The sequence below is a fragment of the Canis lupus genome, chromosome 21, assembly GCF_048164855.1.
Source record: "Canis lupus baileyi chromosome 21, mCanLup2.hap1, whole genome shotgun sequence".
Lineage (NCBI taxonomy): Eukaryota > Metazoa > Chordata > Mammalia > Carnivora > Canidae > Canis > Canis lupus.
Genome location: NC_132858.1, coordinates 23,883,530 through 24,125,108, shown reverse-complemented (window position 1 = coordinate 24,125,108; position 241,579 = coordinate 23,883,530). Strand labels below are relative to the sequence as shown.

The 241,579-nt window shown below is 45.2% G+C and overlaps 2 protein-coding genes and 6 long non-coding RNA genes across 9 annotated transcripts; 3 read left to right on the top strand and 5 right to left on the bottom strand.

Moving 5' to 3' along the window:
• Nucleotides 1-10,049: 10,049 nt before the first annotated feature.
• On the bottom strand, nucleotides 10,050-118,676 carry TRIM44 (tripartite motif containing 44). Of its 2 annotated transcripts, none has more exons than XM_072791129.1 (5): nucleotides 117,980-118,665; nucleotides 97,360-97,437; nucleotides 73,796-74,035; nucleotides 61,848-61,867; nucleotides 10,050-14,590 (listed from the first exon to the last, which is right to left on the bottom strand). In XM_072791129.1, the coding sequence occupies exons 1-5, from the start codon at nucleotides 118,637-118,639 to the stop codon at nucleotides 14,563-14,565; spliced, it is 1,026 nt and encodes a 341-aa protein (XP_072647230.1). In that variant the 5' UTR covers nucleotides 118,640-118,665; the 3' UTR covers nucleotides 10,050-14,562. The 2 variants fall into 2 exon arrangements, with proteins under 2 accessions (XP_072647230.1, XP_072647231.1); XM_072791130.1 differs by lacking the exon at nucleotides 10,050-14,590 and adding an exon at nucleotides 55,330-55,627 and having other exon boundaries at nucleotides 117,980-118,676.
• LOC140612906 (uncharacterized) lies at nucleotides 21,575-31,144 on the bottom strand. Its single transcript, XR_012014017.1, has 2 exons — nucleotides 30,723-31,144; nucleotides 21,575-22,913 (listed from the first exon to the last, which is right to left on the bottom strand). It is a non-coding gene; the product is annotated as an uncharacterized lncRNA (long non-coding RNA).
• A 2,414-nt stretch (nucleotides 118,677-121,090) lies between the features above and the next one.
• LOC140612904 (uncharacterized) lies at nucleotides 121,091-148,592 on the bottom strand. The gene is made up of 5 exons (XR_012014016.1): nucleotides 148,409-148,592; nucleotides 123,067-123,234; nucleotides 122,860-122,985; nucleotides 122,443-122,615; nucleotides 121,091-121,901 (listed from the first exon to the last, which is right to left on the bottom strand). It is a non-coding gene; the product is annotated as an uncharacterized lncRNA (long non-coding RNA).
• Nucleotides 136,716-137,614, top strand: LOC140612903 (uncharacterized). Its single transcript, XR_012014015.1, has 2 exons — nucleotides 136,716-136,845; nucleotides 137,405-137,614. It is a non-coding gene; the product is annotated as an uncharacterized lncRNA (long non-coding RNA).
• A 1,754-nt stretch (nucleotides 148,593-150,346) lies between the features above and the next one.
• LOC140612902 (uncharacterized) lies at nucleotides 150,347-161,807 on the bottom strand. The gene is made up of 2 exons (XR_012014014.1): nucleotides 161,261-161,807; nucleotides 150,347-152,896 (listed from the first exon to the last, which is right to left on the bottom strand). It is a non-coding gene; the product is annotated as an uncharacterized lncRNA (long non-coding RNA).
• Nucleotides 158,316-160,602, bottom strand: FJX1 (four-jointed box kinase 1). Its single transcript, XM_072792015.1, has one exon. It carries the CDS (start codon nucleotides 160,600-160,602, stop codon nucleotides 159,346-159,348), a length of 1,257 nt encoding a protein of 418 aa, XP_072648116.1. The 3' UTR covers nucleotides 158,316-159,345.
• LOC140612899 (uncharacterized) lies at nucleotides 161,411-165,454 on the top strand. Its single transcript, XR_012014010.1, has 3 exons — nucleotides 161,411-162,085; nucleotides 162,452-162,559; nucleotides 163,648-165,454. It is a non-coding gene; the product is annotated as an uncharacterized lncRNA (long non-coding RNA).
• Nucleotides 165,455-168,535: 3,081 nt separating this feature from the next.
• On the top strand, nucleotides 168,536-172,650 carry LOC140612900 (uncharacterized). The gene is made up of 2 exons (XR_012014011.1): nucleotides 168,536-170,450; nucleotides 170,797-172,650. It is a non-coding gene; the product is annotated as an uncharacterized lncRNA (long non-coding RNA).
• Nucleotides 172,651-241,579: the final 68,929 nt, after the last annotated feature.

The window sequence follows — 241,579 nt, the reverse complement described above, 5'->3', positions numbered from 1 at the left end:
TGTCAGACCCCTGCTGGCCCCGTCGGGCACTGCATGGGCAAGCACAGTCTGGTTCCTGTTAATGGGGGGGACATTAGCTACCCGGCAAGAGAGCGGGGAGGCCAGGGATTCGGCGTTGCCTTAATTTATTTCTAGGTGTCACTCTTCACCAAGATGCGTGCTGAAATGGGAGCAAGAAGAAAGGCCGAACTTGACTTACGATGGAGAACAGTGGCTCTTGTGCAACCGGGGATCACAGCCGCCCGTCGGGGCAGTCCAGAGCTTGAGCCTGTCCCACCAGGTCTCGGCCCTTCATTGCTAACAGCCTGTGGAAGGAAGCATTGTTCACCTTCAAACCCATTGTTGGTTGTGTGTTCTAACCTCCTTCAAGGAAGGACTGTGAAGGGTCAAGGTCAAAATGGAGTGCTCAAGGACATATGTAACAGGAGCACCATGATAGGAGGTGGAATCCGCAGCTACGTGGAGTGTCTAGAGCTACTTTTCTTTTTTTTTTTTTTAATTCCATATTTTTTTTAAATTTTTATTTATTTATTTATTTATGATAGTCACACAGAGAGAGAGAGAGAGAGGCAGAGACACAGGCAGAGGGAGAAGCAGGCTCCATGCACCGGGAGCCCGACGTGGGATTCGATCCCGGATCTCCAGGATCGCGCCCTGGGCCAAAGGCAGGCGCCAAACCGCTGCGCCACTCAGGGATCCCTAGAGCTACTTTTCCTTCTCGTGGTCTGAGCTCTCGCCTGTCTTTTCATGAAACTGAACTAGAATGGGGTCTGCCTCTGCAGGGAAAATTCCAGGGTGAAGGATGCACAGAGCAGGCCCGGGAGAGACAGAGGAAACCCAAACGAAACAAGAACCTCCAATGAAGAGAGCACAGCTCTTGTTTTGAGGAAGAGGATCTTGACTCGCTAGTAGTGTTCCTGGCTGGTAGAAACAGAGCGGGACTGAGGGACCCATTTTGGAGGAGCAGAGGTTGGAGTGGCCACGTGGCCGAAGCACCGGCTCAACCCCCAACCTGGTGTTCTGGGTTGCAGCAGACAGGTTAACTCAGGGAGCAATGCAAGGGGTGGAGTGGGGGGCCATGAGGGATGGGGACAGTCATTCCACTTTCTCTGCTTTAACATGGTGGAGCAGATGGACTCTTCTTCTCATGCCAGAAAGCTCCAAGGAGGATTTCCAGTGGTCAAACGTCAGGGCCTTCCCTCACTTGGTCCACCCTTGTGACCCCATGACTGGAAGGTCACAGGAAGAAGATGGGGTTGCCCTGGGAATAAGGGTATCTTTCAGCCGTGCCCTTCAACCCCTTCCTCTTCAGGGCTTGTGCCTTTTCAGTTTGGCTTGAGTGATGCAAATCCACTCTTCCCAGTAAAACAAAATCATCATCTCATTAGCATCCTGAGAATGTTCCATGATTGCAGGCAGGAAAGCTGTGATTGGCAATCTAAACACAGAGGACTTGGTGATTTTCGAAAGTACTGTTGGCAGCATTGAGCGGCCAGTGAGAAATCCACCCTCAGTTTTCTGCAGAGTGTTCCTCTACGTGGATGGAAGATGCTCAGCTGTTACCGTGTTGATGGATACTTAGCTCATTACCACATTTTTTGCGGTTAGAAACAATGCTACGTGAACATTCTTATGCAAACAGCTTTGTATATGTGTCATATTTCTTTGCTACAGATGTTTCCAGAAATGGGATTGGATACCACCAAATTTCCCTTCAAAGACTGTTTTTTTCCTACTTATAATAGTGCTAATATTGGTGATGACTAGTTCTCCTTGAGGGCTCACTATGTGCCAGGCACTGCATTAAGCGCTTACCGATCGTTATCTTCTTTGAGCATCTCACCAACCAGTATGGCAGGCTCTAGTATCACCCCCTTTTAGAGAGGGGGAAACGGAGATATAGGGCATATAAGTTACTCATTTAAAGTGACTTAGGGGCTCCTGGGCAGTGCAGTCGGTTAAGCATGTGACTCTTGGTTTTGGCTCAGGCCGTGATCGCAGGGTCCTGAGGTGGGGTTCTGTGCTCAGCTTGGGGTCTGCTTGGGATTCTCTCTCTCCCCCCACTCCTCCTGCTTGTGCTCTCTCTCTCTCAAATAAATAAATAAGCAAAGTGACTTAATACGTGCCAAACCCAGGTTTTCTGATCCACTGTTTCACTCAAAAGAGAACCCACCTCCGTTTCAGGAAGAGAAAGCTTGAGCAAAAGGTGTAGCGAACTTGTCCATGGGGAAAAAAGTCAATGGGAAAAAAGTCAATTGTTGGAAGTGTCACCATCGTGAGTCTCCATTGACACGTCTTTGAATTTGGTGGCGATACAAGGACCTTAAGCTCAAGGTCACAAGAGCAATTCACTCCAGCTATGCGTATAAAACCTCTTTCTTAGGTGCATAATTCCACCAATTTTGTCGTTGTTCTAATTTAACCTCTGCCAAGCCGCTGGTTGGAGTGGCTCTTTCCCAACTAAATTACCCGGCTGTCGGTGTTCCGCTAGGTCAGGCCAACGGTAAGTGAAAGGGGATGGTGGGTCGACCAGATCGAGGCCACAGGTGGCACATTCCTAGAATCGGAGTCCCTGCATAAATGTGAGACGTCGTCATGAGAACTGGGGACCCCGCAGGTCGTAGCTCCCCCCGGGCACGCTCGTGTCCACGAGCTCCTCTGGATGCTGCGCCCTTGTCACTGGAGAGCCGGGGCCCCCGTGGGCAAAAGTGAGGGGCGAGGGGGAGGAGGCGGAGGGAGGACAGCTGTCCCGGCAAGTGGGGATATTTGTGCCTTACCACTGCCCCACACCCTGGTTGCATCCGGTGCGTCCACTAATCTCCCAGGAAAATACCACCTGCGTCTCCTCCTTCCTCAGAAGGGCATGAACTCTGCACCAGGCCACCCAGGGGGGGTTGTGCACACTTTCTTTCTTTCTTTTTTTTTTTTAAAGATTTTATTTATTTATGAGAGATACAGAGAGAGGGGGAGAGAGAGAGAGAGAAAGAGAGAGAGAGAGAGAGAGAGAGAGAGAGGCAGAGGGAGAAGCCTGTATGGAGCCCGATGTGGGACTCGATCCCAGGGCCCCGGGGTCATGACCTGGGCCGAAGGCGGCACTAAATCGCCGGGCCACCTGGGCTGCCCATACTTTCTACACAAGGGACAGGGTCACAACTCAACCACCAGCCGGTCGATACACGCGCGCACACATACGCCCACCATGCGTGACGCAGGGCCGCTCCGTGGACGGGGTGTAAAGACCTCACACACGCGGTAGTGAGCTCCCTTCAGGGAGACAGTTGCGAGGAGTTGGAGGAGACACTTGGCAAGCCATTAGGAAGTGGGTGGGGTGGGGACCCCCCCAGGAGGGGGTGCTGGAATGAGAGCAGACGGCCCCTGGACGGCCTTTTCCATAAAAGGGGGTCAGGGCTTTTGGTTCTGGGTGCGGGGTGTGGGTGGGGGAGCAAGGCCCTCCCCCCCGGCTGCCCCCACCCCTCACCTTGGGAGCACCCCGACGGGGAGCCGACCTGAACGCTGCCCAGCTCGCCCATGGCCCGGCGGGGACAGCGGCTGGGATCCCCGGCTCTCCTCCCCCTTCTCCGGACAGAGCAGGTGCCTCTCGAAGGCCTCGTGCTGGGGCCCTGGGGACGGGGCGCAGGTGTAGCCGAGGGGGTTCCCGGGGGAGCTCGGACCACCCCGGGGACCGATGCCATCAGGCGGCGGGCCCGCAGGCACCTGTTGCACACCTAGTTGGCGGCGGGCAATTCGTCAGCATCGTGCGCGGCAGTGGACACACAGAACAACCCGCCAGGCCTCGAAGTCAGTGGCCGTGGGGACAAACTGCTGCGCATCACCAGACACTCCCACACCGGGGCTGACAGCATCAGTGGGTGTGGGGCGAGGGCCGCGCAGGAGCCTCGGGAGGGGGCTGGAGGCCGGGGTGGGGGTGCTGAGGACGGGACGCAAGGTGGCACCACGACAACCGCTGCAGGCAGGCTGGCAGCTGCCCCGAGCCTGTGGGTCGGTCCGCTGCTCCTTTAATCCCTCGAAGCCCGTTAAGGGCAGGGCCGGTCCCGGGACCGAGTTGTCTGCTTCTGAAACCCAGTATCCAGGGGAAGCTCATCTCAGCTTCCAAAGACCACACGCTGCTCTCTCCTGGAGAGTCCACGCTGGGGTTAAGCGGTTCCCGATGTGAACAGTTTCTCCCCGTAACTGCATCCCAGCCCCGGCAGGTCTACCCTCCAGAGAACCTTCCCTGTCCCAGCGACACGCACACAGTCCGCTGCGTCGTGTCATCTGATGCCAGTTGTGTTTATGCCTCACAAGGGAGAAAAGTACGTTTTTATGAATGGGGGTTTTGGTTTTTTCATTCTGGTTTCTCCCGGGCGCGGGGTGTGGGGTGGGGGACCTCAATACTTTTGCTGAATTTAGACTTTGTTGTGAGTTCGGAGCTGAGTGGGCCGAGGGGATGGGTGACCGCCACACCTTATTTGTTTCCTGGGGAAGGGTCTCAGCTGTTTTTCCTCCCAAAATGAATTCCCTTTGCTCTTGAAGAATGACCCAAGCAGAGAAATTTCCCAAACATCTGAAATCTGAGAATTTGCGTCTGGAATCCACGAGGCTCATGGTTTCCAGATGGGGAGACCGGAAGGAGAGGAGGCGGAGGTGCAGAGGAAGGGGGGTGGGAGGATAAAAGGCAGGGGGAAGCCTGAACTCTGGATCACTTCTGGCGGCCTTGTGAGCCAGGCCAGGTCTCTTACTTGCTTGGCCAAGTTTGCCACTTGACAGCGTGCCAGGCCCTGAGGAATGCCGCGGTACGCCTGTCCTCGTGAGGCCGTGCTGGTGATTATTAGGAAGTAAGTCATCGTGAAATTGTCTTCTCCGAGGGCAGAGACTGACCTCGTAGCACACTATAAAAGCAAGCTTATGGCTTGGCCATCAAGAGGAGCGTAAACACTCCAGATGGATTTTCTTACCATTCCCAGAAATGGCGAAAGACAGATACTTCTAGAAATGTTGGCTTCTTCACACCACTAAACCATATGCAACAGTGGACCCCAGGTGATAATTCTTCCTCCACATGTCTTGTCCTTACGCCAGAGGTGGGGAAAGGGGCTTAACAGGAAACCTAGTTTTGAGTAAATTAACAGGCAAGTGTAGTTTGGTCCTAAGTGCGCTAGGTATGATCTCAGAAGGAATGGCCTTGTCTGATCAGACCCCTCCGTTAGCAAATGGGAAATTGGTTTTCAGTGCTGAAAAAATGCCCGTTTTTATTCTTAACTAGTGGTTTCTTTATCACCATCTCCACCTTCCACCCCACCACTGACATCACCACCACCACCACCACACCAACGAGCGGTCTTGCTCCTCTATCATGGTTCTTCCCATTTGGAATAGGCTGAACTGGGTACCAGGACACAACCATTCGACTGGACTCCACAAGGCCAAGTGTGTGGGCAGAAACCAAATAGAGGAAAATGATTTCTTCATTACACCTGCAATCTCCCGATGTCCTAATTTCTTCATTACACCTGCAATCTCCCTTCATTACACCTGCAATCTCCCGATGTCCCGATGTCCAAACAGCCACCTTCCAGCCGGAGAACCACACTTGGACTCCATGTTTTCAAGAGCCGAGCGAAGTATTCAAGCTCTCCTTACCTGGTTTCCTGGCCTGGGATGTGTGTGTAACTACACGCTGGCTTGGCAGAGAAAACAAGCAGAGGTGAATATATCGTGGAATGGCATCACTTCAACAGACCTGAGGCATGAGGGGATGCTGCGGGCCTCCTCAAGCTGAGCAGTGCCCAGAATTTATGAACTTCTTCAGAGTATGGCGTGAATCTGGGGTCCAAGCCAGGCATTACAACATCGGGAAAGGGTGGACAGTTTTCCTCCCTGCTGCTCATCCTATTGCTGATGGTACTATTCAGAAGTGAAATAGGATTTGATCCCTTCTGCGCTAAGGGTGTTACAAAGTGTTGGGTGCAATGAAGTCATAAATATTTAAGTGAAGGGAAGAGAGAGGCAGAAAAAGGAAGGAAGGAAAGAGGGAGGGGAGCAGGAAGGAAAGAAGGGAGGAATGAGGGGAAAAAGGAGGAAGGGAGGAGGAAGGAGGGGAGGAGGAAGGAAAGAAGGAAGGAAGGAGGGACAAAGGAAGGAGGAAGGAAGGAGGAAGGAGGAAGGAAGGAAAAAGGCAGCAAAAGACAAAACTCATGATTGCCACCAGCAGAAGATGGATGGGCATGGAAAAGTCCTTGCCTGCATAGTGAATGAAATGCAGCTAACTTAGCTCACTCCTATATATAATCCATGAGCTTTTACAATCACGTGGTGTTGACAGCAGCGCATCATGGGAGAAAGGATGGTCCCAAGCACTTACTTCTGGATTTCTTTATCTTAGGGTCATCAGAGCAGGGCCACGTTGCCACAAAGTGCTCACTGATCCATGGGAAATGAACCATGTCTTCATTCCAGGGCTTATTATATGCATTACATCATTAACAGGAGCAAGCGACTCTGCGGTTGATGGCTCCGGCGTGGACTGAGGTCAAAAGTGGCCCCGGAGACCAAATCCCCTAGAGAGGGCTCGCCACACAACTCCGCGTGTCCTTTGTGTCTGAGTTTTCTTCTCCTAGCAACAACTACTGAACGCCAGCTTCCCGGGCTGGTAGGATGTCTACGCAAGGTTTACTCTTCCCGCAGCAAAGAACTGCTGGCGAAATACAAGGAGAACCTGTTAGTGCAGGTTAAATTGTGTTACACCCAGCCTGTGGTGAGGGTCTGGTTTCTTTTATTATACTCCCGATTTTGTTGTAATGACTAGTGCTTGCCATAAATGGGCAATTGACAGGGCCTTAGAGATAACAGGGATGCCTAAGTGATTTTTATAGTAGCGGTATTTGTTGTAACAGAATCTGACCTGTATTCTGGTTATTGGCTTTATTCATCACCCTGGAAGCTTGGCACTTCCATTGTTCATGCCATTATATGCAAAGCACTGTAGCATGAAAGTCACTTAGAAAGCTACGAGAAAAACTCTGAACACAAGAGGCTCGAGGAACAATAAACGCTCAGGTAGGGGGATGTTTTGTTTTGTTTAGCTACATGCTCTCGGTGCGCAGAGGATGATTGCTTTTCAACCCTAAAAGGTATGTGTTTTGTGCTGTTTTCTGCCATTTGTGATAGAAGCTCTTCTAAAATGTTTGATATGCAAAGTCTTGCCTTTTTCTGAGCATGATTTCATGTCTTTAGGAGGGATGTTCAGGGTCATCATTTTGAATATGATTGAACTGTCCCATAATCCAACCAGCCCCTTTGGGGGGGTGGAGATGTGTGTGGTGCTGTTTTGGGCATTAAAGGCTTCCCTGAAGACAGTGCTTTTTGGGCTCTTCGGTATACTTAATTTTTTTTTGTCTTCTCTATTTCCCTTTTTTCCTTCTGGATCCAACTTTCCTCTAGAAGTCTGTTTCTCACCCTTACGTTTCACCTGCTGTTAGCTTGGAACCCGGACATCAAACACATAGAATTGCATGTGATGTAGGAATAGTTTCTGAGCAGGGGCTTGATGGGGAGGTGTATGGACTTCCTCTTATGTATCTGCTTTGTGGTATTTATTTATTCATGAAAGACACAGAAAGACAGGCAGGGAGGGAGCCTGTTGCGGGACTTGATCTCAGGACCCAGATCACGACCTGAGCCGAAGGCAGACGCTCAACCGCTGAGCCACCCAGGCGTCCCCATGGTGTTCATTTTAACTGGGCAGAGGCCTGCAGGCTCACTTCCTAGTTCTCACTTTCCAATGGGTCTAGCAGAGGTGCCAGATTTCTCCAGTTCTGCCTCAATTGCTCATTGTCAGAGAACTTGTTTGGTTTCCTGTTGGGGAAATAAGGCGAGGTGAAGCTCACAGGTGGCTGAGCCATAGGTAAGTGGTAAGTGAGTCGCTATGGAGTCCCTCAACTGGTGTGAGGTTTGTGGGCCTTTTACGTAAGGCGAATGGTGGGCTGTGGCCATGAGGGCTACACTCAGTAAGTGGGCTATAAAACAGACAAGCTCCTTCTAGCCCCTTTCCAAGAACACCAAGCTGGCCCGAAGTCAGGCTGCTGGAGACGTCTTCAAGACGTTTGATTAAATTACAGACTCCATGTCAGAGTTGGTTGACTTTCGGGATTCTAAGACTATGGCAGAAGCAGCCATGGCTTTGCCTCTCCTGATTTCATTATTCATGGCCTTGGAATAGAGGAGACACAGAAAACCTAACAGTTCCCTCCCTCTACAAGTGCAGTTTCAGGTCCAAAGAGGATTTTGCCGCCATCCGTGGCCCCCCTTCCCTCAGGGTACACCGGACAGTACTAAGCAAGGCCTCACGCAAAGGGCAAAGTCCTCTGTCCAAGGCCACGCTGGGTGTGTTTATTCACCAATACACGGCGGACCCCAGGCTGCTGGGAAGGAGAGATTAAATGCAGGGGGTGTGAGGCCTGTTAAGAGCTAGATTTAAATCCCGGCTTCCGTTTATTAGGATGTGACCTTGGGCAGAGTATTTAACTCTCTAAATCTGATTCCTGCGCCATAAAATAGGAGATGGTGATATCAGTGCTCTGAGAATTCAATAAGATAATGTGAAAAGCAACTAGACTAGCTAGCGCCTGGCCCAGAGAAAGAGCTCCCTAAATGGTAGCTAAAATTATTAACAAAAGGATTTAACCCTCGAGATTGCAGTATTTAGCAAGCACGGACACATCCCCAGTGCGGCCGGTTACTGACTTTGAGCAGTCTTTTGGGTTTGTTTTTATTTTTTTCCTGTGACCTTTTCTTCTCTGCTTAAGATTGGCAGCCTGGCTTTGTGCTGCGTGTGGGTACCTCTGGTGCCTCGTTAAGGCCAGGAGATATTCCAGACAAGCTGCAATTTCACCCTTTTAGGAGGGTAAAGGAAATGGGGCCACCTGTGAGTCGGACCAAGCGAAGATCAATGAAACAAAATAGGGAGCTGTAGCTTTCAGACGGGGAGACAGTAAACCGGGAAAGGCCTGGGGCGGTGGGATGTGGTGCTGAGATACTGGCACCAGGCAGCAGGGAAGAAAACCTCTGCAGCCTTGTGGTTTGTTAAAAGGCCTCCGAGACTCCCTCCCCAGCGCTCCAGGGCTCGGCCAGCCCACCCCACCCGGCACCAGTGGCCTGGGCACCTGGGGCGGGGGGGCGGGGGCGGGAAGGAGGGCCTAGTGACCGCTCCAGGAGACAGCCAGCTGCTGTTCCGGCGACCTTCAGTGCTGGATTCATCGCATCTTGGACAATTTCTCCGAGGTTCACACAGTCCCCCGGCTAAGTAACGAGGTCTGAGGGAGATAAATTTGTTCAAAGGAAATTTAGAGCAGGTTTCTGCAGCCCATCCAGGCACACCTGCTGCGGGAGGGAGAGGGAGGGCGGGTCTTTAAGCAGTGCATTTCAGTACCTTTAGGCAGGACTTGCACCCTCTGGGTCACACAGATCTACTGTCTTGGGTGTTTGCACTCAGCCTCTGTGTAGAGGACCGCGGGCTTCCGTGCAGACTCTGGTCCGTGGAGGGCAAACCGACCGGAACTGCTTCATTTACAACTTGATTCTCTCTCTGTATCAGTTATAGCAAATGAGTAGCTCTAAGGTTCCACCAAGATGATTTTGCTGGCCTCCCTGTAATTTGCTCTGCAAAGAGGTTTTGTTTCTAGAAAATAGGAGAAAAATTAAAATCTGGTCCATCCAAATGGTAAAGCTTTCATGTTCCCTGAAAACATCATTCAGGATCAGGTATTCTTTAGGCTGTCATCTAACTTTGCTCAGAAACTTTAACCTAGGCCCAGATTGCTTGACTTTTGAGGTGAAAACATCTCTCCAAATAGTGATGACATTACGTGTGTGTGCTCGCGTGCCCCTTCCCAGAGATCTCCTATGCCGCTCCGGAGAAGTCCGGAGTAAACGAGCGTCCTGTATCTCATAACCAAGCACCATCATCTCCAGCATTACCACAGTTAAGAGTGGAGATCATCATGAATATTTACGCCTAGCAGGGTCCTTTGTGCACAACTCTCAGAGACAAATGGTATTTCCAGTAATAGTTTATTGATTTCCAAATGCACAGGGGCGCTGAGTCCAAACATCCTGGGATAGCGGTAAATCTCTCTTACAAAATAATTTACAGTATGAAAATGATATACTGAAACATTAACTCAAATGTGTAATTCCCTTGAAAGATCGAGTGTTCCCTTGTTTAATGTGAAGGGTGAAAGGGGAAGGTGACTAAGGAGGGAATGTGACTGTGCACAGGAAAACAGGCAGAAGACAATGGCTTCGATGCTTGTCCACACCCATGCAGTGTGGCCTGTCACTGTACAAAGACGGGTCAGGTCTGACTCCCGTTAATTTAAATCTACTGTCCCCTCAAGGTCCTATCAAGCCCACCGTGGGCTCTGTGGCATGGTTTTTGCACCGGTATACCCACAATGTCCTAATTTGTTTTCATGTTCTTGCTCTGGCAATGGTCCTGCTGTTTCTGGTGTGTTCTCAGTTCCAAATGCTACTGTTCTACTAGGTAGGTCCCCTGGGCCTCTGGGTCTTAGAAGGAGCTGGGGTGGGGGTTTCAGAACACTGCTGGGTCTAGGCAGTATTAATGAGATCTCGACTCCCGCCATAGGGGCTTTCTTTCTAAGGCTGGGCTGACTTCACCCATAATGAGATTTGTTTTGAACAGAAAATTCCAGATGTGCTAGGCACACAGTAAACGTGGTTTTCATATTACAAAGCACGTACTGAGTGGCCATCATGTGAGTACGGAACTTCAGGTATCGGCAAGAGAGTATTTTCCAGGGGGGAGAGAGGACATCTATGCCTTGCACCACAAGTCATCAACTCCGCAGCTGTGCTCTCAGGCCTGACGGGACTGAGCACACTCCCTGGGTCATTCTGGTTTCCCACACCGTTAGACATCCTGGAGCAGGCCTGCAGCGCCAACTCCCTCCAGGGCTGCACCCTGGCTCAGTGCTCTCCGAGCTGACAACCTTCGCCAAGGAGCTATTCCTCTCATAAGCACCTCGTGAGCAAGCACCTAAGCTCTCACTACCTGGTGACGCCTGTGATCAGGGGTGGCAGGAACCTCTGCAGGGGTGTGCAAGACCACGAGGAGGCTGCTCTGGATTCCTCTTAGCTCTTCAACTGCACGTGTGTGTATACGTCCATGCACGCGTACCGTGCACGTGCACACACACACCTCAGCTGTCGGCGGGGAGGTCTAGATCCGCTGGACTCTGAACTAAGAGCCTCACAGAGCACACCGCTGGCTGGGCTCAAATACGAAGATTCCCTTTTCCACAGGAGTATAGCACCAGACATTTTCAGAGAAACTTAAGAGAACACCCTCCGCTTTTACTATCTCTGAGAACTTCTATACCTTTGAAGGCCTAGAAACACTTTATTCATGGGGGATGGCACCAGAAAGGAAAGGCTCCCCCAACTCCTGGGGGCAGGCTCAAGTTAGCAATGTGTGCTTCGGATACCTGCTAAGGTGGAAGTGTGAGGCTACCTCGATGCCATTTCTGAGCCCAAACGGTAGCCATGAAATGTAATTTTGAAAAAGAATCCATAAAGCGGGATGGTCAGATTGCAGTGGGGGAACCTGAAGCCTTTTCCTCCCTCTGGACTGTAGATCATGGACTGGCACAAAGTCAGGGAGAGCTGGGTTCAAAATTTGGCTCCAGCGTTTCCTTGCTGTGTAATTCAGGGCGAGGGGCTCTATTTCTCCACGTCGTTCTAGCATCTGACAAACAGGGGCTGAGTACAAGGCCTAGCTCTCAGCTGGTCCTCAATATAGGTCATTTCCCTTCCTGGGCTGTCAGAGCTAAGAGGCCCAAGAACTTCTTGGAATTGCCCTGGATTTGATGACATCAAATCAAAGGACAGACCCACTCTCAGCCTCCAGAGAACCAAAATTTGGAAAGCAGCCAGGGACTGCTGTGAGGACCCAATTCATTCCAGAGACATTCATTACCTGCCGCACCTGATGACTTCTCCCTGGGGATTTCGGCAAACCCAGAGCCTGCGGCCAGTCGGCACATGCTCCTGGGCACTCTAACTTTTACAGACCTGGCAGGGGGTTAGCCTCACCCTGCTGGGGCTTCAGGCGGAGCAGCACGCTCCAGCTCTGGGGGAAGCTGGTGCCACCACAGGAAGCACCCTAGTTCATACGCTGATAAATGCTGCTGGCGGGGGCTCCGGAGCCTGGGCAGAGGCTGCTGCGCTCTGTTTAATGCTTCCCTGGTTAAAGTTTTATCAGGTGCTGAAGACAGCAGGAGCCCATAAAGCAGATCTGAAATCTTAAGTAAAAGCAAAAGTGCTTTCCTTGAGGATTACAGAGATATGATAATATATGGAGACAAGCTGGCATGTATTTTTATATTTCTGTTCATATCCACTGCATAAACGCCTGGGTTTCCCAAATACTGATTTCAAGTAATAATGTACAATCTGGTAGGGAGGAGCCAATGGTCTGTCCATTGCGAAGATAAGGCTGCTATTTGGAGATTAGGCAATAATTATTGGGGAAAGACAAACAAGATCCAACCAGATTTAGCAACCAGATCCTAAAGTTGTCTTCATCTTCTGGCTTTTAAACTCTTATACGAGTGGCCACTGGTCCTTCTTTATGAGTGGTTCTGTGGGATACAGCTCGGGGTTGTACTTAATGATATGCCAAATTCTCCAGTCTTGGCAGGCAGACAGGTAAAGCACCGAAACTGTCTTAGCCATTATTTGGCCACCAGTTTGAGAGAAAAAAAAAATTTTTTTAAAAAATAACAGCCCAAAGTGCTCTTAGTCCCAACATCCCATATTAAGTGAACTAGGATAATCTTAAACCAGAAGCATATACGCCTGGTAGCTTCCTGGCCTCAAAAAATAATTTTACAGCATGCACGGGATTGAACAATGACATAAATAGTATTCCTACAGTAAGTATTATTTTTTGCCTCAAAACCATCCTGCACGCACACACACCAGCTGGCCCGAGAGCTCTCTGATAGGTGTACAGGTCGCAGGCAGGCAGGAAGAGATGAGGGGGTCTCTCCCAGGGCAGGCGCCTTCGGTTCTGCTTCACAGGCAACTAGAAGTCCAGGCCCTGAGTAGCTGCTTGGATCCAGTTGCAACTGTACTTCTCGCGAGTGAACACCAAAATACCATTACAGGCAGAGGAGAGGGAGCGCATACCTCACTTGCTAATAAGAATTCCCTGCGAAGTGTCCCATTTTATCTAAGCTGTGTGTATGAACATTCTATTTCATAATGGAGTTGTTTTATCTAAAAATAAGATCATCCCCTGACTCCAAACCATTTAAGTAAAACTGAGGTTTCAGAAAATGTAGGTTTTTTAACTTGCAGGTTTGTATTCCCTGGTAATCACTGCTTACTTGGGAGTAGAAAACTTGGTTGTAAGGAAATGTGACTTGGGAGGGGGACAGGCTGGAAGTCCCACTGTGGTGTGTCTCTGCACATGGTACTTGCAGGGGGAGGGCCTGGTGGGGGGCGGGCTGAAGGCCGGTGGCGGGGCGCATGGGAAGAGGGTTCTGGCTGGAGGGAAAGGAGGGCGCACCTGCTGGGAGCCAGGCTTGAATCAGCACGCTAGGGTGCTTTCCCTAACACTGCATTTAAGCCAAATGAGGCCAAGGGGGCCGGAGCGGGGATGACAAGAATCTACACTGAAAACTCCCACTTGGTAATACACATCCCAGCCTTCGTGTTGCGACAAGACCCAGAAAACCAGCAGAATTCACCCAGATAATTCAGGATCCATCATATCCTTTAGTGACTATTTGGGAAACTCAGGCAATTTGAGTTCAGAAATACTGATTTCAACTTTTAATCAGATCTCTTTGGTCCGTTTTTTTTTTTTTAAAGTCATTTCCTTTCTACCTCTTCAATCATTTTTTTCATTTCCACAGCACTGAATTATGGATCTGAAGTGCTGGATAACCTCATGTACTAAAAATATCCCTGTATTTCAAACTTTTAACTCTTTCTCCAACCCCATCTTCTTCACGCCTCCCATCTTATTTCATGGAGCCACGTTTTCACAAATGTGTAACTGGACTTTTAGAGACTATCTACAAAGCCCTAACTGTGCCCCGTACTACTTCATGCTTCACTATAAATAAAGGGGGGTTTTATTAGCAGGTAGGGGGAAAAATTCTGACTGCCCTTCAAGATTATTCCAGATCCTTCCAGATAAAACGATGCTGAGTATACAGTATTACAGGGACTGGCTTTCCTGAGTAAGTTCAAAGCAGCCATTGAGGGACTACCTGAAGGACGCTTAATTAACTGCTCCTGGTTGATCATAGGGGCATGTTTTCTTACCTACCACGACAAGAGAATGAAAAGCACAGTCAGTAACAATAAACTTGGTCATCCCTTGGAGAGATATGTGCCTGCTGTGGATCTCGGGATGCATCCGGTGGAAGTACGTTTGTCACTGGGCAGCTTTCACAGAAATCAGAAGCCGCTACATACACGCTGTCACATACACACAGGGGGAAGGGATGAGTTTCCATGGGGGATGGCAAGCCTTCATGTGTCCTCTTCTTCACTGGCACCACTGCAGAGGAAAGGAGAACCAAGTGAGTTACGACATCACAAGAGGCGGGCAGCCGGGTCTACTGGCTGAAGACGCAAGCTCTCTTCTCAGACCTACCCGGATCCCAGTCCTGACCCTACCACTGTTGGGCTGTTGACCATGCACAAGTTACTCTGCTTCTCTCAGTTCTGGTTTCTGTATTTGACTACAGGGATAATTTTGATAATAAGATCTACTTCCTTGGGTTTTTGGAGAATTAAATCAGAGAATACATGTAAAATGCACAATGCCTGGTACACGGTAAGTGAATATCTGTAAAGGTGAGGGTCATGATATTTTTTTAAGCTTGCTTGACAAAATAAAGAGCTTGTAAAAATCAGGAGTTTGACTTCCCCTAAGCCTTAAACCCTCTATTGTTAGGAGAGAAAAACAGGAGAAGCTACCACTTGGCACTCCCAACAGCACTTCTCACTTGGAATCAAGCCAAGGTTTCAATACCTGCCCAGGACAATCACAGAGTTCAAATGTCACCTCTTCAGAGAGGGTATTCTAAGTAGGATTCCCTGGTTATTCTCTATTTCATTAATTGTCCTTATCACGGCTTACCTATCATTTACTATTTACTCTCCCCTCCACCTCCCACTAGAGTGTCAAAGGACAGCAACACTGTTTATTAGCACCAGCATTATGGAGCACCAGGATTAGGAGAGAAGTAGTAGTGTTACTAGCAGACATGTGTTTGATAAATAACTGTTTTCCAAAAGGGAGAAATAAAAACAATAGGAAGGGAGGGAAGGAGGGAGCTGAAAGGAATAGTCAGGCATTATTGCCCCCAGAGGGTCCTAAACATCAGTGATACTTCAGTGGCCAAAACGTGAGCTCTGAGTCCCAGAGGCATGGCTCGGACCCTGGGCGCCCAAGGTTAGAGCCTCCCTGGCTTGGTCCTGGGAGAGAACACTGTTGATCCAGGGACTGGGATGGGGGAAAGGCAGGGCCAGGAAAGGACAGGGGGCAGAAGCGAGCACACTGAGAAGGGACAAAAGTACGGAAGTTGCCTAGTTTCTCCTCCTCCACGTCTAGAGGCCTCGGTCCTTAACACAGTAAGCGCCAACGTGATCAAGTGCCTACCACGTGCCGGGAACACTGAGCTGAGCACTCCTCACCATGATCCCGGGATGTGGGGACTGGTGCTGTGATCCCCACCCTGCAGATGACGACAGTGAGGCAGAGACCTCAGTGAGACAGAAAATGCTCAGTCACCAGTAAGGCCTGTGTCCTTAAAACATAAGGATGAGTTCTGGTGGGATAAAGTCTGAAGTAATCAAGTGGCAGCGTTTGGACGGGAGGAAACATCTCCTTCCTCCAGTAGGGACAGGAGCTGGAGAGGAGGGAAGGCCTGGGGTACATCAGCTCCCAGCTCTGACCTAGACATTTTTTCTTTCACAAGGGATTATCTAGGTCTCTATAAAATCTGCTTTTTTTGCATCCATTTGGGAGAGACTCTCAGGGAAAATATCCTAGGCAACAGGCTTGTAGTACTTCTGCTAAGGGCGAAAACATTCCAAGACACGGAGCCTGAAATGAATGTAAGTGGACTCTGGGAACCAAAAGAACCAACTCAGCAACCTTCACGATCCAAAACTCTGCCCTATTTCCATTCCCCTTTCCTGCCTGTTGTCCAATCACAGGATGAAGGGTGCATGCTGGGAAGGGCCGGACAGTGGACTGTCATTAAAAAAAGCAGTGTTTGGTGGCATCTGTCCCAAAGGGAACAAAGGGTCTTTTATGAAAGTGTCTCACCAGAATCAAGGCACAGTTGGAACTGGCGCCATATTCTCCCCTCTGGTATTATATCCGAAGCAAGCTCTTATTGTTCTCTTGTCAATTTTCCTTCAAATACGAGAGGTCTAGCAGGATGACTGTGCCCTTTCCTTAAGCTGCGGTTCACTTTTTAAGCATTCTTAACTTGAGATGCATAGTTTAAAGGGTTCACGAACTTACTTAAGTTGTACACAGAAGTTTGTGTGTTCCTTTGTTTGAGAAAGGCCATAATTTTCATCATATTCACAAAAAGGTCAACAAACTTTCCCCCCAAGCTGAGTATAATAAAACTGAAGATAAAAGAAGTGCTTCCCTAGTTGCCAGGGTCTTTAATCCAAGACTTACAGAGCTGGCTTGAGGAAAAGGCCAGAAGCCCTGACAGATGATAACACCTTTTCTCATGACCCTCAAAGAGATTTGTTCTTGAATCTGAAAGATATAGCTCATCTCATAGTTTAAGAGCATGAGACCTTGGGGTGCTGGCATACCATGGATTGTTTCATTTGCTAAACATTTATTGAGTGTCTACTATGTGTTAGGCACCACGATGAATGATGGACACAGCAGTTGCCCTCGTAGACCTTACAGCCCAGGAGGGAGGGCGGAGGGAGGAGAGAGGGAGGGAGTGGGAAAGAGACAGAACTTTTTTCTGCAACAGCATCTTCAAATACAGTATATTCATTTTCCTAATTAACAAACTGTTTTTCACAATAATGAAGAAAAGGCATCTTAAGTGAAGAGATAGCACAGAACTTTGCTCACCCTGTGTGTGGTCTTTCTTGTTACACAATATAATTAGTATGTGATCGCATCTCCTGAATGCTTCTCCACTTTGGGTATAAGCTGGTCTGTGTTCATAAGATTTTAATCTTAAAGAGTCTATAAAAGTCTTTATTTTGCCCAAGGGAAGTAACACAGCCTTCTACCTCAGCCACTTAGCATCCTCCTCTGAAACATCTACCAGCCACGTTTAGATTTATAATTGGATCAGTACTCAGGTGTTATTGAAATTCCTTCTACTGTCTGTGTTGTTGTTGAGGTCATTATTGCTGTTATGAAAATGAACTAAGGGTGTTAGAAAGGCAGCCCATTCATGGTAACTATGCTGGAATTAAAACTAAAAACTTCATTAAAAAAAAAAAAAAAACCCAGACAAATAAAAAAAAAAATGAGGGGGCGCCTGGGTGGCTCCGTAGGTTAGGCATCTCCTTCGGCTCAGGTCATGATCTCAGGGTCCTGGGATCAAGCTTCTCCACATCAGGCTCTGCTCAGCAAGGAGTCTGCCTCTATTTCTCTCCTTCTGTCCCTCTTCACTGCTCATTCTCTCTCTCTCCCTCTCTCAAATAAATAAATAAAATCTTAAAAAAAAAAATGAAAGAAGGAAGGACAGCCCACTCTGTAGTAGGTATTTACTGATGAGAGAGGCAATATTATATAATGGTGCTGATGTCACCAAGACTGAACTAGGTTCAGATCTCTGCTCTGGCACTAATGGGCTGTGGGACCTTGGGTGACTTACTTAGCCGCTCTGCGTCTCAGTCTCCTCATGGTAATTCTATCTGACAGGTTTACTGGGGAAGTTCTGTGTACTTCAAGCAGTACAAATGGTTAAAAACGAGGGCTCTCTTCTTCAGCCCACATTCCCTCTTACCCTGAGTCAACACCTCCTCCTCCTGGCTTTTCTTCAATGTTCCTGGTCCTGGCACCTGAAACACTACCCTCCAGAGCAAATGTGTCCCTGTTCCCAGATGCCCGTAGGTTTCTGGGGAGCAACAGTGCTCTTCTTTGCTTGCTTGGGGAAGTTTTTGTTTTGTTTTTAAAGATTTTACTTATTTTCATGAGAGACACACACAGAGAGGCAGAGACATGGACAGAGACATAGGATTGAGTCCTGCGGGGAGCCCGATGTGGGACTTGATCCCAGGATCATGACCTGAGCCAGAGGCAGATGCTCAACCCCTAAGCCACCCAGGCACCCCAGTTTTGTTTTGTTTTTAAACGACAACTCCAGACCTAATGAAATACAGGTACTGAATAGAAAGAAAAGCGGAATGCAAAGGCTCTGACCCTTCTGCTTGCCAGGTGTCTGCCAAGCACTGGTGAGGACAAATATGGAGTGAAGCCTAGTTAACCGGCCTCAGTCAGACTGATGGGAGTTTGAGTGCTGTCGTATCTAAAAGCAGTGGTTGCGAACTGGGGCACACAGTCACTTTCCAGGGGGTAGGTGGGCATGTGTCATCTTAAGGAAATACATGTCCAGATCCTTCACTGCCACATATACTCCTTAAAACTGACCCTTCCAAGAGCATCCTTGCGATCTAGAAATTCTCTCTGCAGCCACTCTCACTGTTACAATCACCCTACTGCACTTCAGAAAAGAAATGCGTACCTCTCACCCTCTTGAATCTGACCATGGGACAATCTTAAAATTCAGCCTTTCTTCTCTGAGGAGTCCTATGAGAGCAGGGCAAGAAACAGTAAAGGAGATAATCCTTTATTTTGCCCCGTCAATGTACTCTTGGCACAGTTGTGTGCTCCCCTCTGTCCCCAGACCTAAGAATTCACATTCAGGAGTCAGATGGTCATCATGACGTATGTACTAGTAAGTTGATTTGAGCTGAAAAAATGAAATCAGACTTGGGTCTGACAGAAAACAAGGCTGATTTGGCCATAAAAACCTTTGCCAATTAGATTATGCAGTGAATCTTGCCTGTAAATTTAATAAGTAGTGCCAAAGCTTTGCCAAAGACATATGTAAAGCTCATGCCATGTAATAGCACTCACTTTTCAACTATCTAAACTCGATATATAATTTCAGGAGTGCAAGGAGGCATGTAATTTTTCCTAAATTTTAGGGGGTATAAGAACACGACATTTAGCTGAGGACCTGAGAGCTCCTCAATCCTGACGGGGAGGGTAGCGTGTCTGGGGGCAGGGGACAGGACGTGCTGCAGGGTGAGGATGGGACGAGGGAGCTCCAGCCAGCAAACAGCTGGCGCACTGTGTCCCACATGTGGCACACAGCTGGCACGCTGTCGGATGAGGAGTCCTGTCAAACTGAGGGAGCTGTTAGAGCCCCCAGTCACATCCGGCCCCCAAACACCTGCTGATGAAGTGGCAGCGATGGAGGCGTGTTGCCTGGCCTGGCGCTCTTTCAGCTAGTCTGCACAGATAGGCAGCTCGGCCTTTCCACGTCTTCCCCGGAGACGGCAGCTTAGGAGAGGACGTTAATAAATGAGGTGGAAGGCACTCTGACCTCGCAAGTTTAACAGTTTCTTTTTCTGAGAATATAATACAACTTAATTTGATTTGGCATCACTCCTATCTGCTGAATCTCTGGCTATTTATTAATTCATTTTTGCTGTAAAAGGATTATTCAACTCGGGAGGAGAGAGAAATGAAGAGGTATCAACAAGGGAGGAGGGTCAGGTTCACAAAGAGAGATTTAGCACCCTCCGAGAACGAAGCCACACGGGGATGGTCAAGGAGCTCATGGGCAGCGTCCAGCCACCATCCGAGGCTGTGCCGCCCAGGCCTGGGAGGCGTGCGGTCGGTCCCCTCGGGGATGGCCCGCACACCCTGATCCAGACACACTTCTCCACCAGACGGCGCAGAGCTGCCACTTCCTGGGCCCCATGTCACCTGGCCCAGAAGCCCTGCCTGCCGCTGAGGGGGTCACTGCGCCATAAGGAGCCACAACTTACATTTGTAGTTGCCGCCTATGGAACTAAGTGAGGGCTAAATATGAAATAAGGTGAGATGTCCTCGGGTTGTCCTGGGTTAATGGAGAAAATCATGAGAGGACTTCAAAGTTTTAGTCCTGGCTCTGCAGTCTGATTCTGGGAAATCAGGATATGTTGCATTGCAAGTAGAATTTAGGAAAATTCCAAACCAGACAAAAGCCAAGCTGCTTTCTGACTTGGATGTGTGCCAAGCTAATTAACTGGTTCTCATGTGCTTTTGTTGTGGGTCCCTCTCCCGATTCCTCTCCAACTCAGTCTGAAGGCTGGCCTACATGCTCCAGGTTCCTGCACCTCTTCCTCTGGCGGGGCCCGAACACCAGCTTGATGAGTAACACTGCTTGATCTGGGCCTAGTACAGAGCCAAGAACGAAAGCCTGTCGGGAGAAAAAGACTCATGACTCCTCAGTTCATCATGGGTCTTATAAAGTCGCGGGTGGATCCAGCCTGGCCGCATTTTCCTTCTCAGATCACAGGACAGACAGGGAGAAGGACCCTTCTCTCTAGGTCGCATTCTACTTTATCCCATGAACCTTCTCTTCAGGAATAAGGAGTGTTCACAGAGGGCTGACTTGATGTTCTGAGCACCATGCTAAGCAATTTATATGCACCATCTCACTAACCCCTGCCAGGAGCTTGCGGATGGGTATTATCATCTGCATCCTACAGATGAGAAAAGTGAGGCCAAGCGAAGGTGCACAACTTCCTCAGGGGACACGGCGGCTAAATGGAAGATCTAGATTATGCAACACACTCCAGAACCCTGAGCGGAAACCAGACTTGGTTCAGAGGTATGACATGCGCCTGTATCTTTTGACCTCCGGTTACCCACAAGGTAAGTGACAGCCATTAAGTCCTCTGAGGCCCAGTTTCTTCACCTGAAAAATGGGATAGTAATACCTACCTCCAAGGGTGGTTGTTGGAACAACAGAGATGGAAGGTACGTGCAGATTCTTTTTAAGATGAAACAATGCTAGGTAATGGGGCAGGATTACTACAGAAGGAGAAGGCAAGAGACACTGGGTCTGTCTCTCAGCTCTCCAGGTGCGTCTGCCTTACAGGCCGACGTAGGTGCCTCTGAGAGAGGCCTGGGGCTCCAGCAGGGCCTCAGGTCTACACTGGGACCGCACTGCCAAGCTTGATCTCCACACACCCTGCAACCTGTTTACTGTCTTTACAGGTGGCCACCCTTCCTGCACCCACAGGGGCTAAGCGGAAGGTGGCCTGTTCCTGTGGAAAACGGAAGGGCACCAGAGGGTCTGTTCAGGCAGCGCACTTCTAGGGGGAGACACCTGAATGGAAGAAACATGCAGGCTTCCCAGGCTGCCAATGTCCCATCTGCTCTCAGAACTCCCTTCTTTGGGATTGAGACTCCTGTTGCTGCTGCTGGGTTTATAATGGAATCATTTCCAGCTTTTTTTTTTTTTTAACTCAGAAAGTAATATTTTATTTTTTGCTGATTTGTATTTTCTGTAACAAGCAAGTACTGCTTCCATGAAAAGAAAAATCCATAGCATTATGTATGCATCAGTGATAATTACGAGCACATTGAAATATATTTATCTGTACCCCTTCATGCATATATAAAAATATATACTTCATGGGCACTTTCAGAATCTGCTTTTTCCACTCAGCTGGCACTCATAAAAACCCTTCCTTACCAAGAAATATATTTCTCTAAGATTGGGATTCATGACTGCATTGTATGGACTTACCATTCCTGCTACTGGACATTTCAATTATTTCTACCTTTTCACTTATTACCCCCACCTCTGTGACACATATCCATGTGGATCAATCTTTAGGTTCATCCTTTATTATTTCCAAAGGGAGGAGAAAGGGAAACACCTAGGTCATGAACTTATTTACAGTAACTTTAGATTTACAGAAGAATTACATGCGGGGGTTCCAGCATGTAGTCTCCTCTACTATTAAAGCACGTCTCTTACAACGCGCTGGTCTTGGTATGCTAGCATGATTTTATTCAGATTTCCTCAGTTTTCCCCTGATGCTCTCCTGCCATTTCAGATTTCACCCAAGAGCCACATTACACTTAGTCATCTTGGTCTCTTCTTGGCTGTGACCGTTTCTCAGATTCCTGATTTTTTATTATTCTGACAGTTCTGAGGAGTACTGGGCAGGGGCGTTGTAGAGTGTCCCTTGGTTGGGATGTGTCTGATGTTTCTGTCCTGATGAGGCCCTGCTTACGGGCCTTTCGGGAAGGCACCGCAGAGGGACCATGCCGCTGTCATCACATCAGAGCCAGGGCTCGCGCTATCAGTGTGACAGCACTGCGGATGCTGAGCTCGGTCGCCCGGTCCAGCTGCGCTCGTTAACGTTTCTCACTGCAAAGTTACTCTTTCCCCTGCTTCCCATACTGCATGTTTTGGAAGGAGGTCACCAAGAGTAAACCAGAGTGAGGAGTTGCTCTCCTCGTCGCGGAGTGTAGATACTTGCATACATTATTGTAAGTTCTTCCAAACAGGAGATTTGTCTCTTCTCCTTTATTTATTCAACAGTTTACTTATAGCAGTATGGACTCATGGGTGTTTATTTTTATGCTTTGGGTCATAACCCAATACTACTCTGCTTATTGTTGCTCCAATTGTTCAGCGTAGGCCTCTAGGAGTTCTTTTCATCAGGTCCTATGGCCCCAGACATACCCTCATCAGCGTGGGGTCTTTGTGCAGGTTTGTTTGGAGCACTTCCTTACTTTCTGGCAATACAAAATGCTCCAGGCTCATCGTGTGTATTTCCTTCCCCAGTCCTAGAATCAGGTATTTCTCCAAAAAGCAAAAGAGATATACTTTTAAAGGTATTTGATATATTCTTGTTAAATTGCCCTTGAGAAATCACCTCATACTGATTTATAATCTTTGTTCATACAGGTATGAGAATGCCCCCTTCCCCCTACACCCTCCCCGATGTTGGGCAGGTGCAAAGTATCTGTGGGGTTGGGGTTGGGGGGGTGTCTGTGTGTCTCCTCTCTGAAATAACTTCCATGTTATTACTCGGGTTCCCACTGAACTTCAAGAGGAAAAGGCCATGGGGCATTTCTCTTTCTGTGGGCCTTCCTCAGCCTCCCTTCCTTTCCCCAGCTCAGCTGGATTTCATATAACCCACAACCTCCTGTGGTGAGGGCTGGAAGGAACCTTTCCTAAACCCCTATTAGAGCCCAGGCAACTCCAGGGGGTAGAGGGACTAGAAGCAGAAAATAGCCCACCAGCTTACCTTCCCGACACCTTCAGGAAATCCACCCCCCTCCCACCACCCAGTTTTCTCATTTCTTCTTGGCAAGTGAATAATGGAAATCCAATCTCTCTCAAGCAGTTTCCTTCCACAAAAATCTTAAACATAAGATTTAATAAAATGCTGGACTTCAAATTTCCTGTTGCCTCAGCTGCTGTTATCTTACAGGTTACCAAAGGGAGAGGGAGAAAGGATCAATAAATAAATACACACTTGACACTAATCTCTAATCTCTGAATAGTAGGCTTTTTTTTTTTTTTTTTAAGTATTCCAGATTAGTTCTCAGTAGTTTTGAGTTCCACAGTGACCTTGAATTGATGTCCGGAAGTTGGAAACTAGAAACAAACCAACTCTTAAGACCTACTGTGCCTATCTTATACTGCAGAGGGTTATAAACGTGGATTTAAGAGTTAGAAGCACCTAGGGCTTGAGTCACAGCTTTGCCATTTACTAGCTGTGGGACTGTGAGCTCCGTGCTCCTACCTGGAAATGGAGGACAATTTACTGCTTTCCTGGAAAAGATGCAGGAAAGATTACGTGGGGATGAGCATAGATAGGGTGCCTGGCACATATATGTATATAAAAGAGCATGGCATGGTATCTGGCACACAGACAGTGCTTGATACATTGCATAGTCATAGATGAAGGAATCAAGAGGCTAAAACTCATACAGTAAGTTGATGGCAGTGAGATTAACCACAAGTCAACATCTCTGGTTCCTGAGCAGACTGTCCAACCTTGAGCTCCATTTTCTCAAAGAACGCCACTCATTAATAAAAGAGAAGAGCTGACTTTGATGTCGCACATGGGCTGTAGGCACCATGTGTCATCTGAATGGGCTCAAGATTCCTTCCTGAGCCTGTTCTCCCCTTGGTGTTTGGGAAAATGCCACTTGTTAATAATGGCAGTAAACTGCTATCGCTTGAGTGCATTATGTGTACCAATGATTATGCTCAAAGCATCAGAAGCACAGTCCCCCTGTCCCATCGGGTCCAGCAGCGAGTTCTGTCTCGTGCCTGTCCCCTCTGCTTCTCCACGGCCACCACCATCTCATGCTTGAATGACTGCCACCACCTTCTGACTGGTCTCCCTACTTCTACCTTTACTTCACTGTTTCGTTTGCAAGCTGCATTGAGAGTAATACTTCTTTAATGTGCAACAGATTACGTCACTGCCCCATTTAAAAATCCTTTAATGGTTTCTTATAGCCTTAGAAAAAAGCCCATGGCTCGCAAATCCCTACATGATTTGGCCTTTGCCTACCTCTCTAACCTATTTTGGGCCACCTGCCGGTCTCGCTGGCTTTCTTTCTGCTTTCAAATAAGCAGAGCTTGTTGCTGCATTAAGGCTTTGGCATTTGCTGTTCTGTTCCAGAAGCTCCTCCCCTCATGGCTTGGAATGACTGGCTCCTTAACATTCAGGTCACAGCCTCAATGTCACCTTCTGAGAGGCCTCCCCTGACCAAGCAGTCTTAAGCAGTCACCCCACCCCTGCACCGTGGGGTCACACTATTGTACTGTCTTCACAGCACTTGTCACTATCTAAAGTTATTCTGAGATGCTAAGGGTCCTTAAGTATTTTGTCCCCTGCTATATCACTAGTACCGGATAACGTACCTGGCACCAGTGACCTTCACCAAATATTTTTTGAATGAATGACCAAGTGAATTATCAAAACAACTCCTTATGGTATTATTGTTCTAGACACTGTTCCCAGGCTGTGGGGAGCTTGCTGGTCTTAGAGATACTGCCCAGGCATCTCATGGACAGCTTATTTCTAGAGGCGAGCTCAGGTTCTATTTTCTTTTCTAACGGTGACTGCAATCACCAGGCACATGTGACCACAGGGCATAGGGAGGGGAGAGGGACCAGGTATGGATGAAAATGCTTATCACAAACAGGATTACTCTTACAAATGACTAAGCCTTGCTGGTAAAGGCTGGGTGTGTCCAGGCAATGCTATGTCACTGAGGGCAAAGCAGCAGCAAGCTCAGGTCTAGCCCTTCCCCGGCAAGGAAATCTGAAGAACCAATTCATCTGCTGGAGGAAATGTTCTCATCTGGCTTCCTTACAAAACAGCTGCACATTTGGCAACTTCCAGCCCTCCACAATCCAGCTGTGAGCTGTGCTCAAGGCAGGCTTGGGTTCTAAGACTTTAACCATCCACCCTTCCCCCTAATGGTCTGTGGAGGGAGAGAGACACCCAGGCCAAGATGAAGTAAAGGGGTGCTTGTTCATTGTTCCCCTCCCTCCCTCAGCAGAAACGCCGGCTGAGGCATGGGTGCGCAAGTGGGAGAGCAGGCTTGGCTGCGGTGGTGGTAGTGACAGTGGGACAAGTGCCCAAGTAAGAATCAGAGACGTGGCTTCAAGACCTCGGTCCAGTACATATTAGCATACAACCTTGGGGGGGATGCCTTTTTTTTGGGGGGGGGGATGCCTTTTTAAGCTAAGTTTTCCACATGTGTAAATGAAGACAGTGAGCCACAAAAGGACTCACTAAATGGGTACTATCGTTATTAGTTGCTAAGCTCTAAACTCATCACTTCACCAACATTTTCACATTTGGTTTTCATAATAATAAACCTAACAGAATGAACACTCCATTTTACAGATGAAAAAAACACGAGGAGCACAGAAATGAAGAGGCATCCCCACGCCCCACAGCTTGGAGGAGCTGGAACTAGACCTGAGGCCTGGCCCGTGTTCTCCCCCCCGGGGTGGGGGGACTCAGTGGTGGTGAAGGCAGGGCAGGAGGGCGCTTGTCCAGCCAGCTGAGCTGCCTTCCTCACTGCCGGTGGCATAGGTGGAAACCTCTGCGTGATCACTAAAGATCTGTCCAAGGCCTTGGTAGACTCAAATTCCAGTTTGGATGCCAATTAGCAGAAATCTTCCTCCCTGCTATAGGGCATGCCAATAGTCTTTAAAAAAAAAAAAAAAAAAAAGGTATAGCTAGATGTTTTCTGTGTTTACAACTGTGATCTGCCTGACATTCCTGTTGCAACCTGGCTGCCAGTCAGCTGTTTGCCTCTTGATTCCCACTTCAGTTCTTGTGCGCTCTGGCAAACAGTGATGTAAAAGGGCCTGCCTCCAAGATGCTGTCCTGTGGACTTGGGACAGAATGTCTCTGGGTCAGATACTGGTTTCAAGTTTCAGTCTTGTCTGTCCTGAGGTGAGAGGAACCCACTTCTCACTCTTAATTAGGATGCAAAGAAACTCTTTCAAGGCTTCAGCTGGTTTTTGCTCCTCTCCCCCCGAAGATAAAATTTTGAGTTCAGTTTGGATGATGCCTCCTTGTCTGCCCACAGAGAATCAGCGATGAAGGTGGTCTAACAAGATCCCTGCTTTGTTTGTCCTTGCAGCCTCCCAGGGTTTAGGCATTCAGCACCATTTTACGCCCAGTGTTTAGCAACATGCCTGGCACTTAGGCATTTTGGTGGCTGACACACAGATCTCACACAACCTGCACTGGCCTAGGAGAAAGGATTTAGCAGGTAAAGTGCAAGGTGGGGAAGGCTGGCCTTCAAGGCGGTAACTATGACCAATAGAAAAGCACTTTTCTCCTAGGAGCACTAAGATCTGTCTCCTTGGAAAACACTTAAAGGAGGCAGTATAATGTGTTAGGACCATTCATGCTGGAGTAAAACCAGGATTCCCATCCAGGCCCTTCTGAGATGGGTGACTTTGGCAAAGCTACTGGACCTCTGTAAGCTTCAAACTGCTTGGCTGTGACATGCGGTATCACTCATTCATTTATTCATTCGTGAACAAATGCTTACTGAGTGAACAAATGCTTACTGAGCACCCAGAGTATATGAGGTGCCGTACTAGGTGCTGGCATCATAGTAGTGAGCAAGACCGACAGGATCTCTATTCTCATGAAGCTTCATTTCCAGCAAAGGAGACAGCTATCATTTAAGATAGAGGAAAAGTACTGTGGAGAAAGTAAGGCAGGATGCTGGGACAGAAAACGATGGGCGAATGTGTGTTGGAGGGCAACTGAGGCAGGAGAAATACTGGGATGCACCTCCTGCACTCAACCAAATTCAACAGTGTTTAGATTGCTCCCATCCCAAAGCCAACTGCTTCTATTTCACCTTGTGATGGCTGAGCCCCTACTACATGCCAGTGAGGGGAGTGCCGAAGGGACCCAGCTGGAGCTCTTGGGCTGGCGAAGAATGCAGCTGATGCGCTATGAGAGGAGGAAGAGATGGTAAATTCCACCTGCAGAGTCAGCAAAGACTGCCACTCAATGTAGACAGATGGACTGGAATTTTCCAAAGAGCCTATGGGGCAGAAGGAGGGCATGCCAGGTGGGGCGAACAGCCTGAACAAAGTCCTGAAGATGTGTGCCAGTTTAGCATGTTCAGGGAGCCGTGAGACATTCACAGTGGCTGGAGACAGAGTGTGAGAGGCTACCCTGGGAGAAAGAGATCTTCCTCTTCGTGGGTCATGCTTAAAGTGTCTTCTAAGAAGATGGGAGGCATGTGGATGGGAAAGAGCAGGAGATGAGAAGGGTGTCGGGACTGCATTTGGCCTCCGTCACACTGCCAGCACTCCAAAACATGAACCAGGGCCATGCTTAAAATATTCAGCCTGGGTTCTGGGTGACACTCCCCAAAGCAACACAAAAAGGTATTTCAAAGAAAGAGGAGCCAAACACCCAGTGGTAACTCAATATAAAGCCTGCATGGGGACCAGGCAGGCATCAGGCTGCTCAAATGTGATTATGTATCATCAGTGCAAGTCTGACGCTTAGCCAGGAAGAATATCCCAGGTGCCGACATGGGATGCTGGGGTCCGGAGTCAACGGACACACTCCCAAGCAGAGCCAAAGACTCCTTTGTTGCCAAAACCAGACTTACTTGTCCAAGAGTCTAAGGCCTATGCCAGGGACAGTGAGAGGGCTGGGAGCTAGAGGGACAGCAAACTACAGGCAGGTTTCTTGTGCCTAATTAATAACTCAGGCATCTCCGTCAGATGAGGGTAACTATGAGGAAGACGGCTGTAAAAGGGAACCATTCAGACAGAGGGCTGGTTCCCTGCTTATTCCTGTCCTGTCCTTGCCCTTGCAGAAACACTCCTGCTACGAGTCCCCCAGGAAATGGTGAAGGTAAGAGAGCTACGGCCACCCCACTGTTCCAAAAGCTCATGATAGAGTCAACAGGCCCGGACTGTGGGAATCCGCCCCTATTGATGCAGACAGCCGAGGAGATGAACATCACACCCGATTTACATTCAGCCAGTCTTACCAGAGGCTCGCCCTGGGTTCCACATCATTCTGTCAGATGAGAGACAGCACTAGCCTGGCCCGAAGGGAAGACGATGACCCAAGACACGTGAACACACCAAACAGGTGAGCCAAAACCCAGGGAGGAAGGAGGAAGGAACGCTGCAGGTCTCCGCCCTTGCAGGTCATCACCCAATCTCAAGACTGAACAAAGCCCACTGCTCGGGATCAAGGGCTGCCCTCCGCACAGGGAGAAGCAACAGATACCCAACGTGACATCACGTAAAAGGCAGCTAGGGGCTTTGTCATGGTCAACAGATCTCCCCATAAGCCACTAAACCTCACGATCATATCAAAGGTGTTCCCCTAGTCTGAGGTACTGCCCTTCTGGCCCCAGGAGGGTGAAAACATCAGTAGATATTAGAGGACAAGAGTAGCTCCTGCGACCACCCTCTACTACTTGAACACAGATGAGTTTCTGGGTGAGCCAGCTGTCACTTAGAAGCTGATGGGACAAGGGAGATGGTTATGTTTCTCGAGGAAAGAGAAATGATCATCTTTAAAGGGCCAGGATTAGGGCAAAAGCACAGGGTTCTGAAGGAAGCAGATAAAGATCATTAAAGACGCATCCTGCCTTCCTCCTGGTTTTTTCTGAAGTCAGCTCTGCTGTGACACTCAAATGACATCACCCCCCCACTTCAGACCTGTCCCACCCATCTGCAGGAGAACTTGATTATGGCTCACTTCTCAACGTAAATCAGATGTCATAACATTTATTCATGATACCTGAAAAGCAACTGCTCTCCACCGGCCCAATCTCAGGGCCCAACCAGAGCAAGATAATCCAAACACCCGGAAGGGCATCAGAATGTCCCCGAGTGTTGAGTAAGGCACAGTCCAGCCTCCAAAGCTGCAGAATTAAGGGGTGTTTGTCCACAATCTAGATGGCTCTCTGCTGTCAGACTTTCCCCGCTGGCTTGCAGGCCGAGAGGAGCAGGAAGGACACAGGGAAACCAATGTTTGGATCCAGTCCTTCCACTTATTAACTGGGTCCCCCTGGGTAAAACTTATTCTACTGGGCCTCAGTTCCCTCGCTTGTAAAACAGGGTCGATGACATCCAGGTTCTTTATGAATGTAAAAGCATATGGCGCATGGTTAGTGCTCACTAGTGACTGCCTCTCTTAGGAAATGGTGTGTGGGGCACCTGGGTGGTCCAGTGGTTGAGCGTCTGTCTTCAGCTCAGGGCATGAACCCGGGGTCCTGGGATCGAGTCCCACACTGGGCTCCCTTCGGGAGCCTGCTTCTTCCTCTGCCTGTGTCTCTGCCTCTCTGTGTCTCTCCCATGAATAAATAAATAAAATAAAAATAAACAAACAAAAGGAAATGGTACATAAGATAGCAGCTGACATATCAGACTTTCACTCTGCCTTCTTCGGTTCCCTTCCTCCTTCCTGGATTAGATGATGGCTCCGGCTCTCACTTCTGAGTCCCAATCACAGTCACATCTTACACGGGATAGTACACATATCAGATGGCTCTTCTACGCCAACGTGAGAAATTAACACGAAGTGTAGAGATCTTTTGCTTTCCCCACCCACTCACCCTCTCTCTATTTAAAACATTCCACTGCAGGCTTCACTCAGCCCCTGCCGAGGGGTGGAGGGAGGGAATGACAACAAAATAAACATTCCAGCTAACCACTTTGGGGAAAAGATGAGATAATTCTTTAAGGGGTTGTTTTTAAATTAAAAAACATTTGCTGTGAGACAATAAAGTCACTCCTCTCTAAAAACTATTTTTAGGGCCCTTGACTGAAATACACACAAGAGAGAAAAAAAAGAAGTTTAAAAAAAAAAGACGAACAATTCTGTAGATGGGAGTTTCAGCAAAGCCTATGGAACTGCTTGCTTTATGCTCAGCTGGAGAGAAGGCTCTCTCCCTTCTCAAATTGCTTCTCCAATCTCTCAAGTCTGACTTTCCCCCAGCTTTACTGAGATATAACTGACACGTAACATTGTACAAGTATAAGGTATGTGCTGTCATAATTTGGCACACGTATATATTTTAGAATGTCTGCCACAATAAGGGTGACACATCCTTTACCTCACATAATTACCATTTTGTCGTGGTTCTTACGATGGAAGTCGGATTTCTGACAGTGTTCAGAGCTCTGGTGGGACGAAGGACTCTGGTGGCTAATCACAGGCCTGGTCCTGCCCCTAGAGACAGGGCTTTGGAAACGGGGTGAGATGAACTGTAGGTGCCTGGCAACCAAGGCGGGGCCTACCGGTCTATGCCCTGAAAGCAAAGATGATGATCACCACTTGGCTCTTCCTCATCTTAACTGGAATGAACGGTCACAGCAACGTGGCTGGAGAGGGCACTCCTGCTAGGGGTTAAACCAGACTCTCCAATCGGGCCGACCATGGGAACGTAAACACCGTCTGGGGGAGGAGTGTAGGGCCCCATGAATCTGACGGAACTCTGTACTAGAGGCTTTATTTTCTCTTTCATTCCAACTCCCCCTCCTCTCCCCTCCCCTCCCCTCCCCTCCCCTCCCCTCCAGTAAAGAACAGTAATGGCATTGAAATCCACAGATAATCCTTAAATCTCTGTGGCAGCTCCAGTTCTAAACTCCTCCTTCGCACTGACGGCTTTCCCAGCTGTTAACAAGTTACGACAAGGGCCTCTCCTGCTCCAGCCTGGAGGTGCACCCCCCTTCCCCGGCCCTCCCCAAATCAGAAGCAGCCTTCAGACCTGGCCCTCCGTCTTCCATGAAGGTGGGGCTGACCCTCCGGGCCTCCAGGGGCTTCAGCATTCCCCCTCACTCGACCTGCCTGAGGCTGCTTGTAGGGCCAGGGGAGCCCGGGGATCCTGCTCCTGGCGGGCGGCACAAATGCAGACTCGGGGGGCTGGGGAGACCAGCTGAGCTAGAAGCAGCCCCAAGAGGGAAACCCGCCAGAAGGACCACCATGGAGGCAAGGCAGGAGTCTGAGCTGGGGCAGGGGCAGAGGGGCAGCTTCGAGCAGGGCGCCCGTCCTGAACAGGACGATTCGTCACCAAGTCCCAACCTGGGAAGGTCCACCGAGGGGTGGAGTGCAGGGTGAGCAGGACCGAGAGATCGGAGGGACACTGTCAACAGTGGCGGGCGCTGAAGCGTCTTTATGAAGTCCCGGCTGTGTGGTTTAGGGCCCAGCCCGTAAGGCACAAGGGAGTGGGTCGCACAGGTCTCGGCACGAAGCACTTACCGTGGAACCCATTTCCCAGGTGCTGGTCACTGGCTACTTACTACATGTGTCTCCTATGGGGGCGTTAACCCTGGATGACACTTGGCTCTTCCTCCTCTAGCCAGTGAGCTGTTGCTCGAGGGCATGTCTTATGACTGAACACTTACAACCCTGCTGAGCAGCTGGGTGTCTATTTGTGAAATGAAGATATAACGGATTTGCATTTTGCCTCTATTTCTTGTACCTCAATCACCTTCCCCTTGGTGAAGACAGTCATATTTAGAAGGTTAAAAAAAAAAAAAAGTGGGAGGGCCTCCAGGCCCTCAGGTATAGGCCTTGGAATAATTGCTGGTTGGCTCTGGAGTATGCAGGGAAGATCCTAAGGACACTGCACCCTTCCTCACAGTGGTCACACACACACACTGCTGAAACGTACTTCCAGAAGCCTGTGTTCATAGTCTGTGTTTTGGTCTTATTTTTTTGGTTGGTGCTAAGAATGTGGGAGTTTACCCACACCACGATCCTCTACCGATTACACTTCCAGACACACAGGACCAAGGTGGCAAAGGTGTGAGGGAAGTGCAGAGAGCTGTTCCTCCTGGTGCTTGCCAGCTGCTCAGGGCCCATCGCCCTGCTTTGCTGGAGCAGAGCCTGGCTCCCTCCTTGGGTTCCCACTGCTTTCCCAGAGGTCAGCCACAAGTTCATACCAAGCAACAAGCGGCAATTACAAATTGAGTGCCTGCTGGGAATATCTTTCCAGTGTCAAGCAGCCATTAAAAGCACTTAAGGAAATCACAAAAGGAAGGTGAGAGAATTCTTGGGGGGAGAGCTACAGGATAGGGAGGCAGATGGGAGGGCATGGCCTGCCTCCTACCTCGAGGGAAAAACAGGCCAGGAAAGGCAACACTCGTTCTAAAGAATGAACCTGCCTTCAGGGAACCTGCAGAACACTGTATCTTTCAATGATGCTCCTGCTGGGGCCCAAACACTTCAGGGTGCCTGCGAAACCTTTTGTTAATACAGAATAAAATGACATTTTAAGCAACTATATGTTTTTTTAAAAGTTATCTAGTGAGCACGCACTATATTAGGTAGTTATATATAAGCTCCCATCCCATGTGGACTGCATCTCTGTGAAGAAGGCATTAGGACACCCTGTTTTACAGATGTGGAAACTGAGGCTCAGAGAGGTCAGTGACCTGATCACCTTTGGAGTCCTGGTTTGTCCCACGGCAAAGCCACTGTTCTTCCCACCAAAGACAATGCTGCGCTGGGCTGTGACCTTGCCAGGTGTGCATCCTGCTGACCCACCTGCTGGCAGCTCTTACGCCTGGGGCAATCAGGCCCTAGTGTGGCTGGTGTGTGGAGCACCATGGCCTTTCCTGTGTGCTTGATTAAAGGAAGAGGGAACCCAGAGATCTTAAGTGGGCTAACAGAGTCTCTTCGAGGGACTCTTTCTTCAGTCTTCTAATTGTCAATGACCATGTGAAAGGGAAGGACTGGGTTCTGAAATAAGGAGATACTGTAACCTTGGGAACATCACTTTCTTCTCTGTGTTTTAAATCCTCATATAAAATGGGGTCCAATAAACCCCATGTCATAGAGCAGCCATGAACACTAAATAAGATATACCTTATTAAAGTCCTTAATGCTATACCTGGCCCAAGGTCAACATAAATGATAGCTATTACAGTAATTTCTGCTTTATCTCAGATCAATGGTTTCAGAAAATACACAGATTTGGCATCAGCTTGTCCTCATTCAGTTGGTACCATTTATTGTTGAGGAAAAATGTAAAGACCTTGCATTTGTTTCATGGCTAAGGACAACTATAACAAAAGAACGGCAGGGGAAGTGCACACAACGTGATTCAGGAAAGAGCGAGCCATATTCTCCCTGGGTCCAGTCTTCTCCCTTGCTGTTCAATCATATCAGAGTAGACTACAAGCACAGCTATTTAGAGACCAGAAACTTATACATACATATGGCAGGAACCTTGAACATTTTAGGAGGCAAAAGACATGTGTAGGATGAATTAATGCAAATGGCTCTGCCTCTGATTCTATCGTCCCCTGAAGGCACATTTGCTAGAGGAACTCTTCAGATGGGCGGCTCCTCCGGGGAGCAGTGCCGGCTGGTTCCCAGACTTCCCTGCCAGCTCAACTCAGCAGGCAGCAGCAGCACTGGGCACATACTGTGTTCTCACCCTGGCTCCTCATTCTAACCTCAACAGTGGCATGGAGACCCAGAGGTTTCAGTCTCCACTTCTGACTCAGAACTGCTCTAGTGGTAAACTGCATCTTCTTCTGTGATCTGTCCACGGAAACCAGAAGCCACTGCTGCAGGACGTGGCTCCTAGCCGCACCCTCATTTCTGTACTCCTTTCAGAGACTAACCCTGCCCCAAGGCAAAAGTAAAATGTGCTTCACATCACTGGCCCTGAGCAAATGGTGAACAACAGCGAAGACTGCCCAGACACACAGAACTCTGAAAGTGTTTGCCTTTTGCTGTTTCCTTTTAGAGGTTGCAGTGGGCATTATTGGCATTTGAGTTTGCAATAAAGGAGGATTTGGGACTCAGATTCAACTCAGGGCTAGATACATTTGTGTTTTGACAGTTTATTTGGTCCTACAGAATCTCCTGTAAATTATAGACTTTTTAGTATGGGACAAGTGTTAGTAGATTTTTGTCATCAAGGAAGCAAAGAACAATAACTTCTCTAAGGTTATTGCGTTGGTCTTATCTGGGCTTATATTTCTGGGCAGATTTGGAAAAACTAGTTCTTTCAAGTCTGTCTTTCAAGTATTGACAGAAAAGTCGAGTGATGCATTGTGCAAAAATTAAGGCTGCAGAGATTCGGAGGTGAAAGCACTCCCTACGAAACAGAGAAGGACAAATACTGAAATTCTACAGTCTAGATTCTGATAGATTTTTTAGCAATAAGAAGCTGGTGAGATTTAAGATCATTTAGATATAAAGAAAAATTTTGCTCTTCCCCAAGCTAAATTTTAGAAAGGGTCTGGCCCTTTTTTTGTTGTTGTTGTTAGAAGAAAAACATTTCCAGACCCCTCTCATTTATGTGCATATTGCAGATCTCTGTGTATATTAAGTCAGTAGTCCTAAACTGAGTAGACAATTTTTATTAAGTAGCAACTCCTGCATATTCAAAAGATTTAGCTGGAATAAGTGTGATAAAAAAAATTCAGGATTTTATAGAAATTTAGGCTATACTTCTATTCTGTAAACTACTTGTGCCACCTCCTTTAATTCCTAGAACCCAAGAATGAAGATTCCTAATAATCAGTCTCATAGGCTACCTTCTAGGTACCCTTTCACGACCTCAATCCCGAGCCTTGGAAAGGATACGTTTGGCATAGATGTATCTAAAAAGATACCACCCCAAGTATCTCTGACAGACAGACACGCTCAGTGTCTAGAGAGTATGGCCCACATACTGTTTTAAACATAGGGAAAACCATTTCTTAGATAGCTGAGTGCCTCAGCCTCTTTCCACAAAGGAGCCACATTCTACCACAATCCACATTTCAAATTCTATGCCTATAATCATCTACCTTGTGGATGCTCAACATAAAGATCGGTTCATGCAACTATCCCCAAACCGAGCACCTCCTATGCCCCAGTGGGCCTTTCTCACTATTCACTCTCAACGTCAAAAAGGCCATGACAGTGTGTGCCTGACTTATGGGGAGATTTGTTGACACCAAGCACAACAGCAACCTTATACGCTGTGCACATGAAGGCAAGAAGATCTTGAGGTACCCTAGAACTTGGATCCCTCAATCAGCTAAGCTTTCCATCTTCCCTAACAAAATCTGAGTATAATTTGTGTCCCTTGAACAAGCCCAAACACTCTTTCATAAAGAAACCTGTTTTCACAGGTTTGCTGACGTGCATGGCAAATTACCTCCAGTGTGTCCTTCCAGGAAAGGGCCAGAATCATTTCAGGCACACAATTCATTCTGACCAAAACATTCTATCTGCTGCATGAATGCAAAAACATATGCATACACACAGGGTGTCCCTCATTTCCTCTGGAGTAATGGGAGCCTGGGCAATACTTTAAGTATTCATTTTCCAACATAAATTAGAATGGAGCATCGAAAACACCAGTGACATCTGCACAGATACAAAATGTACTCATTATGGTTGGTGCTATTACGATGAAAGGAAATGCATTCATAATGGCAGGACATTTGAAATAATGTGTTGCTGGATTCTCTGTTCATAAAAGCAATAATGAAGAAACAGGAGTGGGTCAAATAAATTAACAAGAGTAACAGGGGCAGGAGGTGGCTTCAAGGGCTCTGGGCCATTTCGGTGACATGGCACATTTACTGGACCCACAGGGAGAAAGCCATGAGAGTTTTCTAAAGGTAGAAAAGGCAAGAAGATCATTAGGTTGGCATTTTGGAGAACTGAGGTTGGAATCCTGGCTCTGTGCTACACTAGTTCTGTGATCCTGTGAGAGTTGTGGCAACATCTCCTTATACCTCAGATTGTTCATCTCTCAAATAAGGAGAGCCTCCCTTGCAGGGCTGCAAGAGGAGGAAGTATGAGAACAAGGTGAAGCACTTAGCATCGTCCAGTTTGTACGAAGCACACAATCAACATTAGCTTTCATTTTTGTGTTGTTATTGCTACATAAAGGTACAGCTCTGTGATTTCAGGATCTTAGTTTCTTCTGTAAAGTGGAGCCACTAACATCTGCTCTTCCTACTTATAAGCTTATCATGAGGAGCAAGTAAGATGAAATGTGTTTGGCAGATACCACTGTTGGGGTGATTTAGTGATTGCTAACTTGCTTCCCTTGCTGGTTCCTACTCTGGAGGATGGAAAAGTTGAGTATCTACACACAAAGCCTATACTGCAGTGGGAGGTTGGGGGCATGTAGCCTGGTCCAAGCCCCTGACACAGAAGGATAAGTCTTCTGGTTTGGGTGGGGGGTGTTCTTTGAGGATATGTTTACTTTTCTGATTAATAGACATGGCCCTTTATATGCCTGAACACAGATATGATACCCAAAGCTGCAGCTCCTTTTCAATCACACGACAACAAGCCCCAGGAGTCTGAGAGACATGTGGCAGTACTGAAATCATTAGGCAATGAACCAAAGCCAGCAGTCATCTCCCTCCAAACTTAATACATGAAACAAATACACTTGTTTGCTTCAGCTACTGATACCAGAGTTCTCCTCAAAGCTGAACACAATTCTGATACAATGCATAAGTACTCTGGAGAATTAAAAGCCTTATATATTACCTATACATAAGTATATGATCACTCTTCTGCCAAGAATTTCATTCCCTTAGACCCATCTGGCTAATTTATATATGTCCTTTAAACTTAGATTTAGTAAGATCTCCTCTAGGAAGCTTTCCAAGACCCTATTCCCAGCACCTGCCCCACTCTGTGGACTTCTCAAAGCACTCCATAAACACCTCGAGCAGTACATGTTATACTGCTTTGTACTGATCCATTTACTTGTCTCTTTGCTCTCCAGATGGTTCAAATGTCTCAACAGCAAGGATTCTTATTTTAGTCATTTAAAAAATTTCCTAGCACTTCGCATTATACCTGGCACACAGTGGATAACTCATTAAGGGTTCACTGCAATACTGAATAAGCCAATGAAAGAGAGAGTGAGCTGAAAGGCACAGAGTAAATGATAGCCTGTCTAGCCTTATTATCCATTCATATTTCTGAAACACGGCAAATAGCTTTCTAATTCCTATTACTATGTTCAGGGTGTCTAGGTTAGGGGAAGCATTAATCTAGGCAGTGATTTTTGTTTGAAAAGTTATTCCGCTCGAACCTTGAGTTCATGGCATTCCTCCTACTTCTATTCCCAAAATTATTTTAGGTCATGTATTTAGTCCATAATTTTCTAAAAATAAAATAACATTATTTCCTTCTTTGGGATGTCAGAATTTACCCCTTGTGACAACCAAAAACATCCTGGGAATAATCTCATTTGGCACCAAAACAAATGATCACATCACATCAGTGGCTCCCTCCCTAGGTGTCAGTTCCGTCCGTGTGACCAGGGCTTCTGGAGGCTTCCTGCTGATCCTGCTGTGTCTGGGTCCTTACCATCCTTGTATGCAGTGTGCCACTGCCCAGGCAGGGCCCAAGGTATGTGGTTCTCTGCCAGGAAACAGATGTAAACTCCTGTGACCTCCCTTTTCCTATAAAGCCAGCTTAGGTCTGTGATTTGTATAGATCACAGCCTTAAAGTAAGATTACTACCCCATTGCCAAAATACCCAGAAAAATAATAGTATCAAACATTATATCATCATTCAGATGATAAATCAGAAACACTGCTCTAATGTCATGCACATTACATCAAAAAAAAAAAAAAAGTCTATAAGAGGTGAAGTGGTCTTCACAGAGTCCAGCCTCTAGCCTGAACTTCCTGTGCCCTTTGCCTGCAATGCTTCCCACACCCCATTCTTGCTTGACTGGCTCCTTTGTTCAGTCACGTTTCAGCTCAGAAGTGGTCTCCTCAGCTCTTCTTTGAACACCTTATCTACAGTAGTTTCTTCTCCCCAGTCCCTTTTAATCAAATCACCTTATTTGATGTCCTAATACTGATACCTGAAATTATTTTGTGTATTTAGTGGTTCAGTAGTGCATTTGTTTTGTTTTGTTTTTTGGTCTCTTTCCACTAGAGTTAAATTCTACCAGAGAGGGAACCTCATCTCATCTGTCTTGTTCACCCTGTATCCTCAGCAACAGGAGCTGTGCCTGGCATAATGTGCAAGCTTAATAAACATGTGCTGACTATGAATAAGAAGAAAGTGAGCAGTGAGTATTCGCTTAATAAATCCAAATCCAAAATAAATTTGCTGGCCTTTACTTGGGCTTTCTTTTGGGAGTGGGGATGACGATGAGTTTGGTGGCCACAACGAATACTTCGAGATGGTAAGGTTGGCTCTGAGAGACTGTGTGTGGTATGGAAAGAGCCAGAGTCCTGTCCTGCTGTTTACAAGATGTATGAGAATTGGGACATGTCCCTTAATCTCTCTGAGCTTCAGTTTTGTCATCTGTATAGTAAATTGTTTCAGAGGATCAGTGTTAACAATTAAATGAGACAGTGATAGCACACAATAAATAAGTCAGTTCCTCCTCAGCCTGTCCCTTAAGGCTGTAAAAAAGAAGAGGCTGTCCAGTGGCTCTGGGAAAGTGGTCTAATACTTTTTTCCATTCGAGCAGTCACCTTAGCAACCATGATGACTGTTCACAGAGATAACGTCTACCTGCTGTCTCAGGGAGGCTTAGCCTACAGGCCAATTTTAAAGTCCTGAGTACATTCTCAACACACTAAGCACAGGTCTACCTTGCAGGATTATTAGAGATTTATTCCTCTTCTCAACTTTGCATCAACTTATATTAAACTGGGGTGATGTTATTTCACAGATAAGCTTATAAATCTGTTTTAAAGAACTTTGGGTGCTGGTTCTGATGCAACATGTGCTACTTCTAGGCTCATTAAAACCAGAACCTTCAAAGGCATAAAAAAACTGTGGTCTCCAGGCCTGCCAGAGACACTTTTGGTGACATTATCCTTGACAGCTATTTGCCTATTTAAATACATTGAATTCTTCACATTGAACTTATTCTGTCCACCCATTTGTTAATTCAACAAGCATTAATTGAGTGCCAACTGCATGTCCAGCCCTATGACTCAGAGTCAGCATATACTGGTACTTACTAAGCACCGTGCCTAACCCCTTCTGAGCATCAGGTCCTTCAATCTGCGTTTCACCGAGGTTCTCCCCACTGAACGCTGAAGCTGGAGAGTTCACATAAATTGCTTAAGTGGGCAATCAAGGGTGGGTCAGCACTCTGACCTAGGTCTTCCTGACATCAAACCCCACTCTGCTAGTCATGGTACTCTAGTAAGTGGTCCTGCAACATGTACGTGGTACTCTCCAAGGTGACAGATGCTTCCAGGAATTAAGAAGACACAAGGTTGGGCTGTGATCTTCCCCAGGACAGGAGTGCCATCTTACTCTTTAATACATTTCCAACCCCCCAAACCATGCCAGCAGCATTTCCTGAACTGATGATGGGCATGTGGCTCCTGTTCTCAGGCATATAGTACAGCCAAATACACCACCTGGTATGAAAGACCTTATAATAACAACATAAGAAGACCAAGACACAAAAGTGTACAGGACACAAAAAGGTGTGAGTGATTACAACAATGGAATGGGTTTGACTTTATAATCAGGAAACAAAATGAGGAGACTGGACTAGCCCAGACATCACAGACTCAAATGCTTCTAGGGATCCAGTAGGTAATGTGAACAAATGAAATGAATCAGTTAGGCCAGGTGAAGACTGGTCAATGGGAAAGTGCGTGCCCTATCTAAGGAGCCAGAAGGCCAATGGCATGGGAAAATATGGATCTAGTATTGTCAGCATGTTTGAATTTTCAAAAGAAGCCGAAAATATCTGTTTTTTGATGTGAAACTTTCCAATTTTAAAATACTGGGCAGTAATTCATAAATCAAAAAAATACTTTATGAGCCAAACAAAATACTTCCTTAGGCTAGACTTGGCTAATGATCCATCAGTTTATAGTCTTTGGATCAGACTATATTTCATAATCTTTTTCACCACCAAAGACCCTAATATGCCCTCAGGGGGCTTCAGAATTGGAAACTCTTTGTCTAACAAATAGCATTTTTGAACATTTAATTAGTTTTCTTGTATGAATTAAATAATCAATAACTGAAAAATTAGGTCAGAAGGAGGGGAAAAATAGCTAACATAACTTGGCCCTGTTATAGTCAAATTTAAGATTTCCCATTACGATTTTTGAAATACCAAAAATAGTCCATAGACTTTTATTTCTATCTTCATAGATCCTCTTGGGATCTGAGCACCCCTATCAGAAATCACTGGACTAAATAAACTGAGCTCTAAGATCTGGTGGCAGTGATGCATAGTGGAAAAATGTAGGAATTTTGTTAGAACTGTACGGAATCCTAGCTCTTCAACTTACTAGTTGAGTGACCTTCAACAAATTATTCAGCTTCTTTTACTTGTTTGCGAAATGGAAATACGTTGTGATCCATGTTTCTTCCTCACCATCACCATCTAATTAAAAGAAGCACCCCAGTTCATGTTCTAATGATTAGAACAGTTCCACTTCCAGAATTAACAAAACAAAAGGCCCCTTATCATGACCAGGAGCCATGATGATATAAGCATACTCATGGAGAAGCATGTATTTATTATCTTCCATCATACCTTTCACCCAAGGAACTCTAAGTGCTTGATGACAGCCTTGAGATATAAAGGTGGAGAGCCAGAAATTCGGTGTTTATGGATCTTACCTAAAGCCATGGCCTGCCTTAGGTAAGCAGATGACAGAGGGTCTATTCCAAAGCATCTCATGTTAAGTGCCAAACAAAAAAACTGTATCTTTGTTCCCATCTCTAACATAATTCATTAATAAATGAACTCATCTGTATGGTACTTTACTATTCACAAAATTATTCAATGCACATTTATTATGTGCTTCTTACAAAGCACCCAGGGAGGCTGGTGAGGAACAAGTCAACCCCATTCTGTGAATCAGGGAACAGCTTCTAAGAAGTGAGAACTGTTTGTAGTCACCAAATTAGTAAGACATTGGAAGTAGCCCTTGTGATTTCAAATTCAGTTTTTCTCATATACTCTGGCCTATAACAGGTCACAGCAAATGAGAAACACGGTTGCTTCAGGAGCCATATGTTAGTTAAGGGATCATTATTCTGTTTATCTGGAAATCTTGGGTGTATAAGAAATGGAACCTGTCTGGGATGGACACTAGATATGGCCACTTAGGGGTACTCTCTTGTCTCATTACCAAAAACTGTTAAGAAAAACTAAATTGTCATCTTAGATTATGTACTAGTTTGTTTCTAGGGTAGCAGAGAAGAATTTCATTGAATTTTTCCCAATTTACTCTGCTGCCCTACCCCCTCCTTGGGGAAGAGAAATCCTACAAACCACATGTCTCCTCCTCCACCCCCACATATCCTTTTTACTGAAGCTGTCTGGCTGAGGTATGACCACCTAACTCAAGGGCAGCTAATGAGTAGATGTGAATTAGCTGGGTTTTCTCTCGAGACTGTGATGAGGCAATACTGAATCCTGTAAAAGAAAATTGCTATAGCTGGGCTCCAAGTGGTGCCAGGGTACACCAGAATTATAGGGGAAGAGGAGGGACAGAGGTAAACACAGGAGGCTGCTTTGTCACGGGGAAAGGGAGGCAGGAAGGACAGAGAGACATAGGATGGAGCCCGAGAGTCTTAACCAGCTCCCATTTCTGTCTTCACCAGGCACAGAAATAGTTCCTTCAATTGGGTTCTGTGAAATGCCCCACATCCTCTCCATGCATCACTGTGCAATTTATCTGAACTAGTTTGTGGGTTTCTGCTCCTTACCAGCAGTCTCTAGTAGGAAGCCATAGTTACAATACAGAATAGCTGAAAGGCTAGAAGGCTGTGAAAAAGAAACTAAATTTCTTTCTTTTAGATTGCACAAAGAGGGAGAGAATGAATGAATGAACAAATGAAGCTTCCAAGTTGAACAGGCCCCCAAATATGCCAAATTTATTTCTATTATGTTCATGCTCTTTTTAGAACCAGAATGAATGTTGGCGAAGCTCTCTTCTTACAGAATAAAACACAATGCCAACCAAGGACTTAACTAGTGATTATAGCAGTTTCCCCTTGTGAATGAACCATGGCTCAAAGTCCCCTTGTAATGAACAGAGATTACTATTCTGATGTCCATTCTTTACCCTCCCCCAGTCTACTTCCAGCTGCTAAGCTTTGTGCAGGTTGCTGGTTTGAGTGGGTTACCATCTGTGACATCTTCCAACTTGCTACAAAGAACTAAAACTAGTTACTTTCTACTCTGCCTCCCATAGCACATAACAGTCGTCTCCACATGGTTCACACTGGTATAGTGTAAATTCTCTGCTCATGAGTTCCATTTCTCCACTGTGCTGCAAGTGCCTTGAGAGCAGGTCCATGGCTTGTTCTTTATTTCTACTGTGCCTTGCACAGTGTTTGGCACACTTGCAGGTGGAATAAACCAATCAATGCCCATTAGTTGTGCCTCATGGGGGGATTCCTGGAGACAATAATCAAAATTTTAACCTTTTCTGTAACAGATCAACTGAGGTCACAAGTATGCACACAAATTGGTTTAACCATTTCAACTGAGTGAGCCTATTATTTTAAGAAAGCCTACGGGTAAAAAAAGGGGGGGGGGCAATATCATGTCAGGATTTAAATATCTGCCAGTTAAAAGGTGTATTTCAAAACACTGCCTGGTATTGGATATAGGAAAGAGGCTGAAAACCTCAAACTTATTAGATACAACTATCATCTTTGTGAGCTTCAACCGCACAATAAATTCAATACTGAGAAGTCAAAGTAGCCATTTAACTGAAATGACCAAATGAAAAAAGCAGCACACCCAGCAGTCTGGCTGAAGTGGTTAAATGCCAGGTACAGAGCTGGATGACGGTTCCTAGAAACACAGCTTCCAGGTCAAGCAGACACCGGTCGATGGGAACACAGCTTTGTCCCTGAACTATTACCTATGATGCAGTGAAGAAGGTCTCCTCTTTAATGGCTGCGTCTCCCCCCCGGAAAAGCTGAGGAAGGGGGCTAGAAAGCCATTAACAACTGTGATGTGATGCCAGAAGTGTTCTGTTGAAGGTTATGGTGTCACTTATTCACTGTATTCTCATTTCAAATAAGGAGAGCAAAAGCTTAAGGAGCTAAATTGCCATCAAGGTGCTACTTTTGTTAATGGAGACTCAATAAAATGCCGTGCTGACCGAGAAGGATGGGTGTCTGAGGCTACATGATACATGAGGTGCCTCCTGTCACTCCTGCCACTATATCCAAGTTTTCCAAATCCTACGGAAGGAGTGGCTTACTTTATCTAGTAATTGATGGAGAGGCTGGAACAAAGGCTTATCTGGGTCCATTGGAGGCAATTCCTTCCTAATCTGCTTACTGCAAAGGAGAGCAATAGTGCAAGGAAGGCCCATCCTGCCTGAACCAAGTGATCCAAGAAAGCAAAAGAGAAGAGAGAAAGCTATGGCCATGCTGTCTTTTCAGTGCAGTGATTGTTAACATATTAACCCTGCACAGCAGAGAAGATAAGCCAAGTAACTGCCAGACTCTCACCAATCAGACAAGTTACCCTTCTTCCCAAGGGAAGGCGTGAGTAAAGACTAAGAGAGGCATAAGCATGCCCTCGAGAGGAAGAGTTGGCAGAAATTTCTTATTCTGAGGATATATGGGGGTGGGGGAAATAAGTTTTTTCCCTAAAGAGATTCCCAGGCTGACAGTGTGAAGATGTTATCATAATGTGAAATACACTGGAAGCATTTGAGACACCAGCATACCAAAGAGAAACATCATGCACAAGGCTACATAAGTCCCATGACCTCGAGGCCCTGTGTGTCCACAGATCCCACTTTGGAGATGAAAAACAAATCTTATCTCCTGTTTTGGGTTCACAACAAAGCCCAGGAGAAAGTGAAGGCTATGAGCAGAGGCACAGGGGCAAGGCAGATCACCTCATGGGTGGAGACACATGCAGAAGGGACTTCCTCTCCAAATCAACCTTTCCTCTCAACAGCACAGCTCCCCACAGTGGTCTCCTAAGACAAGGACCCTGGAGTTTTACAGCCATAGAGGGATAGAGCCAGAGGAACCTCAGGGGCTACAGGAGACTCAGGCCTCTCCTTTTATAAATGTTCGAACTCAAGCCCAGTGAGGCTCAATGACTTGTCCCAGTTTACATGAGGAAGTAGTGGCCGAGGGAGGCGTGGAAGCCAGGGTTCCCAATTTAGCTCCAGCTTTCTCCTTTATTCCTCAAACACAGCCATTCACTCTATCCTCTCCATCTCCCTGGCCTAGCCCATGTGGCCCGCTGCTCCTGTTCTGATCCAGGTCTAGAACTTCAAGATCTTTCACCTGTATCACTGCAACGATGTTTGGGCCAAGACTCTCCTCTCCATCTGAAATCACTTCATACACTGCCCCAGCTGCAATCCCCTGCTCTGCTGGGGTAGGGTGCATGGTTTTGCCATTGCTCTTTTCCCTTTGCTGGCATATTCCACATAGGAGCTACTCTTTAGCCTTGGTCTTAGAATGGAGAAGGGAGCAGAGCAGAGCTAAGGCTTTTCCACAATGGTCATGCAGTGAGAGGAAGAAACATCTGTCGTTTTGCAGCCATTGAGATTCCAGGGGCATGTGCATTCCCCAAGCACTTAACAACACTGCCTCGCACCAAGAAGTCACTCTACAGACATTTTTTGTTAAATGTGTAAATACATCATCTCACTAATCCTCACAGTAACCTTACTTTAGACACTACCAGCATCTCCATCTTGCAGATGAGAAAACCAAGGTCTAGGGAATTTAAATAGTAGGACTAAGGTTCTAGAGCCACTGGTTATAAGGCTGGAATTTAGATCCAGAACCTCTGATCCCAAAGCCTGGTTCTGAGAACTCTGAAAACTGCGAGAGTTGGAAACACATGTTTGGTTTTTAATGATGTATTATCTCACTGTTGTCTTATTTCTTCATATATTACAATCTTGACTATTTTCCACCATTTCCTCTTGGTTGTAAAGCAAATGGCATCCTACCACAAGCCTAATCACCTGAGTAAGGCTTGGGAAAGTCTTGTTTACTGACTGATGTTAGCTAATTCGGGGCTAGAGCTCGCCTTTCTTACTTCTAGTCCTCTGGGAGCTAGAAATCTGGCTTGCTAACTCCACACCGGACTCAGACCTCCAGCAGCAACATCTTCATTGTAAACAACCTTCAGGTCTGATGGAGATATACCCTTTGAAGGAGGAGATCACTTCCTTCTTCCCAGATGCCAGCCCTATCACTCAAAGGCAGGAAGGAAGAGAAATGCCTTCAAGAAAGATTGTTTTAAAAGAAGGAAGAGGAAACAGCCAGGCCTCAGCTAGAAAAGGAGTCAGAACAAAAAGTCTGTTTATTTGGGGAAATATCTTGCGATGATACATCTGAGTTTGTCCCTGCTTTTCCAGACCACAGCTTGCACTAAGGCCAGCTCAGATAGGCTGCTATTCTCCAATCCCATCATGCACACAAGGCACACAAATCTGCAGCCAGATGGGCGGCTGGGGTGGTGAAGGCAACTCTGCAAGCTATTACTCACCAAGAACAGGCAAAGGGCACTGCCCAAATCTCTCCAAGGGCTCTCCTACCACAGTCCTGAGAGCAGTTTACTCCTTCCCAAGCTCTCCCTGACCTCGGAAGGCCCAAACACAGCAGACAGGGCAAGTGTGCAGCTTTAAATGAAAACAGCAAAGAAACTAGCCTTGAATAATCAGGGTAAAACCCCTCGTTAGAGCAGATGTCCACAGGAGAAATTTCATTTATTTAGTATTTATTTACTAAATACTTTAAAATGTTTATGTATGTATTTATTTCAGCGCAAGCCTACCATGGTGATTTGAGAAAGCAGTAGAGAGGTGGCTGCACAGATGGCTCTGGTTCAAACCCTAGCTCTCTTCCACTTACTGGCTGTGTGACCTGGGGCATATTATTCAATCTTTCCATGTTTAATTTTCTTCATCTGGAAAACAGAAATGGTAAGAGCCTCTGCCCTTAAAGGGCTATTGTAAGAATTAAATGAAATCATGACATGTAACACCCTTAGGACAGTGCCTGGCACACAGTAAGCCTTCAATCAGTGTCAGCTATTATGGCCATGATCATTATTATCTAAGCAATGGCCAAGGCTCTTAAGTCCTGGTCAGTCCTGGTCATTTTCCAAGTCTGGAACAGGGCAAAATATTGCTCATGTATACCATTAGCAATGCGTTACTGAGAGAAAGAAAAATCAAGCACAGATGTTGCTGTTCTGCAGTTCATAGGTTCTTGGTGTGACACAACATTCAGCCTACTTACAAAACAGAGAAGAAAGTGCTAAGTCCAGAGATGGACCATAAAAACCAGAGAGAGGGTCAAGAACGATTCATGGAAGAAGAGGGAACGGAGTCAGGCCCTGAAGGAAAGGTAGGAGTGGTATAGGTTAAAAAGCAGACAGATAGCTGAGTCTCAGTAATAGCAGAGTGCTAGAGGGACAGCCAGAGAAACTGCCACTCAAGAGGCAGCATGGTCACTGGCCCCGAGTGTGGCACTAGATCCGGAATAGGAGTGTGTCCATGAGGCTTGTAAGGAGGCTGACTTCCTGTGCTCTTTATTTACTTGAGCATTCTTTTTCTTTTTTAAATAGGATTGTATTATTGTGTTTTTGGTTTTTTGGGGTTTTTTTTGTTTTATTATTATTATTATTTTTTATTCATAGAGACACACAGAGAGAGAGGCAGAGACACAGGCAGAGAGAGAAGCAGGCTCCACGCAGAGAGCCTGACGTGGGACTCGATCCAGGGTCTCTAGGATCACGCCCTGGGCTGCAGGCGGCGCTAAACCGCTGCGCCACCGGAATTGCCCTACCTGAGCATTCTTATAAGAACTTCTTCTCTACTAACTTCTCCTTACCTCTCCGTCATACACCTGAAAGATTACCACTAACACCAAGCCTGAAGGTTCAGGGCAACGTTCACGTACATGCCAAGTGCTTAGTACTTACTAGGCACTTAGTGAGGATTCAGTAAGTGGATTCTATTATCATGTTACTAAGTACTATTCTGACATAGATCCAACGTTTGTAATTTGATTCAGTTAAGAAAGAACTAAAGGACCTAAAGCATTAGCAGGAAGGCATGATTCTCTAGGTAACTACTTCCTCTAGGTACTACCATTGGTCTGGGCCATCAAGCTGACCCCAGAACTGCTCCAGAAGTATGTAACAGATCCTCCCCCTAGCTACACTGCTTCCCCGCAATCTGAAGATATTAGCAGCAGCACGTTAGGCTCTTGAAATAGTGCTCTTCACCAACAAACAATCCCCCTGTCCTTCTTTTGAGTGAAAAACTAGATTTTACTTATTTGGTAAGGACCGTCATTGCTGCAGGATTCATGCTACAAGTGTCAATGCAACTTACAGCAAGTAGAAATGTCACTGCCTTACCGGTCAGCTTCTATTGAGCAAGAAACAAGTGCTTATGTAGGTCAGAGCATAAGCAAGACGGCCCCTTTGATAAGGTATGGGAAGAAGGAGAAGGATGTTGGAAGTACTGAGACCACAGAAAGGCTGAGTGGCCGGGGGCAGAAAGATAGCAGAGTATGAGTCTCTGAAAGGATCCCTAATTGCCTGCAGTGTCAACACACAGTACTTAAGACAGGAGGGTTAGTTCCTCTAAATCAATTTGGTAGCTGCAGAGGATGCAGCTTGCTCATTCCAAACAGCATTAAGGTTAGATCTGGTTGGAGAAATGACAGCGTTACTCATTTATTTAAACACGGGCAAGTTCAGAGAAACAAAACAAAACTGAATATAATGAAGAGAAGACTTTCCTATCATTAAGAGGTAGCCCTGGGTAAGTGAACTGTTCCTAGATACTTTAATATTTGTTGGTTCTAAGCAAAAAGTATGATGCATAAGCATTATTTTCATAGTCATTTGGGAAGCCTATGGCTTGGGCAGAGTGTTCTTTTGGCCAAGGTTTGAGGATGAATGAAAGGGCCAAGGCTTATGATTTTAACATTGCCCGAATGGTCTGTCAAGCCTTATGGGTATAGGGCTCCACAGCAACCTTGAAGAAAAGGATTTAAGTTCCTTTACCAGCTGTCCTTGAGCAGATCAGGCTCTCAAAGTCAGATACAAGCTTTTTTCTCTTCCACGTCTTTTCAATGAGCATATACATTTGCTCATTCCATCTCCACTTGCTCCTCCCACTCTGAATCCTATGACCCTGTCGCTATCCTCATTCTGCAGTTTTGTGGACCACAACAGCAGACCCACAAATAACAGCTGAAGGGACATGACCTGACAAGCTGACAGACTCAGATTGCTCTTAAGTGAATGTAATGGTTTCCTATTCCAAGACACGGTTCCCTCCACAACTCAGAAGATGGATTTTGCAGAGCTATTTATCCATTCAAATAATGAACTGTGTGCCTGTGATATTCTAGGTACTGAGAATATAGTGGTGAAAAAGGCAAAGCTTTTACCCTCATGACACTTATTTTCTCGTGGGGAAGAAAGAAAATATGTTAAATACATAGTATATTTTCATGTAGTAACAAGTATATGCAGAAAATCAAAGCAGGGTAAGAAATGGAGAGCTAAAGAGGTGATATTTTGGCAGAGGCCTACAGAAGGTGAGAGAGTGAGCCATGTGTGAAGGTCTGGGTATGAATCTGCGGGCAGAAGGGAACACAAGCACAGAGGCCATGAAGTCAGAAGGAACACCATGCCTGTTTAAAGAACAGTAAGAATGCAGTGAGCTAAAGTGAGAAATGGGGTGAGTGACAGACATGGGGAGGATGGAGAGGCAAGTGGGAGCCATATCTTGTGTGACTTTATCAGCTCCTTTTCCCCGTTACTCTGATGCAAATTCCAGACAGGACAACTCATACTGGAGCATTCTGAATGTACAAATTACATGATCTTTATACCTAAAAGATCATTCTAGGGTCTATGTGAAGAATGCAACGGGGGAGGAGGAGGAAGAGTGAATAAGGGTGGTGATAAGGGGAAAGCAGAAGGATTCCTGGTGAGAAAGTTTATGATTGGACCAGGATGGTGGGGTGGTAGTGAGAAGTCCTTGGATTTGATGTATACTTGAGGGCAAATCTGACAGGATTTGCTGATTAACTGGACAAGAAGTGTGAAGAAAAGAGAGATATTGGATATTATTCTTAGGTTACTGCTTGAGACATGATGATGCCATTTACTGAGAAGGAGAAAGTCAAGGGCTGAAGCACACCTGAGAGAGAAGAGAGGACAAGTATTATGTTTTGAACCAAAGCAGCTGTGAAAGCACAGAATGTAAACAAGAAAGCCTTACTTCAAATGGGGCTGACTCCTGCCTCTTCCAGCTATAGCTGGGAGACCCTGGACAAGTCACTCTTTCTCATCCAATCTGCTCAATAGGTAACAGGAGGATAGCAAAACCATCTCTCAGGCTAGTCAGAATAAGGAAATGAGATGTCTGTGTGCACCCTGTAAATTGTAAAGGTGCTTAATCAAGGTCAACTTTCTTATTGCCTTTATTACTTCTGGTAAATGTTTATTCATTTATCTTTAAAAAATCTGGTATTTAAGTGAATATATGAACCTTAAGTTGTAATACAATTATGTCTTAACAAATACCATTATAAAAACACTCTATCATCCAATCCTGTTTCATTTGTTTGGTGCTTTATACTTCTGAAGGGCACAGAGCATTGTTTCCATTTCTTGTTTGCCTTTCTTACATACTATCATTCATATATATATTATCTCGCCCACTCCTTAATACAAACAGAGTGAGTGCGAGGAAAGTTAGAGACAGAGAATTCCACTGAAGGCCTGACACCTTGGTCTCACTGCCTACTTCTCTTGACCTTTTATTTTTCTTTAAAGATTTATTTATTTATTTTGAGAGAGAGGGAGAGAGACAGCAGGAGAGAGAATCCCAAACAGACTCTGTGCTGAGCATGGAGCCTGACACAGGCTCTCACGACCCTGAGATCATCATGATCTGAGTTGAAACCAAGAGTCGAATGCTTAATTGATTGTATCACCGAGATGCCAGCCTCTCTCTTGGCCTTTAAATGAAAATACTGTGATCCTGGTATAGAATCCATTTAGTGTTAGTGCTTGGTCATATCAAGGAAATTTCTGAAATAGAATGCTGAGCAATTCCATAATTATTATTGAAAAAAACTGTAACTACTCCAGATACAGCACTTAACAGTTTGTAAAATACTCTTATTTTTTTTGTTCCTCCCAATCTGTGATAAGCACCTGATTGCTACTGGATGTAAGAAGCACTATCATGTGACAAGAGGACAGGCCTGATTTCTGTCAGTGTATAAACAAAAAATGACCTTGTTCTGCATTGTTTTATATTTAGTAATGCTCCTTGTCATTATCTGATTCATTCCTTCATTCAACCAATATTTAAGGGTTCACTTTGTACTAGGCAATGTGCTGGGTGCTTGGTATAATTTGTACAATTTTTTGTTGTTCAATAGTGGAAGGAATTACACTAAGATGAAAAGAACAAAAACCTTATTTACGACGGATATCTTATTTTTAATGAAATTATAGACATCCAAGTTGTTTTCTTCATGTCAATTTAAAAATATGTCCTAGTGGCCATTTCTAGGCTTCTTTTTCCCAAGAATGTGTATCAGCTTCAATTATTTGTACCCCTGATAACCACACTTCCAATTGTACTGGAAACAAATTACATCAATAGTAACAGTCCAAAAATCCCAGTAATTTGAAGTGAAGTACAATAAGGGAGAGAGTTCAGCCTGAGAGGTGTGGACTCCTAATATATTGTATTATCTCTCTTCTACCCTCTTTCTGGGTGGCAAATCGTATCAGGTCTCAGCATAGAGTGGAGAATGAGCTACATTGCTCCAGTTGAAGAATGCTGGTGTTTCAGTACATTTATGTGACAGGAATTAAAAAAACCTTATAATAAATAAGTTTGGGAAAACAGAGGCAGGTCTCATCATCACAGGGCTTCTCAAACTCTCCATTATACCATGGTACTGTACCATGGCAACTCCAAGAGGTGGGTCAGTCAGCAGCATGCGCCACACTACTGGACAATGGAATCCTGGTTTATAAGAATAAGTCAACAATTCAAATAATTAGCATTCAGTCTAATATACCTGGGAAGCCTTGCATTGGGGGATTTCCATTTATAAGCGCATATAGCATGTTTGTTTGTTTGTTTTTTTAAGTAAGCTGCTGATTCTTTAAGCTTGCAGAGAGCTGAGAAGACAGAACAGATGTATGCCCCTGAAATGTGGAGGAGAGACCAATCACTATGTGTAAACAAGGACTGTTTTTGGTTTTGACTTCTATAGCTCCAGCAGCTAGCACTGCCTGGTACATGGCTGACACTCAGTAAGATTGGTTAAATAAATGATAAAGGGATGAAACCTGTAGAAAGGAAAGGAGGTTATGTTGATTTCAGTTTGAGTGGCCACACTTTTTCTGTCTTCAATGATTTCAATTTCCATATCCAGACTTCAAGACAGTGCTTAATTTATTTTCTTAGAACAAAAGACTGAGAATTATTCCAACAGCCTTTTGCATCATGACCCTGTACTAATCTAATAAGAGAAAGGTTACACTGCTCTTTGTTGATGAACAGCACTTTAATGAGATCTCCTTGAAATAATCCCACTTCTATTATGCAGGCAAAATTACATTTTCCAGTATAATTATTGTGTCAATCGAACTCCCAAATTTTGATATTAATTGTTTCACTTGCAAAGGCAACATCAACTTATTAGAGTTTGTTAAAACTCTGGAAAATTGAAGGGAAGCTCATAGTTTTAAGTAGTGATTATCAACCAATACTTCTCTTTTATTCTATCTTCTGCATATTTTCCTCCCAGCCAGGACTAGGCAAGCAAATTTTATTTCTCATAATTGGTTTTAAGAGAGAAACCAATGGGTTTCTTTAAAATTGTTTTTATTTTTTTAAAGATTTTATTTATTTATTCATGAGAGACACAGAGAGAGAGAGGCAGAGACACAGGCAGAGGGAGAAGGAGGCTCCATGCAGGGAGCCCAATACAGGACTCGATCTTGGGACTCCAGGATCATGCCTTGGGCCGAAGGCAGGCGCTCAAATGCTGGGCCACACAGGCATCCCTAAAATGTGTTTTTAAATTATATACCACTTACATTTCTCAATCCTTACTTGAGACTCTAGAATTATAAACCTCTTCTAGGACATGAAACTTGATTGTTTTGTTGAAAACTGTATTTCTAGCATCAAAGACAATACCTGGAATGAAGAAGGTGCTCTGTAATACTGCTGGATAAATGCTATGTTTCTCTTCCCAGAGACTTCTACTTTTGTTGTTGTTGTTGTTGTTGTTTAATCTCTACACCCAACATGAGGCTAGAACTCACACCCCTGAGATCAAGAGTCACATGCCTTCCTGATTGAGTCAGCCAGACACCCCCGAGACGTACCATTTTAAAGTAAAAATCTGTCCCTCTCTCCCTGACTCTCTTTCTCCCTCTCTACTCATCCCCATCTCTCTCTCTCCATCTCTCTCTCTTCGTGCTAGGCTCTGTAAGGATTAAATGAGATAGATAATCCATGTGGAATGCTTAGCTTACTTTCAATATTACAATCTCTGAGGACTTATAGACTAACACCCACGATGATCAAGTACCTCAACAAGTGCATCATCCCTACACATCTTCCTTTTACACTCTAATAAGCCAGTTCCCCTCATTCCATTCACAGAAGCAGGAACTCAAAACAAGTATGCTTTGTGTGCCCTGTCTTCTCCCCAAGCACAGAATTCTTCCCGCAGAGTTTAGATAGCATTTCCAGACTGTTTCTGGTTGGGTGATATAATTTAGGCTAGTTCTTCATCTAACCCCCTGCACTTCTCTTTACAACCTATGTAACATTCTTCTTTCCTCACCTGGTTCCTGAAAGAGTCTTGGTTGACTGGGGACTTGACCCTTCATTTCAGTTTATCAAAAATTCCTAACCAGAGGGGATGAGTGCTGAATTCTAAGGGCATGCTGGGCTGGAGCATCTGTGCCTGGCCTTTTCATCTATGCAGCTTGCTGGTAATTGCTAAGTTTTCCCTCCTGAAACAATTATCCCCCCATTTCTCTCCCTGCCCCCACCCCACCCCCCAGTTAATTATCAGTTCTGGAATTAAACATGCTCGCCTCTCCTGCCGTTGCCATGACAACAGTTGGCCTGCACCTGCCACTGGGTGAACAGTGGCTCTTTTAGAAGAGGCGATGGCAGTTGCTGGCTCCCCAAAAGCCAGGGAGTAAACTCATGTTTACCTGTCTGGGGAAAGAAGTTCTGGTTCATTCCACCTTACGCATTTTCCTGGCAAGCTCCACCTCAACTTCTGTCTCAGGCAAATTGCTTGTTGTCATTCAACAAAGAAAATAAAAGAATTTCCTGATAAAAATGCCAAATCCCTGTTGGCTTGTCACTTATTCCCAGCTAAGATGTTGGAAGATACGAATCTTGCATCTCTTGAGAAAGGCAGTATAATGCAGCGGTTGAAAGCACAGAATTTTAAGCCTGAGAGATCTGGGTTCTAATCCTGATGGACTCACTTTCTGACTGTGCAACTATGGCTTAATCACATAACTTCTTATAATATCGATTTCCTCATCTGTAAAAAGAATAGGATAACTAGAGCTCACAGAGTGGTTCTGAATAATACATGCAGGTCTAGCTCCTATTTATAATGTTCAGCATAGAAGCAAGTATCACTACTGCATCTGAACAGTTGTTAGCCCTGGACAACTGTAAGAGTCAGGGCAAAGCTGGCAGCTCGGTCAGCTTTCAGTGGTCCTCATCTGAGTGGCAGTACCTGTGCAGGTGGCGTGCAACAGCATGCTGGCCCATAGCATGTAGACCAGGAAGTGTCGAGAAGCCAGGAACAGCTGAGAAATGCTCCTCTCCCCACCTTCCCTGCAACTCTCACAGCTCCTCCTTTTCTGGGCTGTGTTCTTCATACTCAATCTCACTTTCCTTTAAATAGAATTGATGGAACCAGGGGGGGAAGGAGACACGTACTCACCAAGGAAACAAAATGCTTTTCTGTTTCCAACCACACTGCAACCTACGGGGAACAATTGGTGTGGTGCTATGGAGTGGGGGGAGCGAGGCATATATATATAAAAGAGCTTTTTTTCCCTGAAACCCCTGTTTGTGGATAAAGAAATATTTCTTTTATGAACATACAACCACTCGTAGTTAGATCCTAGGTCCAAACAGGCACAGGCACATACATGAATACTGGTCCTTGGCAAAGACCTCACTATTTAGGGTACCCAAGTTTTACCTCAGTCTTTGATCTCTCTTAATGTTCTGAAGCTACCTCCCTGGAGCTCTAGTTTTAAGAGACCTACATGCATTGACTCTAAACTTCACACCATCTTTAAAAGAGAAAAGAAAAAAAGAAACACAGAAACACACCAGCTTCTGCTCCTGGCATCTGTTACAGAAGCCTGCTGTGGGTTTCTGGGTACAGAGGCAAATGCAGTTCAGCTACATGGAGCTACAAAAAGGGGGAAGGATGGCAAAATGGAATTATTGACCTCTTGCCTGCCTCTCACTGGGAGGAAGTGAGAAGATGCTAGAGACTAGCAGGTTTCTCCTAAAATGAAAAAGACACCACTAACAACAATTTTGCTGTGTCTGCCACAGTTGAGAGGGCATAAGCAATGACATCAAATTTAGTTATTCTTAAAACACAGACTGGAGTTTTGTGACTTCCTAAAACGGATTCTGTTTAGAGCCAGTCCAGAATGGCTATGAAGACAAACAAGAAAGAAGAGAACTAGGCTCCAGTCAGACTCTTTAGCACCACATCTAATTCAGGGACAAATGCAACATCGATGTAATTCCTAGATTAGCTTTTAAAAAATACCTTTGGTCTTAAATCTATCTGGAAAATGTTGGGGCTTTAGTATTCCTGTTCTCTATTAATTTGGAAGGAACTAGATAACTACTTGCCAAACCTAACTTTAAGTTTGAAGAAGGCAGAAGCTGTCAAAATAGGGGTGTAAGATACAAATCAAACAAACAATTTTCTTCTTCAGCTACTTTAGCTCAGTTGCTTGTTTTTCATCTAAAAAAAGAAAGCCAAAAGGAGAACACTTTCAATGCTTCATAGCATACTTATCCTTTAAGTATAACAGGATGTGCTATTTTGATGGGGAAACTAAGGCACAAGAAAGCAAATAATTTACCTACCACAATCATGAGATGTGGCCACAGGAAGAGCCCTGTAAGATTCAGGATTCTGTCCACTTCTTCTACAGAAAGGACAAAGGGGTAGTACAAACCTTTTTTTTTTTTTTTTTTTAATTTTTTTAGTACAAACCTTTTGGCACCTCAGCACAGCACCTGAGACCCTCTACACGGTGGTCAGTCCCATCTCCTGCCATAGCCCAGGCATGCAGTGGCTCACCATTCCCCACACAGCACAAATGTGTGGGGGCATGCTGGTCTCACTGCATGGGTGCCCTTCTGCCTAGAAAAGCCTCTCCGTTTTCCACACTCTGCAAGATCCAGCACAAATGCCTTATCTTTCCTGATTCTCTATTCTGTGTTGGTTGTACCCTACTCTACATCCAACATACTCATTACAGAGCACTGCTATGGTTAAGAGTCCACATGCTTGAGTCAGTCTATGTGAGTTTGAACACTGGTTCTATCAATTTTTAGCTGTGCCATCTCATGTATGTATAACTTCTCTGCACCTCTGGGTACTGTATTAACCACATATTAGGACTGATATGAGAAATAAATGAGATAATATATGTAAAAGTTTCAAGGAAAACCACAGCATGTAAAGTGACATTCAGGGCCCTTTTACTGGGCTTTTCCTTTCTCTCTTTCTTTTTTAGCATTATGAAGCCAAAAAAGGCAGGCAGATGTATGCTAGAATACAGGCTGCTCTTAGCGAGCATTTCTAGTGTGAGACAGATGGAAGTAAACTAGAGGCACCTTGGCTGAATTTTCCAGCTGTGAATGGATTCTCTGGTTATATACACAAAATATAATAAAGTGACTATCACAGGTAAATTTCTGAAAAGCAACTACTTTAGCAAAGGAGGATTGCTTTTATTATAGATAGGCAGCATAATGCATAATGTAGCTTTCTCCCTGTCTGGATGGGTAGAGGATAAACAATCAACATCAGCAGGGGAAACAAAGTCAGCTCAGGTTCTGAAACAGGGAAATGTGATTAAGAGATCCTCTATGCTGAAGGCCAACTGGGCTAGAACCCCACTTCTGTATAACAAACAGTCCTGACATCTCCATTCCATGCCACAAGTATCAGAGTCATGTTCTTTGGCTTCTAGCTAGGTCTTCTGAAATGAAGACAATGCAAAAACCAAACCAATAATTTGCAGAGGACAAAAGAAACCTAAGTGTATCATTGACTTAGTTCCTTTTTATGTTTACAAACTAAGTTGTCAAGAAGAGAAATGTAGTATCTAAGAACATATGGTTATTACTGGGGAAGGGGAGAGTACCTAGTATATAGCCCAAAGAAATTTTTTTTTAAGGAAACAAAATTGAGAAGATTTTTAAAAAATCCATTTGATTACAGAATCTAAGGCAGATTCTTTCCATTCCATATGTAATATAAGACTATTCCTTCACACAACGTTAGCTCAAAAACCTGGGTGGGGAACAAGGGAAAGAAAGGCTTGTGTTTACAGGGAAATAAAAACAGCTTACACAGAGGCAACGAGGTTGAATGACTAGCCTAAGGTCACACAGTCAGTCTCAGGCAGACCAAGAATAGAAGGTAGGTCCGCTGACTCTCCTTGAGCTCCTCCTACTCCTTCAGAACTCACTGCCTGTTTGATCACAGAATCAGCATGGGTCAGATTCACACTGATCTCAGCAGGAGCTTTCTGCCTGAATAAGAGCCAGCTCTGAGGATGAAAAATTCTACAGAAGTCCCAAATATGGTTGTTACTATTAAAAAGCCATTTTCCTCTAAGTTAAAAAAAAAATCACAGAAAATCTCAATAGCAAATCAAGATTTAATATTGATCTTGCTCCTTTTTTCCTCTGAGCACAAGAGTTTCAGGGTCCTTCCCCCCCTGACTTCCTCCCACTACAAAACAGCTTCGAGGCAGCAGATCCTACTGCCACCCCCTCTCCTCGAATATATATTACTTCTCAGCAGGCTCCGGCAGGAGTTGAGGAGCCAATCTGTGAGGGAGTGAACACAAGATCTCCCATAATAGCACAGAGAAGACAGAAAATTGCTGCCAAAAGTGTAAATTGCTTTTTTTTTTTTTTTTTTTTTTTGCTTGGAAAAAAAAAAATCACTCTGGGCTTCAAAGACACCGTCTTAAAAGATGACTCCATGGTGGTTAATATCCATGTTCTACACATTAGGATTTTTGCTCCTCCACACCTCCACGAATGCTTGCCATCTATGTAACTGTAGCACGGATTTGAAGAGTAAACCACCAAAGGGCAGGGGCAGCAGGAAGGGAATTCTGCAGGGTCAAAGGAAGGCCTGGCTGCCTGCTCCCAAGGGAGTCTGAAAGTACTCCGTTAGCTGCTGACCCTGAAAGAGCACTTTGTGAGGGGGAGATGAAGAAATATCCCTTTATAATGACAGAGGCTACAGAGAGAGAGGGAGCTTGCAGAAAACAGAGGCCCTAGCAATTTAATGTCAAAGTAAGTGAGACCTCCCAGATTAGAGGAATAAGAGCAAAGTGATCCTCTGAGGTGTATGCATATGAATCCTCCTGGCTTTCTTTCAGGGTCAACGGAGAGAGATGCACTGGCCGATGAGGGCAGATAAGGGCAGATAGTTCAAGTGATGGTAGAGGGCATGAACCCTGAAGCCAGACTAGATTCAAATCCTAGCTCTGCTACTTACTGGCTCTGTGATCTAGGGCAAGTTAATCTTTCTGAGCATTAATTTCCTCATTACAAATGGGATAATAACTACATCATAAGCTTTACATGAGGACTAAATGAAAATAGATATAAAGCATTGTATACAATAAACCTTCAGTAAGTGATAGCTATGATTACTATGGTTATTAATTAGCAGGACAACTACACAATAAAATTCAGGGCCAGGAACAGACATGACCAATAGCACAATACTGGGATGTCTCACTTCAAATGGCTTGGGGAGTCAGAACCAAAAGGAGGAAAGAAAGCAGAGAGGCCCTGGCTGGTAGGAAGGGAGGACACAAGCTCTATCACAGGCAAATTCATGTCCATGGGACAGGGGTTTCCCTTTGTTCTTTCCTTTGTTCTTGTGGAGAGTGGCTGGAATCTAGTCTCCATGGACTTCCATGCAGATGGTGGAGAAGTGGCTGAGATGGAAAGAATGCCAGCAAAGGAGACACGGGTATAATAATCCAAGAGACCTGGATAGAGAGTTTTCTGATTCATTTTTCTTCCATCCCCTGTGCAGGCACACCCACACTTCCCTTCTATCTCCTTTACACATCAAACTCTAATTCAATATTGTCAGAAATACAGAAACCTCTGGAACAAAACTCTGGCTTATTGAAATGGGAAAACGTGGATCTTAAATGAGAGAAATTTCAGATCAAAGGCAATCTGCCCTGAAGTGTTAATTGGAATTAACTGAGCCAAATGGTAGTTCAACACAAACTAAGAATGGAACCAACAAATACAAAGTTTAAAAAGAAAATCTGACTCCATCGAATTCTTTCTGTCAAATTCAAAGATGCTCTTCATTGTACCAAAGGGTTCATTGTATCAAAATGAGGGTTCTGCAATTCCTGGTCCAACAGAATCCCTGCTGACATCCACGATAGCCTGGTGCGAGGGAGACAGCTTGACATCGTGGTTGCTAGTAAAAAAAACTCTATGCTTCACGACTATCTTGTCAAAATGACATGAAGGTATCTGCAATTAAACTTTAAAACTAGCATCTTCTACTAAATAGTATCTTTGACATGAGTTAATCTCTTCATAAGGTCCCTGTATTATTCTACTCAACATGACTCAGACATGTAACTATAAAGACAAGTGTGCTCATTCTCATCAGGTTCCTCCAAGCCACATTTCCATCTGCTAAGGTGTTTCATTATATTGGTCGTCTCTAAACGCTCTTTCTGGGTAAGAAGGTCTAGGGCTCTGCTTGGCTTCGATTTTAAGGAAATTTGGAGTCTCTCGAAACCAAAAGTCTGTGCAAAATGGTAAAAACCTGGTCAATGACTGGAGAAGATGCGGATTTAGGCTCCCATCATCACTACTTAGTCTAACTAGTCTTCCATGCTCTGGTGTTAATCTACTTCCAATTCAGGCAGGCAGAGGAGACTCCTAAAATGCCAATCTACTCAGGTTAATTCCTGTTTGCAATTCTTTAATACTTTCCAACTGCTGGCAAATTAGAGCTCAAACACCTTAGAAGGTCTGTAAGGCCCTAAATGATCTAGATTCTTTCTTCCCTCCACTCTCCTCTTGTCTAGAGCTTTTACAACACAAGCTGTCCCCTCTACCTAGAACCCTACACCCTGCCCCACCTTTGCCTGCCTTCCCATCCTTCAGGGCCCTGTTTATATACAACCTTTTCTGGTAAGCCTTCCCTTATCCTCCAAGACTGACTTAGGAGCCTTCCTAAAGCAGCCAAAACTTCCCTTAATTATATCACTTGTCCCACAGTATAAGGACCCGGTGATTGTTTGTTTATTCTACAAGGACAAGAACCACATCTGTCTTAGTTATTACTATATGCCCAGTGTATAGCACAGTGCCTGACACACAGCAGGTCATAAGAAAAGAAAGGAAGGCAGTGGAGGGAAGGAGAGAGGGAGGAAAGAAATGAACCACAACTCGGAGAGAGCCTGTCCTGAGAATGGCTGGAAGATGAGATTCAAGAAATTTCCTGAGGCTCTGCAGTTCTAAAGTAGGATGCCTATGGCTTTAGCCACAATAGACAAGGAGCTAAGGCTGAGAACCACAGTTCCCAAGGTAGAGAAGCACCAGGAGATGCTGATGTGGGATAATATTTGGCACCAAGAAATGGACAGAGGGTGTGGGGATGGAGAAGGAAAAAAGAAGAAACTTTATTTGTTGGTTTATAAATAAAACCTAGAAAGAACTGAATTTTGGTTCCAGTAAGGTAACCTTGGACAATTCATGTACTTTCTTTCAATGAGAATTTGAACTTGGTAAGTGATTTTCAAACTGAGTTCTAAGAAACCCTAGGTTTCTGCAGAAGCTCCTCAGGGTCTATTGGATTGAACAGAGAAGACTTACCAGTGAATGTGGCCCCCAACTTTATTCAGAGTAAAACTCTTTGTATATTGAGGTTCTATCTAAAGCTCATTTAAAAGGGCGGGGGGGGGGGGGCGGCATTTCTCCTAAAGCTAATGCTTAAATGGCAATGGCCTAAATGAACTCTCTGATACCTCCAAGCCTGAATAGTCCTTGATCCTAGGTGACACAGGGGACCCACGTGGACGTGTTACTTTACTTTGTACAAATGCCCCTTGATTGTGTTGACAACAAAGCTGCAGCATCTCCTAGAGCCTGTTCTCACTGAGCAGCATGACAGAAAAGGTAAGGAAACCAAACTCCAGGTTTACTCCAAGGCTGAGGCAATAATGAAATATACTTTTAAAGGTGATGGTGTGGGCAGTCCCGGTGGCTCAGCAGTTTAGCGCTGCCTTTGGCCCAGGACATGATCCTGGAGACCTGGGATCAAGTCCCACATCGGGCTCCCTACGTGGAGCCTGCCTCTCCGTCTGCCTGTGCCTGTGCCTCTGCCTCTCTCTCTCCCTCTCTCTGTGTCTTTCATGATTAAATAAATAAAATCTTAAAAAAAAATGTGATGTGATAGAGAAGCATCTTTTTTTTTCCTAAACAAAGTTAGGAAACATAATATCTATGACCTAGGATTCGAGGTATCAGTGGTGTCTCAAGTCAGAAACAAAGAATATTGGATCCAAAGCCCATTAAAAAAAAAAAAAGCAATCCAATTCCAATCAAGAAAGAACAATGCAAAAGTTTATCTAGGCGGTCCACCTGATAGCCTAATTACCATTCATATATAGTGCCTACTCTTCTTAACAAGGTATTCTTAAGTTACTGTCATTACATACTTTAAAGTCTACCTTTATCTGAAGGTTACAGGCAGGAAATGGCACAGATGGGGAGGGAGATGGGAATCTTACAAAATAAGATTTTCAAAGCCCTGGCTTAAGATGTTGATCCCTTTTCTGCACTGTTCTTTGGCTGTCCATATTTCATGGAGCATTAAAAGGCCATAAATGTCACTCTACTTCAATTCTGAGAACAGACAAGCAGCAATAATGTGATCTTACCTGGGTCCTTCCTCGTCACCCTGAAAGAAACAGAAAGAAACAGCATTAGAAATCAGCATTGGTAGAGACAGATTTAGACTTCTTTCTTTTCCCTCTCCTCACGCAACCTGAAGGCAAGGCTCGTGCATTTCCTTTAACAGAGACAAACCAGCAGATGTCTAAGGGCTAAAACAAGGGCTAACATAATCCTATGCTCGAACTGCCCAGCGGAGATGAACTGATAATTTGCCTTTGCAAGCAGTTAAGTGAATGTACAGACCTAGGAGGCCTAAATAATAGCCTTGCCTTTTTATTTGTATGGCTGGCAGTATTTAGTTCTGAGCAAACTGAGAGCCCAAAATAGCAGCAGGTCTTAGGCAAAAGCTGACCAGCTCCAAAAGTATCAAGCTGTTTCCTTCAAAGACTCATTTCTGCCTTGGTCTAGCATTTTTCTCTTCAAACATGAACATAGCAACTTTAATATAGGGCACACTGTGGTAGAAAGGGCACTGAACTGGGACTCAGAAAATTGGGATTCTAGTCCAAGCTCTGTTATTTATTAACTATGTGCCCTTGGGCAAGCTAATTAATTAATCTGAACCTTGGTCTTCTCCTTTATAAAAGGGGAGCTCTGGCATTTGATGACCTACAACATCCCTCAGCCCAAAACTGGCTTTTCACTCCTTCTCATTCACCGTCTACAGAAACAATGCGTAAGGGTTATCTGTCCAGGTATAGCATGCTCCAAACCTAACTTCACCAGTGACCAGAGCAGAGTCCTTTGACTCTCTTCTTGTGATCACACAAAAGTTTTCAAAAGACTCTCAAGCCTTTTCCAAGGGACCTCACTTGTCCTTTTGGTGACGTGGTTATTTACATCCTTCTCTTTAGCCATTCAGGATTGGTCTCAATAGAGAATGCATCACCTAGTTGTGAACTCCCTAGTGCACCTATCAGATTGACTGATTGTTCCTATTGGTATAAAGGAATGAACTCTGGAGTCAGACACTCAAGGTTCAAATCTTGACTCCATCAAGTTAACTTGCTGTGTTACCCTAGTCAAGTTACTTTGCCTCATTTAACTTCAATTTCCTACTCTGTAAAATAGGGGTAATAACTGTCCCTGTATCATAGGATGAGTGGGAAGATTAAACGAATCACTATGTATAGACATCAAGGACAGTGCCTAAGACACAGGATGCACCTAATAACGGTATCAGTAACAATTCAGTATGATACGCTACTACAGGTGGGCACTGAAGGTAAAAGATAATGATCTAACCTAGAAACTCCCATTCAGGAGCAGGGAAACAGAAAGAGATAGAAAACGAATTATGTTAAGGGCTCTACCAAAGATATAAGGAAAATGTTTGAGAGTCATAAGGGAAGTGAAAAACATGGCCTCTTTTGGAGAAGGGGAAGGGAGGGCTTCACAGAAGGTGACGTTTATGTTGGAATTTGAAGGATAAGCAGGATTTTCCCAGTTTGGCAACAGAAGATGAGTGGGAAGGGCACTGGACTAGCAAAAGCAAAGACACAGCAATAAAATGTATATATATGTATATATATGTATATATATTTTAAAGGAATTTTGAGTGTGATGATACTAGAGAATGGTGATGTGCTTATGTGTGTCTTGGGCAGGAGATGTGGTGAATAGGGCAGTGGAGTGGGATTGGAGGGTTGGTAGGGCAACTGAGGTAAAAAGATTGCCAGGGCAAAGCCTGAAAGGACATCTGTATCCAGGAAGGTGATTTAAATCAGATTATACACTGGAGGCTGGATAAGGAGGGCAGTTAGCAGAATATTCAGGATTTGCAGTACTGGTCAGGTTGCTAATCATCCACAGTCCAATGAGAGAGAAGTGGGGCAGTGGTGGAAGGAGGTATAGGGATGGAGGGAGCTTTCTTTGCATTTTGATCGACTGCTGTGTCTTATGGGAACTATAATCTAGTAAGAAAAAATTCACACAATTTAAATTTAATATGAGTTACATAACTATCAGTGACTTAATTAAACCTCAACACAAGTTTTCAATTATCTTTGGATGTTCAAACATAATTGTCTAGGACAATCTTATGGAAAAAAGTATCCAAACTTTCTTCCGTGATTCAGAGTGAGTCCTCACAACCATGTATCTTGGCACAGTGGTTAAGAGATAGACTTTCTGACTTCAAGAAACATGGCTTCAAATTTGGGTTCATCAGTTCCACCAATGAAGCTTTTGGCAATTTGCCTTAACTTTTCCAAGGTTCAGTTTCCTGATCTATACCATGGAGATCCTAATTCTTACCTTACAGGGTGGCAATACAAATTAAAATAAATTAGAAAATATGTAAGACACTAAGCGAATGTCTGGCACATTATGAGTGTTCAACAAATGGTGCTCAGTTTTGTATTTTCCCTGAATTAACTAATAACATCTGTAGGGAGTGAGGATGGACAGAGAAGAGGGGACACAAGACTCTGCTGAACATTCATCCATTTCTGCAGCTTATAGATATGTGGCTTTTCAGAAGCAACAGTCACTATCATAAAGCACGGGGGAAGACCAGGGTGAGAATTTCAACTGTTGAAGGATTGAATAAATGAATGAGAGAACAAACAGACATACATATGGCAACTCTGAATAGGTCAGTAGATACTCAGAAGAGTGCTAATCTTCCTCGTAAAAGATGTGAATGCTATTCCCTACTATTCTGAAAGCCTAGCTAATTCCCGTCTGTTCTTTAAGATCAAGCCTCACTTGGAAATTTTTTCTCACTGACAGACCGAGTAGAGTAATCCTTTTCTGCCCTGCACATCTGTATGGCTCACACTTCTTGACTGGTTCTTAGAGCAGAAAACCAAGTGATAGCACCATACAGTGTCTCCCTCTTTGGATTTCAACTCCTTGAGAACAGAAACTGTGTATTGTTAATCTCTTTATTCACTGCATCTTACACAGCACAAGGCACATAATTAATAATTATTCAAAAGTGGAAAGGAGGGAAGGCAAGATATATGTAGGATTTAATATTAATTTCTACCTCCCATTATGAATGAATCTTGGTTTCAGAGAATATTAGAACTGAAAGTTTGCTAAACACCAGTTTCTATTTATATGACTTGTTATGATTAAGCAATGCTCTCAAATCCCTCCATCAAATATCAATGCTCTTGGTTGGTAGGCTATATTCTAGTACCTACCATCTTGCTTCTACTTCCACCAGTTGAAATGTATGTTCACCAAGAACCAAACAATTTTGTTTCTAAAGCTGCTTAAATCATTTGAGGTTGTAATTATGACAATACATTTTATTAAATAACAAGAAGTGAATGCAAGAGAGAACCACTGCTTCTATGAAAACTAAGCTGAAAGTTTCCAAAGCATTCAATAAAGATAAGTTACTTAAAAACTGATGTCAACTTTGATATAGGTGAGACATACGCAAAATATTAGAAAAAATAAAGTATAAAAGTCTAGGATTCCACATTCAGTTTGCTTCGAATATTATCCTGAAATTGGACCATATAAACACTACAGTATGGATGTGGTTTATGCCAGAAGCATAATATTCCACTCCAAATGGCAAACCGGTATCCTCAAAAAGGCCTTGAGTCAAAAATCAAAGAAATATGCAGATACATATTTCATGTTTAAAATAAATGTTTAGGGTACACATGTATCATTTTTAATAATTTGCTCATTTGAACTTTTTCTAAAATTATCTCATGTAGTTCAGTACTCTTTTCTCAAAACTAGAGAAGTACTCATGATATGCAAATAAAAGTAAAGACACACCATTTTTTAGTACTTGACTTTGGCAAGGAGGTTTATAAAATTCAGGCAAAAAAATGAGAGACTGTCAAAACTGGTGATGAAAATGTACACTGATATAACTGTTCTGTGGGCAGTTTACAAATATGTACAAGAGCCTAAAAACAGTCCATACCTTTGACTCAGTAATTACTTATAAACAAAAGCATGTGCTATAATGTAATAAATGGTAGTAAGGTAGTTGGAAATGCAGTAAAAGTGAAGTTTGTGTCATTGATTCAGGATTCATACATTATGTTTATGAAGAATTTCTGGTAATATGAGGTAAATTTAAAATATAATGTTAAGAAAATATAGCATGAGAGGATGAAGATGTTAACTAATCTTACTGTGGTAATCATTTTGCAATATATATGTGTATCAAAATCATCACACTGTACACTTTAAACTTACATATATGCCAATTTTATCTCAATAAAGCTGGGGAAAAAATGTACGCAAAAAAGAAAAAAAAAGAAAAAATACCCTGTTATAACTAAATTTGTTTACTTTCTGCTCTGTCTAGAAGTTTTTAACATTCTATAATAAATAAGAAGGAAATAATTTTATATAGTTATTTGAAGACGAGAAAGACCACACATCTCATTAGACCTGTGGGAACGGTACCAAACTCTTTCTGTATGCTATATTCTAAAAGAGGACCCCAAAATATTAAAAACACATTTTTAAAAAGAAATGTCACCAGGAAATCTTGTAATCTCTGGACTTCTTCAACTAGAAGCTCTGTGATTCTACTTGGCCTAATCAAATTCATCTGTACTGAAGATTTCTTAAAACAGACACTGTGTTAATGGACTGGTTTTAGATTGATCTTCATAAATCAAAGGCAATAGCACTTGAGCAAGTAGACTATTTATAATTTTTGTTTTTAACAGCTTTATTGAAGTATAATTTATAATACCATAAAATTACTTGTTTTGAGTATATATTCAATGACTTTAAATTTATAGTTATACAACTATTATCACAAACTTGCTTAAAAACTGTATGTATACAGATATAAAATTGTATTTTCCTGAACTTCTTTAGAAGCATATGATTGTTTAAAATTATAACTGTCTTGCAGTGTTTATAACATATATAGATTTTCTACATGACAACTATAATGTAAAGGACATAAAGAGTGTTAATTGGCTTATATGGTTTCAAGTATCTATGTTTTATGTGAAATGGTGCTATATTAATTTTAAGTAGAAAATTTAAGGACTTATATATATGTTATATATATTACATCTATTCCAATATACATATATTATAATCCCCATAGAAACCATTACAAAATAAGAACAAAGTAATAGAGCTAAAAGGCCAAAAAAAATATTAAAATGGAATTCAAATAACTGTTTCAAAAGTCCAAAAGAAGGCAAGACAAGAGGAATAGAAATACATGAAGAAATAGAAAACAAATCATAAAACAGCTGACCTAAATTCAACCATATTAATAATAACAGTAAATGTTAATGGGCTGCACACTTCAATTAAAAGGCAGAGATTATCAGAATGGATAGAAGAATAGGACAAAGCCATATGTTGCCTAGGAGAGAGACACTTTAACAACAGATAGACCAAAAACAAATTGATGGGGACACACCATGAGAACAGTAAGTGTAAGACTAGATTGGCTCTACTAACGTTAGATAACATAGACAGGAAGACAATATTATCAGATAAAAAGAGGGACTTTCATAATGATTTAAAGGTTCAGTTCATTAGAAAGACTAACAATCATAAGTATATATTTGCTTAAAGATATTTTCAAGATATGTAAAAGTTGATAGAATTAAAGGGAGAGATAATTCCTTAATCATCCTTAGAAATTTAACCTCTTGACAGTTGACAGAACTGTCAACACAAAGATCAGTAAAATCATAAGTTATTTGAATACCTAATTGATACTTAATAGGACACTACACCCCAAACTATAAAATAGGTGCACATATGCATTTACCAAGATAGACCATATGGTGGGTGATAAAACAAGTCTCAAACAAGTTAAAAACTTGAAACCATTCAAAACACATTCTCTGATCACAATGGAAAAAATTAGTAATGAGTAATAGTATGACATGTAGGAAAATCCTTATTATATGGAAACTCAACCAGACACAAATAATCAATGAGTAAAGAAAAGAAATCACAAAGTAAATAAATAATATTTCAAACGGAATGACAGTGAAAATAAAACATAGCCAAAGTTTAGGATTCAACTAAAGCAGTGCTTAGAGAGAAAAGTATAGTTTTGAAAGCTAACATAAAAAGTAGTAAAATCAGGCAGCCCAGGTGGCTCAGTGGTTTAGTGCCGCCTTCAGCCCAGGGCCTGATCCTGGAGACCCTGGGATCAAGTCCCATGTCAGGCTCCCTGCATGGAGCCTGCTTCTCCCTCTGCCTTTGTTTCTGCCATGGACAGAAACTGTCTCTCATGAATAAATAAATAAAATCTTAAAAAAAAAAAAAGTAGTAAAATCAATGATCTATAAAGCTAGAAGAATGAGTAAATTCAAAATAAGCAGAAAAAAAGGAAATAAGAGTAGATATAAACAAAATAGAAAACACAGAATAAAATTATCAAATGAAAAAGTTCTTTAACAAAATTAATAGTAATTAGACTGATCAAAGAAAAAAGGAGAAAATCACAAATTATCAGTTCAGAAATAGAAAGGTTATCGTTAGAGATGTTACAGTTAAAAAAATCACAAGAAAACTGTATGAACAACTTTACACTAAAAACTACAACTTAAATGAAAACAACAAATTCTTTGAAAATTACAACACAAATTTAAGCAAATATACAATTTAAATACAACACAAGTTAAAATTTAAATAAACATGAGATCAAACAAAATCTGATAGCCTTATTAAAGAAATTAACTTGGTTATCAAAAACCCTCACATAAACTCCAGGACAGATGATTTTGCTGATAAATGCTGCCAAATATTTATGGGAGAAACAACACCAATTGTACATAAACTTTCAGAAAATAGGTGAGGAGGGAATAGTTCTCAGCTTGTTTTCTGAGGCCAGCTAACCCTAATACCAAAGCCTGACAATGATGTTATAAAAATATTAAAATTACTTGGGATGCCTGGGTGGCTCAGTGGTTGAGCATCTTCCTTTGGCTCAGGATCTGATCCTGGAGTCCTAGGATCCAGTCCAGCATCCAGCTCTCTGCAGGGAGCCTGCTTCTCCCTCTGCCTATGTCTCTGCCTCTCTCTGTTTCTCATGAATAAATAAATAAAATCTTAAAATATATATGTATATATATTTATTTTATATATATATGCATATATATATGCATATATATATAAAATTACAGATGAATATCCCCCATTGAACACAGACCTAAAAATCTTTTTTAAAAAATTAATGAACTGAGGGGCACTGGGGTGGCTCAATAAGTTAAATGTCTGCCTTCAGTTCAGGTGATGATCCTCAGGTCCTGGGGTACTGGGATGGAGCCCCTTATGGGCAGGCTCCCTGCTCAATGGGGAGTCTACTTTTTACCCTCTGCTCCTCCACCTATCCGCTCCTGCTCTCTCTCTCTCTCCCTAGCTTGCTCTGTCTTAAATAACATCTTTTAAAAAAATTTAAAAATAAAATAAAAAATTAATGAATTAAACCCAGATTATATATCTTGACAAAGTGGGAGTTTATCTTAAGAATGCAAGGTTGATTTAACATTGTAAAATTAACTAATATAATCAGCCATTACAATAAAATAATGAAAAAACCCATATAATCATTTCAATGGATATAGAGCAAATACCTTATATATACTACATTCATTTAAATTATTGTTCCCCATAGCCAATGTGTCATGTCTCTCCAGCTGCTCTGCTTTCAAGACTTTTCTTTGTCCTTCCTTTTTATTTCTTTAATTTTGATGTGTTTAGGTATGGATTTCTTAAGAGTTTATCTTGCTTGGAATCACTCAACTTCTTAAATCTCTGGGTTTATGTCTTTCAACCAAATTTTAGGAATTCTGAGTCATTAATTCTTCAATTTTTTCAGTACCACACTGCTTTTCCTCCCCTACGGGACATGGGTGACATATACGTTAGATCTTTATTGTCCCACAGGTCCCTAAGACTCAGTTTCAATTAGTTTTCAATCTTTTTTATTGGTTGTTCAGATTGGATCTATATTTTCAAATTCACCAATTCTTTCCTCTCTTATCTCCAATTTGCCACTGAGCCAATCCAGTGAATCTTTTATGTCAATTAATTGTATTTTTTAGTAGTAAAATTTTTATTTGGTTCTTCTTTACATCTTCTATTTCTTTGCTAAGATTTTTTTTCATTTGTTTCCACAGTTATTGGTTATTGCTCACTAAGTCATTTTCATAATAGTAGCTTTAAAATCCTTGTCTGATAATTCTAAACTCTGTGTCTTCTTGGTGGTGGCATATTTTCTCATTAGATTGTCTTTTCTCATTAGAGTTGGGATTTATTGGTTCTTGGTATAATGACTGATTTGGGACTATATCCTGAACATTTTAAGTATTTAAGAATCTGGTTCCTATTTAAATCTTCTATTCTAGCAAGAAGTCAACCTATTTAAATTCAGAACACATGTCCTATTATATTAGTATAACACTGTGTATCAAGTGCCCCCCTCAGTGCCCGTCACCCAGGCACTTGATGGGATGAGCACTGGGTGTTATGCTATATGTTGGCAAATTGAACTCCAATTAAAAAACAAAAACAAAAACAAAACACTGTGTATCAGCTATACTTCAATTAAAAAAATAAATAAAACAAAATAAAGTGAATATAAAAATAAAATTGATGGTGAAAAAAAAGAATAAAGAAGCAGAAACATGTCCTGGGTCAGGTTTGTGGACTGTGGTTCAAATATCAATTTAGCTTAAAAGATTCTACAGTGCTATTTTGATATGCCCCCTTCAGATGACAAACTCCAATGCTACAGTCTCCACAGCGCCGGCTGGGGAGGAGGAGGAGCCCCAGCTCATTACTACAGAGTAAGAGTGGAAGATAGGTTTCTACCCACTGACCCAGTTGGGGAGGTATATTGCCTAGTTAATGTAGGGGTGGGAGGGAGGAGTTAGAGCTCCATCTACAGTCTCCATAGGGGAGGGATACCATTTCCTTCCTGATCATACAGGGCAGGGGTAAAAGTAAGAGTTCCACCTATAGGCTCTAAGGGAGACAGGCACGTGACTACTGAGAGGAACAGGGGTGATGCCTAAAGGCTCCAGGGGAAAGGAATGATAACTCATTACTGAAGGAGAGGAATAAAAAATAGGTCTCCAACACACCTACTCCACTACTGCAGGGCCAAGTGGAGTTGGGAAGGGGTACAGCTTTATTCATGGTGTATGTCTCCAGAATTGGCAGGAATGGTCAAAAGTTTTCTCTATAGCTGAACTGCTCTTTTCCTAGTGCTTTGGCTACAGAGAGCAGGCTTTTCTTGGAGATTTTCTTTCTGTTTTGTTCATTATGGCTTCTAGTTTGCAGGGCACCCAGGCCAGGATATACAGGAAGCAAGAAAAATCCCAGGGAATTTACTGCTATGTAGTTCCTCAAATCTCAATATCCCTGGTCAGAACCATCTTTTCTCACTTTAGAGAGTCTTCTGGTAGGTCATTTAAATATTTAGTCCAGTGGCACCTGAGTGGCTCAATTGGTTAAGCATATGACTTCGTCTCAGGTAATAATATCAGGGTTCTGCGATCTAACCCTAAGTCAGGCTCCTAAGGTTAGCAGGGAGTCTGCTTCTTCCTCTCCCTCTTCCCCTTCTCCAGCTCATGTTCTTTCTCTTTCTCTCTCTCTCTCAAATAAATGAATAAAAAAATAAATAAATATTCATCCAGGAATTTTTGCTGTGATTAGTGGAAGTAATAAAGTCAAATATGTTTACTCCATCTTGTTCATAACCAGAAGCTGCAATCTGATTTTAAATGCATCAAAAAATAAGATGCATTGAAGAGTAGAAGGCTGGAAAGATGGCTATGTATAAATCATGATTCAAGTATATTAAAATGTTAATGGTAGAATGTAGGTGGAAGTATATGGGTGTAATCTGTAAAATCTTTTCAACTTTGCTATATGTTTGAAAATTTTCATAATAAAATGTTGGGGGGAAGAATCTTTGGCCAAATCTGAAATGCAAATGATTAAAAAAAAAAAAACCGCAACATGCAAAAGGAAGAAAAGAATTCCTCTGCTGAGTGAAAGACAGGTACTGGAGATTTGCTCTGATCAATAAGTTACCAGATTAACTGGAACGAGAGGCTATTAGATGAGAACAGTTCTTTGTAAAAGCTCTAGCCAGCTGAATGCTACTTTTTGTTTTTGATAGCTTATTTTGTCCACAGCCTGGTCCTTAGGCCTTGTCAGTTTTGCATCTCTCAGAGTAATTCCATCAGAGTTAACAAGCATAGTGCAGTTGAGCAGCTGAACTGCTTAAAGGACAATTAATATTGGGGAGGGACTAAATTCATTACTTGAAATGAAAATAAAAGAGGGGGGAATAACTCTCAAAATTAAATCTTTATTTTTGAAAAAAAAAAACAATCTAACACAGAATAAATGTGGGAGTCTGATTTGGGGTGGGGTGGATGTGGGACACAGTTATGCCATAGATCCCCTGAGTTAACTCTAGTTGAGTTGTTTAAGATACAAAGTGACCACCTTCATACTAAAAAAGGTGTCAGAAATGCAAAGGTGTCCAGGGCACGGATTCTCTTCATTTTTCCCACATATACAAGTGGGATACTTGGCATATGACACATAGTAAAGAAAACACACTGGCAATGGGATAGGATGGACTTCACTGTGAATCCTGGCTCCATTTTCTACTAACTAAATGACACTGGCTCCAAGTCTCTGCAGTTCTCTGCCTCTCAATATCCCATCTATAAGAAGATAATGAATGCTGATATAAGGGTTAAATGAAATGATGAATATAAAGTGCTCTCTTGCCTATCTAGAAACTTACTTATGCACATACTGTCTTAGTTTTAGGGAGGATAAATGAAAAAAAAAAAAGAACAAGATCTCTTCCATTCTTTTCACACACTGATGAAAATTAATCAAGAACCTTGGATGAGTGAAGCAGGTAACTGTCCAATGGTCTCTGACATTTTCTGTCAGGGTGACTCAAACAATATCTGCCTCCTAGATGATACCCTAGCTCTTCTGCTGGCTCATTTATTCTGGGGCTAGGCTCTCCTGGGCCAAGGCAAGACTGCCAGCTAAGCGGTAAGCTCAGCAAATCAGTAGCAGTCCTGAAGAGTCCACAGGACTCCCCTAGGTTTACTTCTAGAAGGGTCTACATCCTTTTGGCATATGCTTGACCAGATTTTTCAACATAATGCTGTGAAACCTTATGAACAAAAGCTTCTCTCCGGTGCCTGAAATGTAAGTTCTATGATACTTTTTTAGGTGGCTGTCTTAAATTTTATTTAAGAATTATATTCTAAACGCCTGAGTATGTTGTTTGGTAAAATGTTTAAGACCTTTTTTACCTGTTACAAAATAACAATGAATACAGAGACTCATATTTGTAGTGATTCAATATTTACCTTGTGTTTCATTCACACCTTTTTTGATCTTCCCAGTGCCACATGCCTCTTTTAATCTAAGAGTTATGCCCCCAATTTATGCAGTTGGCTCCATATAAAAACCAAGCTGAGGCACCTTTTCACTACTCACAGAATCAGTTCGAAATCTTTCATTCTGGCCTGCTTTATGCTCTACTTCCTGACATTCTCATTCACCCTATTTTCATCTCTATGATGACTTTATTTATAGGCTCATTTCACAACTTGGAATCCATCAATTGCCTTCTCCTCTGGCTCTGAATTCCTGGCTATCTATCTATCTATCTATCTATCTATCTATCTATCTAGGCTTACCTCTTTAAATGTGATTAGTATTTGCCCTATTGAATACACTCCGTTAAGTCATGGTAGCCAAATATTTTGCCAGACCCAGTTGCTGGGTGCAGGCCCTAGCAGCCAATACTTCCACACTGGTCTACGTACCATCTAAACACTTATACCCTATCTAAGCTTTCAATTCACTCATGTTGAGGGATCACAAAAGAGGATTTCCAGAGCTAACAAACACAGCAGTAGGTTTCCTCCTATTTCTCCTGCTACTAATAATTGTAGATGTTCTCCTTTACCTCTGCCTTTGGCTCAGCTGATTCATTAGAGGTATCAAGTTGTTCCTTGGCTTGGGCCATCTGAGTCATCAACCTGTCCATGTGGGACTGGATGTCTGCCAGTATCTCAGTCACATGAGCGGTGGCCATTGCTTCCTGGATGTCCACTAGATGAAGGGCCTTTTGCTCCTCATCAGCAATCACTTTCTGAACTTTCTTAAATTCCTGCTGTATAAACACCTTCATCTGGTCCCGGGTTACCTGCAGAACACAGACAAGTAAGAATAAAAAGTTGGACATACAAAGAAATAGAAGGGTAGAGCTGCTACTGTAAGTGCTAGGAAGCCCTGGCCAAAACATAAGCCAACTATGGTTCCTACATGGTCCTGAAGTTTGGGGAATATCCTCTAAACAATGTTCCCCTAAGATTTTTTATGAATTTCTTGGTAATCCTTTTCCCCTTTTTTAGTCTTTAGGAAGTAATCCCTTATCTTTCCCTTTGTGTTCTTCCTTTCATTCATTTTTACACTGGTAATACATGATTGGTTTTTAACAATAGGTAAGTGTAAATTGTGAAAAATGAAATTACTCTTCTCTCTCCATCTGGATATCATTTTTTCTCTTTGGAGAGTAATTACTATTAATAATTTGGTGTATATCCTTCCAACCATTTTTCTATATAGTTCTACACTATATATATACATATAGACGAGTTATGTTGTTTTTATATAAATGGGTCACAATGAACATAAGGTTTTGGGTCTTGCTTTTCCACTTAAAATATGTTAGGACATACAGATCAACTTCATTCATTATATTATTTTCAATGTTTATATGATGTGGATATAACATAAATATGAATATTCATATATATAAATAAAAAGATAAACCTACCTATTAAATATTTCCCTTCTTAATGGAAATACAGGATATTTCCAAATTTTTGCTATTACAAACACCACAGTAATGAACATCCTTGGATATCTCTTAATATTTGTGTATGAGTATTTTTAGAGACTTCTGGAGTCACTGAGTCAATTTATATATACTCTAAAAATATTGACTGATACAGCCAAACTGCCATCTGAAAAAGATATACCAATTACATTCCCACAATGTGTGAAAGTAGGAATTTCTTTATACCTTCACCAATATTAGATATTAGATCATGTAATGCCTTAAAATGTTTATTCTATGAATAAAAATATATTATTCATTTATTTTGTAGAAACCACTGAGCAGATCAAATAAAATATGGCTGCAGGCTGTATTTGGCTGGGACGTAAGGTAAACAAAGTGAGAAACTACCAAAATAAGAACTTCTAAACTCTGTATCTTACACTTACTGATGTTTCCTCACACCGATGTATATTTTAGGAGTATTTTCAAACAACTCTGCATGGTAAATAACTATGGTAGGGAATTGGGAAAAGTTAGAGCAATGGACAGAAGGAGAACGGCCAAGAGAGAATTTTAGAGTGGAAAGAGAAAGTAGCTGTCACCTAGGTAAGTCTCTTTTATTTCCAGGTAAGGGAACAGTCGCAGGTGCAGAGTATCTGTAGAAGACGCAAGGGACACCAATCTTCCTGGCTCCCCGTCTGGTGCTCTGGATTAACTCTAACAGTCTCTAGCAAGGAAAGCCAAATTGGAAAAACCTAAAAAGAAGACTGAGGAAGAGAAAGTCTAAAGAAGAGGGGAAGATGGGGCCTTTTTGAATTAGCCTCTTAAAAATTCAAAGACGCTTGATACCTTAAGCAGCTTTTGTAACACTGCCATAAGAACGTCCATGCAAAATAAGACCTGTAGGAACGGTCTCTGTTCACACATCAAGTGACTAAGCGACATAAGCCCTCAGGAATTCATTAGACTCTCTGCAGGTACTCTCCTTGGTGCTAAAGAAAAGGGGAGGGGGAGTGTTAAATGTTATTAATGTCCCTGCAAATTCTGTATCAGATTAAGAACTGTGATTTGTGTTTATTTATGTAATTCCTCTTTATTTTTAGTGTGTTTATTTCAAGGCTGTTATGATTTATGATGACCTTTTATGAATGGATCTCAAACACTGAAATAAATTAGGTCTTACAAGACCTAAGACCTTCTCTTAGAGACTAAACTTAGGAAGTTTTAGTTAAGAGATGAACTTTTCTGAATGCCTAAGAAACGTTTTAAACAGTTGCAAGTGACTAAAAATGGAGAACACAATAAAAACTGACTTGCAACCTGTTTTACTAACCTTCACATACCCATGTGGCTCAAGTCAGAAGTTGATATCAGTCAGGAAAGCGTGGCCAGACTACAGCAGGTGACTAAATCATGGGTTAAAAAAAAATCAAATTCTCTATTTCCCATTGTTTTACATAGGTTTCTCAACCTTTATTTTAGATCACATCACAAATAAGAACTGAAGGCAGAATAAACAAGTTCATAAAACTTTTATCCTTTTTACCCCTGTTCTCTACTAATCAGCACACAGGTATTCTCCAACCTAGTTCAAAATGGTAAGAACAAATTTCTGGGTCATAGCATCCATTAAATTCAGAGGCCAAAGGAGGGACTCCCTGGGGGACCTGGCATGTGGTTAGGCTGAGTACTCTGGAGAAAGAACTCCTACCAATGGCAGGCAGGAATGAAACAGCTTTCAAGTTTCCTTTTCAAGTGTCATTTCACCTCCTTGCCATCAAAACCCCATTCTGCTTTAAACTTGTTCTCCAAGAGCACCAGACCCTCTCTGTCCGCACCTGCTACCTGAGAGCCACTGATATAATTTCTGTGTAGGTTTCTTAGAATTTCTTCAGCCTCTATCCTAGAGCTCCCCAAAAGTGAAAGTGACAGTCTCATACTCCTGACTATATTACAAACAGTGTTAGTAAAAAGAAAATTTTACCTATGCAGAGAAGAGAAGGCTGGGTGTTATCACAGAACAATGAAACTAGCAATATAAAAGGTTCCTTTTTTATACGATCTACTAGTAATTGGTAAGTTTTTTTAGAGCCACAGAACTTCCCTTAACCCATACAAAATCTTAATGTAGAACCATAAAGCAAAACAGAACTGAAAGTAGAACTACTCTGGTTAAAAGAAAAATCTCCCCCTCCTCCTTGAAGTAATTCCTAGGGCACTGGTAGTGGTCTTCAGCTAAATCTCCCGAGATACCTGGGTCGTCTACACAAATGAAACCATAATAGGAGTATCTTCCCTTTGGTCAACTGGCCCCTAAATTGTTAAAACTTTAAAGTCCTAGATTATAAACTAGTTGATATGTCTTTGTTATAGTTGCATGAGGGTGAAGAGCTACATTATTACTTAAATAAAGCATTGTAATTTGAGCATTGAAAAAGAGAACTGAAAAATTTGGTGGCTTACTTGTGAACAGTCATAACTAACTAGTGAAGATCTGATTGTTCTCATGAGAGCTGAGTCCAACCTCCTCATTTTATAGGCCACACACACACACACACAGGTGCAGTAATAATCAAGTTTCAAAATCAGCTTTCCTTTCGTCCAGTCCAGTATACTTTGTGCTACAACATATTGCCTGTTAGGATCCCTTTCTGCCTCCTTCAGGTTCTTCAAACTTCTTAATTGAGATGTTTCCTTGGTTAACAGGCAGCTCTGTTATTATCCCTACTGAGATATTATTCTCCCCAAGTGAATCTTGGGATAAAGGATGCACATCTGAAGAGTTAAGTTTCATCCCATGCTATTTTATATATGCTCTTGTAGTTAATATTTTCAAGCCAGGCTGGACTCAGGAGGCAAACAGACTGGCACTTTACACATAATTAAACACATAAAACCTTGAATTAAGAGCTTATACTTAAAAACACCACTATTCAGTGTGCTTGACACGGGTTGCAAGCCATTAGCTCCTAGCTAACTGTTGTAGGAAACCAAGGTTTATTTAGTTTTCTATTACAGGTAGCGTATTAAAAAAATACTAGCTAGAAAGCATCATAGGTTAAGAAAGATTTGTTCCAGAAAAGTGTTGCTGACATGAACTGAGAAAGATGGAACAGGTCACAAGCAGGAAGCTACACAAAAGAAAAGCTCTGAGTCTACACTGACAGAAGAGTTCAGAAATAGTTGTTCTACTAGCCAAATTTCCTGCAAGTAAGTTTAAAGGAGCCTACTCCAAAAATGACCTTAAAAAGTGTGAACTGAATGAAATAGTTTGTGAAGACTGCTAAATACCGCCCCAAAAGGTCAAGAAGTCCACTTTTACTCCTCCCTCTTCTGAATGGCCACTCTTCTAAAATAGACCAAAAAAAAAGCAAGAAATGGAATATTTTCAGATGCTACAAGCTGTCTTCACTCCCACCAGCACAGTGCCTTCTCAGCATGCCAGTGTCCATGGAAACTTTCAGGTGGGGAATCTCAAAGTTGAGGTTTCTGTATAGCCTCTAGTATTTATTCTGGCATTTTGCTCCAAGACAGTGCTTTCCAAATCTCTATCAGGCTCCAGTGAGGGCAAGTGAGGGAAGAGCTTCTTTAACAACGAGGACAAAGTCCTCTTTCAGTATTTTTTGTATATGAGAATAGCCAATATTTGTGAATAAAACCAATGCTCATTCCTAAGGCTTGGGAAATTACACAGCAGCCTAGAAACACAGCAGACATGAACTATGAAGTACATTCTATTACTAATATTCTGAGTGCGGTCAAATATTTTCCTGACAACCTGGTTAGAAGCCTCAATTGCTTGGATTTTACAATGGAGGTGTTGAGAAGAGTAGAGGTTATTAAAGTGAGCAGTTAATCTCTTCCTTAAATCATTTTTCTCATCTTCATCAGAAAACTCAGACAAAAGCAGTCACATGTATCCTCTTTACCTCCTTTCATTACCCTACTGTGTAAATACAGCACCAGGAGGTTTCTACGTCTGTATCCAGTCAAAGAAGTAATAATGATATTTACTGTTGCTGCTATAAATATTTCTATTATAAAAAAGACTGTAAGAAACACACCAAAATGTTGGAGAGTGGTTACCTCTGAGTGATGGGATTAAGAGTATTTTTCTTTGTTCCACTTTCAATCCACTAGAATAATGTGTAACACTTATTTTTTTCTTGAATGGTAATTTTTAAAAAGAAATGAAACTCAAAGAGAAAGTTAAATCCTCAGTAAGATATTAGCTAATCAAATCCAACAATGTATACAAAAAATTACACACCACGACCAAGCAGGATTTATCCCAGGTATGCAAGGCTGGTTCAACATTTGAAAATCAGTTCATATAACCTATCACGTCAACAGGCTAAAGAAGAAAAATCACATTATCATAATAAATGCAGAAGAATCACTTGATAAAGTCTAAGATCCATTTATGATAAAAAGTCTCAACAAACTAGGAATAGAGGAAAACTTTCTTAACTTCATAAAAAAAATCTACAAACAATCTACAGCTAATATCATACTTAATAATGAGAAACTATAGGGTTGCCTGGCCAGCCTAATCCTAGGTAGAACATGTGACTTCTGATCTTGGAATTGTGAGTTTGAGCCCCACGTTGGATGCAGAGATTGTTTAAAAATAAAATATTTTTAAAAAATAATAATGGAAAATCTAGTTTTCCTGCTAAGATCAGGAACAAGGCAAGGATGTCTCTCCTCTTACAACTCTTTTTCAACATCATACTGGATGTCCTTGCTAGTAAAATAAAACATGGAAATAAAACGTTTACAGACTGGGAAGGTAGAAATAAAGCTGTCTTTGTTCATGAGTAACATGGTTGTCTGTGTAGAAAATCTGGAAGAATTGACAAAAAAAACTCCTGGAAGTAATAAGCAATTATAGCAAGGTTGCCAGACAGCATTCATATACCAAAGTCAATTCCTTTCCTATATACCAGCAATGAACAAGTAAAATTTAAATATAAAAACACAATAACATTTACATTATCATCCCCAAAATGACATACTTAGATATAAACTTAAGAAAATATGAATAAGGAAAACTACAAAATTCTGATGAAAGAAATCAAAGAAGAATTAAATAAATATAAAGATATTCCATGTTCATGGATAGGAATGCTAAATACTGTCAAATGTCAGTTCTCCCAACTTGATCCATAGGTAGAATACAACTCCCAATAAAAATCCCAGCAAGTTATTTTGTGGATATTGATAAAATGCTTCAAAGTTTACATAGAGAGGCAAAACAAAACAAAACAAAACAAAAACAAAAACAAACAAAAAAAAACACACAAACAAACCAAACCAGAGTAGTCAACATAATATTGAAGGAGAAGAACAACGTTGGAAGATGCTACCTGACTTCAATATTTACTATAAAGCTAGAGTAATCAAGACACTATGGAACTGATAAAAGAACAAACAAATATATCAATGGAACAGAATAGAGAGCCTAGAAATAGACCCATATAAATAGAGCCAACCGATCTTGAACAAAGAGCACGGGCAATGCAATGGAAAGAGTTATTTTAACAAATAGTGCTAAAACAACTGCACATCCAAGTGCAAAAATATTTAATCTAGCCACAGACCTTTCATCTTTCACCAAAATTAACTCAAAATGGATCACAGACCTAAATGTAAAATACAAAACTATAAAATTCCTAAAAGATAATACAGGAGAAAATGTAGATGACCTTGGGTATGGTGATGACTATTTAAATATAATTCCAGGGACACCTGGGTGGCTCAGTGGATGAGCATCTGCCTTCAGCTCAGGGAGTGGTCCTGGAGTCCCGGGATCGAGTCCCACATTGGGCTCTCCTTGAGGAGCCCGCTTCTCCTCTGCCTATGTCTCTGCCTCTCTCTGTCTCTCATGTATAAATAAATAAAATCTTTAAAAATAAATGATGAATGAATGAATGAATAAAATTCCAAAGGCACTATCCATGAAAGAAATACTTGATAAGCTGGATTTCACTAAAATTAAAAACTTCTGTGAAAGACATTGTTAAAATAATGAGAAGAGGAGTGCCTGGGTGGCTTAGTCAGCTAAGTGTCTGCCTTTGGCTGTGGTTATGACCCTAGTGTCCTGGGATCAAGCCCCATGTCAAGCCCCCTGCCCAGCAGGGAGCCTGCTTCTCCTCTCCACCCTGCTTGTGCTCCCTGCTGCTATCTCTGTCTCTCTTTCTCAAATAAATGAATAAACAAACAGATTAATAAAAATCGTAAAAAAAAAAAGAGAAGATAAGCTATAGACGTAGCCACAGATATATCTGCAAAATATATATCTGATAAAGCACTATTAACAAAATAACTCCAAAAATACAATAATAAAACAAAGACTTGAATTTAAAAAATGGGCCAATAACCTGAATAGATGTCTCACCAAAGAAGATATACAGACAGCAAGTAAGCATAGGAAGGATGCTCAACATCATGTGTCATTAGGGAAATGCAAATTAAATCAATGAAGTACTATTACACAGTTAACTAGAATGGCCAAAATCCAAACACTGACAACACCAAATGCTGATAAGGATGTTGAGCATGAAAAATTCTCATTCACTGCTGGTAAGAATGTACGTTTAGAAGACAGGCAGTTTCTTACAAAACTAAACATATTTTTACCATATGATTCAATAATTATGCTCCTTGGTATTTACCAAAAGGAGCTGAAAACTTGTGTCCACACAAAAACCTGCACATGGGTATTACAGCAGCTTTGCTCATAACTGCCAAAACCTAGAAGTGGCCAAGATGTCTTTAAGTAGGTGAACAGATGAATGAACTGTGATACATTTACACAATGAAATATTATTCAACACTAAAAAGAAATGAGCTACCAGGCCATAAAAAGACATGGAGGAACCTCAAATACATCTTACTAAATTAAAGAATTTAATATGAAAAGCCTACACACTGTATGGTTCCAACTATATGATATTCCGGAAAGACTATGGAGACAGCAAAAAGATCAGTGGATGTCAAAAAGTCTGGGAGGAAGGAAAGATGAATATGTGAACACTGGATTTCTTAGGGCAGTGAAAATACTCTGTATACTACTGTACTAGTAGATAACATACAGTTGCCCAAACCCACAGAATATACATATATAACACCAAAAGTGAACTCTAATGTAAACTATGGACTTTGACTGATAATGATGAGTCAATACAGGTTCACTGATTGTAAAAAAATTTATCTACCACTCTGGTGTGGCATGTTGATAGTGTGTGGAGGCAGGATGTATGGGAACTTTTTTTTTTCCTCGATTTTGAATCTAAAGCTGCTGTAAAAAAAAATATCTATTAAAAAATGTTAATAGGGATGCCTGAGTGGCTCAGTCAGTTAAGTCTCTGCCTTTGGCTCAGGTCATGATCCCAGGGTCTTGAGACTGAGCCCCACATCCGGCTCCCTACTTGGGCTTCTACGGGGAGGCTGCTTCTCCCTCTCCTTCTGCCTGCTGCCCCCCCTTGCGTGTGCTTTCTCTATCAAATAAATAATTTTTTTAATGTTAATACAATTAAAACAGAAAACTAAATAGCCACTGAAGTGGAGCCTATAGAAGGTAATGGGGTGGAGTAAGCCTTCCTAATCTGATTTCCCTTTTATAATAAATCAAAAAAAATTAAAAACCCTTTTCTACTTAAGCCCATTAAAATAAGGGCTTCCCTAATAGCTAAGCACGTAGCACATGCTGCTCCTGTCATTTGAAGGTTTTTCTATGGGAGCTTCAGACATCCTGAGGCTCCGCAGAAGAGCAGATTTTAGTCTTGAAAAATTCTTAAAAAGATCTAACTAGCTGATCCAATCAGTGACCAAAGTGTGAAGCAACTTACTTTAGAGAAATATCAGACTCATCAATGAGAAATGGACATCCTTACAATATGTCAGAGGGATATCTGCTTCAGGACCTTATATAACTACAGTAGCACTAAACCTCATGATACAGCTCATCTCTCACAAAAGTGAGACGGAGTTAGAAGCAATGCTGGGTGAAAAGAGAAGGCATGCCTAACTTTGGCCTGATTGTCACTGGACTTTCTCTTGTCTTTTAATCTATAACAAAGACAGGGCCTTATGAATAATGATAATGAAAATATAAAGAGCTACTGTGTGTAGGCAGTGTTCCAGGGGCAATTATGTATGTGTTTCTAATCTAACTCTCAGGTAGGCAATGATATTTTCATTTTGTTAGGGAAACTGAAGCCCACAGTGATTACGCAAGGGTAAGTGATGGAGCAAAGATTCACCTCAGGTCAGCCGGGTCCCAGCCAGTACTCTGACAACCACTCCATAGGGCATCCTGCTACTCAAGAGGAAACTGAGGCCCTGAGAATTCTATCAGACCACTGGAAAGCAACTCCACACAGAGGAGAGCACTCAGAATGATAAGTCAGAGGCCCTGAGTGTTAGTCCTGTCTTTTGGAACCAACCAGCTATTGATTACTTGGGGCAAATCACTGAATCTCTCAGAGCCTGAGGCTGAAGAGCCAGTTTTCCTTTTATCTCTAAAATGATGCAACTGCATAAATTTTGCATTCTTAGAGCAATAATTCACTGATCGGGATTTGTCTCTACTCACAACTGTTGCCAGAACAAGAGGAGCTTTGGGGGGACTAGGAATCTGCCTTAGAAATTCTAAAAGTGACACAAATTAAGTGTAAAGAGAATAAAATAACCTACTTCTTTTGACAATGCTGCCCTATCAAGAAGTTACCCTTTCTCCTACCTTTAACCACTAAGCTTATTTAGAAGGTCACATAAAACCTGGTCTCGTAAATACCAGTAAAGAGTCTACTAGTCACCAACTCTATTTAACCTCAGTACTGACCGGTCTGTAGCCTTTAGCACTACTGATTGATGCCCCTCAGTCTTCAATTTCCTTCCAGGGTTTCTGTGGCCCTGGACTTTTCTGGCTTTCTATCGGCTTTATCCCTGCAATTTTACACACTCCTCTAGGTGACTATGATTGAAAAAAACTCCTCTAACGAGCATTTTTTCAACCTCAGCATTATTGATACTTGCAGCTGGTAACTTTTTGTGTAGAGGAAAGTCCTATCCCACGTGAAATATGCAGCAGCACCCCTGGCCTCTACAAGGAACCAGACAATAGCTTCACCACTCACCTCCAGACATTGTCAAATATCCTGGGGGCCGAAACCACTTTTTCTCCACGCCTTCCTCCTTAGTAATTTCATCTCACTTTTGCAATTCAACTCCAGCAGCCACAGAGATGGCTCCTGCACCTGGATTTTCTCTCCAGGTTTCCAGTGTCACAATTCCTTTTGATGTGTGTCTCTGCCTGGATACTTTTCTATTACTTGAACCATTAAGCCTCAAACTGAGTCCTCTCCCTCCTCCTCCTCCTCATTGTTAACTTTTCCGAGTGCCCAGATAGTAGGTACTGCTGTAAGCATTTCATGTGTGTTACTCCAATTAATCATCACAATAATACCAAGTGGTGACAATTATTATTCTCTCAATTTTACAAATGAAGAGACTAAGGTTCAGAGGGGGTGAGAAATATGCCCAAATTCATACACAGAGTAAGTGGCAGAGCTAGAGTCTGAACCCTCAGTTTGACTACATAAGCTGCCTTTTAACCTCAATATTATTCTTACATATCTTCCCTTCGGACCTTGTCCTGTTTCCCACCTTCCCTGTTAACACCACTACAGTTTAGGAATCACCCAGGCTCTAAATTCTGGAGCTAAATTTTATTTTCTCCACCAAGAACAGGTCTCTTGACAATACCTGGAAGAGAAATGAAGACACCTTTGCTTGGGCTCGTGTACAAAATGGAGATCAATACATTCTAACTGTTGGAAGCCATCCCACATTGGCCTCTCCACCACAGTAGCCAAAGAAGTCTGCACCGTATCTATGAAAACCTCCTTCTTTGTATTCCCTTCCACTACTCTCCATTAAATATCTCTATCCAGTCTCTAAACCCAAATGCTCCATTTTAGCTCTACCTGCCCCCCCACACACACACCCTGGGGCCTTTTAGCCCACCCCCACTCTCACTTGCAACTCTAACTTGCTGAATAAAGTCCTAAGTCCCAAAGAGATTCCGGGTGGTCCTCCCTACTTCCTCCTTAGTGTTTAGATCCTAGCTTTGTTTTATATAGTCTTTGGTTTGGCTTGTACCTTCGACACAAGTAGGAGCCCCATATTTCATTCAGAATACTCCAGCCTTCTTCTATTTCTGCCAGAGTGCTTCTTCCTGAGACTCTAAATTTTAGTCCTTGGGCCTAAGTACTCTTGTTCTTCAACAGCTTCATGTACATGAACCTGCAGTATGCTTCTTCTGAATCTTCTCCCATTCGTGGTTTTCCCTCCCCCAAATACAAATAGGAATACATATGTATGTGTACATGTGCACGCACACACACAGCATTAGTGGCTCAGAACTGTTTCCTAAAGGCTTTGTACTGGAAAGAGCCTAACAAATTATTGAATTGAATCTGCTCATCAGCTATGAAGCACACAGCAACTGTGCACCCCCAGTCATCCAAGAGAGACATGGTCACAGCAGACTGAAGACCAGCCCTTACTATGAGAGATGGAGATCTGGCCTCTATAGTTGTGGCATCACTGCCACGCATCCCCTCCTCCCACGACTGCCTGTTCCTGCTGTCAGCTGCTATGACTCTATTGCCATGACAACTTGATGTGGAACCCAGTGTCATGGCACTGAACTGGATGCACCAGAGAACGAATGTTAGGCTCACTTTGAATTGATACAATTGCTTGCTCTTTAGATGCTTGTTTCCTTGCCTGACCCTGGGGTGGCAATAAAGAAAGCAATCACAAACTTCTGAGTACCATTGTTCCTGAGCAAACAGAAAAATAATTCTAGGTGACCCCTCTGTAGAAATGTAAAAGTAGGAGGAGGAGTCCCCAGAGACACTCAAGACCAGTAAGAAGAATAAGAGTGAGAACTTGTATTTCACCTTATTTTCTTCCCTTTCTCCCATTTTAACCCGTGCATAAGCTAGAAAGACAGTTTCAGCTCCAGAAATTATCCTGTAAGAAGTAGGAGGTGGGAACTAACACTGAAAGTTTCAGGGGAAACTAAACAGAAATTATACTATTTTTAAGCCTTTTAGACTTGAATATACAAAGCACGCCTATACTATCTGCTGAAGATTAAAGCAATTTTAAAACAAGACTCGCCCCTCCACCTCCATTCCACTTCTCTATCAAAACACTTTCCTTGCAAAGCCATAGTTATTTGTATTCTACCAAAACCAAACAACTGCACACTGCCAGGAACACTCAGCAAAGGGCAGGGATGTAGGGCTCAGTCTTCTCTGCCACAGCAGGACCAAATGGTAAACTTTGTGGGGTCTATGGCAGTAGAGAAAGAGGTTTGAGTACTGACTCTGCTAATTCGATGTTTCTGAAGCTCAGAAAGGTGGAAGTTTCATTGTAAAATAGAGGTAATAATGTCATTCTCACCGATATTTTCATGAGGTTTACACAAAATAATACATAAAAAGAACTTAGTATTCTCTGGGCACATAGGAACATCAGCAGAACTATTCTGCTGGTCCAGATAACAGTAACTATGAACATTTATTGTGTGCTTTTTCATATGGTACCTGCTGAGCTCTCACAGATAAAGAGCCCCCAATTAGTTTTCTTAGAGAAAGACCCTACAACCTTAGGAGTGTAGATTCTAATTTCCCAGCAAGGACTTTCTCACACATCCTAGGCATGAAGAGTAAGGATGTCAAACAGAGGCTCCTTGCTTCAGTTTTAGTAAATGGCCACAGGCTGTCAAGGAGTAATGTTTGCCTTTTCTAGTTTGATACAATCAGGTACAGTCTAACTTCAGTGATGCTGAGGCAAAGCACAGAGAGTGCAGGAAGGATAGGTCCCATTCTGCCCCGCAGCTCTTGCACAGTCTGGAAGTAGCCAGCTCCTCAACCTCACAACCTGCTTCTATCATATTGTCTCTCTTCTGCAGACCGAAACTCTATTACACTCCTGGAGCAGCTAACAATCTGCTTACCTAAGAACCACAGGGCTTGTTAATTATCCTTGCTAAAATACTTTTTGGATCCCCAAAGGCTATGCTACTAACCATCCTCCATTATTTCTTAGCTCCTCCTCAAAAGTTTCCATTCTCAGGGTACTCAGCAATAAAAATGTAGTATGATTAGTCCTAGTTTATGGATGACACTAAAGGCTTAGACAATCAAGAGGGACAGGTGATGAGTGCCAGAGGACTGGTCATCTGACTCTAATATCTGTGCTCTTCCACTTCAGAAGTAAAAGAAAGGATGTCATAATCAATAGTTTTTTTCCCTGAAAGTCTGAACAAATTCTCTATTGGTATACTATTCCCAACCCATCTTCCATAGGTAAAAGTAACTTCCTACAACTACTAACAATTCTATATGGCAATCATAGAAAGGCAATTAGTTGGCATCATTAGCTTTAGACAAGTTATTCTTAAACCCTTTAAATCCTTGCTTCGTCATCTGTAAAACGGAAATTATGTCTAGCTAATCAGGTTGAATTAGGAGCTATCAAAAGAATCTATTTTGCTGGCCACAAAAGTAAACAGAAGCCATTCAACAAAGGATAGTCATCAACTAAATCACTGGGTTGAATGGACATTTTTTACACAGCTACAGATGGATTTTGACGTTTGGCTAAATGCAGTCAGGAGAGATGGGATTCTCAAAATTTACCTTATATATACACATATGAGCATCTACATATAGATCTGAGGTAGACCGAGAGTTGTGCTCTGTAACTTTGGCCTTAAGTTATCAAGGAAAACATCTTTTTCCTTGAGCAGACCTGAGTCTTACTTCCTAGCTAAATGAGAGGCTGGACTAACAGGAAAAGGGGAAAAATGGAGACAGGAGAGGAGGCGGCCCTTAAATAAAAGTCTGGGTGGCTTTTATCACTATTATCACAGTAAAGTTTTATATCTAGGCACCCAGGCTCCTAAATTAAATGTCAAATACAATCCTGCACTGGCAACATGAAGCGTGGCTGCTTTAGGGAAGTCATGACAGCTCCACTCCCCTCTCCATGTTGGTCATGTAATAAGCCCTTCAAGCTTTGGCAGAGAGTATATTATCAAGTCTCCTGTCAGTGCAGACAGGAGTTGGAGCAGGGGGAGAAGGACATCACAATGTGTTAATTTTATTAAGCCATTTAAAGTCAATCCCTTTGCTTTCTAACAATGCTCTAGCCCACCAGGCAGCTCAGAAACCATGCCTATCCTAGTTTCAAAATGCCTAGAGCTGAAGTATTTCAATTAAGAGCTCTGGTGGCCCAATAGAAAGAGAATGGCCAAAGGGTAAAGCTGCAGGAGAAGCAGGAAGGAGAAGTAGGAAGAGAACAAGAATCTCAGTGATGTTTAAAGTGGGGACATATCTCCTAAAGTGTCTCTTAAACGTGACACTTAATTTCTTTTGTGACTCTTAATTTATTTTTCTTCTAATTTGGCACCAGGCAATTTTGCTAACTAGAGAGTCTGCTTCCACAACAATGAACATAATTGCTTCTATGCATTGATTTCTTGTTTTTATTGGGAATATATGGACACACAGCTGCAAACTCCCAAGGCAGATATAATTTGCCTCAACTTGAATGGGCAATGGAGCTATGCTGAACTAACTCCGGGAGAGGCGAGCCACGCAAAGCCCAGAGATGGCCAGCCAACCAGGCAGCAACACCAATGGGCTCCAACTCTGGAGATTTAACTCAATTGATCTGCATGCCATTATCACTCAAAAGAAGTGGCAGTGGTCCTTTAAAATGACACTAATCCTGGGAAATATTAATTGATCAAAGTATAGAACCTAGTTACTTGTAAACACATGGCTTATTTTTCTCCACAAGGATCCAAAGGCCTCCTCAACTGTGGGGGTGGGATTGCTGCCCCCACGGACCCATGGCCTCCTGCTCAAAGCAGTGGTGGTGGATCCTAGGACTAGGGGAAAGCTAGCAGCAGCCACCCTGTAGAGGATGCTGTAGTAAGCACTTTAAATGGATTATCTCATTTAATCTTCCTAACGACCCTATGAAGTATGTACTATTATCCCCTCTTTCACAAAAAAAAAAAAAAAAAAAGGAGAAAAATCTGAGAAATGAAGAGATTAAGCACAGGATCTGCCTGAGATCAAACAGCAGTCTACACTGGAGTTAATCTGACCAGGTGCAGTCTGATCCAGAGCCTATGCTGTTAATAACTGGAGAATACTGCCTCTCCCTGACAGAGGCTAACATCAGGTTTCTGCTCCTCATTCCCCTCTAGAAGAAAGGGGAAAGCCTAGTCACTGATGAATGGAATTGCTGGGTCATATGACAACTCTATGTTTAACCTTTTGAGGAACTTTAAGTGAAGGGCTAACAAAAGTGATTATTAAAAAAAAAAAAAAGATTGTATTTATTTATTCATGAGAGACACAGAGAGAGAGGCAAAGACACAGCAGAGGGAAAAGCAGGCTCCCTGCAGGGAGCCCTATGTGGGACTTGATCCTGGGACTCGGGGGTCATGCCCTCAGCCAAAGGCAGGTGCTCATGTTCAACTGCTGAGCCACCCAGGTGTCCCAACAAAAGGGATTCTGATGGAAATTCTCTCACCTCCTCTCCGCAACTTTATTGAGATATAATCCCCATATCATACAATTCAGCCATTTAAAATGTACAATTCAGTGGTTTTTAGGAGATTCACAAAGTTGCACAATCAACCCAGGGTCAGTTTGAACATTTTCATCACATCAAAAGAAATTCTGTGACCCCAAGCAGTCACTCCCACCCCATTTCTCCATCTCCCTCAGCCCCAGGGAAAGAGTCTGTCTCCTAGCTCTAGAAATCTGCTCTATTCTGGACATGCCACACAGATGGAATCACTCAGTATTCGGTCTTCTGGGAAGGGCCTCTTTCAGTGAGCATTTCTGAGGGCCCTATATATTATTGCAGTATATATCGACACTGCACTTCCTTCCTGCCACATACTGTCCTGCTGTACAAATACACCAGATTTTTCTTACCCGGTCATCTGCTGGGCTGCTTCCACAGTCTGGGTAGTATGAATAATGCTGCTATGAATACCGGGGTGCAGTCTTTGTGTGGACATATGTTTTCATTTCTCTTGAGTACGTACCCAAGAATGGAATTGCTGGGTTATATGGCAGCTCTATGTTTAACCTTCTGAGGAACTGCCACACTGTTTTCCAAAGTGACTATACCACTTCCAATTTTTCCACATCCTCACCAAATGGAAAACTTCTCTTTATTGGGAAAACTGCAGAACTGTAGTTCTAAAAACCATCAATCTGCTTGGACTCTGCTATTACTGCTTGGGTGACCTCGAGCAGGAATGCTTACACTTCTGGCACCTCAGCTTCCTCTACTGGAAAGCGGGGTATTAGAGACAGCCTCAGACTTCCCACTGAGCCCTACACATATTCATTTAGTCTCATCATGTGAGATGCTGACTGGGGCATCGGGGGAAGGTGCCATCAAACGGACAGCTTGGGGCTGACTGCATGATTGTGTGTCTGACTTTGCATTAATTCAGTTTCCACTGTATCTGAATCATCTTAGACTGTGATTGGCATGTCTTGCAAAAACAAACAAACTTCATTGGATGTGCTTATGCTATTAGGAAGAAAATAGAAATGCCATATTGGGTAAAACTTCCATTTGGTAATAACAGCAGACTGGCCTTCAGGATTTTAGTTTTCCAAGTTGCAGTTCAAAGACTGAAGTGGATTCAAATGATAAAAGTGTTTACAAGGGATGAGTCAGTGAAAAAAGCAAGATACAAACTACGTATGCATGTGTATACACACGCAAATACATACAGTTATCTAATTGTAAATATACTTAAACATACATAGAATAATAGAGAGAAAATACGAATTCTCCATCTGAAAAGTAAAGTACCAGAATATTAACCAGTTTTCTCATAGGTATGTCTTAAAGTGTGATATATTGACCATTTGCATCAGAATCATCCAGGCTATATATTTAAAAAGTAGTCTCAGAACTACCAAATTGACGTTCTGGGTGAGGCTCAAGAATCTGCATTTAAAAATAGAGGTATTTCTGTGGACGGAACTAGAAGGTATTATGCTAAGTGAAATAAGGCAGAGAAAGACAATTATATGATTTCACTCATATGTAGAATTTAAGAAACAAAACAGAGGATCATAGGGGAAAAGAGAGAGAAAAATAAAATAAGATAAAATCAGAGGGGGAGACAAACCATAAGAGACTCTTAATCACAGGAAACAGAGTTGCTGGAGGGGAGGGGGCGGGGGAAAGGGGTAACTGGGTAATAGACATTAAAGAAGGTAACATGATGTAATGAACACTTATATAAAATTGATGAATCACCGAACTCTACCTCTGAAACTAGTAATACACTATATGTTAATAATTGAATTTAAATAAAATTAAATTAAAAGAAAACAGGTACTCAAAGTTTATGAACTGCAGGTAGATTTTTTTTTCATGTATATATATATAAGTGTTCCTTGGCTGGAAAGTTACTAGAATTATTGACCTATTTCTACACTTTTCATAAGGAAGGACATATATATATATATGTCTGTTTTTCCCACAATTTTCTACAGATAGCATGTATTACTTTTATAATTGGAGGGACGGGGACAAAGGGAATTTGTTTCATTTTGTTTTGATGAAGGCAGGGGGATGGTGAAGGAAAGCAAAGAGCTTGTTTCTCCTCTTTCTACTGCCCAGTGTCTACAGAGGGTTGAAAAGGGGTCCCACTTGCTCCCCAGTGGATTCCATGTCTCGGAGCCTAGCTCAGGCCTGAAACAGCACAGGTATTTTCCCATTTGGTGTCCTCCATCACTAATGGGAAACTACTGAAGCACCAGCCTCAGTTCTTCATTTAGCCAGTGCTAAATGCTCTGGGCTATCACAGCTCCTTTGGCATCTCCCCATGTTTTCTGTTGGAAAAGGCCATCCTCCAGTCCTGAACCCTGGGGGTGTGGGCCGCAGTGTCCAGTAAAGGCAGGTAGAAGAATGTGAGGGAAATATAGTCAGTGAAGAGTCATACTCCTAAGGATGACAGCACACATATCTATATTTACTCATCTATGGGTTCCATAATTGTGCATTGGAGAAGAACAAGGAGTATGACAAATGTGAAGTCCTAATCCTGTCACTTACTAGCAAGCTCTTTAATCCCTCTAAGTCTTGGATTGTTCCTCCATAAAACAGTACAAATAATAGTTCTTTTCATAGGGTTATTGTAATAGATCACGCATATCTATTACTATTACATCACCTAATACCTAGGCTTGAGGGTACAGAAAGAACACAAAATAGTATGCATGCCCTTTAAGATTACTACTTACAAATTCCTTATGAAAAGTGTAGAAATAGGTCAATAATTCTAATAACTTTCCAACCAAGGAACACTTTTGAATGAATCAACTTGATAAGTAAGGCAGCTCAAGACTTTGCTTCAGTTGGCTACATAAACACTGCCCAAGTGAATGCTTCTGTCTTGGGCCAGAGCAAGGACCAGCATGAGGCCTGACCTGACCCTGGTGAATAAGAGAACCTAACAACAAGAATTCAAGTTAGGTTTTGCTTATATGCATTACTCTTTGTACATGCAAAACCTATCATTTTCTAAATGAGTCTTTAAAAAAAAATTATTTTAAAGATTTTTTTGAAGATTTTCTTTTATTTGAGAATGAGAGAGAGAGCGCGCGCGTGCGCATGTGTGCCCAAGCAGGTGGAGGGGCAGAGGGAGAAGCAGACTCCTCACTGAGCGGGGAGCCTGAGACATGGGGCTTACTCCCAGAACCTTGGGATCATGACCTGAACCGAAGGTAGACACTTATCTAAGCCACCCAGGCGCCCCAAAACCTATCATTTTAACAAGAGTCTGATTAGCAGAGGATAGTGAAGGACTAGGCTATGTTCCATGTCACTGATATTAGCTACTAAAATGGACTGTAAAGTTCTCTTGCAATTATAAAATGCTATATAAATACTAAATGAAAATAAAATAAGACGACAATTCCCAGATTTACTTTCATGCTGCTAGACAATTCTTTGGTTTTATACTTTAGTAAGAACACCGTTAAGAGATTGCAAAAAATACAGAAAACCTGATAGGTTTTAAGCAGTGTTAGTATGATTAGAGCCCATGTTTAATCTGAGAGAATAATGGGAGCCACTTGGCTTGAGTTTAATGCACTTTTCTTGAGAATTACATCTTGTAAGATAAGTATAATTTCATGATACACAACTGTGGTTTGCTTTTAAAGATTTTATTTATTTATTCATGAGAGACACAGAGAGAGAGGCAGAGACACAGGCAGAGGTTGAGAAGCAGGCTCCATGCAGGGAGCCTGACATGGAACTCAATCCCGGGACTCCAGGATCACGCCCTGAGCCAAAGGCAGGCACTAAACCGCTGAGCCACCCAGGGATCCCCACAACTGTGTTTTTAACTGTTTGTTTCAAGCACACCAGCCATAGGAAACAAGGAACAGTGCATGTTAGATGGAAAGAAAAGCAATCAATACTAATAGAGAGAGTGGCTGTTATTAACTACATAGTAAGATGTTAGCCGGATTGAGTTTAGCATGTTGTGCTTTTGGTTCAATGCTTTCTGAGAGGCTGGGCAGGGGGAAGAAAATCAATGTGTTTTCTGAGCTTCAGTTTCCTCTGGGTATTCTATGAAAGATAACTGCATAGTCACTTCACAGGAGAGCTGTAAAGAACTCAGAATGCCTTTAATTTCTTAAAAATCCAGGTATGGACATAGACATGCGCCCGCGTGTGCACGCGCGCGCACACACACACACACACCTGTTTAACTCTACATCTTTTCATTTCCCTACAGTTTAGCATAAATATAAGAAATGTATAGACAAAAACTGTGCTTTGTGCAATAAATGTTTCCAAAAAGTATGACTGTAAAAAATATGTTTGCAAACTGGATCATATCAAACATATTGGGATGCCTTATTATTTAAGACTACTTTCGGGTGCCTGGATGGCTCAGTTGGTTAAGTGTCTGCCTTTGGCTCAGGTCATGATTCTAGGCTCCTGGGATGGAGCCCCGCCATCAGGCTCTCTGCTCAGCAGGAAGCCTGCTTCTCCCTCTGCCTCTGCCTCCTGCTCTGCCTACTTGTGTTCTCTCTGTCAAATAAATAAATAAAATCTTTAAAAAAAAAAAAAAGACTTTCAATTAAACTGGAAATTGTTTGTTATTAAAAAATACTCTCTCCGTTATGTACAAAGTTCTAGAACCCTGGACATATGGATCCTTTAAACCAGGGCCCACTATAGCAACACGCATGCAGGCAACTTAATCTGGTTGCCTTATTTCCCAACCACCACCGGCTCTGATTCTTGTCCTCAGGCTCACCCTTAGTAGCTGAGATTTTGTGTCTCCTACTGTTCCTCTGGTGTTAGAACTCAGCCCACTCCTGTCCCATGGCATGAGTCTTGATTGTCCTCATAAATCCTAACCAGAACTCTCCCTTTTTCAGGCCTCGCTGTTTCTCTGCTGGACATGGCACTTTACAGGAACCCTGCCCTCTCAAACAGCCTCAGGCTACCTCCCTTTCTTCTCTCCTACTCCTTTGCTACCTCAGCTCAAATTTATTTGTTTTCTAAGCCTGGATTTTTATGGATCTCTTGCCCTTTTTTTTTTTTTTTTTAAAGTTAAAATCACTTGGACTTATTTACAAGGGCTCTTCTGGCCATTTGCTAAAAGGAATGAAAAAAAAAAAAATCAAAATAAGAGGGAAGGAAAATCACCAGGATCAGCATGGCCTCTAGTCACCCCAGAACCACTGAATCAGCAACTGTGGGGATGTGCCCAGCACTCTGTAGTTTATAAGTCCTCTAGGTGATTTTTACGAACATTAAGGTTAAGAACCACTAGTCTGAAAGAAAAAAGGCATCTGACAAATATTTTGGACAAAATGTGGCTTCTCATTAAGAAGAATTAAGTCTACATTATTGACACAGAAGAATGTCCAAGATATTCTGTGTAATAAAACCACAGGTATAGTGTAATTCTTGTAAAAATTCTTAGAAGTATATTTCCACATGGAAAAATGTCTAGAAGGTTAAATATCAAACTTTAATAGTGGTTAGCTTGGGGAAAATATATTTGACTTTTCCTTCATGGATAGCTGTATTTTTTAATCTTTAAGCATATATTATTTTATAATTTTTAAAAATGGTTAATCTGATCCACACTCCTCTCTGACAAAACTCAGAGGTAAAAATTAACTCAGTCCCCAACAGATTTCAGTGTCTGGACTAATGAAGCTTTGTGATGCTTTAGGGAATTCTAGAAGAAGTGAGGCAGAGATAGTGCTCAGTGCTCCATGACTCAAATCAGTGCTTCTATGAAAAGCTCCTGTGCCAGGAAACGACAGGTCATAAAGCCTGACAGATTCTGCCTTTCTTAAATAGGCCAACTTAAAAAAGGGATGGTGGGGTTCTAAGGGAAAGCAGAACAGACTAAAAACTTCTCTTGGGAGACAACTATTTATTTGTTGCAAAAATTATATATATATATAGTATCCCATTTTCCACCACCCTCTCTCCCTGTTTGTGATTGGCAGTCATTCTGCAATTACATTGGTCCTTCTTCAAGCTGGCTCCATCTTTAAACAGTATATGCATATGGCAGACCAGAAAAAGGCCTGAAAATAAAGTAGAATGGTGGAAATAATCCAGGACAAAATAAAGAGAAGATAAAAGAGGTGAGTGTGAATGTATATATCTGAGATCAAGTCTAGTCCTAACAAACATCCTTTAGCTCATGATGCATCATGGGAAAATCCTGAGGCTTCCATGAGTTGTTCTCAAGGGACCATTCAATTATTTCACCTCTGGCAAGTTTCCTATTAGAAGCACTCCATGCATTCACAAAGGACCCCAAAGCACTTTACCTGTATTATCATCATTCACAGAAGCCACTCAGTGTAATCTGTATACATCCTCTTGCTCTTCACTGCCTACAAGCATGTGGGTGTGGCAGAAACAGAAAATACAGTTGTCTCCTTCAGGATAGCTGTTGCCCCAGAAACCAGAAAAACTCAGTAAAAAAACAAAAACAAACAAAAAACTTTCAGTAATCCTTATTAATTACTTCATCTTCACTAAAGGAAAACTACTTATACCAGGGGGGCTTTCTACTTGGAGCTAAGAAAATTGATAAAGTTTACCACAATTGTTTTTCTATCAAGATATTCTCTGTCTCTGCAGCCCTAAATACACCAGAAGACTAGAGATATTACCAACCTCCCAATACTTTCAAAGCTATATGGAGAGAAAGATATTTTGTAGATTGGAGACTGTAGCCACCTTTTGAAAAGCTGTTATTATCTGTGGCTCTGCCTAATAGTGCTTCAGATCAGAAAATCAGGGTGCAAGGTAATTAGATGGTAGAAAGGAGATGAACCTCAGTGCTTGGTTTGCAGCATGACATAAAAGAAAGAGCACAGGCAATGGAGTCAATTTGGATCCCAGCTCTAAATTATACTAGATTTGGGGCAAATAACCCTACCTCTCTAAGCCTCAGTGTCCTTATCAATAAAATGGGAATAAGCTACTTTACCAAGTTGTTGCAAAAATCACAAGTACATAAGAGCAAAGGGGAGAAAGAAGTTAGTGTTTAATGGGCAGAGTTTCAGTTTAGAATGACTAAAGTTCTGGAAATGGAATGGTGGTGGGAATGGTTGGACAGAAATGTGAATAGTTAATGCCACTAACCTATATACTGAAAAATAGTTGAAGTGGTAAATTTCATTATGTGTATTTTACCACATTTTGTTCAAATGATATATAAGGCTCCTAGCACAGTGTCCTGGCTCTCTCAGTGGGTACTCAAGAAATGCTAGTCTTTTCCCCATATGAAGAACTCTTAAAAAAAAAAAAATATTCAAAATAAGAAGGGGGGTGCATAGAAAAAGTCAAACAAAATTGTGCTCCTATCCCTATTTATTTTCAAGAGGCTTTGACTTTCAGGCAGAGCCAGTTGGCACCAATACCAAGTAGTGCCACAGTAAGTCTCTGGGTAGGAGAAGGGAGGCTGTGTTAGTCATAATCCCTCCGGCATGTTCAGTTCCCAGTCCACCCCCACCCTGGTAATGGAGTCTCCCAGAATATCAATCTTCTAGCTCTCAACATCTTGCAAAGAAAACTGGGAAGCTGAAACCATTTCCCAGACCAGACTCCAGGTCATGAGGATAAAAGCATTTGCAGTGGCAGCTGGTTCCTCTAAGTAAGAGAGAGACAAGACACTAGTGCTGAACACCAACTGGATGGGTCTGGAGCCTGTTCCAGTCTCCAGCATTAAGCTGATCAGTACCTTAGATGCCTTTGGCTGGGTTTAATGGACACAGAGGACAGTTATCTCAAAGGCCCGTTAAAGGAAGATTAAAAATGCAATTCAGGGAAAACAATTAATGGTTATACGTTGTAAATCATAAAATAGAGAAGGGAAAAAACAGATGACTTATCTCTAGGCATATTAGAACACTGCTTCTGATAGGCAGGCTTAATTAGATCTCAATGCAATGCTCAGATAGATGATCATTAACATCCCTAGAACTTAGCTCAAGGAGAAAGACGTAATTGGAGTACCAACCCCCAATCAATTCCAAAACAATACGTACTTTTGGATCTGAGCTCTTGAACTTTAACCTTTCCACCAACTCTATCATAGCCGCCTTCAGTCCGCCAGAGTCTTTGCTCTAAAAGAAAGAAAAGTAAGGGGTCATTAGAAAGCATTTTGTTGCTCTCTCAAACACAGACAGTATATTTCATGGGACAATGAAATGGAAAACCATTTTTTCTTATTAGCCAAGAAAACCAGATGAATAAGAAAAGCTTGCATTGCCCCTCTTCCTCTCTCTATTGGACAAAGAGGGTTGGGATATAAATTGCCCAGTGACCTGAGAGAATTATTGGAATGAAAATTAAATGCAATTTGTACAGGCTGACTCACTGTTTCATCTTCAACTGTGCCAATGTTCACTGAGGGCTGAGGCTCTGAAAAAGAGGTTTTGATCTAGGATGTCCATTTTATGACATAGTGATTTTTATTTTGAACTTCTACATACCAAATACAGAAATATGCAGTATTAAATATTCTTACAGAAATAAAAACAAAGAAAATGCTTCAAGATTTAATTGGAAATGATATTACAGTAGGATGGTTGAATACAGGTTTTTGAGTCAGACATAAAAAGTTTCAAATTTGGGGTCTGCCATAACTAGTTGATGAATCTCGGGTAAATTACTGACTTTCTCAAAACCTCATGCCCCTTCTATAAAATGTGGATAATAAGTAGGGTTATTTTGAGGCTTAACTGGAACAGTGTCAAGGCATTGCCCAATATGTGGCGCCTTGTAAGTGCTCAATAAATGCCTATTATTATTACTGCACTGTAACAATTTAGAGTAGCACAGTCCAAGAAAAATGTAAACCACAAATGCAAGCCACGTATATAGTTTTAAGTGTTCTAATGGCCACGAAAATAAAGTGAAATTAATTCCAATAGATTGTACTTAACTCAGTATATCCAATATATTATCACTACAACGTGATTTCAACGAGATAGCTGATACATTTTTTCATACTAAGTCTTTGAAATCTAGTGTGTATTTCACATACACAGCCCAATTTAACTTAAATCACATTTCAAGTCCTCCAAAAATATATAGAGCTAGTAATTACTGTATCGTCAACAAAGATTTAGGGAATAGACTCTAGAGCCACACAGCCTGGATTCAAGTCCCAACTCTATCACTAGTTGTGTGACCTTAGGAAAGTCATTTAGTCTCTCTATGCTTTTATTTATGTGTAATATGAAGCTAATAACACTACTTACTTCATAAGGTTATAGTAAAATTAAATGAACTAACAATATACATTATGGTGCTCAGAAAAGGTCCTGGAACATGGTAAATGTAACAGATTCATTAGAATTTTTATTATTGTCTATCTGCCTCATGATGTTTTAAACTCCTTAAGGGTAAGAACTATGGCTTCTATCTCTGTATTTGTGCCCAGCATAAAGAAGGGTTTGAAATAGTCTGTTGAACAAATATACAATCTTAAGACATAAATGACCTAGGGATCCCTGGGTAGCTCAGTGACTGAGCATCTGCCTTCACCCCAGGTCATGACCCCGGGGTCCTGGGATGGAGTCCCACATCGGGCTCCCAGCGGGGAGCCTGATTCTCCCTCTGCCTATGTCTCTGCCTCTCTCTCTCTGTGTCTCTCATGAATAAATAAAATAAAATCTTAAAAAAAAAGACATGAATGACCTAATTACAATACACATGTGTAGCACACTCCAAAATCACATAAATTAGTTTATTCTCTTATCTCAACTCCTGTGTGGACTCACTACCCACATCTTCTCAGTGATGAAAAGGAAGCATGAGGAAGTAAAAGGACTGTCATTTTATGGAGGAATGGATAATCAAGAGGTACAATATCAACAAACACCACAAATATGTTACTCAAAATTGGTCTCAAAATCAGTAATATTTTCCAAATTTGCAGAACCAATTTCAACTCCTCTAAAACAGGAAATTATTACTAAGACCAGTTTATGTATATTAAAATAGACCACAGGCTCAGTCTTATTTTCTAAGTCCTTTTTTCTCCCAAATCTATTCAGTAAAAGCTTGGTATAAAATGACTAGGCTGGTAGCTGCTTCAGATGTGTCTCTATATACAGTGTAGTTGACATTCCCACTCTAGCTGGGGTTGGGTTCTAAATAATATTCTTAATAATTTGTAGTTTCAAAATGATGGTTTACAAGTCTTCAAATTTCATCACCAATTTAAATCTTTAATCTCTGTGATCTCACCGCAGACAGCTGGGAAAAGGAATCCAGAGGTCACATACCAGAGAGTGGGTGAGACCCGAAGTACCTAAAAAAGGGTTAAGTTTGCCAGACACAATCCTGCTTTTATGAGATGATCAGACAATAAAGCCTGTCTGGTGATATCATTTCTGTAACCTGCTTCTCATTGGCTGAACAAGCAGGTCACTTGTCCCTGGAAAGCTCTCTTCCCCCACATCCCAGCTGCCAGCGCCCATTTTAAGCTCTTCAGCAAGAGCCCTGATAGATTTTGACATCCCCCCTGGCTCTAGAAAAAAGAAAGGAATGCACCAAAACTGTGCCTTAAAACATTCGGAAAAGAAATAGAACAATGAAGGAATCCCTCAGAAGCAGACAGCACGTTTGCAGGCAGATGTGCCTTGTGTGGAGAGATAAGGGAACCCTTAGCCTTTTTTTCATAAAAATACAGTGTGTCAGCAGAATCCTCCCTCCTTTTCACCACGCATCAGCAGCAATGCCGACCCAGGGGAGAGACAGAGGGAGATGCACTGATATTCTCCCTCCAGGAAATTCACCCATCCCCCCCACACACACACACCCTCTGAGAATTATTCTCCAAGATTAACTGGGGTCTATACTGAGTCAGCTATAGTTGGTTTCTAAATAGGTAGTGAAGAAAACATTTCCTAATGGCTTCTTTTTTTTACCCATAAAATAAGCAAATGGTCAGAAAGGAGAGGCTTCACTGGGCAGACCTCCCTCCCATGCTGCAGGCTGAGGCAAAAGTACAAGTGGAAGACCGTGGCCTCAGATTCACTTCCCTTCTTTCCCCACACACCAATCCCTTCCTGCACCTCAAGAAGCCTTGTACACAGATGTTCAAGCTAGTCCATCCAAGCTCTGGGTGTACTAAGCAGTCACCCTTGGCCACATCTGGGACCTAGTAATGTACACCAGCAGGGGTAGGGTCCAATGGCTTGATCCATCTTTGGGAGGACAGACTCAGAAAGAGGCTCTGCAGGCCTCAAAAGCAGGTTCAAGACATTCTGTCAGGTAATTCTTGGATCCTGGGTGCTTGGAGAGTTGTTAAGGAGGGGATGGGCATGGCCCTCTAAAGCATGCAGCATACAGGGTTAGGGGCGCAGGGTTATCCAGGTCTAAGGTGGTATCTGAGTTTGAGTGTCCCCAGAGCATAGGGTAGTATCATGTTTTAGTTAATTATCTGTTTTCAAAGGGCAGTCATCAGTCAAAAGGTAACCAGGATAGGAAATTACACCTTCCCACTTCCCTAGTATGGTAGAACAGAACAACTGCCTCTGAAACCTGTGTTCTAATTGAGAGGTGGACCACGATAGTAACAAAGGGCGGGCTAATTCTAACCTTGTAGACATTTGGTTCCATAAATGTCCAGATTCTACTGTGTCAGCCCTTGTGGCCAGCATTATGAGTAGCAAAGTGAGAGTCTCCTGATATTGCTCTTCTCCATCTCGATCCCACCCAATACCTTCCAAGAACACAGGAGTTCAATGGAACAGATCTTGTTTACACAACTCTTTCGTGCCCTGAAAGAGTGTAAAATAAAAAGAGACAAGTGGTATGTTATGACACCTACCTCTCAGAGTTTGACTAATCTGTGAAGATGTAGCCTGCTTCACAAAAGCCAACTCCTAGGGATGAGTCATAACAAAGCCAAAGAAAGGACAAAATATCTTACACCTGAAGTTGTTCTTTATTCTCCAAAGCACTTTTATATGTTCTTTCATTGGCATCTCACAATAAACCTAAAAACTAGTGTATTCACATTTCACAGCTGAGAAAATGGCTCATGGAAATCAAACAAGGAAACTAAAAATCACAGGGCTCATATACTCTGTCAGTGGCATTTCACAATAGCACAGTAACTAAGAGGTGGTGTATTCTCACTTTACAATGGTCAAAAACGATTCTGTGGAAGTCAAATGATGCCCCCCAATCACAAAGCTAGCAGCAAAACCAGGATTAGAATGATCCAAATGAAAAAGATTTTTTTTTTGAAAAAGATTTATAATATATACAACAGAAGAGACTGGTGTCAAAAATACATAAGAGAATACAAAAGAAATTCTTTTAAATAAGAAAAAGTCAAATAAGCCCAAAAGAAATCCAAACAAAGGATATGAACATAACAGAAATGTAGAATGGCTAATAAACATACGAAAAGACGTAAAAGATGCTCAAATTTACTAGCAATTAATATATTTCTTATCCATTATATTGAAAAAAGTGTTCTGATTGATATCAAATGATGAGGGGCTTTGGAGAAACTAGGGACTTCCATATGTTGCTGATACAAAATGATGAATCTACTCTGAAATCACATGCCTCACCAGTCCATTTCTCTCTTCATCCCCTTAAGAAACCCTAGTACATGTGTTAAGAAGGCATGCACAGAAATATTTACGGTAGCACTGTTTGTAGTACTAAACAAACTGGAAATATTCTAAACATCCATCAACAGTGGGTGGCTAAATAAGCTCTGGAATCAACAAAATATGGAATATAGAAAAAAAAAAGAATGAAGTAGATCTGTTATGTACCTGGATAAAAGGCAAGACTTAATGAAATTTTTTTAACTTGCAAAAGGACACAAACTATAAATATTACTTATTAAAAAAAAAAAAACCACAAAACTAGGAATGTTTAGGTAGCTCAGTCCATTAAGCATCTGCCTTCAGCTCAGGTCATGAACCCAGGGTCCTGGGATTGAGCCCTGCATTGGACTCCCTGCTCAGTCAGGAGCCTGCTTCTCCTGCTCCCATTCCCCTTGCTTGTGCCCTCTCTCCGTCAAATAAATAAAATCTAAAAAAATAAATGAAAACTAAAAAAAAAAAACAGAACTATTACTCTCCATGGGATATACACACACACACACACACACACACACACGCTTTTATATATATACACACATATATATAAAAGACCCGGAAGAAATGATTGGAGGGACTGGTATTACAGACAGTAGTAGGAGGCTCTCAGACTTAGCTAAATTATAGTCCTAGTCTAATAAAATTTAGTATACATAAAGTTGGGAGTGAGGAAGGGAGGACAGACCTATGGCTTCTTCAGCGCCTATGTTGAGTTTGCTTAAATAAATATTGGAGTACTGTTCCCTTTACACTGCAAACATATGAACCAGCAGGTAGAAGAGAGGGTTCTTTACCTGGTGTTCATGTACAGATTTCAGGGAGTTTGAAACCCCTAAAACTGTATGTGAAATTTGGAAGGTACATGCACTTTTTTCTAGGGAAAGGGACATTAGCTTTCCTCAAAGTACCAAAAAAGTTTAACTTTCCATGTAAAAAATAATTGCATACAGAGAAAAAAGAACCAGATTCTATTCCTACTTCTGCCACTTACTACTATGTGAGCCTGGAAAAGTCATCTCATATCTTTGGATTTCTATTTCTCAATCTGTTAAGGAATAAAATGGATCAAATCAGAACCTACAAATTTGTAGGCTGCAGCCTACAGAACTTTTTTTTTTTTTTGGAATTTTGAAGTGTTATCCCACACAGCATACAGGGAATTTTAAATTAGTTACTAACATTTAAAAATCAGGAGACACAAACAATAAAGATTTCTAGCTTCTTTTGAAAATCTGAAAGATGTGATTATACTGGGCTCCCATTCCCACACAGCAGCACTTGGCTGAAGCTAAGTAGCAGCTTCCACTTTACACAGGGCAGGCTCTCTCCAGTTTGCCTATGGTTACCCTGGTTTGCTTTCTGCATTTACATTACCTTTCTGGTCCCTACAGACATCCGAAGTAACGTTCTGGAATGTTATTGGAAGCCATATTCTGAAGGCTTTCTACCTCTAAGGGTCCTTGTATTTGAACACCAGAAAGCTGGGTTGTCTCTCTTCAAAAGGGTTAAGAACACCTCTTAAACACATGTCCATCCATTTACTCTCAAAACAAAAAAGTAATATAGCTCATTTTAATGTAAATATCCTTTGAAAATGTATGAGGGGCAAAAACAAAGATGGAATATGGTAGGTGAAAGCAGCATCAGAATAAGAAGTATCTCGACTCTTATCTCTGACAAGAAGTATCTCTGTAGTTTTTTTTTTTTTTTTAAGATTTTATTTATTTACTTATTCATGAGAGACAGACAGAGAGAGAGAGGCAGAGACACAGGCAGAGGGAGAAGCAGGCCCCATGCAGGGAGCCTGACGTGGGACTCGATCCTAGGTCTCCAGGATCAGGCCCTGGGCTGAAGGCGGCGCTAAACCGCTGAGCCACGCGGGCTGCCCGTATCTCTGTAGTTTTATGGGAGTTAGTCTAGTCTAATGCCAATAACCACCTGGGCACCAAAAGAACAGTAATTTGTAGAAATGTAAATGTTAATCACTTAAACATCCTAAACTGGCTTCTAAATATTGAATTCTGTATTACACAAAATCAGAAGATGCTGAGTTCAGAAAGAATACTGTCTGGCTGTTTTGGTTGTTTTTTTTTTCCCCCCCATCCCATTGGCCTTATATTGGTAACATGCTTTAAAAAAAAAAAAAAATTTCAACTCAACTTTCTGTTATTTTTACCAAAAGGTTTTTCTGGGAAACACAGTGGAAAAGGACTAAAAGATAGAATATACAACAAGTCCTTCTAAGGAACCAAATCAGAAAGCAAAGGCCTTGTCAATAGAAAATGAAACTAAATTTTTTATCACCATGCCATGTACAAAAATTCTCTACTAACAGTAGTTGATTTTCCAGCTCCAAGTCCACTCTCATGTCAGGCAACTACTTTTATATAGTTAGTTGCTCAGATCCAAAATCATTTTGGGTCTGAGAAACTCATTACCAAGTCTTTCTAAACCTAACTCTAAAACACATGCCACCTCCAACAGCTCAGCTGAAGATTAGTATTTTCATACTTCAAGCATGTGAAGTCAGAGTCCACCACTCAACACAGGTTACATCCCACCAGGGTTCCCACTGACCCAAAGGGCAGAGAGGATACCAGAGGGGTGCCTATAATACCTCTCCTCATGACTGCCTACTGGAAAGAAAATGGAGGCTCTTTTCTAACCAGAAAGTAAAGAGTGTATTGCCCCTGCCTCCCCTCTGTTTCTATAAAAATTTCCCACAGTTCAGAATGTAAAACAGAATTTAAAGAGGACAACCAGCAAGACTTGTGAACCTAAAATTAGACGGACCAGCTGTGTTTTGGTTAGCTAGTGCATAAGGCACCAGCAGGACACTGAAACATACAGGAGCCTCTTCTCAAAGACAAGTTTTTCACCAGCCTATCTACCCACCAGAATAAAGCAGGCAGAAGGAGCAGAAGGAGAGGGGGCTGAACACTTTTCACCCAAAGAAACTTGGTGTCCAGAACTTCTACTGCTGCCAGACTAACTGGTTTGGAATTGAACTCAGAACAGAACCTTAGATGGCTTTTTAATGGTAATAAGAATGTGCCACCAATTGCTGAGGGCTTATTATCGTGGAGGCACCATGCTAAGCTCTTTACATGTATGATCTTGTTTGTTCCTCACTATAACGCAGTAAGGAGAAACAATTTTATTATGCTCATCCTACAGATGAGGAAACCAAGACTCAAGAGAGGCTGAGTGAATTATCCAACATAATATAGCTAATAAATGCTCAAATTCATATTGCAAGCCAAGTTCATAATTACATAAGATTATGCTTGGTTCTTCATATTCCTTCTCCCATTTTTTCTTAGTAACAAATGCCAGCTTTTAGCTGGACACACTGTAGCCTGGGAAAAAAGATGATTTCCTGGTCTCCCATACAACTAGGTAAGGCCAACAGGACTGAATTCTAGCCAATGAGACATAAGCAGCAATGTGTGCAACTTCTGGAGGATTTCCTTAAGATGGAGGGGTGTGCCCTTCTTCACTTTCCTATGCCTGCTATCCTGGAACTCTGATGTGCTGGCTGAACTCCAGTAGTCAACTTGGTCCATGACAAAGACTACACCTAAGAGTGACAGAGAGGAGGGAGAAAGAGCCTAGATTCCTAATAACATCACAGTTCCTCCACACCAGCCTTAGACTGCTTACATCCAGACTTCTTTTACACAGAAAGAAATAATCTTGCTTGAGTAGCTATTGTTTTGGATTTTTCCGAATAATTTCCTTATTTTAGATGCAGCTAAACTAATGTAAACACTGATACACTAAATCATTATGCAATATTGTTTCTTTCAGTTCTTCATTGACACCCTAGAACTAGATGAGATGTTTCACATCATATATTCACCAACTACTCCAATATGCATCTACTACTCAACAGGCACTATGCTAGGTACTTGGAACACAAAGATAAATAACATACAGTAGTAGCCCTAGAAAAGTTTATAACCCACATGAGACATGGAAAGAAATAACACTGATGTAGTATACTGTAATTACTGCTACAGTGACTGTATATAGGCTGCTGCTATAGGAACACAGGAGGGCTACGTAACAGTCTAGTCTGTGTTTACCTAGTAAAATCTTATCTGTCCTATCCACCTTGAATACCATTTCTGCCAAGAAATCTTTCCTGATTCCATGTTTTCAACTCATATTAATTTCTCTTTTCTTTGAGCCCCCTTAGCACTCTACTGCACCTCTCCTCTAACATTCATACACGTATCAGCACCTGAAGACTATCTTTCCTATTAGACTGTAAGTTTCCTGATGTCAAAAACTTTTCTTTATTCTCAATATTCATCACACAGCTCACCATAAATGCTCAAAAATCATTCAGATAAATAAGATTAACTTAAAATACCAGTCTTTAACTTACCTATATGCTATAGTATACACATTAAGATAGGTGTTTTCTCTAACAGTCTATCCAAGTGAAAAGCAGATTACTCTGCCACCTGATCAAAAACTAGCTAAATACATCAGAAGTGAGTTTAATATATGATTAAGTGTTCAACAAGAATATGGTTATCTGGCCTACATTATGGAGTGAGCCTGCAGCATATGTGAAGGCTTTTGTTTTCTTAATTCGTCAGTTTAGGATGTCTGAAAAGGACATCAATATTGATATTTTTTCTTTGATGCCACATTGGCTTAATCCCTATGACAGTGATACACACACAAAAAAATTCTCACACACAACTCAAAAGCAAAACATACATACAAAGGATTTATGTCTCCCAGGACCAGAGTTCTATGTTTCCCACCCCATTCCAACTCCTATGTATCAGGACCGAAGCTTCGTTCCACCTATTCCTTGTATGTATTCTGTTCCTTCCTCTGAGAGGTTCGTGAGCATCTGTGCTCCTTCCTGCCACACAAGGTTAGACTAAGGCTCTGGATACTAGTAGAACCAACAGGGACAGGAACATGAAACCAAGCTGGTCATCTCAGACTGAACTGTAAGTTCAAGCAGAAGACACACAGAACCGATACCAAGCCACCTCTGGCTTCTCAGTTTTGGGTCAGATGCAAAGGAGGAGAAAAGGTGGGTACACCAATGAAGAGGCAGAACAACTTCCACATTGTGGGCTAGAGTCCAGAAAAGCTGGTACCACAGCTTTTGGGCACATAGTCCTTTATTCTAAGAGGGGTTTAAGAATAATCAGATTACTACATCCGCAACCTTACCCTGAGAAACAATACTCTAATAGTATAAAATGCCCATTAATCTATTCTATTTTGATCAAAAGGTCCGGGAAGAGAAAAAGTGAGCACTGGGTTCTTGGGAGAAGAGAGAAGGACAAGCTTGGACCTTTACTCCCAAGAATCAGCTGTTAAGACTCCTAAGTTCTGCCACGCTCCAACTGTATGACCCTGGGCAAGTTATGTAATCTCCCTATGCCTCAGCTTCCTTCCTCTGTAAACAGAGATACCAAGAAGAGGTACCTCAGGGCACTTTATTGGCACAGTCAGTTAAGCGTCCAACTCTTGGTTTCAGCTCAGGTCATGATGGTAAGACTGAGCCTTGCATTGGGCTCTCTGTGCTCAGAGCAGAGTCGGCTTGAGATTCTCTCTCCCTCTCCTTTTGTCCCTCCTGCTCATGTTCACCCACATGCACTCTCTCTCAAATGATATTTTAAAAAGATAAAATGTACCTCTAGAATTGTTATGATGATTGAATATGTATAAAGAGCTCAGAACAGTGCCTAGCACGTAAGTAGTATATACTAAGCACCAGCTATTAATCTGTTCAGTCTCCTAGACACCAATCATTAAGTCATCTTGATAGTACGCACTCTTAACTCTGTGGTCTTCCTCCCCAACCACTAACTCTAGTCTAATCATGAGATGCACACGAGACATATCCTAATAAAAGTACAGTCTACAAAATACCTGACATATCCCAGAGATTTTGACTTAACTGGATGGGATGGGACCAATCACAACTACTTTCTAAAGAATCGCTCTCCACAGATGATTCAGAAATGTGGTACCAAGGTGAGAAACACACTATTTACATTGCTGACCTTACCTTCTACTTCTCTTTCACTCCTCTCTACTTCATGTTTTTGTTGTCCTTCCAATACCCTGAGTTCAACTCTACCTTAGAATCTTTGCATTCACTATTCTTTCTACTTTAGCCACTTTTCTCCCAGAATATTTCCTAATTTTTAGATAAGGTATAATTTTAATAATGAAGATTGTACAAAGAGTCCATGTCTTTAACAAAACATAATGAGATGGCTTTTCCCCTTTGTTTAATCCTGCAGAAGGCTTCTAGGCCCTCCCCACAAGCTCATATTCCCTTCACAGGGTAGTATTTTCACCTGTGCTATCAGGACATTAAAACTGCTAGGATTATGTTATTCTTCTCATTTCAAGAGCCAATCATCCCTTTATAAAAAGTTGTATGAATCAAAGCAATCGTCTGCTACGTATCACTGGACTTTGTGCAAACAGTACTCAATTGGTAACATGACAGAGTAGTTTTCCTAGATCTTTGCTAGGTCTCATAAATTCAGGTCTTTGCCCAAATGTCATATGCTCAGAGACACTTCTCACAACAACGTCATCAAAATATAACCCTCTGCTGCCATGCCACTCACTCTTTCACAACTAAGACCTGCTGATTTCATACTACATACTACCATCCCAAATTACCTTTCCCCTCAACTAGATGGTAAACTCCATGAAAGCTAGGGCCTTGTCTGTCCTCTTCACAGTATAATTCCAAGACTTATTACAGGTTAATTAAGTAAGTATGTTTTGAAGGGTAGACTCAGATGGGGAATCCCGGAACTGCAGGACTCTCTCATAAACTTTCCAGAGAACCATATGGGGCTGCTCCAACTGACAGGAAGTCATTCCCTTTACCTTAGTCTTAGCTTGTCTTATTCTAAACAAGTAAGACACTGAAACATTCTGTAGCCAGTGCTTCATGGTTTTATTAGAAGACAGCCCGAACCTTTCACATAATTAAAAATAATATAAATAAGTACATTTTTCGGCAGACCTTCAAACTCCTGCCTCCTTCCAGAGCTACTTCTTAGGAGCTGACTAAAGAACCAGAGTCATGGACCATTATTGGATACAGCAGTGACATACCTCCATCTCCAGTCCTTCTAGAGCCACAGCTGTTCTGAGCATATGCCTATATCCTTCTAACCACCCTGCTACTACTAGCGCTCCCTCAGCTCTTCTCGGCAGTTGTTTCCAATGTCACTTAACCAAAGATTCTTCTCCCCAAATACCCATCTTAAAGGCACACTCAAGGGCAAAGGGTGTGGCTTCAAACCCTTTGGATCTGTCCGTAATAAAGCCATGTTAAGAACTCCACAGATGCTCATAAGTATTTGCTGAACTCTGCCTACCACGTGTCTCTCAGCCATTTTATAACTCTACCTTTCCTTCAGTGACCCTGTAGTGCACTAGACATGTAGTTTTCAAGTCACAGGACACAACCCATGAGTGTGCAATATAGGCAATTTAGTGTGAGAATCCAGAGTTTTTTTTTTTAACAGAACCAAAAGAGAAAACATCGTGTCTGGCAAGGCACAGTGTTCCATCTGAGTTATTTAAAAGTGTGTGTGTATGTAAACAAGGTTACAATGTAAAGTACACTTCCTCTACTGTAGGTTATGTTCAGTTTTTTAAACTACTGGTCTAGAGTTTTAAGAACATCTAATTGCACTTTTATTGTCCAACAAAAATGATTCATTAACGTAGCTATGAATGCAAATCCCCTTGACAATATAAGAATTTTCATATGAATAAATCCGTAAGCCTGATCAAGTTCCTGTGTCAGACCCAATGACCCATTTTCAGGGCCAGAAATTATGGTAAGAGAAACCTGAATATCTGGATGAGAGGTTATAACCCAGATGAGAGATCATAATTTGGGCTGTGTAACTATATTTCTATGAAAAAGCTGGAACACACGTTCAATCCAAATTTGGACCCACAAAATCTTTTGGAAACACTATCCTCTGGAGTGAAGAGGAAATAGAGAGAGTATGGGAGGAGAGGCAGGACTTTAAAAGTCACTGCAAGAATGAAGTGTTAATCTTGTCCCTCCAGTGTTCACCTTAGTTCTCGTGGCCCAGCCTGCAGGCTGCCTCTCCCCAGGCCCCCTTGCCCTACAGTCACCTTGGTTTTCTGCCCATTCTGAAGTTTGCTTTACTCTAAGTGTCAGCAAGTCTAAGGCAACAATTTGACCTGAACTTCTACCACCAATACCAGCCACTCACAGCCTGGAGAGGCACAAAGCTATCTAAACATATATTGTACAGGGCGCCTGCATGGCTCAGTTAAGCATCTGCCTTTGGCTCAGGTCATGATCTCAGGGTCCTGGGACTGAGCCCCACCGGGCTCCCTGCTCAGTGGGAAGTCGGCTTCTCCCTCTTCCTTTACCCCCCACCCCGAGCTCATGCTCGCTCACTCTCTAAAATAAATAAAAGCTTTCAAAAATAATAAAAATAAAATGCCCAAATGGTTTTTAAAATATATATATACATAGTACAAATTCCTCTCAAAACTTGGGTTTCATCAGACTCCTCATGTTAATAATAAAATAGCAGCTAACATTTACTAAGAGCTTACAATGTGTTAAGCATTGTTAAAGTGTCTGATCAAAACTAAACCATTTAATTCAACAAAAATCCTATTTTATTTCATAACTTCATACTCATTTTAGAGATATAGAAGTAAGGCCAAACTGTTCCATAGCTTGCCCAATGTCAAAAAGCATGTGGCAGAGTTAGGATACTTTCTGTCCCTATCTAATCCTATACAATTTTAAAAATTTTTAATTTTTAACACTTATTATATGTTTACTTGCTAATTTGTTTTTCTCTATTTCCTTCTAATACAATGTAAGCTCCAACAGAAGTAGGGACTTGTTCCATTATGCTCACTGCTATATCCCCAATGCTTAGAAGCTCCTGCTCTCAGCCAATACTCCATAAATACTTGCTGAATGAATGCAGTGTAACAAAGACTCTGTTCTCTCACCATCATCATGCTGTGCTACTTTAATACTCCAAGAGCTTTACTTTCTTCCAATAAGCAAATGTACACTGGCCTCAAAACATTTGAAACCAAAGTGAACTGAAACTAATTAAAGCTGCAACCAAGCTCTGTTGAAGCTCAAATCTTTACTGGATCAAAATAATCAGCCCCTCATCCTAGCTGCCTAACAGAGTAAATGGCATAACCTTTCTCAGGGATAGAAAAAGAAAATACTAGTCTAATGTCTACAGTTCTTTTAAACACAACATCTAGTTTTGGATGAAAAATTATGAGACATGAGAAGAATTATGAAAATGTGACATAAAATCAGACCCCAAAAGATTCAAAGAAATAGATCTTTTAAAAATAACCAAATAAGCATTCTAGAGTTGAAAAACACAATATCATAAATTAAGAATTTAATGAATGACATACAATGGAGTATTTGTAACTATAAAAAGATAAATAAATAAGTAGACACATCTATGGAGTGATTTCCAAGATATACTGCTAAGTAAAAAAAGCAAAGCAAAAAAAGAGAATTTATATCACCCAAAACCCCATTAATTCCAGTTTCAACATGAGAAAAACATTAGACAAAACCAAACTAAGAGATTCTACCCAGGACCTAGCTAGCACTCCTCTAAACTATCAAGGTCATCAAGAGCAAAAAGAAAAAAAAGTAATGTGACCACAGGATCCTGGTACAAAAGTCATTACAGGGAAAAACTGGTGAAATTCTAATAATGTCCACAGTTTAGTCAGCAATACTGTTCCAATATTAACATAAGAAGACTATGGGAAGCAACTCTTGATCGAAGACATTTACTGATCTGCAAGAAACTGGGCTGTGCATTTCATAGGGGGTGTACAGTAAGGTGGGAGAGGAGGAGGTAAGAGAAAGCAAAGCTGATGTCAGGCTGAGGTGAGAGATTTATTTTTTTTAATTTGTTTATTTTTTAAGTAATGTCTACACCCAACATAGGGCTCGAACTCACAACCTTGAGATCAAGAGTCAGACATTCTACCAAGTGAGCCAGCCAGATGCCCCCAGAATGAGAGATTTTTTTTTTTTTTTTTTTTTAAGATTTTACTTATTTATTCATGAGAGACACAGGCCGAGGGAGAAGCAGGCTCCATGCAGGGAGCCTGACATGGGACTCGATCTCGCGTCTCCAGGATCACGCCCTGGGCTGAAGGTGGCACTAAACTGCTGAGCCACCCGGGCTGCCCTAGAACAAGACATTTAAAAGAGATCCTTGGGGATCCCTGGGTGGCGCAGCGGTTTAGCGCCTGCCTTTGGCCCAGGGCGCGATCCTGGAGACCCGGGATCGAATCCCACATCAGGCTCCCGGTGCATGAAGCCTGCTTCTCCCTCTGCCTGTGTCTCTGCCTCTCTCTCTCTCATTCTCTCTCTGTGTGACTATCATAAATTAAAAAAAAAAATCACAAAAAAAAATAATAATAAAATAAAATAAAAGAGATCCTTGCCACAGAGACTTGGGATGCTCTTGCCCCTGTTAAAGAGTAAAACTCTAGAGTAAAGACAAACTAAACTAAACGTGCCACTGTCTCACCCTCTGAAGGAGACTGTGGGAGTGTTGCCTTGGAGCTGAACAAAGGAGGTAGGGGATTGCAGGGCTGGATGAAAGTGAAATCTTTAATTAGTTGTAAACATAGGCAGGTACCTCCCGAAAATCTGGTCCAAGAAATCTCAAGCAATTCATTTACTTTAAGGGGGTTCTAAACAAATTGTATTCTCGGGCCTTAGCACAAGCAAACTCAATCCTCTTTCGAAGAATACAGCTTCATGCCAAGGCTTGGGAAATCCCCACAAATAAATTTTCAAAGTCAACAGAGAGCTATGCAAACAAAAGGAAATCAAGAAACATTGAAAAATACCATCAAAAACAACAGCAGAGGAGATCCACCAAGTCTCTACATACTAGAATTACCAAAGACAGATTATGATCAACATGCTTACTGTTCTTACAGGAATAAAGAAAATAGCTATGGTATGAAGAAAGATAAAAGAGGATAGGATTTCTAAAACAAAACAAAACAAAACAAAACAAAAAAAAAAGGGACGCCTGGTTGAGCACTGAGTGTCTGCTTTCGGCTTGGGGCGTGATCCTGGAGTTCAGGGTCGAGTGTCTCATCGGGCTCCCTGCATGGAGCCTTCTTCTCCCCCTCTGCCTGTGTCTCTGGCTCTGTTTCTCTCATAAATAAATTAATTAAATCTAAAAAAAAAAAAAAGAGAGAGAGAGAACAGGATTCACAAATTTACACTAATATATTTGAAAAGTTGAATAAAATGGACAAACTTCTGGAAAAATGTAACTTAATAAAACTGACCTAAGGAAAAATAGATAATTTAGACCTATAACCGTTAAAGAATTGAATCCATAATCAAAAATACTACAGAAAACAAAGTAACAAAATTCTTTTTTCAGGTCCAGACAGCTTCCATGGTCAGTTCTATTGATCATCCTAGAAAGAAATATACCAATCTTTTTTTTTTTTTTTCTAGTTTGGAGTTTTTTTTTATATATAAATTTATTTTTTATTGGTGTTCAATTTGCCAACATATAGAATAACACCCAGTGCTCATCCCGTCAAGTGCCCACCTCAGTGCCCGTCACCCAGTCACCTCCACCCCCCGCCCACCTCCCCTTCCACCACCCCTAGTTCGTTTCTCAGTTAGGAGTCTTTCATGTTCTGTCTCCCTTTCTGATATTTCCTACTTATTTTTTTCTCCTTTCCCCTTTATTCAAAATATACCAATCTTATATAAACACTTCCATTAAAATAGAGGAAATATGTGAGAAGCAATACACTGTGACTCATACTATGAAGGCAACGTAACCTTGATCGCAAAATCTCATAAGGGCAGTACAAAGAAGAAAATTTACAAGCTAATTTCTCCCATAAATATAAATGAAAAAATCCTACATAAATTGTTAATAAACCAAATTTAAAAACAAGAAGATACTTCATCATGACCAAGTTGTATTTATCCCAGAAATGCAAAGTTGCCTTAACTGTAAAATATAACAATATGCAGGGATGGAAATAAGACCACACATATGCACAGCCCTGTATTTTTGTGTACAACTACAAGAAAAAACATGTGAAAGATGAGCAAAAAAATTAATAAAAGTGGTTACAAATAAATAGTTGTTGGGGAAGAAACCAGGTGAAAAGGACAAAGGTGAGAGACTTTGAGACATGTGAACATAACTGATTTTTTTACTTAAAAAGCCAATTAACATAATTTACTACATTAACATAGTAAAAGAGTAAAATCAAATGAACACCTCAAAAGATGCAGGAAAACCACTTGACAAAATTCAACATCCATTCAATATTAAGAAAAACTCTTAAATTAGGATTAAAAGGGAATTTTTCTAATCTGATGAAATATATCTGTGGGGTAAAAAATACTATCACATGTATGTATGAAATGTTGTAAATTATTCATCAATTAGAACAAGGCCAGAATACTCACTATCACTTCTATTCAACATTATATTAGATGTCCTATCTAAAGCAGTAAGGCAAGAAAAAGACACATATTAGGATTGGAAAGAACAAAAACTGTCCCTCTCTGCAGATAACTTGGTCATGTATGTCGAATGAATCTACACATTAATTATTAGAGTATTTGTGAGAATTCAGCAGACATCTTAACACAAAAATCAATACATAGAATTTAATCACATCCCTATATACGCTTAGGAAACAAAAATTTTAAATTTTTTACAATACATTAAAAATCTTAAGTATCCATGAATAAATTTCACAATGATGTACAAGATCTTTCAGAAAAAAAAATTATAAAACTTTATCATGAGGCAATTTAGATCTAAAAAATAATGCATCAGGGGATCCCTGGGTGGTGCAGCGGTTTGGCGCCTGCCTTTGGCCCAGGGCACGATCCTGGAGACCCGGGATTGAATCCCACGTCGGGCTCCCGGTGCATGGAGCCTGCTTCTCCCTCTGCCTGTGTCTCTGCCTCTCTCTCTCTCTCTATCATAAATAAATAAAAATTTTAAAAAAATTAAAAAAAAATGCATCAGAAGACTATATCTTATAATGGTGTTGATTCTCTATATACTGGTTTACAAACTCAATACAATACAAAGAAGTTCTGCACGCTTTTTAATATAACTTTAGAGTATGCTTCTAAGAACTGTAAAAGGCCAAGACTGGCTAAGACACTCTTCTAGAAGAAGTTGCTCTACCAGACATTAAGACATGTTACAAAGCTATGGTAACTAAGAAAACATGTTTTTCACACAGAGATACACTGACAGATCAATGGTACAGAATAGAAGACCCAAGCAGCACATTCACAGGCATATGGACAGGTGGCACAGCAGATCCATGTAGAAAAGACAGGCTTTTCAATGAATGCTGCTAGAGCAATTGGCTACCTGTATAAGGAAAAAATGAAATGAGCCCCTACGTCCATTATAGGAAAATCAATACTAAGTGGAACAAGAAAGCACTAACAATAAAGGCAATTGCTGATAAATTCTACTACATTAAAATGAAGAGCTTCTACTCAAGGCACAATTTGTATATATTTTTAAGGATTTTATTTATTTATTCATTAGAATACACAGAGAGGAGAGAGAGAGAGAGAGGCAGAGACACAGACAGAGGGAGAAACAGAGAAGCAGGCTCCATGCAGGGAGCCTGACGTGGGACTGGATCCTGGGTCTCCAGGATCACGCCCTGGGCTGAAGGAGGGGCTAAACCGCTGAGCCACCTGGGCTGCCCTCAAGGCACAATTTTTAAAAAACAGATCAGAAGATATTTGCAACCCACAGAAACAACAAAGAAGCCACAATGAAATATATAAACTTCTATAAATTAATGAGAAAAAGCCTAATTAAAAAAATGAGAAAAAAAAACAACTGAATGGAGCATTGCACAAAAGGAAAGATACAAAAGACACAAAAAGTCTTCAGTAACTAGAAGAATGCAAATTTGAACCACAAGAAGATTCCACACATATTCACAAAAATGTCAAAAATTTTAAATTCTCTAATAGCAAGCGCTGAAGATACAGAACAGGACTCTCATACACTCTTCCTGGCAACGCAAACTGGTACAACCACTTTGGAAAATAGTTGGCAGTATCTGGTACTATTTAAGATATACACAGTCTGTGCCAACAATTTCACTCCTAGGTTTACATTCCGTGTGAATATATGTAGACCTTCACCAGGAGACATGAATAAGAGTATCTGTATCAACATTTTATAAGAGGCAGAAACCTCAGAATCTGGAAGTCCCCAACTCATCACTGATAGAATAGGTGACTTGTAGCACAGTCATAAAACGGAATTCTACACAACAATGAAAATGAACAAACCACAGCTACCCACTGGATAAAATCTCACAAACACAATAATGAAAAAAAAATGAAAAGAATGCATAGTACAACATTAACTGAATCAAACTCAAACAAGTTTAGGAATCCATACATATGTGGCAAAAATATAGAGATAAGCAAGGAAATATCACCACAGAAATCCAGAAAATGGTTACCTGTGGGGAAGGGAAACGGTTATAATTGGAAAGGGCACAGCTCTTCAATACTGCTACTAATATTGTGTCTTAATCTGGGTAGAGGTCGCATCAGAATCTGCTTTGTAATTCTGAGTTAGCCTGTACTTATATTTGTATACACTTTGTGCATTTTACAATAAAAAAAGGGAAAAAGCTCAACACAGGAGATCTTCATTAACAAAGTATTTGTTATCCTAAGGCCAGTCATTGCAAGACAGCTTTAGGGGAGTTAAGAGTTGTCATAATAATGACAACATTCACTGATGAACTGGTCACTCTGCTCAAGCTTCCTCCGGGGTGAACTCCAGCAACTCCCCTCACGGACTACAAACACCCACAGATAGATAAAAGGCAAATCACTTGCAAGCTCGTTGGCTGAACGAATATTTATTGACGTCTACGACTTTCCAAAAACACTGTTCCAGGGGATCTGCAAGGTCCAAGATATATAAAGGTCCCGCCCTCAGGCCAAAGATGGAAGACAGAGGAACTCCCATTCCCATTCCAAGTTCGTCTCCAAACCTCTCAGCCTCCTTTGCAGACAATGATCACACAGGAAGACCCTAAAAGGCAGGGGGCATGGGAGGGTGGGGGCACCTGGGTGGCTCGGCGGTTGAGCATCTGTCTCGGCCCAGGGCGTGACCCCGGTGTCCTGGGATCGAGTCCCGCATCGGGCTCCCTGCATGGAGCCTGCTTCTCCCTCTGTCTCTGCCTCTCATGAATAAATAAATAAAAATCTTAAAAAAAAAAAAAAAATAAGGCGGCACTAGGGGCACATATGACTTTTTTTTTCAAGATTTTATTTATTTATTCATGAGAGACACACAGAGAGGCAGACACAGGCAGAGAGAGAAGCAGGCTCCATGAAGGGCGCCCGACGTGGGACTCGATCCCGGGTCCTCAGGATCACGCCCTGGGCCAAAGGCAGGCGCTGAACCGCTGGGTGATCCCCCACATATGACTTTAACACCGAAAAGACCACCTGGAGCTGGGGGTGGGGGAGGTCTCCCTTCCCTACGGAGGAACCACCTGCTTGCCTCGGCCTGGCTGCACCACGGGTTCCCATGGTTTCAGGTAGGCAACGGGACGGCCTTGGCAAGAGGTCCAGGCGCTCTGGTCGCAACGGGATGACACGCTGCGGCGGGCACCAGCTTACGCGGACGGGGTCCGACCTCCCGAGGAACGCTTAACCGGGATCCGGAGACCGGGGCCTTTGCACCTTTCCGGGAACGTTGTACCGGAGGCTTTGTGCGTACTTCGGTTTCCCCGGGGGTCAGGGGCCAGAACGCTCATCTGGTTCTCAAAGGGGCTCCGCCAAAAGGAGGGTGTGAGCAGCACGGCTCCCGGCGGGGTCGTGGCCGCGCGAGCCGAAGCCCAGGTGGGTGCCCTGCCCTGCAGGCCTGCGCCCTGGACGCGCGGTACTTACTCTTAGCTCCTCGAAGGCTTCGTCCAGGGTGGACAGCTGGTGGCCCTGGTGGGTCCCGATGACGGGGCACAGGACGCAGATGAGCTGCCTATCCTCCTGGCAGTAGGTGCTCAGGTCGAGCCCGTGGTCCGGACACTTCCGCTTGGCCACTCTCTCCGCCTCCATCTCTATCTCGGGGTCAAACTCGCTTTCCGCCTCGGTTTCTCCCTCGGCCTCGGACTCCCCTTCCGCGTTGTCGTCCTCGGCGTCGCTGTCTTGCTCGTCCTCCATGTCCTCCTCGCTGTCCTCCTCGCTGTCCTCCTCGCTGTCCTCGTCCGTCCCGCTGTCCTCTTCGGACTCGCTGTCCTCGTCCGACTCGCTCTCGAGGTCCCGCTCATTCTGCACGTGGTTCCGCCCCGGGGCCTCGGCGCCGTCCTTGGCGCGGCTCGCGGGCCGGGCGGGGGCGGGGGCGGGGGCGGCGGGGGCGGCGGGCAGGTGCACGTACCGGGCCAGGTGGTGGCCCGGGAACCTGTGGCGGTGCGCCTCGGCGTGGCGGGGGCAGTAGCAGAAGGCGCACTCGCGGCACACCTGCTCGGCGCCCGGGGCCTCGTCGGGCTCGCACTCGTCACACGTGCCGTCGTGCGGCAGCTCCTCGAAGGCCGCGCCCACGCCGGAGGCCATGTGGCTGCGCTGGCGCGGCCCCCCAGGCCGCGGGCCCCCCGAGCGGCCTCCTCCCCGCCCGCCGCTGTGCGTGCGGGCCTCGCGGCGAGTCCCGGGCCGCGCTCCCCGCCGCCGAGCGACGGCCCTCCCGCCGGCTCGCCGCGCACTGCGCTTCCGCCGGCGGCGCGGGCACTTCCGGCGCAGCGCCCCCGTCGGCCCCCGCGGCCCCCGTCGGCCCCCGCGCCCCAGCGCCCCCGTCGGCCCCCGCGCGGCGCGCCGCCCTGCCTCGCGCTGTCTTCCCCTCACTGCAGCACCCCCCCCCCACCCCACCCCCCGGCCCCGGCGAGGTCTCCGCGCCGCCGGCCCCGCCGCCCCGGTTCCGCTTTCCTTTTCCTCCCCGTCAGCGGCCTCCTTTCACTTCCTGAGTCACTTAAAGCGGCCAGGGCCCTTTTCCGCGCTCCCCCGGGCGGGGAGGGGGCGCCCGGTGGCCGCGGAGGGAGGGGGAGGGTGACGGGGAGGATGGAGGCGGCCGCCGGGCAGGTGCACGCGGGGGTCCAGCCTCCCTGCGCCTCCAGCGCCAGGTGCACGCGGGGGCCTTGCCTCCCTGAGCCTCCAGCGCCAGGTGCACGCGGGGATCTAGCCTCCCTGAGCCTCCAGGGCCAGGTGCACGCGGGGATCTAGCCTCCCTGAGCCTCCAGCGCCAGGTGCACGCGGGGGCCTAGCCTCCCTGAGCCTCCAGCGCCAGGTGCACGCGGGGGTCCAGCCTCCCTGTGCCTCCAGGGCCAGGTGCACGCGGGGATCCAGCCTCCTTGAGCCTCCAGGGCCAGGTGCACGCGGGGGTCCAGCCTCCCTGCGCCCCTCCAGCGCCAGGTGCACGCGGGGGGCCTTGCCTCCCTGCGCCTCCAGCGCCAGGTGCACGCGGTGGTCCAGCCTCCCTGAGCCTCCAGCGCCAGGTGCACGCGGGGGTCCAGTCTCCCTGCGCCTCCAGCGCCAGGTGCACGCGGGGGTCTAGCCTCGCTGAGCCTCCAGCGCCAGGTGCACGCGGGGGTCCAGCCTCCCTGCGCCTCCAGGGCCAGGTGCACGCGGGGATCTAGCCTCCCTGAGCCTCCAGGGCCAGGTGCACGCGGGGATCTAGCCTCCCTGAGCCTCCAGCGCCAGGTGCACGCGGGGGTCCAGCCTCCCTGCGCCTCCAGCGCCAGGTGCACGCGGGGGTCCAGCCTCCCTGCGCCTCCAGGGCCAGGTGCACGCGGGGATCCAGCCTCCTTGAGCCTCCAGGGCCAGGTTTACGCGGGGGTCCAGCCTCCCTGCGCCTCCAGCGCCAGGTGCACGCGGGGGTCTAGCCTCGCTGAGCCTCCAGCGCCAGGTGCACGCGGGGGTCCAGCCTCCCTGCGCCTCCAGCGCCAGGTGCACGCGGGGGTCCAGCCTCCCTGCGCCTCCAGGGCCAGGTGCACGCGGGGATCTAGCCTCCTTGAGCCTCCAGGGCCAGGTGCACGTGGGGATCTAGCCTCCTTGAGCCTCCAGCGCCAGGTGCACACGGGGAGGTCTAGCCTCCCAGGTGTCCTGCACGGCGCTGGGCCTGAGTGGTGGCCGCCCTTAGGGCTTTCAGAGGGCGCCCCTGGAGAAGGCTCATGGTCGTCCTCCCAGGCTCCAGTCGGGCTGCGCAAACACGTTTTTTCGATCCGCAGCAATACTACGCTTTGCCTATTTGCAAAGTCTGTTTGCATTCCTGCTTCTTAGGGGCCTCGGCCTCTCTAGGGCAGCAGCCTCTCCCTTTTTCTTCACCTTTTTCCAAGCTGAGACGGCAGGTGATGATTTGTCCAGTGAGAGCTCCATGGAAGGAAACCGCCTAGATGCAGGCTGGGCTCCGAGAGAAATGAAGGGACTGTCACTTATTATCCGATACCCCAAGGGCCAAGAACCGGCCCAGACCTTTTTTTTTTTTTTTTTTTTTTTAAGATTTTATTTATTTATTCATGAGAGACAGAGAGAGAGAGGCAGAGACACAGGCAGAGGGAAAAGCAGGCTCCATGAAGGGATCCCGACGTGGGACCCGATCCCGGGTCTCCAAGGTCACGCCCTGGGTCAAAGGCTGCGCTAAACCGCTGAGCCACCTGGGCTGCCCCCGGGGTCAGATCTTTTGGCGGCATTTTAAGAACTGGTTTTGGAACATCCACTGCCTGAGCGCTCGTAAATCCTGGTACTACGACCTGTTGGCTTTAGGGCCGTGGGGACGTCCGTTAATTGATCATTCCCGTTTTCCACCTTTTAGAAAGATAGGTAGAATGGAAATAATGGTAATATCTACCCAAAGGGGCTCGTTGGTGGATGACAGTAAAGGTGCCCACCTTCTGGAAGTATTCGCTATGTTTTAACTAGGATTACTGGCACGAATTGTTGTATTTAGTGCATATAATGACCCTTTGCAGGAAGTGTTAAGCATTTTTTTAAAAAGATTTATTTAGAAAAAAAAAATTTTTTTTTAAAGCTTTTGTTTATTCATCGTAGACAGAGAGAGAGAGAGAGGAAGAGACACAGGCAGAGGGAGAAGCAGGCTCCATGCAGGGAGCCTGACACGGGACTCGATCCCAGGTCTCCAAAGTCACGCCCTGGGCCTAAGTCGGTGCTAAACTGCTGGGCTACCCGGGCTGCCCAAAAAGAGTAATTTAGGTAATCTCTACATCCTACATGGGGTTCAACCTCACCCCAAGATCAAGAGTCACAGGCATCACTGAGCCAGGTAGGCACCCCTGAAACATGTTCTTAACACATCAGGCATTGTTGGGTGGCTGCTGGTAGTGTAAGCAACCCCTACACCCACCCCATATCTTTTGTTCTTTTATTTAGGAGCTTTTGTTTTGTATTTAGGAAAGGAAAAGGGCATTCCGATCTACTCCAGGGAGAGGCTGAAGTGTGGTTAAGCAATGTGAAGGGGAACGGGATAGTGTTTGTGTTCCATCGATTCCCTTTGGTAATTTTGAGCTAGAATTTCCATATGATTTTCACAAAAATGCCGGGGTGTGGGGTGTGGTAAAAACCAAATAATTCTTAATGTCTCCACGTATATAGTGTATACTTAATCCGTGTGCAGCTTTTGTCAAAGATTTGTGTTTTTGAAATCTTTGGTTTTTTTAACCTCAGAACAACTCTATAGAATGTGGGGTGGGGAGGTGGGGTGGAATCAGAAGGTTTGTTTTGTTTCCATTCCATGTGCATCTCTATTTTCTCCAGTTCATTTCTTTGGAAATTATTTCTCTGCATTTGAAACAGGGATTGATGCACCATTCTGGAAAAGAAAAAATTCAACAAATGTCAACTCCTATTAATATATACCTCATGAATAGTGTTTCTTGCTTGGTTATTTCCACCACCCCAGGCTTAAAATTAAGGAAATAACAGCCTATACAAACACCATGATATCACATTGAGAGAATATTTTTTCAATGAAAACAATTTTTTAATGTCTTAACATTTTCGTGTCCAGGGTGTTGGGTGAGGAAAAATGGGTGTCTTTTTGTTGTCTTGTTGTTGTTGTTTGTTTGTTCTTAATTTTATCTGCCAGAAAGTGAAAAGATTCTACTGTGCTACTCAGTATCTAACAATTCACAGTCTTTCTTTGAACCCTTTATGGTAAGAGGATCTTAGAGGCAGAAGTTGATGGAATGGTTAAAAAGGGACTTCATAAAGCTCTGGTAATGAGGTGTTATAGGGTCAGTGAGAATGACCTCTGCACAAAAATCAGAATGGTTTGATTCCCCAGGAATCTTTGGGAGCATCTAGAGATAGAAATCTTGTTATATTAATCTTATTATTACATAGAAAATTACCTCAAAAAAGTAGCAGCTCTTTGCACGGTCCTAGGGCTTATTTTTGACTGGAAACCATTTCTTCATTTTAGCATTATTCATCATCTAGAGAAGATAGGAATTTTCAAGTCTAGCAAGTTCTAGATTTTTCTTTTTAGTCCTTCTCTAGATTTTCTCTTTCTTCACACAGTTTGCTGTAATAAGGAAGAAGACATCAGTCAGCACCTTCAACACTCAACCTGGAAATGTACTTAGCTAGAACATTAAATTACTTAGACACATCTTCTCCTTTCCGTGTTCCTACAGGTGACAGTGTTGCTAAACTTCCTGCCACGACATTACGGGGCCCCCTTTCCTCCTGTCTTCAATAACATTTTCCTTATTTCCCCTTACCCCTTCATCTACAGCTTTCTCAAAAGCCATCAGGATTGTACTCACAGTTTCTTCCAGACTTTGCAGGCTTTCACTGACGCTCTACCCCAAGTCCTTCCAACTTCTCCCACCGCCCAGTTCCAAAGCCGCTCCAACGCTATAGGTTTCTGTTACAGAAGCACCTCACTCTTCCTAATAAAGTATGTATTCATTATAAACTTGTGTAGAACACATCACCCCAGAACTTTGAATCATCTTAGGGGGCTGTCTTACTGGCATTGGGGCCATCTTTCTATTATGGTTATCAACAACTGGAAGTCGTCTCCAAGATGTTCAGCAGGCAGCAGGCACTCATTGCTACTCCCGTGGAGAGCAGGGCAGCTTGCATTTGACACTGGCTGGTGAGCATGTATGGGACCTGTAGAAATAAATGTTGTATTCCTAAAAGAAACGAGAGTCTGTTAATTTTTGTGGGTGGTGGCTCTTCAGTTATTAGACATTTGAACTCTATACACATAAGGAAACCTATGTGCAGAGAGGAAAAGAAACTTGTTAAAGGTTACCCAACCAAGAGGTGGTCTGGTTGGGATTCAAACTCAGATCTGACTCCATCTTACCATATTCACCTGTGGTATAAATAGGTGATAACTACTTCCCAGTAACCTTACCTGTCTTTCCCTTCCAGCTGTGAAGTCAGTTTCTACCCCCTTCATCTATTCTAAAGAGATGGGCTGGGTTTAGAGGATACATAATATAGTATGTTTAATTTCAGAAAAGAAAAAAAAAACATCTTAAAGAGATTGCAGTGGAATTTCTAAGTCCACGCTTCAGGGAAGTTATTTGCAACTCCTCAGCTGGTCCCATTCTTACGTAATTAGACTGTCACCTTAGTGACTGATTTCATTCCTCCTGCCCCAAGCCCCTGAGATCACCTAATTCTCATCTCATGCTGTTATCATATTAGCCAACATCTTATCCTATTAAAGTCAGTGCAGTGAAATATGATATCCCCTGGCCAATCCCAACCCTGCCGAAATGAGAGACAGAGAGAGGCAGAGACACAGGCAGAGGGAGAAGCAGGCTCCTCGAAGGGGGCCCGACATGGGACTCAATCCCAGGAACCCAGGATCGTGCCCTGAACCAAAGGCAGATGCTCAACCGCTGAGCCACCCAGGGTCTCCTTCATCCAGTTCTGATGAGTGAATGGTTCACTACTTATTAATATTATAATGCCCTAAACACCTCTACCCCTTAAGAAAAGGTATATGTAAGAACAACCCCAAGTTAGCTCTGATGGAGCTATTTTAATTAAATTCAGTTAGTATTTTACTTGCTTAATAGTCTTAAATAACTCCCATAGCCACAACAAATAATAAAAAAATACCTCATTTTCATAATAACCATTTCATTCAGCCCCAGAATTCAAGAGTCTACTGATACTTATTTCAGTCATCTTCAGATACTTTCTACAAAGTCCCTGATAGTGGATGCCCCCATTTTCCCTGTGGAAACTAAATGCCAAGAGGGTTATTTGAAAGAACATCCAGTCACAAACAACAACAACAACAAAGCACTTTTTAAAAAGTGTACGTATGCAGTATGCTGCTTATAGCAATAAAAAGTGAAAATTAAAAAGAAAAAAAAAAAAGAACATCCAGTCAATTGTGAGTTAATCTCTGACTTCCTCTCTGGTCTTCAAGCCAGCTCCCTAATCCCTGGGTGATGCTAATTCTTTTTTTGGCAAAATTATGTTTTCAAATTTCTCTCCTTGGAAATGCCTTTGTAGGGGTGGTCTTGGCTCTTATCTGAGTGGGCTTCAGGGAATGAGGGCAAACACTTAATCATCTGTAAGAGCAGTGCTCTTTGAGAGTGGGAAAAATCCCAAGATTTGCCTTCCATTTACTCCAGTTGGAAAAGCAGTCACCTATGGACAGGAACTAATTAAAGACTTTGTGTTTCAGCAGTTAGTGCACTACCCTTGTAAATCAGGGATTATGAGGGGAAATCTCCTGGAGGCTTGTTCTCTCCATTTATTTATTTATTTTGGAACTCAAGTGCAGATGGGCTAGTTAATCACGCTCACAGATGCACAACCCGCCGCTAGTCCGTGCAAGGGAACTTTCTTACTTCATTTCACTTTGTTTTAACATCATTTTATTTTCCTTTTATCTCCACACCTCACTCCCATTCCCCCAACTTCTTCCAACAGAAACTTTCTCTAATGTGTTTGATAAATGTCCTTGAAAATGTAGGTGTCTTTAAAAAGTCATCCACTGTTTTGTTTATGTATGTGTTAGACTTAATTAACATAAAGCAGACACTCAAGAATGCTTGTTTCTTTCTTTCTTTCTTCTTTCTCTTTTTTCTTTCTTTCTTCTTTCTTTCTTTCTTTCTTTCTTTCTTTCTTTCTTTCTTTCTTTCTTTCTTTCTTTCTTCTTTCTTTCTTCTTTCTTTCTTTCTTCCTCCCCTAATGCTGTCATTGTTAAAACCTTGGATATCCACTCTTTGACATTTGGTATTACCTGAATTTCTAATGTTTTTCTATCTAATGAGTATAAAGTGGTAACTCCTTGTGGTATTTGTATTTTGAGGATTGCTAATAAAAATAAATAGCTCTTCAAACTCTTGTTATGTGATGTCAAATGACAAAACTCAAACAACTTAGTAGTAAGTTCGATGTCCTTTATTCAAAGGAAAACAATCTATGGATTAGGCGAGTACAGTGCCCCATGAGTAGTGGAGCACTCTTCTTGAAGGATCTTGGGCAACAGGAAGTTATATAGAGCATTAGAAGCAGTAATGCAGAAACAGGACATGATTGGCTTGTGTGACATATCCGGCTTTATTTATTTAGAAAAATGAAGGAACAAGGAAATAAGTATAGAACCCAGAGTCGGATTGGTGTTTGGCGATTGGCTGACTGGATACGTTTCTGGTCAAGTGGAGCATTTACAGGAATACAAAAGTTTGCAGTCATGGCATCCTGGGCAGAGTGGCTCCATCTTGGGCCTAAAAACTTATTTCAACAATGAATAACCTATTTTTAGCTTTTGCCTATTTTTGATTAAGTTTTCTGCCATTCTCTTTTTGTTTTGCAGGATTTTCTTGTACTGTCCAGACATTAGCTCCAGTCAGTTTTAGACATTGCAAATATCCTCTGATCTGTCACCCATCCATTAATATTATCTATAACAGTGTCCTTTTCAAAGAGAGATCTGATGTTTTGTTGGAGTCAAATCCATCTTAAGAAGTCCTGCTCTGCCCCCAAGATCATACAACTTCTTCTTTCATCTTTATGCTTTTTCTTTTCACAAGGCCCTCCTGGAGGGCACCTTTGTATACAGTTTGGGGTGGCAACCCAACTATTTAAGTCTCTAGAGTGAGACGGTTTTCTCAAAGTCCTGATTCAATTTGTAAGCCTAAACAGGAATGAAGGAATTTGTATTATGGGAGATGAATGAAGGAACTAAGATTAGAGGGTGACAAGCAGGTAACAGGTGACTTATTCCTCCTAAATATACTCCCTAAAAGTGATACCTTTCCATAAAAGTATTTATTTATTTATTTATTTATTTATTTATTTATTTATTCAGAGAGAGCGTGAGCAAGGAGGGGCAGAAGGAGAAGGAAAGAGAGACTCTTAAGCCGTCTCCACGCTTAGTACAGAGCCTAGCTTGGGGCTCAATCTCACGACCCTGAGATCATGACCTGAGCTGAAACCAAGAGTCAGACACTCAACCAACTGAACCACCCAGGCACCCCTCCACAAAATTTTTAAGGTAGTATATTGCCATAGTAGTCATTCAGACTATAATGATGAGACATCAGAAGAGTGGAATTGGTTGGAAGAAGGGGCTCTCAAGGTTCTGTCTTGGGAAAGACAGATTAAACCCGAGGGTACAGGGTCAAAATTAGGAAAGCCATCCTGCAAACTCTTGAGCTAGCTTTTTCTGATGAGGGAGAAATGAGGAGTAAAAACAGGGAGTTTTGGAGTGGGCCATTTTTTCATTCACTCATTTCTTAATTTGCCAAGTTACGATTGCTTTCCATGAGCCAGGCACTCTTCCAGGCCCTGAGGATGCAACCACAAAACAAGATGGGCGGATTGCTGGTGCCAGTGCACTTGCATTTCCATCAGAAGTTGATATTCTTACATTTCCGGTCAACCGGAAATTACCACCAATGTAATTCTTCCAAAATGCAAATTTAATGAAGATACACTGATCTTATCAAACTTTATCAGGTTTCCACTGCCTATTGCAGACTTGGCATGTTACACAAGGTCATCCCTAATTTGACCACCTGCCCCCCTCTCCAACCTCATCTCTTACTATTTTCCCAACTCTTCAGGCTGGTCCCCAGTAGAACAAACCATTGTATATGCTAAACCTCAGGTGACCTCAATGTAAGGCAATTCCCCCATCTTCTCATGCGGACCACCCCTAAAAGCTCTAATGTCCAACTTGAATGCATAAATGTTTGGGGATGTAAGTGAAAAATTTAAATATCTTCTAGTAATATTTAACATATTTAAGATCTTTTAGGTTGAATATTACATGAAATATTAATTTAGAGATAACTATCCCTTTTGTCTCTCCAATTTCATGAAATAATCATATAACTCTTCACTGGCAGCTCTGACAACAGTGTTTCTCTTTGTGATCACTGGATCCACTCTTTGAGTCACGGAATGCAGCTTTTCAAAGCATATCGTCTTCACAGCTCTTGGATGTTGTTTATAACACAGAACTTTTTGAAACTGTGAATGATGCTGCCACTGGAATTTTTATCACAAGCCACATGTACCTATTATATAACAATAGAACATTTTTAAAAGTCTCCTATAGGTGTATACATGTGTATTCTCCACAATGTAGTCATGTGCTATTTTTTTTTAAGTCTTTAAAAGGCCACTTTACAATTTCATGTACCACTCACAATTTTGAAGACATATCACAGACAAGGAATAACACTATATACACATTACATCTTTAAATATCTCTCTATCTCTCTTTTTAAAGATTTTATTTATTTATTCATGAGAGACTCAGAGAGAGAGAGAGAGGCAGAGACACAGGCAGAGGGAGAAGCAGGCCCCATGCAGGAGCCTGAAGTGGGACTCAGTCCTGGAACTCTGAGATCACGTCCTGAACCAAAGGCAGACGCTCCATCATGGAGCCACTCAGGCGTCCCTAAATCTCTCTCTCTTGACTAATTTCATCTTCTCCCCCAAATTGTAACTTATTTTATCTAAATAAAGTAACCAAGGGATGATCTCATAAGAGGAGAGACTTTGGAAGAAATCAAATATAAGATGACCTTTTTCCAAAAAATACTTTGGAGGAAAATCGTGCCTTACAATTGGCCATGAGGAGTGATTGCTTTCTGTGGTTCCCTAAAACCATGCCATGCCTTTCCAAGCCTCCATGCCTTTGCCAAGTACTCCCTCTGCCCATGATGCACTGCCCTAGTTCTTCCCCCAGCTATGCCTACCAGTGTGCCCAGCAGCACCATTGTTACTGTGCTTCACACATTGAAAAGCTGTTACGTGCCCCCCACCCACTGTGCAGTGGACTCCTTGCGGTCAAGGGCCATGTCTTTTGACCCTGGTGACCTTGGCATCCTTCATAGCATCTTGTATCTATTCTCTTCCATGAAACCTGATTGGGTGGGTTGAGAGTAGGGCCATCATATAATTTATCATCCAAACTGGGACACTTTGAGAGTGCAATAAGCACTATTGGCAGTTATTCCAGGACCAGAACTGTTTGGGGTACACTGAGTCATACGGTCATCCCAATAAGGTGATGAGGGAGGCAACCTTAGGTTTCTCACCCAAAATAATAGGCCGATATTTTACTTTTCACCTGTCCAACTTCCTTCCTGCATATCCCCTCTTTTCCATTCCTCTTTCCTTCCTGATTTTCTCTCTCTTTGCTCAGCAAGACAAACTTGCTAAGCCACAACACTATAATTTCCATCCTTCACTTCACAAGGTAATCTAAGGGTGAGAAGAACCTATTGAATCCTGATGTAGAGTGGATGTTGCGTGGGGGGAGGGTGGTAAGTGCCATGATTATAGCTCTTAGGAGGGATCAAAACTCAAGACTTTTTAAAATTTCTCTCCTTAAAAGGAATCTTAGTGACCCCGAGCAAATATCCAGTAAGTAGAAACTCTTAGAATGATGCAAACATAAACATACATACTCTGTCTTCATCCTGAAATCCATCATGACCTGGGGGCACATTTAAGACATGAAATGCAAAAATGGGCATTGTGCAAGAAAGAAAACCTTGGTCGGTTGAGAAAATCCGTTGTGGGTCAGTGGAAGCTGTGTTTTGGGATGGCTATAGGAGCAAGCACTTCCGAACCTATTAGATCTAGATTTGAATCCTGATTCCACCACCCACCTAGCAGAGCGACTGTGAGCAATTTTTTTTAATCTTCTCTAACCTTAGTTATCTCACTTTTAAAATGGAGGGTTGCATCAGACCTACTTTGTAGGCTCATTGTGCCGATTAAATGAGATAATGCACTTAGCACTGTGCCAGGACATAATAAACACTAGCTCGGTGCAAGCTATTACAGTATGTGCACATCAGCAAGCATTGCAAATGCACTCATTTCATCTGTATGAAAATTGTTATGCCAGGTTTAACAATCAGAGCAGTGAACTGAGAATCCAGAAATCCGGGTGCCTGCCATGCCTCTGCCACTATTGAGCTGTGTGGCTCTCAGCAAGATATTTCCTTTCTTTGGTTTTTTAGCCTCCTCTGCAAAATGTGTGAACTGGAAATGATTCCCATTGCAATTACCATTGGTATGCCACACATTACCCCAAAATTCAGTGGCTTAGGATAATAATGATCCATTATTTCTCAGGATCTCGCAAATTGTCTGGGCTCGGCTCAGCAGTTCTTCTGCTCTGTACGGCGTTGGCTGGAGTCACTCATGCAGCTGCTTGCAGCTGAATGCTCAGCTGGAGCTGGAACACCCAGAATGGTGTCACTCAGCTGGTTGGCAGCTGTAGGTGTCAGCTTCGGTTCTCCGTGTGAACAGTCATCCTCTAGGGCCATTCTCTTTCCACATAGCCCTCCCGCAGGATAACAGACTCATGACTTGGCAGTTGGCTTCCAAGAGGGAAACATGGAAGCTTCAAAGCATCTTCAGGCTGAGGCCAGATGTCACACGGTGTTACTTTGTAGAATACTTGTCAAAGCAAGCCGGAGGCCAGCCAAGATTCCCAGGGGGACGGAAGAAACTCAACTCCCGAAGACTTTCAAAATCACATTATAATAGTGTGCAGGGTGGCACAGATCGTAGTGTCTACTATTCTAAGCAATCACCACGGTCCCTATGGTACATGCTGGCTCTGACAACCGTATTTACAACTAAAGTTCTGGGGCAATCCCACTTCTCAGTTTGGTTTATGGATTCTGTGAATTCCCCAGTGAGTACCTAGGGGGCTCCAGGGTTTGAAACCTTCTCTGCTCTCAATTTTGCAAAAATAGAAATCCATTGTTTTTGTCAACCAGTATCCTCTGAGCCTCTGCCTAGTGACCAAAGTCCCCAATTTCCCTCCAGGGACCTGGTGTAGACACAGCTGGTTATGCAAAATGCCACCCCTCTTCCCATTCTTCCCAAATAACAGAGCCCAGATTTTCCCAGATACTTAGATGTTATTGTCCTCAGATATGGAGCAAGAACCTTCAAAAAGCTAAACAAGTGACCCAGCACTGGCCAATGAGACATCAAGGCAAATCTCATGGGAAACTTCTGGAAAAGATTTTCTTTCCTGAAGAAAAAGAAAAAACCTTTATAGGGCCACCTGGCTGGCTCAGTGGTTTAGCACCGACTTCAGCCCAGGGCCTGATCCTGGAGACCCGAGATCCAGTCCCACATCAGGCTCCCTGCAGAGAGCCTGCTTCTCCCCCTGCCTGTGTCTCTGCCTCTCTCTCTGTGTGTGTCTCTCATGAATAAATAAATAAAATCTTAAAAAAAAAAAAAAAGCCTTGTAGGTGAATTTGTCCCTTCTTCCCTGATTTATGATCTTGTGTGGAACCAGTTGTGGAAGCCACCTTGTAACCATGACTGGTAAACCTAAAGGATTGCAGAGAAGCGCCCAGACCCCCAACATTATTAAGTTTTGGATTTATCTGATCCTGAACCACCTACCCCTGGACCTCTCATTATGTGAGATAATAAATAAGTGAGTCTGCTACCTACAGTCAATAACTATCCCTCCCCCACTCCCTGGAGTGTCTATGGTTCTAGTGATGCTGGTTCCACCCCTCACTCCAGGAAGGAGCTCATAACCCATAACTAAGCAATTGGCACGCGCATTCACCTGACCACAGTAGTTACTTCAAAGATGGACCAGGGACTCTGGCAGAGCCAATGAGAGGCAATGCAACTGATCTTAGAACTTTTGGAAAAAGACATTCACTTTTTTTCTTGCTGCACCTAAAAGTGGATAGAATTCAGCGGCTAGGGTCACTGTGATTGTTTTTCTACCATCTCTTAGACTTCAGAGTCAACTCCGAAGAAGGCAGACTCAAGAGGGAAAAAGAAACCACTAATTTTTTAAATATTGTATTTCTTTTAAAGAGAGAGAGAGAGCCTGAGAGAGAGGAAGAGAGAAAGGGAGAGAATCCCAAGAAGACTGCATTGAGCGTGGAGCCTGGTGCAGTGCTCAGTCTCACCACCCTGAGATCATAACCTGAGCCAAAACCAAGAGTCAGATGTTTGCTTACCTGACTGAGCCACTCAGGTGCCCCAAGAAAACAAATTCTTGATAAGCTCTCTCAAATTCTCAGGGACGTCTGGGTGGCTCAGCAGTTGAGCATCTGCCTTCATCTCAGTGGGATCAAGTCCCACACTGGGCTCCTTGCAGGGAGGTCTGCTTCTCTCCCTGCCTATGTCTCTGCCTCCCTCTCTCTGTGTCTCTCATAAATAAATTAAAATGTTTTTTAAAAAAATTCTTGATCCAGCCATGCCTGAAGCCCTAATCTTGCTTTTTAAAATTTTTAAAATTCTTTTTTAGTTTGTTTGATCTCCCTTTTTAGAATAAGCTGTCCTGGTGGGACTTTCTGTCATTTGCAAGGAAAAGGCTCCTAACTGAGGAAGTATGGTTACTCATTACGAAACCATCCACCAAACTACCACTTTGATTTTAGGATGCTCTCTGGAACTTTTATCTTGAACCTCTGTTCCTGGTCCAAGTTCATCTAGTCCTATAGTTGTTCTTGCTACCACCTGTCATTATATGATCTAGTCATTAAGAGTATGGCCTTAGGACTAGGCTTGTCCCTTGGTTCAAATCCCAGCTCTACTATTGAATAGATCTGTGAACTTAGGTAGGTCTTTTAAATTCCTGTGTTCTTTAGTTCTGACACGTTTAAAATGAGGACAATAATGGTTCCTGCCTCCTACAGTTATTATGAGGATAAAAGCATGGAATGCAAGCAAAATACTTTTAGCCAAAACAGCATTTTGTGTGACACATGAAGCTCCCACAAATGTTTGCTCTTTTAAATGAAAACCTAACCTCATGTGACACGCAGAGTAACGATCCCCCAAAAGATGTCCATGTCTCAATTCTCAGAACCTGTGAATACAGTATGTTTCAATGCAGAGGGAAATTAAAATTACAGATGGAATTAAAGTTGGCTATCAGCTGGCCTTATAATAGGAAGATAATCCTGGATTATCCAGATGGGTCTCATGTAATCACAAGGGTTCTTAAAAGTGGACAAGGGAGGCAGAGGAGGTAACTGGAGTGATGCGTTGCAAGAAGGACTCAATCTGCTGTTTCTAGCTTTGAAGATAGAGAAAAGGGGCTGCAGGCCCAGGAATGCGGGCAGCCTCCAGCAACTGCAAAAGACAAGGAAGCAAATTCTCCCCTAGAGCCTGCAGAAAGGAATGCAGCCCTTTTGACAACTGGACTTAAGCCCAGTGGGACCTGCTACTGGGCCCCTCCTCTACATCTTTCTGTAATTGCTGCCATGGACTCAATGATGAATCAGAAAGTCATGGCTCTTCCTTCATGGGGCTTACGAGGTATGTGTTCTGTAGCACACAGGGTCTTAGGAAATCCAGTTTGGTAACAAGCATGGGATTTGCCAATGAGAATGAGAAGATTTAAGTCCAGGCAGCTGCAGCGCAGAGACGTGGGACAGAAACCCATGAAGAGGGAAAGTAGTGGCGGAGGATGGGTTGTTAATTAGAACAAGAGCCGAGGCAGTAGATGTTTGGGTCTCTATCTAGGGCGGAAGTCTTGAGGTTAAACTGGTCTGGCTCCTCTGTGTAGGGGGATCAGTTTTGATAACAGGGGTCTGTGAGAAGTGGACAAGAGGCATGAAAAACACACCTTCTATGTGTTCAACCCCCACCACGACCTTTCAAGAGATGTTATCAGGCTCCTTTCCTAGAGGAGAAAAATCAAGGTTCATAGAAATTAAGTAGCTTGATTGCATTTAAACAATAAGTAAATGGTGAAATGGAATTTTTAAAAATTAGCTTTTTTTTTTTTTTTTTTGCTAGCAAAGAACGGCAAATTCTCCGATTCCATGTAATATTGACTTAGTTGTTCCAATGCTCTTTACACACTGTCCATCTCACATTGTAAATTATTTAGAGGCCCAAACTGGGCTTATTTACTCAGAACAGCACAGCAAAATGTGTAATGCTTAAAACCAGATCTCAGCAATTCTTAGTTACCATCGGTTGGACTATGCTCTGCTCATTCCACATAGCACTAGGAAAAAAAAGAACATGGTAGGGATGGTACAACTTCTCAATTTGAGAGGTGCCAAACATGGAAAAATATGCATCTTGGGGCCCATAAAATACAGTAAAAAAATTTTTTTTTTTTAGTGATGATGTTGATGAAGTGTCAAAGGAGCTAGTCTAGTCCCAGGCTTACCCAGGATTTAGCTTTCTTCCGTTTACTTATGTATTTACTTTTTTAATGTATTTTATTTTGAGATAGAGCAAGAGAGAGAGAATGCCAGAGCACACAAGCAGGGAGAGCAGCAGGCAGAGGGAGAGGGAGAAGCAGACTCTCCGGCTGAGCAGGGATCCTGATGGGGGGCGGGGGCTCCATCCCAGGACCCTGAGATCATGACCTGAGCGGCAGATGCTTAACTCACTAAGCCACCCAGGCGCCCCGATTTCTTGTATTTAAACTCAAACTGCTTTTCACTGAAATATAATTCACATACGGTGTATTAGTTTCAGGTGTATTAGTTTCACAGTATAATGATTCAACAATTCTGTACATTAATCGGTGCTCATCACAATGAGCGTACTCTCTATCCCCTTCCCCTATGTCACCCATCCCCTCGTCCACCTCATTCCTTTGTTGGTTCATCTTGTTTCTTAAATTCCACCTATGAATGAAATAACACCATTACTTGTTTTTAACCCAAACTCTTTAAAAATGTCTCAAGTAAGTTCCCTTTGAACAGCTCTGTTGGAAATCTTTCATTGTTTAAAGTACAGTATCATCAAGAATTATCTCTACAAGCATTGATAAGGAAGCACACGACGTCTGGTGGGCTGGACACTGTGCTAAGGACCATAAATGCGCTGTCCAGCTTGATTTCTCGCGATCGTCTTATGAGTAATTAGGCTTTTATTACCATCATTTGCACATGAGACGGTTGAGGCTCACAGAGGTTGACTTCCTTGTCCAAGGCCACAGCAGGCAAATGACAGAGACAAGACTTGAGGCTTGCCTGAGACATCAGGGCTTGTGCCCATACCCACTGCTTTTCATATAAGCAGAAACGGGGCGGGGCTGGGAACGTCTATTTGCTTTATAAAAAATTCTGTCACCATAGCCCTTTGTATCACATAATTAATGTCTGCTTTTCCTCGATCGTCCTGAGCTATGCGCCCAGTTATCCCTCCAGTAAGTGTTTTTCCTCCCAGGGCTGATTTGTTCTTCTCTTACAGATCGGCCTCCAGGATTTTAATCATTCTTGGCTCACTTCTCTCTGACAACCTTACCAAAGACATGTGCTGGAATTGCAGTCAGAAAAGTGCCCTGAAAATGTTAAAAAAAAAACAAAAAAAAACAAAAACAAAAACAAAAAAAACCACCAACAACAAAAAAAGCAAACAACAACCAACTTTCATAGTTCATCTGATCTACACAGGAAATTAGAAAACACCCTATACTTAACTGGAAAAATACTTGAAATGAAAAGTGTGGTTTACTGTTATTTAGATTTTGATTAAAAAATGTTTATCCCTTATCTAAGGCTCAGGGACACTGGAATTGAAGGAACTGAAGGCTCGCTTTATAGAACTTTAATGATCTTCTCCTATTATGTTATATTACTGTTTCCTAAGCCTGTGGTCAAATACAATAGCTTTATTAAAGCTGTGATTCAGTTAGAAGGGGGGAATGAATTTTTCTGCCACGGGAGCACTGGTGAGAGGTGAGAGAAGATGCTAGCTCTGCTGTGTGGAAGAAAACGCTTCCACCCGGAAAGGGTGGGTTCCAGGGGCTCACGCAGTGAGGTACGTGGGTTCTTTTTGGGAGCTCAGCTTTCCTGAATTCACTGTGAAACAGCCCAGAGGGTATTAGCTTCCGGCCTGTCCACTGGGGGAAAGAAAACAGCACAAAACAGAGAGGAGGCCTGGGGTTGCAGTTGGAGCCCAGGCTAAAGCTGATGATGTTCTGTGTCAAGCTCTCTCGGATGAGGCATCGACAATGATAAATACTCACATTTATGGAGCATTTGCTGTGGGCCAGGCACTGCTCGAAGCCCCTGCATTTTTTTTTGTTTTGTTTTGTTTTGTTTTTAGAAACTATTATCTATTCATGAGAGACACAGAAACAGAAGCAGAGACATAAGGGGAGAAGCAGGCTCCCTGCAGAGAGCCCAATGTGAGACTTGATCCCAGGTCTCCAGGATCATGACCTGAGCCAAAGGCAGACGCTCAACTGCTGACCCCCCCAGGTGTCCCCCCACCCCGGTATTTTGTTTCATTGTTAATCACAGGATTTGAACTGCTATTGTGACTCCGGAGCCTGTGCTTGCACTTGGCTGAGACATTACAAGGCTAACTCCCCACCTGCTTGTGCCCCAGCAGGCCCAGCACCCTGGAGGCGACTGAGGAATGGAGGTGGGGCCTCCTCTGGGAGGACCAGTAACCTCTGGGCAGCCTGACAAAGGAGGGATTGGGGAGGAAATTGTTGTGGCCTCCTCACCCAGGCAGGGCTTGCTCCCTTTGAAGAGGGAGCAATGAAGCAATTTCAAAGAGTCTGGAGAGGCTAGAGGGCACGCCACTCAGCCATCATAGCTAGGCGGTGGAGAAATGCAAGCCTGTCATTGCTAAAGTGACAAAACAGAGTATCAGGACACATTCAAAACAACCTCACACAATTTTTATGGAAAGGCACTGTTGCTATTTCTGAGACATTTTCGCCAGCCACGTGGGGGACCTGTGACATCATAAAGTTACTTGTGAAATAGAGGAGGAGGGATTGAGGCTTGGGGGCAGCTCTCCGACCCTGGCCAAGCTTCGGCTTCTGTAAGCCTCAGGCCCTCGTTTGTCCGATGCAGGAGTTAATTAGCATCTACCTCTTGGCCCTCTTGTGAGGCGTAAATGGTGGTACCCTGGGCAAAGTGCTTGGCACCGTGCAGAGCGCGGAAAGTGCCCAGTATCTGAAGATGTGACTTCCTTCTGCTCTGCTGTCGGTCCCACCTGCTGGAAAACCGAGTCCCATCTGTCGCGAGGGAAATACATTATTTACGCCTGAAGAGGGGGGTTGGAACACCAACAAATATTTACTGAGCGGCCCCCATGTCCCAGGGAAGGTGTTGGATGCCAGAGATACAGGAAAACTCTCCTCAGGGCTGGATTTGTCCGAAAAACCAAGAGGCATCTTGTGATTCAGACTGCACTGCAGGCCTCCCTCCGCAGATCCCTGTTACAGCCAAGCCTGCCTCCTTCCTGCCTATTATTTGCAAGGCCTGACTCCCACCGGCCTGTAAGGCTCCCTGAGGAAGTGCCCGCTTCATGCCTTAAGGGTGCAGGTAGGTGCCTGAGGGGTGGGGCACCCAGGTAAGGGCAAGAGCCAGTGCGAGGTCTCAGACTCACTGCAGGACGAGGCCTGTCGAAGAACTGAAAACCAAAGTGATCCAGTTGGGCTGGAGCTCAGAGCGCAAGGGATGATGGGTGGCAGGTGGGTGAGGTCACAGAAAGAGCCGGAGGTGGGACTGGGGGGTTCACAGCTCAACCGTGGAAGCCAGCTCCTCAGCGAGCCCGGGAGATTAGCAGCAGCTTCACAGCACTGCTCACCGTCTAGACAGTAGGCCCCGATGATAGCACCCTCTGTGTGTGGGGGTGTGCAGAGGGGAGGGGGCTGTCTTTCTGTTATTCTAGAAAGGGCCAACAGTCAGGAAAACAAAGGTCACCCAACCTATCCACGATTAAAGGTTATGGCCTAGGAAATTAATGTTTTATAAAACGGAGGTGAGGCGAGACGGGGACAGTAGAATGAAGGTCAGAGAGGCGACCGATGGGATGTAGGAGACACTGCCCCAAGATCTTACACTTACCCTTACCTTCTGGTGACTTTTTTTTTTTTCAAAGATTTTATTTATCTATTCATGAGAGATGCAGAGAGAGAGAGGGGCAGAGACACAGGCGGAGGGAGAAGCAGGCCTTCTGGTGACTTCTTGACCGTGTGCTCCCGCCAGCCCAGACCCCTCTGTCTTGTCCGTTCTTCACTTTCCAGGAGCCCTCGTTCTCCATGTGAAGGCCCGGGTATGGGTCACAATTCATTAAAATCCCTATGCTTTTTTCCTGTTTGTCTTTGTCAGTTGACTTTTCAGACCCGGCCAGGCCCCGTAGGAAGGCCCAGGAGAAGGCCGTCCTCCCTCACGCGGCCTCTGACCGGCTGGAAGGAGGACAGGGCGGGAGCAAAGCACCGCAGGGGTCAAGAGGTGCTCTGTGCGGTGGGACCTCTAGGACAGGCCCTCATAACCCAATCCTGTTGTTTGAGTCACGGGGCAGCGGGAGAAATGCGGCCAATTGCACCGACACAGGCTTCCCTGTCACCAGCAGGGAGGCGCGTGCCCACTTCGAAGGCGGAAACATGTGCGTGAGCAACGCGACGGGCCTCTCATCGAATTTAAACATGAGTAAAAGTGGAAGGGAAGGGAAGGGAAGGGAAGGGAAGGGAAGGGAAGGGAAGGGAAGGGAAGGGAAGGGAAGGGAAGGGAAGGGAAGGGAAGGGAACCACAGGCCGTTGTAAATTCTTATCTTCCAAAACAACCTGTGGGGAAACTGAGGCAGTGATCCAGCCTGTCTCCCTGTCATGACCCGGGAGCCTCCAGCTGGGAGCGGAAAGGCTTGCTCCCGCGGGCCCTGGGCTGACCGCCCCACGTGCCTCGCAGGCTTCCCCGAAGTGGCCGCAGGACACCCCAGGTACCCGGGAGCTGACCGCCCTCCTTGCGTCAGGCCCACCCTTCGGGGTGTTTTTCTTCTTGAGTTTCCACTTTTTGGGAAATAGATCACACCAACAATATGTGTGCAGAGCCTGCGCCTGGTCAAGGGGTGGGACATTGTTGGGGCACCCGGGGGGTTCCACGGTGGAGCGTCGGCCTTGGGCCCAGGGCGTGACCCTGGGAGCCTGGGATCGAGTCCCGCATCGGGCTCCCTGCATGGAGCCTGCTTCTCCCTCTGCCTGCATCTCTACCTCTCTCTGTGTGTGTCTCTCATGAGTAAATAAATTAAAAAAAAAAAAATGGACCATGGCTGGCAGCCCCAGCAAGCCCTCGGGGTGCCCTCTCCTTCCTTTGCCCCTGACTGCTTTCCCCACAGATAGCTCCGCGCAGCCCGGGCTGTGTTTCCCTGCAACCAGGGCGCGGCCCCTCGGGCCTGGCTCCCTGCCCGCCCTCCTTCATGAGAGTCCATCCCTGTCGTGCACAGTGTTTCGTTCCCCCGCGCTGCTGTTGGGTGCTCCGTGGACGGGCCTGCCACCGAATGTTGGGCGTTTGGGCCAGTTCCGTCGTGGGGTCACTGTGCTTAGGGCCGCTCTCTAGACGCTAGCGCTCATGCATCCTGGAGAGCCGTCTGCAGGCCTCCTGGCGCGGACCTGGGGCGCGAGGGCAGGCCTCTGGGCCTTAGGAGAACACCGTGTGCAGAGCAGGCCTCGCCGCCCTCATACCCCGGGGATGACAAGGGTCCGACTGCCGTCAGGGACCTCTTCAAACAAGCTTCCAGCCAAGGGCTTCCATCTGCTTCTTGACCCTGGCTGAGGAAAGAACAGACGGGCACATCTGAGGCTGGCCGAGAGACAGCACAGGGCTGCGGCTGAGGGACTTGTGCCTGGAAGGTTCTTTGGGGAGGGCCCTGAGACCTCAGCCTCGCTCAGCACCTCGCTACCTGGGCACATGCAGAGTCACCGGCTCCGGAACCTCTCTATGCATCACTGGCTCCTGCATCCATGGCAACTCATGCTTTACATACCAGGGTTGTTTTTTTCAAACAATGGGAAATTAAACATTTGATGTGAAGCAACGTCAGGTTTCAGGTTAGAAGATGGGGAGGCGAGGGGGGGGGTGGGGGGGTGGGGGGGGTGGCTGGGCAGCCCGGGTGGCTCAGTGGTTTAGCGCCGCCTTCAGCCCAGGGCCTGATCCTGGAGACCCAGGATCGAGTCCCACGTCGGGCTCCCTGCATGGAGCCTGCTTCTCCCCCTGCCTGTGTCTCTGCCTCTCTCTCTCTGTGTCTCTCATGAATAAATAAATAAAATCTTAAAAAAAAAAAAAAAAAGATGGGGGGGGTAAGACTGTGTCTCCAAGAGGCAACCTGGCAGACGGAAGGCCTAAGGCATGCCCTTGAGGGAAGGTGTGGCCGCAGACACCTCTCTGTCTCGGTGGCAGGCCTGGAAACTCACTGCCCGCTCCCAGGCCCGGGCGTGCTGACTGCCTCTTGGAACGTAACTGTGCACACGCACACGCACGCACGCTCCTGCACAGCCAAGCAGCAATTCTCGGGATGAGGCAGAAATATTAAAAAGCAACAGCTACCTATCTGCAGAACGTGGGGCCTCCCGGCGGCTTACGGGCCAGAGTCGGGCCCTGGGTGCTCACTGAACGTTCGGCCAACAGGTGGACGGATGACCGCAGCCACGAGCTCTTCAGCAGGTGGGGGATTGGAAATCACGTCTCCTTTCATTCACTGGCTTCCTTATTATGACTCTTAATGACTTAATTCTGTGATTATCTTTATGCCCTAATACAAGCGCTTTGGGGGCCGTCTCTCCAAAGTTGTATTTTATTTTATTTTATTTTATTTTATTTTATTTTATTTTATTTTATTTTATTTATTTTATTTTATTTTATGTTTTTTAACAATTTATTTTTTAAAAGTTAATATGTGCATAAAAGGAAACTGAAAAACACAAGAAGCAAAGAACAAGTTGCATTTTAAATCAAGTAAGCAGTGTGTCTCCGGGCTTCCACCGTTGCTTCCTGCCCAGGCCCGAGAGCAGGTGTGGGGGGGGTGCGTCTTGAGGATCCTGACAAGGCTGCTTATCTCTTGGGTTTGTTTTCTTCCTTCTTCTTTTTTCTTCTTTTACTTTCTGCCCTCCTTTTCCCCCCACCAACATCGACATCAAAAGAGAAGGGATGACAGACCGGTGGAACTGGCAGGACAGGAAATCCGCTTCAATGATGAAAAACAAACAAATAGTGGTTCTCTCTGTGCTTGTCTCCTTTCATGTTGAAATCCCCCAGTAGAGTCTCAGGCACTCGGGCCCCACAGACAGGAGGCCCTCCTCTTTTCTCCCTGGCATCATCGGGGTTTAGGGGTTTAGGAAGATCTCAGCTCCTTGGCATTTTGCAGGGAATGTTACATCCTGAGACAGGTTTTTCGCTTTTCTAATAAACACCCGTAAACACGCACGCACCCACAAATGCGCGAGCGCCTAGTATTTAGAGTCAAGTCTGGCAGGTGGAAATGAGCCCTGTTGACAAATCTCTATTTATTGTGTTATTTCACCAACAAAAGCTCAAATGCTAACTAGCTTTGTGAATAATTTGTGGATGGGAATGCGATCATTTTTCTAAGTCAGCCAGTGGGCTCAGTTCATTGCACTCCCCACCTAAAAATAAATTCTCTGGCTGACTGTGAGCATACCGATACTTGCTGCAAGTGAAGCAAACTTATGGGGACCATTAAAGTGCCAGGGCATTGCAAAATAACAGGGAAGTGGATACTGATTTGCATTTATGTCATAAAATAACTTGTCACCTTCAATTTATCACAGTAATTGGTACCAGAGGAGAATGTGTGATGCTTACACTTGGTTCGAAGCCACCTTTCCTCCTCTCCCACTCCTTGCCTCTCCCTCTCCTGAAATAGTAATGGGTGCACTTCTGAAGATAAATGATCTTAGACCCTTTTCCGTATCACGAGGACTTGGGAACTGGGTGCATCGATGTAGTCCAAAAATTTAAATGTCACAATCAGCCGAGGTCACATGTGCTCTTGTTAGCCCCCTATCACAGGTAAAGAAACGGAGGCACAGACAAATGACTTGCCCAAGGTCATAAAACCAGTAAGCAGTAGAGCCAAGATCTGGGGCCTGACAGTCAAGACCCTAGAGCCCGACACGACACAACCGTGGCCAGGGCTATAATGCACCTCCTAACAGAAATACTGGAGGTGACAACAATCCCAGGGAAAAGCACACATCCCCAAGACGGTCAGACTCATGAGAACAACATCCTGCAGACTCAGCGGCATTCCAAACCAAGACAGAGCCCTGGCCAGGTGTAAGTAAGTTATTCCAAGTGGGTTTAGAAAAATAACTGGTGGTTTGTGGTTATTACCAATGCAGTCCAGGCGTGGCCCTCCTGATTGCAGGGCAGTGCGTGGAATGCCGTGACTTTATTTCCACGAGCCAACCGAAGCCACACAGGACAGCTAGTTGCATCTTTATTTGGGAAATTCTCCAGGTCCCTCTCCGCTTAGCTCTTGTCAGAGCATCTGTAGATTTTAGTCCTGCGCGTGGTAAGTTGACTTCTACGGATGAGTTCTAAAGTGTTTCCCAGTTTTGGGCGCCCCGTGTTTTGGAGGTCAGGTGAATTCAGCTTCCTCTGACTGTGGGGCGTGTGAGCGCCCCGAAACAGCGGTGCTTTTTGTTCAGGCATTTCGGGAGCATGGAACTGGTGCTGCATTTGATGACGGCCGGATCAAGGCTTACACCCCCCTTTATCGCTGTGGTGGGACTCGGGCGACTCCGTATGCCTCCCTGAACTTTAGATTTCCTGCCCCAAAGAAGCTGATGATACCTCCCTGAAGATTAAGCAGGGTACGAGAAGCGCGCGCTTAGCTAACAGCTTAGGGCACCTTACAGATGCAGCGACGAGCGCCCACGCTCGCTTGCCTGGGCTCGAGCTTTGTAAGTCCCCTCCATGCGTGGTACTGTGCGTCTCCCTTTGCAGATTTGTGGTTAAATATATATAACATGAAATAGGCCATTTTAACCTTGTTGGAGTGCTCAGCTCAGCGGCGTTAAGTACATTCGCATCGTTGTGCGACCGGCGCCACCATCCATCTCCAGGACCTTTTCACACCCACCCCCCAACACTGCATCCCATTAAGCACTACCTCCCCGGTTCCCCCTCCCTCCAGCCCCTGACAGCCACCACCCCCCTTCCTGTCTCCATGAGTTTGACAATTCCTGGGACCTCATCGAGGTTGAATCACGCCGTGCTTGTCTTTTTATGTCTCGCTTCCTTCACTTAGCATAAGGCCTTCAAGCTTTATCCACGTTGTAGCAGAACCCCATCCCTCTTTAAGGCTGAATAATGTTTCATTGTATGCACAGACCATATGTGGCTGATCCGTTCATCTATGAATAGACATTTGGGTTGTTTCCACCTTTGGGCTGTTGTGAATAACGTGGCTATAAACACAGGTGTACAAATCCCTGCTTTCAATTATTTGGGGGGGGTCTATACCCAGACTTGGGATTGCTAGATCAGATGGTAATTCTGTGTTTAGTTCTTTGAGTCTGGGTGTCTTTTGTATATATTATTTGGAGTCGAAGAGGCATGGAGAGGTACCCTGGGCGATTCTCAGGTGTTCCTGCAGGACTGCCTCATGGTCAGTCCCCAAATTAGTGCAAAGACCTACAAGGCAGCTCCATAAAAGTAGGGGCATGCTACTCAGTGGTCTAGGCTCCCTGTTGCCTGTCTCTCCTTCCCAGTTACAGGTGACAGATTGCCAGCACAGGGAAAGTGATCCCAAAGATATTAGTATGCAAACCAGAACAGGGAACACTATGGCTTAAAACTGTTTCTCGACTGTTTTGCTATAGATACGTATCTGAATGTGACACATCTCCCACCTCCTCCCCACCCCCTCCTCTCTCTGCTGGAAGAGCTAAGCCAGGTACACTGGGATGTGTTAACTCCTCCTGCACCAGCATCAGTGACTTCCTCGATGCAGGCAATGTTGCAGCAGCCCTGACTCTGAGCAGTGAGTTCGCTGAGAAACTGCCAGTTACTCGATGACATCAATTGTTCCCTAACTGACAGACACTGAAAAAGTCTCATTATCACCAATGACGGGAGAACCTCATCCATATCACACCTGTCAAGGCAGTCGGGTTGGGTAGTGTATGTATCCAAAGAGCCAGCTCTAGCAGCACGCGTGAGGAGAATCCTGCACTCTGGTGATGCAGCTCACCTGTCCAGCCCCGTCCCCACAGGGAAGCTGCGGGAGATCAGCAGCCACCGATATTCAGAAACCAAACTTAGTATTCTTTTTTTATGTTGCTTTTAACTTGTCGCTGATCCTAGCAGAGAGAGGAGCTTTTCGGAAGAGAAAGTGTTGACTTAGTGCCTGAGCAAATGGCAGGAGGTGAGTAGATCCTAAGTAAATGGTTAAGAGGGAGTCCTCTTGATGGGGGACTAGCTGAGGACAAGGCACGGGCTTGGGGCAGCCCATTGACAAGTCCCTGAAACAAGCAGAGGGACCTTCCTCTAGGGACTCAACTGCCTCGATGTTCATCCTTTGCTAAGGGCAGAAGACAATCTTAGCCTGATCCCCAGGAGCCTGTGAGCCTACTTTAACACACAAAAATCCCTTTAGAAATTTCCTTTACCTCTAAACTCCCAAAATACGTGTTGGTGATCATCCCCCGAGCACATGGCCCACCCACATCCATCAGAAGGGTCTCATGACTCAGGTTTTATTGGACGGTAACCAGTGCCCTTTTCCCAACAAGAGCCAGCCCCCTCCAGGTCCTGGAGACCTTGCTTCCAACATTCCTTAGAGGGGACGCTGTCCCCAAACTCCTCCCAACTCCCAGGTACATCATCAGCCTCCCCTCCCAGGCCCAGGGCAGCCGCTCTTCCTGCCCACGGTTCCTGTCTCCGGGCTTTCATAAAACCACCCTTTTGCACCAAAGACGTCTCAAGAACTCTTTCTTGGTCGTCGGCTCCGGACCTCACCTATATTCCAGAACTTCACCATTCCGAGTCATGGAAGTACAGCTGGCCCTTCAATGGGCACTTGGCAGAGTCACCGTCCTAAGCCACCCAGACTGGGCTTGCTAGGAAAATTACTTCTGGCTGCATTATCAGGGGGTCTGCTTAGAGGGCAGTATCACCGGGACGGTGTGAGGTTCATGGGCTCTGGAGGCTGACTGGGGCTGCATGGGGTAAATTAATTACTTAATCTCTCTGTGCCTGTTTCCGCATCAAGGAAATAAAGAAAATGAAAAAAAAATCTACCTTGCTTTGGCCATTTATTAACTATATGGGCTTTGGTAGATGAACTCTTAATGAGCCCCTGGCTAGAATGACTCCCATCTCTAAAGGATTATTGTGAGATGAGGCAAATTTTAGGACAAGTCAACAACGGTTCATGGAGGTACTCGATAGTTGTTGGATATGACTGTTTCAAGGTAGCTTTCATCCTCCTGATGGTTGATGGGGCATAAATAACCAGAATATATATATATATATATATATATATATATATATATATATATATATATAATAAAACATGGTCTCAAAAAGAAAAATATCTGTGTTGAGTTTCCCTGGGAATATTGGCCACTGCCATTTCTGCCAAGATGTTTGAGCCTGAGGCCACCTCCCACGCTAGAAGGCAGATAGATGCCTTTCATAATCTATCAGCTAAGTGAGATGTCCCTGGAGTCAAAAATCAGGGATCAAATCGTGGCCTCTCAGCTTTGAAGCCATATGAGTTTAAAGAATTTCTTATTCTCCCGTAACCTCAGTTTCCTGATCTGTAAAACGGGGACAAGAAGTGTACATGCCTCAGAGGCCCTGATTAAATTAAACACGTTAATACTTGTAGAGTGCTTAGAAGGGTACCTGGAATGGAACAACAGAGAGTGTTTGATAAAAGTTAGTCATTATTGTGACCCCTAGAAGCTTCCTGGGGAGGGGTGCAGGGGCTCACCCTGATGCGGGAGCACGATGCTGTGCATCTCTTCCCAGCTCTGCATTCAGTAACCGCCCGCTGGGAGCTCCAAGTTGGCCACGGAGGGAGCTTTGCCACCATGACAATTGGTGAACACCGCACATCAGCCTGTCTCCCTTCTTCCCATCCAGACCCGCTCATTAAACGTTTGCCAGCGCACTGCTGGGTATGAAGGGACTCCTGCCGCTAAGCCGGCCTTTGCACAGATCCGGGGCCAGGTGAGACCAGGGAGGGGGGCAGGAAGGTCAGAGGCTGCTCCCCAAGCAAAGTGATGGGGAGCCTCCCCTGACTCCGTAGTCTGCATCCCTACCTGTCCTTGTGGCAGTGCAGCAGGTGAGTATCTGTTGTTAGCGGCAGTCTTTCCAGACATCACTTCTATCCCTCTTATTTTTTGAATATTCTCATTAGTTAGGGGTCTTTCACCGTAAGCCACAGAAACAAACTCTGACCAACCCCAAGAAAAGGAGAAGCTCGATGGGAACAAACGATGCACTCGCAGGCTTCACAGGGGGCTTGAAGTAGATGGTTTGGCACAGACAGTTCCCAGGCCTTTGCAGAAGGTTCTGGTAGGGAACCCCTCCAGTGTATCACTGACTGGAATAAATAGGCTTTAAACTTTTCTCTCTCTTTTTTTTTTTTTTTTCTTGCTCAAGAAGCAAAGTCTTAGGAGGGAGAATCCAATTGAGTGAGTTGAGATCACATGCCCACTTGTCGGCTAGATGGGGGCATCTAGATTTAGGACTCAATCGCACCACCCACGACTGGGTAATTTCCCAAAGTAAATCAGATGCCCTTGAAGCAATGGATGCCGGGTAACCACAACCATGACAAATGCTCACTCTACCTTCTAAGTCCTCCTGGCGGGAAGTGTTTTGTGGTCCCCCTCTGCAAAAGGGAACGGCCATGCCAACTGAGCTTCACAGCATCGTCTTTCACAGAATGTGCTGGCAGCATAGATCAGTGAAAAAAATAAACAAAACCCGAGGCCTACCAGGCTGCCGAACACAATAACCTCAAGAGAAGAGCTGCCTGCCTTTAGCTTGAATAATCCCAAAGTTCATTGGGTTCACGAGAGTGCACTTCACGGAGTGATCTCCACTCGGGCATTCTCTGGGGAAAGACTCCAGAACTTAATCGGCCCTTTTCACCTCCAGTTTCTCCTGTTCCTGCCCAGGGTGATTAATGCCCTGATGGCTTTGATGACAGCTCCACAGAATCCCCAGGGATCTCTAATCTTGGGCTGGCAACCCAAGGCTATTTGTTTCCTCCCAGGACCCTGCACATTTCTATGGGCACCAGCTAAGCCCTTGGGAAAGTCTTTTGTGAACCTGTCAGAAGTACTTCTGGGCCTTGGTGTGCCTTTCCTAGTTTGAATTTCTTTTTCCTTCTATTCCTCATTGTGATCGATTTCAGAACAGTGGTTTTATCCTCTTTAGTTTGTTCTTTCTTTCTTTTTTTTTTTTTTTTTTTTTTAACAGCTCTGTGGATGATGGCCTTGCTTCTTTGACACGTCTGGATGATCTCCCTTTATCAGCAGATTTCTGTGGCTTTTCTTTTGAGGTATATGCTAAGAAATTGGTTCAGGGAAGAATCACTGGAGAACCCTCAAAGGCGTACGAAACTGGTTTTTCATAGGATGACTCATGGGAAGGGGGTCAACAAGCAGGCTTCTCGTGAACTATGGATGTGACAGTAGCACAGACGATGTTAGGTGTCTTTTTTTAAAAGATTTTATTTATTTATTTATAGAGAAAGAGTGGGTGGCGGGAGAGGCAGAGGGAGAGGGAGAGAGAATCACAAGCAGACTCTGCGTTGAGCTCTGAGTCAGACTCAAGGCTCGATCTCACCACCCCGAGATCATGACCTAAGCCAAAAGCAAGAGTCACTCAACCACCTGAGCCACCCACGTGCCCCAGTGTTAGGTGTCTTTAAAAGCAATTTAAATTGCGTTTTACTATATTCATTCACTATATTCATTCATTTTACTATATGAATGCATGGAAATGGGTAGAAAAGAAGCCACTTCATCTGCCTATGTCTCTACTTGTGTCCTAGTGATCGACTCCTAACACTTCCTGTGTCTTTACTTTGTGCCGGGTGTTTCTCTAAGTGCTTTACATGGCTTAACTCATAAAAGGTAGGACTTATTATTATCCCTATTTTCAGATGAGCATAACTGCCCAAGGTCACGGAGTCAAAAAAATGGAGGAACCCTGGTCCCAACCTGGAGTCGCTCTCCAGATTCCATCCTGTTGCTACTAAGCTAGTGTCTCCCTAAGGGGCAGGGGCCACGTCCATACACCTCCTGCCCCCTGTGCCTGGCACTTGGCAGGTGCCTGCTTGCCCTTGTAGCCTCAAATCCGACAATTCGCCTTCTGAGACCACACTCTCCAATCACGCCGACCTTCTTTCATTTCTGAACAGCAAGCGTCTTCTTGCCGAGCCTCAAACATGCAATTCCTTCTGATCAGAATGCTCTCCACTCCCTCTTTTCCCCTCTACGCTGGCTGACTTCCGAAACTCATTGCTCTGGTCTCTGTTTAAATGCCACATCCCTCAATTCTCCAATGTGAGGTTGTCCCCTATTAACACTTGCATAAGGCCATGTATTTTCCTGTCATCCCATTTATTACAGTAATGATTTGCTTAATGTCTCTCTCCTCTACCAGGCTCGACACTCCAGAAGACCAGAAACTATGTCTCTAGTTTGCTGTCCTGTCCCCACCACCTAACACAGTGCTTGACCCAAGGTAAGCAGCCAGCAAATATTTGTGGAATGAATAGGTGCTCATGTCTGCTTGCCAAACAAATGAAGCCATCGAATGATGCAGGGCAACCAAAGATAGGGCTTAGCATGATAACGCCACTGTTTCATTATATCCTGTACCCAGGAGGTGTTATTCAAATTGCATAAGGAGGGCAGCCTGGGTGGCTCAGTGGTTTAGCGCCTGCCTTCAGCCCAGGGTGTGATCCTGGAGACATGGGATCGAGTCCCACATCGGGCTCCCTGCATGGAGCCTGCTTCTCCCTCTGCCTGTGTCTCTGATTCTCTCTCTGTGTCTCTCATGAATAAATAAGTAAAATCTTTAAAACAAACAAATTGCATAAGGAGCAATCCGAACTTACCTTTGGTCTCAGTCCTGGGACACTGGTCTAAGAAACTTCCTGCCGTTCTAGGTGTTAACCTGTTAGTGGCTGGATTGTGGGTGTAGGGCATGGTTCAGGAAAAGGGCTGGGGTGTTTGGGAAAGTGGGAGAGGCTCTCTGGGGATTCAGGGCAGTAGGCATTTATCACCGAGCTGGAAGTATTTCAATAGTCTAATAACCAACATAACTGCACTGATACATACTGCACATAGCTGAGCCATGAGTAATCACTTGAAAATAACCCAACAGGGATTTCATGTGGAGCACCAACTCCTGTGCTGCTAAGTGTAGAGGCATTACGGTGATTCGTGTGGCATGAGTCATGCACCCAGGATCATAGCATCAGAAAGGGTACATACTTTCTGTGGAGTTGGGTCATGAGTATGTATTAAAGGGAAACTAGACAGGTCTCCACTGCCAACACCTGGAGGGAAACAGAGCCATTCAGCACCTTTTTGGAGGACATCTTTTATTAGCTTGATGCCTTGGGAAGTCAAAGGTGCCCAGCCCTCTTCCTCATTAGCATTTTGATGTTGCTAATGGGCCCCTAGAGATGGTCTCACCAAATGATAAAACCGAATGTGCTGCCCCTGGGAGCGCAAGGTTGAGGTTCACCTGTGGTGGCCAACGTGTTGTTTTCTTCATGAGGCAGAGTCTGGTCTTTGGTGTCAAGCAGGCAAAGATCAAGTAGTAAGGGCCGGACTTTGCCTAGTTGGGAGCTGCGATGGAGGCAGGAGGGTGACTGCAGATGGAAAGCAATTTTCCCTGAAGTTACTTGACCTTTCTTTAATCCCAAATGTAACCTGCAGAGGCCCTAGCTCTTTTGCCTCAATGTGGCATTGCTTTTTTTGCTCTGATGCAGATTGAGGGTCAATATGAGCACCGGGTGTTCCAGAGGCAAGGGCTGCCCCTTGGCCATTCTACCACATGTGATTCTTTTTAACAACCCCTCCCCGTTCCCCTGTCTTCTTGTTCCCAATCCTTTCCTTTCTTCTTCCCTTTTAATCATTTTCCTGACTTCTATCTCAAACTTGCCAGTGGCAAACAGAACAGAATTTGTTATTGACTCCTGGGTCACTTGTTTCATAGATTATTTCAGGTCAAATCCTATTAAAGTAAATGTCTCCACTGTGGGGAAAACTCTCTGAATAACCAAATAGGGCATTTACTCCCCAAGTAAGGGCCAGTGTATTGCAAGCAGAATTTGACAGCAGGGTTTAGAAAGAGCTCAGGTGGACTTTGTTTCCAGCAATAAGGCGAACTACATGACCTAAAAACCTTCCTTCTATAAAACTCCTATAAATGTTTTATAAAATATAACAAACATCTTTTTAAATGCATAGCTGAGCTCATAAAAATGTAAGGAAAATCCCCAGGGGGCCAAAACAAAGAGAGACTCAAAATCAGAGTGATAGGTGTGAACTGAAACTGGGGCTGCCCTGATTGTGTATGTATGTGTGTGAGTGTGTGTGTGTGAACTTTGTAATCAGGTAATTTGGGTTTAATGTGCTCCAACTGGGGGTGGATGGGTGGGGAATTTGGATCTCTCCAACACCCTGCATAAAGCTAAGGCCCTCAAAAAAACTCCATCCTTCAAAGGATGCAAAGACAATGTGAGAAAAGATTGCTTGTCTTAACTTGAACTCTGATTGGGGAAAATAAAAGTCTCTGGGAAGACTCCTCCTGTTGTCATACATGTTTAGTATTTAAATTTATACTATCATCTAGGACCTCAACTCCCAGGCAAAATAATTAATATAAAAGTGAGCCAGTTTTGCCTATTACCCTGGTTACCTGACACAAGGAAATGAAATATCTTGGGAAGGACATATGTTCAATCCAAACAAAATGGGAGCGTCAAAGGTAAAAGCCTGGATGAACATGAGCTTACCCTCCAGCAGAATTACAAGATACAAGGTTTCTGTGAGTCAGGTTGTCAGATTTAGGAAACAAAACAAAACAAGATACCCAGGTAACTACATTTAGATAAGCAAAAAATAATTTTCTCTACAAGCATATCTCAAGTATGCATGCAACATACTTACAGTAAAAAATTATTTATTATCTAAAGTTTAAGTTTAAATTTTACATGGCAACCTTATATGTACAAAAGTCAGGACACACACATACACACGATAGGATCAGATCATCCCAGAAACCCAGATGCTAGAATAATCAAATCTATACTTTTACATGATTGAATACATCTTGAAAACATGAGAAAAGCAGCAAACATTAAAAAATGGGAAGGTCTGAAAAAGAACTGAATACTACTTTGGAAGACAGCTTGGCAGTTTTTACAAAAGTGAAGATAATCTTATCACATGATGCAGCAGTTGTATTCCTTGGTGTTTACCCAAAGAAGATAAAAGCTTGTGTCCACACAAAAACCTCCACATGGGTATTTATAACAGCTTTATTTATGATTGCCAAAAACTTGGAAGCAACCAAGACTTTCTTCAGTGGGTGCATGGTTAAATAAGCTGTAGTACATCCAGACAATGGAATATTATTCAGCACTAAAAAGAAATGAGCTATAGAGCCATGAAAAGACAAGAAAGAACCTTAATTGCATATTATTAAATGAAAGGATTCAATCCGAAAAGACTACACATGTGTGATTCCAACAATATGGCATTCTGGAAAAGACAAAGTTATAGAGACAATAGATGGCTCAGTAGCCAGAAGTAAGAGGAGAGGGAGGGAGTAATTGGCAGAACACAGAGGATTTTTAGGGCAGTGAAACTATATGTTTGTATGTTACTATAATGGTGAATACATGGCTTTATACATTTGTTTAAATCCATAGAACATATAACGCCAAGAGTGAAACTTCATGTAAACATGTACCTTGGGTGACAATGATACGTTAATGTAGGTCCATCAATTATAACACATGAAAACTCTGGTGGGAAATGTCTGCTAGGAAACTCTGGTTTGGAAATGGTGAAAATGAGGATGCTATGAATGTGTGGCAGTCGGGAGTATGGGAAATCTCTGTACCTTGGCTTAATTTTGTTATGAACCTAAAACTACTCTAAAAAAAGCAATTTATTATTTTTTTAAAAAAAGAACCAAAACCAGGCACCTGGCTGGCTCAGTTGGTAGAACATGTGACTCTTGGTCTCAGGATTGTGGTCTCAGGGTTTGGGGGAGGGGTTGTAGAAATTGCTTAAAAATAATTAAAAAAAAAAAAGAACCGAAAGGACTTTTGGTAGTAAAAATAAAGTCATTGAATTGAATAAGACAAAACAAAACTTCAAGAATGGATACTTGCTGTTGGAGAGAGAATCAGTGAACTGGAAGACAAATCTAAGGAAATTACCTTGAGGGCAGGGTAGAAAGATTAAGAGATGAAAAACATGTACTGGAATTTGGGCCATGGGGGATAGAAAAAGATGACCTAACACATGCCTAAAAATGTTTCTAAAAGGAGAAAATAGAAAGAGTAAAAGAAATAAAATATCTGAAGAGATAATGACTGAGGATTTTTCTAGACTGAAAAAAAAAAAGACTCATTAGATTTAAGAAACATATCACGTTCCTACTGGAAAAAAACAAAAATAAATCCACATCTACATACATCATGAGATTATAAGACACACCAAAAACAAAGAGAAGATCTTAAAAGAAAGCAATTACAAGAGACCAGTATTAAGGAAAAGAGGGGGATGGAAAAAGAAAGGAAGACCAAAGGGGAAAAACTAAAAGGTACAACCTACTCTTCGGTGTTAGGTCTGTCTTGGAGCAGCGGCCCTGCGTGTTTGACCTTAGCCTCTTTGAACCTTAGTTTACACATCTATAAAACAAATATTCAATCCAAAGTGATCATTGCTAATTTGCTGCAAAATACCCAACACAAAGACTCATTTGTTCATATTCTTTCAGCAAAAAGGAGTTATTATTGACAGAAGTTAATTTCCCCATGTTATAAATTCCTGCAGCATATCCATGTCCATGAACCCAACCTCAGGGTGGTTAATGTTTAAATATATGTCATATTGCAGAAAGAAGGTGCCATCCCTGCTGCAAGGACAAAAAACAAAAAATACTTAAGCTTGAACTGCTAACATGGGACTCCCTCAACCCTCTAAGACAAGTTTTAGAGATCAAACCTTCCTGTGATCTTGTCAGCAGGACATCTTCAGCATTGCTATAAACATCTCTCCTTCTGTAGCTTCCTTATCTTCAAGACTTCCTTAAATTCCAAGACAAATCCAAGAACAACTTGTAAGCTTTCCTCGACCTCCCCCCAGAGCAGCTTACAAAGTCCAGTTACGTGGTCTATAGTATTTTCCCCTGTCATAGCATAGATCACATATTATCTCTGCTAGGTAATGTTCCAGCTTCCTCAGTAGACTCTAGGCAACTTGAAGACAAGCACCTCACCTATCCTGCTCACCACTGGATCCACAGTCCTAGCACATGACCTGGAACTTTTTAGGAGGCACTTCAAAAGTCATCGAACCTTCAAGAGAAAAGAAATTGGAAATTAGGGATGGAATTCATTTACAGAGTTGCTGTACATAAAACCACGGCATTTTTCTAGAGCTGAGAGGAATTCTAGAGACTATCTACTCTTCCCGTTGTTTTTTCTGGGTGAGAAAAATGAAGAGTTCATCAACCCCTCTGAGAGTCTAGGGCTATTTATGAAACGGTGGAAACCAGACTCAAATCCAGTTTTGCCAGCTCCCAAATAGTATTGCTTACATTCTATCATGTTGCCTCCATGACCAAGATCATGGCTGTGTAAGTGAGAGAAGCCAGACGCAGAAAGGCAAATGATGGATGATTCCACTTACATGAAAAATCTAGACTAGGGAAATTCATAAAGGCGGAAAGCAGATTAGAAGTTACCAGAGGAAAGGAAGGTTGAGGAGTTATTGCTTAATGATGACAGAGATTTTGTCTGGCGTTCTGAACATGACTTGGTAATAGTGGTATGGTTGTACAACATCGACGACATGATATCACTGAATTACACAATCAAAATGGTTAAAATGGCAAACTTTGTGTTACATATATTTTATCACAAAAGAAAAAGAAAAAAAGATCATGGCTGTGGTCATAACCCATTCACCTTATTTATCCATAAAGGCTGTTTGTAGATTGGGGACAAATTCTTTTATAAGCGTTTAAAAGAACCATTCAGAGGAGGGTGTAAGCAGGCAGAGATAATGCATGATGTAGGACCATCAAATTAAAAGTGACATTTCTCTATTATTAACCCACAATTTCTCAGCAAAGTAAAAGCTCTAAGCTGGTACTGGAAAAATGCCAGTTCCATAAGCTACTTAATTTTTCTGGATAGAGTGTAAAATAACTGCGAAAACCGTAAAAGGTACCATATGGCACCAAAGAAAGGAGGGGAAAAAGAGTTCTTTCTTGTTGTTGTCGTCATTACTCAATGAACAATTAGTTCTCTATTCTCTTAAACACATTAAGGTGCTGTTAAGAGAAAAATTTCCAAAGTGTCAAGAAGACGTATCCTAAATGGAAAGAAAGTTGAAAAGATAAATAAAATGAGCATTCCTTTAGCTATATTTGGTGGAGTCCTGCAGAGAAAAAATATTCCAGCGAGGCAGCATTGAGACATAGTTTATTAATGCAGTTTCCCCCACAGCAGGACATAGAAAGAGAAATTGGTAAAACAGTCACATTAAAAAATTATGACTCCTACATCTGATCTTTATGAATACACAGAAAAGAAACTGTCCTCTTGAGTCGTCCTTGGGCCATGTTAAGGCAGATATGCAAAGGATTTTTTTCCCCCCTTGGAAGCCCTACAACAGCACTATTTGCTCACATGTGGTTGGAACAGACTGCAAGTTACTTCCCACATTCAGGGAATCTTAAAAGTGTTTATAAGCAGAACTTGGGGAAAATTTTGAGTTCTCCCAATTATATTTTGAAACAAAACGCTTCAGTCTTCTGTTTTTTAAAGAGTATACAAAATTAAAGTCTGTATTCCCTTTGGGGAAAAATTGTAGTAGGTGGTAAATTGGTTATAAATGGAATTTCTCTGGAATCTCGAAGCTGGAAAGGATCACCATCTAATCCAGTGTTTTGCAGTGGACAGACTGTGCCCCACTGATGGGTTATGAAATCAGTTTAGAGGGTCACTGCTGACACTGGGAAGTAAAGGAAGAGGAGGGATGGGATACACTTGAATATTAAAAGCATTTTGCATAGACTGTTTTGGGAAACTTTCGTTGCTCTTTTGTGTGTGTGTGTGTGTGTGTGTGCCCATGCTGGCTCACAACGTAAAGTGTGTGCCTTACTGTGAATTCCGGTCAAAAAAATGGGAGAGTCATCAGTCAAACGCTTTCTGTTCCAGGTAAGACACTTGGAGCCAGAAGGGAGAAATGATTTTCGTAAGTGACATGTGAGTCAGGAGTAGCCTTGGTCTCTTGACTCCCAGTATCCTTAATGTTCGACTCTAATGATGGAAGATTGCTTGGAAGGGGGTGTCAACTCTTGCTCTGTGGCCGCTGGCCTTCTAGTCCCTTCTGGAGCAATTCTTGTGCTTCTGGATCAAACGAACTCCCCTTTCTCCTTCACTACTAGTTCTGCCAACTTTATGCCATACGGCATCAGTGAGATGGAGCAGGTGTGTGGAGGGACAAATAATCTGTCCCCGGGCTTGGATAATCCACGACTATTGGATAGCTCAGAAGGTGCAAAATTCCACAGCTCACTGCAGCCTGGAGCTGAAGAGCCACATGAAAAACAGAATCACAGCCTCCCTGTGAAAAAGAGGGGGTGCCTGTGACCACTCACATGGAAGGCATTCTCAGAAAGGAGACAACCAGCTGACAACTGTGGGCTTTGGGTAATTCCTGCCAGACTCATGCACCCTGGCTGGTCTTCCTGAACCAAAATAGAAGCATGTAGAAAGTGTTCTATGACTGCAAAGATAAAGCAGGATTCTGAAAAAGGATCCTGCCCGGGACTCCGAGAGCCTCTGATTTTGACTTAGAGGAGAAAATGATGTCCCTCACCAAGAAACAAACACACTTAAATTGCATTTACTATGTGCCGGGCACTGTTCTGAGAATATTACAAATATGTACTCATTTAATCACATAATGAACCCTTAGGCCTTAGAGGACTCTGCTAGCTGCAGCTGTAGGCAGAAGGTTGAGAAGAGTTAAGACGTGTTAAAATACTTTGTTTTTCTTTCTGATTTGAAGACAGGACAGTGAATACTCTTAATAGTGTAGAACTATGTCACCGACGAAAGGAATGAATCAATAGTCAAATCCAGGGAGAAAAGGTCAACTGCCTACTTTCTCTTGGCAGAAAGAACTGGGAGGAGGATTGTTCTTACAAAGATTCATCACTTTTTGATGCTTTCCAGAAATGATGATGGATCTGCAACAAGCCATTTACCTCTAATCATTTTTCTTTAAAGATTTTATTTATTTATTCATGAGAGCGAGAGAGAGAGGCAGAGACATTGGCATTGGGAGAAGCAGGCTCCATGCAGGTAGTCTCACATGGGACTCGATCCCGGGTCTCTGGGGTCAGGCCCTGGTCCGAAGGCGGCGCTAAACCACTGAGCCACCTGGGCTGCCTGCCATTTACCTCTAAAAAAATTACCCTCATATATTTGTAGGATAGCTGCTTTGGGGTGAGGCATCTGCCTGGGTCCAGAAACCACCCTCTCAGACACATGTAAAGATCAAACCCGTGCCCTTGGCCTTATCCAGTGCTTTGCATAGTGGCGGGAGATGGTCCTCGGTACTTTGTCGAATTCATTTATTACCACACTTTGAAAACTGAATCTGACCTTAGAAACTGCTAGGTTTGGCTTTGATGGTGAAAATTGGTAGAAGTTTACTGAATGTAAGAGGGCAAAAGGCTTTTTTCAAGATGAAGAGGAAGGGAAGTGGTGTTTTTTTTTCCTTAAGTACCTATTACGTGCCCCTTATGTTTTATAGGTTAACATTAAATCCCACAATACTCTGATCGAATTTCCATTTCATAGATGAGGGAACTAAGTTACATGATTTGCTGAAAGTAAATAGGTGAGGGACAGAATTCAGAATATAGCTTGCCTGCAGAATCCATTACTCTTTCCACATCATGCTGCAGTCTGAAAGTTTTGGGATTTTTTTTTTTTTTTCATCTGAAAAATGATTTGGCTCTAGCACTATTCACCGACCATGGCAAATCTTTAATTGATCTTTCCATGCCATAGCCTGCTGATTATCCACGAGGAATAGCGACAGTTAAATCCTGTTCTCTGTAATTAAATTTTGGTTCCCTTACCAACTCCACCATGTAATTAAACTTATTTCTCCAACAGGCAGATATGGTTCACTAAAGAATCTGAGAAGAGCCATTTAAATTATGCTTAGTTTCTTGCTCTGGGTTAATGGTCAAGTCTGGGCTTGGAAGTGTAGTTTAAGAGGAATGTAGGGAATGCTGCTGGCCCAGAACTCACCAGTGTTGATGCTTCTGGGTCTATTTCCTGCGTGGTCTGTGAAACTTATTTCTGCTCATTGTTTTCCTCGATGAGCATGCCGGGTAAAAAGGTAGGTTGCTATATATCCTTTTTTGGAGCAGCCTCGGGTTGACTTAGGCAGCAAATCTCACATAGTTATTAATTGTCAGAAATGGAAAATGTTTCTTTTTGAAGGGTGTAATGATCAGAGGCCTCACATGAACAAGGTCTTGAAAAACAAAGACAATATCAGAACATTCTGTGGCTGTACTAAGGAAAAAATCTGGCTTATTCCACAAAGTTTATGGACTTCCTTTTTTTTTTTTTTTTTTTTCAGTTGAAATAAGTTTTGGTTTAGCATAAGTCACCAGCAGTGTAAGGATGGTATTAAATAGTGAAATTACACAGGCTGTGTTGTAATGTGGAGTGAGAAGGCGAGCCCACAGATTCAATTATCTTCAGGAGTCTATAAAACCCTAGGCTTACAAATGCATATCAAATAAATAACTATTACAGTAACCGAAAGTTGCCTTAAGAGTCATTAAATAAAAATAAGACAATAGGCAAGATCATTTGGACCCAGATATCAAATAAAACGTCAAGATAAAACACCAGTGGCTTGTAAAACACACAGACCAAATCCCTTTCTTTTTCCACAGGAGCTTAAGACAATCCAAAACTATTCTCTAAGTTTGAAGTCCCCAAAATGTAAGGATTCTAAGGTCCCATACAAAATACTGCCCACTTTCTTGGTTTCACCATGGCTGATCTGAGGGGGACCACGCAGTTAGTACCTGGAAAAAAAAAAAAAAAACCCAAGACAATCTCTTAAGAGGGTTGGACGAGTCCAGATGTTGGAGATTATGATCTCTTGGATGTGATGGAATTTATGCCAGGAGACTTTTTTTTATGCCAGGGGATTAAAGGAAACAACTAATTTATGACTTTCTCTACCTGTTTGCAATATGTGCTCAGCTTAGTATCTGTACATAATGTGGTGCATGGTAATTACCATGCTGAAAAAAAATGTGCAACACGTGACCAGCTAGGTTTAAAAAGGGGGCATTTGTCATATTTTAGTCTGCACATCTGGTTCTATCATATTTGTCAAATGATTAATACAGGAATATAGTACAGTGAAATCCTTTTATATCAAAGTTGTATTTGCCAGGAAATAGAATACTTTCCTTCCCTGTCTCTCCCCCACATTCTCTATTGAACTCTGAAATTTCCTGCCCTAGGGTTCATTTGAGCAAACAGGGCAGAGAAACCGCTCCGTCTTTGTTCATTCCTGTACGTTCCCGGCCCTCACAACTGGGGTATATAGGCATCCTTTGTTTTTATAAAGCACGTCCACAAGGGAGAAACCCTAAAGCTAATTCGAAAAGCGGGGAGGGGCGTCGGTGATCTCCCACAGCGGAAAAGCACGGAAATGAAATTCTCTAAATTTTAAACTCCCTTTTATTGAAATATAAGTTTGTTTAGTATATTTACAACACGCTTTATGCACATATATACACAGAAGGCAAATTTTGTCAAATAAAAAAAGTTTCTCCTGATTAAAAAAAAAACTAAAATTAAAAAAACAAAACAAAACAAAGTAAAGTGCATGAAACTCATTTGCTTCTGGTGAACATCATCATTGTCAAAATTTTGGTCGGAGGGGAGGAGGGGAGGGAGAAATCCACTACTTGACTCGGAGCCGACGGAGGGTCCTGCAATCTGGAGGCTTTAGGCCCAAAGGGCATGTGGTTAGGAGCAAGGCAGGCACCTGGTCAGGGTCAGCGGAGACCCGCCCCCCCCCCGGGTTCTGAAGGTCCTGCTCCCTTTGTCCTACCGGGAGCCTTCCCCCAGCCCCTAACAGTGATCTCACCATCACGCCGCCGCCGGAACAAAGGCAGAGCACAGGAAGGGGGCTGCGCCAGCCGATGTCACAGCCCAGCTCCGGGCCACCAGCGCAGCGTTGGGTGGGAAACGCACAAATTAGCTCAACGGCTCCAACAGAAGTTTTCCTTTTTCGGAGAGGGAATGGGGGTGGGGGTGGGGGAGAGGCAAGGGATGGGACGCATCTCCCACCGAGACGGCCGGCCACCCGGGGCGGGGTGGGGGTGGGGGTGCACACTCCTCCGGCGGCGGCGGGTGTCTCCGGATCCAAACTCGGTGCGGCCACAGGGCAGCGTCCTCCCGCAGGCTGGGCCGGGGGAACGTTCCACTTCTCGCCCCGGAGACGCCGTCCTCCGCGAACTTTGAAAGGAGACAGCACGAGATGGAGAGCAAGGGGCAGGGCAGGTGGGTGCAGCCGAGGAGAAGTTTCAGCCTCCTGGCGGCCCGGGGCCACGGGCTGGGCGTTGGCCGGTGGCCGGGGCGGCGGCCCTTCCCGCTCCGCGCCGCGCGTCCCGCCTCCCCCGGCCCGGGGGGCCTCTCGCCCTCTCCTCCGGGGTGCGGGGGGGCTGCCGGGGGCGGGGATGCTAAGTCCCGGGGCGGCGGCCGTACTTGGCCTTGCAGTGCAAAATGTGCTTGGCGAGGAAGTCGAGGCGGCGCTGCAGCAGCTGCGCGTGGGGGTCGGCGAGCGCGGCCAGCTCCGGGAAGCGAGGCTCGTGGTGCCGGTAGAGGCGCAGCAGCCGCGCGGCCGCGTCCCGGCCTCGGTGCAGCTCCAGCACGCGCCGCGCCGTCCGCTCGCGGAACACGCACACCGACTGCAGCAGCGGCTCGTTGTACTTGTCCCACATGCCCGCCACCCGGTAGCCGTGCACCAGGCCCGCCTCGTTGTCCAGAAAGACCAGCGCCCCGCCGGGGCCGCGGTGCAGGTTGCTGGTGGCGCGCTGCATGACGCGCGGGTCCCACTGCAGGCTGAAGAGGTTGCTGACCAGCCGGTCGAAGTTGGCCGTCAGGTAGTCGAAAAGGATCAGGTCGGTCCACTGCACCAGGTCCACCAGCTCCGCCTGGCTGCGGTTGGCCAGCTCGCCCCCGGCGGCCCGCAGCGGCCGCAGCCGGCCGTCCTCGGAGCGCCAGGGCGCGGGCACCACCACGTCCGTGAGGTTGGGCAGCCAGCGCGTCAGGCTCACCACGCTGCCCTCCGCCCAGTGCGCGGCGCGGAGCTCGTCCTGCACCTGCGCCCACTGCGCGCCGCGAGCCTCCACGCGGGCCAGGGCCAGCGGCGGCACGTGGCGCTGGAGGCCCAGCAGGCGCGCCAGGTAGAAGGACAGGGCCTCGCCCTGGATCTGCTCGGGGCTCACGCCGTAGCGCACGCAGGCGCGGGTGCCGTCGGCGAAGCGGGCCAGCCGGTTGGAGCTGCGCCCGCAGCCGCCGCGCTCCAGGGCCACCACCCGCGCGCCGCGCGCCGCCTCCAGCCACGCGGCCGCCTGCGCCTCCGAGAAGCCGCGGGGCACCCGCTCCTCCAGGCCGCGGCTCCAGAAGACGCCCCCGCGCACCGCCGCGCGCCCCTCGCGCCCGCCCGGGGGCCCCCGCGCCGCGCCGCCCGCGCCGCCCGCGCCGGCCGCCAAGGTGAGCAGCGCCCGGAAAGTTTTCGGGGAGCCGCCGCGGGCGTCCCGCGCCGGGGCCGGGGCCGGGGGGGGCCGGGGCGCGGGGCCCGGGCGCCGCGGGAGCCGGTCGGCGGGCGGCGGGCTGCGCGGCGCCGGGAGCCCGCCCCGCAGCGCCAGCAGCGAGCCGAGCGCCAGCAGCCAGAGCCCCGCGGCGGCGGCGGCGGCGGCGGCCGCGTCGCGCATCCTCCTGCCCGAGCCCCGCGGGCCGCGCGGGGGCCGCCGCCGCTTCAAGCCGCGCCCGGGCGCCCGGGTCCCGGCGGCGAGGCGGGCCCGGCGGCGTGGCGGCTGCGGGGCTGCGGGCGCCTCGGCCCCATCGCGGCCGCGGCGCTCCGCCCGGCGCTGGGAACTCGCGCGGCCGCCGCTTCCCAGCCGCTTTTGTATTTGGCTGCGAGACCCTCGGGCGGGCGCGATTCACAGGCGCCCGGACCACGTGGGCGCGAGGGGACCCCTCCCCCTCCCCTCCCCGCCCCTCCCCTCCCCCTCCGCGGCCGCCGCTCCCGCCCCGCCCCTCCCCCCTCCCCTTAAAGCGGCGACGGCTCCTTCCGCGCGGGAGAGGCGGCCCCGCCTCGGCCGGGGACCTCGGGGCCTGCGGGAGCCGCGCAAGCCCGGGCCGGTCGGGGCCGGGGCCGAGGTCGGGGTCGGGGCGGCCGCCGGGCCGCCTGCGGAGTTGGCGCGGGCCGGGGCGGGTCCCTCCGCGGGTCCCTCCGCCGCCCGGCTCTCCGACGGCGCGGCCTCCCAGCCTAAGGGGGGCCGCGGCCTGCGCTCCAGCCCGGCCGGGGGGCGGGGGGCACCCCCTGTGGCACCAGCTTTGCTCCGACACCCCTCTCGCGGGCGCGCTTACCACCGCGGGTCACTGCGGGTCACTGCGGGCGGGTGCGCTCCGGGGGTGCTGGCTCGGTCTCTGCGGAGGGACTGGGGTGGGGGGTGGTTGCGGGGGGGGCGGGGATTAAACCTCGCTCCGCAAGCCCTGCAACACCCAGGCCGATCCACGGAGCCGGGTCTCAGGGCAGTAACCCCCGCAGGCTGTCCCCGCGCTCGTGGAACGCAAGCTCGGGACCGGGGCGGGGGGCGGGGGTTGGCGGCTGTGAGAACGTGGTAACCCCGGATCCGACCTGGGGCAGGGTGCAGGAGCCAGGTGCGGGACCTGGGGCAGGAGCCGCGCTGGGGCAGGACCTGGGGCAAGACCTAGGGCAGGAGCAGCGCTGGTGCAGGACCTGGGGCAGGACCTGGGACAGGACCTGGGGCAGGACCTAGGGCAGGAGCAGCCCTGGGGCAGGACCGGGAGCAGGACCTGGGGCAGGAGCAGTGCTGATGCAGGACCTGGGGCAGGAGCAGCGCTGGTGCAGGAGCCAGGTGCAGGACCTGGGGCAGGAGCAGCGCTGGGGCAGGACCTGGGGCAGGACCTGGGGCAGGAGCAGCACTGGGGCAGGACCTGGGGAAGGAGCTGGGGCAGGAGCCGTGCTGGTGCAGAAGCCAGGTGCAGGACCTGGGGCAGGAGCAGCGCTGGTGCAGGAGCCAAGTGCAGGACCTGGGGCAGGACCTGGGGCAGGAGCAGCGCTGGGGCAGGAGCCAGGTGCAGGACCTGGGGCAGCAGCAGCGCTGTCCGGGCCTCCCTCTCACCAAGAAACAGTATGATTCTGCCCAGGAGGAAACCGAGGTGGACAAGGTTTGCTTGGGACGCTGGACTTAGCAAGTGCACAAACTAAAATTCAAACTCCGGCCTTCTGGCCGTGTGCCACCTGATTTTTCCCTCCATCAGGAAAGCTCATTATTTTTTCCCTTTTTTTTTTTTTTTTTAAATCAAGTTGCCAGCGTTTTCGGTTTTTTAAAAAACTCACTGTCATTTAGCCACTCACTTTATTTTCCAAATGTGATTTTCAGTTCAAATGAAAAAGAAATCCTGATAGTACGTTTGACTTGCTGGTTTAATGGTTTCAGGGAAAAAAATAAATGGTGGGGGGTGAGGGGGGGAGGAGGAGAAAAAAAAACAACAACCCCAAACCATGACAAAACAAACCACACTGTCTTCCAGCACCTCTGAGTTCCAGCCACCAGGAAGGCTCTTGGATAAGAATTGGCCTCCCCCCGCCCCCTTCCCGCTCTGCAGGAGGGTGTCCGGGATCCAAACCAAGATCCCCAGGTAAGATGCAAGGTTGGGGGCGGAGGAGGAATCCACCTCCTGAAAGCAGGCGATGGAAATCTGTTTTCTCACATGTGCTTCTTTCCCTCTTTAACCCCCATCAGGTGCACATGGGGGGGGGGGTTCAGCTTTATTAGCTCATCAGCTGGCACTGATTATATTTCATTCTCCAAAGAATGAATGTTCAGAGTTATAGGGCAGACACCGTAATGTTTGTGGTTGAAGGGAAGCATCAAAAGACCACATCTGGAGCTTTCCAGCACTGACCCCGTATTCCCTCAAGTGTTTCCATATTGGCTGAAGTGTGGAGTCTTTGTTGAATCTGTTCCCCACCACACAGCTCTATCAGGCTTTTTTATAGACCTTATCTGATGCTCCGGTGACTGTGACTCCCATACGGAGGCATCAAAACGTAGTAATGCATTAAAAGGGACTGTCCTCCCGCTTTGTGTAAGCTCCTCACCCCTACGTTACCTAGAGGGCAGAGAATACTATTTCTTAACAACCTTTTATTTCTCTTACCACGTAAGTTAGTATATTGTACTAAATAGGTGCTCAATAAATTAAATTTGATTTTTTTTTTTAATCTTTTGGTTTAACTTCTGGGATTTTTTTTTTTTTTTTGATTGCAGTGCTTTCAGCCTGGGTAAACTGTAAGCAAGATCTCCACCTTGTGGGCATTAGTGGAATATCATCTAATTACAGAACTGTCTGTGTGTGATTAACGGGTTGATTCATGATTTCACCTAAATTCAGCCGGTGACCGTCCTAGGTGCTATGGGGAAATCCAAAGTAGTTGGTGTCTCTGCCTCTTTAGCTGCTAACAAAAGCTGTAAAGAACTACAAGGGATAGTTCGTTGTCATTGCCTGAGGAGTCCCCCTTACCTATTGTTTCGGGGCTGCCGGGCTCAGTGCCTGGTGCTTAGTTAGTTCAATAACAATTTGCTGAATAAGTCATTGGAAAGTTACTGAGATTAAGTTTCTGCAGGTGGCATGTGTTGGTTTTAAAAAGCTCCTTACTACTAAGAGGTACAAAATAAGAACTTTCATTTCACTTTTTTAAAAGATTTTATTTGTCTATTCATAAGAGAGAGGCAGAGGCATAGGCAGAGGGAGAAAGAAGCACACGCCCTGCGGGGAGCCTGATGCGGGACTCGATCCCAGGATCCTGGGACCACAACCTGAGCTGAAAGCAGCCGCTCAACCACCGAGCCACCCAGGTGCCCCAAGAACTTTCATTTTAAAAGGAAAAAAAAATATTGATGAAGCCTCCACATAATGTAGGAAGAGGAAGCATGTGACTTTCATTCTGGGAGGGGCTGGCCTCCAACCCAGATGCTCCAAATCCCAGGATCTTCCCATCACTTCCAGGTATTGACAAAGAAGTTGGGTCTTAAAGAAGTTGGCTAGGATCTTACCTCTTGGAGGAGGGACTGACCTCATCGCAGCCCTTTGCCTGCAGCCACAGGACTGAATGCCCCAGGTACCGCAGTGGGACGCATTCACAGGAGCAAGTGCACCGAGACGCAGAATTCCAGAAAACCAAAGGACTAAGACAAAACCAAAACCAAAAAGCAAACCCTCCAGCAGAATGCCATTTTATAGGCGTATTTGAGTACTTTAGACAGTGTTTCAACATTGAACGCACTCCTCTGTTTCACCTGTACGATGACAGTGCTCCCACTTGCCGTCACCTCCCAGCCTGGGGACGCTCCCCTCCCCCAGTCAAGGCCAAGCCACACCGTGGCTCCTGGATACAGTTCATCACAATGGGTAGCCGCTGGCCCTTCCGCCCCTCTGGCAGTTGCTTCTGCACGAGGGAAAGTGCTGCTCCTCTGTCCCTACCTAGAAACCTATTTTCACCTTGAAAACTTTCTTAATATTCCTCAGGGCTTCTCCCTGAGTCTGGACTTCCAATTGCTTCGAATTTTTCCATAGTCCTGTTTGAAGAATGATCTGGCTCATTTAACAGTGCCTCCTGGGAAAGAGGGCGGGGGTGGCTTTGAGGGTTGGGAGCAGGGCAGGAGGCTCGGAGTTGGAAGGTTTCCCAAGTCTGGCATTTTCACATTCTGGCTGTTTCCTTTCTGGCGGGTTATTTCCTTTCTTTGAGTTTAGGTTTCCACATCTGAGAAATGAGGATAATGAATCTTGCCTACTTTGCATGGTTGTTGGGAAGTGCTAGCGACGTATTAATAATCACTACAATGCTGGTGGCAAACACTTACTGAGTGCTTATTATGGGCCTAGCACAGGGCGTTACCGGCTTTATTTTGCACACACGTTCTCTGCTTTAACGTTTCCAACAGTGATGAATGTCCCCGCTTTACAGATGGGAACACTGAAGCTTACTTAGCCAGTGACTAGCCTGAAGTCATACAGCAAGTAAACGGCAGGGCTGAGATTCCAGAATGATGGAGGATAAGCCCTTTGCAAAAAAAAAACAAAAACAAAGACAAAAAAACAACAAAAAAAGCCCTGAGAAAACGTCAGCTATAAAAAATTATTGCATTTAATCAAAGTAGACTCAACTCAGATTAAATTTTGCTTTGAAATGTTCTCTGGGGTTGCTACTAAGGGAAATGGTTAAGAGAACAAACTCTCAGACCAAATTGTCTGAGTTTAAAAATTAACCAGGGGTGTAACCCAGAGTCAGTTACTTGGCCTCTCTGTGCCTCAGTGTACCCATTTGTAAAATGCAGTTACAGTAGAATTATTGGTGTCACTAATACTGATGATATCAATTATATAATGTCTGATGATTAATACTAATTAATGGTGACAAACTTTGTAGTTTATTATGAGGATTAAATTAGTCCCTATGTTTACAGTGCTTAGAAGAGTTAAGAGTTCACTCTTTTATTAAAAAAAAAAAAAAAAAGAGTTCACTGTTAACAATATTTGTGTGATTCTGTGTATGAGATCATTAGCTCTGACCCCAGGCAGCTTTTGAACTTCTCTGAGCCATAGTTTTTATTATCTGGATCTCTCTCCTCCCCTCTTTTTGTCCCCCCTACAGTACATTTTTTTTCCTGCTTTGAGGATCATTTTCCTTTTTTTTTTTTTTTTTTTTTTTTTGGTATGTCTCTATTAGGTCATGAGCTCAAGAATTCCTTTTTTTTTTTTTTTTAAAGATTTTATTTACTTATTTGAGAGAAAGAGAGCAAGCATGAGTAGGGGGCAGAGGGAGAGGGAGAAGCAAGCTCCCTGCTCAGCTTGCTCTCTTTCTCTCAAATAAATAAATAAAATCTTTTTATTATTTTTCATCCCAGGACCCCAGGATCATGACCCACGCCTAAGGCAGACTCTTAACCAACTCAGCCAGCCAGGAAGCCTGAACTCTAGAATTCCTGCACGGCTCCCATCCTCACAGACCTGGCTGTCCTGGACAGGTATCTACACATTTTATTCCAGGCAAATCCTACTGGATAGCTAGGAGGAGGTCAGGAAATGCAATAGCCTTTGCAACTAGTCTGCCTGCCTGAATGACTCCCACTTTTAAGAATATACTGTGTTTCACCGTGTTTCTGGAAAGAAAGTCAGGGTTGACATAAACCTGTAATTTATGGCGAGACTTTAACATTTTTACGAACCTCTTTATTCCACAGAGCTCTCTTTTGACCGGCTTTTGGAAAAGGCTTCGATAGCCACTGGTGTTAGAAGCTAGAATCTAAAGGTTAGAGCACTGGTGAATTAATTTAATAAATCTGAAAGCCGTTGCCATTGTGAATCTTAGTCACATGGCATCATACTCGAGTTATGGGGTGTGGTGGTAAAAATTCTGGGCTGGGCACTTTGGGACATGAGTTTTCTTTCTCTGCTGTGATTCAGTTCAACTGTCGTATTTTATTCAGATGCAGAAGGTCAAGATCTGGGCAGTAAGGGCCGAGGCCTCTGCCTTTCTCTCGTCTTTAACGCGGCGTCAGGAGCTTCGGTTGGTTGTCTGTTTTTCATCCTCCTTTCCCCTTCTTTGGGCAGCTCTTCGTCCTCTTTCCTGTGCCTGGTGCTGGAAGGGAGGCTGGACCCTGATTGGGCTAAGCCAGTCGGGGTGCTTTTCGGCTCCTTGCGCACGTGGGGTTTAGGCACAGGCTGATGACACCATGCTGGCTGGTGAGACCTGGGGTCCCCAGGGAGGTTTCTGGAAAAGCAATCCACTCTAGGGCAAAAAGACACTGAAAAGATGTGGCACCTTTTCTCCACGGTTCAGGTCCAGATGTGAGGGCTGGAATTGGGACAGTCCCCACAGAACCGCAAGGGGAGCTAGGTGGACACATTGAGGGTGGCAGGCCAGAAAGCTGCAGGAGCCGGGGTCCTTGGTAATGTCACCGGGCCCTCAAATTAATCAACTCTGAAGCCACCCTTCCCCCTGGGCTTGCCAGGTGGTTGGACACACTGGGAGTGGGGTTTTGGTTTGCAGCCAGGGAGTCCTAAATGACGAACCGCTCACAGAGGGGCTTATGGACCCGAGAGGGGGCACACCTGGAAGCAGATCTGTGCCCTCATGAGTGTGCTCCCGGGCAGGCGGGCGGGGTGGAGTCTCCAGGGACACACATGGGTCTGTGCATCCGGGCTGAGTCTTGCACCTGCTGACTGTGCTGTCCTGGAAGAGTCACTTAACCTCGCTGGGCCTGTTAACTCATCAGGAAAGTGGAGATGCTGACCGCACCGTCTCGGAACACGGTTGCGTGGATGAACCGCCCGGGGAGCATTTAGGAAGCAACCCCGCCCCCCCCCCCCCCCCCCCCCCCGCCGTCACGGAGGCATAAGCCACCGGGAGCACAGATGCGGGGGAGCAGCAAACTCTCCCAAGGGAGGCCAGGAAGGCTTCACGGAGGAGGAGGCACATGTTAAGCTTGAGTCTTGAAGGGCGAGCTGGGGCTTTGCAGGTCAGGCTTTGGGGGAGGAGGGCGTTCAGCCCAGGGACCGTCCTGGGAGCTCAGCAGCCACGAGCCGTGGGCGGATCACCGTGTCTTTCTCGGGAGCTCAATTTCCTGGGCCTTAAAAGCACTTGCGTCCGTGGGCTTAGCTTAATCGGCTTTGGATATGAGACGCCGTTCTCAGGCCCCCTCCCTACATGGAGGAGCAGCAGGGCAGGGCTTCTCCATGGCCCCTCCGTCCCCCACCGATGGCTGTTTCCACCCCAGCTGCAGAAATTCACTCAACAAACACTTGCCATGAGAGGAGGTGAGGCTGGCTGGCCCCGTTGATTCCTTGCCCCTGCCGCCCGGAGCCTCATCCCTGCGCAGTCAGCGATGCTGCTCTTGCTCGGTGTCCCGGGCCCTGCACACCTCATCAGTCGCAGAGATGCCGGAGCTTAATTAAGCTTGTAAAGCTTTCTGATTCTCTCAGACGAAAGGTGGCCCGTAAGTACCAGGTTTTATTTTGGTGGCTCCTGCCAAGGGTTGTTATAAATAGGGCTTAGTGCGCAGTGGCTGAGCTCTCAGGTTGATAACGTGTCAAGACCAATCGAGGCTTCCGAGAGCGGGGATATTATCATAATGGTTCCATCATATGCGGTGGGTGTTAATGGAAGGGGCCGTGAGAAAAAAAAAAAAAAAGGAAAAGAAAAAAACATAGCGTAGGCAGCGACGCCGGGGGAGGGAGAGGGGTGGCTGCCGGTGAGGTATGGCCTGCTCCGGGCATCTCCATCATCATCATTACCTAGATTAGCCTCGGAGCCATTCTTCTCCCGTCTCTTCCAGACCAGACTCCAACTCCAATAAAAAATGGATGCTTTAACTCCAAATGAAAATATATTCCTTCACTGCTTTTTAAAATCCATTTACACTGAAATGATGGCCAGCAGGTAAGTAATTCATAACTGGGGGCTCACTGCAGTGCGGCCGGGAGTGTCAGCAGAGCGATGAGCGGCCTCGGTGGGTGGGCCAGGGACTCGAGGACCCGGGGAAAGCCATCCCTGTGGTACTGGAAAGGGGCCTGGGTGGGGGTGGTGTGTGTGTTGGGGGGGGTAACCAGCAGACCCTCGCTGCTGGCTGGTGCCTCCTAGTGAATGGAGAGGTAGCTGCACATCTCAACAGTGAGATGGGGGCGAGGGGGGCCGGCTAGAAGTTCCTCAGTAGTGCAGTCCTGGTTAGGAACGCGCCAGCTTCCTGCGTCCCAGCTTGCACGGCCTAAAGCCAGTTTCCTGCGTCCCGTGGGCAGATGACCTGTAACACCTGGGAGTGATGATGACAGAGATGATGAGGACGACGGCAATGGCGTAACCTTGTGTTTGTTGAACCTGCCCCACTCCTTCAAACTTCAGTTCATCTTTATCCAGATGCCTATTCCACAGTTTGGGAGGGGCAGGGGCTGTCCCTCTATTTCTCAGGGTCACTGGGGCTTTGATCCTCAAGCTTGTCCCTCTGCATCTGCTTCCGGCCTCTCTACTTGTCGCCTTGGCTCTGGCACACAGTCACCCGGCTGTGAAGGTCCACATCTGAATCACTCCACCTGCCCCAAATGCACTTGGAGCAACTGAACAAATTTGGACACTTTGCTGACGATTTGCAGGGCTCCCCAAACTGGGGGGCGGAGGGTGTCACATCACTGTGCAAGACTGTCGTCCATCTGGCTGTCCTTCCCACCTCCTCTCTGTCCCCCTCTGCCTTTTGTGGAGAAACAGGCAGATCCGTGTGACCCAGGGCCACTCCCGTCCAGGCCCTCTCGGGAGCTCAGCTTCCAGAAGGTCAAGGTTTCCCTTGCGATCAAGCTGGACAAGGGATTCTGGTGGACACAGCGTCTCCAGGGTACTTCCGACCTGTAAGGCAGCAGCATGCTGAGAGCTTTCTGGGCACGTCAGCTTCAAGGCCCGCTCCATCCTGGCCCAGAGTTGTTATTCCCCCATTTCACTGATGGGAAAACCACCGGAACATTGTGACAGGTAACACGTGGCTCAGGAGACTTCTGCTAAGTGACAGAAGAGGAATTCCAGCTCTGGTCAGCCATGGGAGCAAAGTGATATTAGCCACAACAGCATGTGGACCCTCCTGGGGCTGAGAAAAACCCCGGTGAGCTAGCCAAGGGGCCTCTTACTAGGGGCTCATCTCTTCCTTGGTGCTGCCGTGTTGTCTGTGTCCAGGCATGTTAGAAACAGGTGCTCGCTTAGAGCTCTCCTGGGCGGCATGGTGGAGCCCATCCGCTGGGAGATGGTGCCCGCTTGGAAAGCTCCACGAGGTTGATATTTTATCAGCTGGGGTGAGAATGGCTGGAAAAGAAGTGGGCAGACCTAACAGTCCCAGGGGCCGTACCACTACTGTCTCAGGGCCAGGGTAGCCTGAGCCTGGCACGCAACAATGCCCGCTGTAACTGCCCCTCCCAGGAGCCAGCTCTGAGATTGCCACAGGGACGCAGGGCAGGTGCTGCTGTGGGGCCGGGCATGCTTGTTACACACCAGACACTGACACTTGCTCTTGAATACGTCTGGTTCCTTTTTGTTTCAACTGAGGGGAAAAAAGGAAGCAAGAAACCTCGGAGGCCATTTCTCGTCTGCCTGAGTTTAAAGAATGGCTGCATTTTAGGGACAATATGGGCCTAAGGAATAGCAGAAGGAGGGCTGAGGATTAATGACGGTCATACATTTATACGGCTCCTCGCAGTTTTGCTGAGCACTCTCCCATGCCAGTCTGGTGGATTTTTACGGCAGCCTGCGAGGGAGGGGTGCGGGGCGGGTGTGGGCGACTGTTCTTATTTGATGAAGGAGAAAGTTGAGCTTCAGAGGGTTGTGTGATGAGCACAAGGTGAACGGCTCAGTCCTGGCCCACCTGGCTCACTCTACCTGACTTCCACGTCAGAGCTTTCCCATGGCTGTGGTCCCTCTCGGCTCAGTTCTGTTCACATCTGCGGACTCTGTCGCTACCCTGGTTTTCTGCATGGTCACACGTTCATGTTACACGTATGTTACAACGGCCACCCAGACTCCAGTAAGGGGGGCAGAGAAAAGAACCCAGGGACACCTCCTAAAGAGCTGGGGTGTTTAAAAGCTCCTCTCCCATCAAAGGGTGCTTTCCGTTTCTCCTGCTGGCATCTGTGACAGAAAGGAGGAGCGAATAAACAATCAGAAGGGTTGGGGGGAAAAAAAGTGTTGGGGGGAAAGAAAAGAGAGGGATTATTCTGAAATCTTTTCCTTTGCTTGCCTGTTTCTGCTCGTTAAATAACCAGAGGATGAATAGGAGCTTTAACCGAAGGGAGTCAGAGATGATCGCCACTCACTGGACTCTTTTCTTTTTTTTTCTTTAAAGATTTCATTTATTTATTTGATAGAACAAGCAGGGGGAGCAGCAGAGAGAGAGGGAGAAGCAGACTCCCCGCTGAGCAGGGAGCCTGACGACGTGGGGCTCAACCCCAGGACCCTGGGATCATGACCTGAGCTGAAGGCAGATGCTTAACCGACTGAGCCACCTGGGCACCCCTGGATTATTTTCTAAGTGACTTTTCTAAGGTGGGGAGGGAAATCCTAAAACCACCCAGAGTTGGCAAAGAAGAAATAGACACAAAAACTGTGTTCATGGTTCTCTGCTCCCAGGCATGATACCCTTGCTCACCCAGGGCAAAGCCAAGCCAACAGGGTGCTTGACCTTGCCATCTTTCCCCACCAAGAGGGTTAGGGCTCCTGACAGTGCTGCGTGCCCCTTAGGATCAGTGAGGGAGCTGGAGCAAATAGAAGTTCCTCCGCCTTGGTTTTCTCATCTGTCAAATGGGATGTTAATGCTTCCCTCTTGGGGGTACTGTGAGAATTAAATGAGATTATGGGAGCAGGTAAAACAGAGTAGGTGAAAAGTCCCGATAGGGTTCCTGGCACGTGGTAGGTATTCAGTGAGTGTTACAGGCCACACACCCAGCCGACCACACACCCAGCTGCAGAGACAGGTCTGGGAGAACACATCTAAGCTGCCAGCAGTGTTACTCCTCGAGGAGGTGTGTGTGGTGGGGAGGAGGCACTTGGACCCTTCACCGTCTGCATTTTTACTTTCTATGTCCTGGATATTGGGAGGAAGCATGCTGTGTGAGTATTGATGAGTGTGTGCGGAGGGTCAAGATAGAGAATAACACAGAACGGGACACTGTGGTGTGCCTCCCGTCTCTGTGTGATTATAACACCTGTACCTGCTATGCTTGGATCAGTTGAGGGGCCTTGGGTGGCCAGCAACAGAAACTGGTGAAGTCAGGAAGCGAAAACGGGATTTGGTGGAAGGACATTGGGAGGAGTCACCAATGGAAGAACTGGGACCTGGGCACTGGGAAGCGCAGAGTAGCTAAGGGGACCTGGCTAGGTAAGCAGGAGGACCTTCTCTCAGAGGTGCGCATGCAAGATGTGTCAGCCCCTGGCACTGCCCATTCACGCTTTTATAGTCCAGGCACGGCGAATCCAATTGACCCAGTTTGGAACAAAAGTTTCCACGTTGACTCATTCGCCTTTTACCGTGGGACAGGGCAGATGGTCTCTAAAAGGGAGTGCTTCTGGGCTGGACCATCACCATCCACTCACTTCTGTATTGTTTGGTTTTTGCCAAATTATCACCTTGTGTTACTCTTTTTCTTTTCTTTTTTTTTTTTTTTTAAGATTTTTTATTTATGAAAGAGAGAGAGATGGGCAGCCCAGCGGGGCTCAGCAGTATAGCGCCGCCTTTGGCCCAGGGTGTGATCCTGGAGACCTGCGATCGAGTCCCACATCAGGCTCCCTCATGGAGCCTGCTTCTCCCTCTGCCTGTGTCTCTGCCTCTCGTTCTCTCTCTGTGTCTCATGAATAAATAAATAAAATATTAAAAAAAAAAGAAATGTCTTTGAAAGAGAGAGAGAATGCAAGTGAGCAGGGGGAGGGGCAAAGGGAGAGGGAGAGAGAATCTCAAGCAGACTCCAAGCCCAGCGCAAAGCCTGATGTGGGGCTGGGTCCCACAACCCTGAGACCATGACCTGAGCCGAAACCAAGAGTCCATCACTTAACTTACTGAGCCACCCAGACGCCCCTACTTTTTAAATGATAATAAGAAAACTAACAATTAAGTAGAGTTATGCCATACAGTCTCAACAGTACATATTTTATGCATCTTTTATCGGGAACCAATAACAATAAAACCAAGCAGCATGATTCATCATTCATGGGCCTAGTGACACATCACAGGCGACACATCCGCCTTGGGTCTGAATGAATGTTGATTGTGGTGGCAAACACACCCACACAACGACAACAGTACTTGTCTTTTTGACTCTCACGATTAGCAGGTCCCAAGTGTGTGTAGGACGCCTCTCAGATTAGGAAGGGAGTTTGAGACCTTTATTATTAGGGCAAAGAAGAGGGATAGGACATCTGTGATTGTTCTATCAGTAGCTGTTGTTTTATGGTGGCCGGAAGGCAGGGACTATGAAGCACATGGAAGGTATGCAGGATATATTCCCTGTGTGTGGAGGGGAGAGAGGGAGGGAGGGAGGGAGGGAGGGAGGGAGCATTTCATTGCCCCAGGGTAGGATGAGTTAGCCAGTGTTGTAAGGCAAGCTCAGATCCAGCCTGCATTTTCTATGCTGACCATCTGTGTTTCCCAGGAAAGCGGCGGCCAGCCAGGGCCTGAGAGCTTTAGGAAAAAGTGAGAAGCAGGAGGACAGCCAGTCCAGGAGGGGCTGGAGGGATCTTTGTGTCCTTGCGATGCCTCCTGGCAACACCAGCAGCACGGAGGCCTGCCTTGGCTGCCTGCCCCCTGTGAGCCCCCTTGGGGTCCTTTTCAGGGTTGGAAAATCCTCTCCCCGGCCACCCACCTGTCCCTTGTGACATTTTTCCCCTAGGGGTAGGTGTTGTTGGGGTTGATGACCAGAAACTACTCATCTGAAGGCAGAAGCATTGTCTCTAAAAACCACAGGTGGACCAAGAACGAGTCCTGCCTCCCGCATCTGGCTGTGCTGGGCAGCTCCCCTACCCTAACAAGCCCTTTTCGGGGAGGGGGTGGTATGTCTATAAACAGGGAAGCCAGGGTTCGTAAGCTTCAGGGTCCCCCTCAAGCTGGCACGGTTTCTAAACGGTAGCGCTGCACTGAAACCTGGGCCAGCGTGTCACCGGGTCACCGGGACCTCCCAGCTTCTCCGCGTTGGGAAGCCAGCTCAGAAGGACCCACGGCCCAGCTCCGCTGCCCGCCCCCGCTGCTCTGGGACCTGGATGCAGAACTGAAAGCAGTCTCAGCCCTAACGACCGCAAATTGGGAATTCTAATGCAACATCTTCTCCCCAAGCCAGCGCTGTAATAACACAATTTTAAGCCAAGCCTTGGCGTCTACGCTTTCGGGGGGTGGTTCCATGAACTTGCCAGAAGCTCCTACCCAGCCATGGGAGCCCTGTGAAGAGCCCTCCTTCTAAGGCCCCCCACTGGAAGTCGTCTTTCCTTGTCGGCAGCTTCAGATGCGGGTGTTCTAACCTCTGAAGTTGCTGGAATAGGACCATTAGACCGAACAGTTCTATTGGAATTAAAAATATTGTGAATTTTGTGCTAACTGCCTCTGGCCATAACTGGAATAGAAATGACATTGCTTCAGACGCTACCGTGCACTAATTAAACCAGCAGAGAATGAAGCAACAGAAATACAACAGCAACAAAAATGGGAGTTGTGGGCTTCAGAACACTCCCCCAGCAGGGCCATTGAATTTAAATTTCCATTATTTTGAGTGAATATGGCCCTAAGGAACCACAAAAGGATTTTTTTTTTTTTATGTGATTTTAGGGCAAGTCCCTCTTGCAGTGTAGTCACGTTAGTAAAGCTATATACTGTCTTTGTTTGGGGGGAAAAAAGTTTAAAAAATATATATACCTAGGAAAGAGTCCAGAAGGATACGTACCTAACTGTTATCAGCGGTAGCCTTGGGGAAAGGGAATTTGAAGAGAAAGAACTTTCCTCTTTTTCTTTTAAAACTGTTTTTATATATTCCTGACGTGCTTAAATTCATTATACTCAGCATGCATTTTTGAGCAGACTGGAATGACCAAGGGAGCGCTTTAGAGCGAATGATTCATGCTTCATGGCACCAGATTGTCAAAAGACTTCTTAATGGGTGTCCATTAAGAAGCTGCCCTGGTGGGCCAGGAATGAAGATGCGAAGGGTCTGAGCTTGGCTGGTAGCAGCAGAGATGGGAAGGAAGGGGGGAGGGGCTTGTACGACATTAAGACAGGAGCCAGGGTGTGATCATTAATTTTCTGCAGCAATTTGAATGGGCTCAGGGGTGCCCCGACAGCTGGTGAAACCTTTTGGGTGTGTCTGTGAGGGTGTCTCTAGAAGGGACTAGCATTTGAAACTGCGGACCAAGGAAAGAAGATCCCTTTCACCAACACGGGTGGGAGAACTTTCTTTTACTTGAACTGGGACATCTGTTTTCTCCTGCTCCTGGACATTGGTGCTCCTGGTTCTTGGACCTTTAGACTCCAACTAGGACTTAAACCATTGGCCCCCGGATGCTCAGGCCTTTGGACCTGAACTGATTGCACCACTGGCTTTCCCGGTTCTCTAGCTTGCAGGTGGCAGATTATGGGACTTCTTGAGCCATAATTCCTGTAATTCCTGTCATCTCCTCTCTGTATGTCCATCTAGATCCTACTGCTTCTATTTCTCTGGAGAACCCTGAGTGATACTCAGAGGTATCACCTGAGTTGGCCCAAGGCTTGCAGAGTGGCTCTGTTTGCATGAGGATGGAGCCTCGATACTGATGCTGAGCTATGGAGGGACCTAAGGAGGCTGGATTTGGAATTCTCAGTGCATGAGTGGCTGAGTGGATGGATGGACAGATGAATTTTCATAGAAGGATCTGGGCTTTTAGATTTTGGCTGAATTCCTTGAAAAGCCTAATTAGGTCCTGAGGTTGAGTAGGTATTTCTCATCCTCTTCCCCTGACTTCAGGGAGGGGTAAGGCCTTTCTCTTTTTTTGGGGGGGGGGGTAAGGCCTTTCTAAGAGCTGGACCATTTCTAGGTGACTCCTTGGTCACTTGGATCTTTTTATGTTCTAACTATGAAAAACCCCTTTGGATGGCTTAGGCAATAAAAATATTGATTTCAGGCACAAGTAATTAGAAGATCTGAGTTGGGGGATCCCTGGGTGGTGCAGCGGTTTGGCGCCTGCCTTTGGCCCAGGGCGCGATCCTGGAGATCCGGGATCGAATCCCACATCAGGCTCCCGGTGCATGGAGCCTGCTTCTCTCTCTGCCTCTCTCTCTTGCTCTCTCTCTGTGACTATCATAAATGAATAAAAAATTTAAAAAAAAAAAAAAAAAAAAAGAAGAAGATCTGAGTTGGTTCGAGCTGAGGCCTTACCAACGGCATCAAACACCTGGTCATCTCTCAAGTGTTGTGTTCTGCTCTGTGTACATCAGTTTGGCTTCCCATGGTGGCAAAATGGAGGCAGCAGTTCCAGGTTTTACCTCTACCTTACCTAGAGGAAGACAGTTTTTTTCCCCCTAGAAGTTTCCTGAAGAATTTCCCCTCGATCCTCATTGACTCAAAATATATGTTCATTCTGAACAGAGTCTCTTTGGCTAGAGAATGCTGATTGGCTTGGGCTAAGTCAATAGAGCTATAAGGGTGATGGGGTTGGGGGATGAGGTGGGAGGGATATTAGGGAGCTGTCAGGTTCTAGTCTGGAATGATGGAGCAGGAGTGGTCCGTGTTTGTGGTGATGGTGGGGAAAGAAGAAAATGGCAGGAGGAGGGCAGTGGATTTCCCAGATTGAGAAGCAGGACAGTGGATGGTTGGGTATACTCCAGAACAGCACCTCTGAGGTTATGGGTGCAGGGCTGTGGAGGAGAATGATTATGGGGTGCTGGGAAAACCGTGCATGAAGAACCAAGGTCATGGCACCAGACGGGGAAGGGCAGGGGGGCTCCAGGGCTTTGCTGGGCTCTGAGGGAGTGAGCCAGCTAGAGACACACCTTTTTCAAAGGTTCTGTTGGTGTAAGCAGGGAACTGGTGAGTGGACCCCAGGGCAGCATGGAGCAGTGTCCCCACACAGCATGTGGGGCGCCATGGGTCCCTGCTGACTGTGGAGCTGCCATCCCAGCTGTTGGCTGTTCACCTCTGGGCTTCTTTCCTTTGAGAGGAATCTAAACCTCTATCCTGTTTAAGCCACTGCTATTTGAATTTTATATGTAGCCGAGTCTAGTCTCAACTGAGAAACTTGTCAATTCCTGAATTTCCTATTGGGTGACAATGACCTCCCTTAATATCTAAACTGGTTGGAGTTGGCGTGTCTTTTATGTGCCATTCATAGCACCCTAATGGTTCCCCTTCAAAACCCATGCTGTTAACATCCACCCTGGGCGGCCAACAACGCGGGACTGTGTTCTTCAGTTCTCCCCTCATATTGGGATCCCCACCGAGTTCCACATACCTTTCCTGCCTCTAAGCCCCATCTCTGGGCAATAAATAGCTTCCAGAAAGCCCAAACGAAAAGCAGATGTCCCAGCTCGCTGCTTCAGGGGTGGTTCACCGCTGGTGGGAACTTCAGGCGGTTGCTCTGGCACCGACCTCCACCTGCCCCAGTCGTGCCCTCCCGGTCCCCAGCAGGGTGAGGCTCCGCATGGCCTCCCCGATGCTCCTGGATGCTCCCGCCTCCCCTCTGCCCGCCAGCTCACTGCCTCCGCCGACCACATGGCCTGCCTCCCCCACAGATCCTCAGGGACAGGAGCTTTTAATAACCGGCAAGGCAACTATTGACTCAGGTTTTGCTTGCCTGCCACTAAGTTAGCATTTAATAAATGCTGGATCCTGGCTTAATAGGCCGGTCATTGTGTATCATCGAAATGGCAAATTAATTATTCAAAGCCGTACATGAGACACACCAGGGATGGAGGAGAGGGGGGCCCTCTGGTTGCTCCTTCGCAGGAAATGTTGCATCTCCTGGCCATACGGTGTGTATTTAGAGTCTAACAGCCAGCTCGTTAAATCCAAGTCTATTGGATCTAAGTGGGAGTCAGGAATTGGCGGGAGGGCGCGGGAGGGCCCAGGCGGCCTGTGCCCAGAGCAGCCCAGCCCCTGCTTCGTACCCCCATCCCGCCACGGGGATGCCAGAGCCGCCCTAAGCAGGGCTGGATTAGTGATCGTCACTCCTCTGGGGACAGAACCAGCTTCCATCCTTAGCCCGAGAAGCTTTCCCTTGATGGTAAACCCGTAAAGGGCCCCGCAACCCACAGCCACCGGTGACAGCCGCCCGCTCCGGGCGGGGGCTGCACTTTCCAGGGCCTCCCGCTGTCCAAGAGAGAGCCCAGCTTGCAGATGAGGAAACTGAGGCCTGGAGGGGCTCAACAGCCGGCCCAAGGTCACCCGTGTGCTAAATGGCAGGTGTGGGATTCAGATGCGGGGTGTTGGGGCCTTTTAGGCTCTCTGTCTCCCTGTCTCTTGTTCTAGAGCTGGGAGCACCCTGGGAGGTGCAGACCCTCGCCCCTCGGGGCCCGGGGGAGCCCCAGACCCGCCCCACCTCTGCATGCACACCTGCCTTCTCCCCTCTTGCAGTGCCTCTTGGGCCGAGGGAGAGGAGACGTCCCGACCCACCTCCGTGCCTCTCCCTTCTCTGCCCCTGTGCATGGGACCGCAGCGTCTGTCCTCAGACCAAAAAGAAAAAAAATTTCCCCAAGCAGAAGGAAATCACCAGGGTAGGTGAGCTCCTCGTCCGGTCTCCGTTTGCCCCTTGGATGCGGGACCGCCGAGACCCGCAGCAGGTGGAGGCGGGGACAGGCCACCGCCTGGGACGTCCGTGCCTCGGGTGAGATGCCCGCCTGCCAGGTGCCAGGGCCCACCTGCCGCTTGCCGCTGCGTGGTTCCGACCCAGGAGCCCCCCGGCCCATTCTGTTGGTCTTCTATGTAAGGGATCCAAGCCATTCATTCCTCTGATTGATTGATTGATTCATTCATTCATTCATTCACTCAACACTCACGCGTGGTTGGCCTCCTTTGTCAGGCGCTGATGGGCGGCACGAGGTCTGTGGCTCCCCGTGAGATGTTCTGGAACCCCCAGGGCAGCCCGGACTGGACAGGGAGGCAGCAGGTCCGGGTTGGAGTTCAGGGGAATGGCTTGCCCGCTTTGCCAGGGCCTCTGGTGGTGGGGGGGGGGGCAGGCCAGAGGGCCCTCGGCCGGCTGCCCGGTTCCAGGGCCTGTCCGTGGATGCGGTGGGTTGGGCCCCGGGCGGGGCCGTGGGTGAGGGCCTAGGAGCAAAGCTGATTCCCTTCCAGGAGCCGCAGGCGGGTGCCACGAAAGCACACACCCTACCTGAAGGTGCGTCGGGCCCAGCAGGAGCGTGCAACAGCGGGAGTGTGCACCTGCGGGAGTGTGCACCAGCCTCCACGAGGAGAATGGGAGGGAAGCTTGCTGAGCACCAAGGCCCTGCGGTGGGAACACATCAGCCAGGCTTGAGGTCGCCCAGAGGCTCAGCATGGATGGGTACAGGAGGGGGGACAGGGAAGGAGCTGGAAGGGAGGAGCAGGCCAGATGGTGGAGGACCTGGGGCTCCACACCAGGTGAGTGCTCTGGGGAATCGCTCTCAGAAGAGTCAAAGGTTCCCAGAGGTCAGGGAGGGCAAACAGACTCCACAGGGTTGACCTCCCTTCTTCCTCACCTTATTTCTCTGTTGGATTTTCTTTCTTTATTTATTTATTCATTTGAGAGATCATGAAAGACACACACACACACACACACACACACAGAGCTCGAGCAAGGACAGAGGCAGAGGGAGAAGCAGACTCCCCGCTGAGCAGCGAGCCCAATGCAGGGCTCGATCCCAGGACCCCAGCATCATGATCTGAGCTGAAGGTGGACCCTGAACCGACTGAGCCACCCAGCACCCCCACACACCTTGGATTTTTCTATCGTAGGAGGAACATCACCATTCAGAGTTGTCCAGGCTCAGAACCTCAGGATGGCACAGGTTCCTCCTCCCATCCTACCTCTGTCCCCATTCGCATTAGTCTCTGAATCCCAAACCTAGTCACTTCCACCCGCACTCAGCCTCAGGCCCGCCTCCTGCTTGGCATCCTCCTGGCCGGGCTCTGCTGCTGTCTCTCACCATCCCCTTAGGCACCAGCCTCCTGACTGCTCTTCAGGCCCTCAAGGTCTTCCCCGTATTGATAACACGTGGCCAGAACTCTTTCTATACACAGATCAGATTGCACCGCCTTCTTGCAGAAGCCAACAGCACTTAGTATACCTTTTCAAGTTGGATTTCTCATAAGCAAACTCAGAGATGGAGAATTGTGTGCAAGCACTTTGGTGGGGGACATGCTGTTTTCTTTTTTTAAATTTTTTGAATTTATTTTTTCATGAGAGACAAAGAGTGAGAGGCAGAGAGACACAGGCAGAGGGAGAAGCAGGCTTCCTGGGGGGAGCCGGATGCAGGACTTGATCATGACCTGGATTCAGTGTGCTAGCATTTTGTTAAGGATTTTTGCACCTGTGTTCACAGTTTTCACTTTTGCATTGTACAGTATTTGCCTGATTTTGGTATGAGTGTGCCACGGGCCTCCTAAAATGAGAAGTTGGATTGAGGGTGGGAGTGTAGGACAAGGGACTACTGACTTTCATTTTAAGATTCTTAGCACTATATGGTTTTTAATGATTTTGCTTTAGTACACGAAAATATTTTATAAAGATTTATTTATTCATTAATGAGAGAGAGAGAGAGGCAGAGACACAGGCAGAGGGAGAAGCAGGCTCCTCACAAAGCCGGGACCCCAAAGTGGGACTCGATCCCTGGATCCCGGGATCATGACCTGAGCCAAAGGCAGATGCTTAACTGACTGAGCCACCCAGGTGTCCCACATGAAAATAATTTTATATAAAACACTAAAAAAAAAAAAAAAAAAGATTCAAACCTATGATTTTTCATGACCTGGTATTATTTGTTGGCGTGGGTATAGAGAAAGGAGTAAGGTGGGTGCAGTGAGGGCGGTAACAGGTAAAAGGGTTGAATAGACCTGGACTTGATGCAAGGTGATCGTCCCCACGCACGGAACACTTTCTGTGCTGGGAGCTGTGCCGAGTGCTTTGCGTTATCTGATTTAATCCCGACAAGAGCCTGGATTGGCTAACTACCGCTACACAGCAAACCATCCCAAAATTTAGTAGTTTAAAACAGCAACTGTTTATTCTGCAGTAAACGCAGTAATGCAGCAGGCTACCTTGCCAGAGGCCAGAGAAGGTGGATGGATTAAAGATCCCTCCACAGAACTTTTCTGCCTGCTTGGCCATTTGCTGTTTATAATTGGATGCTAAGGGAATGATTAAAAAGAGGACATGTGTGCCAGGTAGGCACATGGGCTTATCTCATTCACTGAAAGTACAATAGACAAAGGATCATCTACAAATGTGATGGGCATTCTGCAACTTGAGCAGGGCAGTTGTTCTTTGGTTTTGCTTGGGGCCACTCAAGGACTGCTGTCATCTGCCCATGTGGCTCAACTAGGGTAAAGTGACCCCGGAGGGTGACTCTCTGGCGGTCACGACACATCTGGTGATTAGCCAGGGCTGCCGGTGGGGTATCTCGGTTCTCCTCCGTGTGGCCTTCCCGGCATGATATCCTAGGTTTCTTAGATGGTGATGGTAGTCTTCCAAGAGGGCACACCCTAGTGTGCAAACACTCGTCAGCCTCTGTAGGTGTCCCATTGGATGAAGTCCCATCAGTCAAAGCAAATCACGTGACAAAGTCTAGCATCAGTGGGGGATAGAGATAGGCCAGGGCATGGGCACTGAGAGAGGGGATTCACTGGGGGGCATGCAGGGTAACAGTCTCCTACAGGATACTGTGAAGCAAGTACTTATTGTCACTCTCACTTTATGGATGAAAAACACCAAGTTAAATAGCTTGCCCAAGGTCTTCACTCGAGTCTGGCAAGGGTGGGGTATAGCCGTCTCACAGTTTCTTCTCTGACTCCCTCTGGCACCCGGCCTTGGCATTGAGTTCTCTTCCATAGTCTGTTTTCAAATTATCCTGATTGACATGGTGAGAGACTTATTCTCAGGTCTGCTGCTGGTCTTTTTTTTTTTTTTTAAAGATTGTTATTATTTATTCAGGAGAGACACAGATTGAGAGGCAGAGACACAGGCAGAGGGAGAAGCAAGCTCCATGCAGGGAGCTGGATGTGGGACTTGATCTCAGGACTCCAGGATCACGCCCTGGGCCGAAGGCAGGCGCTAAACCACTGAGCCACCCAGACGTCCCTGCTGCTGGTCTTTTTGTGCTCAACTGTCCTCCCCAAACACACACGTACACACACGCACACTCAATAGAGCCATGCTACCATGATTGGCCCATTTTCTCCCTTTGCACACATTCCTCTAAAGGTACTACATGGTACTTCCGCTCTCATGTTCTTTATCTATGGGGTCTGGGTGAATGAATGCCCATCACATTTGTAGAGATGACCTATAGCATCTTGCACCAATTCAGCGGATGAAATGAGTCCACACACCTCCCTGTACAGATGTCCTCTTTATAACCATCTTTTTAGCATTCCGTTACAAGAAGGAAATGGCCAAGCAAGCAGAAGAGTTCTGCACTCTTTAATGCATCCGTCTCCTTCTCTGGCTTCTGGCAGGGAAGCTTGCTGTGCTACTTCTCTCCCACCACTCTCCCCATCATTGCCATCAGAAATCTTGTAGCATCTGACAGACCGAGACAGATTGCCTCTTACTCAGTGAGGCCTGTCTTGTTGACGGGGTCCAGCCTGAAGGCCCCAAGCACCATTTCAATGTTGTTATTGGCAACATGATTGAGAGGGAAGCTGGGCCATTTGTCAACTTGGCCTTCGCAGGACTATTAGAGTGAAGCAAGAGATAAAATATATTTTGTTTTCAACAAGGTCCCGTTTCTGTCCTACATGATCAACTCCAAGATGCCATAAAAATAGGGCTTCTTGGTACCCTACTTTTAGGGTGCTTTGAAACCGTTAGGAGAGGTGCAAGCAGAGAACTGAGGGTTAGTCCTCACTGAGGAGCACGATACTGCTCTGTGATTGTTGTTTGTGTTGGATGGAATAGTGCCACCCCCCCCCCCCATCACACCATAAGGATGTCCAGATGTCCAAGTCCAAGTCCCTGGAACCTGTGAATATGTTTGTTACTCGGCAAAGGGGAGTCAGGCGTGCTCCACAGGTGATTTTAAAATAGGGAGAGTCTCCTGGATTATCCTGGTGGGCCCAAGGTAATCAAAAGGGGCAGTAGGTGTGGTAGAGGGAGGTTGAAGAATTAATGACTGGGAACAATTCAACCAGTTGGCTTTGAAGACACAAGGAGGTCATAAGCCAAGAGATGTGGGCAGCCTCTAACAGCTGGAAAACACAAGGAAAAGAATCTTCCCTCTGGTATCCAGATGGAATGCAGCCCTGCTGATACCTTGATTTTAACCCGTTTCAGACTTCTGACCTCTAGAAAAGTAGGCTAATAACATCTGTGCCATCCTAAGCCACCAAGTAGGTGTTAATTTGTTACGGCAGCAATAGGAAACAAATACACCACTTTTCATTAGCTCTGGAGTAAGGGTCAGAGTTTAAAGAATACCCTCCTTGTGTTTACGGAGGACTTCAGCATACATGGTAGGAGCAGGGTTCATAGCTTGCGGTGGGAAAATTCTCCCACCCGTCACATTTTCATAGAAAACCATCTTAGAGCCACACTACTCCTATACCAGAGAGACTTAGCTGATCGGTGAGGTTGCATTAGCAATTACTGAGCGTGCTCTCAGTTAGTGCCTGAGTTTATTTGCTCAAGATTTGGTGGGCCGGCAATTTGGGCAGAACCCAGTCAAAATTGTTATTCTTGGTTCTCTGTGGTATAATAATTGGGTTCGCCCATGTGCCGGTGGTCAGTTGGCATGTTGATGGGGGTTCGCCGCTCCCGGATGATGTCATTCACAGGTTCAGAGTTGCCAGAGGTTGCAGCTGGGGCACGCTGGTTTTCATCCTTGGTGAAAGCCAGCTGAGGCTTCCTCACTTGGCATCTGGGCTTGAAGAGGGAGCATGCAGAGGGCTCTTTTGGTCTCAGCTCAGAAATTGCATAATGTCATTCCACTACTTTCCGTTGGCCAAAGCGAGTCGCCAAGGCGGCCTAGATTCAAAAGAGAGTTGAGGGATGAAATCTATTTCTTGATGGGAGCAGGGGTGACCCCGTATTGCAAGGGCACACGCGTGCAGGGATGGGAGGAACTTGCAGCTCAAACTTCCGCACTCTCTGTGCTGCCTTTCTCTGGCTTGATGGCCTGGGGCCGGCATACATCCTTCTGCTCTTGCCTCTTCTGGGGCCAGCTCTGCCCTGGAGGGGAGAGGCCTGCTGTTGTCCAGCTGCTGTGACTGTTGAAGCGATGTCTCAGCATAATTCAGAGAGGAAGGAGTGCAAAATTCACTCGGGCCTCAGGGTCAGTCCCCACACACCAGTCCGGGAAGCCAGTCATCCACCTGTTACTAGGACCTCTTTCTGATGCCTCCGTGTGTTTCTCAATTTCTTCAGAATCTGGAGGGGAGAAAGGCATGATTAATTAATGCCTCAAGCACTTAGCGGTGACTACCCGAAGGGGCTAGAGACCTAACCAGTGACAAGCAGGGGAATGTTTAGGAAGGACAAAACCAGGGTCGTGTTCTAAAAGAGAAGGTTCAAACTACCAATAGAAACAAGGAAGTGGGATGCACGAGACAAAAGGCTTTCATCATCCGTGTGGACCAACTGTAAAATGTCCCAACAATTCGAATGTTAAAGCAAGACTGACAGAATTCTGGAAAGCATTTGCTGGTTTTGCATTTCCAGTCTGCTTAAGTCAGTTTTGCAGGATAGCTGATAGTCGGACAGGTCTCCTGGGACGGCAGTGGAGGGTAATGTGCACTGGCATGTAAACGCTCAAACACCTAGTTCATCTTTTTTCATAGACAACCCAAAGGAGTGTATATTGAACAGACACACTTACGTGATTGTTGTTGATGCAGTTGATAACAGGACACAGCAAATGAAGGGTCTCTAGGGGTAGGTGAGATTTATCCAGTTGGCGCTTAATCCAGACGTCTTTCTCTTCACACAACAATGATGGTGACAAGTCAGAGTGATAGAGAGGCTCTCATTCTCTAGCAGCAGCAGCAGCAGCAGCAGGAGGAGGAGGAGGAGGAAGCGGGATGAAAGGCATTGGCGTGAGGCCACAGGCAGCTTTGTGGTTAGGGCAGATATAAGGAAGCAGTGCACCATGGTGGGATTAAATCATGGATTTGCAAATTACTCACTTTGCAACCTTGTAAGGGTGAAATGAAATGAAATGCATTTGGAATGTCTACTGCTGTGCCTAGCACATTGCAGGTGTGCAGTAGTGATAGCTGTATGAAAGCCAGATTTGCAGAACTGATGGCGAGAGTTGTGATTCAAGCCGTGGCATGGATCTGTGCAGTAGCTAGTAAGAACAGAAAGAGCTAGGGTGGTAGAGATGTGGTTGAAACCGCAACCGGGTGTTAAGGATTGCATTTGCAGGAAGCGAGTCCAGAGCCAGAGACAGTATTAGAACTGACACATCACTCGGAGAGAATTCTCAAGGAACTAATGGGTCTGGTCTGAAAAGCCATGGACTGGTCTGGCAGGGCTGAGGGGATGAGAGGTTGGTGCAGGACCAGCCGACCACAGATTGAGCAGAGCTGAGCCACACTGGGACAGTCAGCTCTCCAGGCTGCACCCATCACAGAGACACCGTGTGAGTTCCCACTGGGCAACTCTCCAATCTTTCCTCTCCTCGTCTTGGCAAGGCTGGTTTGTCTTCCGAAATCCTCAGCTCGAACAGCTCTTGGAATGTTCTAGTGTGACAGGTAAGGGAACGGACAGAAAGTGGAGCAAGGGCACGCTCTCCAGGTTGAGGCCTTCCGCCGGTCTCTCGATGGCTGGGAAAGACCACGCCCTGGCTCAGCTCCTTCACGCACAAACTGGATTCTGGGTGCCTCTCTCAGATCTTTCTGTGACCTGCCGTAGCTGATAGAGGGAGAGACTCAAACCATCTTTCTGAATATCAGCCCTCAAGTTTTTGGCTGCCGTCTTGTCATAACGATGGCTCCTTAGGGACAGGGAATCACATGCTAAAGTGACTGGTGTTCTTGGGACGGTTCCTCACTTTCTCCCAATGTGGAGCTGGGGGAGGAAGGAGAGTGGGGAGGTGGATACTCCTCCTTCCAAGACGTGGAGGCAAGAAAGACCTCTCTCCTCCCAGTGCTCTGTAGTAGCAGTAGTGGGGCCAGACTGCGCACTGCAGCTCAGGTGTGCACAACCAGGAACAATGCCCTTGATGTAGTCATTGCTCTCCTTCTACTGTGAAACCCTTACAAGAGCAGGGGAAGAAACCCACAAACACGAACAAACGAACATGTCAGTGAAAGACTCTCCGGCTCTTTCAGCTCAGAAGCAGCCCCCTGCTTCCTGTCAGGTCCGTTGTGCACCCTTCCTCTGTTCCATTCTCATTCCCTGGAGCCTTGCTTCCTCCACTTCTTGACTCATGTGGCAACTGGAGCACGTCTATCATTCAAGTCCGGGGATCCAAACAAAATCATACCCCCTTTTTCTTGATTCCATTTCCAATTCCTGCGGGGACTTTGAGGAACCCAACCTGGGATGGTCGCAACTTGTGCTACCCACTGCTGGTCCGGTGAGTCATGGCAGGGAAATGAGATAATACTTTACAAAATGAGGGCCAGGGCCTCCCTGCTGTGGACGAGGAGGGAGCCGAGGGTTTCCCCATGAACCCAGCCCATATTGCCCAGAATGACCCACTTTCCTGTCTCAGTTGGGTGAGGGTTCCGGGGAGTTAAAGATCCCATCTATGAGATTTGGGAGGGGTGGGGGCGGAGTCTGTCTCTCCCTGCCGCCCTACCCATCCTCTCTTTGGAGGACACTGGCCCCTGTGACATTGGCCAGCAGCTGGCAGTGGCAAGGAGAGCCCACGGGACATGCCCGCTGCCTGGGGCCTTCAGCTGAGGGCGCATGGGGGGCTTGTAGCTGCTAACAGCTGTGGGGCGGAGGGTCAGGCCACGGCATTGACTGAAACAATCTCATTCGCCTTTCAGTTTATGGTCCAAGAAACAAAAATAATATTTAATGAGAAAAATCTTCTTTGTTTAATTACGGTAAATGTCAAGGTTGAATCCAAGTGCTTTGCTTAAGGTCAAATGTGCAGTGCTATCAAAAAGCATTTAAACCGGGGCTGATGGGCTATTAAAACCCCGGCTGGTTAAAATGAGGTGCTGTCCTTCGTCCGTGATTTATTTGCCCCATTTGGAAGCAGCGACGTTGGAGCTAGTACAGTCCCCAGCAGCCCGGGCATCGCTCTTCTCCTTAGGCTAACGAGGGACTCCCCAGTGAAATCAGTGCCCAGGGCTCCCAAACGCTTACCTCCGGGGCTGAGGAATCCCATTTCCATTAGATCAGTGGTTTACAGAGGTTCCGTGCCCGGCTTCCCTCCCCGAGTTTCTGCTCTCCTGGGTCAAGGATGAGACCTGGCGCTGGGATTTTCTTAAGGCTCCTAAGTGAAGTGTTTCTAATATATAGTGGGGGTTTCAAACGTTGGGGTTGGGTGCTCATTTTCATTAATTAAGATGCTCAAAGCTGATGCCCTGCTGTGCCCTCTGCCTTCCTGTGTATCACTCGGTCTTTGCTCCTAGTGTTCATTCAATCCAAATTTCTCATCTTCCCTACCGCCTCTTATTGTCAGAGTGCAGAGCCTCCTCCTAAGCGACAGTCTGTATTGTCAAACTCCAGAAAGGGCCAAGTTGCATCCCCCCCACCCCTTTGTCCTTGGCAGTGAATGGGATAGGAACCATCAGCCCAAACTTCCCTAGCTCCCTGCTAAAGGAGTTAGCACTTCTGAAGTGCTTAGGAATGAGATGAGAATTCAGACTGTGGAATAGGCCCCTTCAGGTAGTCGGAAAAGAATGGGATAGCAGAACTTTCCTGAGCAGCGAGGAAATCTTTCTCCTGTTATTTATGCACACTGCTTCACTGTTCCTTCTTTCTTTCTTGTCATACAATAGAAATAATGATCTTGGTACTGGACTCTGTGCTGCGCCAGGACAATTAATCACCCACCCAGTCATTTATTTCCTCATACTCTCTTCCACCAGGACCATTATCCTGTAGGTAAACAGAGGTGCCAGTAAATCACGGACAGAACACAAGTCGGTGGGAGAATAGTTGATTAAGCGTCTCCATAACTTACGGTTATAGAGCACCTCTCATCCCAAAGGATCTCCAAGCACCAGGTAGACTGATGTGCGCCACTACCCAGCCTCTCTATATGTCATGTTCCACCCCATTGCCTCGGGGGGTGGAATGTTTATTGCCCTTGTCATACAGTTACCCTCAAAGCTGCAGTCACAGCGAGACAGGAGGCAGAGAAAGGAACTTCTCACTTCCTTGTCCTTTCAAGGAGCAGAATCAACTACCCCAGCAGGAACTCAGCAGCAGCCAGAGGGTAACCTCCCCGCCCTCCCGGGCAAAATTTCTTTGGTTTAAGAAATGCTGCAAACACTAGAAAATCCTATGTTTGTTCTTCTGAAGGTGGCGACAACAGAGCAGCCATCGAGGTTGGGCGGTGAGCTGGGACAAGATCTAAAGTAAATGTCACCAGGGTGGAAATGCTTCAGTATCTGCTAGAATCATAGTCCAGGGGAGAGAATCACTCTAGGGAAGGATCACTTATCATAATCCTTTAGAACTATTCATGATAACTCTGCTCTTTATTTTTGGATTTTTTTTAAAGATTTATTTATTTGAGAGAGAGAGAGAGCATGCGCATGAGCCGGGGAGGGGCAAAGGGAGAGGGAGGGAGAGAAGCAGGCTCCCCGCTGAACAGGGAGCCTGAGGGGGCCTCGAGCTCCTGACCCTGAGATCAAGACTTGAGTCGAAATCCAGAGTTGGACGCTCGAGCTCACTGAGCCACTCAGGGGCCCCTCTGCTCTTTAAACTTTTATAACAAAAATTAAAAAAATAAAAAATATAAAAAAACTTTTATAACGTACGGGCTCCTTTGAAAGAAGGAAACAACTTCCATTTCCCTCCAAGTACACACTACAATTGTTTGATGATAGTGCTACTTTGAAACTTGTCACTCTAGCTCTGATGTCTGTATAAAACCAAAGCCACGTTAAATTCAAGCAAGTTAAATTCAGTTCAGTATACAGTTGACCCTTGAACAATGCCGGAGTTAGGGGTACTGACCTCCCGTGCAGTTGAAAATCCATGTAGAACTTTCGACTCCCCCAAAACTTAAGTACTAATAAATCGTCCACTATTGATGAGAAGCCTTACTGATAACATCGTTGATTAATATGTATTTTATGTTATGCATTATATGCATCATATACCGTAATCTTACAATAAAGTTAGCTAGAGAAAAGAAAGTTATTAAGAAAATCAGAAGAAAGAGTATTCAATTTCTAGTATTGTACCGTATTTATAAATATGTATAAAACCCACGAATACGTGGATCCACACGGTTCAAACCCACATTGTTAAGGGGTCAGCTGTAATTCAATTCAATGCAAGTTAAATTCAAACAAAACTCAATTCAAAAAATTCAAAAAAGCCAATGTGATTCTATTAATTAATTAATTTCATGGGAAGGATGATGTTTTGCTGAAACCAAATTACCTCTCAAGTGAGGACATGATATTGACTGCTGCCTCATTAGTTCTTTTGGCATATGTATCCTACTGGGTGCCATGTGATGATCCGTTTTTCCATCATTTCTATTTGGACTGCTCTGGAAACTCCCTTTGTGAAGTATCCTATTAATTTATTTGGCCTTAATTTGGGGCAAACCCAGCATTTCTGTGCTAAGTCTCTGTCTGTACCTCTGGAACAAACAAGTCCATTGAGATTCCCATGGTATGATTGGATTCTATGGGGTCATTAGAATGATGCATGAGATGGGAACATTCAATTTGAAGACCATGATCAAAAGGAAACCCCCCCCAATTAAAAAAATCCTCATAAAAATTTTTAAGACTCTCCTGGGTTCTATGGGAGCCATGGACCCCATATTAAAACACATATGTTCCAGATTCCCACCTCATAGAGTACAGGCGCCAGTCACCCCTTCTTACTGCTATTCTGTTGTATCAAAGAGACATGAACCCCTTTGTTGCTTGAGCCACTGTATTTTGGGGCCTCTGTGTTACCACCCCTTAATCTACGCTCAGTTTGATACAGAAAGTGAGAGTTGGAGATCCTGTTTTTTTCTTCATTCAGCAACGTGTATTATGTATTTATGTGCCAGGAACCATAGAGGAAGGGGTTTATTGCGATTGCATTAGTGGTAAATCTGGGGCAAAATGCAGGTCTTCTGACATCCAGCCCAGGACTCTTGCCCCCACATGCTTCCTCCTCAGCTAGTTGTGTGGCTGATCCTCAACCATTGCGATTAATTAGGGGGAGGGCCTGGTCTTCTCAGAACTGAGCGTGGCCTGGTGGGCTTTCCTCTCACACGGCTTGTGTGACTCCTGTTTGTTTGGGATTTTATTTTGTGAAGGGGGAAAAATAGGGACAGTCCAAAACAAATTAAGAGGAGTTACTAATCCAGAAGAAATGTGTATTCATCACTGCAGGACCAGCCCTATCCCCTGTGGATAGAGGGATGCATGGGGAAGGAAGCTCGCAGTATTTCAGGAAGATGACTTGCCAGCAATAACATTGTTAGAAGAAGATGGAAGTTGGAGTGAATCGTCCAAGCCAGTGTTTATGCTGGGGAGGAGAACGAACTGGAGGCAGTTTCGATGCCCCACCTCAATGTTCCAAAGTAGAGTCCCAGGGACAAGCAAAGAAAGTAGCGAAAAGCACGGTGGAACATTATAGGTTTTCCTCCCCCTTCCCCCGAAAGTCATTCTTTCTCGCATCATCTTGTTTTGTCTTCCCTGGAGCATGATTATAGTTAGAAATGTTCATCTTCATTTTTTTTGGTTCACAGTTTTGTCGTCCCTTAAACAAGATATTTCCACAGATGACTTGTTTAGCATTGAGTCTCTCGTGGCCCGAACACACTCTCAAAAGTATCGCTGAAGGAATAAAGGAAGAAATGAATGAATGAAGGAGTAGGAAGCAGAAGATGAGCCACCTGAGTCATGAAACGTGCCACCATTCAGCCACCCTGGTGAGAGCAGGAAGATCAGATTTTGTCACTAGAGACGAAGAAAGGCCTTGACGGCTCCTGTTAGGGTATTCCAGAATAATGCCCCTGCCCCAGGGCTCCCAGAATTTTCGTTGGGGGGCCATGAAAGTGCTCCTTGCAGACCTCTGGCCACCCGGGGTGAAAGTGACCAGGGGCTCTGGCTCCTGAAATCCACTGATGTGAATGTGTGGACGCCACACATCCTGCTCCCAGCCTGCGGCCTGCGTGGCGGGGATACTAAGTCACAGCTGGTCCTGGGACACCAGCACTCCTCTGACAGCTGACTTCAGCTTGAAAGACTCCCTGACAGCTTTGGAGAATCCCCCTTGGACTGCAAGGTGGTCTCGGACACTTCCACCCACCCTTCCCTCCCTCTCCCCTTCACTCAGGACCAGACTCCTCACATCACAGTCCGGCGGCTCTCCCAGACTTTTCTGACTTCTTCCCTGTTTTCTCTTCCAGATGATTCCCCTACCCAATCCTCAGATATTTAATCTCACGGAAGTCTTGATTCTCAAAGGACTTGGGCTATAGCAGCCTTTAAGGACAGTCCTGGGGCCTGTGTCAGTTGGACGGAAGGCTGACAGGCTGACCCCCAGTACCATCAAATTTTGAATGCAACGTCTGCTGTCACAAAGCCACGCTCCAGCTTGCCCAGATCCAGCCTCAATTTGGAAGCCCCAACGGAAAAGCAGAGGTATAAGGCAAACGCTTATTTATTAGTCCACACTCTAGACGTGAGCACTGACAGGAAAAGTAAATATCACAGGAAGGATAGGAAGTTGAATAGGAATCTCCCTTGAGTGCACAGCCTTTCTTGCCATGGGGAAGGATGTCAGCTTTGACAGGTGGTAGCGTGTTTATTGAACTTTTGAAGGCGGGGGCCCCTGGGTGGCTCAGCGGTTGAGCGGTTGAGCGTCTGCCTTTGGCTCAGGGCGTGATCCCGGGCTCCTGGGATCCAGTCCCACATGGGGCTCCCCGCAGGGAGCCTGCTTCTCTCTCTGCCTACATCTCTGTTTCTCTCTGTGTGTCTCTCATGAATATATCAATAAAATTAAAAAACAATTTGAAGGCAAAAGAGAGGAGATAGAGAGCTTAGGTGGATAGTAGCAGCTCTGGGATTGGAGGTTCTTAAACATGCAGCTTTGTCAGCCTGTGTAATTACAGAAGTAGGAGGTAATTGGACAACACTTGTCAAAAATGAAATCTCGTAGTGTGCCTGGGAGGAAAACGGATGGGAACATTTTTTCTGACGAATGGATTTCCTAGTCCCCACCTCTGCATTCTCTGGAACGTTCTCAGCCTGGCAAGACACAGAACTTTTTCTTCTTTTATTAAGTTTTACCGATTCATAATATAGCAAGAGAAAATGTATCAGTTATCTACTGCCACATAACAAGTGACCCCAAAATATATTGACTTAAAGCCCACACTTTTTATCTTCTTAGTTGCACCAGATTCTAGGTCAGGAATCTGGTGCAAGTTTGTCGGTCCTCTGGTCTGTCAGTGACTATCATCAAGGGATCATCTGGGCTGCTGTCATTTCAAAACTCAGCTGGGGAAGGTTGTTTCTGTGTGATTGTTGGTGATATTCAGTTTTTTTTGTGTGGGCCACTGCACTGAGGGCCTCAGTGGTGCCTGGCTGACTCAGTGGAGCATGAGATTCTTGATCTTGGGGTTGTGAGTTTGAGCCCCACATTGGGTGTAGAGATTATTTGAAAGAAAAATTCTTAAAAAAATATTTTTAAAACCCTCCAAACTTGGCTTTAGGACCTAATGGAAGAATTTCATGGAAGGGTGAGAAGTTACAACGACCCTTCCAAGGGTATCATCCTTTCTGCGGCTTTATGGGCATTTGCAGAGGACAGATGATTGACTGGCACTCAGATTGTGCTAGCCAAACTTCTCCACCCAATTCCTAGTAATAAATGTGCCATGGGTCCCAAAACAGTCAGTTGCAAACAGAAAGTTTCCCCAAGTGTCACGCTTTGTCACAGAAGTTCACAAGCATTGTATATTGTAGGCCATAATAGATGTGTTTGTTTGAATATAAAAGTACAAAACCTCCTCACCATGGAGCAATACTGATTTTGCAAGGTGAGGCACCATGTGGATTCAGTTTGAAGGGCCTGGCAAAGATTTCGGGGCACCACTTCTCTTTTGATGAGTCACCTCTGCTGAGTCACCGGTGCCCATTTCCTCCGTGACAAGGAGAAGTTAACTACTATCATCTGCTAATAGGAAAACATGGAGGGATTTTGCAACGTGTATTTATTTTTTGTTATTTTAGGCAGCCAGCCTCCCCGTTCGCTAGCTCTGGGTGGTCCGCACATGAGCCATGTTAAACCCCTCCGGGGCGCAGCAAGCTCTCTCTGGCCTCGAGTTGTGTGAACAGGTAATGCTCTCAGCCTAGACGGTCTTTTCCTGCCTTGTGTCCCTGTGTGATTTTGCCTTCCCCTTTTATATTCCACTTAGAGAGTCAGGGGAGGTCTCGGAGGAACAGTGGCACATCATCTGAGCTAAGGGCTGCACCTGCTCTGTGTTCCCTAAGTCACCCTCCTTTCAGTGTTCAGATGAAATAAACCTACAGTGACTAGCTAATGTAATTCAACATTTCCTCCTGTCTCCGTGTGAGCTGCTTAAGGACAAAGACTCTGACTTTTCTTCTTCATACACCCGCTGTGGGTATAAAGCATCCTCTATTTGGCATGCTGTAGATGTTCAAAAAAACACCTCTTGGCAAATCAGTGGCCCTCAAACATTTTGGTCTAAAGACCTTGTTATAGCATTAACATTTACTGAGATTTCTGAAGAGCTTTTGTTTATATGGGTTATATCTATCGGTATTTACCATATTGAAAATTGTAACTGAATAATAAGGCATAGTCCTTAAAAATCTGTTAGCAAGTCTTTAAAAAAATAAGCCCAAGAGCAGCCCTGGTGGTTCAGTGGTTTAGTGCCGCCTTCAGTCCAGGGCCTGATCCTGGAGACCCCGGGATGGAATCCCACGTCGGACTCCCTTCTAGGAGCCTGCTTCTCCCTCTGCCTGTGTCTCTGTCTCTCTCTCTCTCTCTGTGTCTCTCATGAATAAATAAATAAAATCTTAAAAAAAAAAAAAAAAAGCCCAAGAGTGTTCTCCAGACTTTGAGAGAGAGAAACGGAAAGAAGGGAATGAGAGAGAAGCTGTGTGTGATGGGTCTCAAGCAGGGGTGCCTTCAAGAACCTTACAGTTTTCTAACTGCAGTGTGGCCTGGGAGCAGGAGAGTGATTCTAGGCACCCACACGTATCCAGAGCCTCAGACAAGAAGAAAAGGAAGCTGCATCTGGGGCGATCGGGGCCAAAGACTTTGGATTGGTAGAGGTTAATATCTGCCGTTCAGACCCCAGTGGAGCTCAAGATAGAAATTAAGCCGAGTTATAGAAAGGAAAATTAGACTTCTCCTTTACATGAGTTTCTGGACTGACATTTTGTCATGACTGCCACCGTTTTATAGATGAGAAACCAAACTTCGTGATAGCCAGGCACTTGCCCAAGGTGACACAGCTTAAGTGGCTTGGCTGGGATTCAGACACCAGGATCCCGGTTCCTAGACCCGGTGTTGTTTTGTCTCCCAGAGGACCCCCTCAAGGCTGGGGGGCTTCAGCAGCCCACCTGACCATTCAGGGCAGACTTAGAGATGAAACGGTATCTGGCAGCCTGTGCTCTAAGACAATGGCGTTCTGTATCTTGAAGGAATATGGTGAAATCCTACAGTGAATTCTGTTATATCTGAGTTTCTGTTGACTTTCCCAAAGACCATGAGAAACACCTGTTGGCCAAGCCTTGGTTTTTTAAATTCTGGCTTTGCAAATGATTAGCTTTGGAACCTTGGGAAAGTGATCTAACCTTTCACCTACTTCCCTGACCCTCTCCCTCCCCCCATGAAATGGGGATCCTAATATTTATCTCCTTGTTCCTTCAATGTGTGTTGTGCATAGTGACTTCCTTCCAAAGACTACATAGGGGAAGGGGGGCGGGGGAGAGGAATTTTACAATGGAGAAACCTGCCAGAGGCCACCTCAGCCAGGAAATCTCAGTTAACATCATCAATGATAGGTCAAGTTGATAAAGGAACCCTTGCTGCATTGTGCTGAGGAAGGCACTTGACCTCTGGTTTCCTCTTCCAAACTCATAGCCCCAGTGTAATCATGATAAAACCACTAGAAAAATCTCACTTTTGATCCACAGAATACTAATTTTCCTTAAAACTTTCATAGTCATCAAAAACAAAGAAAGGCTGAGAAACTTTCATGAAGTCAAGAGGAGCCTAAGGAGATATGATTAAAAGTGATATGCTAACCTGGATAGGGTCCTGGAACAAACAAACAAATGAGGATATTAGGGAAAACTAAGGAAATCTGAATCTGACTTTCGTGAAAAATAATATATCAATATTAGGTCATTAACTGTAACCAGTGTACCGTACTGTGGTGATATAAGAGACTCTACATGATCTTTGCAATTCTCCGTAAATCTAAAGCTATTCTAAAGTAAGAAGTTTATATAAAAAAAGGAAAAAATGAAAGGATAGTGATATGTAAGTGAGAAAATCGTATTGGACATAACAAGGAGGTATCCTTGAATGTGTTTTATTTGACTTAAAGAAAACTAGAATTCTCAAACCCAGTTTCGTATTCTGGTAAAATACAAATAAAGCGTAACCATCTTAACCATTTTGAAGTGTACGCTCAGTAGTATTAAAGACGTTCATAATGCTGGGCAAGCATCACCACCACCCATCTCCAGAATTCTTTTCGTCTTGTAAAACTGACACTCAGTGCCCACTAAATAGTAACTCTCCATCCCAGCCTCCCCCGCCCCTGGCAGCCACCGGTCTACTTTCTGTCTACAGGATTCCGACTACTCTTAAGTACATCATGTCAGTATTTGTCTTTCTGTGTCTGGCTTATCCCACTTACTGTAATGTCCTCAGAGTTCCTCCGTGTTGCAGCACATGTCAGAATTTCCTTCCTTTTGAAGGCTGAGTGATACTCCATTGTATGAATCCATCACTTTGGGCCGCTATGTCCATCTGGACATAAGGGGTTGCTTCCATAGGGCAGCTACAGTGGATAGTGTTGCTATGATCGGGGTGTAGGAACAACTCTTTGAGGCTCTGCTTTCAGTTCTCTTGAGGGTAAATACCCAGGAGTGGAATTGCTGTATCATATGGTAATTGTATTTTTAATTTTTTGAGGAACTGCCGTATTATTTTCCACCGTGGCTGCACCACCAACAGTGCACAAGGGTTCCAGTTACTCCACATCCTTACCAACACTTGCTGTTTTCTAGGGGTTTTTCTTCTTCATTGTAACAATCCTACTGGTGACACCTCATTGTGGTTTGTTTTTCTTTTCCCTAACGATGAGTGATGTTGTGCATCTTTTCATACACTTGTTGTCCATCTGTACATCTTCCTCAGAGAAATGTCCATTCAAATTCAAGTCTCTTGCCCATTTTTGAATCAGGTTGTGTTTTCATTGTTGAGTTTTAGGAGTTGTCCATATTTTCTGTATTTGCAAGTATTTTCTTCCCTCTGTTGGTTGCCGTTTTTTACTCTGTTAATAGTGTCTTTTGATACACAAAATTTAAAAATTTTTATGATGTCTGATTTGTCTATTTTTTATTTTGTTGTCTGTGTGTTTGGTGTCATGTTCAAGAAATCATTTTCAAATCCTCTGTATTCTTTTAGGAGTTTGGTAGTTTTTGAGTTCATTTTGAATTAATATTGATATATTCTAACTTAATTTTAATGATTTTTTTATAACAAAGCACTAGTGACATACCTCTGTGTCAGGAAATGCTAGTTCTACCCCAGTCAGGCTCCCTGCTCAAAAAAAAAAAAAAAAAAAGAAAAGAAAAAAAAGAAAAAGAAAGAAAAAGGCTAGTTCCAACTGCTTAGGTGGGCAGTGTCTATAATATGCTTTTGGGTAGGGCACCTGGGTCGCTCAGCCTGTTAAGTGTCTGCCTTTGGCTCAGGTCATGATCCCGGGGTCCTGGGACCAAGCCCTGTGTCCCGCTCCCAGCTCGGCGGTTGCCTGCTTCTTTCTCTGCCCCTCCCTCCTGCTCTGCTCTCTCTCACTCTCTTTCTTAAATAAATAAAAATAAGGTATTTTTTAAAAAGTGCTTTTTGGCAACTCTGGCTTCTTTATTCAGTTTGTCAGATAGTACCTGACATTCTTTCCTGAGTTTAGTCTATCGGATATTCACTGCCAGTTGTAGCCAGACTTAGCTGATGATTATCATCATAGCATAATCAAAAATTTGATTTAAAAAATTTAAATCAAATTTTAAAAATTTGATTTAAAAAATTTTGATGAACCCAACATACCCAAAGTATTTAACATATAATTAATAGAAGAATGTCAATGCAATCTTTTACATTCTTTTTTAAAATACTAAGTCTGAAATAGGTTTGTATTTTGAGCTTCCAGCACATCTCAGTTTGCACTGGCCCCTTTTCACCTGCACAATAGCCACGTACGCAGTTCCACACTATCATTTAGTAAAAGAAAAAACACAGTCACACATACACACACATACATGATCATGATCTTGGAATGTTTTTTAATAAAGACATTTAGGTGAATAAAGGAGTGACTTACCTTGTCCTTATTCCGTCTCTTCCTCGTGACTGTTTTGGAGGACCATGGCTGTTCACAGACAGGGGTTTCCCAGTTAGATGCTGTAGGATGGGTCGAGTGGCACCATGGTGTCTGGGACAGCCATGCCCCAACCTGAGTTGATTCTCTTTCATTGACCAGATATCACTGAGCATCTACCTTACGCCAAGCCCTGCTAGGTGCTGGGGATACGAGAGTGAAAAACAGGTGGATCCTCTGACTTCAAGGAACTTCCAGTCTACGCAAATGAAAGTTACTTACAAAAAGAGCCAAGGGCTCTACAGTGGTGGATTAAGTTATGGCACGGGTGTAGGCAATGAGGGAATGTGTCGCTGTAGAGAATTTAAAAACAAGAATAAAACTGATGGAAGGTCAGTCTGCTCTTTATTTATTAGAATTGCATCTGCAGTTCTAAGCCATGCCAGTGATAAAATACTCCTCACAGGAAGACTTTTAAGCCCTCAGATTCCTGTGCTCTGCCTCCAGCCTGCTAAATCAAGATCTCAAGGGGGTGGCTCAGGCCTCTGAATATTTAGGGAGCTGCCCAGATGCTATGGACTGAATTGGGCTCCCCCTGTATTCATATGTTAAAGCTGTAACCCCCAGTGTGATAGTACCTGAAGATGGGGCCTTTGGGCGATAATTAGGTTTAGATGAGGTCATGAGGATAAAGCCCTGACGATGGGATTTGTGCCCTTATAAGAAGGGACACCAGAGAACTTGCCACCTATAAACCAAGAAAAGACATCTCAGAATGAAATGTACCTGGCTAGCACCTTGACCTGGGACTTCCCGGTCTCCAGAATTGTGAGAGATAGATGTGTGTGGTTTAAGCCCTCCAGTCTGAGGCATTTTGTTATGGCAGCCTGAGGTGATGAAGATGCCAGGTGAGTCCGAAGTTTATCTAGGTGTGAGAACTCTTGATCTCAGCCAGGAATAACCATTAGAGTTCTTCTGCCGTCTTGGTTGGGCAGGACTTTTCCTTGATGGAAACACATGCTCTATCTAATTGATCAGTGATGGTTACCAAGGATGGCAGAGTGAAGGGGAGGAGTGAGGGCACAGGGCAGGGGGGGGCAATTTTTTGCCATAGGTGCCATGTATTTGCCATCCCTATATTTCTTTACTTTTTTTTTTTTTTTGAGAGAGAGAGAGGTAAAAGGAGAGGGAGAAAGAGACTCGTAGGTAGGCTCTGCACTCAGCACAGAACCCAGCTTGGGGCTTGATCTCATGACCCTGAGATCATGAGGAGCCGAAATCAAGAGTTGGACACTCAAGTGACTAAACCACCGAGGTGCCTCTATTTCTTTACAGTTTTAACAGCTTCTGTCCTTATATCCTCGAGTCCCTTTTCTCCTTCGTGGTGTTGTAATTTTGATAACAATGTTGGCAAATTCTCAGAGAACTGTACACCCTTCCCCCTGACTCACTCACGCTCCTTGAATTTTAAAAACAGATGCTGAGGAGCCAAGAGTCACTGTCTACATTTACCCATTGGTCTTTCCCTTCTGATTTATCTTGTTTTTTTCCATTTCTGTTCAGAGTTCTCAAACAAGCTCCGGAATGATTTGTTAGTCATATGTTCTAACTTTAAAGCAAAACAATCTTTGGCACTAGAAATAAAAGACAATTAAAATGTAATATTATTGCATTCCTTATCTTTGTCATCTATCTAGCTGTTATTTTTGAGGACCTTCTAGGAGTCAGTCCCTGTGCTGCTGGGCCTTTGGGAGACAAAGACAAATAGAAGATAAAATCTCTGCCCTTGGGAAGCTCCAAGTCAAACATGAGAGCTGGATTTCATATCAAATAATTATAATGTGTTAAGTGCTATACTGGGATGTGCTGAGGGAGCACAAAGGAGAGCCCATTCCTGTCTAGAAGGGATGATTGAGGGTTTTGGGGGGCTCCAATCATGCTCCTTTCCCCTGTGGATTCATTAATTCATTAAACAATCACGGAGTCCCTCCTATGTGCCAAGCTCTGATCCAGGCATTTGGGATACATCAGTGAATAAAATGAAAATTCCTGCTCTTATAGAGCTTATGTTGTAACAGGGGAACCAAATAGACTGAGGCCTCTAGGGACCAGCACATCGAATCTATGAGCTGATGACAAGGGATGAGGGACTGTGGGGCTGGGGTCAATTGTTCTTCCTTCCCTCCCACTATCTTCAAAGGCTGCCTCATCCTGACCAGTCTCAGGGACTGATCCTAAGAGGGGAGACCCTAGGCCCTGACCCCAGTGTGCTTACCTCGGGAAGGAGGAAGGATCAAGTTAGCCCGAAAGAGAGAACCTTTCCTAGTCTGGACAATTGGGTGAGCTAGCCCTTCATGCCAGAAGAGTGTAGGAATTGGTGGTGGTGGTGGTGGTATTTGAGCAGGGGAAGGACAGAAGGACAGAAGTGGCTTTCAGGGACCTAGAGGAAGACAAGGAGAGGAGAAAGGACCCTCCTTTGCTTTATATCTGGAAAAAGTACAGAGATAAGGAACTTGATGATGAATCGCTCACCCAGCAGATAAGGAAAGAGGGTGTTTTAGTTCAAGGACTAGCAGATGCTGAAGCATAGGCGCTGCCAATGAAGCCCCTGTAATTTTTTTTAACCCCCATAGATGAGGAAACTGCATTGGATCCCTCTTGTGCTCATGTCCTCTGGGCTCACCATTTAGTCCAGTCACTGCTGCAACAACCAGCTTGGCATAGGTGTAAACTACCCAGCCACACTTGTCCAGACTGTGCCTCACTTCTCTTGCTTTCTGCTGTTGGAGAGGAAGAACTTTTCCTCTGCCCTCTTAGGTTCTTCTTCTGGAAGCCTGTAAATTAAACTGACAAAGACAGATGAACAGAAGAAAAAGTGTTATTTGCATGTGGAAGTTAACAAAAGTACCTAGCTCATGAAATGGTTAAAATTAGAGGATAATATACCTAACTTAGCAGGAGAAACGGAAGGGGGGAGAAGAGTTCTTCAATGGGAAGAACTTCTTAGACTTCTTTAGAAAAGACAAATAGGTTTTGAGGGGAGATAAGAAAGTTTGTGATAATGTTTGTTTATACAGGTCCAAGTGGTCTTTCTGGTTTCTTTGTGGCCATGACACTTCCCTGAGAGGGAACTCACTGCAGCCTCCTTTCCCAGAAGTTGCTGCTTTTAGACAGATAAGGGAAATCCTGACAAGGTTTCTTTTTGCATCTTTTGATTATCAGTTGCTTTCAGCTTAAAATAATCCTCATGCCAAAATAGCCTATCTTAAGATGATATATTCAGATCTGCTTCACCGCCTCGGGACTTCTGTGACTCTGCTGCTTGGGAAGTCTGCAGGAACCCATCTGGCACTCATGCACGCATGATCTGCGAGTGGGCGGTGGAGGGATGGACAATGGAGCCTGTTGAGAACCATCCCCTCTTTTTGTCCCTTGGGCCTTCTCCGTCACCCCCATGAGGTCCCTGTACTATGGGGCCCAGCTACCCACAGTGGTGGCTAACTCTAGACTACCCCTGGTGATGGCTTTCTTTCTTTTCCTGATGTGCCTCTTCCATCTTTCAGTTCCCAGGCCTTTTCCTTGGTCATTTCCCCAAATACCTGAATGCCTGCACGAAAGCCGTTGCCCATGCTCTCCTTTGTAACAGAACCCGATCTAAGACAGAAATTGCAGTTCAAAACTGGGTAAGGATGGTGCCAAGATGCCACAGATAATAGAAAAGGAATCCCAACCCGGGCTTCACTCAAAAACAGGCCCTTTCTTCCTCCCACCATGGGAGTCCCTTTCTTCTCTGCATGTTTTTAGTTGCTAAACTATACTCGCACTCTCTGTTTTGAGTCTTCTAGGCCAACAGTTAAAATAAACTAGGAGTGGAAAAGAATAAGGCATTTTGTGAAGTTTGAAAACATGAAAGTTACATCTGGTTTCTCTGGAATTTTGAGAGTCATTCAACAGTTAAATTTGGAAAGTTTGTCAAAATACTGGTTTTGGAATGGTTTCCTTAAAATTATTTGATTTGGGATCCATTTCATGTGGTTTTCATAACATATAAGTGGTTTTTTTAAGACAGGGCAAGGCTGTTTGGTTTCAAACTTGTTTTTTAAAACCAGACCGCTTAGGCAAAATATTTTTGTAACATTTTTATACTATCTAAAAATTAAAGAGTTTTAAATCCAAACAATTTAAAACTCTTTAGAAACCTATTTATCTGAGTACTAAGATTTCTGGGTAAGTTTCACACTATTTAACTTCAAAACACTTAGTCAAAATAGCTTGGATCCAGGACAGATTTCAAAGCTGGATACCTTCAAATGGCTCATCTAGATAACATGCAACGATATATGGACCATTTTATTGTCTCAAAACATTGGTTTCCCATCATATAAATACAGCCTAAGCAATAACTTCACATTATTGCAAAATCAGCTACATGTTTGAAAAATTAAAACATCTGTGCAATGTGCAGATGGATTGAAATGTTTTCTTTATCAATAATATGGAAACTATTTTGTAAAACTTTCAACCCAGACTCCTCTTCCCCTCCCATAGGATTATGACTGCATGGGTTGTGCATCACTGGTGAAGCCAGGACCATGTGGCGTTGCCTTTTGTTTACTCTTTAACTGGTATTGTCACTTGTAATTTTTCAGAGCCATGCTGTGAGGTACATATGATTATTATCCCCTTTTCACAAAAACCACCCAGGGTCAAAAAAGGTTTTAAGTCTTTTCTAAAGTCATAAAGTTCCTTAAGTACAGGTTTCAGACCTTCTCTGAAAGTTTTGGCCCTGTTTCTCAGACTCTTAGCCTTGCTACTTCCTGTCTTGTGCTCATGACTTTCTTAACTTGGACTCACTGAACCTCTTACTCTGGTCTGTGGACTTCTCCTCTTTCTCTTCTGTTTCAGTAGATCTCAACCCAAGAATTGCCGTGTACCTGCAATAAGTAGCCAGATATGCTACAAGTAGTTTGCGATCAATCACAAACGCAGTTATGAGCTAATAGTGATTTAGGTTGAGACATGAGAGTGGGTTCAGGATGATCTGTAAAGCAATGTTCCTTCTGCATATTCCTATTCATATATAATTCTTGAGCGGGACAATGGGGGGAAAGGTGCAGTTAGAGCCTAAGACATTCCATAATCCAGATGAAAATAGCTTCTTTAGCCATCCTTCAGGACGAGAACAGCCCTGGGCCAGGAATTGAACATTCCCTTTACGTGTGATTACTCTCTCTAAGCTCAGGCTGGAGCCAAGGGGGAAGTATCATGGGGGCATATTGCTACCAGAGGAACAGAATTTCAAAGGGTGAGGTTTGGGAGTTGGGTGGGGTGGGACAGGAAGTGACATTCTATATTGTAACAGAAAGGACTCATAGACACATAAATAGGGACTTGTAGGGAAAAATACAATATTTCTCCTTCTCCTTATAGGATGACTATACTGCCTCTGTAGCTGATATTTGTCTTTGGAAATATGAGTGGGTGTGTTTGATTTCAGTGGTTAAGAGTTGGACAACAAGGAGAAATATGAAGTGTGTCTCTATTCTGGAATAATTAATTTGTCATGGACAGATATATCTTTACTGCTGGATAGGGCTCATCTAAGGCACAATTAAATCATTGTGCCTTGCCTTGGTGTAAACCTGTTATGTGAAGGATTAAGACAATTAAAAAAAAAGATTTTTTTTATTTATTCATGGGAGACAGAGAGAGAGAGAGAGAGAGAGAGAGGCAGAGACACAGGCAGAGGGAGAAGCAGGCTTCATGCAGGAAGCCTGATGTGGGACTCGATCCTGGGACTCTGAGATCATGCCCTGAGCCAAAGGCAGATGTTCAGCTGCTGAGCTACTCAGGCATCCCGGATTAAGACAATTATGCAAAAATGTAGTCTCTGTGAAAATTAATAATGGGAGACCTCACTGAATGGAGTCGGGAGGCTGGCAGCGGGGGTTGCTCATGCCCTACCACTCCTCAACAATTGTGGACCCAGTTGCGCTGGATGCTTCACTCCGGAAGCACTTTGTAGGAGGAAGAAAGTCTCTCCTTCTCCCCAGCAACAACCCAGCCAATGAGAGACAGTCACGACTCAGCCAATGAGAAGCCACTATCCTTCCAATTCCCGGTTTTCTCCAGTGGCTTTTGGGTTTACAACAGTGGCTCCCAACCTCCTCATTTCCTCTATAAAGAACTTTCTGTGCTTTGTTCTGCAGACTAGCCTGTGCTTTTCCCATAACTTGTTTGTCTTGGACTGCAATTTTCTGTTATCCTGAATGAACCCATCTTTTGCTGGTAAAATGACTGGCAGTTTTATTTTTAAGCTTAACATCTTCAAATATAGTTTTCCCTGAAAAGTTCTCCTGGTTAAGGCAGAGGATATATTTTTTTAACATGAATTTCCCCCAAACTGCTTTTGGGTTATGTTAATAAAGCCACTGTCTGTGGGAGTAAATGCCACAGGGTGGGTGTGGGGAGGGGGAGAGGTGTGAGCGGAGGGGATGAGGGGGGTGAATGGAGATTCTTGTGTAGTGGGAAAAATTATAATTTAACAAATAAAATGGCTGGCTGCCTTTCTGTATTCCAGGGGGGGCACCAATTCCCTGTTGTGTTTCTTTTTTGTTTGTTTGTTTGTTTGTTTAAGGTTGTATTTATTATGTATTTGAGATAGAGAGAGACCAGGAGTGGGGGAGCAGAGGGAGAGGGAGAAGCAGGATTCCTGCTGGGCAGCGAGCCCAAGGCAGGGCTTGATCATGAGCTAAAGGCAGATGCTTAACCGACTGAACCACCCAGAGGCCCCTAATTCCCTGTTTTTAATTTCACCGTATTTAAATTCCCTTTTAGAAGTGGGTAACTTTTTTTTTTTTTAAAGATTTTATTTAACTATTCATGAGAGACACACAGAGAGAGAGGCAGAGACACAGGCAGAGGGAGAAGCAGCTCCATGCAGAGCGCCCTATGTGGGACCTGATCCCGGGACTCCAGGATCACGACCTGGGCCAAAGGCAGGTGCCAAACCTCTGAGCCACCCAGGGATCCCAGAAGTGGGTAACTTTTTCAAGGGAGGTCACCTCGATGAGTCTTGATGGACTTTTCAGATTGAAGAGGGTAAAACACTCCCCTCCACCCCCCCACCCCCACCCCTCTTCCTGGCTGAATTCAGATGGGCAAGTGTGAATTGCTCTGGAGATAAAGGCATAATAATTTGGGGTTTGGGAAGCCGAAGGAGAATGAAGAGGTCTCCAGAGAGAAAAGGAGCCAAAGACAAAGGAGACAGGAGCACACCCTAGAGGAATTTGCCATAAGAGAGAATGAGTGATAGATTTTAGGGAACAAATGCCAAATATTCGTTTTTGACAATGTGCGATTGTGTAGGAAATACAGAGAACAAAGTCAGACAATATAAAAGGACCTATGATAAATCTAAAATGTTGATTCAGGACCCAGACGGCCTTTGTATAAATCTCAGGTCTGACACTTCCTGGCTGCGTGATCCTGGGCAGGCCAGTTCCCTAACTCCTCCTTGATTCCAATTCCCTAATGACTGAACCGGACGATGACCCACTCTCAGGATTAAGGAGGGGAAGAACTGATTTCCATGCAGCTACCATCTGTAAAGGGTAAGGAACAGCGTTTGGTCTCTGATAAACACCTTATAAGCTCTACATATATGTTATCATTATTAAATATTCCAGAGGCACTTCCCTGAACCCCACTCTGGCCACCCGTGCTCTTCTGTTCCTGTGACCCGGTTGGCGGCAAAGGTCATTGGAGTATTGTTTATCTTCTCTGCCTCTGAGGCTTTTCCTCACATTCTCTCCTGAACCAGTGTTTCTCACGCTTGCTTTTGTCATTACTGTACCCCAGCATGCATCTTTGGGCTGTTTTTTAAACCTCCTCCTCTCCCCCGTGACTTGTTAATACCACAGACGTCCTGTGTAGTTGTTTATGTCCTATCTGTTTATCTGTGGGCTGGACATAACAAGAGCAAGGTTTTTTCCATCTCCCAAGAATCGATTTTCCCTCCCTTGGGAATGCTATCACCCAACTGACAATGCATGTCTTAAATCTACCCCGGTCCTTCTTTTGTCTCCGCCACAAAACAATTCTTGTTCAAGGTCAGATCACTGACCTCCATGTCGTCTAATCCACGGTCAGTTCTCAGTTCCCATCGTAACAGACTCGGCCCTGGCATCTGCACAGCTCGTCACTCCTTCCTCCTTGATATGCTTTCTTCAGTGGGCTTCTGTGCATCCCATTCTCTTGGTTTTCCTCCTGTTCACCGGTTGTTGCTTCTCCGTTCCTTGTGATTCCTCTCTTCTTGTCTTCTTCTTCTTATGATTGGAGGGCCCCTGGGGTCCGTCCTCGACATTCTCCTCTATACTCACTCCCTTGGTGACGTCATGATATCCTGGTTTTAAGTTCATCTCTGTGTCAATGACTCCGCACTTTATATCGCTACCAAAAGTCTCTCCTGGACTCCAGGCTAGTATAATAATGGTTAACTTGTTTTCTCCACTTTCGTATTTAATGAACCTCCTCCATTAACATGATCAAGATTTAACTTCTGGATTTCCCCCCCACACCAAACTGCTTTATCCAAGGTCTTCCCCTTCTCTATTTTTCTTACACACCCTAATCCGTTAAGAAATTCTGGTACCGAAATAAATCCAGAATGCTCCTTAGTATTTACCCAAATGAATTTTTAAAATCTTGTGTTCACACACAAGTGAGCACGTGGATGCTTATAGCTGCTTTATTCATAATTGCCAAAACTTGGAAGCAACCAAGATGTCCTTCAGTAGGGGAATGGATAAATAAACTGTGGTACATCCAGACAATGGAACATTATTCAGCACTAAAAATAAATGAGCTATCAAACCCTGAATAGACATGGAGGGAACATAATGAATATTACTAAGTGAAAGAAGCCAATCTGGAAAGGCTACACAGTGTATGATTCCAACTATATGACATTCTAGAAATTCAAAACTATGGGGACAGTAAAAAGATCACTGGTTGCCAGGGGTTGAGGGAGAGGGAGGGATGAGTAGAGCACAGAAGCTTTTTAAGGCAGTAAAACTATGATGTATGACACTACAGTGGTGGTGGGTGTTGCTATATATGTGTCAAAATGTACACCATTAAAGGTACAAGACCGAGAGGGAAACTTAATGTAAACTATGGGCTTTGAGGGATAATGATGGGTAAGCGTATGTTCATCTGTTATAACAAACGTAGCCATGGAGTACAGGATGTTGACAGAGAGGTAGGATGTATGTGTGTGGGGCAGAGGGTAGATGGGCACTCTCTGTACTTACCACTCAATTTTTCTGTGAGCCTAAAACTCCTTTAAAAAATAAAGTGTCTTAAAAAAAAAGAATTTTTTTTTTTTTTTAATTCAGAATCTGCTACCAGCTTGGTGGGAGCCAGCATCTCACTCTCTCTTCAATGACCACAATCACCTTCTAACTGGGCTCCATGCTATGGCCTGTCTCGCTGTAGTGTGTGCTCATTCCAGGTTCCCCGTCCTACTCAGAGAAAACCCAAAGTCTGGATCATGGCCCTTTAGGCGCTTCTTTCTGACCCCTGTCCTCCTCTTCTCCCTCTTGTTCACTCTGCTCCAGCCACACTGGCGCCCTTGCTATTTCTCTAACACACCAGGCATGCTTCTGCCTCATGGCCTTTGCACCAGCTGTGCCCTGTCCCTGGAATGCTCTTCCAGGTATCCCCATGACTCGTCACCTCCTGCAAGCCTTCGATCAAATTCTATCATCTCAGTGAGGCCTTCTTGTCCACCAGTTTAAAACTGTAGCTCTCCTCCCTGCACTCTGAGTTCCCTGCTCTACTTGCACTGTTTTTCATAGCACATCATTTTTTTTAAGGGGAGGGGGGCAGCGGGAGAGGAAGAGAGATAATCTCAAGCAGGTTCCATGCCCAGCACAGAACCCAACCTGGGACCTGATCCCATGACCCCCAAGCTCATGACCTGAGCCGAAATCAAGAATCAGATACCTACTGACCGAGACACCCAGGTGCCCCAACACATCATTTTTATTATACTAAGTCATTTAGGGTTTTTTTTTGGGGGGGGGGTATTTTCTTTGTCTTCCTTTGACCAAATAAAAAATCCACCAGGAGAGTGATTCCTGCCTTTTTGTTCATTGATGTATCCCAAGTACCTGGAACGATGCTTGGTGGGTATCAGGTGCACAATCAGAATTTGTTGGGTAAGTGAGAGTTTCCCTCCCACCCCTGACTCCAGGTCCTCTGTGTAACGTACTTTTCCAGGGGTGTTTCTATGTCCAGACAAGCATGTGAGATTAAAATAAGCCAATCCTTGTATTTTGTTCTGCTGTAATTCTGTTGCTGACAGCCTGCAGTAAGCAACTAATTGGAGGGGCTGAAGGAATGTGTGGTAAGTGGGACAGAGAGGAGACAAGAATCAGAAGAGATGAGTCACAGCATGGGGAGAAAGAATTCAACAAAAACACCAAATCAGGGTAAGGTGGCCAGTAGAAACATACAGCCCCATAGAATCCTTGGCGTAGTTTGCCTGCTGGCGGCCTGTTTATTTACTATTCTTTTTGAATGATAAATGAGACAGGATCATCCACCAAGGTTGGGAGACTTGGTGATAGCCACACAGCAGAGGTCTTTGATGAGGATTGAAGGATGGTCCAGATTCTTCGTGTCCTGGAGCCCATGTCAGGGCCAGGCTCTCAAGGAACTGATCTGCAGGTTCTGGTGTCTTCTTCCTGTTGCTTTTATGAGATGGGGTCTGTTCTGGGATGGCTGGGACCAAAGGTGTGGGTGGGGTGGGGGGATGGGAGATCATGAGATTGGCTAAAGTTCCTCAGGATCCTGCCCTGTTGGTCCAAAGACAGGCTCCACTCTCCCCTGCTTGCTGATGCAGTGGTTGCAAACCTTGGGACGCAGACTTCAGGGCAGGGCTGGCCTCCTCAGTGGATTTTACAGCAGCGCGTATCTGTTTCCTTCTGGCCAGAACCCTGGGATTGCAGGTCTGGAACATGTATTAGTGGAGTCACGTCTGGGGAGAACAAGGCGGTGACATGGAAACACTGACTGCTATGGCAACAGTTGGAATAATAAACAACTTCTCCCCCCCCACACCCCCCAGGGAAAATCATAGAGCTTGGCCTTGTGGCAACATTAGGAAGGGAAATAAGTAATACCCCAGTTAGAGCTCATGTTTGGCCTGGTTTTTAACTCCTGGGTCGAAGAGTTTTGCCGTATTGGGCAAATGGAGGCAGTTATGTGTCATTCAAAACCTCATACGCCTTTCTAGAAATTGTTTTAAACAAAAGTGACTCAGAATGTTTGAGTGGAAAGTCAAAAATTCCCCTCCCCTGTTTCATCCTTCCTCTTCTGGGGTGACTGCTACTATGTGTTGTTGCTAGCGGGTGGGGGTTTGTGGGGGAGGGGGCTGTCACTGAGCCGGTGCAGCCGGCTGGGCTGCAGTTGGTAGGTGGTAGGATTTCCCTCCGGTTTCTTGCTTCAAGTGGTCTCTAATGAGACCCCTCCCCAGTCCCTTGAAGGCATCTCGGATGGCCCCCTAGCTTTTGGACGTCTGGCAGGTCTGAGAAAGTCCAGCCCCGTATAAATGAAAATTTGAATCTCCTCTCATTTGGTTTCTGTCCCCACCACCCCCACCACGACACCCGACCCCAACTTAGTGCTGACATGATGGGGAAGGAGGGGTGGCAGTGATATGATGGGTTCTTTGAAACTCCTTGCACCCTGCTGTGCTTTGGGGCTCTGCGCCATCTTATTTTATTGGCATTGTTGTAATCTATTTGGCAGATGCCAAATGCTGGCTCTTCAGAGACCCCATGACTCTCACTCCACAGGGAAACCAATCTCCTTTATACCATTTCATGAGTTTAATGCTCCTCAAACTTGAGCCCTACCCCTGGGGTACACCCCTGGGTCTACTTGCCCCCAGCCTCATTCTCTTCTGTAGAGTTCTTTTGGCACAGTGCTGCCTCCAGACTTGGATAAAAAGGGTACCGGCCAGGCACCCCACCATTTTGGGGAACCCCCCCTCGCTTGCCCTTCTCTATCTGTAGCTCTTCAACTGTGTGAGGAATCAGCAGATCCATGAGGATGTTCCTACCTGGAGCTCAGGCAGTCCTTCTAGTCCTCATTTGGGTAACAGGACCCTGGAATTCCCTGCCTGCGTGGCATCGGACCTGCTTCCAAGGCCCTTGAGGGTTTCTTTCCCAGGTTCACCTGGGATTCATTGCATTCATTGAGGCCCAAGGAATGGCCGAGGGGTGCTGCTCTCTGGGATTCATTGCATTCATTGAGGCCCAAGGAATGGCCGAGGGGTGCTGCTCTCTGGGAATGTGGATGGCGCTTGTGTGCATGTGCTGGAGCAGGACCGTGGCGGCAGGAATGGAAGGGAGACCTGGCAGGGCCAGCTCTCACGAGCGTTGCATTCAGGAATGAATTCCAAGGATCATGAGAATTCTCTCTTTGAATCCCGCTCTCTAGGCCATTATGAAATTTTCAAGGTAGGATGGTAGGACATGTTTTATTTAGCTTGAGTCATACTTTAGAAGTATTTAGAGATTTGTGGGTCTCCTTTTGTACTCTTGGTCTGGGCCTGGTGATTTAAGGGGTGGTTGTGACTCAGCCTGTAGGAAACCTCATGCCTCCACAGCATGCTTGGAGGTACAGGGGGTTCTGCTGCTGCCCTGTCACGACCCCCAACATCACAGGTAGCTCTGGCCAGCCTCCCACCTTCGTACTCCCTAGGTTAGAGGTAAGCCCTTCTTGGCTCAGACTCTGGGGGCTACATTTCAGATTCTTCCAGAACTCTTTGGCACTCTACTTAGGTAGCAGCACCTGGTGGTGGGCTTGTAAGTTGTTCCTGGACACATTGGCTGAAGGGTGAGGTCTGACCATAACTCCCAGCAGAAAAACCAAGATTGCACGAGTAGCTCTCTTGGGATGTATCTCCCTCTGAACTCTTCTTTACTCCTAAGTCCCTCTGAACTCTTCTTTACTCCTAAGAATTCCCTCCAAGAGATTTTCTCTCTGGCATCTCAGCCTCTTCCTATGTGACCTGGAGGTGGGCGAGTGGGAGTGAAAGTGGAGGGCCTCTTTGGAGGGCCTCTTCCAGATGAGGAAGGTAAGACCTGCATGGATGTATCTAGAACTTCTTCTTCAAATGCATGGGGACTTTTCCCCTAGTTGTTTTCAGCTTTGGGCCTTAGTGGAATTCAAATGCAATCGGAAAGTCCCATCCAGTAATCTGTCACATGTAAGCATCTCCTCATTTAGAATCCTAAACTGGGTTTTTTCACTTGGATGACAGTTTACACATTTCTTGAATGGCCGCATAACATTTTGTATGCTACACGGGCTAATTTCTGTAACCATTCTTCCATTAATAGTTATTTAGGTGGGTTTTTGATATCATAAGTGATGTTGAAACGAGTAATCCTTTGACATATATCCTTGTGTCCTTATATAAGTATTCCTGGAAGTGTGATTGCTAATCCAGAAGGTCCACACATTTTACATTTTAATAGGAAACCCATTCTTATGTTTTAATAGGTGGAGCCAATTTGCTCTCCTAGCCAAAGTATCTGGAAGTGCCCTTTCCCCCAAACCCTTGCCTGCACTGAATATTGCCAGACTCATCTAATTGGTGAAAGATTATATCTCATTGTTACCTTAATTTGCATTTCTCAGATCACTAATGAGGTTCAACATCTTCTCATACATTTTCTAGTCATTTGTAATTCTGTGAGTTATGTTTATATCCTTTGATAATTTCTTTTTTATATTTAGATGAGTATGAAATATGTGGCAAATATTTTCTATTTGTCTATTACCCTCAAGATGCTTTTATCATAAATAGATTCTTGAAGCTAGAGGATTATTCTGTCTTGGATTGACTTAGGTTGGTGTCTGCGGAAAAAGGAGTAATGAATTAGTCAAAGTAGTCTCGCTGCTGTAATAGATTATCCCCACGTTTCTGTAGTTTAACTCAGCAAAAGGTTATTTTTCCCTTTTGCACAGTCTGACATGGGTGTCTCTGGTCTGTTCTTTTCCAAGGTGACTCCTGGACCCAGGAGCTTTCCATCTTGTGGCTCTGCTCTCTTCTGGAATCTTGGAGTGTTCCATTTAGCAGGCAGATGAGGAAGGAGAGAGCAGTGCATATCACAGGATGTTTTATGTGCCAGGCTTGGAAGTGACATAGAGCACTTGCCCTGCTATTTGCTTGGCTGGAGCACAATCATATGGCATATGGTTAGACTCGAAACGAGGTCTAACCATGAGCCTGCTGGATGGAGTCTCTGCTGTAGTAGGTGGAGCAGATCGATGTCTCGGCAAATGTCTATCTTCGAATTTCATTGTGTTGTTGAAGGAAGCCTAGTGGCTCTCGGATACAATGCATAGGATGATCCCTGCCAAAGAATCTTGAAAACACAGAAGGCTGTTGAATGTCAAGAATCATGATTCCGTTGGTATGAGGTCTTGAATGTGTCTCTTCCTTGTGGAACAAGATTTAAAATCTTCTTCAAAGAGACAAGGGCTTCTTCCTAATTCTTCTACAGGAGGAAAAGACAGTCTCTCAAATCTAAAACATTTCTGGAGGTTTTCCTGCCCTTCTCAGGCTCAGAGGCTTTGAGTGTGGTGATTGGGTGGAGGAGCTGGGCTTAGGCAGCCCCTGTGAGGGTTGAGGCTAGGGGACCATACAGGTTGGAGGAGGTTGGCTGACAGCCCATGAGCCAAGGCAGAGCTGAGGTAGACTTCAAATAAGTAAGTGTCAGAGTCAGGGAATCGCTGTGGGAGGTTGCAGGGGTGACTTCTGGTAAGGGGTAACCTTGATAACAGAGCAGAGAGTAGAGAAAGACAAGGACAGCCTGGAGCTTGGATTTCTGACCCATGTCCAAAATGGGAGGGAGAGAGCAAAAGCCAAGGCTGGTGATGGAATTTCTGCCCCAAAGTGACATTGAATTTCCGGACAAGTAGAACATTTTCTTATCTTCAACAGGCTTGACCCTAGGGTATCACCTTCACACCTTGGCCGTCGTGATGCTCTCGAAGCCCATGCGTCTGTGTCATTGGGAAGTTGTGCTTCACCACCTGGATGGTCACTCACCCACAGGAGTTGTCCTGGGGCTGTGGTGTAGCGCTGGGGCCCTAAAAGGAGTTAGAGAAGTTGGCTAAATGAGAAGTGATGGATAAATGTTTTAACAAGAGTAACAGTGAGGTGAAAAGTTCCTGTTTCCCCATTCATGAAATCAGAGGACTGATCTGAATGAACTTTGACATCACAGCCTACATTCACATTCCATTAGATGGGACGTTGAGCCAGTGAGATTCATGACCTGTTCTTTGGGGGGTGCTGGTAATTAGTCCCAGGACCAAGCAAAGGAAGTGGCAACTTCTCCCTACATTCCTCAGACTCCCACAATGTCCCTGACCTTGGGTAAGTTACTTCTCTCCCTGGGATTGTTTTTCCATCTGAAAAATGGGGTAGAGTCTGTGGGGGTGAGTCGTTCTTTCTTGGACTTTCTGTGACAAATACAATATGTGGAAACACAAGTTTGCAGGAAAAGAGGGGTTCTGTTGCCATGTGATCAGGGTGGCACTGAGTTCAGGGATGGTCGAGTAGTCTTTATGCTGCCACATATTGCTCAAAGACTTTAAAATATTGGGATACCTGGGTGGCTCAGCGGTTGAGCGTCTGCCTTCAGCTCAGGGCGTGATCCTGGGGTCCTGGGATCGAGCCCCACATTGGGCTCCCTGCATGGAGCCTGCTTCTCCCTCTGCCTGTGTCTCTGGCTCTCTCTCGGTGTGTCTCTCATGAACAAATAAATAAAAACTTAAAAGAAAAAGACCTTAAAGTCTTCCTTGTCACTCCCATGGGAAGGTAAGGCTGTCCAAGGGGGTGCTTAGTGCTGTGTCTTGGTGGCTTCACTGCCCAGAACCCCCTCCATACCCCAATCCTAGCACATCTCTGATTTCCCTCTGGTGGCCATTCCCTGTTTGCTTTACTCTTTCAAATAAATCCATGATGGTCCCTTAGCTTTAAAATTCAGCTTTGCTCTAGATCACGGAGTCCCCTATTCTTTCTGAAACCACACACTGGAGCTTATGGGTAAGACCTAACCACTCTGGCACAGGCTCGGAGTCCTAGGTGTCCCATGGGGAGAGATATGGGAGAGTTATTGCCACAGCCCAGCATTTGGGTTTTGTATGTGACCAAATGATGGTCAAATGACCATGAGCTCCAAGGGCTGAGAATTCCATGGGAAGGTCACGTGAGTAATGATTGCCAGTGGCTGGGGTTTAGTAGAGGTCCTGGGCCAGCCTGGAGAATTCACTTGCCACGTGTTTTACTGAGATATGAGGAGTTTGGGGATCAAATATACATTGTTAGTGGCCAACGGAGTCTTGGATCTGGACAGGGGCTGGAAGAGGTCCTGGCTGATGTTCTGGTGCCGTCTTGGGCTATTATTCCTTCAAGTTCAATGTTTGCAGATCTAGGATATTCTTATCATTACAAAAAAAAAAAAATTAGGTTGCACTGTTTGGAGCCTTATATGGCAGGGGGTTTAGTCCAGATGATTCAACAGAACCCGGAGCCTATTCTTCTTATGCCGGGCAGCCCCTAATTCAGCCATCAGGAACGGAGGCTTATCGAGGCAAGTGTTGGGTTGGTTACTTAGCTTCTTCAGAATGGCTAGCTCATGCTCAGCTGACACCGCTCCCCACGCTAACCAGGCCTGTGTTGCCTCTGCTTCATGAGGGCATATCTGGGAGAGAAAAATCAATCTGCCCACCCAGAGAGACAGTTGTGGGAGAGAAGCTTCTGTGCAGCAGAGGGAATTTTCTAGCAGAACTTTCTCATTTGTGGAAATCACTCTGGCTGTGGGCTCCTTGAGGGCAGGGTCCATGTTTTAGTCGCTCTTGCTTCCAGTGCATATTGGGTGGCCACACCTGGAAGGTGCAGGTAAACCCAGGGCTTCTCCCAACAGCCATGGTGGATGCGTCCCGGGCTGGGGTAACTTCTTCGATGAGTAAAGCCCCACAGTTTGGCACCTACTGTCATCTTCTGTTGTGTTCTAAACCCCACCCTGTGTCTTACTTTTTCTTTTAATACGGTGTTTGAGCCCTAGCCCTAGTCCTACCTGTAACCTGTGATTTTTTGACCGCTATGTAATACTTCCTTATATATTTATACCAAATTCTCTAGAGAGGGCTTTGTAGGTTGCCTCCAGCAACAAACTCCAGTTCTTAGCCACCACCTCGTTCAGACTATATCCTTGTACTTATTTTCTCCTGAAATGCAATCTGTCTTGTTCTGTGTTTACCCAGCTTCAAGCCTTGATTCATTGCTTTCTTAACTAGTTTGTAAGTACCCCTTGATCAGACAATCAGTATCTACATGTTAGGGTGGTTGTGGGTATGGATGAAATCATGTGTTTGAAATGCTTAGCACAGTATCTGGCAAGCGGAAAATTCTTAGATGGCACAAGCCCTCCAGAGCCTAGAACACATTAGGACTTTAATAAATACCAATTACAGTAATGAATGTTTAATTACCTCTGGTGATCTGGGGTCTCCTTCCTCATAAAAGTAGGTCCCAGAACCCTTGGAACATGAGTTATTCAGGAGATGGCAATTCTGGTAGTCACCGTTAATCCTCTCAAATTATTCCCCTTTTACAGATGATAAAACTGAAACTCAGAGAGGTTATGCATCTTGCTTAGTGTCACTCAGCGTCACTAGCCACAGTCTTGGGGCTCAAACCCTGGTTGAGTTCCAAGCTCTTATTTTTAGCTACGCTGCTGTATTGCCACCCCTGGAAAGCGTGCTTAGGTTATTACTATTTTAGCAACGATAGCTTTTATTTTCTCCCTATGTGGATCGCCAAGGATCAAAGATTCAGTTAGTGTTTACTGAGACGTAATGTGTGTGCCAGGTCCTGTCACAACCATTTTTAAAGTCCATTCATGTAAATTACTGAAAGATGTTCCCTCTGGGCAGATACAGTCGTGGGCCCATGGCATGGTCAGGAGAAGCTGGGCTGGATTCTGGCCTCTGCTCATCCCCTCACCCAGATACCTGTGTGCAGGGTGCACACTGCCCAAGTGTCTGTGTGTCCCTGGGCATTTGCCACATGTTTCTGCAGTGCCAGGACATCTAATCTGCCTCCCCACACCAGTCCTATGGGGCCAATGCAGTTCCACCGGACAGACGAAGAGCGTGAGCTTCGGAGCTGTGACTTTCCAAGGCTACGTGGTCTCAACGTATAGATGCAGTGTTCAAATTGGAGTCCTTTGGGCAGCCCGGGTGGCTCAGGGGTTGAGCGCCTGCCTTTGGCCCAGGGTGTGACCCTGGAGACCCTGGATCGAGTCCCACATCGGGCTCCCTGCATGGAGCCTGCTTCTCCCTCTGCCTGTGTCTCTGCCTCTCTCTCTCTCTCTAATGAATAAATAAATAAAATCTTAAAAAAAAAATTGGAGTCCTTTGACTTCAATCCAGAGACTGATTACATCTAAAGCAGAGTGGTCCAGGAGGGTCGTACTGTAGGAAGGGGAAAGACATGCAGGGGTCCCTGGGCAGAACCTGCCAAGGTTGACCACTGGTGCTGGGACATGGCTGCGTTTCCGACGAGAGAGGGCCATGGTCCTCCATCGGAACCCCAGAGGAGACGGGGCTCCTGGCAAGTCAAAGCCCTGTGGGGTAGGATCGCCAGTGAGCTGGGGGCTGTAGACTGTGAGCACCCGGAGGGTGTTCAAAGCTCCTGGGATAGGCCTCAGGCTTCAGTGCACACTGCTTCTTCTGCACAGGGAAGTAGTGACTGTACCTACTTTGGCAGAGTGGCACCTGCTCAGCCAAGGCCCCAGAGATCCTTCCAGTGGCCCAGTGGAGCGGGATGGGCTGTTGGGGAGCCGGGTCAGAAGGCTGGTCCCCGGAGACACTTCCTTGTCCTTCTGTGATTTTTCTAGTCCCCCGAAGACTGTGTTCATGATCTCTCTGTCTGAGGATACGTCAGTGTCCCCAAGTCAAATCAGGACCTCTAATTTTAGAATGTCCCACCCAAGATCATCACCTCGAGGAGGTATGGGCACTCCCACATGCATAGGAGCGTCATTCACAGCAGCCAAGGTTTGGAAACAACCCGAGTGTCTGCGGACCGATGAATGGATAGAGAAGATGTAAGATAGACAATGGGATGTTTATTATCCAACCTGAAAAAGGAAGGAAATGCTGTCATTTGCGACACCCTGAGTGAACCTGGAAGGCATCATGCGAAGTGAAATAAGCCAGGTGGAAAGACAAATCACCATGGTATCGTTTATATGTGGGGTCCTAAAATTGTCAGACTCACAGAGAGGGGCCAAGGGGTGGGAGAAATAGGGAGGAGTTGGTAAGAAGGGGACACACTCAGTCATAAGGTGGATACGGTGTGAGGGCCTGATGTATAACATGGTGACCGTGGTTAATCACGCTGTTCTATACTTGGAATTTGCAAAAAGAGTAGAACTCAAGTGTTCCCTCCTTTACACACGCACACGCAATGACAAGATGTGAGGTGATAGATGGGCTAGTTACCTCTAGGGAACTCATTTCCCTGTGTGTGTGTGTGTGTGTGTGTGTGTGTGTGTATGTGTGTGTGTGGCTATCACATCATCGTATCCTGCGCTTTAAATATCTTACAATTTGATTTGTCAGTAAAGGTGGGGAGGGGGACACTGATTGTTCTAAAGGACAAAGGGATTTTTCTGCCAGTGAAGGAGATGATTATTTGGGGTGGGGGAGAGGCATTCCCAAGCTATTCTTTACAGGTAGTCCTTCCCTCCATGCTGGGGACTTTTACCCCTGCAAGGGGCGGGGGCTAGAAATGCCGTAGTAATATCTCCTGCTTCCATAGAGTTGATATCTAAAGGGAGGCAGACTGATAAAGAAGCATTTATAATCCAGTATAGGAGCTAAAAGAGGCGGGATGCCTGGGTGGCTCAGCGGTTGAGCATCTGCCTCCGGCTCAGGGCGCAGCCCCGGGGCCCTGGGATCCAGTCCTGCATTGGGTTCCCTGCAGGGAGCCTGCTTCTCCTCTGCCTGTGTCTCTGCCTGTCTCTCTCTCTCTGTCTGTGTCTCTCATGAATAAATAAATAAAATCTTAAAAAAAAAAAAGAGAGAGAGCTAAAAGAGGCACAGTACTGGGAGAACCCGAGAGGGCTTCCAGGAGGAAGCAGTATCTAACCTGAGGATGGGAAGAGGGCTTCAGGGAGAAGGTACAGTCAGTGCAAAGCCCAGGTCAAGTCAAAGCCCGTGTGTTTGAGGGACGGAAAGGTTGGGAACCAAAAGACCCCTCAGGATTTTTTTGTATTTTTTTGTTTCTTGTCTCTTGTTTTGTTTTTAGCTACACTCATGCATTCACCGTAAGGGGCCTGCAAGGAATTTGAACAAGGGTGAACCTGCTGTGAGGTTGAGAAAGACCACTATGGCCGCTGGGAGAAGGGAATGGGGGTGGAGCAGAGGCTGGCCAGGTGGGGGATTACTTAAGGAAACCCAGACACACAGTCTCGCTGCTCCTGAGGAGAGAAGCCTTCCACCCCTGGAAGTTACCTCTGGAATCTCTGAGGCCTGGGAGGCGGGAGAGGCCAGGGCTCTGGTCCTGGGGAGGGCGGGGGGGGGGGGGGGGGGGGACGGGGGGGGGGAGGGGGCAGACGGATGCCCTGCTCTAAGCCTCCCCCATACCCTTCCCTTCCAGGAACCAGGGCTCCCCCCTGCCGGTGATCCCCCCCTTGGCCTCCAGACCCCTCATGCATATTTCTTCCTAGGCCCTTTCCTTTCCCTTCTGACTCTCCTCTGATCTTCTCTTGACCTCGGCTAACACTGAGATCAATCTGTTGGCTTCTTGGCAGGGGAGCGCAGTCCCTTTCCAGCCCTGGCCTGCCTCTTTCCCTGAGCTCAGCAGGGCCAAGGCCTTGGGCCCGGCTGCTGGGGGCTCTCACTGTGGACTTTGAAGACCTTGGAAGAGACCTAATGATTCTGGTCTCTTCCCAAGGGGTGGCATGTCCCGTCTCTGTGGTTCTCAACCCCTGGCTGCAAGAAAGAATCACCTTCTGGGACATTTTTTTTTTTTTTTTTTTAAAGTCCTGGTTTTCCACCTCAGAGATTCTTCAGGAAGAACCCAGACATCCGTAGTTTTAAAACTGCTGGGGAGGCCATCAGAGAAGACAGCTGTCTAGGCACCATGCGTCGGAGATACTAGGCCAAGGGTCCTCTGTGGCAGCTCTTTGGCTGGGCTGACCTTGGATGCGTTGTAGCGTCTCTGAGCTATATCAGTCTCCTCCTCTGCACGCAGCAGCTGGCAGGGCCTACCCCAAAGATGGTTATGCATCTGCCCCAGGTAAGCATTTACGATGCTTGGCACATAGTTAGCGCCCAACTCTGAGCGCTGACTGGTTTATTTTTCTGATCAGTATGCCTTCCAGTTATGCATTGTCCTCACCTTCCAGTTCTTTCTTCGTGCTCAGCCACTGTTATGTGAGTGAGATGATCAGAGGTCTGACACTCGTGTGGGGGAGATGTACGGAAGGCAGGAGACAGTGCAGGGCTAAAATTCTGGCAAAATGACTCCATAGAAGTCTCCAGGGTCTTTGCCCCCATTTCCTTTCCCTGTGCCCTCAGGTCTTAGATGGGAGTTGAGGCCAGTGGAGGTTCAAGTACCAAGTATGAAGTATTTCAGTACCAAAGGACCAAGCATGCAGCCCCAAGGAAGATGGAAAGAGAATTCCTCCGGGAACTTCTTTAATACATGATTTCAACGCCATTATAAAATAAGACTTTCCATAGCTTTCCTGCCAAAGTATGTTCCATTGGTCTCTAGATGGTTACATCCTGTGTGGTCTTTTCCTGTGGGTGGACGCTGAGTCCTCTCCCATTTCCATCTTCCTTTGGGCGTGATCCAGGCAGCTCATGCCATCTAGCATGGAGAGTGGATGGGTGAGCCCTTCCGAGCAAGGAAGCTCTGCAAAGAACCCTGCCCCTTACCCCAGGATCAGAGAAACTGGGCATAGCAGAAACGTCAGTGGAGGACAGAAGGGTCACAAAAACTCATTGCCCCTCCAGGAGAAAGAGCTCACAACACACTTTCCATAACGGGAAGGGCGATATGTCGCCCTCAAAATATTTGACACCCGGGGATAGGCAGTGGTGCTGTGGAACAGCTGAAACTGAGTTCCAGAGAGAGGCCCGGAGGACCAAGGGACAGCTGATGGGAGAAGCCCACGCATCACGGCAGTTGTGATAGAACTCTAACCCAGAGGGTGTTGGGTCGCCTTTCCATAGAGACCGGGCCCTCCTCAAAGGCAGAAAACAGTGCTTTCAAATACGAGCCCTAAATGGATTAAGTTAAAGAGTCTAACAGCAGTTCAGTTTCTGAAAGTGAGGCTATTATGAGATGCAGCCTATTATCCTGAAGAATTTTTAAATGGCTGTGACCACACCCGGAGGTCCTATGCATCGAGTCACCGTGCAGTTCAACACACTGGAGTTGTCCCAGCAAGTGTCTGCGTCCTCTCTTTTACCACAAATACCTCACAGGGCCAGACCTTCCAAACTGCAGGCATGGATTTAATGGTGTGTCCCGGAGAACTGAATGACCGATTCACCACATAAAGAAGCCTTAATGCAAAATTTAAAATGATCATAGGTATTAATCATTAGCAATTATTAAAAAATTATTATGCCCTCGACATTAATTTTTACCATTTCCATTAAAACTTTATTTAACAATGGTTAATTATTTCTGCTGACCCAACCTGGCAACATAGTGAAATAAAATATGTCAACTGCTCAGTGTCAGACATTTAAATATGTAGACAGGCGGGGCACCTCGCTGGCTCAGTGGGAAGAGCACGCAGCTCTTGATCTTGGGGTTGTGGGTTCCAGCCCCATGTTGCGTGTAGAGATTACTCAAAAAATAATAATAACAAACTTTCAAAAAATAAATGAATAAATAAATACATAGACAAGAAGTGATGAGTTTCCCTTTATCATGGGAAAATTGTTGTTTTTCCAAAAGATTAAAAAAAAAAAGCATCTTGGAAAAAAATTTTTTCCAAAAAGGAATAAAAATGGTACTAATCCAATGGCTGGTCTGTTCATCCAGGAATCACAGTATCCATGAGTTCAGGTCTAGATATACACTAATATCATCATTCCGATTGGTTTTGCTGTGTCTTGGATGATCAATAATATTAGCAGCAACTACTACAACTATTATTATAAGTACTAATATTAGCAGTAATAATGGTCACAGTTGTAGGTGGCATCATTTCTTTCTTTCGGCTTCCCCAGTATCCCAGCCTCACGCCTTTGATAATATCTAGATTCTCCTTTGGATAATTACCCCTCCCCCTTGGATTTGGTCTTGGACGTGAAAGTGTAAACCCTCCTTTGGAGGATGACTCAAAGATGATGGAGCTGGTTCATCCTGGCAGCAACGCTTTGAAGATACCGTCATTAGTTCCTACAACTTACCTGGTGGCTCTCCTGACTCTTGTTTCCTGATTCCTTCCAAAGCTTGCTCATTCTACTTGTCCTTTGAATCTGTCTACTATTTCAGAGCTCCCCATTCTATTTTCTGTTCTTTCCCCACCAGAGGTGATTTGCTTTGCTTAGTGATCAAAGAGCTCTACATAATACGTGGGAAGTGGTATTGGTGAAAGGAGCTCAGATTGTCCCTGTGATCCTTTTGTCATAGTAGCAATAACTACCATTTACTTACTATGTACCGTGTTCTGGTCATTATTCTAAGTAGCATCTCATTATGCCCTCATGACAGCCCTAGGAGGTAGCAGGTACACACTACCGTCACCCCCTTTTTCAGACAAGGAAACTGGCTTGCTACGACCCAGCAATTGCACTGTTGGGGATTCACCCCAAAGATACAGATGCAATGAAATGCTGGAACACCTGCACCCCGATGTTTCTAGCAGCAATGTCCACAATAGCCAAACTGTGGAAGGAGCCTCGGTGTCCATCGAAAGATGAATGGATAAAGCAGCTGTGGTCTATGTATACAATGGAATATTCCTCAGCCATTAGAAATGACAAATACCCACCATTTGCTTCAACATGGATGGAACTGGAGGGTATTATGCTGAGTGAAGTAAGTCAATCGGAGAAGGACAAACATTGTATGGTCTCATTCATTTGGGGAATATAAATAATAGTGAAAGGGAATATAAGGGAAGGGAGAAGAAACGTGTGGGAAATATCAGAAAGGGAGACAGAACATAAAGACTCCTAACTCTGGGAAACAAACTAGGGGAAAGTGCGGAAGGGGAGGAGGGCGGGGGGTGGGGGTGAATGGGTGACGGGCACTGAGGGGGGCACTTGACGGGATGAGCACTGGGTGTTATTCTGTATGTTGGCAAATTGAACACCAATAAAAAATAAATTTATTATTAAAAAAAAAAAAAAGGAAACTGGCTTGCAGAGATCCTAGCAGTTTGCCCATAGCTAGCAAACGATGCTAGCAAATGTGGCCTCTCCAAGTCTGGCACTGACGCCCTTGATCACTAGAACGCTTTGCTACAAAATGACGTAGATGGAAGCGGCTGGCCATGTGCTAATCGCCCTATTTATATCAATCACCTCTTGAATTTTCACAGAAACAATCCTGTGTCAGTGTGAGTTCTGAGTGCAGTGAGGAAACAGGGTGGGTTATGGGATTATGGGCTTTGTCCAGGGTCACTCAGCTACTCACATTCCAGAGCAAAACCACTGAGCAAGAGAGGTCTGAGCCCTTGGGGAGAAGGATGAAGAAAAGGGCCAGACCTAACCTCACTCCCTGTTAGCGGAACAAAAGATCCTTTAAAAGATGTGGAGAACCAGGCTGCCTTTGGCTGCAAGTCCCAGGAGGCTTCAGCGGAAAGGGAAGACTTCCTTTTACTGAGATAACTTTAAAACCCTCATTTCTAGGCCAGTTTTTTCTTTCTTTCTCTCTTTTTTCTTTCTTTCTTTCTTTCTTTCTTTTTTTTTTTGTTTCCTTTCTTCTTTGAGAATTCCAGGCCTGATTAGATCATGCTCTGGACTCAAGTCAGCCAAGGGCCATGGTTTCAATCACTATGATCCTGATGACCTTACAAGAACATCTTAAAAGGATAAATCTATTTGTTTTACACTGAGATAATGGAAAATAAAGCAACCCCTGCTCCTTTCCAGGAGACCTTGCTTGCCAAGTTGGTTTTCATAACATACTTTTACAGTTGATTTATCTCCTCTGAAAAATGAGACTTAAAAACTAGAAAAATAAAGAAGCTTTTAGTAGCGCGTGTGCCAAAAACAATGGTGAAAGCCAATAGCGTCTTCATAGAGCCTGTTACCAGAATTGGCAGGTTGATGTGCTTCTAGACATGGGAACAAAGACCCCAAATTCCATTGAGTCTGGGGAAACTTTCAGCGGCTGTATTTCCAGGGGAATGAATGATGTAGAGAGCACTTGTGCGGCTGCTGGTTGGCTTCCACCCCCAACACCAAATCCCACGGGCATTTTGGCCGCCCCCACCCCCAGGCTCTCAGGGCAAGTGGGGTTGGAAATTTGAAGTGTGTACCCAGGAGGTAAGAGGGTCATTTTTAGAGGATTGTCTGGCTGAGATGATTTTCAAGGGGATGTGGACGGTGGGGGGTGGTGGTGGTGTGGGGAGTAATCAAGGCAATAGCAGAAGGACAAGCGATTTCTGATTTGCCTTTTGTGGCAGGTATTTGTAGGCCCAATTTTTCACGGCTTTCAGAAGCATGGAAGGATGGGATTGCCATTGACTTAATGTCTCTGTGCCTCACTTTCTTTTCTGTAAAGTGGGGGTAATCTAGCCCCCAACTCAGGCTAGATAGGAGGATTACACGAGATAACAATGCGGGCTTAGTGCCCGGCAGAGGGTGTGTGCCCAGGGAATGGTAAGCTCTTACCGTTACCCCCTCCCACCTGCTTCTGAGCTGAATTACTCTGCGTCCTCCCTACGCCCCTGGTCTGCCTCTGTTCAGGGGCTATGACCTACTTAGATCCCCTCCACATCTCCTCCTGTGCTAATACTCCATTGCTCAAGGCCATCCCCCCGCCCCATTTTATAGGTGGAGGAAAAAAAACTGATGCCCAGAGAGGTTGAGTGACCTGTTCAAAGTCATGCGATTGGTAAATCTAACTATTGTGATACTTATGTATTAGTTATCTGTTGTTGCGTCACAAATTACCCCAAAACGTAGCCTCTTAAAGCAACAAGCAGGTATCGCCTGACACATTTCCTGAGGATTGGGGATCTGGGAGCAGCTGAGGTGTATGGTTCTGGGTCAGGGCCTCCCATGAGGTCACAGATGCGGCGTGCTCTTTTGTAGACCAGACCTGCGGTCAACCCAAGGCTTGGCTGGCCTGGGGACTCTGTCCTCCCAACAACACAGGGGCACGGTGAGAGGGGACTACGTGTACACGGTGCGACTGCCAGTGGGTGGAGGTCAGTGGACACCATGTTGGAACCTCTGGCTACTATCTACAGCAAGGACAAGAGTCCTTCCGATGGTCCACGGGGACCTGTGTACCTCAACAGCCTCACCAGCTCTTCCTCCCAGGGCTCTGGTTCACACTGGCCTCGCTCCTCAACATCCCTTGGCCCTGCCCAGCCTGCCTTGGCGAGTGTTGCTCTTTCCACCTAGGACCCTGCTGTGTGCTCTTCCTCTCCCTCCTTTAAAGCTCTGCTCTGCCAGCATGCCTCCAGGAAGCCCTCCCAGATGCCCCGGACTAGGTCTGATCTTCTGGTCCCATGCACTGTATTGGTAATAATCGAGTCACTAATTAATTGATCGGACGTTCGCTCTCTGGGTGGCCAGCAGGGACCACAGACCTTAAAGTGAGGCCTGTATTCCAGGTTTCTTCACTCAGAATCCTGGGTCCATAGTCTTCATAACCACTTTTTAATCCCTATTCCAAGCAGGAGAGAAAGAGCCGTTTTGTACCCTGTCCTCATACAAGGCTCTTTTCATGAGCTCTAAAAATAGGGCCGTGCTGGTGTTCCAGACTGAGTGAGCATCTAGCCTATATTTCTGCTTCCAGGCCCCCTGCGTGAGCCACGAGAACGCCCTTTCTTCACAGGCTGCTGTTGGTTTCCCTTACCAATCGGATTCTTATTTGTCAGCAGGTACAGGGCTGGAGAAGTCCCCAGCGCCACGCTTTGTCCCAAGTTTCCTTTGGAGACGGAGGCCTGCGTCTAGGACACCCTCGCGGAGAGTTGGAGAGGAGGACTCTGTTTCCAGCCAGTCTTGCAGTTTGGCACGCTGGACGAGCCGCTGGGAGCAGAGTCCCTGACTCTCTAACTTAGGACGTGCACACTCACACTCACTCTCACTGAGCACGCACAGTCACACTCATGCTCACTCACACACATGCTCACACATACTCACCGACCAAACTTACAAACTCACACACTGTGGCCCATACAGACTCACAAACACAGATGCATCCATATCCACTTTTTTGGATACTCACTTTTACGCACATGTACACACTTACACAACCAAATACACTCACTGAGCACTCTTTCGCAGACTCACATACTCACACTGACCCATACACACTCATATGCACACCCATACATTCTCACATGCTCACACACTCGTGCTCACATACACTCTTACCCTCACACTCCTACCCATACACACTCGTATACTCATACACACTCACATACACAGCCACACCTACCCCCACAATCACTTTTACTCACACTCACTGTCACACACTTATGCTCACACTTTTGCTAGTACACACTCATGCTCACACACTCATACACTCACACATGCCCCCACATACTGCCTTTTCCTCACACATACACGCCCACATTCTCACACACTCACACACACCCTCACACTCATGCACTCATATACGTTCACGCTCCTTTGATTCATTTGCCAAGATGGTATAAACGGAAATCACAGAATCAGAGATATATGTGTACGTGTGCATCTTGAGGGGCAGAGGGGATGTCTCAGCTGAACCTAACACGGGATTCAAACGTCTCTGTAGACGTGGTGGGGAGACTACCAGGAGGTGATTCGCAAAAAGGCCGTCCCAGCCCTCCCTGGAGGAAACGGGGATCAACGGGAGGACCCCACGTAGTCAGACACAGACTGGAAGCTTCCAAGGAAAAGAATGAGGAGCTAAATGTGCAATAGACTCTGTGACCCTCAGGGGCACCCACAGGGCCTTTTGGAGGTCTGGGTGAGCCCGTGTAACTCTGAGTGTGGGAGAGGCCCAGAGCCTGTTGGCACTTGGAGGCCTGGCAGCTGTGGGAATGGTGGCAGGTTGCACCTCCCATGGACCTTGGCATTGAACTGGGCAGCTCGGAGGCCACACCGTGTGCCCTCAGGGTAGGTGAGGGGCGCGAGGGGAGAAAGGGAAAACCCAGCGGCTGTGACTGGATGCCCTGCGAGTCTGTGGTTACCGCTTGGCGCGTGGACCCCCTGGGACACACCGCCAGGGACACCAGGGGACAAGAGGCTGTGGTCGCATGGGCTGAGGTCCCTCTCCTAGGTCCTGTGGAATCAAGAGCAGGATGGGGGGGAATGGCCATAACAGATGACCTGTTTCCACTGAGCAGAGATTGGTGAGGCTCAGATTTGTGTAGATTAAAGCCCCGGAGCTCGAGGCCACCAGAGTCCTGGAGCTCATGCAACCCCGCGTCCCTCCCTGACCGGCGGAAGCAGAGCCGCGAGGCAGGTGTGTGGCCCGACGGTGGACAGCTACATGGCAATTGGGGTTCAGGGCTCGCCGTGGGGTGCTGCCTGCGGGGGTGTGGGGAGCTCCCCTGTGTGGCCGTGGCTTCCTCAACACCACTGACACTTGGAGGCCAGCAGGCCTCGGGGCTGGGTGGCTCCATGCCCTGTGATCGGAGGGTCGGGCAAGCCTGCACACCCGAGACGTCTCCCCCGATGGCGATGCCGTGCCCTGGACTCAGGGGGGCCTCCCGCGAGGTCCTTCCTCTGGTCCCTCCTTGTACTGACCTCGAGGAAGTGGCCCCAGGAGGCGGGATGGGCGAGGGGTCAGAGGAGGGAGCAGGTCTGCAGCAGCAGCAGAGGCAGAGAGCTTGGGGGAGGCCAGTGAGGCAAGGTCCGCGGAGAAGGGTGAGCAGAGGCCGAATGGGCCCTGGGCTGGAAGCTAGGGCAGTGGGAAAACGGCCCATTTGCCGCGCCCCTCCAGGCAGGATTCTGAGTTGCAAAGGGTCTGATGTGCCTCGGCCACGTGCTGAAAAACCCCCTTTGCCTAGATCAGTGACCTCCCCGTTGGTCTCACGGTCTCACGGATCCTGAGCCTTGCTCGGCTACAGATAAGCAGGGAGGGGGAGGAGAGGAGAGGAGGCAACCAAGGGAAAGAAAGGGAGAAGAGAGGGAGGGGAAGGGGAGGAGGAGAGCAGAGGAAGGGGAGAGGTACAGGGAGATACATGGACAAAGGGCAGGCATGAGCCATAAATTGCTTCCAGGGTGTGAGGAACCACAGACACCCACTTGCAAGACCTTTGGGGGCCACTGTTTAACAGTATCCAGCCGCCCGGCCGCAGGTGGGCCTCTCACCTGACTCCCATTACAGCTCCTGGCCTCGGGAAACCGGCATGATTTATGGGTCCCTCTGGGCTCGTGGCCAGACAGCCACCCCTCACCCATCGCATCCTGGCTGACCCCGACTTGCCCTTCTTGCTGCACGTGGTCCAACAGGTGGATTTGAATTCCTAATGACTGCAGACACCTGTGTTTCCCCGAGGCACTTGCCTTGGTGATGGAGACCAGACCTGGGCCGTACCCAGGAGGAAGAGCATGGTGGGGGAAATATGAGAGACAGACCTGTTGGGGACCTGAAATACCACGGAAAGTGTGGACCCTGTTCGATTTCATTAACTTTACATTTCCCTGGCTGCATTCCACTGGTCACCTGCCCAGAAACACAATTGGAAACACGAACCTCAAATGAGATCAGATTTTCCAATGAAATATGATAAGAAAAAAAAAAAAAAGGGCCTGGAGCCAAGTCACAGGTAAATGGACCCAGTCCACAGGGGGACATTCTTGAGGTGCCTGGTGTCCATGCAGCCCTGGTGCAGCCTGACTTATGGTTATTCTGAGACTCTGGGAGGCCCACTGTGAGAGAGAAGGGGCAAAGCAGGTTTGCAGAGCCTACGGGGAGGCATGTGTGGGCTTGGATTTATGGTGAGCCCCCACCAGGTCCCTCCCAAAACCTCTAACTGCTTTGGAGAGTAGCCTACTTCCCCTAATTATAATTCTGTTGTAGCTGATGGACACTGAAGATTGAAAGTTTAGGGTCCGTGGCTCAGCCAGCGGTGCAGAAGGAAGAGAAGACTTTGTCACAAGTCCCAAATTCCTCGAGATGCAGCAGGATCCATGCTGCGCACCTCCGAGCTGCTTAGCAAAGAGCAACCTCTTGATTCGTAGGAAGAAGCATGGTTTGAAATCCCTCTTAGTCAAGTCAGGCTAAGTTTGTGGTGCCAGCTTTAGGGTCAGCAGTGCTCTGCTGCTGCTGCTGCTGCTGAAAAGTGGTCCCTGCTGAATACTTCACGGCTCTCCTGTAGACCCTATTGAAAGAACTTTTCCCTCCATCAGTAGTCTAACCTAGTCTATGACCTCAGTGGAGGTAACTTCTTCTCCTTTAAGTTGTTCCTTTGCAAACTTAGTACATAGCCCAGCATCATTGGGATCACTGGCATGATTTTGGTTCTTTTTTTAAAAATTATTTTTAAAGATTTTTATTTATTTATTCATGAGAGACATACACAGAGAGAGAGAGAGAGGCAGAGACACAGGCAGAGGGAGAAGCAGGCTCCATGCAGGGAGCCCGATGCGGAACTCGATCCGGGGTCTCCAGGATCATGCCCTGGGTGGAAGGTAGGCACCAAACCGCTGAGCCACCCAGGGATCCCCATGATTTGGGTTCTTATTAGAAATGCAAAATCTGGGGCACCTGGATGGCTCAGTTTGTTAAGTGTCTGCCTTTGGCGCAGGTCGCAATCCCAAGGTCCTGGGATGGAGCCTCGCATCGGGCTCTCTACTTATGGGGAGCCTGCTTCTCCCTCTCCCTCTGCCTGCTGCTCTGCTTGCTTGTGCTCTCTCTCTGGCTCTGCCAAATAAATAAATAGAACTTTAAAAAAAGAAATGCAAAATCTCAGGTCCCTGTCCCACTCCTACTGGATTAGAACAGTGCTGTATCAGGTGCTCAGCCCCTGGGCTTGTTGGGTATCAGGCTGGACATCCAGAGGCGGCAGTAGTTAGGTTGGCTTTGGTAGGCAGCAGTCCAGGTTGCTGTGTTGTGTAGCCTCTGTGTCTGCTACCATGGCCATTCTGTTCACGTGCCCATCACACTAGGTGTGGGTGGCTGATGACAAATACTGGTTCATGTGAACTGGGTGAGTCATTTTTTTTTTTTTTTTTTTTTGTCTACTTGGATATTCAGTGACTTTTGCATGGTGGCTGCTTTCTTGTCCACCATGATCATGTCTCCTGGTCATACTTGGTACCTACTTCCCTAGGCCCATCCACGTGCCTCTGTTCCCCACCTGCTGGGATTGGTCAGTGGTTTTATTTCAGGCTCCTCATTAGCCAGCAAAACCATTTGCCACTGTCCACGAGTCTATGTATGTTCTCACTTCAGGCCACTTCTTCTACACTAAGCAGATGACTAGGTTCACCACTCAAGGTCCTCCCATGGGAAAGATTTTCCCTCAGGCTTATTGTTCAAGTCCACTCCGTGGTGGCTGTAGCACACCCACCGTTTATTTTCAGCTTATACTTACATTCCAAGATGTCCCATCTGTAAACCAAGCTTAGAAGTTTTCTCCTTTAGCTGCTTGGGAACCCCCGCCCCCTGCCCAGCCTCAAACATCTGGCCATAGGGCAATGATGGGGGTGGCATAGTAGTCTGGAATTCTGGCCGTGAAACTTGACTGTGCCCTCTGGTCCTCCTTGGGATCCATTCTGATGTACTGTTTCCATCTTAGGATGGCCAACTACGGGCCTGTGTAACATTATGATGTGGAGGGTCTGAGAGAGTTCAGCTTATGATGGGCAGGTCCATACTCGTGGTCACTTGTCACCCAGAGTCAAATCTTATATCCACCAGGGCTCAGTAACACCCTTAAATCTGCTCCTCAAAAAGCAAATGCTATAGACGAAATGGCCTTGGTCCAGAACCCCGGGGGTAAATGTTGTGATTTTACCTCTGGGGCTTGATGTGAGATCCCCACTGCATTTTTTTTTTTTTTTTTCCTACTGGGACACCTCCAGCACCAGACGGTCTGGCAGGTCATACACTCCAAGTGACAGAGCTACTTGTATCACGGCCTTCAGATCTCTTTCTTGCTCCAGGCTCCGTGCAAAGCTGGCTACCTTTCAGATTTCCTGGCATATGGACTGGAGTAACATTGCTAGACGTGGAATGTGCTGCCTCCAAAACCCAACCCAAAGAAGCCTGCCAGACATTATACTTCATGTTTGGTGGCAGGGGATGAAAAATGCAGCAACTTGTCCAACTTTGGACAGCATTTCTCAGCAGGCCCCGATACCTGGACCCCCGAAAACTTTACCAATTTGCCACATCCCTGCATCTTCATAGGGCTTGTCTCTCACCATCTGAAGCGAGTTACTTTACCAAGGCCTCCACTGTGCTTGCCATCTCTGCTCTGTCATTAACGTAATGGATCCGTGTGATAATTCTGTAGGATGTCCAGATGGTCCAGACTTCCTCTGACTATGTTATGACAGCAGGAAATTAGCATAAACCCAGGACAGGACTGTAAATGCATGTTATTGTCCGCTGCACATGAATGTAAATAGTTTCTGATTCTCTTCTCTGATCGAGATAGAAAAGAACTCATTGGCCGCAAACCATTTACCCAAGTCTGTGCTCATTGGCTCTAATAAAGATACCTTGACTAACAAGGCAACCATGGTTGGAACTACTTCTTGGCTGGGTATGGGACAGTCTGTAGTCATTCTACAGGATCCATCTGGCTTCTGCAGGGACCTGAGTGGTGAAGTAAATTGGGTTAAGGAGCTATGAGAAAGATTGCTGCAACTGCATCATTAAGATCTTTAGGGTTGGCACTAATCTCCGCCATTCCGCCCTGGAATGTGATACTGTTTTTGATTCACTATCTTGGGGAGAAGAAGGCAGTTTCGGAGGCTTTTACTCAGCTTTTCTATTACAATGGGCCAATGAACCCATGTAGGTGTTTAATAGCTGAGTATCTCAATCCCAATCATATATTTGGAGACCAGGAAAATGATCACTGGCTGGGGCATGGACCTACTGGACCCACTGTAAGCTGGCCTTTGGCCAGGATGCATTTTATTAACTTGCTTCCATATGCCCAGACAAGTGGCAATGATGCCATTTCAGGTCTCCAGGTATTGATGTCATCTCAGACTGTGTCCAAGAATCCTCAAAATGTATGGGTATTTCCTTTCCTCAGTCCTCAGTCATCTGAGTAAATGAGTTATCTGAAGGGATCATTATAATATCTCCTTGCCATGGTGTTGCTGATGTACTTCCCTTCTTAAAAAATAAAAAAGATTATTTATTTATTTATTTATTTATTTATTTATTTATTTATTTATTTGAGAGAGAGGAGGAGAGAGTGGAGCAGAGGGAGAGGGAGAAGAAGGCTCCCTGCTGAGCAAGAGACTGATGTGGGGCTCTGTCCCAGGACCCTGAGATCATGACCTGAGCTGAAGGCAGACACTTAACTGACTGAGCGACCCAGGGACCCCCCATATAGTTCCTTTTAGGGAACCATCCACCTCTGTAGCCAGTAGGTTCTGGGCATGAAACTGGCTCAGGTCTAGGATTTGAGCAAGGTTCATGACTTTTTTTTTTTTTTAAGATATTTATTCATGAGAGAGAGAGAGAGAGGCAGAGACACAGGCTGAGGGAGAAGCAGCCTCCCTGCAGGGAGCCCGACGTGGACTAGATCCTGGGACTCCAGGATCATGCCCTCGGCCGAAGGCAGGCACTAAACCACTGAGCCACCCAGGGATCCCCGGTTCATGACTTCTGTTGGGGCAGCTACCCTCAGCTTCCTGCTCATTCATTCATTTTTTTTTAAAGATTTATTTGTGGGGTGCCTGGGTGGCTCAGTTGGGTAAGCGTTTGCCTTCAGCTGGGGCCATGATCCCGGGGTCCTGGGATCTAGTCCTGCATCAGGCTTCCTGCTCAGCGGGGAGTCTGCTTCTCCCTCTCCCTCTGCCTACTGCTCCCCGTACTTGTGCTATCAAATAAATCAATAAAATCATTTTTTAAAAAATATTTCACTTCTCCCCTTTAAAATTTTTTTTGTTTGTTAGAGAGAGAGGGAAAGAGAGACTGTGCAGGGGGAGGGGCAGAGGGAAAGGGGAAGAGAAACTCTCAAGCGGACTCCCCACTGAGCATGGAGGCTGATACAAGGCTCGATCCCACAACCCCGAGGTCATGACCGAAATCAAGAGTCAGATATTTAACCAACTGAGCTACCCAGGCACCCCTCCATTCTTGCTTTTTTGACTGTGTATATTAAGTAGCACCTTTGTCTGCGCCTCTATTTTGTCCCTAGGGATACGGGCTCTACATCTCCACAACTTCTTGTGGGTCAAGCCCCCTTGGCTGCACCTTCAGTTTTGGTAGTTGTGATGGTAAGTTTGGGACTGCCTCATTTCAGGTGATTAAACACCATCACCTGGACTCTATTACTTTGAGGCATCCTCATTCTCATTGCTATTAGCCACGTTCTGTGACATATTTCCTATAGTGAACCCTAGACTGTAGAGGAAAGCCACTACTGAATGTCTAGTGATGCCCGTCCCTGTCCCCTCAGTACATCCTGGTGGCCTTGGTGAATAGTGTGTTCCCTCAGTCCTTCCATTGGACAAAATCTCTAATGGGCCTTTTCATATAACGTATCCAACATGCCTCATGCCCTGAGCCTTTTAATTCCACTATCTTCCTGTGGCATCTCAGGCATCACCATTTTGATCAGCATGAGCTAATGTTTTCTACAGATTTCTAAGGTTACCTGGCAGCAAGTTTGCCCAAACCCAGGGGTTCTTGCCAGGGCATTAGATTCCATGGCCCTGAAGAGTACCCCCAAGTGAACTAACTTTTGTGTGTCTTTTCCTATGTTCTGTACTCCTCCATGCAGCACCCTCAAAATCCAATCCCATGGGCACTCCCCTGACTCCTGTTGCTACTTGCTAACAAATTCTTGTAGCCCCACTGGGATTTGCCTTTTTCTTTCTTTATCAGACCCATCACTTCCTAAACTGGGATTTAAACCTAGTTATTGGTCAGGACAGGTCTGGGGGCAAAATCTTGAGGAAGACACCTGTTCTCTTACAGTGGTGAGACCTACGCTGTATCTTCTTATAGGAGGGAGTTCTAGCTCTTATTAGGGATAGAAGTGCCATCTCCATAGGCTTGGAGGACTCAGGGGAATCAATGGAACCTCAGTCTGTGGGAGCGTCCATCCAGATGACTCAATGTCATGTTCAAGAGTTCACGTTTTTCTAGCCTGGGCAGTGATGTTAGTTAGCATGGTGGATCTGCTTCAACTGAGCAGTCAGCTCTCTTTGAAGCTTGGTGATTATAAATATCAGAACCTGAGTTTGCTCCTCAGCTGTGTCCACTCCCCTACAGGAACTACCAAGGTGGACCTCTGTCTTTCATATGGAGTTTTTAAGTCTGTTAACTGCCCTTAGTTTCTCCTTATCCCTCTGTAGGGCCTCAGTTCAGCTCAGTAACCAGCTATTTCCTTTGTTCTTAAACATGTTATTCCCCCATAATGTTTAAAGGCCTGAATCATCATCCAAGCCAAGGCCTTCTCCTCCACCAGGATGTTCTTTTAAGTAACCACCTGTGAAATTTTTAGCAATTGCCACCTTATGCCAGGAATTATCTCTGCCCCAAATAGCATTTGGAATGCAGTCTTCCTGGCCAGCTGTGCAGTGAATGATTCAGAACCTGTGCCCCACTTTACCACCTCTTCTTTTTGATCCATCATTCCTGGTACCAGTTGTGTTCGTTGGTTCTCTAAGAAACAGATACCAAGCAGAGTTAAAAGTGCAAGATAAATGATGGGTGGTAAGGCCTGTGAAAAATAAATGGGTGAGGGGAGCGCAGAGTAGGCAGGGAGAGCCTTAGCCCATTCTGCGGGTCTGACACTGCAAGGCAAGGGGAAACGAAGGATGATGGAGTAGGATGCAGCTTACTTGGGTAGGACCTGGATGACGCCACAGACGGACACAGCTCTCGGGCCTTTTTGGCCAGCCCAGGAGGGAGCGCTAGTGCAAATATTACCTGTAGAGAAATCCTGCACTGGGGAGAAGTGGCTGGATCCCGTACCCTCATGGACCCAAGGCCGTCTGGGAATATAGCATGGCTTCAATTCAAATGCTAGAGTTAGGTCATTTTGGGGTGAGCTTCAGAGGGCCCACACATGTCCCAAGATTGTAAGCAAGAATCAACATGTGTATATTTTCCTAGGACTTACAGATTTTCATTAAATTCTCAAAGGATTTTTGATGCCCAGAGGGTAATGTGACATTGTTATCAAGCTTCACTTGATCATCCCAGCATTTTCTCCTGGCCCCTTTCATGCCCCGTCTTGTGTACTTGTGTACAAGCTACCCTGGCTTTCTCTGGATTCCTCAAGCACTCGAAGCTCATCCCTACTCAGGGCCTTTGCACCAGCTGGCCCCTCTGCTTGGCATGCCCTTTCCTCAGACAATCCCATGGCACTTGGTTTGGGCTTGGTGGAAATGTCACCTTCTCAGGGAGGCTTGGTCTGATCCCACAAACTAAGGTTCTTTCCACAGTCACTCTACCATACTTCTTTGTTTCGTTGCCAGCATGGTACTCCCGCCCTCTGATATTTCCATCTTTATTGCTTATGTCTTTGCCCAGTTGTATAAAAGCTCCATTAAAACAGAAATCATTCTGGGATCCCTGGGTGGCGCAGCGGTTTGGTGCCTGCCTTTGGCCCAGGGCGCGATTCTGGAGACCCGGGATCGAATCCCACATCGGGCTCCTAGTGCATGGAGCCTGCTTCTCCCTCTGCCTGTGTCTCTGCCTCTCTCTCTTTCTCTCTGTGTGACTATCATAAATAAATAAAAATTAAAAAAAAAATTAAAAAAAATATTTAAAACAGAAATCATTCTGTCTTGCTCACCAGGTATCCCTGTTGCCTAGAAGGTGCCCAACACATTCAATCCCCTAGATTGCAGAGTAAATGCTTGTCTTCTCTGTCCACCAGAAAATATTTTCCTGGGTCGCCCTCTTACATCTCCCTATCACTCCTTTTTCATAGCACTATAAAATAGAGGTATTCTTATCAACAATTCAAACATAGAAAAAACTTTCAGAAAATAATGTACCTATGGATTCTCCCCAAAGATAAACCGATGTTAACATTCTGCTTCACTTACTTCAGATTTGTCCTTCACTTCCTCTATTTTTTAACATTGCAAACTCCATATTTTGTGACTCCCTTCATTTTCAGCTATCTAGAAGGTAGTGTATGTCACTTCTATGTATGTTCTCACAGTTTAATGAGATGCATTTGTATTCATGAACAATATATGCTATTTTTATATGTTCTAGGGCTTTATATAAATGCTGGCATGCCATATGTATCATCTGGGTGATTCAGACCTGGGTATTTAACATTGTTGTTGAGCCACAGAATTAAATAACACCAAAGCCACCCCGCCTGTGGAACTTATTGCTCTACAAGGTCATAAAATGTCTTATTGTCTAAGCCACGTGTGTTGGGTTTGTTGTTCTGTGCAGCTGAAAGCCTCTGTGATGGTTTCATTCGGTGGACATTTCTCACTGTTTTAAGCTCAGGCTGGCCAGCAGTTTCCCTTTGGCTGCAGGTGTAGCAGGACATACAGGCTGCCTAATTCAGAAACCTCTTATATTAGTAACTGATGGCTGTGTAACAAATTTAGCAGCTTCAAACGACACGATTTATTGTCTCGTCCAGTGTCTGAGGGTCACGAGTCTGGGAGCAGCTTATCAGGGTGGTTCTGGCTGGGAGGGCTCTCAGGAGGTTGCAGTCAGGTTGCTGGTTGGGGCTCAGCCACCTGGAGGGCTGCAGAGTCCGCTTCCAAGCTCATTGACACCACTGTTGCCAGGAAGTTTCAGTACCTTTCCATGGGAGTCTCTCCAGGGGGCTGCTCAACACAGCCTGGCCACTGGCGTCTCTCAGAGCTTCTCTGAGAGAATGGGGGGCTCCTCTAGCACGCCCCCACGTCGATGTGGTCATCACCTGGAAGTCCTCTTCGACTGCTCCCTCGCATTATTCTCATGTACATGAGAATCATGGACTCCATCGGTTGACGGTGCCTCTGACATCTCCTGCTGGTGCAGGATGTAGACAGAGAGAGCAGAGTCTGATTTACAAATCTGATCCCATCACTGGTCCTCAAACTGGTTCCCATTACCCGTAGACTAAAGTTCATGGTTTTCAAGTCCGCCCAGCACCTCTAGCCTCCTTATTACGTGGTCCTCTTGGGCCCTTATCCTCTCCCCTTCCAACCTCCGTTTTTCTTCATGTTGGAAGCTCAATGTCATTTCCTCAGGGAAACTTTTCTGACCCTCAGACAAGATTCCTCTCTGCTCCATCCAGTTACATGCTCCTAGAATGTTCCATCCTCACACACGTTGCTCTTCACATTTGCTCAGTGTCTCACTGCTCTCTGGTGTATAAATCCACAAGGTAAGGGACCACATGGGTTTTGGTCAGAGCCATATTCCAAGGGCCTGAAATGATGACTGGCACATAGCAGACATGCAATAAATTGAGCTGGATAAATGAGCAAATGTTTTTTATCTGGTAAGTTTTTGTGCTTTCTCCTTTGCTTCCTTCTTTGGAAGAAGTCAAGTTACTTTACAAATAAGTCCTTTTTATTCCAGTGAACAATGCAGCAAAATTGAACCAGACATTCGATGCAAGGACCACCCTCCCAACCCTGGGGTTTTTACTGGGTCACCTGACAAAGACTCTCTCCTTAACAAAACTTTCTTTTTTTCGCCACTAGACCCCATCCTTGGGCTTTATCCTCAAGAGCAAGAATCCCTGCTTACTGAGAATCTCCCATGGTTGATATCTGATCAGCCTGGCGTGCCTTCAGTGAGAATTTTTTCCCTTTCCCCGCTCTGAGTTTCCCTTGGTTATTTTCCATCCACTGATCCCTACCCTGCTCCTTGACTCTATATCCAGACTTTTCCTTGTTGTATGCAGAGTTGAGCCCAGTCTCTCCCCTACTGCCAGGCTCCTTCTGCAGTGGCCTCTTGAGTAAAGGCTTCCTCGCCGTCTTCAACAAGTGTCAGAATAAATCTTCCTTTAATACCTGGACAGGCTCCATTCAGGACAGGCCTCCCAACTTGTCTTCAAACAAGTGCAGCCTCTGTTCCTAGGTCTCCGACTAGAAGCATAAATGCACAAGGCAATATATTTTTCAGACGTGAATTTATTTCAAATTAATTTAGGAACATAACCCGACTTACATCACGAGACCTGAGGAAAATGATAGCTCTTTAATTCCAGTTAAACATCTGGAGGATTTTGCTTTTGAAAATTCTTAAGATTAGCTGTCCATACATAGTTATGGTGGTGGTAGTGATGGAGCTACCATTATGTAGGACAGCCTCATTTTTATTTTCTCACCTAAATTATAAGGCAACTGTTACCTCCTTTCTCACCGATGAGAGAAACCTGAGGCTCAGAGGGGCCAGAGAACTTGCCCAGGTTCACCTAGCCTAGCCGCTAGGTAGTGGAGCCTTGATTCATCCTGGGCTCTATTGACTACACTGCCTTTTTTGTGCCACAGGACCCTGCCCTGTTGCCTTCCCCTGGAGTTATTCTACTTTTGTTCCCCTTCCCCACTCAAAATGGCTCAACATTACAGAACTCTTGAGCTAGCCACTCGGACTGTGGTCAGAATTTTTTTTTTCAATTTCTTTTTTTTTGAAATTTTTTATTGGAGTTCAATTTGCCAACATATAGCATAACACCCAATGCTCATCCCGCCAAGTGCCCCCATCAGTGTGTGGTCAGAATTTTTATTTTTTTAAGATTTATTTATTCATTTTTAGAGAGAGCCAGAGAGCCAGGAAGAATGGGGGCAGGGGCAGAGGGAACATATCCCAAAGCAGACTTCCCTGTGAGCAGAGCCAGATGCGGGCTCCATCCTCCACCCCCAGGATCTTGACCTGAGCTGAAATCAAGATTCTGTCACTTGACCAACTGAGCCACCCAGGCGCCCTTGTGGTCAGAATCTCTGCCAGTGTTCTTTAGAAAGCTTTGCAATTCAGTTGCAATTCAGTTGCACAATTCAGTTGTTCAGACAACATTAAAAAAAATTAGTTTATAAATACACAGGTGGAAGTCAAGAACAGGTTTTCCCAAATGATTCAAGAGGACTTTGATTACAAAGAAGGGAAGCTCCCCGGCTTTCAGCAGTTTGCATGAAGAATGACTTAGAGGAGGAAGGACGTGGCCAAAGAAGGAACCACAGATGCACCTACCCCCAGCCTGGCTCCCAGTGGGAAGGGAGTGGAGCCCTGCCAGAGCTGGACGCAGAACATCATCGCTCCTTGTGTAGGGGAGCAGCCGGGAGTCGTCAGGCCTGGAGACTTCCATGGTGGGCAAGTTCTAGCAGGCTCCATTGGAAAGGCCCTTTGTCTTCCCCACAGACCTACCCCTCTCCACCCCGGCCTGGGTTGACTTGAACTCTATGTTTTGTGCCGCTGATGAAAACCAAACTTAATTACCGGTGAGCCTGGGATATTTGCCACAGGGTTGCAGAGGCTGCCCCCCTAGCATTCTCTCCTCTGGCTTTCCCGCCGTTGGGCTGTTGCTCGGAGACCCATCTGAGCTTGGAGATGGGAGCCCCTGGCATTCCCAAACTCCCCTTCACTGCTGTTTCTTCCTGTGTATTCGTATGCAGCCAGCCTCCCCGGTGATACAGAGAAAGGGACAGGTTTTGCTAGAGTGCCTCATCCTTTCAAGTGAAAATGAGTGGGTATTGTGACTTGTAATTAAATGAGTGGCTTGACTCCATCTATTACACCCAATTGTTGACTTCCGAGTGCGGATTAGAAGTAGATAATTCTTAATTCCAGGTATCATTCCCTACTTCTCAGCATGGCACTTTGCTTTCTTTCACCCACCCCTTTCTGGTGATTTATTTCTGCCTGAAGTGGGTGTCCAAGATAAGGGCAGGAGGGGGAGCTCACTGTAATAAAAATAGCTAATGTTTACTGAGTGCTTGGTGTATTTAGGTGCTGTTCTGAGTGCTTTACTCCAACCCTGGGGGGTGGGCAGGTTTCATTATTCTTCCCACTTAACAGATGAGGAAACTAAGACCATCCTGGGGGAAACAACCTGCCCAGGTGTAGTTGGGTACTAAGGGCTCCAGCTGGATTCACCAGTAGGCAGTGTGGCCCAAAGCAAGTACTTTTAAGGTAGAAATTGGGGGGGGGGGGAGTCACAGGGAGGGCTGGCCCTTCAAATATCCCCTGTGCAGTTTGTCGCCTAGACAAAACAAGTGTGCATACAAAACCACTTTCCCCAAATCCAACAAATATTTCGTCAACTTTCCAATGTTAACTTATGAATACCACTGATTCTAAATAAGTTGGGAGTTTGCAGATCCTCTTGAGACTTTGAAGAAGGCTATGACTCTCCTACTCCAAAAATTGAATTCATAATTTTGCATATAATTTGGGGGAAGTTTAAAGACCTTCCAAAAACTCACTCCCTAGAGGGATCCAGGTTAAGAACGCCTGCTTTAGAACAATCTGAACCCTATCGATATGAAAAACTGAGTTGAATATAATGGGAAGAGAGGAAACTAAACTTGTGTAGAAAAACTGAAATTTGTGTTGGGCCCTATGGCCTTGGGCACACTTTTCTGTGTTGTAGCCAGGGCTTCCCCCTCCCTCTGTGAATTTGGGTTTATTGTGAAGTTCACCAAGGTAATATTGGATCCGGGCTTTTGAGTTTCCCAGAGAAATATGTCCTGCCTCCTTTTGAGAATTCCTTTCCAGACTCTGTAGCCCTAGGCTATTCACAAACCCAAATTAGACAACAAATCAGCAGGGAGAAATTACTATTGTGGGCATTCCAGAAAGAGGATCGAGGGCCTGTTTCCAGTTTCCTAAGCCTGGAGGAGCAAAGACCTGGCACTAGAGACTTATTCAGGCTCATCACTCAAAGTCCCACCCTGGGTACAGTTGCTGCTCAGTGATCTGCATTGGTAAGTGGTCGAGTGTGTGTGTGTGTGTGTGTGTGTGTGTGTGTGTGTGTAGGGGTGTTGGTGATGAGGGAAGAAGGAAATGGTACTGTCTGCTGATGGTAGAAACAGATCCTGAGAGGCCCTAATACCTATAGTTATTTGGAAACAAAGTCACCTCCTCCCCAGTCCCATCACCAAAGGACTATGGCTGCTTGACCAGCAACAAAGTGAACCTCCCCTCTGGTCTCCACCCCTTAGATATGCTGCCCTTTGGTATTTCCTCGCCTTTTAAAGGCTATTCTTGGCACTTGTTTTAATCAGATTTTGCCTGGATAGGGAAGTTGAGGGTGAGGACTGGAGTCCATACTATAGGATTTCATTAGTGTCAGACTCAGGCCCATAATACAGATAAAAATATTGAGCATTTGGTATGAGCTAGGCAATGTGCTAAAGGCTCTATTATGGACATAGGATCCTTAAATTCTCCTGTCTCCAAGTTTCATGATTATTTCCATTTTACAGATGAGAAAACTGAGATTCAGAGAGTTAGTTAGCTTAGTTTAGGTCATTGTATTGGGGAAAAAACCCCCAAACCCCTGCCCTTCCTTCTGGGTGTATCCCACACTCTCATACTTCTACCCCACTCACTTTGGGCACTTCTGATACCGGGTATGTGTGTGTGTGTGTGTGTGTGTGTGTGTGTTTTCCCCCACCAAGAAAGTCTTTAGCATCAGCGGAGTGTCCTATAATTGTACTCAATTCTGACACTACCTGGAGAGAGCATCACATCCCACAGGTCAGGGGCTCAGTTCCACGAGGCTGCCCTCCCCATTTCAGACACCAACTCCAAGTACTAGGTCCCCAAGTTACCTACAATTCCCGTCCCATTTGGCTACAGTATGGAGGGTGCCATGACTTCCTCCCTCTTGGATTCAGTGACTTGCTTGAAGGGCTCACAGAACTCAGGGCAACTCTTACATTTACCAGTTATTAAACAATATAATAAAAGATACAAATGATGAAGAGATCCGTGGGGGAGGTCTGAGAGGGTCCCAAGCTTCTACCCCCGTGGAGTTGGGGTGCATCATCCCACTGGTACATGGATGCATTCCCCAACCGGGAAGCTCTCTAAACCTTATACTATTAGGATTTTTATGGAGGCTTCCTCATGGAGGCATTACTCACCATTAATTCCACTTTCAGCCTTTTTCCCTTCTCAAGAGAATGGGGAGTGGGGCTGAAACTTGCAAGCTTCTAATGGCTTGGTCTTTCTAATGACCAGCCCCCAACCAGGAGCCCACCCAGAGTCACCTTGTTAGGACAAAAGACACTCTTATCACCCATGAGATACCAGTGTGTCGGGGGCTCTGTGCCAGGAACTGGAGGGAGAGTCAGCATGTATTTTATATGGTCTTCTCACAGTCAGATAGTCAGAAGGTGGTGAGTCAAGGTTTTGAACAGAGGTCTCTGCTGAGTTCTTGCTTCCAGCCACTTCGCTGCAATGGGCCTCAGCGGTGTGGCTGGGATTTAGGAATTTCTCTCTGAGAGGAGTGCCTGTGCCAGGCCCCTGCCTGGACAGTCTGTCCTGAGCCCTGGGGGCTTCTACTTTCCTTAAGTTTCTCCCATCATGTCCCCTTTCATCCCATTGCTTACTGTTGACCCTCTGTCAACAGTCTTGGCCTCCCCCATCCCTCGGTCTGGATGCCAAAGCGACTTTTCTTCCTAGAGCTTTGCTTTGGGCCCAGCATCCCCTGCTCCTAAGTAGCCAGAGCCCCTCACATGCTACAGAATAAAATCCAAACACCCTAGCCACTTGCTTCCTCTTTTCCTGCTCTCTGCCACACCCAGACTACACATATTGTCTATGCGCTTGAATTGGCTTTTGTTCTGGTACTTCTATTTTTATCAAAACTTCAAAATGCATTTTAATGGCATACAT

What these genes read in the sequence shown, in the direction of transcription:
- FJX1 (XM_072792015.1), bottom strand. Translation starts at nt 160,602, where the DNA reads ATGCGCGACGCGGCCGCCGCCGCCGCCGCCGCCGCGGGGCTCTGGCTG.
- TRIM44 (XM_072791129.1), bottom strand. Translation starts at nt 118,639, where the DNA reads ATGGCCTCCGGCGTGGGCGCGGCCTTCGAGGAGCTGCCGCACGACGGC. An exon ending in CAGCTGAGCCAAAGGCAGAG is followed by an intron (nt 61,868 to 73,795) that starts GTAAAGGAGAAC and finishes TGTTTCTTTCAG; the next exon opens with GGTGACGAGGAAGGACCCAG. An exon ending in GGTGACGAGGAAGGACCCAG is followed by an intron (nt 14,591 to 61,847) that starts GTAAGATCACAT and finishes TTTCCTCTGCAG; the next exon opens with TGGTGCCAGTGAAGAAGAGG.